General features: G+C 46.1%; 5 protein-coding genes and 1 long non-coding RNA gene across 23 annotated transcripts; 4 read left to right on the top strand and 2 right to left on the bottom strand.

Moving 5' to 3' along the window:
- The first annotated feature begins 18,683 nt into the window (after positions 1–18,683).
- HDAC7 (histone deacetylase 7) lies at positions 18,684–56,224 on the top strand. 9 transcript variants are annotated; one of them, XM_063694033.1, is made up of 26 exons: positions 18,684–18,774; positions 36,654–36,704; positions 39,961–40,148; positions 40,281–40,371; positions 40,738–40,849; positions 41,448–41,563; positions 41,804–41,929; positions 42,649–42,740; positions 42,931–43,041; positions 43,180–43,360; positions 43,567–43,763; positions 44,014–44,187; positions 45,357–45,576; positions 46,943–47,076; positions 47,241–47,361; positions 47,639–47,688; positions 49,028–49,135; positions 49,370–49,425; positions 49,600–49,687; positions 50,784–50,903; positions 51,139–51,236; positions 52,246–52,364; positions 53,065–53,198; positions 53,479–53,563; positions 54,733–54,871; positions 55,064–56,224. In XM_063694033.1, exons 3-26 carry the CDS (start codon positions 40,008–40,010, stop codon positions 55,107–55,109), a joined length of 2,859 nt encoding a protein of 952 aa, XP_063550103.1. In that variant the 5' UTR covers positions 18,684–18,774; positions 36,654–36,704; positions 39,961–40,007; the 3' UTR covers positions 55,110–56,224. The 9 variants fall into 9 exon arrangements, with proteins under 9 accessions (XP_063550103.1, XP_063550104.1, XP_055213335.1 ...); XM_055357358.2 differs by lacking the exon at positions 18,684–18,774 and adding an exon at positions 19,353–19,561; XM_063694031.1 differs by lacking the exon at positions 18,684–18,774 and adding an exon at positions 19,814–24,667.
- SLC48A1 (solute carrier family 48 member 1) lies at positions 56,195–66,821 on the bottom strand. 3 transcript variants are annotated; one of them, XM_063694035.1, is made up of 4 exons: positions 66,673–66,821; positions 59,742–59,909; positions 58,651–58,795; positions 56,195–56,728 (listed from the first exon to the last, which is right to left on the bottom strand). In XM_063694035.1, the coding sequence occupies exons 1-3, from the start codon at positions 66,818–66,820 to the stop codon at positions 58,659–58,661; spliced, it is 453 nt and encodes a 150-aa protein (XP_063550105.1). In that variant the 5' UTR covers position 66,821; the 3' UTR covers positions 56,195–56,728; positions 58,651–58,658. The 3 variants fall into 3 exon arrangements, with proteins under 3 accessions (XP_063550105.1, XP_063550106.1, XP_055213341.1); XM_063694036.1 differs by lacking the exon at positions 66,673–66,821 and adding an exon at positions 65,561–65,837; XM_055357366.2 differs by having other exon boundaries at positions 56,195–58,795.
- A 1,141-nt stretch (positions 66,822–67,962) lies between these two features.
- RAPGEF3 (Rap guanine nucleotide exchange factor 3) lies at positions 67,963–103,794 on the top strand. Of its 7 annotated transcripts, none has more exons than XM_055357363.2 (28): positions 67,965–68,139; positions 80,442–80,654; positions 86,529–86,582; positions 86,674–86,780; positions 86,983–87,104; positions 87,287–87,455; positions 88,078–88,162; positions 88,513–88,573; positions 88,686–88,762; positions 88,958–89,104; positions 89,563–89,675; positions 89,944–90,032; positions 90,334–90,412; positions 90,624–90,774; positions 90,860–90,942; positions 91,586–91,709; positions 94,421–94,502; positions 94,813–94,959; positions 96,887–96,984; positions 97,449–97,574; positions 97,666–97,847; positions 98,093–98,183; positions 98,297–98,347; positions 99,268–99,355; positions 99,717–99,781; positions 100,224–100,278; positions 100,378–100,449; positions 100,785–103,794. In XM_055357363.2, the coding sequence occupies exons 1-28, from the start codon at positions 68,098–68,100 to the stop codon at positions 100,901–100,903; spliced, it is 2,892 nt and encodes a 963-aa protein (XP_055213338.1). In that variant the 5' UTR covers positions 67,965–68,097; the 3' UTR covers positions 100,904–103,794. The 7 variants fall into 7 exon arrangements, with proteins under 7 accessions (XP_055213340.1, XP_055213338.1, XP_055213339.1 ...); XM_055357364.2 differs by having other exon boundaries at positions 67,966–68,139; positions 91,586–91,625; XM_019038433.4 differs by lacking the exon at positions 67,965–68,139 and adding an exon at positions 79,362–79,969.
- LOC129525725 (uncharacterized) lies at positions 98,177–132,173 on the bottom strand. 2 transcript variants are annotated; one of them, XR_010129336.1, is made up of 5 exons: positions 132,043–132,173; positions 118,847–118,972; positions 118,421–118,520; positions 99,460–99,556; positions 98,177–98,945 (listed from the first exon to the last, which is right to left on the bottom strand). It is a non-coding gene; the product is annotated as an uncharacterized lncRNA (long non-coding RNA). The 2 variants fall into 2 exon arrangements; XR_008670163.2 differs by lacking the exons at positions 98,177–98,945; positions 99,460–99,556 and adding an exon at positions 107,769–109,655.
- Positions 111,910–128,385, top strand: ENDOU (endonuclease, poly(U) specific). Its single transcript, XM_019038437.3, has 10 exons — positions 111,910–112,734; positions 117,229–117,351; positions 119,925–119,990; positions 120,464–120,601; positions 121,061–121,232; positions 121,623–121,822; positions 124,730–124,843; positions 125,495–125,601; positions 126,349–126,491; positions 127,206–128,385. The coding sequence occupies exons 1-10, from the start codon at positions 112,680–112,682 to the stop codon at positions 127,321–127,323; spliced, it is 1,236 nt and encodes a 411-aa protein (XP_018893982.2). The 5' UTR covers positions 111,910–112,679; the 3' UTR covers positions 127,324–128,385.
- Positions 132,104–176,290, top strand: RPAP3 (RNA polymerase II associated protein 3). The gene is made up of 17 exons (XM_031001044.3): positions 132,104–132,254; positions 135,378–135,536; positions 136,621–136,761; positions 140,470–140,592; positions 141,791–141,918; positions 147,568–147,689; positions 149,001–149,071; positions 150,199–150,324; positions 151,302–151,429; positions 156,406–156,527; positions 158,433–158,503; positions 158,613–158,714; positions 167,850–168,088; positions 169,098–169,284; positions 170,356–170,453; positions 171,124–171,224; positions 174,634–176,290. The coding sequence occupies exons 2-17, from the start codon at positions 135,384–135,386 to the stop codon at positions 174,717–174,719; spliced, it is 1,998 nt and encodes a 665-aa protein (XP_030856904.2). The 5' UTR covers positions 132,104–132,254; positions 135,378–135,383; the 3' UTR covers positions 174,720–176,290.
- Positions 176,291–285,412: the final 109,122 nt, after the last annotated feature.

Raw genomic sequence — 285,412 nt, forward strand, 5'->3', positions numbered from 1 at the left:
CTGTACGCATGCATGTGATATATGATATACGGGATGGTGTTGCAAGTTAGGTTCCAGGGACGTAGACTCTGAAATGCAGGTTGAAGTGCAGGGAGCTTGTTAGGGAGCGGTCTCAGGATTATCAGCCCTGGTGGAAGGGAAAGAAGTAGAATTAGCAGTGGGAGAAGTTGGGCTGCAAAGCAGTCTCAGTGAAGGTCTCAATCAACCCGTGTGGGGATCTCAGAAGCTGGGATGGCCCTTTGGATTGCCCCAAGATGAAGTGAGGGAGACACTTCTATATTCCTGCATCAGGTAGTCATTGGATGCAGGCTGTTCCCTGAAGAGCGTGTGATTTCATTGACATGATCTCAGCTAGGCGGCTCTTTTCAGCCTGTGGCCCGTAGGACATGTCCATAGAGGGTGTTTTCTTCACATTCTATACAACCTGGTGAGCACTTCTGGAGTGAGCTGCTCTGGCTTGGGGAGACGCTGGAAGAGTTCCAGGCCATCTCCTGTGACTCTATCCAAGGAGAGTGCTGACTCCAAAGGAGGGGGTTTCCAGCCTCCCCTCAGTTATGGATTAGCTGGGTTATTTTTCCTAAATCATCTTGAGTTTCACCACGAGGTGGTGCTACTACCCTACAGGAATAGCTTTGAGCCACTTGCCTGGCCCCCCCCCCCGCCCCCAATGCCCCAATCACATCCCCCTTCCACCCTTTCTCTATCTCCATGATATGAGTGAGATTCAGCAAGGCTCTGAGTCTCTGCTACTGAGGGCATCTGGTGGTGCTTACCTCTCCTCATGCCAGCGACATGGGGTTAGGGATCTGCTCTCCGGCTTCTCCTCCCAGGCAACAGGGAGTATCTGACCCTCTCACACCTCAGCCAAGGGCCTCCTAGGGTCTTGTGCCCCGGGCCTCTGAGCATAGTCCGTGCTGACAGTGAGCGAGGCTGCAGGTTCCCTCTGAGGTCCAGCCAAGTTATGTAGTCCTTCCAATGTTTCTAACCAGCCACACCACCTAGCTCAGTGCTGGGGATATGGCGATGAACAAGACAGTCGCCGCCCCCAAGAAAAACACTGTGCAGTGGGAGAAGACAGCCCTACAGACAGATGAGTACTAGGCATGCCAAGTGGAAGCTGCAAAGTGTTAACAAGTTAAAAGTAACAGTTAACAAGTAAACTGCTGTCTCCCAGGCCTGGCTCTGCCATTTGCTATTTGTATGACCCTGGGCAAGTTACTTAATGTTTTTGAGCCTCAGTTTCTTCATCCACAAAATGGTAACAATAATAGTACCTACCTCATAGATTTGCTGTAGTTGTGATATAATCTGTGTAAAGCATTTATAACAGTACCTGGCACGTAGTTATCAATCATAAGTGTTGGCCAACATCACTATTGGGTTGCTGAGATGGCCAAATAAGTTTTTATCAAGGAGGTGACATTGCTCCCGCATTCCGACCTCCGATCCCTGATGGGCCCTCTAGACTCACTCCAGGCTGATTTTTTGGGGCCCCTCTTCCGGATCTCAGCTTCTCTGTGCTAGGGACTCCTGCTCCATGATATCTGCCAGAACTGAGAGGTGTCAATGTACCACCTGGCCACCAGGGGGCAGGTGTGCCACTTAATAAACCAAATTGGCCCCAACCGAAAGCTGCCTGGGGAGAAAAGTGTGGGAAAGAGGTGGGAAGATAGGAATATAAATCTGAAATACATGGAACTCTAGTGACTACTGTCCCCAACTTCTTTCAGTCATGTTCTTTATTTGTCAATGTCAATCCTTCAACAATCACCAACACCTGGACTTCACTACATGCGTATTTACTGACCTATAATTAATGTCAGTATTCTCTGGCAAAGGGTGGCTTATGCCCAGAGAAAAGGGAATCAAGACAAGTTTCAAGAATCGGGTTTGATCGATTCATTCATCCCCATGTTTGTTGGAACCCTGCTTCTCTGATGAGGTATAAACCCCACCACGATCTCTTCAGTGTCATTTGTCTTTGTTCCAGACATTGAAACTCAACCGACCACCGTGTCTGGGTACATGCGGTTCTCTGAACGTGCAGCTCTGTGGCTTGCCTCTAAACCAGAGTTTCTCAAGCATTTGGGTCCTGGCATCCTTTTACTCTCTTAAAAGGAAGGACCCCAAAGAACTTTTTTGTATGTGGTTTAGATTCATCAATATGTACCATTAGAAATTAAAAGACATTTTTAAAGTGTATTATTTAAATGTAGCAATAATGAATCTATTAAAAGTTAGAACAAATAACACATTATTTTCTTTAAAATAACCAGTTTCCAAAGTAAAACTAATTTAAGGACAAGACAGTATTGTTTCACAGTTTTGCAAATCTCTTTAATGTCTGGTTTAGTAGAAGGCAGCCAGATTCTCATATTGGCTTTTGCATTCAACCTGTTATGATATCATGTGTCAAGAAGCCTCCGGAAAACTCCACCGTACACTTGTGAGAAAATGAGAGTCAAAAAGGCTAATAATGTCCCTGCTAGAAAATTAAATGCAAACAGACTTATGCAAATTTAAACACCTTGCTTTCAACTTCAGAACCTGTGAAGTTAATTCCATGTGGCTTCAGAAACTTCATACTAACTCCTCTCCCTAAAGTGTCTGCCACATCCCCCTCATTCTGTACTTGGCTAATTCGTGTGTGTGTGTGTGTGTGTGTGTGTGTGAAAGAGAAGGACAGAAAGAGAGAGAGATGGTCTCTCTGTGGCCTAGGCCGGAGTGCATGATCATAGCTCACTGCAGACTCAAACTCCTGGGCTCAAGCAATCCTCTCATCTCAGCCTCCTGAGCAGCTGGGACCACCGGCACACTCAGCTAATTTTTTTGTGTTTTGTAAAGACGAGGTCTCTCTATGTTGCCTAGGCTAGTCCTGAACTCCTGACTTGAAGCAAACCCCCTCGCTTCCTCCCAAGCCTTGGCCTCTCAAAGTGCTGGGGTTACAGGTGTGAGCCACCGTGCCTGGCCACCAATTTGTTTTTGACTAAATGCAGAATGTAGCATTTGTCCCTCTATATATTAATCTGATTTGATTATCCCATACTGGCCTGCTCGAATGTTTTGAATCCTCATTTTGTCATCCAGTATTCTCACCATCCCTCCTGCTCTTGCATCTTCCAAAACCTAGGTCTGCAGACCATATTCAGAGTTGACTGTGACAGAGCCAAAGACTGTGTCCTCTTGCAGGTTAACATTAGCACATGAACCAGAAGCTCTTTGGTTCAGTTGTTCAAGACCTCACCGATAAGGAAGGGAAGCGGGTGGGTAATGAGAGATTGAGCCTCAGGTGAGGGGAGTCATTGGAAAGACTCAGGTACCACAGGAATGCGGGGAACTTGTCAGTGCTGCCACAGCCCCTCCCTCCTCAGGACTCAACAGCCTCACTCCAAGTCTGAACAGACTCTTTAAGAATTAGACAGATCTAAGCCAAGGGTCACAGATCCGGGGTTATTTGATCTAGGGGATGCACGAGGGGTGGATCAAGTATCAAATTTCAAGCTGGGTTGTTCTACAAATTGTCTGAGCTGGACTCTGGGAAGGAAGGCATGGCCTCCTAGATACTGGTTGCTGAGAGGAGGAAGGCAGGAAGAAGCTCCCGTGAGCTCCTGGGGGTAGTGGGCAGAGCTCCCCTCAGACCTCCAGACCTTGGTGGTGAAAGGAGAAGTCACACATAGCCTGGTCGACAGCCCTTATTTAGCTCCGTAGGGCCTCTCTGCTGCACTCTTCACTTGCACTCAGAAGCAAGTGGGCCTCTGGAAAGGCCCATGCCACCTGACCCAATCCCAAATCCTGGCTGGACATGGTGGCTCATGCCTGTAATCCCAACACTTTGGGAGGCCGGGGCGGGAGGATTACTTGAGGCCAGGAGTTCAAGACCAGCCTGGGCAACATAGAGAGGCGGCATCTCTACAAACAAATTTTAAAAATAAATTAGCTGGGCCTGGTGGCATGTGCCTGTAGTCCTAGCTACCTGGGGGGCCAAGATGGGAGGACTGCCTGAGCTCCGGAGGTTGAGTCTGCAGTGAGCCATGATCGCACCACTGCACTCTTGCCTGGGCAATAGAGCGAGAGCCTATGTCAAAAAACAACAAAAACAAAAGAATCCTGCAGACACCTGTGAACATCTGTGGCAGCCGGCATGGGGCTAGGGCCGAAGTGAGGGCAGGTGCCCCAACTTTGTCAACTCCTGACTACCATTTCCCCATTTGCCTACTAGGCTGGCCAGATAGATCAAGCGGCCTATCAGAAAGGGCCTGGTCCCCTAAGCCACTGGCCCAGCCTGGCAAGGACTGTGAGCCCCAGGTTAAGCGTGTAGGGGAAATGCTCCTGGTATCCTTTCTGCTTCCTCCACTTCCCCTAGCCCCACTGATTTACATGTCTTTCCCTCTCCTACCCAGGAGCCCCCGGAGAGGGACAGGGAGGGGATTGTGGAGGCCCTGGGTGATAAAGTAGGGATGGGGGAGAAGTGATAAAGGGGGTGGGGGAGAAGCCAGCTGCACTTCCTCCCTGATAGGGACCCCACCCCAAGAGGCTCCTGCCTCTGCTGTGTTCACAGGAAGGACTGGAGGTGGTAGAGGAGTGGATGGGGAGGGCGGTGGGCAGGATATCAGTGGCTTCTGCAATCCTTTGCCTTGGAAGATGACAGTTCATTATTTTGTCCTTCGGTTGTTCATTCATCAGCAAATACTTACCACACTCCTCCTACCACCGCTGGCAGAGCTCTGGGCTGGGAGGGCCAAGGAGGCAGATTGAGCTCAGTAGCTCTGCTGGTCTCCCCTCCACCCCACTCCTCAGCCTTGAGGGAAGCAATGAGTGAATAAGAGATGAACTTTAACAGCAGGTCATTGGAATCCTGATAGTGTCTCTTACTGACTGTGTAACCTTGGGGGAAATGTGTGAGCTCTCTGATCTTCAGCTTTCTCATCTGTGAATGACCATGTAGAGCTGGTAAAGATAACGGAAGGAAGGCTCGCAGCACGCCGCAGGGCCTGGCCTTGTCTAGGGCAGCAATGAAGAGCAGCAGAAGTGGCATCTAGCAGGAGCAGGGTTTGAACCCTGGCACTCCCCTGAGTTGCTGTGGGACTGCTGGCTATTTGTCTGTCTTCTGTAAAGCAAAGAGAGTAATGGTACTTACTTCCTAGGTGTTGTGAGGACCACATGAGCTACTATGTAGTATTTAGAATTGCGCTTGGCATGGAGTTCGGTGCTCGGTAAATGTTAGCCTTTATTACTGTAATTTTCATCATCCTCTGGGGACCCTCTCCTCTAAAGAGATAACGTCTAACCTGATATCGTCTTCCTTATAAGCAGCTCCTCCAACACATTCCAAGTCAGGGATAGACGGGGTAGAAGCGGGGATTTGCAGGTGGACCCCTCTTGTGAAAGGCCAAGCTGGCCCTCAACCCAGCTCCTAGGATGGCAGACGCACGCCTGGCCCGGCCCATGGTGCCAACAACTCCGCTTACTCCCCCAGCTCCACGGTGTTGTGCTGGTGGGTAGTGCGGAAGACCTGAGGTCCGCCCCATTATCTCCTCCTGCAAAGCCTCCTCCACCCGTTAACCCCCAACCGAGATTATAGAGCCTCAACTGTCTCCAACTGCTCTGATTCAGGGATAAGGCTGGAGCTTCGAGCCCATCAGCCCCACAGTGTTGAGGGCAGACTGCCTGGTTCCCTGGGAGCTGGCGAGCTGGGGAAGTTGGGCCACGGCAGAGGCTGGGGACACCCCCCTGCCCACCTGCCTGCCTGCTCTGGTGTTGCCTCCAGAACTTGAGGAGAAAAGTGATCCTCCTCTGGGGAGAGGCCTTCCTGGGTTCACTAAGGCTCTTTTCTCCCGTCTCTGTCTTTCCTGTCTACCTCACCGGCTCCAGGCTGCTTCTACTGTTTCTACTTCTCTCTCAGGCTGCTCTTCCCCCACCCCCAGAGCCTCGAAGCTGCACACCTGTCTCCTCACATCAGATAACCCGACCACAGCAGCTCCTGTCACCCCAGCCAGGCTCCCAGCAGCCCCCCAGCTCCCTCGCCCATCGCCTTCTTCCTCTTCTGCCACCCCCACCTTCTAGCTCCCTGACACACCTACACAGCCCTGGGGAGGGACTGGGAGGGGAACCCCAAAGCCTTACTGGGTAATGAGGGTGTGAGAAGACAGCTCTTCCTACTCCCCAACACACACGCGTGCGCGCGCGCGCACACACACACACACACACACAGTGGAAACTCTATACCCCTGTGCCTAGTCAGAAACAGTGACGGGGAGGGACCCAGGGACCAGGCCTCGAGGTATGAGGAAAATCCATCCTGCCCAAGTGAGGGGGTTGGGGAGTCACAGAAAGGGGCAGCTTCCGGGGCTGAGGGTTCCACTGCCTCCTGTTTTTAGGCAAAGAGTTTCCAGGGCTTCATCTCCAAGTCCTAAGGCTAGAGGCCCCCAGCAGGGCCTTCCTCTGGTGGAGCTGGGCTGGGGAGGTGGGTGGGTGCCATGTGGACCTGCCCCAGCCCCTTCCCACTGTTCCTCAAGAGGCCAAGTGGGGAGGAGGTGGGGGGGTGGTTGTGGGGGCAGCGGCGCTGAGTTTGGGATGCTGGGGCTCAGGGAGACTGGGTAAGAGCTGGGCAGGACACCGTGGGAAGGGGAGTGGTGGGACCTAGGAGGGAGGGGAACAAAGACCAGGGTGCCTGGGAGCTGGAGGTTTTAATACCTCTTGACAACAAATGAATCATAGGCAAATTCTGTGGAAATGATGGCGTAAAGAAAGATGTGTTATTTCAAGGCCCCAGTGTGTTGTTGTGGGAAGAGAGTGGAAGGGGGAGGAGCAGGAGGCCTAATGGCGCCTGTAGGTGGGGGCCCGGGTAGAGTTCCTGGGGGCGCCGTGAAGGTGATGGCCCCTGCATCTCATGTCACCTTCAGGGGGTGATGTGAAACAGCAGGTGGCCGACCACAGCCCGCCAACCCCCACCCCAAAGCAGAGAGGCCCTCATACCCGCTGAGCTCACCTCACTGTGATGCTCTGTTCCTCCTGTAGTCAGCCCTGTCCTCTGGGGGCTGTCCCCACAGGCGCCTGCCACGGCCTGCTCCTCAGCAGTAGTAGAGGAGACTACGGAGCTCCAGGAGCCTCCCATATATGGGAGGGAATCTGCAGTGAGCACCTGGCCATCACCCCTCACGGTGGGCTTTTTCCTACCAGGAGAATGCTGAGTTGATACCCACAGTGACTACACCTGCGTTGCGGTTGGGGCTCAGTCCATTAAGTTGCCAGATAAATGCATTCGTGGCCTCTGGAAGGTTGTCAGGGCCTTTGCTATAGCTGAGACCCAAATCTCAGCTTCTGGTCAACCCTCATTCCTGCTCTCCACAATGTTAAGACTCATTAAATGAGACCAAAACCATATATACCCATTCCACCCTACATAATCATTACCTATGACACATATTTCCTCTCCACCTTCTCCTCCATGCCTATGTGTTTTTTAATACAGTTGCAATCATGGGGTATGTACCAATCTCTATTCTCTTGTGATGCTGTGTTGCATATAAACATCTTCCTAACAGCTTCATAGTTTTCTATTAAGTGGAAATATAGTATCATAATTTACCTCCACAATTTTCCAATCATAAGTGTTCAAATTGTCTCTAATTTTCTATATTATAGGCTGTGTGATGGGGGACATCATTAGGCACATACTCCACTCCTCCTCCCCCAATTTTGACTATAGAAATCTAGTTTAGGATACACTGGGTGGGGTTATTGAGCCAAAGGGTAACAGCACATTATAGCTCTTACTATATATTGCCAAACTGATTTCAAAAGAGGTTACGCCATTACCGACAGCACACACACTTCACCGAGCTCTCGCTAATGTTTCAAAAAGGCACCTACCTTTGTCTCATTTTAATTGGCATTACTTTGAGGACGATCAGGTTGAACATACCCCTACCTCTGCTTGTGAGTTGTGTTTCCTCTGTACCAGGAGAGTCTGTTTCTGGGCTTTGAATTTTAGTCTCCACTGTTCTGGTGCTTCTTAACAGTTTGTGTGAGCTCTCTTTATAAGAATGATTTTAGGGCCGGGTGCGGTGGCTCATACCTGTAATCCCAGCACTTTGGGAGGCCGAGGCAGGCAGATTGCCTGAGGTCAGACCAGCCTGGCCAACATGGTGAAACCCTGTCTCTACTAAAAATACAGAAATTAGCCGGGCTTGGTGGCGGGTGCCTGTAGTCCCAGCTACTCAGGAGGCTGAGGCAGGAGAATCACTTGAACCCAGGAGTCGGAGGTTGCAGTGAGCCCTGATCATGCCATTGCACTCCAGCCTAGGCGACAGAGCAAGACTTCATCTCAAACAAAAACAAACAACAACAAAAAAATGATTTTAAAGCATTGTCAACTGCAACCGTGTGCGAGTCTCTCCTTCTTGATATTCTCTCCCACTTGGGATTCCGATGCACTTCCTCTTGCTTCATTGAAATCTGTGACTGCTCCCGGCCTGCTCCAGCTTCCACTCCTCGCCCATCTGAAGTCTTTGTTTTCTCAGGTTTCTGTATTTAGCCATCTTCCCTGCCCTCCCCTTCTCTCCTCTCTTCTCCCCTGCTCTTGTGGTGTCATTCATTCCTACAATTTCCTCTCTCACTGATGACCTCCAAATTCTTCCCTGAGCTCCAGATGCCAACTGTCCACTCAACAACCCCCCTTGCTCATCCCACCAACACCTCAAACTCCACCTGTGCAAAGCTCCATCCTGCATTTTCCTCCAAATTTGCTTCTCCTCCCATATTCCTTAACTCAGCTACTCAAATACCTTTGGGTTTGGAGTCGCTTTTGGAAGAGGAAAGAGGAAGGTGGAGGCTAATGCGCCTGAAGAGGTAATCGGATTCTGTCAACCTTCTGCTCAGAGAAGGAGCACTGGGAAGGGCAGGAGAAGGCCAGTTGTCAGGGAAGATGCTGCTCTATGCCTCAATTGCCTTGCCTGCCTGGACACTAAAACGGATCCAGGTCTAGAGATAGATGCTTGAAACCCAAAGGGAGTGGTCACCCTCCTAGAGCAAATTAACCCTTAACACTGGCCTCACCAGCTTTTTCCTTCACCTCTTGAGCCTATTCCCCAATAAGAGACTGGAAGGGATGAAGAAGAGGTAAAGCTATAAGTCTAAACTTGTGCTGTCCATACAGTAGCCAGTGGCCACATGTGGCTACTAAGCACTTGAAATGTGGCCAGTCAGAATTGAAATGTGCTGTTAGTATAAAATATACACTGGCTTTCAAACACTTAGTATGGAAAAAAAATGTAAAAGATTTCATTAGTAATTTTTTATTTTGATTGCATACCAAAATAATGTTTTAGATTTACTATATTAGGTTACATAAATATACTACTAAAATGAATTTTACCTGTTTATTTTTCCTTTTTTTGATGTGGCTAATAGAAAATAAGTTACATATGTGGCTCACATTCTGTTTCTATTGGACAGCGCTTATCTAGACCCTCCCAGCAGGTGAAGTGTGGGGCTCCAGGCTCAGGAGACAAGGGCAGTACATGACAGACACAGGTGCAGACCCTACTAGAGGTGTGGGCCAGCCAGAGCTCCAACCAGATGTCTCCAGACAGACACTGAAGGACAGATTCTCAGTGGCCAGCCTCACTCAGGCAAAGCAAAGCCAGGCAACATTTCCTGGATAATTCCTTCAGTCTTTGACTTCATGAGGGTCTCTGGACTGAGGCTTAGCTCTCCTGAGCTTGTCCCTGTAGATGCCCCATTATTCTGGAAAAACACTCACCCAGGACCACCCAGACCTTTGGATCCCCTCACCTTGATAGTTCATTGGAAGATTTTTCTATCACTCCACCTGGGCCAGGTCCTGGATCTCTTTCCAGAAGCCCAGAGGTGTCCTTCCTCCTGTCTAGAGCCCTCCCTCCCACGCACTCTGGCTTAGGCTTAGCTCACCACAGGCTGGGAGGGGATGAGAGACGGAGGTGTGCTCAACTTGACCTCGAACTTCCATGTACACTACCTGGGTCACAGGCACATTTTGGGTTCCATTTCTAATGCCTATAGAAGGGAGCAGGAGCGGACGAGGGGTGGCAGATATACTCCATTGGGCTGCCCTTCTCTGTCTCATTCTCCTTTTCCTGTGCCCCGGCTGCGCCATTTGAGGGCACTGAAGCTGGGGCCCAGTCTGCGTGGGTCTGCCCCTCCCTCTCCTTGCCTAGATGACTCCACCTCTCCCAGGTCCTGGCTGGGATCCGAAGGCCCCAGGCAAGTGGGGGAAGGGGAGCCACTCCCACTTTCCCAGAAGCTGCTGCTGCCTCTTCCTGTTTTGCTAAAACTCTGGCTCTGGACTCAAGCAAAGAGGGGGAAGTCACCAGCTCCTGCCCCCCGCCCCGAAAGGTCAACCTTGCCCCCCTGGTCCTCTTAGTTATTTATAGCCCCCACTACCCACCACCCCCCCACCCCCAGCCCCAGGCCCTGGCTAAGGAGCTGGATGTCTCCTCCCTCAAATAGCAGCTGTGGCCATTGCCCCAGGGATGCAGCCAGATGGGCAGATCACTCCAGATGTGCAGTGTTTCGGGAGGGGAGGCCAGGCCCTTTCTGCAGTCCCTGTGGTACTCCCCGCAGCCTGGTCCTGGTTCCCCTCAACTTCAAGACAACACTTGAGGATCTCAGGAGGATCAGGAAGGTTGCACCTATTTTCCCATTTCTGTAGCCTGGCCAAGCTACCCTGTATACCCTAGAAAGGTCAGCTTGGGCGATAGGCCCTACTGGATTCATTTGCATAAATCAGCTCAGTGCTCACTTTGAGACCTCAAATTATAGAGGAAAACAGGCTTAGGGAGACAGAAGAGACAGGACACTGTCTCTCTTCTATTACTGATGTGAGCATTGGAGCTCTGTCCCTAACAGCCCAATGTGTGTCAGGCACTGTAGTTAAGTACTTCATGTCCCAATCTCATCAGTCCTCGAAAAACCCTAATGTAGCAGGCACTTCATACCCTAATCTGCAGATGGGAAACCGAGACTCCTCAAGGTTAAATAATATACATAAGGTCAAGCAGTGGGGAAGCAACAAGCTCCAGCCCAAGCAGCTTGACACCAAATCCTTGCTCTTAACCACAGTACAACACCTCCTCACTCTGTCCATTCTTCTGGGTACTTTTAAATGATCTCTTTTTTTCTTTCTTTCTTTTTGAGGTGGAGTCTCGCTCTGTCACCCAGGCTGGAATGCAGTGGCACGATCTCAGCTCACTGCAAACTCTGCCTTCTGGATTCAAGCAATTCTCCTGCCTCAGCCTCCCAAGTAGCTGAGATTACAGGCGCCTGCCACCACGCCTAGCTGATTTTTGTGTTTTTAGTAGAGACGGGGTTTTGCCATGTTGGCCGGGCTGGTCTTGAACTCCTGACCTCAGGTAATCTGCCCACTTCAGCCTCCCAAAGTGCTAGGTTTACAGGTGTGAGCCACCGCGCAGGCCTAAATGATCTCTTAAAAGCTCAGTGCAGGGGGCCAGGCATGGTGGCTCACGCCTGTAATCCCAGCACTTTGGGAGGCCGAGACAGGTGGATCACCTGAGGTCAGGACTTCAAGACCAGCCTGGCTAACATGGTGAAACCCTGTTTCTACTAAAAATACAAAAAATTAGCCAGGTGTGGTGGTGCGTACCTGTAATCCCCGCTACTCGGGAGGCTGAGGCAGGAGAATCGCTTGAACCCGGAAGGCAGTAGTTGCAGTGAGCCGAGATTGCATCATTGCACTCCAGCTTGGGCAACAAGAGCCAAACTCTGTCTAAAAAAAAAAAATGCTCAGTGCAGGGAACCCTGGAGCCCAGGACTCAGGGCCTGCCCAAGGGAGATGTCTGCACATTGTCTCTGCCTCCTCTGCCTTCCCACCCCTAGCCATTTAGACCAAGCTGGAGTGAGGGATCTGTTGAGGCACAGACTTCTAGAATCACTGTTCTGGGTTTCCTCAGACCCCAAGCACAAAGGAGAGCAGGTGAGGGCAGAACTATCGCCCCAACCCACATTGATCCCAGGATCCACTAGGTGTCTCCCAGCTTGGAACTCTGGTGACTCTGAATCCTCCCTCTCCTTTGCAGCATATGTTATTCGAGTCCCTCATCCAACAGTTTTCTCCACTCCAGGTTCTGTTCTTAGAGTGTATCCTGCTCCCCAGGAGGTGATGAATTCCTCACTGTGGCTTTTTTTTTTTTTTTTTTTTTTTGCCTCTGTGCCTGAGAGCCTGACACGGTGCCTGGCAAAGAGTAGATGCTCAACAAATGTGTGTTGATGAAGAGGAGTATAATGGTGATCATCATGGGTGGAGTTTTTCAAGGTCTCAGCCAGGGCACCCTTGCTCGCCTCCCAGCTTAGCCACCCTCAGCTCATTGCTCTCTTTCTTGCCTCTAGTCTCCTGACTCCCAGGTGCATAATCCAAACTCACCCTAAAAGACACTCCTGGGGAAAGAGAGGTGAGTGTCTTCAGGCCAAGACCTTCTCAGGGGTCTCTCCTGGAGATTGTGGAGTCAGAGGTATGTGCTTCCAAAGAACAAGCATTGAGATTTGTAGTAAAGTGGGATCCTGTTGACCAGCCAATATAGCCCCTGGGGCAACTGGAGGGTTGTGCTGGGGCATATGGCAAGGCCGAAGCTGAAGCCTGCCAGTGGGAGGACCACAGCATCCCTGCAGGGGCCCAGTGGAGCAAGTAATGGTGAGCTGGCTGCAGAAAGGCATTTTGCAACTCAGACGAATTTCTTCTCACTCATGATTAGAGTATGGCCCAGTGGCTGCCTCCCTGACCATAATCTCTGCTGGCACAGGCATCTCTGGGCTGGGCAGCCCAGGCTGTGGAAGGAGCGCTGACCTAGAAACCCTGGGGCTTGAGTTCTCTGCCTGCCCTGGCCCTGATTAACCGTGTCATCTCTGGCAATTTACATCCTCCTCTTGTCCTCCGTTTCCTCATCTGTAAAAGGAATGGTTTGGACTAGACCAGGGAGTCCCAAACTTAACCACACCTTAGAATTACCTGTGGTGCTGCAGGTTCCTGGGTACTATCCAACCTTCTCAAAGAGTCTGACGGGGTCGGGGATGGGACTCAGGAATCTTTTTTTCACCGGTTCTTTTAAGTGGTTTTTATTTACTTATTTATTTTTTGAGTCAGAGTCTTGCTCTGTCGCCCAGACTGGAGTGCAGTGGTGCACTACAACCTTGACCTCCTGGGTTCAAGCAATTCTCCTGCCTCAGCCTCCTGGGTAACTGAGATTACCGGCATGTGCCACCACACCTGGCTAATTTTTGTATTTTTAGTAGAGACGGGGTTTCCCCATGCTGGCCAGGCTGGTCTCAAACTCCTGACCTCAGATGATCCACCTGCCTTGGCCTCCCAAAGTGCTGGGATTACAGGCGTGAGCCACTGCGCCCGGCGTACGTGGTTTTGATAAAAGTGTTAGGTTTAGGGGATCCTAGAGACTAGATAATCTTATAAAACACTTGCAGCTTTTGGGAGCAAATATTCTCGTAAATGGAATGGGTACATCGTGAGGTTTTGCTGCTGAGGGGTTTTATCAGAGAGCAGGTGATGGGTAGTTTATTTCATCATTATCATTATCATTATTATTATTTTGCTGCTGGCATTATTGTTATAGAAGGATGCGGCGGCTGCCCATCTGTGTTTCTGCCATGAACAAGGTTCTGGCCTAAGCGGGGCCTTGCTTACCTCAGGGTTGGGAGTGAAGCTGGGAAAGGAGGGTAGGGAGGGAAGGGCTTTCCCTGGTGGGTGGGGCCTCTTGGCAAGGGGACCCTGCTTTCCCTCTCTCCTGGGTGGAGTTTGGCTCCACAGGCTTTGGCACCAAACTCTGGGGCTGAGAGCGTCTCTCCCCACCCATATTCCTCCCCCACTTTCACATCTTAGCCACTCAGCCCTGGGGACTGCCCCCTTCTACTCTTCCTTTCCCGACTTCCTCCCCAGGCCCCTCCAATCCTGCCAACCTCATTCCTGAGCCTGGCTAATCTGTTTGCCACCCTCTGCTTCCTTGCCTCGCCCTTGCACATGCCATTCTCCATACCTGGAATGTCACCCCCTCTTCTCTCCCCACTCTGATTCACATCTCTGGGCTCTTTCAAAACCCAGTTTGACCGACACTTGCCAGCTTCATGGAGGCCGTGTTCTGTCCTGATGTGCTCCGGTCTTCCCTCTTTGCGACGCACTCATTTGCGCTTGGAATAATAGAATCAGAAAACTGCTTTAGACTCAGAAAAATAAATATAGATGATCTAAAGCAGCCCCCTCATTTGATAGATGAGAAAACTGAGGCCCAGGGTGGTTGTGACTTGGCCAAGATCACACAGTGAGATTTTTTAAATAGTTGGCTTTGCAAGAGGCTTTCAAGTATTTTATGTGTTTGTTTTGTTTCCTCAACGCTCTGTGACCAATAGAAGGGCAGGTGCTTTGTTTTTGTTTTTGTTTTTAACGTTCTTATCTCCACACTCTGGTTGTGTTGTGTATCCAGGAGCTAAAGTACGCAATTGTAATATTTGTTATGCCATCAGGAAAATAATTCTAAAACTCACAGTGGTACAAATCTTTTCATGTATTATTCATCTGATTTCAGGCCAGCCCTGTGAGGTAAGTAGCCAAGATATTGCTATTTACAAAGCAGGAAACTGAGACTTAGAAAGGTGTGACCCAGGAAGTTAATGGCAGAGCTGGGCCTAAAACTCAAGTTCCCTGACTCCCAGCCCAGGCTCCTGATCCCCACAATGTCTCCTTTCTAGCTCTCTCCTGATGCTCCTGGCTGGGGACCTGGCATAGTCAAGGGGGTGACCGTTGCCGTCTTTTCATTCATGGTACCTTCTTTGTCTTGGGCTTGAGGAGACTGTCTGGCTTCCTGCCCCTCCCCATCCTGTCCCAGTGCTTTCTCCTTGTGTCCCCTGCCACATAGTTGGCACATAGACACATACATGTATATTCAGAACTGCAGGTGTCTAGGGCAACAGACCACAGGGGAAACCACATCACCTTTGTTGACTCTGTAGGGAGATGGGGGTAAGGGGAAGGGACCAGCTTAGTTCTCTCCACCTGCCCCAGTCCCCACAGTCATCTACCCTCCCAACCTGAGGCCCTGGTACTTATAGCCACACTGTAGCCTCTTCTTGATCTAGCCATCCAATTCTGGCCCAGACGGATTTGGCACCTCTTCTCTCAGATCCTGAAATCCTAGATAGGGGTCTGCCTGCCTGCCTGTACCCCAAAGTCACACCCCCAACCCTACTCAGAATACTTATACGGTTCCCCTGATTCTGCTGGTGCAGTGCAACAGAGAAAGGTGGGAAACAGGGATGAGACCACATGGCTGGGGTCAGAAAGTTGGCATCTGGAATGAGATGTACAGGGACCTCAAGGAAGCAGGCTACACTGGAACAGGAGACCCTGGCAATGCGTTCTTCGTTGTTTTGACCTGCTAGGAAATTGCACAGGCTCTGAATCAGACATACTTGGGATTAAGTAACTTACTGGCTCTGTGGCCTTGGGCAGATCATTTTGTCTTTCTGAGTTTTACTTTGCTCATGGAAACAACGGGGATAATAATGAGATTTAAGTGAAAGGGCTTTGAACAGCGTGCAATATGTAGAACATGCTCAATAAATCCTAAATTATCTTTCCTTCCTTCTTTTTCTTCCACTCCTTCCTTCCCTCTCTCCTTCCCTCCCTCCTTCCTTTCCTTCCTTCCTTTTTTTCTTTTTCTTCCTTCCTTTCTTCTTTCCTTCCTTTCTCCCTTCCTCCTTTTTTTCCTTTTCTTCCTTCCTTTCTTCTTTCCTTCCCGTACTTCTTATATCTCTTATGTCTGGTCCCATGAAACCCTTTATTTGGAGTTGGGGACCTAATCTCCCTTACTAATCTGCAAGTCCCAAACCCTGAGAATTGGCATTTGATTCCAGATCCAGAAACTGAAATGCAAGATCCAAACTAACCCAGTACAATGGGTGTCCACTGAGATCTCACTGAACTGAGGCCTTGGGGAAGGAGCACTTTCTGGTTGGCTTTGTGCGAAGTCTGTGAGGATAAGTGCAGGCTGGGGGAGGAATTGTGGCTATGGCCCCCACATCTAGAAGGTTGGGAACGGAGGGTATCGGAAAGTTTGGATAATTTTCTGGGGCTTTAAATCCTGGCACAAAGTAGGCACCCAATAATATTTGTTGAATGAATGAATGGCCCTGTCACTTACTAGTTGTGCAACTTTGATCAGGTTTCTTAACCATAAAGGCCATGCTTTACTCATGAGCATAACAAGGATTATTGTTAAGAATAAATGATCTAATGTTTGTCCAGGGGATAGCAAGGACTGCTACGCAGTAAATGGTAAACAGTAGCTAACTAAGGAAAGAAGGAGAGGAAAAGGAGAAGAGAAGGTCAAGTAGGCCCAGAGTCCCAAAGGGAAGCAGATAGGGGTGCCCTCAGGCTTTGTGCTGGCCAGAGACTCTAGGGAAGGCTCAGGAAGCCAAGGCACATCTTTTGGGGCCAGTCTCTTCTGCTAGGTGTTCAGCTGAGCAAGCTATGAGAGGCCTGGACTCAAGAGCTTTTTAAAAAAAGGCTCCCCATGGTAACCAGGCTAGAAGACAGAGAGGTAGCTTGCATTTCTCTGTCTCATGTCTCTAAGGTTCTTGGAGGCTTTCTAATTTATCCTGGTAGGGGACATGTGACTTAGAAACTGGCTTAGGACTCTGCCATGAGGCGGGGTCTGGTAAGGAAATCTGGCAGGGGAAGGAGAGACACAGTCCAGCTTTCCCAGATGCAGGTTGCACATGCTGTCTTTTTCTCTGACTATATGTTGGAGGCAGTGAGTCCTGGTGTGTAGAAAGCCACATGTTGGGCACTGTGTGGCCAGACAGGCAGGGAGATAGCCTCTTTATTCAGATCACTCAAAACTCAGTGATGAGGTTAAAAACAGAAAGAAGACTCACAAATAAATGTATGCACAATGCACATGGTAGAAATGAGCATAAAAGGGCCTGGCTTTACTACAGAAATAGCTACAGAAAAGCTACGGATATGTGAGTGTTGGGGGTTGGGATCAATTGTGGAGCTAGACAAGGGAGATAGCAGGCATGTCGCTGGGGGTCTGCAGTAACCAAGCAGTTTTTCTGGAGTCTGTGGACACCAAAGAGGCATTTGGAAGGAGGATGATCTGGCTTGGAACTGAGGGCTGGGGATGACATACCTAACGTGGAACAGCATGTGTCTTGGAGAGTCAGCATGGGTAGTTATGGGGTGAAAGAGTGTACTGTAGGTGTCCAGCTGGAGAAGGGTTCTTGAAAGTCATGAACATCTGTCCCAATTCGACAAATAACTCACATCAAGTTTGAATTCTGTGCAAGACACTACAAGAAATGCACCCATGACCAAGGCAGTAGCTGGACTCAGGGATATCCACTCTTGAATGCTCTTGGAAGGAAGAGAGTTGAGACAAGTAGACTAGGTGGGTGAAGGTCAATGTATAAAGACCACACAGTTCAGGGAAGAATTCCTCTTGGCTATGGGAATCCGGGAAAGCCTCCCGGAGAAAGTGGTACTCCACTTTCTTTTTCTTCCAGTCCTTCCTTCCTTCCTTCCTTCCCTCCCTCCCTCCCTCCCTCCCTCCCTCCCACTAGATAGGGAGTGGGTCTTGAGGATTGGAAAGATTTCAACAGAAGGAGAAAGGGGCTGGGAGGACATTTCTTTTGGAGGGAGCATGATGAGCGAAGGCAAGGGAGTGTGGAAGCGTGAGGACATGATGGGAAGCAGCTAGCAGCCCAGTCTGGCAGAAATAAAGATAGCAATAATAGTGACTAACACTACTGAGCCCTAAGTACCAGGAGGCACTGGGCAGGGATGTGTATGGAGTGTGGTGCCAGGTTGTAGGAGGGCTTGAATGCCAGGAAAGGCTTTTGGGAGGATAAGTTAACAAGCGCAGAGGGGCTGGATCTGCTTGCTGAGGGAGAAGTGGGACAAGGAAAGGGGCTGAAGTAAGAAGTCCCACGCTGAATATGCCGGTAGCAACAGATAGTGAGTCCCGAGCTGTGCCTGAGGGAAGGGAATAGAATCTATGGTTTGAAGTTCACCGCCAGCATGGTCAAGCCCTCCTAGGCCACTGTGGGCTCTTGCTTCCAATCAGACATGACTGCACCTCTGGGGCTGCCTCAATTTCTCCTTCTCTGGATTCTTGGGGTTTCTTAGGATTGCGGGAGATAGAATGGGGTCAGGGGAAGCTGCTCCTTGGTTTACAATGGTGGCGCCTCACGCTGCAGAGAGCCCAGTGTTCCTGCGTGGTGGACCTCTCCCCTTCCTAGGAGCAGCTCCAGATTGCTGGAGGCAGACACGGCTGACCGGCTAGCCCAGGAAGCACAATGGCGAGGTCCTTAGCCCCTGACCCCTGAATCTGACCTTCTCTCCAGCTAAAAGTGGAGGGAGAGGCAGGGAGGGCCACTGCCTAAAGCCGGCCCTGAGCTGAGTTTATTAGCTGAGGGAGGGCTGGAGGCGGCTGCATTCCGACTCACAGACTGGAACATTTCTGTGATCCGCTGTAATGCACTGGGGGACACTGGGCACATTGCTGAAGTTTGACTCATAGGGACCGGGAGGGGGAAAGAGGGGGGGTTGTGGAGGGAGAGGAATGGGAGGAAGAGAGGAAGAGGAGAGGAGGGAAGGAAGTCCCTTGAGAAATTTCTTTAAAAAAAGAAAACTTTCAAAATCTGCACCACCCCCACACCCTTTTTCTTTTAATAGGAACAGGCTGGACCCTTCCGTTCCCCTCAGCAGGCATGGTGTGTGTGTGGGGGTGCCAGTGGGGGAGGGCTGGGCAGTGATTCAAATCAGATCCTGGAACTTTCCTGAGGCAAGTCGTGCTTATGTGTGTGTGTGTGTGGTGGGGGGTGTCCGTCTGGGATTCCTTGTATGGGACATGGGACTCCACGCGTGTCCCACTGTGCCCGCGTGTGGCTGCGTGCTTGTGGGCTGTACGGGTATGTAGTGTGTGCACGGGGGTCCACCCCGAAGCCCCAGCGTGTGCTGTGTAAATGATTCTGCCCCTTGTAAACATGGATGCGTGCTCGTGTACGTTGTGTATGCGAGGGTTCGTGCGCCCAGGTAGCTGGGTTTCCGGGAATTGTGCACGGCTCGGAGCGCCTCGCGGCGGCTGGGGCTCGGAGCCGCGGCCGGCGTTCCGGGTTCGGCGCTGCCTCCCCGGCAGTGCGCCGCGCCCCGCCGCGATCTGGCCGCGCGCGGTGTCTGCGGCCCGCCTGTGCGCCGCGCGGTGCAGTGTCTGCCGGGGTGGTGTGTCCCAGGGCCGCGAGCGCCTGCCCCCTCCCTCCCCTCCCCCTTGGCCCGCTCTCAGACTCAGATAAAGCATTTCCTTCCATTGTCATCCTACCCGGCCGGCCGGGCTGCCAGGGCCCTCCCCCTCCCGGCCCCCTCCCTTCCTCTCGCCGTCTCACAGTCGCTCTGCAGCCTCCGGCGACTGGGGGGATGTGAGGCCGGCGCCCCAGCCCCCCGCCCCGCCATGAGCCCCCCGCTCTGAGGGCCCCGGCCCCTGGATGCACAGCCCCGGCGCTGGTGAGTACTGGGCGGCCGCCCCCCGCCCCGCCCTGCGCGCGGCACCCAGCGTCGCCCGCCCAGGCTCGGCCTCCGGCCCTGGCCCCGGCTCCGGCTCCGGCTCCGGCTCGGGCTCCGGCCAGCCCCGCGGGCCCAGCCCGGCTTGCGCCCCCCGACCGCGCCTGTCCCGCCCGGCTCCGCGGGGCTCTGGCAGGCTCCGGGTCGGAGCTGGTTCCGGGGGCCGGAGGGCTCGGGCCTCCCGTGGGGCGCCCACATCCGCCCGCCCCGGGGCAGCTACAGGCCCAAGGGAGGGAGGTGGAGGCCCCGGCCGCCGGTGTGCGGGCCCCACGTCCCATCACCCCTGTTCCCGGGGAGGACGAGCCGAGGGACCGGGGAGGGAGGGACGGCCGCGGTGGCCCGGCGAGGGGGCGGTGCTCCGGGGCGGAAGGTTTGGAAGCGCGAGGGCAAAGGGCAGGACCCACTGAGTTGGGGCTGGGCTTTGTGGGGCTGGACATCAGCGCCCCCATCCCGTGGAGCCGGGCAGGGCCCTACTCAGATCCTTCGGCGGGGAAAGAGGTCCCTTGGAGGGGTCTCTGGCTGGGAGGTTTCTCTGAGCATTGCCCCCCATCCTTGCTCACCCATCAGGGTGAAGAGACACCTGTGCCCTGGTGAGCTGTGGAGGTCAATGCCGGCAGCGGCGCGGGAAGCGGGGCGCCGCAGGCTGTGTGAGGGGTGGGGGACAGGATGTGCACCCCCCAGGCCTGGGGTCTGTTGGTGTTGGGGAGTGTGAGAGCAGGCGGCAAATTTGGCGGATGGGCTGGGTTCCCACGACCAGAGTTTCTAGGCCTGTGGGCCAGGAGAGAGCCCTCTGGGGCCCGCAGGCCACCCAGTGCCCCACCCCCATTGCTTCCCGCTGTGGCTGCCCGTTTGGGTCTGACCTCCCCAGCCACGGCTGCTCCTCACTCCTTCTCCCCGCTGGCTGTCTTGCACACCCAAAGGCCTCCCCCTGCATCTGGACACTGGCTGTCTCGCTGCCAACGCTCCCTGCCCACTCCCCTAGGCAACATCTGCCTGAGGCCCAGCTCTGCCTGCCGCTTTCTAGGGTGAGAATGGGGCATCGGCCCTCAGCGGCCCTGCTGGGAGCTCAAGATCAACTTCTCAGCCTGTTCCCTGGACTTGCATCTGGACCTGTGGGACCTTCCTCAGGACCCCTATTCAGCTATAGGGCTTGAAGGAGACTGTGACTCAGGTCCCTGCCCTCCAATGAGGCGCTTTGGCGGCCCTTTCCCCCTCCCAGGACTCCATAGGCTGCTAGGCTGCCGCTACCCATGGGTTATTAAGTCATTTTCTTCTTCTCTGCAGTCATTTCTGAGGGAAACTAAGGCACAGAGTAGTCCCAGTGAGTGGTACCCAGCCCAGTGAACCTAGACTGGAACCAGGTCTTGGACCTATTGGGACTGGTCCTCTGCCTTTAGTCCCCTGATGTCCCTCCTTGCCCAGCAGGGCCAGGCTCAGAGGCAAGCTCAGAGCTGCCTCCTGATGTTGCACCTGGAATGGTCCTGGTGCAGTGTTCTCCAGAGGCCTCTGTGTCCCTTATTTGGTGGGTGTCTCTGTGGCCACCAGGTCTTACAGTGGGTTTTGGGGCAGGGAAGTTTGCATGTCTAAGCTGTTCACTCCACTTTGACACTGAAGTTCAGTTTCCCCATCAGTAAAATGGGGAGAAAATTCCAAGCACACTTCTCAGAGAGGAGAATGAAGGTACAGTGCTATTATCCACCCCCTCCAGTTTGCTTAGGGATAATGGACCTCAGCTTTAGTCCTTGGTGGCCTCTTCGCATGGAAGCTGGAACTTTCTCAATTCTGATATAAAACCCTTGAGCAAGAGAGAAACTCATGTGTGATGGGGTAGGGAGTGGGGACCCTCTGGTAGCTGTGGGCAAGCATGCCCAAGGACTTGGAAGACAGAAGCCTGTGGAACCCCATCTCCTCTTTGCCTTCTTTCTCCTGGCCTTTCATTAAGGGCTGGTAACTTTGAAGTTGGCAGGGGCCTGAGAGAAGGTGAGCTAATGCAAGGCCCAGGGTCACTCAGCCAGGGAATGGCAGGCAGAGGGGGCCAGAACCAGGCCTTCTCACTCTGCCAGTGCCCATTCTGCTGGCCCACCCTCCACAGCTTGGCTCTCCCTGGCCTGCCCTCAGTTAGACTTGGGACTGAGGCCTCCAGTGGGGCGTGGGGTATTGCTGGAAGCAGGGCCTGAATAAAATCTGGGGCTAGGGGGAGGGCATCTGTCCTCCCGGAGGCTCCCAGGACTGTGCGTTTGTGTGTGTTGGATTTGTTCACTAGATGGGGCACTTCCTCTGGGGCAGGAAGCTTTGATTTCCTGTGGTGATGGTGAGGAGGGGTTGGTAAGGATTAGGAGTGGGGGGCTCAGCTCTGGGCCATCCTGGATGTTGTTGTTTGGAACCACGGAGGGGCAGAGTTTCTGCTTAAGAGTGCTTCTCCCAGCTCTGGGGAGGCAGGAAGGAGAGCCTTGGTGAGGAGGCCCGGGCCAAGGCTGGAGAAGGAGGCTGTGAGAGCAGTGAGCTGGGGGTGGGCAACACAGCAGGAAGCCCGGTCAGCAGGTGACCCTGCCGGGTATTGTGTTTCCTTGTAATATTTTCCCCCTGTTTCTGTGGTAACCTTCCCTGGAGGCCCCAGGCCTTAGGGCTACAGGAAGGTGCCCCCAGACAGCCCTTTCCTTAGAGGCCTGAGTATTAGGAGGAGTCCCCAGATCTAGCCACCTCCCCAACCCTTTTGGCTCCCTAGGATCAGGGGCCTGGGAATCTAGGCGAGTGGCCTGAGTGAGCATGGACTCGCGGGCTGGGGGAGGGCCCTTTGGCGTCTTCTGGGGGGAAGGGAGAGGGAAAGAGGGGAGCTGGATGCCCGGAAGGGCCCTGAGCAACTTGAGTCGCTGGCCTAGCCTCTTGTTTCCTCCCAACCCATCCCCACTGCCCTCCTCCAGTCTCCCTCCTCCTACAAGGGAGAGGTGGGTAGCATGCTGCCTGGGGCAAGGGGCAGGGGTGGGGGTGGCAGAGATGGGAGGGATGTTTTCATCAGCAGAGCATAGCTCCTTTGGTCCTGGACCAGTTCCCAGAGGCAAAATAAATTCAGGACAGCGTCTGTTTAGTGTGGGTCTGCATGAGATGTGTGTGAGCACACACTGGGTGCGTGGTGGGTATCTGTGTGTGTACCCCTCCCCCCAGCCCCTGTGTATGCTGATGTGGTGGTTCCGGGCAATTTGTGATCTATGTGGTGGTTCTGTGTTAGGTGTTTTGGGAATATGCACACAAAAAAGACAGATGTGCATCATCTGTATGGTGCACACCTTTGCAGGTTATGGCCCTGTGTGGGGTAAACATGTCCATATGTATGGACATGTTTTTTGGGGGTATATATCTGGGCAGGAGTGGCTTTATAATAGAAGTCCAGATGCTGGCTTGTAAAACACCATCTCATTTGGGATTCTCAAATGCGGGTTCCTGGACCATTTGCTTCAGAGTCACCTGGGGAATGTGTTAAAGATAAAGATCCTGGGCCGGGCGCGGTGACTTACGCCTGTAATCCCAGCACTTTGGGAGGCCGAGGCAGGTGGATCACCTGAGGTCAGGAGTTCAAGACCAGCCTGGCCAATGTGGCGAAACCCTGTCTCTACTAAAAATACAAAAAATTAGCCAGGTGTGGCATGCGCACCTGTAATCCCAGCTACTCGGGAGGCTGAGGCAGGAGAATTGCTTAAACCCGGGAGGCGGAGGTTGCGGTGAGCCAAGATCACACCATTGCACTCCAGCCTGGGTGACAGCAAGACTCTGTAAAAAAAAAAAAAAAAAATCCTGGCTGGACGCGGTGGCTTTGGGAGGCTGAAACAGGCAGATCACTTGAAGGCAGGAGTTCGAGACGAGCCTGGCTAACAGGGCGAAACCCCATCTCTACTAAAAATAGAAATTTAGCCAGGCATGGTGGCGCAGGCCTGTAGTCCCAGCTATTTGGGAGGCTGAGGCAGAAGAATTGCTTGAGCCCAGGAGGTGGAGGTTGCAGTGAGCCGAGATTGCGCCACCTCACTCCAGCCTGGGCAATAGAGTGAGACTGTCTCAAAATTAAAAACATTCAGATCATCAGGCCCATTCCAGATTGACTAGTCAGAATCTGAGGGGTGGGGCCTGGGAATCCAGATTTTAACAGGTGCTTCAGGTGATCCTGGGGCAAGGCTGTGTTTGAGGACCACTGCCCTGGGTCAACCTCTTCATTTTTTCTTTTGAGGAAATAGACCCACAGACGGTATGTAGTTTCTCTAAGGTGACAGGGCCATTAAGAGGAATAACCAAGAGAAAACTCAAGGCTTCTAAGACCTGTCCAGGACTTTGTGCTCACCCATGTACCCCCTGTGTGTGTGTGTGTGCATGTGTGCTCATAACTACACTTTGTGATGACGTGGACCCGATTGGGCTGGTGCTAATTGGGGCTGATCTTTCCTCTGGCGTCCTGGCTTTCTTGTTTTCTGACCTTGTTCTTCTTGCTACATTCTGCTGCCTCCTTTTTGGAGAAATCCTGGAACTGTTGAGTGTCATCCCTAAAGGTCAATGTTGACAACCAGGGAACCATGTTGCTGAGCCAGTCACTCAGCAATTCATCCATTCACTGGATCCTAGCTGAGCCTTGCAATGTTCCAGGCACTGGGTACAGATATGCAGTGAACACACAGGCACAACATCTGACCTCAGGGAACTTCCACTCTCGTGGAGAAGACAAACAGAACAAGTAGGCAAGTAAAGGAATGAGTATGTGTGACTAGTTACACACTGTGATAAGCCCTAAGAAGGAAATGAACTGGGCATGGCAATAAAGAATATCAAGGTGGGACTTCCTTTGATAGGGTGGCCAGGGGAGGACTGCCTAAGAAGGTGACATTGATGCCGTCTCCCACCTCCCCAGGTTGGAAGTGAGCCATCAGAGCCTCTGGAGCTGTGCTTGTGAACTCCCTGGATCCAGGTGGAGGCCCTGGGCTGACCAATGGCTAAGGGTTGGAGCTGAATTGGCCAGCCTCTCACTTGGCATGGAAGATAGCAGTCTCCTCCCCTTAAGCAGCCCCAAAGGTTGGCAGAGGGAAGAGCAGAAGGGGGAGCTGCACAAGGCCAAGATCAAGGCCACTCCCTTGCTTGGGGAGCACGCTTTTTCTTCCATGGGGCTGAGTCCAGGGCCCTGTGGCCAAACTGAATGTTGAGAAGGAGGCAGCATCTCCCCAGGAGCTCTCCTGTTTCACCTTCCTCCCACCTCCTTCCCTTCTCCGCCATCTCCCCAGTTGGGGAACTACTGTGCCAAGTCCCTCCCCTCTGGTCTAGCCTGCTGCCTCTGTGGCCACTTTACTTTACTTGGCTCAAGAATCACCAAAGAGAGGGGGTCAAGGCCTAGAGGGGACCTGGGCCCTGGAAGAGAGGACAGAACCAGAAAGGAAGGCTGGGGTTGGGACCAGAGAGGACAGGGCTCAAGGGAGGATGGAGGCTGGGACAGGAGAGGCACACGGGAAAAACCTGAGCGCAGATGGCCCTTTGGCTGGGCTCTCCAGAGTCTCTCCTGGGCCCTTGGAATCTGCTGCCCAAACTGGGGGAGACTCTGAGACCAGAGGGCCAGATGGGGCTGATTCAAGGCACCGGCTCTACATCAGCTGGGAGGAAATGCCCCTGTCTGGTCCACCTGCAGCTCTACGCTTCACCCCTCTCAGGAGGTTAACTTTCACATCAGCAACTTGGGTGTCAGGTTCCGGCTCTAGGCCAGCAGGCCTCAGCCCCTCTCACCTCCAACCTCTTCTCCCAGGAAGGTTTTTCTGGGGACCTAGAGCTTCAGGCTGCAGGAAGGTGTTGCCTGGCCCTTTCCTTAGATTCTTGAGTGTCAAAGGAGCCCTGACTCCAGGTCCGCTTTTCCCCCTGCACACTGCCAAGGCTGCCTTGCACCCTGGGCCTCTCTGGAGGCTGCTCAGTGCTCTTCCCGACTCCCAGGCCTTCCCCGCCCAAGCTCCACAGCCCCCACAGCAGGATGGGGAGGGGACTTCTCCTCGTCAGGAGGGCCCTGGGCTAAGCTCACCATCCCCACCCTGTCTCCGCACCACTTCCTTTTTCCTCCATGTTGCCTGCAGGGATTGTAAACCCTGGTGGTCAGAAGCTTTGGGCCTATAGGGTCAGCCTCTCACCCTGGGGATCCGTAGGGGAACTCCAATCCCCTTCAGTTCAGCTTCCTCCCTGCAGGGCCCGTTCCAAGGAGCCTAGCTCTGGCTCCTCAGGTGACCCCAGCCCAGAAGTCCCATTCCCCTCTACCCCAACCCCCAGAATGGCAGGAGGAGCAGGGCAGTCTGGGAGTGACAGGTTCGGAAAGAGTCTGGGGTGGGGGAATTCGGCGATTGGGCTGTAACCGTCTTGTTTTGCTTGCCCCACAAACCTGCACGTCCGGGACGTCCGCTGCGCCCTCCCAGGCGCGTTCAGGTTATAGAACTGCTCTCAGAATGACAGGCTGGTGGCACCCGGCTGGGGCGGGGGGTGGGGAGGTGAAGGGGGGAGCCCCAGGCAAGGGGGAGCTGGAGGGTTAAAAATAGCAGCAGCCTTGTTTCGGTTAGCAAATGTGGAGGCGGGGAGCTGGAGGCGGGGCGGGCGGCGGACGATGTTTGCCCGCAGCGCAGGGCTGTGCTTCCCCTGGGTCCCTGGAGTGAGTCACGGCGGAGACGCTGAGGAGGTGCTGGCGCAGCACCCCACCCCCACCGGGCGAGGGGCTGAGCGCAGGCCTCGCCCCCCGGATTCCAGCGCTGAAGGAGGTGTGACTCTCCCTTCCAGGCAGCCGGGGCCGCCTTGAGAGTGAGCCAGGGGCATCGAGTGATAATAGGGAAGAAATGTGCCATTCTGACGCCAGAGACCTGGGTTTGAATCTTAGTCGAAAGGTGTGGGATCTTAAGTAAGGATGCTGATGGCTCTGAGACTCGATTTCCTAGTTTCAAGTGGGGCTTTTCTCTGTGCCCCACTTGGTGCTTAAAGCACTCTACAGATGTTAATCATCGCCTTAGACCCTGCTGTATATATGGCAAAGCCTGGCAGGAGAGCTTCCTGTAAGGATGCAGAGGGAGGAATGGGATGGCCTTGGCTGAGTCTCGGTTTCTCCTGCAAGTGTGATTATGGGCACATTTTGCTCTGTGCCTCCACTTCTTCATCGGTAATGTGAAAATAATTACAGTTTCAACTTTATGGAGTTGCTATGAAGATTAAAGGAGATAATGTAAATAAAGTTAGCTCTGTGCCTGGTATGAAGTCAGTGCTCACTGAATATTCATCATCATTATTAATGTTATTGTTCATATTTTTTGAAGGTCAGGGATAGGGAATGTTGCAGACACGAAGAACAGAAACTGGGCCTAGCCCCAGTTCACAGAAAAAATCAGGCCGAATCCCTGTTCCAGATTCCTCCACCCATCGGGGCCTGGAACAGCCAGAGCTGTAGCCAGAAGTCATAGGGTGGACCCCTGCTTCTCTTGTTCACTCCTCTCCCAGCCTCTCCCAGTGAGGCAGGGCGAGGAGGGACCCCAGGGCCTTGAAGCCAGCTGGCCCTGGAGAGGGGCTGCTGTGCCAGCTTGGGGAGGGTCTGGGATGGGGCTGCCCCTGATGGCCCTGATGTGGAGTACCTTGCCAGCATCTGCTGAGGTGAACTTTATTTTAGCCCTTCCCTTGTTGCTCTTATGAAGAACAGAGGAGGGGTGGGCAGGTCAGTGATGTCAGCAGTGAGTATTCCCAGCACAGCGGCTCTGGAAGAGGCATGAGGCATTTCTTTCAGGAAATGATCATTATTCAGCCAGAAGGCATTCATTAAGTCAGTCCTGACTTTGTGCCCAGCTCTGTGCTAGGCCCTTGGCGAGACTCAGGAGACGCAGAGGACGCTAGGTTGTAGATAACACGGAACCTCAGAGGATATACGGTCCAAGAAGACCCGGGGGCGGTGAAAACCCTGTGGACTAATGCTCACGGGAGCCCGAGGTCACACTTTGACTTTGCTACCATGGGCTGTGTCTATGTACGTATATATGCTGCGTAATTATTACAGAGGCAGTCCATGTGCATTGTGGATACTCAGACAGGACAGACCAGCAAAAGCTAAAAAATAAAAAACATCACAGACCCATCAGTCAGAGATCACTGCACATCTTTCCATTTCCTTATGTGTCTTTATGTGTTGTAATTTTTATGAAAATGAGATTACTCTGCATATACTGTTTTTTCAGTCAGTGATTTCCACCTTCCATTACGGTAAATTTTCATCTTACTGAATTCCCAGTTGGCCAGAAATTGTCCTTACAGCTGGTTTGTCCAAATCAGTACCCAGGACCATGCATCTGTCTGTTGAGTGACCTGAAGGCAGTGTAAGCACCCTAGCTGGATTTGTGATCTGGAAAAACCCCTTCAACCAAGTCTCAAGGGCAGCCTGGCTGCAAAAGGGAATCAGGTCATGTGGAGAATCTGCCCACTAGACTTCTGCTGTCTTCCAAAGTAATAGGCAAAAGGAGGGGGATTCTAGGGCACCACTGGGATGGGACCTCTAGGGTATTTACTGTCATTAATGTTAATGTGGCATCCCTGTGAGTGTCAGGATTCACAGCTTGTGGCTATTCACATCCGAGATGCCTCAGTTCGGTTTGCCTGGTTCTTACTGAGTGCAGACCAGGGTCTCCATTGCGGCTTCTGCCTTCCTCTGCCCCAGATCCAGGGATGCTGATAGCCATGCGGCTGTGTTCCTAGTCCCCAGAAAGCGGCCCTGAAAGTAGGTGCTCCCTTTTGCACTTGTGGGTGCTTCCAGCGCTTCCAACTGCCCGAGGCCTGCCCGTGAGTGAGAGACAGAGATAGAGATAGAGAGAGAGAGAGAGAGAGAGAGAGAGAGAGAGCTTTTCCTCCCAAGAGAATTTACCCCCGAGTACCCACTCTGAGGGTGACTTGCTCTGGTTATGCAACCCGCATTTTGTAGAGGGCTTGACAGTTTCCAGAGAGCTCACGCAGCATTTGATCCTCTGTGGCAGCCCTGGGAGGTTTGCTTGTTTAGTTATACCCTGCTGGAGGCAGCTAACAGGAAACACTGTAAAGTGTTTAAATGGTACACTTTAAAATGGTAAAATGTACATTTAAAAAGCAAGGGAAATAGAAGATGAAAAAGGAATTGAGGATGGCAGGGGTGGAACACAGCACACTTTGTGGGAACAGGCTGGCATTGGGAGCGTACCCTGGGGCCTCACTGTGTCTTGCATCCCCTTGTCCCCTTGGTGGTCTCACCTCAGCCGCTACTAGGAGGCAGGCTGAGTAAGCAGTCCACGCCAGTGTACCGATGCTAAGCTTAGGTTCTGGAGTCCCAGCAGCTCCACATACCATCTGTGTGATCTCAGCAAGTTTCTGAACCTCTCTTAGCCTCAGTTTCCTCATTTGCAAAATGAGAATAATAACAGTATATAGGCCGGGCACAGTGGTTCACGCCTGTAATCCCAGCACTTTGGGAGGCCAGGGTGGGTGGATTCAGTGAGTTCAAGAGTTTGAGACCAGCCTGGCCAACATAGTGAAACACCGTCTCTACCAAAATACAAAAATTAGCTGGGCATGGTGGCTTGCACCTGTAATCCCAGCTACCTGGGAGGCTGAGGCAGGAGAATCACTTGAACCCGGCAGGCAGAGGTTGAAGTGAGCCAAGATCGTGCCACTGTACTCCAGCCTGGGTGACAGAGTGAGACTCTGCCTCAAAATAAATAAATAAATAAAAATCGCTTAGTGGGAGGAGGTTGCCCTCCCCCCGCCAAAAATGCCTAGGATAATAGCCAGCACACAGTAAGCATTAACACATGATTGTTGATCATTATTAATATTATTAATTAATTAAAATAATATAACTATTGTTGATATTGTAACTTAAACATTTCCCTGGCAGTCTTGGGAATGGGCTGCGTGGCCTTGTGGGTGGCACAGGTGAGAAGAGTGAGGAAGGCACATCTCGCTCGGCCTGCAGCTGGGAGAGGCAGAACCAGTGGGCAAAGCAGGAGTAGGGTACACAGAGGGGCAGGGTCTGCATGAGGAGGGCCCAGGAGCTGGGGTGACAAGGAGAGCAAGGGAATGAGTATGACACCTCAGAGGGGAGAAGGAGCCGCCCCTAGAGGCAGCCTGGGGCGGTGACTGTGCTTCCTGTTGGGGCAAACACTGGCCCTTGAGAAAGACTGGCTCACACTGGCTGCTAAGAGGGAGCAACTGGTCTAAGTGGGGCACCAGAGGGGTAAAGGAGAAGGGGAGAGATGAAGGCAGAAACTGGCTGACTTATCCCCATGTTACAGATAGGGCCTCAAATCTTGCCTGCTCAGGATGTTTTGCTTATGATAGGAAAGATGGTAGTTAGACATCGTGGTGAACTTCCTATCTCAGGGACTGGAGATACTGGAGCAGAGGAGTGAGGATGAATGTGGAACTTATGTCTTTGAGGGCTTTTTGGAACTGAGAAATCTTAGGGTAGTGTGGACTAGGGGAGCCCACTGGCTCAGGAATTCCCTAAGTGGGCAGAGCAGTGCAGGGGCAAGCCAGGCTATAAGCTGAAGGCCATGGGTAATAGGAAGTAGATGCAGGCCCTCCAGGCCTGCCACCCCAGGAAATAGCTATGCCCTCCCCTTCACAATGGACTTGCAGGGAAGGCTGAGTGGTGGCCCGAGAGGTCCCGGGAGTTGGACAGGGCTGGGAGGACCCCTGTTTTTCTCTGTCAGAGGACAGCAAGGGTCTCCAGAGAGTGCCAGACCCAGAAACCGACAGCCATACGCAACTCAGAATGGCCCAGCTCCCCGGCCTCAGGTTCTGCCAGGTCTCCATCCTTGAGGAGAGGCCACAGGGTGGAGCTGGGGATCTGGGGTGGGGGACAAAGAACCAGGGAGGATGCTTTCCCACCCCCAGGGAGCTCAAGCCGCCGCTGCCATGGTTACATCTGCTTCCTGTTTGATTCATCTCAAACAGCAGAAGTGGAGGTGGGGTGGGGGGGCGACACTGGCTCCCAGCTCAGGCCACTGCTGCGTGGGGCTGTTTACAACAGCCGCGTGTGGGATTCCCAGAAAGAGACTCCAAACCGGACATCCTGCGGCTGCAAAATACCCAGGTGTCAAGAGCTAAAAATAGCTGCCTCAGGGCCCCAGCTGCCCTGAGGTGGCAGAGAAAGAGGCATGCTCACTGTTGCCGCCCTTACATCCAGCCTCCTGTTTGGTGTGCAGGAGCTTCTCTGTCCTCTTGCCTCGGACTGACGGAGGCCTTCGTCTGGGTAGGCAGACATCCCGGCTGGCTCACCTGGCAGCGGAGCCTCTGCCCTGATGGGCAGCTGGCTCCTCTGCCTATACAGAGAAATGGTGCAGCTTGCTTTGGGACGCTAATGAGAGAGTCCTAGAGGGACTTGGGAGCTTCTAGAGAAGGGATATGGCAGGGCACTGAGAGCAGGGGAGCTGGAGCTGAGGGTCCCCTAAGACCCCAACCCATTGCCAGCCCCGTTTCCAGCACACAGTCCCAAATCATTGCTTGGTTTCTACAAAGTCAACAGTTGCTCCAAATGATTCTTTGAGATTGTCTTCATGGGCACCCAAAGATGACATAGCTTCTGCCCTCTCACCTGCACAGGGCTGGGGATTGCTGCTGGCACGGGTCTCTGTGGGGCTGTGTGATTTTTTTTCCATCTTTCTGCATGCCCATCTAGGTCCTGCATGTGTCCTTTGCTGGCTGGCCTGTGGCAAGTGGGAATGCTGGGGAGGAGGGGTGGAGTGTATTGGTTGAGAGCGTGGATTCTGAAGCCCAATTGCCTGGGCTCAAGTCCCAGCTCAACCTCTGCCACTTGTCTGTGACCTCAGACAAGTTATCTAATACTGCTGGGCCTCAGCGTACTCATTTATCTAATGGGGATAAAACAGTAAATACCTCATAGGTTTGTCATGTGGACTAGATAAGTTAGCAAATGTAGGGTACTTAGAACAACTCCTGGCACATAATAAGGTGTTCGCTTACAAAAGTTCAGGTGGAAGAGAAAGGGAAGAGAGCATAGTTGGGAGAGGCTGGGGTTAAGAGATAGGGCAGGGGGCTGGGCACGGTGGCTCACGCCTGTAATCCTAACACTTTGGGAAGCCGAGGCAGGCAAATCACCTGAGGACAGGGGTTTGAGACCAGCCTGGCCAACATGGCAAAACACCGTCTCTACTAAAAATACAAAAATTAGCTGGGCTCGGTGGCTTATGCCTGTAGTCCCAGCTACTTGGGAGGCTGAGGAAGGAGAATCACTTGAATCCAGGAGGCAGAGGTTGAAGTGAGCTGAGATTGTGCCACTGCACTCCAGCCTGGGTGACAGAGCGAGACTCCATCTCAAAAAAAGAGAGAGAGAGAGAGAGAGATGGGGCAGGGGCATGCATCCAGGAGAAAATGGTCTGTGGTAGAGGAGGGAGGAGAGTTGGGAGCAGACACTGAAACGCTAATGCCAGGAAGGAGGCTGCAGACAAGTACAGGAGGCAAACTAATACTCGCTACCACGAGGGAGCACCCACCATGTGCTGGGTGCATCACAGACAGCATTGCTAATCTCAGGTGACCTCTTTGAAGTAGGTATTCTTTTTTGTTTGTTTGTTTGTTTTTGTTTTTGTTTTTGAGATGGAGTCTTGCTCTGTCGCCCAGGCTGGAGTGCAGTGGTGCAATCTCAGCTCACTGCAGCCTCCGCCTCCTGGGTTCAAGCGATTCTTGTGCCTCAGCCTCCCAAGTAGCTGGACTACATGCTCCCCGCCACCATGCCTGACTAATTTTTGTATTTTTGTTAGAGATGGGATTTCACCATGTCAGCCAAGCTGGTCTCGAACTCCTGACCTCAAGTAATCTGCCCGCCTTGGCCAGGGCAGAACTTCCCCAAAGTTCTGGGATTATAGGCGTGAGCCACCTCGCCCAGCCTGAAGTAGGTATTCTTATCTCCTGATTACAGATGGGGCAGCTTAAGCAGGTTAAATTGTGTTTCTGGCTTGCTTTGCCAGTCACCGAGGGAGTCGGGGCTTAAACCCAGGCCCATCTGACCGCAAAGCCAATGTCCTGTGTGCTTCAGACCTTCAATTCCCTCACAGTTTGTGGCCTGCCAGACTTCATGTGGCAGGGGCTTCCAGCCCACTCTCAGCTCCCTGCTGGGTTCTGGATAAATCTGAGCAAGAAGCATTCAGTGCCAATCAATGAGCAGTATAGAGAATTTCTGGAAGGGAGACACAAGAAGCTGTTAGAAAGGGCGGCTTCCAGGGAAGTTCTAGGGAGTCTGGGATGAATGAGAAACTTATCCTAACAACTTTTGGGCTCTCTGAATTTTTTTTAGTATCTGCAAGTATTGTACTTGCTCAAATACATTTAAGGCTGCAGGCTGTATTCTAAACTCCTTGAAAGTGAGAACCAGGTTTCACTCATATTTCCATCTTTTCGACCCCTAGATCAGTGACTTCCCAGGGAAGTAGTACCTGCATTTGGGGTTGACCTTTGGGTTTCTCCTGTACTGGTCTGGCCTGGCCTGGCCTGGCTGGACCACTGGCTGGCTGGGTGGCTGTGACCTAGCCCCTTCTTTCTCTTTGCTCCTCTGTCAAATGAGAGTGTTGGTCTGAACGATCTCTAAAGCCTGGAAGAGGAGCAGATCCTCTGTGCTCAGTCCCCACTCTGTGTCAGGGAGGCCTGGCAACCACAGTGTTCTTTCTCCTGTTTATTTATTCTTGGATCTTCCTGAAGCCATTTCACCACCAGCCTTCATCTTCTCTGCCAGCCCCTTGGAGACTCAAGCTTTTTCCAGCCTATGTCAGGGAAAGAGAACCAGAGACAGCAACCTCGGGTGTGAAGGGAGTCAGCTCTGAACCCAGGACTATGGCCTTCTGCCACTGCCTGCTTTCCTCTTGCTGCTGGGGCCTAGGTCTTCTTGCTGCTGCTTCCTTTTCAGCTAATCAAGAGTCCAGGGAGGTGGGAACAGCCTCAACAAAGACTTTGAAGGTGAGCGGGGAGGATCGCTTGAGCCCAGGAGCCTAGCCTGGGCAACAGGGGAAGACTTCGTCTCTACAAAAAAAAAAAAAAAAAACCAAACCAAAACGAAAAAAATTTAGCCAGGCATGGTGGTGCATACCGTAGTCCCAGCTACTCTGGAGGCTGAGGCAGGAGAATTGCCTGAGCCCAGGAGGTCAACGCTGCAGTGAGCCATGTTCACACCACTGCACTCCAGCCTGGGCATCAGAACAAGACTGTACCTCAAAAAAAAAAAAAGTTAAAAAAAGACACTGGAGGCATTGGGAGGGGGGCGTTCTAGGTGGCAGTGCTCCTGGGGAAGCCTTCTGTCCCACTGAAGACATGAAGCTCCTGGGAGAGCAGGTGGTCGGCAAGGCTCAGGTTTTCATCCACCTTTTGCAGATCTAGGAGGCAAAGTCATACCTGCTGGGGAGGGAGGACCAAGACTGGGGCCTGAGGCAATAAGGTAGGAGCAGTAGGGAGGTCAGTTTGTTCCAGGTGCTTAGAATTGTGTTTGTGTTTACTCTGGAGGTTGCTGAGGGCTGGGGTGCACCTATTGGAACAGGGGCTCCATAGGTTTCTGGGTAAAATCAGGTGTTCTGGTTTAAGAAGGTGACTTGGTAGGCCCATGTGCCCCAGTGCCAAGTAAACTGTTTCTTAAGTCTGACTGCAGTTGCCTCCAAAGAAGATAGAAAAGGGGAGTAGCCAGGATTCCAAAAAGAAGAGCTCTCCAACCTGGCAAAGAGCCCTGTGCTAGACAGTATTCCTGGTACCTTGGGTCCATTTACTTCTCTTTTTTTTTTTTTTCAGGCTGACCCCAAATTAGTAGTAACAGCCCTCGGAGAGAGGCAGTGATGGGAAAAGAGGTCCCACACTCAAGCCAGAAATGGGATGCAGGATGTTCGCGCTCTGGCTTCAGTTCAGCTACTGACGGGGTGCCAGTAGATACCTTTCCTCTCTCTAGGACACAAAGAGAGCTGTTCCTGGGTCTTAATCTCTGTCGCTCTGCGCTCTTCTGAACTTGATGGCCCTCAGCACGGGGCCAGGGAGCAGGGGAAAAGCAGAACTTTTTCCAGGAATTGCTATTGGAAGCAGCCCCGTTGCCAACACGCATGCACACATGCACACAGCTTTTCTGGACAGACTTTATATTATGGATTATCACCACAAAACATCCCTTTGGGGCCTGGTAGCCCACACCACAGAATTCAGGGTCATTAATTTTTCTCCTATCCAGAGAGTGCATGGTGTCCGGAATCTGTGGTTACCAGGGGAGCAAGGCACAGAGAACCTGGCTCTGCTCCCAAGCATGAATGCTGCTGACCAGCCCCTGGGTAGGGACTGGGGAGGTGGGACAGAATTCCCAGGAGGCAGGGGACTCAGCCTGACACAGTCTCTGGGAGTGCACCCTGGAGCCCAGTCCAGAAACCTCTGGGAGGACCAGGTCCTGCAGAAGAAAGAAGAGGTACTAAGAAGGCCTGGGATCGGGGGTTACCATGTCGTGGGGAGGGGAGTTTGCCTCTGAGGCCCACCACCTTGAGAAATATGCATGCCGTGTCTCAGGCAGGTTGTCAGGAGAGAGTCATTGTATTTGATTTGTCAGCTACTAACAGAGCCTGCCATGTGCCCTGCGAGGTGTTTGGTACAGATGGGCATGGCTTCCACAGGGCACCACAGAGATCATGATAAATGAAGTGTCAAGGTGGTAGACACAGAGCGAGTGCTGTGGAAAAGGAAGAGGGGAGAGGTCAGGGAGAGCTTCCCAGGGAGATAGACTTGGGCTGGACCTCAGAGGATGGGCAGAATTTAAATAGGTAGAGCAGCATTTTCTGACCGAACTTTGTTACCCAAAGCATGGGCTGGTTTGAGGGGCAGTCGGTGGGAGTCTCCCTGTGCCCAGGCTGCCCCCTCCCCCAGCAGCGCCTGCCTGCAGGAAGTTCCCATTTCTCGGCTCTGAAGAGGAACTGCGGCTGCCTCTGAGACACAGACCCAAAGGAGCACCCCGGCAGTTTCTCAAAAAATATCCCTTCTGCCCCAAGTCTGGCCAGCAGAGCGCTTCTGTGTCCACCCAGTACCCTGTCCAGGCAGCCTCTGGGTCTCCTGGCCTCCTGTCCCCTTGACCCTGAACTGGACAGCAAGAGGGAAAGGTGTCTGTCCTGGACAGGTGGCCTCAGGACTCATCTCTGTCTTCTCCAACCCCAGCTGGCCTCCATGTCCCCTGGGGGCTTTCTGCTGCTGACCAGCTTGGGCCCTACTATAGGTTTTCTTGCTGGGCTTAGGAGCCTGAGAGAGGTAGCCATTTCCAAAAGAAAAGATTTCTATCTCAGATTATCTGGGAAAGAGGCTGAGTAGGTCCCTTCTCTGAGGAAACAGAGGCAGCAGGACATAGGATGGGGCAGTGGGAGGAAAAGGGTCTGCACTACGGGGTCCTTGGGCTGTGCACTCCTGACCTTACCACTTCACAGTTCCCACCAGATCTGACTTGACCTCCGGGCCATGACCCAGTCCCTCCCCCACTCTGGAAACCTCTGTGTCCCCTCCTGCTCCTTTCACTCCCACCTGGGAGGCTCTGAGCAGGCCAGGGTCCCTCTCTCCAGGCCTGCTCCTCCCCATCTCCTCCTGTCCCCCCAGCCGTGCCCCCAGCCAGGCTCTCCCACCTCTGGCCCCACCTCACCTCTCAGCCTTCTTCTTTCCCTCGGGCGATGGGAGCCTGGTTTGGCTGCCCAGGGAAGATCGTATCTGACCACAGGAGGGAGGGCTGAGGGCACTGCTGGGTGAGCTGAGGCCTCCTTAGGTTCTTGCTGTAGTCTGAGCTCAAGTCATTTAGAATGAGTGACTTGAGGAAGAGGGAGCTGGGAGCCCTTTTCACCAGCAGGGGGATTGGAGGAGTCGAATGGGGTGGGGTCTTCTCGTTTTGATTAGCTTCTGGTGGAGGTCCCAGGCTTTGGAGTGCTCAAGCTTGGAGTGGCAGGGAGCAGGCCTGGCTTGACCCTCTTTCCTTCCTGCTCCCTCTCCTCACCCCTCCCTGCAGCTCTTTCACTCCGTCTCTCTCTCTCTACAGATGGGACCCAGGTGAGCCCGGGTGCCCACTACTGCAGCCCCACTGGCGCAGGTAAGAGTCAAACCCCGGGGAGTCCATGGTAGGGAGTGGAAGATGAGGCGTGGAAAGGCTGTAAGAAGGCGAGAAGCTGAGGGGTTAGAGAAGCAGGGTCGCTGGCTGATCTGCCAGAGAGCCAGGAGGTGGCGGCTCCAGGGAGGGGCGAGGAGCCGGGGTAAGAGAGGCAGCCCTGGATGCTGGCTGGGCGCAGTGCTAGGAAACACAACAGGAAAAGGAAACACAGGATGCCCGTCTTGTCCTTGCTGGGAGCAGTGAAACAGGAAGGAAAGTAAGAAGCTAATATTTATACTGAAAGACCCCTACCCCGTGTCAGGCACCAGGCAAGGTGTGTTCTTGTGTGTGGACTCGGTCCTCACACCGGCTCTGCAAGGTGGGCATGGCAGCCCTTGCAGGACTGCTCTGCTGGAGGGGAAGTGTTCTCTCACCGTCTGCGCCTCCTCCCTCTGCTGGCCCGAGCCTCCTCTGCTGCTAGGCTGCCCTGGGGAAGGACTGGACTTCCTGCTGCTGCTTTGGTTTAGGACATGCCTTTGGGGCCAGGTCTGGACTAGACGCGGTCTGCCCTTCCTTCAGTGTAGCCAATATCAACCAAGGGCCTACTGAGTGCAAGATATACAGCCTGATGCCTAATAATTCCATATAGCAGGGAGAAGTGGAGCCCAGGTATCCTCCTTGCTTCAGTCCTGGCTGTTGAAAAGCTAACAGGCAGGTTAGGGAGGAAGCACACACAAATACAAAGAGAAAAAAATAGAATGTAATAATGTGACCAGTGCCCAATGAGAGGACACTGATTCATGAGTTTATCCATTTGTTCAAGAATCATTAATGAGTTCTGTCTCTGTGCCAGGGTACTTTCCTGGACATTTTAGGAGAGACACTGATTTATTCATTGATTCTATGTTTGTGGAGTGCCTGTCATGTGCTAGGTGCTATTCCAGGTGCTAGGAATAACAAGCAATGCATGAAACCAAGTCCCTGCCCTATGGAGCTTAACTCAGACATGGTACCTGCCCACAGAGCACTAATCCTGGTGTGGAACAGCCACGTGATTGGAGTCCAAAAGAGGGAGGGATGCTAGGCGCTGGCTGGGTCCAGGGATGAGGGAGGACTCCAGCTGAGCTTTGAGCAAAGAGTAGGATTTGGAAAAGTAGAATGTAGGGATGAGGACAGCACAGGCAGGGGGACATTGTGAGCAAAAGGTCAGAGAACGGAAGAGATGTGGATTTGTGACAGGTGGAAGCTGATGGCCAAGGTGGAGGGTTCATGTTCAAATGCAGACCAAGTTGAGAGAAGCCAAGTTAGGACCAGATTGTGGAGACTCACAAATGCTAAAGCACCTCGAAAAGTATTTCCAGGGCTCCAGGCAGAGCCCATCCTGTATTCCCTTCTGCTGTGGAGGCAGTGGCCATGCAGAATGTGAGGGGAAGGGCCCCTGCTGGGGGTCTGCTCACAGTCCGTTTGTGGCTGAAGCCACTGGTCTTGGGTCCAGGTCGCTGGCCTTGGTTCCCCCAAGCCCCTCTTGCATAATCAGGGGAGTCACCCCGGGAAGCCAGGACACAGAACATGGAAGGACTGAAACCTTTCCTGGGGCAGGAGTGTTTTGGTATTCGAAACCCAGACTCAACCCGAATGAGAATCCGGATTTCTTGGGAGGCAATGTGAACAAGGGGTGCGGCATCAAAGCCGTGCATTTTCTACTGTGGGCGGCATCTGGGTGCACAGCCATCACCGTCCCTCCAGGCCTCTTGATATTCGGGGGACATGGTGGGCACCTCCTTGCTGGGCTCCTGTCTTGTGTCCATGTCACAGTCAGGGAATGTTAGAGTGAATGCCCTTTAATGACAGCCTACTGCAAACCCCTCTTTGCTTAGTGAGAAAGCCCCTTGAGGGGAGGTGAATTCCTGAAAGTTGGTGGAAAACTGGAGTACCTGCCTTGTTAGGACTAGAACCCATGCTAGCTCTGCCCCTAGCAGGGTGACTTTGGACAGGGCCCTTCACCTCCGAGCCTCAGTTTCCTTATTTAGAATAACAAGATAGTAATGACTACCCCCCAGGGCCAGTGGGTTGAGGAGGTGAGAGGGTTTTGTAGCTGCTCATGCACAAGTGCTGTAGATGTAAAGATTGTGGTTAGGAGAGGCCGGCTTGGGCCTGGAGGCTATGATTTCTGACTCCTGGACTGGTACTTTGCCACAGGCCTTTCCAGCCCTCCTCAGCCCCAATCCCTGAGGACAGTCTGTGGCTGCCCCACTGGGAGATGCCCAGCGTTGGAATTGCTGAAGGAGGCCTCTCCAGGAAGGCTTCTCCACTTGTGTGCCCTCCCATGGGGCCGGCCTGCTCCTACCCCACCCACTTCCCCTTCTCCAGGATAAGCCCGCTGCAACAGCTCCATCTCCCAGTGTCTCAGCCTCTCTGGCTGCTCAGCCCAGCCTGGTCCAGCTGGCTATGCTGGCATGGACCCTAGTCTGGTGGCCAGTTATAAATAGCCCCTGCACCCACAGCCTTGGCAGGGTGCTCCTAGTGTGGGTGCAGAGGACACTTGAGAAGAGGAGCCGTGCCTGCCATCCTGACCATGCCAGGCCCAGAGCTGCCATGGAGGCACCCAGGAGCAGGCCCAAGGACACATGGGCCCTATGAGCTGAGGAACCTACCCTGGGCACAGGGTTCTGTAGGCCCAACGTGGCCGGTCAGGGCTGGCGGCATCACTTTATCTCATGACTGGGGATAGAGCATGGGAGGGTGGCGACGCAGAGGGCCTGTGAGGCTTGGGGCTGGAGGCAGAACAAAGTGGGCCTGTTTGCCTGCCTGATTGCTTCCTTTGAGCCCAACTCATTAGAGGGCAGCTGGGCAAATCCTCTGATTCCAGGGAGGGATGAAGGGAGGGAGAAGGCAGGGCCAAGAATGTCCTACCATAGGATCTGCAGCCCATCGTAGATCACTGTAGCCCTCAGCCCCCGGCCCAGGGAGGAGCATGTTTAGTGGAAGAGCACTGTGGTGGAGTCGGAAGACTCCATTCAAACACCACCAGTGATACAGTGTAACTGTGTACAGTTCATGTGACTTTTTTCTCACGAGTAAAATGGAATTGATAATACCTACCTTGCAGGACCATGACAGGATTAAGTGAGGAAAAACCCCCATGAGAGTGTTTTGCCATTGTCAAGTGAGCCTGAGGGAGGCTGAGGGGGGATCAGGCTGTATCATGCCCCCGAGGACAAACTTTCCAGTTTACCCTGCTCCCTCTCTCTGTCCCTAGGCTGCCCCAGGCCCTGTGCAGACACACCAGGCCCTCAGCCGCAGCCCATGGACCTGCGGGTGGGCCAGCGGCCCCCAGTGGAGCCCCCACCAGAGCCCACATTGCTGGCCCTGCAGCGTCCCCAGCGCCTGCACCACCACCTCTTCCTAGCAGGCCTGCAGCAGCAGCGCTCGGTGGAGCCCATGAGGGTAAAGATGGAGCTCCCTGCACGTGGGGCCACCTTGAGCTTGGTCCCCAGCCTCCCCGCCTTCAGCATCCCTAGACACCAGTCTCAGTCCTCAACTCCTTGTCCCTTTCTGGGCTGCCGGCCCTGCCCACAGCTCTCCATGGACACGCCGATGCCCGAGTTGCAGGTGGGACCCCAGGAACAAGAGCTGCGGCAGCTTCTCCACAAGGACAAGAGCAAGCGAAGTAAGGAGGTGGCCACCCCACCCCAGCCGAGCCCCACCAGCCCAGCCCAGCCCAGCCCCACCAGCCGGGTGCCTGCGGCTGCCTGTGTGGCTTGTGAGGGGTGAGGTGGGAGGGCCGCAGCCAGCTGGGCCTGAGCCGAGGCTTTCCCTCTGCTTGCCTGGGCTCTGCCTGTGAATGTGTGGGGGATGTGGGGGTGGGGGGTGGTGTCTGGAGGCTCTAGGGAGGGGTAGGGCCTCGGGCTTGGCTCTTGCCTAGGGAGTCCCTGGGACGCCTCCTACTGAGGATGGGGACAGGGCAGTGGCCAGGGAGTGCCACGAGGCCGCCTGTCCACCCACCTCCAGCCCCCTCGTGACTCTGCCCCTACAGGTGCTGTAGCCAGCAGCGTGGTCAAGCAGAAGCTAGCGGAGGTGATTCTGAAAAAACAGCAGGCGGCCCTAGAAAGAACAGTCCATCCCAACAGCCCCGGCATTCCCTACAGGTAGCACCCTCCTCACCTGCCCTCCTGTCCCCACATGCACCCTCCACCCCTGCCCCCGTGTTAGCCATGAGCACACACACACTTGCCTCCTTCCTCCCCAGTTGCCACAACCAGTCCTTACCCTTCCTCTAAACATAATGCCCCCAAGCCCCTCTCTCAACTGATACCTGCCCTCTTCTCTCTTTAAATTCTCCCCACCCCACCCGAGCCCTTCACACACACACACACACACACACACACACACACCCTACTGGCTTTTTTCTTGCACATGAGCCCCTTCTCTATATTTTCCCTGAGTGCAAAAATGTCCTGGTTCCTAGAGCAGGTTCCTAGTGCAGGTGACAGAGCCCCCAGTGGGCTCTTCACCCACGCACCAAGCACCTGGCTTCTATGCCTAGGTCAGAGCTCTGCACTGTAGCTGCTGGAGCGGACAGGCGGCCCACTGCTGCCACCTGGAGATGGTCCCCATTCCTACCAGCCCCACGTTGCCCAGCCCTGCCCGCTGCAGCCTCTCCCTCAGGTCCCAGTGCCCGTGCTCAGGGCAGTGCCCGTGCAGTGTCCCCACACCTCTGAAGCAGCCTTGGCACTCGTTCTGTAGAACCCTGGAGCCCCTGGAGACGGAAGGAGCCACCCGCTCCATGCTCAGCAGCTTTTTGCCTCCTGTTCCCAGCCTGCCCAGTGACCCCCCAGAGCACTTCCCTCTGCGCAAGACAGGTGAGCTGAACAAACAGGCGGACCTTTCAGGCAAAGGAAGGGGGAAGGGCCTCGGACATGGGGAGGAGTGTGCAGGGGTGGGCGGGCTGGGCTGGGCCAGGGGATCATCGGTAGGCTAGGATCTTCTTTCTAGTTCTGCCTTCTCTTTCCTTGACCGATAGAGATGACTGGGACTGAGGGATTAAAGGGTGGAAAAAAGAAGGGTGGTGGGGGCCTGAGTGACGCTGGTGCTCCCTGCAGTCTCTGAGCCCAACCTGAAGCTGCGCTATAAGCCCAAGAAGTCCCTGGAGCGGAGGAAGAATCCACTGCTCCGAAAGGAGAGTGCGCCCCCCAGCCTCCGGCGGCGGCCCGCAGAGACCCTCGGAGGTGAGGGCCGGCTGAGCCAGTGCGGTTGCCATCCTCAAACCTGGCTGGTCTTGTCCCTTTGGGTCAGGCCCCACCTAGACAGGGGTCCCCTCCTTAGGACTGCCATGCGTGCTTGCATGGGGGTGTCCCACACACTTGCCGAAGCGGGGGAGTTGGGGCTGAAACCCAGCCCCTGCTCTGTTAGCTAAGGTGACATCTCCCAGAAAAGGGGGCACCCTTCAAAAAATTATGCAAAGGTGCTGTAGGCCAAAGGTGGCCTGTCTTCTTCCTGCTCTGATGGGAAGAAAGCAGGAGGCCGGGTGTGGTGGCTCACGCCTATAATCTCAGCACTTTGGGAGGCTGAGGCAGGTCAGTCACCTGAGGTTAGGAGTTTGAGACCAGCCTGGACAATATGGTGAAACCCTGTCTCTACTAAAAATACAAAAATTAGCCAGGCACGGTGGTGCATGCCTGTAGTCCCAGCTACTTGGGAGGCTGAGCCAGGAGAATCGCTTGAACCCAGGAGGTGGAGGTTGCAGAGAGCCGGGATTGTGCCATTGCACTCCAGCCTGGGCAACAGAGCAAGACTCTGTCTCAAAAAAAAAAAAAAAAGAAAGCAGGAAGCAAAGGTGCTCGTTAAGGAAGGGGGTGCTCCTGGGTCTCCTGCACCAGGCGGCCTGGCTGTACCCTCCTGCCCACCCTGGCCTCTGACTGCACTTCCCTCTCTCCCCAACCCTCAGACTCCTCCCCAAGTAGTAGCAGCACGCCCGCATCAGGGTGCAGCTCCCCCAATGACAGCGAGCACGGCCCCAATCCCGTCCTGGGCTCGGAGGTAAGGCCTTGCCGAGACTGGGCTCTCCTGGGGCAGTTCTGAGGCTCAGCCTTCTTCCAGCAGGCGGCCCTACCTGGGCTGGGGCTGCAGGGTCTGGGCAGCCCCTGCCAGAGCCTCCTGGGTGTTCTGGGGAAGGTGCGCCGGGGTAGAGGTCTGGGACCGGTGACCCTCGCCCTGCTCCCTATGGCAGGCGCTCTTGGGCCAGCGGCTGCGGCTGCAGGAGACTTCTGTGGCCCCGTTCGCCTTGCCGACAGTGTCCTTGCTGCCCGCAATCACTCTGGGGCTGCCCGCCCCTGCCAGGGTGAGTGGCTGGGGTGCCCACCCCCACTCCAAGCCCCCCCAGCTTCTTTCACTCCCTTTTCTTGCTGCCTCACCCCATCACCTTCATTGTTCTCTGCTGGAATCTTCTTCCCCGTGACTTCTCCCGCCTCTCCCCCAGGCTGACGGTGACCGCAGGACCCATCCGACTCTGGGCCCTCGGGGGCCAATCCTGGGGAGCCCCCACACTCCCCTCTTCCTGCCCCATGGCTTGGAGCCCGAGGCTGGGGGCACCTTGCCCTCTCGCCTGCAGCCCATTCTCCTCCTGGACCCCTCAGGCTCTCATGCCCCACTGCTGACTGGTGAGTCTGCTGCTGCTTCAGGGAAGGGGCTGGGTCCCTGCACCCTGCTAAGAGCCAAGCTTGGGATGGACCCATCCTTCCTCCCCATCTCTGTCCCCCTGTCCTGCGCATTGCCCTGCTGCACCCTGGCCCCCCACCCTGTACCCTCGCTTCCTTCCATTGCTCCCTGTGGTTCCCTCCTTATTCCACCCCCCGATTCTTTCCAGTGCCCGGGCTTGGGCCCTTGCCCTTCCACTTTGCCCAGTCCTTAATGACCACCGAGCGGCTCTCTGGGTCAGGCCTCCACTGGCCACTGAGCCGGACTCGCTCAGAGCCCCTGCCCCCCAGTGCCACCGCTCCCCCACCGCCGGGCCCCATGCAGCCCCGCCTGGAGCAGCTCAAAACTCACGTCCAGGTGATCAAGGTGAGAGGAATTGGGTAGTGGAGGTATTGAGGGAGTGCTTAACTGGGGCCTTAGGGGCCAAAAGAAGCGGGGTGCTTAGAAAGGGCAGGGACCTGGAGGGCAAAAGAGGGGGATGTAGCTTCTTGGGGCCCAGAGCTGCATGGCAGCTGGAGTCCTAGCAAGATGACTGGCTGCCCGGCCCAGCCCACCACCTCCCACCCCATGTCCCTCGCTCCACCATGGCTTCTCAGCCAGGTTCTCCCCTCCCCAGAGGTCAGCCAAGCCGAGTGAGAAGCCCCGGCTGCGGCAGATACCCTCGGCTGAAGACCTGGAGACAGATGGCGGGGGACCGGGCCAGGTGGTGGACGATGGCCTGGAGCACAGGGAGCTGGGCCATGGGCAGCCTGAGGCCAGAGGCCCTGCTCCTCTCCAGCAGCACCCTCAGGTATGGCAGTCCCCACCTGCCCCTCAGAAAGTGTCCTCAGAAGACTCGGGCCTGGCATAAGATGGGGAAGGGAGGGAGATACGACATCAGTGCAACAGGCAGCTCTAGGACCCATGGTTGCCCTGTAAGATCCTGGGTGCTGGATCCACACTAAGGTGTAGGCACACACACACATGCACACTCACACACCCATACACACACATACACACAACAGCTTGCCAGTCTCAGGTGAAGCATGTCCCTTTTCCAGGAAGGAGTCTGTCCTTTCCTGGAGCCACACATAGTCCTGCCCTGGTATGTCTCCCCTCTATCCAGAAAAGTGGCTAGGGCCAGAGGTGGGATGGAGCCAGGCTCCAGCGTGTCCAGCAGAATGCTCTCACTGTGGGAATCGAGACCCAGTGCATTAGCTTGCCGGAGCTGTTGGGATACAGGCTGGGTGCCTTAAACAGCAGGCATTTACCATTTCACAGTTCTGGAGGCTGGAAGTCAAAATCAAGGTGTTGGTGGAGTTGGTTCCTTCTGGGGGCTGTGAGTGTGAGGGCAGGGGCTGTTCCCGGTCTCTCTCCTTGGCTTGTGGATGGGCATCTTCTTCCTGTGGCTTCATGTGGTTTCCCTCTGTGAATGCCTGTTCAGATTTCTTCTTCCTATAAGGACAATAGTCATACTGGGGTAAGGCCCACCCTAACGACCTCATTTTAATTTGATTACTTCTGTTTGTAAAGACCCTATCTCTGAATAAGGTCATGTTTAGAGGTACTGGGGGTTGGGACTTCAACATATAAATTTGAGGGTGGGGAACATAATTCACTCCATAACACATGACGACAGGCCACACACATGTTCTTGAACAGTTACATAGTCCAGGACAGGAGGACATCCTGGTCAGCGCAAGATCCAGCGCCCCTCCCCTGGTTCCTGGCTTTGGAGCCCCAAGGGCCCGGGGAGCTGGTGGAATGGGTGGTCAGTCTGGGGTGCAAACCTGTCAGGGGGCTGCAGGGGACAGGGGGCTTAGAGAGTCAAAGGCCAGAGCCCCACTGGACAGCAGGTCTAGGTTTATCCTGGAATCTCTCTAGGAAAGGGGCCTGCTTGGCAGTTCCCAAGACCTCAGGCAGAAGTAGAGGGAGCAGGACCCTGAGACACTGGCGACCAAGGCCCCATCTTTCCCCTAGGTGTTGCTCTGGGAACAGCAGCGACTGGCTGGGCGGCTCCCCCGGGGCAGCACCGGGGACACTGTGCTGCTTCCTCTGGCCCAGGGTGGGCACCGGCCTCTGTCCCGGGCTCAGTCTTCCCCAGCCGCACCTGCCTCACTGTCAGCCCCAGAGCCTGCCAGCCAGGCCCGAGTCCTCTCCAGCTCAGAGACCCCTGCCAGGACCCTGCCCTTCACCACAGGTGAGACCGGGAGGAGGGTGGCGGGTGGAGGGAGGGGCTCGGCTGCACGAGTCCATGTGGGTGTCTTGGTGTCACTTGGGACGTTTTTAGAGGCCACAGAGCGCTTAGCCTTGTTAGGCCCACGTAGTACCCATGGAGCACATGGAACAGCTGGTTATTGCATTTGGCCGATGAGGACCAAGGCTCACGAACTCTAAGGTGACAAGCCTGTGGTCAAATAGCAAGTGGTAGTCAAGCCAGGATAAGAATTCCAGTCTCCTGCCAGTGCACTCGGCCCTTTTAAAAAATGATATTTATTACTGTTGCTCTGCTTGTAAAAAGAGCTCAGAAGTATTTTAGACATTTTGAAGAGTACAGAAAAACCTAAGAAGAAAAGAAAAATCACCAACCAGTATCCCACCACCCAGAAGTAACCCCTCTGAAATTCTGCTGTATTTCAGTCCAGGCTTTGTTCTGGCCATATATGTACATGTACAGATGCCATGAACACATGAACTACGTTTTGTATCCTGCTTTACTTAGTTAACATATTATGAATCCTTCTTGGCATAATTAGTCTTTAAAACTGAGAGTCTCATAGTATTTCATTATTGTATTTCATTTTTACTGAGGGATCCCTTATCAGTTAGACATTTAGATTATAGCTTATTTGAATTTCCTTATGCATAAATCTTTCCTCATGCTTGGGATTATTTCCCAAGGTTCACTGTAAAGGAGTAGCATTCCTGGGTCACATGGTGTGAGCATTTTGAGAGTCGTTGGTGTCCTAGACGCACAGAAATTGACCCTCCCACCCGCAATGAGCAGGACCCTCCTCTGAAGACTTCCCACGGGTCAGACTGAAATAGTCACTTCTCCAAAGCTGGATTTGTCTATCACATGGTCCAGTGTCATCGTGGGCTTCTTAGCTCCCGGTTTGGGGGTTTCCTAGGAATTCTTTTCCCTCCTGCTGCCCCTTGGTAGCCTCTCTGGGTTCATGACACGTGTGTGAGATGCTGTACGTTAGGCCTCATGCTTTGCTCTGAGCACTTGAGGGCCTGGTGCTGGGCCCTCGAGTGCTGGGCCACCCAGCAGTCGTGTCCGCATGTGGGAAGGCCATGGCTCTGTGGCAGCCGTGTTGGCTGGAGCTGTGTTGATGTGTTGGCTGCTGCCACCTGGGGAAGTGTCTGGGCGTGTGTGGACAGGTGTGAGGGGCTGGGGCTGGGGTAGGGGCAGGATGAAATGCAGGCCTGTGTGGGTGTGAGGGGTGTGTACCCGCCCGGCTCCATGTGGGTGCCTGCTGTGGCGGTGCTGGCGTGTTCTCTGCAGCCAAGGCCATGGGGCGTGAGGACTCCCTGGGTCCCCGCTCTGACCCTTGCTCCTGCAGGGCTGATCTATGACTCGGTCATGCTGAAGCACCAGTGCTCCTGCGGTGACAACAGCAGGCACCCGGAGCATGCCGGCCGCATCCAGAGCATCTGGTCCCGGCTGCAGGAGCGGGGGCTCCGGAGCCAGTGTGAGGTGAGGAGGCGCGGGTGGGGCCCGAGGAATGGGTGGAGGGAGGAGTCATGGGAGGGGAGGGGTGGGGGGCCCTGGGGCCCATGAGAGATGAGGGGCACATGGGGTGGTGGTGATGGGAGGGAAGGGGCGAGCATGAGCTCAGAGCTCTGTGGTCCCCTTTTCAGTGTCTCCGAGGCCGGAAGGCATCCCTGGAAGAGCTGCAGTCGGTCCACTCTGAGCGGCACGTGCTCCTCTACGGCACCAACCCGCTCAGCCGCCTCAAACTGGACAACGGGAAGCTGGCAGGTAAGGGCCTAGTGGCCCTGTCTCCCCATGCCAGCTTACCTCACCCAGCTCCCATGCACTCCTGTCTTGGCTCTGCCCGCCCAGCCAGCCTCCTCCTGCACCCTGGACGTCCCTACTCCAGCTTACTGCCGAGCCCCTCCTCAGCCCACCTCCACCTCTCCCTTCCATATTTCTCTCCCCCAATATTCACCCAGCCCTGCTGTCTGGGCTCCCTGCTCCCTGTTGGGCCAAAGGCTGAGAGTATTCACGCTGACGTGGGCTGGGCCTCTCCCCGCAGGGCTCCTGGCACAGCGGATGTTTGTGATGCTGCCCTGTGGTGGGGTTGGGGTAAGTGTGCCCAGGGGTCTCAGGGGGGCGTTGCCAGGGCTCTCAGCTCTCCTCCCTGTGGTTCTCCCAGGCCCAGCCCCTGCAGAACCTCTGCTTGTTGTGGTTCTGCCAGACAGGGTGAGCCAAGGACTTCCTGAGGTGCCCCCTGCAGCAGGAAGCTCCTTTTGGACAGGCGTGTCTCGGACCCACAGTCTCCCCCGAATGCGGAGTCCAGCCTAAGCCTTGCCCCTAGAAGGTGTCTGGTAGATGTTGAGTGAGGTTTCAGGAGCAGGGCCAAGGCTGGGGCTTAGGATCATCTCTCCCTTCAAAGACTCCCATGATTGGGCATTGGCCGCCAGGCTGCTCTGTCTGCTCTGAAGTGGCAAGTTGGGGTACCTCAGCCTGGTCCCCAGACCTTGGGCTGCCTGGTGTGACGTCATGGTGGTGCTTCCAGTGTCCTTGGCGATCCCAGCACTCCCTACTCCGGGACACAGCCCCAAACTCCGCTCGCGAGCTTTGCTTCCTAAGTCCTCACCCCTTTGTGAAGGGAGCTTCCCGCTCCCTCTGGCTCAGCTCTCCTCGCCTAACACTATCTCTGCAGTAGTTTCTCAAGCAAGGTGTGTAGAGGCAGGGGATGGAGGCCTCATTCCGGAGGGAAAGTGGGAGCTGTAGCTGGTGGGGGACTTTGGGAGCCAGTCAGTGCCCTATTCACAACTTCCCATTTCTTGCCACTTTCTGGTTTTTCCAACTGTTGTTGCTTCTGTTTTCTCCTCCCTCCTCTCCCTCTCTGTCTTTCTCTCTCTCTCTCTTTCTCCAGCCTCTTGCGACTCTCTCTGCCTTCCTCGCCTCTCTTGGTCTGCCTCGCCCTCCCCATCTCCCCATCATGCCCCCCGGCCCCTCCCTAGCCTTGAGGCCCAGGGACTGGGTTTGGGGGGCCTCCCAGCCTGGGCTAGGGGCCCTGAGTGGAAGACAGTGGTGCAGACGGCCCCTCCAGCTCCGACCGTCCCGCAGGGCCTGAGCAGAGTCAGCTGGGGCTTAAAACCCCCTCCCGGCCCAAACCCCAAGTCCCGCCCAGGTAACGCCATGCCCCCTCCCCTGACCGGGGAGGCAGGCGTGATGCTGCCAGCAGAGTGCTGGCCAGATAATGGGCTGGTGCTGGGACTTAAGCTGGGAAAAAGTCATGCTGGGATTGGGGGACACAGGAGGCCTTGCCTTTGGGCGGTGGGGCACTGGGGAGGCAGCACTGTCTGCCCAGCTCCCTGCCCCTGGGGTCCTGGCCGTGGGGTGGGGATCACCCCCTTGGGCCCTGGCTCCTGTGTGAAGCCTTGGATGATGCGGGCCCTGACTCTGGCTCCCGCAGGTGGACACTGACACCATCTGGAATGAGCTGCATTCCTCCAATGCAGCCCGCTGGGCCGCTGGCAGTGTCACTGACCTCGCCTTCAAAGTGGCTTCTCGTGAGCTAAAGGTAGGAGGTTTGGGTTGAAGGTGGACACACCACAAAGGAGGCAGCAGAGTGGGGTAGTGGGGAATCCAGGCCCAGAACCCCAGGCATCGCATTCCTCTTAGAGATTGCTACAGGGTTTTGGAGGGGAAATTGAGGGCTCTGGGAACCAGGTTGAGATTTGAACTCTTGGGGTACATTCATGCAGCTGTGGGTCAGAGCTGTCTGTTGATTGACAAGCATTCTTTCTTTTTCCAGAATGGTTTCGCTGTGGTGCGGCCCCCAGGACACCATGCGGATCATTCAACAGCCATGTAAGGCTAGGGGAAGACCTGGGTGGGATGAGGTGGGGGGCAAGCCCCCAGGAACTTCCTTCAGGGACATTCTCTCTTCTTCCCTGAGCTTTCTCAGGCTGGGCCAACCCAGGGGCCTGGGGAGGTGAGGGCATGTGGAGAGAATGGGCTGGCAGGACCTGTCTCTCCTTCCAGGGGCTTCTGCTTCTTCAACTCAGTGGCCATCGCCTGCCGGCAGCTGCAACAGCAGAGCAAGGCCAGCAAGATCCTCATTGTAGACTGGGTAGGTGCCTGTCCGTAGCACCCTCGAATTCGAGAGCCCTGGGGGAAAAGCCCTGAGCCTGATGTTAGAGATGTGCCTTCATGTCTTAGTTCTGCAGTAGCCTCTCTGAGCCTCAGTTTCCCCTTGTGTAAAATTTGGGTGAAGATAACACCCACATCACAGTTGGGAGGCCTAGAGGGGATGGCGTGTGGGAACGCATTCAGCCATCGCAAACCCCTGCAACGAGTAGGAGCTGTCATTTGAGTGTTGTCTTTTGACCTCTATTGGCTTCTTTTGGCAGATCTAGTAATTTCTGCATTTCCTGTACAGGTAGTGATGATAAGAATAATAGCAGATAACATCAGTACACCACTAATCACATCCAGACACTGGTGGTTTTACACATGATGGATTTAATCCTGACTATAACCCACTTTACAGATGAAAGTGAGCACAGAGAGATTAAGTAACTCACACACAGTCATTCGTAAGTCGTGAGATGGATTTGAACCCAGGCGGGTTAGCTCTAGAGTGCTTGCGTTTAACTGCTAAGCTATGTCCCTTCTGCACTGACAGCTGTGTAAGAGACATTTCTAAGCAGAAGTTGAGAGCGGTGGAGGGCCTTTGCACACTTGAGTTCCCGCATGGTCCTGTGAGTCGAGTGTAGGGCCCAGCTCTCCCTAAGAGGGATGGGGCTGGGCCTCGTGTACCTGCCCCTCTGTAACCGAGCTTGGTTTCTGATCTCCTCATAACTTCATGACTTTATGCAAGACAGAGTGGTTCCTGATATGTGTAACCCTGAACCCTTCCCTCTCCTTGCCACTAACCCCATGTCCACACAGTTACTCTCTCAGGTGGGCTGGCCTGAGATTGGGACACCTCCTGTCCTTCAGGATCTCATATTACAGCCAGCCCTGTCCAGCACAGAGAGGCCGAGGTTCAGAGCCGGGCAGTGGATTACGTGGGGCCACTCGACCATGTGGCTTTAGGAACCCCAGGTTCCTGATCCCAGTCTAGGGTCCTGACCTCAGAATGCCCACTGACCTTGAAACCCTTCTAACCTGTCCTGGCCCCCATCTCTCTGTCTTCCCTAATCACTGCCCATCTCCCTACACAGGACGTGCACCATGGCAACGGCACCCAGCAAACCTTCTACCAAGACCCCAGTGTGCTCTACATCTCTCTGCATCGCCATGACGACGGCAACTTCTTCCCGGGGAGTGGGGCTGTGGATGAGGTAACCGCATGTCAGGGCCACATCTTCCAGCCTCATTGACCTCCTCCTGGCACTTACTCTGCCTCTGTCATGACGAGCTGTGTGATCCTGGGCAGACTGCTGAGCCTCTCTGATCCTAAACTTCCCCACCTGGAAATGAAGAGGCTGGATGAGCTGGGCTGGCAGCTCTAACAAGCTGGTGTTCCCCTTCTGGGACTCTGCTGTCCTCATGTCTCTCTTGCCTCCTGTTTTCCAGGTAGGGGCTGGCAGCGGTGAGGGCTTCAATGTCAATGTGGCCTGGGCTGGAGGTCTGGACCCCCCCATGGGGGATCCTGAGTACCTGGCTGCTTTCAGGTACGTGCTCTGGGGGCCCAGAGGGGCAAGGCCACCCTCTCCTGTCCCTTCTCCCAAGAGCACCAGGGGGGAGGTGATCAGTTGGATTGTCAGCCTGTCCCACCAGTTCCTAGACATTGTAGGTGAACGCCAGTGAGAATAGGACAAACAGAGAGAAGAATGCAAAAGTCAAAGGGTGCTTTGCAAAGGCATGCATTACCGAGAGCCAATTTCAAACTGATTGCTGGCAGATGGGTGGTGGAGTGAGTAGAGCTGGCACATTTAGTCAGAGAAGGCTGCCACTCTATTTGGGAAAAGAGAATTCTGGAAATGGATCTTCAAACACTTTTCTGGAGTTATCATCTCCATGACAGCTAATTCTACGAGAGCCCTGGGCTGGAGTTCCTGGAGTCTTCTCAGAGCCCAGGGCTATGAAGAACACCCAAGCAGGCCCCAGAGTTGGATCAGGGGTAGAGGAAGGCAGCTGGGGGGGGCCTGGAAGAGGGAGAGGATGAGAGAATGTAGCCAGGTGGCGCAGAACCTCAGAGGACCTAGTTGTCCCCTACTCAGCTCTCAAGTAGTGAGTAGCTGGGTGTGGTCAACTCAGTCCAAAGGACTGAGCACTTGTAGTCCCTGAAGCTTTGTGACCAGAGTCCATCTCTGCAAGGCTGTGAGATTACCCTTTCCCTGTGGCTCCGGCCACTGCACCCCACAGATGCTTGCATGCACACACACACATGCACACACACATGGTCACACACACTCCTCTTTCATTCCCTCTGGTGCCCCATCCTTGGCTCCTTTCTGCCTCTTGCTAGTTAAGTCCCCTAGGGGGCTGAGTCCTCAGGCTGTGTGTGCCAGGGACATGGGTGGCCAGCCAAGGTCAAGGAGGTCAGAGAAATCTGCCAGTTGTGCTGGGGCATTGGGAGCCTTGGAGTCCTAAGAACAGGGTGCCCCACCGCAAAGTTGGCAGGACCGCCCCTGGCAACCCTGCACAGTACGATGATCGCCACTTCTTGTGACCTCACAGGATAGTCGTGATGCCCATCGCCCGAGAGTTCTCTCCAGACCTAGTCCTGGTGTCTGCTGGATTTGATGCTGCTGAGGGTCACCCAGCCCCACTGGGTGGCTACCATGTTTCTGCCAAATGTAAGGGAGCCTCAGCTGAGGGGGACGTATAGGGACAGAGAGCCAGGCGGTGCGGGGAGTGGGGAGGCACTCCCAAGTCAGAAAGGGAAGGTGGCAGTGGCCAGCCCAGGGCTTTCAGCCTGAGGACTGGAGTATGGCAGCTGGCCCTGAAATTCCCCGGGATCTCCTAGCCGAGCACAGACCAGGCCCTTTCTCAGGACCAGGCCGGTTCACCACGGAGGGCTTGACCAGGTCATACCCATGGGGACTTAAGTCCAGTAGGCAGGAAGCTCAGCCGTGGGACTCCCCACCACAGCTGGGTTGATTCCAGGTGGGCTGGCAGCTCCTCCAGAGGAAGGGGAGAGAGAAGCAGCACTCTCAGAATAGAGGGTGGCCACAGGGCCCAGAGTACAGAAAGAAGAGAGGGTGTAGCTCAGTGAAAAAGACACAGGCTAGAGTCAATGACCCAAGTTCAGGTCCTACCTTGCTGCCACTTACTAGCTGTGGGGCCTTTCCCAAGGCCCTTAACCTCCCTGAGCCTTGAGTGAAGCATACTAGTAGGTTTTGCACGACATTCAATGTGAAAGCACTTTGGAAATAGTGATTGATACATGTGAGTCATTCTTTATTAGGGAGGAAGCAGGCAGGGAAGCCACAGGGGTAGAGAACAGGGTCACCTCTCCACTCCCGCCCCTCCCATTTCTCCCCTCCCAACTTCTAGGTTTTGGATACATGACGCAGCAACTGATGAACCTGGCAGGAGGCGCAGTGGTGCTGGCCTTGGAGGGTGGCCATGACCTCACAGCCATCTGTGACGCCTCTGAGGCCTGTGTGGCTGCTCTTCTGGGTAACAGGGTGAGCCATCTCCCTCCCCCATCCATGCTTCTGTCAGGCAGGTAAGCCCGGCTCTCAGGACTACCCAAAGAGCAGGCAGATGGGATGGGACAGGGTGGGAGTGGCCAAGCCTGAAACAAGGTAGGCGAAGCGGAAGCCTCTGTTCCAAGTTAGGTCCAGGCAGCATCTCCTGGCCTAGGTAGAGTGTGCTTGTGGCTAGAAGGCTGGGGCCCCTGGGGTGGGAGTGAGCTGGGCCTGTGGGTCCCTGAGAGACTGGTGGCTGATGTACTGTTTTCTATAGGTGGATCCCCTTTCAGAAGAAGGCTGGAAACAGAAACCCAACCTCAATGCCATCCGCTCTCTGGAGGCCGTGATCCGGGTGCACAGTAAGTGTGGAGATGGGACACTCGCTGAGCTCAGACTGAAGGATCTTGGTGGTACCCTGCCCCGCCGTGGCCAGATCCTAGGGCTTCCGGTGCCAGCCAGGTGACCTGCTGTTGGTCTGGAGTAAGATTCCTGTGAGTGACCCAGGCAGCAATGGTGAGCACCCCCCAGTGAGGGGGTATCCTCTGAGCCCTCCCGATGGAGCCAGCAGTGCCTACCAGACAGTGGCCCCTCAAGGTAGGGACTGGCCTCCATCTCTAGCTACAGCCCTAGACCAGGGCCAGGTCAAGAGCAACACTCAGGCCTTGTTTGCCAAAAGGCCTGGTTCCCATCCCTCCCCTCAGTCCTGGCCACGGGCGTCTCAGGAGCTCTGCTGGCTTGGGGGCTGCGTCTTGGGATAACCCCCACATTTGTAAAGCACTTTAAATTTTCAACTTCAACTCAACATCTATTGAGCATCTTATGTCAAGACCCATAATCTATACTAGGGATAAAAATGAATAGAATAGATTCCCATATCAAGGGCTGGGTAGGGGAGCCGTGATGTCTTTACATAATGGTAAAGACATGGCTGATTCCTCTTACGGTGGGTGCCCTCACACTGAGCCAGATTCCAGGACATGGTTCCTTACAGCAGCAGGCAGGAGGAGCATTCTCCTGGCCTGGGCACCCATGCAGAGCGGCTGTGGTGATGGTCAGTTCTCCCATGTTGTGTTCGTCCCACCTCCCAGGCCCTCCTTTCCTGAGTGCTGGGCTGAGCACTGGTGGGGGCTGTGTTTAAGTGGGAGGCCCGAGCTTGGGGCTCTGGGAGGTCACTGTGACACAGACCCTGTCTGCAGGCAAGCAGGCTCTCCTGATGCTCTCAGGAGCCCCGCACCTGTGGGGAATGAGTCAAAGGTGGCCTTGCAGCCACAGGGGATGAGAGAAAGGCTGGGCACCTGCTAGGACTCCCTCACAGCCATGTTGAACCCACTCTGCTTACCCTGTCAGGCTGTGCGGGAGTAGGAGCGAAGTGAGGAGAGGGGCAGGTGGGAGAGCCGACCCCAAGTGGAGGACAGGCCCGCTCCTCCGGGGCCCTGGGCCTGAGACACCAACCTCAATATCTGGTCTAGGACGCAGTGTGGAGGGGCTTGCTTTCTCCAACCCTTTCTGACCTGGCATCTTACCCCAGGTAAATACTGGGGCTGCATGCAGCGCCTGGCCTCCTGTCCAGACTCCTGGGTGCCTAGAGTGCCAGGGGCTGACAAAGAAGAAGTGGAGGCAGTGACCGCACTGGCATCCCTCTCTGTGGGCATCCTGGCTGAAGACAGGTAATGCCAGACCCCTGGCCCTGGGCCCACAGCCTCTCCACCGCTTCATTCCTCCCTGCTTGAAGACCCCGGGCCCGCTCTGCAGCCACCCCAACCCTCCCAGGCTTCCTGACCAGGGTTGAGAGGAAGCTTAGCTAAGGCCCTTGCTGCAGCCCTGGCGCTCCAGCATCCCACCCTTGTCCCTCCCCACAGGCCCTCGGAGCAGCTGGTGGAGGAGGAAGAACCTATGAATCTCTAAGGCTCTGGAACCATCTGCCCGCCCACCATGCCCTTGGGACCTGGTTCTCTTCTAACCCCTGGCAATAGCCCCCATTCCTGGGTCTTTAGAGATCCTGTGGGCAGGTAGTTGGAACCAGAGAACAGCCTGCCTGCTTTGACAGTTATCCCAGGGAGCGTGAGAAAATCCCTGGGTCTAGAATGGGAACTGGAGAGGACCCTGAGAGGAGATGGGCTGGGCGGCGACCCCCACAGGGCTCTCGAGAACAGATTCTCCCCTCCAGTATGGGCCCTGGCTGTGGCCCCCATTCCTCAGGACTGCACAGAGGAGGACTGGCTCCGGCTCCGTCGGGCTCACCCTTAACCACTATTCCTGGCTCTGCAAACCCCAGACTTTGCACACAGCCCCAGGCTCCACACAGAAATGTGAACTTGGCCTCAGACAGGCTGGCCCTTCCTAGGCTCTAGGGGCTAGGGGGGAGTGGGGAGCCAAGAGGTCCCATATTCCTGAGTGCAGGGGGAGTCCCTCTCACCTGCTTCCTCAGACGACTCTGGAAGCTTCCCTCTACCACCGGGCACTGAGACGAAGCTCCCTGACAGCCGAGACTGGCAGCCCTCCATCTGGTCCGTACCCTCGCCAGAGGCCCCCCTACATCAACCTCCTGGCGATGCCCTGGTGGAGCAGATGGGTGCTCTGGGAGTCCTGTGCTTCCTGATCCAATGGTGCCAAACCCTTCATCTCCCCCAGAAGCACAGCATACCCCTGGGACCCCTCGGCCACTGCCCACTCGGGGAGCCTTCTCTGTTTCTGGGGCCTCCCCCACCATAGCTCTGATTCCCACCCCACATAGGAATAGCCTGACTGAGGGGGAAGGGGTGGGAGAGAAGATACAGACATGGAGGAGGGGAGGCTGCTCTGGCAAAGTCTTCAAGGCTTTTGGGGGTCCAGGCCTGGGGTCAAGAAGGAAAATGTGTGTGAGCATGTGTGTGAGTGAGGCGTGTGTGAGCGTGTATGAGTGAGGCGTGTGTGTGTGTCTTTCCTAGGACCCACCATACCCTGTGTATGTATGCATGTTTTTGTAAAAAGGAACAAAATGGAAAAAAATCTGAACAATAAATGTTTTATTTGCTTTAAAAGTGCCTCTGAAAGGGCCCCCCAGAAGTGAGCAGTGCGCCGTCAAGCGGGTGTGCAGGGCACACAGCTGCACAGCACAGTGTGGGTCTGAGTCACTGCCGGAGGAGGGACCAGGGTGGTCTGGGCCGCAGCCCCTTTAACAATCTGCCCTTCCTGCCCTGCAGGAAGAACCCATTCTGAACACACCCTGGCTGTCCCTGGCTGCCCCACTTTGGGGTGACAAAGAGGAGGCAGCCCTGGGCTGAGTCCACAGAGACCAGCCCTGATATGGCAGGAGTGGGGGTGGGGTGGGGGAGTGGGAATACAGGAGCTCAGCCCCAGCTCACCACGGCATCCCCAAAGAGTTGTGACTCAGACACACCTGGGTTTAAGTCCCAGCTGGGAGCTCAGGTAAGTCAAATCGTCTTCTGGGGCCTCTGTTTATCAGTAGAAGGCTCCAGAAGTATACACTGTTGATGGTTCCTTCCCGCTCTGATGCACCATGCCTGATTAAGCATACACTGAGCCTAGAAGAGAGAAGGGGTGAGGCACAGGCCTGGACAAGCTCACCCAGCCTAAGCAGAGAGGAAGGCGCCAGGCTGGCAGCACCTGCCTTTGTGGTTCTGAGTCTGTCCGGTTTTTCCAGCAGGAAGAGGAGCACCTCATTACGTTAGACCTGGCCCAAGCTCCTGGCAGCCTGGCAGAGTGTGAGGGAAGAGGCGCTAATCCCTTTCCCATCTGGCCTGGCCTCTCGGGTGTGGACACCAAATCCCACAGGGGTTGCTGTAGCTATGCCCGTGGGCATCCTTGCCCTGGCTGCGGTGTGCTAGAGAGAGGAAAGCTGGAGGAGGAGAGCTGAGCTGGTGGTTACCCCATGCCAGGAGGGCCAAGGCAAGAGGGACTGCAGCCCCAGAGATACTGACCCTGTCCCCTGCCCTCCAGGGCACAACTGAACTAGGGGAATGGCTTAATCAGATAGCTCAAGAACTGCCACTACCACTCCCTCCCTGCCCACTCCTCCCAAAGTCCACCTGTTCCCGCAAGAGTCCCACCTCACAAGCAACCACCAGAGGCTGATACAAATGGCTGCTGTATTTTTGCTAAAGTGACAGTGACACAGATAAGGCAAAGAGCTGAGGGGCAGGACACATCAGATGGGAAGGGGGAGACCGTGCAAAATGGCAGTCTAACAGAAAATCATCCTTGTAACAACAGCCCCTTCCCTCCCAAGTTAGGTGAGCCCTTGGGCCAGTGTATGGGCAGAAAAGCAGATTTGTGTCCTTCAGAAGGGAAATGTAAAAAGGTGAAAGCTCTAGTTGAAGGGCAGTGAGAGGGGCTGGAGTGGGAGAGAAGGTCTCTCCTGGCCGGTGGTCTGGGTGCAGTAAGGGCACTCTGAGAAGGCAGAATGGAAACGCAGGGCTGGAGGGGCATGGGCACAGGTTTGGGGGCTCCTTCCAGCCTCTACTATGTTGCCCCCTTCCCCAAAGCCCTTACAGGGGCAGAAGCACATCCCCCGTGACCCTGAGTCTGGCCTCATTTGGGAAGTCTTCTGGGGTGTATGGATGCCTGTGTGTGTGAGTGAGATGGGTGGGGGGCCACGGCTATCTGGCTCTAGCACACTCATGGGAGACCAGCTCTGGGAACAACAGGATGGGGTGCTGGGATGGGGGCTTAAGAGGTCTCTGCTAGATATTCCTGAACTGACCTCCCCAGGTGCCCACCCTGGCCTTGGGAAGAGAGTGCCTAGGGCAGCAGGGATGGAAACCCTTGCCTGCAGCATAGATCCAGGCCTCATGGCCCTACCCCTTGACCTCTTGACTTTGTTGCCCTGGCCTTAAGTACAAAGATTCCTCACTGCATGCTAAGAAAACAGATCCAGGCCAGGCATGGTGGCTCACACCTATAATCCCAGCACTTTGGAAGGCTGAGGTGGGTGAATCACCTGAGATCAGGAGTTCGAGACCAGCCTGGCCAACATGGCAAAACCCTGTCTCTACTAAAAACACAAAAATTTGCCGGGCATGGTGGCAGATGCCTGTAATCCCAGCTACTTGAGAGGCCGAGGCAGGAGAATTGCTTGAACCCGGGAGGCAGAGGTTGCAGTGAGCTGAGATCGCGCTACTGCACTCCAGCCTGGGTGACAGAGTAAGACTCCATCTCAAAAAAAAAAAAAGAAAAAAAAAAAGAAAGAAAAGAAAACAGATCCATTTGAAAAGGTCTAAAGCTGCCCTCTGGCCAGGCTGATGAGGAGCAACATGGCAGGATCCCCTCTCTACCACACTCAGGTTTCCTCGAAAGGGGACGGGCAGGACAGCTTCCTGGGAGACCACACTCGTCCTGCTGTGGTCTGCCACAGTTCTGGGGTCACCAGGGGGTGGGAGTAGCCTCTCCCAACATCTCAGAGGCTGAGTCCAGGTCCTAAGGCCCCCCCAGGGTGCAGAGACCTCACCCCCTGGGTCAGAAATCGCTGAGGATGCTGATGTCAGCAAAGTCAGCCCGGTAGCGGTGGGCATAGAGGCTGAGCAGGAAGGCCCACTTGAAGGAAATGAAGCTCCAGACGCTGGAGAGGTAGTAGCTGGTGGGGTCTGTGAGGCCTGCAGGGAGAGAAGTACCGACAGTGACTTCGGCAGGCCCTGCCCTCGGCCTCTGCACCGGCCACAAGGCCAGGGCCACCCTCCCCACTCAACATCCCTGCAACGTCCTGGCAGCTGAACCAACCCTTCAGAAAGACATTGTGATGGAGGTTTTAGAGCCATGGTCCCCAACCTTTTTGGCACCAGGGACTGGTTTTGTGGAAGACAATTTTTCCACAAAAAACTTCGGGGGATGGTTTGGGGATGAAACTGTTCCACCTCAGATCGTCAAACATTAGATCATCAGGGGCACGCAACCCTCGCATGCGCCTCACAACAGGGTTTGCGCTCCTAATGCCCGCCGCTGACCTGACAGGAGGCGGAGCTCAGGCGGTAAGGCTCGCTTGCCCCTCACCTGCTGTGCGGCCTGGTTCCTAACAGGCCACGGACCACTACTGTTCCACGGCCTGGAACAGTAGAACGGAGCTGGGGACCGTTTTAGAGTATTCCAGGGTTTTCAGGCAGGAGGCCGTGGGGATTAGGGAAGGGCAGGGCTGGCCAATCACAGGTCTGTATCATCCATTCCGCTTTTGTGACAAGTACCCTAGGCCACCTCCAACCTGTTAGCATCAGACTCCCGGAAGAAGGACCTCTGGTTATTTCCAGCCATAGCCACCAGAGGGCGCTCCCATCCCAGAGCTGAGCAGAGACTAATGGGTCCCAATATCAGGAGTGCTTGTATGGGCTATGCACTGCTCAAGACTTCACATCAGTTTCATAGAATCCACCCAACTTGCGAGGTGGGGACTTGTTTTCTCCACATGAACCATAACAAAACCCGTGCCCAGGGAGGTTAAGTAATTCACCCAGTCTCTTTGGAGGTAACCTGTGGAACCAGGATGGGAATGCTGCTAAAATCCCCGCTGCTGTCCCTCCCATGCCCTCTTTCCCTGGGACCCGCCCTCACTCTGATGCCGGGTGATGGCCAGCACGAGGAAGGTGCAGAAGGCAGCGATGGAGACGGCCGAGAAGAGGACGCCCACGAAGAAGAAGCCGCGCAGCCCCTTGAGCCAGGTCCTCCAATAATCTTGCATGTACATCACGTGCGTCACCAGGACCCACAGTGCCAGCACCCCTGCAGGAGAGACACATCAGGGCCCATCCCCAGGGTGCTCCAGAGCCCTGCAGATCCACTAGGCCAGGCCTATTTGCATAAGAATACCAAGAATATGGTCTTGTCACTCATTCCCTCATAGAATGGAGTTTTCCTTTTCGGAGGCTGTGATATCAGAAGCAGGTAAGAGACTGAGCTGCCTGCTAGTAAGCCCGACATTAGAGAAACCTGCAGAAATACAAAACCCTACCATTCTCTCTGATTTTATTTTGTTTTGGAAAACATGAATATCTCTCACAAAAATGTTATGTTAATTCATGTTATTTTTAGTATTACTTTAAAATGCTAAAAAATGTTCTAACTTCTAATATAGTATATATCAATAGCTAAAACTCACATACATAAAATTTGCATGGAGTTTCACTACTTTTCAAGAGGATAAAAGGATCCTGAAAACCAGAAAGTCTGTGCCTCAGCAGCCCAGCCTGCTTTCTGAGGACTTGCCACTGTCTACCCTGAGGGCCACAGAGCAGGGAAGCCATGCTCCTGCCCCATGCTCCTCCTCCACCCAGCCCTCAGAGGCCACAGTCTCAAAGTCACAAGGCCTGCAGGGCTCTTCCCAAACTGCCTGAGTTGGTTTTGCAGGATGAGGAGGTCCAGCCATGAAGACTCCAGGGCCACCCAACCCGAGTGGCCTTATTGTTCTTGGCCAGACCTCATGCCACTCCCTCCATTTTGCGGCAAAGGGCAGGCCACCACCACCTGCACCGCCCCCCACCCCCACTGCCCCCAGCTTTTCCTGGGCCTGGCCTCTGCGCCTGGGTGGACACTTCCTCTAGGATGCCAGCTGCCACCCAGCCAATACAATACAAAACAACCCTCTGTGCCAGGCAGTGCCTGCTGGTGCAGCCCAAAGAGTGGAACAAATATCAACTCCATTGGCAAGGGTCCGGGCAGGGCGGTGGATCCCGGCAAGGGATGAATGAGGAAGGAGGCAGAGCCAGCTGCAGGCTCTCAGCTGGTTGGGTTGCAAGGTGTGGGCCACTCAGGCCGCTGCATCCTAGGAGTCAGGAGGCCTTTCCAAAAGGCAGCTGCACACACGCCACTCAGAGTAGTTACCAAATGTGCACAGGAAGGATAAGCATCTGGTTGGGGAAAGTGGTTATCTCTGGCAATGGAGACAAGGAAGGGAAGTTGATGGGGCGGTGGGGGTGGGGAAGTGCTTTGAATCTATGGGAATCTATGCTATTTTGTTTCTTAGGCTGGGTGGGAAATCTATGCTATTTTATCTACGCTGTTTTCTTAGGCTGGGTTATAAGAGTGTTTGTTAAATCATCTATCATTTTTTGTGTGCCTAAAATATTTCATAATTTGTTTAAGGGGGAAAAAGGCAGGGGGAAGCTTGTCACTGTGGAGCTATGCTCTGGTTACCAGCTCAGAGGCTGTCCCAGTTTGGCTGTCCCCAGGCAGTCCAGTGAGGAACAAAAACCCATGAGACTCCAAGCCAAGAAACCAGGAGCCTGGCACTGCTGTGTCCCAAAGCCTTGGTGTTTCCACATCTAAAAATGGGTGGGCCCAGGGGTCCTGCCAGTTTAGGTAACTGGGCCCAGGGTTCTACCCTAGTGAGGGTGAAGGCCTACCAAGCCTACAGCTTCCCTCAGCCCCTGCCACCGTTTGACCCCCCGAACACTCTCCCAGCTTTGCCCCTGCCCACCTCCACTCTTCCTCAGGGGGTGGGGGCCTGGAATTTGGGTCCCCCACCTACTGAGATCAGGGTGGGCCAGGACAAGCATCTGTTCCTCCGCACCTAGTCTGGATGCTGGAGTGGGCCAGAGGTGGACAGGACAATCATCCTGCAGCTTCCTCTTACCTCCTACAAGATCTGGATTTTTATACCAGCCACCTTTCACAGAAGTCCCTCCCACTCCTCACATGTGTCCCATGTTTTCTTTTGAGGGAGCTGTTTGGTTTATAAAGGGCCCTGGGAACAAGGGGTGTTGTCACTGAGCACACTCAAGGAGCAGTCTGATGGGCACCTATCTGGAACAGGTCCCCTCGCCCTCTGTCTCCTCATGCCACAGAGGGGTTGGGGAAGTTGAGCTCTAAGATCCTTTCCCACTCAAATATTCTAGAAGCCAGATTGGGAGAAAAATAAGGTCAGAACAATTCCTCTGTGACTCAGCAGTTTCTGGGTTAGGAAATGCTGAAATAGGGGCCTGTGAAGATGCCATCTCTTAGTCCACTGACCACAATCCAGTGGTTCCCCAAAACTCCCACCCCCATGTACATGCACATACCAAAGAGGGCTGAGGGCAGGAGGGAGAGGAAGACAGCCATTTGGGGGCGTTTTGGGCCCTGTTCTTTGTTAATAACAGGCATGGTTTACCCACCTCTCACCTTCCCTCAACCTTGCTCCAGGCCCTGCACAGAGGCCTCACCTCCAGATAAACACATATCAAGTTTGGAGGCAGGCCTGCTGCCCACGCCCTGGCTCCCACCACCCTCCTGGGAAGGGAGCTCTCCACCAGCCCTACCCAAGGGGGTCACTGAAGGAGATGGGGCCCCTCACTGGTCCCCTCCCACACATCAGGCAGGAGGCAATGTATCTCCCTAATACCCTTCCCTGGCACACTTGGGGACTCTAGGAAGCCTGGTTTGTAAAACTCGGGGTGGAATGGACAGCTCCCCAATCCCATCTGGCTGCAAGCCCACACCAGACCACACCATTGCTCCATCCTACCTGTTTCAAGGAGCAGAGCCCCTGCTTAGCCATGTGAGCTTATTGGCTCACAGCCGATAAGCTAAGGGTAAGGAAGGCATAGGGTAGGGCGGTGAAAGCATCCCCAGTGGCTGGGCTGGAGGTGAGGAGACAGGAGACACCCGGGGGATCCCACAGGGTAAATGCAGACAAGAAGGACACTGGGCCTAGGTCAGGCCCCTCTATTCCTTCCTAGGAGGAAGACAGTCCTGGAGCCACAGGGCTCTTGCTCACAGCTCACCTGGGAAAAACATAGAGCTGTTTAGACTTCAGGAGCAACTTTTCTTTTTCTCTTTCCTTGGTCTACTAAACCCAGAGCAAGAGTTTGTGTTTTCCCCCAGGACTCCCACAGCAAAGCCAGGCCAGGTAGATCCAACCCACACCTGCCCGCCTCCCCAGGAAAGCCAGTCTTGCTTCTGCCACTGCCTTTCTCCAAAGCCACTTCTTCGAAGGTACCCATCAGGATGGGAGAGGGTATCCCCACCCGTGAACACTCTGCCCACCAGACCCAGGGGCTCCATGACTCTGCTCCAGAAACTGGCACACCCAATCAGTCCTTGCCTGGTCCAACACAGGAGAAGGAGCATGCTGGGGCTACCCTTGGGTGACTCAGCAGATTCTGAGCTATAAAATGCTGAGTCAGAAGTAGGGTGCTTACAAGTTAGTTAATCTGCTGACACTTTACCCCCAAAAGAGGAAGAAGGTTGACTGGCCACAGACCCTCTGAGAACCCACTCATGGTGGGGAAGGTCGGAGGCCCAGGCTTGGCAACCCCTCTCCCTGCCACCATCCACCACCACCACTACCAAGCAGTTTTGGCTCTTCCACAGCCACTGTCAAAGATCAGACCATCAGGGAGATACCAGGACCCTACTCCAGCTGGCTGCTGCCCTAGCGAGCTGCTGCCCTAGCGCCTCTCTCTGAAGGCAGCTCCACAGCTGGCCTGCCTCATAGGCCAAGGGAAGCCTGTGGGGAGGGAGAGAGGGCAGAGTTGGGTCGGAAGAAAGCCCCAGGCAACTCCCTAGAGTATAAGAAAGAAGGCCTTTTCCACAGCCCTCTAGGAGGCAGCTGGAGACTCAGGGAGTGGGCAGCACTGCAAGATTTCAGATCTGGAGGGAAGTCAGATGTCTTTTGGGGACATCTCCTCCCACTCCTAATAGATGACGAAACTGTGGCCCAGGATAGGGTCAAACGGCCAGGTAGGGTTCACCTCCACTTGTACCAGGCCAGACTCAACACAACCAGCTGAGATCCCAGGCTGGCCCTCCCTCCTCATCCTTCTCTTGCCTTCGGTCTGCGCAATGCAATCATAGGGCTCTGACGCCGCCTTCCAGAGGGGAAAGCAACAGGGCCAATAGGAAACAAAAAAGTGGCAGGGAGAAGTGAACCTTGAAAAACATGGAGGGTGGCGGGGCGCAGTGGGGAAAGGAACTAGGGCTCTGTAGATAATGCGCAGAGATGGGCCAGCTGTCCTCAGGATCCCACAGGTGGTGAGGCAGCTGGGCAGGCAGAGAACACCCTAGCCAGGGTGCCCATCCCCCCTTCTTGGTGACCCAGTGCTTTGTTGGCATTGTGTAGGGTGGGGCCATGTATGCCCCTCCTCTAAGGCATTAACCCCACCTCATGCTGCGACTCTACCCAGGGATGGCACTCAGCACTCCCCGTGGCAGTGAGTAAATTAGTTATTTTTAGTTATTCCATTTAGGGTTCTTTTGGCAGAGGATTTTAGTAATGGAATATAATCATCATATGTAAAAGTATTATCCTTATACGTATTTTCTTCCCAAAGTCCTTTCCCACACATATTACTTCATGTAGCTGTGTAATCCCGGGTAAGCAATTTATTTAACTTCAGGCCTCAGTTTCCTTATCTGTAAAATGGACATAATAGTAAGGCCTACTTCATGAGACTAATGTAAGGATTAAACGAAATAAGGGAAGCAGGTTGCTTAACATAGTGCCTGACACATAGAAAACATTTTTTAAAATGTTAGAAAGTAGAGATAATATTTTTCATCTTCATACCAATTCTATGGCACAGAGAGGTTAAACTGCGAGCCCAAATGTGCACAGCAAGGAGCACTGGTCAGCCCAGAGCCCCCATCAGCGCACCGATGCTTCCCCTTCCCTCCCAGAAACACAGAAAGGGCGGCTGGGCTGCAGGATTTGGCAGACCTTGGCTGAGGAGCCACAGCAGACGGGTAGCAAAAAGGCACCAACATGGGTGGAAAGAGAATGTCCAGTTTCTATGAGATCCCTAACGCGGTCCTCCCTGTGGGTCTCAGCAGAGGGCTCTGTGGGGGAGCCCTCTGGAAGGAGGCAGATGGGCTTCCCCAGCCACCCCGAGCCCTCTTCCTTTCCCACTTCTTCCCTCTCTGCCCTCACCCAGCACCCAGGGAAGGGGCGCCCGGGGGGCAGGGGATCCCTCAGAACAAGCGTGTGTGTGTGTGTGTGTGTGTGTGTGTTTGGGGATAGGAGGGGAGTGTGTGTGTGTGTGTGTTTGGGGATAGGAGGGGAGTCTGTGTGTGTGTGTGTGTGTGTGTGTTTGGGGATAGGAGGCGACCAGCGCCGCGGGCGCGCGGAGGGGACACTGTCGTGGGGCAACTGGGCGGAGGGCGACAGGCAGTGTGCCGTGACAGATAACCCGGGCGGCGCGGCAGGTCTGTGCAGCCGGCAGTGGCGGGCCGTCGGCACCCCCGGGTGGCGCCCGGGCGGGCATCGGGTCCCGGAGGCACCCAGGAATGCCCAGGAGCCCGGGCCCGCGTGGGGCCTACCGCCGCCAACCGCTGTTTTGGAGTAAACACTCCACCCGCTCCGCGGGGAAGCGCCGCTCGCGGGGAGCGTCCTGGAGCAGCTGACAGCGCCCGCCCCGCAGCCGTGCACCCGCCCCGCGCCGCCCAGCGTCCCGGGGTACCTGCGAGCCCTCCCATAGCCGCGGTCCCCGGCTGTCGGTAGACCACCGTCCAGACGAGGAAGATGGAGAAGCCGGCCACGGAGCTGATGCCGGAGTAGGCGGCGCGGAGGCCGAGCTGCAGCCTGGACGGGGCCATGGGGCTGCGGCGCCGGGCGGGCCGAGGGCGAGCGCGGCCGAGAGTCACAGGTGCAGGGCCCGAAGCCGCCAGCCGGAGCCGCGGGAGCCGCCAGAGCAGCCGGCGCCCCGCGCTCCGCCCCCGGCCCGCCCCCCGCGCCGCCGGCACAGCGCCCTCCCCGGCCGGAGGCCGCCCGCGCCCGGAACCGCAGACGCCACCGCCGCTTTGCGAAGCTGCCGTGTCGTTTGGGGGATGCTGCTAAAAAGGCGGATTCCTGGGCCCATCCCCAGACCCGCCGTGTCCGGATTGTTGGACCTTGGAAGGGACCGGAAATATGCCTTTATACGAGCGAACCGCGAGGATTAAAAATCTTTACCTCTGAGTACGATGCGTATTTTCGTTTAAAATTAAAATTTAAATTTCTTGTTAAAAATTAATAGGTAAAACTTAAGAAATATTAGAGTACGCTGTGAATAGAATTCCTTCCGCCCGTCCTTCTATCAACCAGGTTCCCTCCCACCATATCGCAGAGGATTTCTCCACACACTAAAGTCTGGGAACCTCTGCGACCATCACCTTCTGACTGCAAACATTCTATCCTCATGCACAGCTCCCCACAAATCCCTACTTTTTTTTTTTTTAAAACAGAGTCTCACTCTGTTGCCCAGGCAGGAGTACAGTGGCGCCATCATAGCTCCGCATCCTCCAACACCTGGATTCAAGCAATGCTCTCACCTCAGCCTTCCAAGCAGCCGGGACTACAGGTGTGTGCCACCACGCCTGGCTAGTATTTTTTGTTATTTATTTTTTGTAGAGATAGGGTCTCGCTATGTTGCCCAGGCTGGTCCCCAACTCCTGGCCTCAAGCTCTCTTCCCACCTCGGCCTCCCAAAGCGCTGGAATTACCGGCTTGAGCCATTGCAACGGACCTCACCTTTCCTTTTATCAGCACAAGCCTCATCCTCCCAAACCCCTCACCCTGACCCTCGGGATCATACCATTGTAAGGAAGAGACAGATCTGTAGCAGGAGGGCACTGAGCTCCCACGTGAGCCCAGCTGGCCTGCCGGGAGCTGGAGGGAAAATCCCAGCACAGTAACAAGGGCTCTGCCACAGCACTAAGGATCCACATGGGGAGGCCCATCATATACCTGCACAAAACATAACCAATACCCCTTGCATTAGTTTTTTTTTTTTTTTTTGTGCTGCCGTAACAAATTACCACAAATTTACTGATTTAAAATAACACAAACTTCTTATTATTTTACAGTTCTGTAGGTCAGGAATCCAAATAATGGTCTCACTGGGCTAAAATCAAGGGGACATCAGGGTTGCCTTGTTTCTGGAGGCTCTAGGGGAAAATCAGTTTCCTTGACTTTTTTTTTTTTTTTGAGACGGAGTCTTGCTCTGTCACCCAGGCTAGAGTGCAGTGGCGTGATCTCAGCTCACTGCAATCTCTGCCTCCTGGGTTCAGGTGATTCTCCTGCGTCAGCCTCCCGAGAAGTTGGGATTACACGCTTCCACTACCACACCCAGCTAATTTTTGTATTTTTAGTAAAGATGGGGTTTCACCATGTTGGCCAGGCTGGTCTCGAACTCCTGACCTCAGGTGATCCGCCCACCTCAGCGTCTGAAAGTGCTGGGATTACAGGTGTGAGCCCACCGTGCCCGGCCGCCTTTTCCAGCTTCTAGAGTGAGGCTACCCACATGCCTTAACTCCCTCTTCCTCCTTTTCCCTTCTAAGGACCCCTGTGATTGAGGGGATAGTCCAGGATAATCTCCCCATTGCAAGATCCTTAATTTTATCACATCAGCAAAATAAATCCCTTTGCCGTGGAAGGTGACATATTCATAGGCTCTGGGATGAGGACGTGGACATCTTTGGGGGCCATTATTATCCCACCCACCACATCCCCTCTGAAACATAAACTTCATGAGCAGGGACAGTGCCAGTTTTGCTCACATCAACATCTAAAAGCATGCCTGGCATATAATGACCCCTTAATAAATGTTTGTTGAATAGGCGAGTGTGAGTGAATGAAGGTAAGAATAAAATAAAAACAAAAGCAATTATACACAAGGAATCTAGACAGGGTGTGCTTAATTGCCAAACAAGGGATGTAAACCAGTGTTAAGCACATTTGCCTCACTCTAGAATAATCTGGGAGCTTCTTTAAAAATAAAAAACAAACCCAGCCCCACCCCTGCCTATTAAATTTTGAATCTTGGAGTGTGTATTTTAATGAGAAGTGATGTCAAGGCTGTGAGCTCAGCACCAGCCCTCCTTTAGGAGCTGCCGGTGGAGAGTAAGTGCTGGTCCTGTGGAGGAGGGAGCAAGCCCCGTGGTCCGGAGTGCATTTCCATGGATGGCTTCAGAGCTGGCCAGGATGGACAGTACTCCAGGCAGTGGGAACCACACGTGTGATGGCGCAGAGGGAAGAAATAAAGCGGCCGCTTTGGGAAACTGTAAGTCGTTTGTGGCTGGAATGTCAAGTTTGAAGGTAGAGTAGCGGGTTTGGAGGTTAGAAAGGTTCTGAACATAAAGGGCCTTGCATGCTCTGTTAAGAAGGCTGTCCCCCTCCCCTTGGGGCTGGGGAAGAAAACTCACAATTCTGTGTTTTAGAACTATGGCCAGAGTAATAGAGTGAAGGCGAACTGCCTGTGAAACACTAGAAGCAGAGAGATGAGTTGGACAAGTTTCACCCCACAGTGCTTTAATTACCAGGTCTTTAAAATGGAGACTGCAGTAACACCTACTTCAAAGTGTTGTGATGAGGAGTGCCTGGAAGAGTGCCTAGCACATGGTAGATACTCAATAAATGTCAGGAAGTAGAATTAGTAGCAGCAGAAGGCTGCCATGGCAAGAGAGGATGAGGGGCTTCAGAGTTGGTCCAGGCAGAAGCAAAGAGAATGGAAGAGACGAAACTGCTTCGAGAGCTATTTCAGCTATCTGAACCTAAAGGTCAGGGGAGAATTCATTAGCTGAGCAGACAGAAGGAGGAGAGCAAAAATATTATGAGTGGACATATTAGGATTATGGGAGAGCAGTGAGCAAGCTTGCTGTGCTGGAAAGTGAGATTGCGCAAGAAAAGAAAGAGAAATAATTATGTAACAGTAGTACTACACCAGCTTGTACAAGGCTAAGGCCAGGCTTAAACGTTTTTTAAATTGTGGAAACAATGAAGAGCTATTGCAGAGCATTAGACTCAGGTGGGGTCAGAGGCCTAGCTTCACCATTTGCTGTGACCCTGGGCAAGTGCCCCTAACTCATAGATGTCCAATCCAATTGACTTTCTGCCTGGAAGAAAATATTCCATATCTGCACCCTCCATAATGGTGGCCACTAATCACAGGTGGCTATTGAATACTTGATATGTGACTAGTGTGATTGAAGAACTGAATTTTTAATTGTATTTAATTTAAATTAATTTAAATTTAATGTATTTAAGTTTAGTGTATTTAATTTAAATTAATTTAAATTTAATTTAATTAATTTAAGTAGCTGCTCATGACTAGTGGCTACTGTGTTAGCACAGCTAGAACCTCTCAGGACTCCTGTCCCTCCATCTGTAGACAGGGAATGATGATGAAACATCACAGGCTTGTTACAAAGATCGAGATATATTGAGATAATACACTCAAAGTGCTCAACACAGTAATTCAACAAATTATTGCTGCTGCTGTTGAAATTGTTATTGTTTTTATTGAACAGGGATTGCATGACATAAGCCAAGTCTTAGGAAGATTAGTTAGACTATAATATCCAGTTAGATTTGATGGGGGAAAATTGTAGAGGATAAAGCATTCACAAGGTTATTTCAGTGGTAAGGTGTGAGAGAATTAAGATCTTATCCAGTGAAAGACCTTGAGAATGGGAAAGAATGGAATGATTGTTGAGCCATAAAGCACATGGGTGTGCGCCACTCATACACATCTTCTCATATCAGCTTCCTTCCAAGGTATTCTCAGAGAGCACACTCCCAACCCAGCCCAGGACAGACACTACTGTGACCCCTACAAGATGCACAGCCATTCTCCCTGCCTGCGCCAGAAACTACTAGTGCTCCACAACACACACCAACATTTGTGTGTCTCTTTCTGGGCACGGTACCCCCCAAATTTGAACTACACTTCCCAGCTTCCTTGCAGTCAAACGGATGCCATGGGATCAGGTTCTGAACAATGGAATGAAGGCAGAAGCAATGTGTGCCATTTCTAGGCTGGGCTCATTTAAAAATCTCCCATACAACCTGCATTCCCTCTTCCCATTCTGTGACAATTTTAGAGGCCGTATGTACCACATAATGGAAAGAACCTAGGCTTGAATGAATGGATGGAGCAGAGCTACCCCTGTCCCCTAGACCCTCACTGGACTATAGAATATGAGTGAGAAGTGTCAGTGGCTTTGTTACAGCTCAGTTGTTTGTTACAGCTAACCTTATTATCCTAATACATCATCCCTCATTCCACTGAAGTTCATCTAAACAGGTCCTATATAGATTACCCGTCTAAACCATCAATCCCTCTGAAGTCTCTTTTGAACTGGGTCCCACTAACACTAAGACAGATTTCTAATTCCCCATCTGCAGACATCCTGACTGCTGACATTCCTTTCTCACTCCCCCCAGAAACACACATTCCAGACATATCTTCTCCCACAATGCTAGGTCAAGGATACACCTACTGAGCTATCTTCCAGATGATTGAGTTTATTGGACATGTCAGGGCTTCCTCCTCTCTTCTTAATCCCCATGCAGAGAGACCTCTGATGTCCCTGGGGCATGTCTTTGTTTACTGTGGCTCAGACCCAAACCTAGGTGTTATCTCTGATTCCTCCCTTTCCTCTGCTCCTACATCAAATTCATTACAAAATACAGTTGGATTTGCCCTGTCCTCTCTCTCCATTCCCTCTGTCACCCTAGTCCAGCCACCATCATCACCACCTACCTACCTGCAGCAGCCTCCTAACTGGTCCTCCTCTGTTCGTTCTTCCTCCTCTAATCCTCTCTCCACCAAGCAGCTGGAGCAATCTTTTAAAAATAATAACCATGGCCGGGTGCAGTGGTTCACGGCTGTAATCCCAGCACTTTGGGAGGCTGAGGTGGATGGATCACCTGAGGTCAGGAGTTCGAGGCCAGCCTGGCCAACATGGCAAAACCCATCTCTACTAAAAATACAAAAATTAACCAGGCGTGGTGGCACGTGCCTGTAATACCAGCTACTTGGGAGGCTGAGGCAGGAGAATCACTTGAACCTGGGAGGTGGAGGTTGCAGTGAGCCAAGATCGCACCACTCAACTCCAGCCTGGGCAACAGAGTGAGACTCCATCTCAAGAAAAAAAAAAATTTAAATAAATAAATAAAAATAACAACCAGAACATGGTACTCCCCTGCTTCAATCACTCCAGTAGCTTCCATAGCTCTTAGAGTAAATTGATCGGGGTCTTGCCAGCTCCAACCAGCCTTACTCACCCTTGCTCATTTTACTTCAGACACATTCCCTTTTCTGTTTCTCAAACGTGCCACACTTGTTCCTTTCCCAGGTTTTTTGTGCTTTGTGCCCAGAAAGCTCTTCTCTGAGTGTTTATAAGATTGATCCCTCATCATTCAAGTCTCAGCTCAAATGTTACCTCCTCAGAGGATTCCTCGCTCTGTTTTATTTCCTCCACAGCACTTATCATGACAAAAAATTGTATTTTTACTTTCCACCCCTACTCCTGCTGTCCCTATTGGAATATAGTCTCCAGGAAGGCAGGGTAACTGACTCGTCCTGATTCACTGGGGACTTTTCCAGTTTTACCACAAAAAGTTCCACGTCCCAGAAAACCCCTCAACGTAGCGCAAACTATGATAGTTATTCACTTTATGTCTGCCTTGATCACTTCTGTATTCCCAGTGGCTAGTATAACGCCAGGCGCCTAGGTAGGAACTCAATAAATATTCAATACATATGAAAAGGGCTGAATGTCCATAAAGAATTCTTTGATCCTGGCTCTAGGGGGCAGGCTTCCCCAACCTTGTGCCTGAACAGACAGCTTTGCAGGTTGGGCTGGTAGCTTGTGTACATAGGTAGTGAGTTCCACAGGATTCTCCCTAGACCTTATGTGGTCCCCTTGCCGCCCCCCCACCCCCCGACCCCAGCCCTTGTGGAGTTCACAGCTGAGGACCCTGGCTGTGGCAACCCGAGGCTGTGCCTGACACAGAGATAGATTCCTTCCCTCTCCCCATTCTACCCCACCCAGGCCCCCCTCCTGCAGCTTCGCCTTCCTCCTGAGGTCAGGCTTGTAGACCACAGAGCAGAAAGGGCTGTCCTAGACAGCAGCAGCAGGTGGCTGGCTGCAGGGAGGAGCTGGCCCCATCACCATGCATTCTAGGAGGTTGCAAGGAGGACTCAAATCTAAGGGCTACCTTGGACCCAGAATGCAGCTCCCAAGGGCTAGGGCTGCCTTCTGCCCCTTTAGAAGGGGTTCACCTCAATTCTCAGGGCTAGAGTGAAACTGCTGAGAGTCTGGCTTCTCGCTGAGACCCCATTTCCTCTGCCTGCCCACTGACAGCCTAGAGGTCTATGCAGAGGGCAGGATGGCAAGTGAGAAGATGTTGAGTGGAAACAGCAGGTCTTTGAACTCAGGAGCTAAGAAAGCATTAGAGGCTGGTGGCCTGGGGGGTCGGGGGAGGGGAGGGGGATCACAGGTGCAGCTGCCTGGGGAGAGCAGCATGAAGGAGCTGGGGCCCAGGCCTGCCTCCCTATCTTGGTGTTCTCTAGCGATCTCCATCTCCTGACCTGAACTCCCAATCACAGATACCTGATCTGATTCTCTTTCACCTTTTACTGAGGGAGCTGTTGCTGGATGGGGAGGGCGGGGTGGATAAAGCCTGCAATTCACCTCCACGGGGACTTGGGCCTGGGGACAAATGGGGCTGACTGACTTCCTTGACTCCTTGGAAGCTGCCAGGGGCAGGAGAAGGGCAGGTTGCAGCACTGTGAGGAGTGAGAGAATAATAAGGCTTGAGGGCAGGAGGGGAGGGCATTAGCTCTTCCCCAAGGGAAAAGCCTGGCAGAGGGGTTCATCAATATTTGCCCTTCAGATCTGAGTTTGAGAACTGGCTTTACTGAATGAGAAATTCACCATGGAGCCTTCATCAGTGCACGTGGGTCCCCCTCTAGTCCAGCTGCATGGGCACTGGGTGAAGGAAAAGACTAGAAATAAGGCTCTTACCTGTGCTTAGTCCAGAGCAGGGGCCCCAAGAATGGCACCCTAGAGAGACTTGAGTGGCCACATCTCATGATACTTCTTGGAAGAGGAAGGGTTGGACAAGAGATGGAGTAAGACAGCGGGAGGAATGGCAATTGGTCAAGAACTGGGTGGACAGGCCCCAGGAGGGAAAGACAGATCTTGGGAAGCTAAGAGGGAGGTGAGAAAAAGCCATGGCAGGAGGGGGAGAAACTTGGTTACTATTAATGCAGGAAACCTCTCCTGAGGGTCTTCTATGTATAAGGCACTGACCACGCAAGGCACGCATTTTTGAGTACAGCAGAGCGGCTCTCACCCTCCAGCAGCTAACATTCTCCTGGAGGAGGCAGCATGCAATACTTATGCAATGCTTTGATTTCAGTGTGGTGAGTGCCAGGCATGTGGCAGAGAAATGATGCCCTGCAGGGGAAGTCTGACACAGGCCAGGTCCTGAGGTGGGTGCAGAGCCAGACTGAGGGGCAGTGACAGGCCAGAAGCTGCCACTTTGCCTGGCCCCCAGGGCCCAGCAGGCACCCTCAGCTGAGGCCCCAGGAGGCTGGGCTTGGGGAGAACTGAAGCAGTTGGGGAGATTAAGTCAGGATTCGGTCCAGCCCTGCAGTGTGTTAGGCGGAGCTCACGGACCAGGCTCTGCACTTCCACCAGAGGCAAAGCAGGCAAAGTGGCTAAAGCAGGAGGGGCTGAGGCTGAGGGGTGGGAAGGCAGAGCAGTGGGGCTGCCTCTCTATCCCCCGCAAGGCCTGAGGGGGGCCTGTGCCCTCTCTCAGGCAGAACTGCAGACTTTCCCTTACTTCTGTTTCCTTCTCTGGACCCCACTTTTCTGTTTCCTTCCCCACTTTTCTGTTTCCTTCTGTGGACCCCACTTTTCTGTTTCTCTCTCTGGATCCCACTTTTCTGTTTCTCTCTCCAGACCCTCTTCTTTGTACCCTCCCCTAATTTTTTTTTTTTTTTTTTTTGAGACAGAGTCTCACTCTGTTGCCCAGGCTGGAGTGCAGTGGTGCGATCTTGACTCACTGCAACCTCCGCCTTCCAGGTTCAAGCAATTCTCCTGCCTCAGCCTCCCGAGTAGCTTGGACTATAGGCACACACCACCATGCCCAGCTAATTTTTGTATCTGTAGTAGAGACGGGGTTTCACCATGTTGGCCAGGATGGTCTCGATCTCTTGACCTCGTGATCCACCCGCCTTGGCCTCCCAAAGTGCTGGGATTACCGGTGTGAGCCACCGCACCTGGTCTAATTTCTTACCAAGTTCTTTCTGAAGGGAGGAAATGGGCAGTAGATCTGATGCCAGGAAAACTTTGGCCTATTTGGTTTCTTCTCTGACCCCAGCACTTCCAGAGTGGGATTTGGGGGTGGGATGGCTCTGCTCTGATGCTGGAAAGGGGACCTTAGCCCTAGCCTGCTTTCCTGGTTACCCCCATCCTCCCCCTGCCCCCAGCCAGTGCTCTGGATCCAGCCTGACTGACCAGGTCTGAGAGACAGAACTGGGCATCTCCTAAGCAGGGGACAGGGCCCTGCTAGGACCCCTCTTTCAGGCTCCTGCAGTCGCCCCTACCAAGACTCTGAAACAAAAGGACAAAGTGGGCACAGGGTTTGAGTCCTGAACAGAGGCCTGGGCCCGGGATGAGTTGGAAGATGGGAGCACTTAAGACAAAGGTTTTGGGAAGGCTGGGAAAGTTTGCAAAGAGGGGAGTGGTGGGAGGTAGTAGGTAGTGTGGGTGTTCAGCCTCAGAACAGAATACAGGGGTGAGGAGAAAAGTGACTCTTAGGGAAAGTGGCCACAACTGGAATGGGGCAGCCATTGCAGAACACTGATCACTCAAGGTCAGATGCAGTGTCTCCTGGGACCCACACAAGACACACACACACACACATACACACACACGCTCTCTCTCTCCTTGAGAAGCAGAAGTTGGGGGAGAAAGCAGTTACTCGTTTCTATACATTCCTGTAACAGTAAACTTGCCGGGAGGTAAGCTGCTTCCCTCCCTTCTAGGGACCTCTCCAGCCCTGCCCGTCTTCGCCTGCTCTTCTGGCTTCTCTCACCCTGTCCCTACCCTCCAGCCCAGCATCACCACCTCAGGTTTGTTCAGCGACTGTTTCCTCATCTCCGCCATGCATGGCTAGCTTGAGCACCAGCCAGAGGAATGTGCCTCCAGGAGAGTGTGGGGTTCCTGCTTTTACCTCTGCAACTTCCTGCAGCCCCCAGCCCTGACTGTGAGCCCCGGCTTGCCCACATTGGCCTCCTACAGGAGGCAGGAGCCCATCCCTCCTCTCCCTCCCGTCACTGTCATAAGTGGCTCATGAGTGACTGGTTGTGACCTGTTAGTCCTAGGAAGGTTTGGCTTGGCGCCCATTAAGGCTCCAGCTCCCTGCCGCTGCCCCCCACCCCAGGAATGGGCAAGGGAGGAGATGGAGGAGCTGAACTGGAACTGCTCTTGGGGGATGGAGCGGGGGCAAGAGTCAGAGGGCCTTAAACCATGCAGAGCCAGGAGGTAGAGTCCAGAGGAGGATACCTGGCTCTCTGCTCAATCTCTTCCCACTGTTGACCAACCACAGGCAAGGTCGACTCCTAGGGGTATTGTGGGAGGCTCAGCCACAGGCCAAGGTCCTGGCACAGCCCTTATATCCCCTACAGCTTTATCTCCCAGCTGGCCTCCAAGCTGGCCATTTGCTGCAGTCCCATGGGAGGCCTATTAGTGAAATTTTCCTCCATCCTCCCTCTCTCCATCCCACCAATCACCCTCAAATGTCACAGCTGAGCCTTGTGAACAAAGCTGACAGCACAGGATAGAGGAGAAATGAGTAGGAGACAAGAAGGCAGCAAGGAAGGAGGGAGAGATGGCATGAAAGGCCTTGAAATTGAACTGGGAAACTAGCGCCTCTCCCTTCCACCCTGCTGAGGCTACAGGCCCATAGCAGGCACCAGCTGACTGCCCACTGTTCCTGTTCATTTCATTTCCACCCGTAATCATTAAGCATCAGCTTCATGCCAGACACTGTGCTGGGGAGGGAGAGCCAATCAGATTATTGTATTAGGGAGATAAAAGATAATTCCAATAGGCTCTGGGGCCCTGAAGATTTGGGACAGTGTCTGCTGCTCAGTTTGAGCTCTCCAGTTTACAGCAAAGTTCCCCAGCACCTACAGTAAATGTTGTTGAATGAATTCAAGATTCCTTGAATATTCTTGTGGCATCGCATAGTAAGGACTGAGCGAGGCAAGGTTGAGAGTAGCAATCGGGGCAGGAGGTAGCAGTGCACAATGCAGAGCAGGAGGAGAGGCCCCCTGGGGCAGGAAGGGAGTATGAGGTTCCTGTGAAGACCCAGGAAACTATGGGCTCACCTTGTGTAGAGCTCAGCAAAGAGGCCGAGGTGGGGAAAATCAAGCCCAGAGTCAAAGCCTGGTCTGAGAAGCCCCCTTCACCTTCCCACCCTCCTGAGCTATCCATGGGAGCCGCTGCCACCTGCTTGAAGGGAATGGGGGAGGGTTCAAGTAAGTCCATGCTCTGGCAGGAGCTCATTGTCCAAGTAGAGTGTATTAAGGGGTCCTGCTGTTTAGTTTCCATCATCTGTACCAAGATGTGGGCAAATGGCTGTGGATATGAGTTTTTCCCCCTTTATAGGAGCTGTCAGTATGTTTCAGAGGCAGGACTGCAGAGTGGTAAAGCACACAGGGTAGAAACCACCTGGGCAGAGTCACTCATGGCTCTACCACCACTTCCTAGTATGGGACCTTGGGCAAGTCATTTAACCTCTTTGTGTCTCAGGTCCCTCATCTGTAAAATGGAATAACAAAAATAACAACCTTATCTCATAGGGTTGTTGTGACAATTCAGTCAGTGAATATATACAAAGTATCAAGAACAGGGCCTGGTGCATGTTGACTATTCTTATTATTATTTATCTGTCTTAACACACCTGCCAAGCATTTAATGACAGTCAGAGGAGGGTGGAGGCAGTACCAGGACATGGCATGATTGTTACCATCTTGCTTGCATGTGTTCCTCAGACACATTCCCAGTCCTCTGCCCCTTCTAGGCCTCAGCCTTGATCAAATATCTGCTGAGCAGTAATTCTACTGGCCGGTCCCCATCCAGGGATCCTGAGAAGGCAAAAACCTGCCCCGTCATCTGCTTTGATGGCAGGCTGGAGGCCTTGCCTGTTAGAGATAGGACAAGCTAGAAATGGGACACATAAAAGATCTACTCCCTATGATCTCCCCAGGCTAGGAGCCAATAGGTAATCACCCCAGGTCCTCTTCTCAATCTCCCCAGAGAGGGGGAATGAAAAAGAAATGGAAAAAAGAAAGGCAAGAGTAGTGTTGAAGGGGAACATAGGTGGGGGAGTGGGTTGGGACAGTTTCATTTTCACTGATTTGAGTGATCCTTGGCTCCCTGAGGCTCCCCCACACCTCAACACAAACATATTCGATTTCTCCTCCGCCTTTTTTTTTTTTTTTGAGATGGAGTTTCGCTCTGTCGCCCAGGCTGGAGTGCAGTGGCATGATCTTGACTCACTGCAACCTTCGCCTCCCGGGTTCAAGGAATTCTCCTGCCTCAGCCTCCTGAGTAGCTGGGATTCCAGGCGCACGCCACCACGCCTGGCTAATTTTTGTATTTTTAGTAGAGACACGGTTTCACCATGTTGGTCAGGCTAGTCTTGAACTCCTGACCTCATGATTCACCCCCACCTCAGCCTCCCAAGGTGTTGGGATTACAGGTGTGAGCCATTGCACCCGGCCTCAATTTTCCTTTTTTGAGTAGACTCTCCTAGGCAGTCTAGTCTACATTAGAAGAATAGAATACATACAGAGTATACGCAGTATACCATGGGGAGTACGTGGAGGCAGACAACCTGGATTCATGCCCCAGCTCCACCATTTACTAGCTGTGTGACTTTGGCAATTTCCTTAATATCCCTGAGCCTCAGTTTCCCCATCTGTGATGTGAGGATAACAGAAGTACATACCTCACAAGATCGTGGCAGGGATTAAACACATGGAAAGCACTTGAAAGAGTGCCCGCACATAATTAGCTTTTGTAGCTCTGCTGAAATGTCTACAGGTATACAAGTGTCCTGCCTCACTCCCCAGCATCTTCCACCTGCCCAGAGTAAGGGCAGCAGGAATAGGAAATAGGGGACCCCTTTGTGACCCAACTGCCAGTCTCAGGAAGCCTTCCTGCAAGAACTTCTAGGCCAGGGCACTGGCCCCAGCAACCTGAAACTCATGACTCCATCCCCCTAACTCTTCCCCATGCATACCTGTGACTCCCAACTTGTCATCCTTTCCTGTCAGTTTCCAGGTTGCTCTTCCTTCTTCCAAATTACCAGAACTTTGTTGAATGGATTTGGGTCTGAGGTCAGATTCATTCTCAGGCTTTCCTCCTTCCCCGGAGAGGCACTTAAAACTCCACCAGCGTTTCTTAATGTGTGGACACAGCAGATGACCTGGGGTGTTTGTTCAAAATACAGATTTTCCATTTCATGCCAATAGGATTGAATATGAATTGCTGGGGATGGAGCCTGCATTTTAGTAAGCTTCTGGGAAACATTTTTAATACATGTATACATTAAAAATGAGATTTTAATCACAATTAAAATTTCTCTCCCCACTTTCAAGAAAATAATAAGTGGTGGAGGACGCGGGCTTGGCATCCCAAAATTGGGGTATAGGCTTTTTAGAGATACTTCTTCCCAGTCTGGGCTGGCTCAACAGCAAAGGGAAAAGGGAAGAGAAGGAGCAAAAAGTCCTAAAAAGCTGGGGGTGGGGCGTTCACCTCCTTCCAAACCCTCATTATCGTCCTGAATTAGGGGTCGCTGTCCCCGGCCACTGTCTCTCCACCCTCTCAGGAGTGGGGCGAAGAGGCCCGCGCTGGGCCATTTGCACAGTGGTGGAAACTGAGGCCCAGGGAGGCGTGGGGCCTCGGTAGCAAGCCTGCTTAGCAGGGCGCTGGAATTCTCGGTCTCTGCCTCAACCTACCCGGCCACCAGGGAGCGCGCGGTAGGGGGCATGGTACTCGAACACCTTCTGCTCCCCTGGAAGCTCTGCCACAACCCCAATCTCCTCTTAGGGCCCCTATCCGTTCTGGAGAGCAGTCCTCCAGCCCCTACCCTTTCTGGAGAGCAGTCCTTCCTCTCCAGCCTCAGTTTCCTCAACTGCTCCCGGTGTGTGTGTGCTGGGGCAGGGGGCAGTGGGGCGCGGGTCTGGGAACGGAACTGTGGGGGGCAAGGCAGCGGGATTCCCCGCGGGAAAGCCGCCTATTCCCTCCCCCGGGCGGCTGGAGACCCTGAACCGAAACAGGAGGCAGACACCCCCGGCCGGGAAGCGGCCCCAGCCCGGATTTCCCTCCCGGGTGGGGCCGCAGTGACTCACCCCCTCCCCCCTTTCCCCGGTTTCCTTGTTTGCATTTCTCCTCCCGGCCACGTGGCGGCCAGTGCAGCCACTCACCGCCGGATCCCTGACACCCCGGCCGTTGCGGCCTCCTCCACACACTTCGGGGCCGCTCCTGTCCCCTGGGGATGCTCTGGGCTCAGGCGGATGTCCACTCTGGTACCCCCGGGTGCGGACTCCAAAGCCTGACAGTGCCGGCCCCCTTCCCCTACGCATTCCTCTACCGTAAGGCAGGGCGCCTCCACCCCGCCCCTCCGCCAGTCCCGGGGAGGGGAAGGGGGCGGGCAGCGCAGGGGGTGTGACAGCTCCCGCTCGGACCGGTGCCAGCGCAGCCTTGCTTCAGCGCCCGGTGCCAGCTGGCTCCTTCGTCTGAGACGAAGGCGGAGGCTCGGGGCTCCTTGTCGCCGGTGGCTGGGTGGCGTCCCCCCACCACGCCCCCACCCCTCTACTCACCCAAGAGGAGCCTCTCCACCGAGCCCTGCATCCTGCTGCCCTGGCAGCCAGTCCAGCTAGGCACTGGCCCAGTTCACTGTACCTGGACTTACCCACTGGCACCCTCCGGATCCCCTTATCAAAGCTGATGGGGGTCGCTGGGGACCCCCCAGCCTTTTGCTAGAGCCTGCACGGCTGTGCGAGCTTGAAAAGAAACATGAAGGTGGGTAAGGTGGGGTCAGGGTTGAGGAGGAGCAGGAGAGGGCGGGAGAGGAAGCTGACACGGTGGGGAGTTTGGGTGGGAGAGAGAGGGTTAGTCAGGGCTGAGGAAGAGAGGAGAAGGGTTTAAGCCGAAGCTGCATTTCTGGGAGACCTAGTGAATCTATAGCTTCATACTGGGAGGTAGTGGAGATCCCTGCAGGGGCATGGGCAGTGAGATGGGACAGAATTCCAAAGAGGACTAAGAAGGGCCTGATCTTTTCCAAGAGCCAGCTGGAGACCCCTAAGTGCGCCAGACCGGCAGGCCCCAGTGAAGGTCTTCCTGTTCCTCCCCCCAGCTCCTGGCAGGGTTGCAGCACCTCCGCCTGACCAGTCCAGAGGACTCTAAGGAAGTAGTTCTGCCTGGGGCAGTTGTACTGTGGTCCAGCCGCCCCAGTCGCGACCCATGGCTGTCCACTTTCCTCCCCGTGTCACAGGTGGGCTGGCCAGGTGAGAGCTGCTGGCAGGTGGGCCTGGCTGTGGAGGATAGCCCAGCTCTGGGAGCACCGCGGGTGGGAGCCCTCCCTGACGTGGTGCCGGAGGGGACACTACTCAACATGGTGTTGAGAAGGATGCACCGGCCCCGAAGCTGCTCCTACCAGCTGCTGCTGGAGCACCAGCGTCCGAGCTGCATCCAGGGGCTGCGCTGGGTGAGTACCTTTCACCTGCCCAGGTGCCAGGGCCAGTACCAGAGCTAGAGGGGGGCCTAGATCATGGCTTGGCATGCTGCTGGTGGCCCAGCTTGCTCTGGGGGTGTAGAGTGGTACAGCTGCCGTGGACACTGGGTCAGGAAGCTTGTCTGCAGTGTGCGTGGGTGGCTCACACAGCTGCAACGTGTGTGTGTCTGTGTGTGTGTTCTGCCCAAATGTCTCTGTTTGGGCATGGGGGGAAGGGGAAAGGGATTTGTTGTTTATCTGTCACCTCAGTGAGCCGGCATTGAATTAGGTACTTGTGTGTTCTCTCCAGGTGGAGGTGGGAGGTATGGGGGCCGGGTCAATGGGTTGGAGTGAGGTAAGCTTGGTTACAGTTCTGGGTGCGTCACCGTGGCAACATTCTCCTTTAGTGAGTTACTGAACTGTGCTAATTCTGCGTTTTGGTCTTAGGGTGAGGTGATCATGTGGACACTGCTTGGTACCTGCCTTTAGGGGGCTCAGGGAAGGATTCTGAGACATTTGGAGAATCTGAGATCACCAAAGTGCCCTTTGCTAGTGAGAAACATCTCTGGACCTGAAAGAATGAAGGAGAGAGCAGGGAGGGGAAAGAATGGTGGGATTTGGGAGGCAAGATAATGGCTGTACTATCCAAATCAGCAGAGAAGCTATCCCCAACCATCCAGACTAAATAGAGTAGCTTAGCTTGAGATTCAGTTATGTCTCCACTGCGTGTGTCCACCCAGGTTTCGCTATGTTGCCTAGGCAGGTCTTGAACTCCTAGGCCCAAGCAATCCACCCGCCTTGGCCTCCCAAAGTGCTGGTATTACAGGCGTGACCCACTGCGCTTGGCCGGGAGAGTTCATTTCTTTTTTCTTTTCTTTCTTTCTTTTTTTTTTTCAACCAGAGTCTTCCTCTGTCACCAGGCTGGAGTGCAGTGATGCAATCTTGGCTCACTACAGCCTCTGCCTCCCAGGTTCAAGTGATTCTCCTGCCTCAGCTTCCTGAGTAGCTGGGGCTACAGGTGTGTGCCACCACGCCCAGCTAATTTTTGTATTTTTAGTAGAGATGGGGTTTCACCATATTGGCCAGGATGGTCTTGATCTCTTGACCTCGTGATCTGCCCACCTCGCCCTCCCAAAGCGCTGGGATTACAAGCATGAGCCATTGCGCCTAGCCGAGAGTTCACTTCTTATTGGCAAGTCCTTTTGAGTGGAATAACCACCACCCTCTCCCTCCTTCCCCCTACCTTGCCCAACTGCCATTTACAGTGAGGCTGAGTTGAAAAAACTGAGACCTACCAAGATGAGGGGCTCCTCTTTGCAATCAGAATTGAGAGGAGAGTCCACGTGTCAGTCCTGGTAGAGCTGTTCTCTACTAGGGTCTTCCTTATCATGAGCCTGGGTCCTTGTCCGCTACCCCTCTGGCTCTCCGGCTCTCCGGGTCACTGGCTGTAGCTATTGCCTGGAGCCAGTGGGCTGGAACCCTCCCTCCCTCCTTCCCTCTTGGCTATAATTATTTGTGCATTTCCTGTCCCCTTCCCAGCTTGTGGAAGCAAGGTAGGGGGTAGGGAGAAGGTCAGGTGCCAGGACAATGGGTCACTGGAGGATCTCCTGGGACCTGAAGTCTGGGAGGGAGTGGAGGAGGCCACCAAGCTGTCTCCTGACTCCCCACAGCCCCCAGAAATGAAGGGCTGGTGTGCATGGGAAGGCCAGAAAGGTGGGGGTAAAGGTTGCTGGAGTGTAAATGGGGTCAAAGGCACCAAAACAAGGCCTTTCCGTGCCAGGTGGGCGTTGGTGACTAGAGGGAACTTAGATTTTTAGTGTTTAGAGGCAGGCGGCCACTCCCTCTTCTGATGACCAACTTTGGGGACTGGGGTGGGGAGGTTTCATTCCATCATGCCTATATTTAAGAGGCTCTGGGTACCTGTGAAGCTGTACTTCTTACCTCTTGATGATGCCTTTAGCCCAGGGAAGGCTTCCGTGAGGGAATGAGTGCCAGCTGTGAGCATGCACGCCCATGGTGAAGGGGTGGAGCCCGAGTCCCAGGAAGACAGCACTGCCAGTTATTGAGGCCAGACCTCCCTCTTCGAAAGCCAAGGGGAAAACCCATCAACCTCCCAGAGAAGAAGTCTGAAGACAGCTCTTTCTGTTCCTACCTAGACCAGGACAAGAGAAAATGAAAGCGGGTTACAGTAGGAGGGCTTGCAGTTAGATACAGACTAAGATAAGACTTAACAGCTATTGCAAAGGTGACACTGGAATGGGATGGAAGAACATCTTTGGAAAATAAGAGGGGGAGGTGAAATCTTGTCTGATGTCCGGGGGCAGGGGCAAGATCAGAGTGACCTGTGGTGGGTTCTACTAGCTCAGGGAAGTTTGAGATGATTCTCTTTGTGTGACTGTTCTTGGGGAAGTGGCCCTGTTTTGTAACTCCGAGAACGCACTTTCATTCAACCTATCCAAATAATAGTAGTAGTTAATAGTTATACAGTACTTATGTGCCAGACATTATTGAAAGAGGTTTGCCTTTATCATATCAAATAATTCTCACAACAGCCCTGTGAGATAGGTACTAATGTCATCATCTCCATGTTATGGATGTGAAAACAAAGCCACAGAGAGGTTAAGTGACAGGTTCAGAGTTACGCAGCTGCTAAGTGGCAAAGCTGGGCTTTGGTCCCAGGCAATCTGGCTGCAGAGTCCAAGCTCATAACCACATAACCACCATGCTGCACTTCTCTCTTGCTACAAACAGTAACACTGACACCTTAAGGCATCATCCCGGCCCCATGCACCCTTCCCCTGTCCCACCACAAGCAGCCCTAGCTTGACACCTTAGCTATGGCCCAAGGGAACTGGTCTGACAGGTCCCCAGGCTGTCTGGCTCTGTGCCTGTCTCTCCAGCCCAGCTCTGACATTCAGTGACAGGGAGTGAGGGTGGGGCAGGCCACAGTGCTGGTGCCAGGGGAGTTAGTGCCTCCTCTTCCGCCCTGAACCCTTTCTGTTCAGGAATGAGAGGGGGGAGTGGGTGAGGAGGACCTTCACCTTGACTCATATCAGCTGCTTCTTCCCAACTGAGAACCCTGAAACTGACATGACTAGCATTGTATTTTTTTGCACTGTGTCCTGGTAATAGGGCCCATCATGAAATAATAACATCTGATCAAGTCAACTAAACTTACTAAGTAGTTACTATGATCCAGGCACCATTCCAAGTACTTTATATTATTAACTTTTTGATCCTCATAACCCTATGTGATAGGTACTATTCTTATCATCAACCCCAGTTTACAGACGAGGAAACCGAAGTACTGCAAACTTCAGTAATCAGCACGAGCTCACACAACCAGATGGTAATGCAAAAGCTAGGATTTGAACCCAAGCATCTGGCTGCAGAGCCTACACACTTGACCACTGCCCTTGAATAGCAGCCCTCTCTCCGCCCCATCCTAGAAGGTTGCCAGGCACACAAACATCCTGGGGGCACAGAGAGGGTAGAATAACAAACCTGTCTATCTTTGTCTAACCCAGTGGTTTCCAAACTTACTTGCCCACAGAACTTGCCTGAAGGCAGAATACCTCTACTGTCTGTGCCTATAGCACAAAGCTGAGGAAACATGGGAACAGGCATAATGGAAGACGGTAGGGCGTAATGCTAAGAGCATGGCCTTTGGAATCAGACATAGGTATGAATCCTGGTGCCCTGATTGACCAACAGTTAGGGCAGGTTATAGAACCTTGGAGCTTTCTTTTCTCTAGCTGTGAAATAGGAAACAAATACCTACCTCTGGGGTCAGCACCAGTAGCAGGGTTATTCAGTAGAATCTTACCTTTCTAAATAGTTGTGTGATCTCTCTGGGCTTTTGCTTTCCTTGTCAAAATGAGAGGGATTCCTTAAAGTCCCTTCCTCAGTGCTCATGGGCTAGGGCCATTCTCTGACCTGCATCCTCATCCCCTGGGGGAGGACAGGAAATGACCAGCCTGGCCACGTGACCCAGCACCACCCCTCCTAATGTGCCCTCTCCCAGGTCAGAATAATACCAGGAAGGGGGCTGGTGTTGGAGCCTGGGTTGTGGGCTCCAATGGGAGTTGGGGCAGGGACTGGGGCCACCTGGGCATTTTGATATGAACAACAACAAGTCATTAGCACTCAGGCACTGTTTGTTCCGACACAGGGGGCTGGCTGGGTAGCATTCCTGCCCTTCCTCCCTTCCCTGGCTCCTCCTCCTTCTCATTTCCTGTCGTTAAGTCTCCAGGGCTCTGTGTCTGGCACTGGGCTGGGCCCCATGACCCGGGCAGGGATACCCTTGGGACACCTAGTGACTTCCGCCCAGCCCTGGGCCAGGCGCCTGCGCATGCCAGACCTCAGGCCTCTGCTTGGGCACGCAGTGCCAAGATGCCTGTGCCCAGGGCCCTGCCAGCACCAGGACTGGTTGTACTGCAACTTCCCAGCAGGTCCTTTTCAGGGACCTGAGGCCAGATGGGAAGCTAGGAGAGAGGTGGCTGTTGAGGGGAGAGGAAAGGGGCAGGTGGGGTGGGTGTAGGGAGACTGAGAATGGGAGCACTTCTGGGTGGGAACTTGAACTTCTCCACAGCTGTCTGGCTGTCCGAAGTATGCGCAACTGAGTTACACAAGGTACCTCACCTCCAGGCTTTTATTTCCTTGTAAGTGACAGATGACAGACAATGCCTGCTCTGCCTATTTCACATCTGATCCTATTTTACATGAGATCCAATGAAATCAAGGGGGTGATTGTGCTTTGTAAACTGTAAAGTGAGCCCTTTGAGAGGGCTCGTAGACGGTAGAGCATCCTGTCCAGAGATGTCCACAAACCCCAGGTTCTCAGGTGGTAGGAAGGGAAGAGTCGTGAGGGGCTTTCATGGCCATTATTCCAGGGCATACAGGCCCGGGAGTTCCAAATGGCTTGTTACCAAGGGCAGGGAATCCTTACTAAGCAGTGTTTCCATGATAAAGTGCGTCTTCCTGAGCCAGTCCTGTGTGCCACCAAGGACTTATTCACTCTCGCAGGGCATGGGCTAGCAACATCTCAGAGAAGAAAGACGCTTTCCAGCAAGCAGCCCCACCCTAATGCCTCACAGATGAGTACTAGCTAACATGTGCATACAACGATATGCCAGGCAATGCTTTAAACATTCGATGTGTAGCAACTCATTTAATTCTCCCAAAACCTCATGAGTCGGTATTATTAGTGCTTTGTAGATTTTACAGTTCAGGAGACTCAGGTAGGGAGGGAGAGGTTAAATCACTTGTTTCAGGTCACATCTGCCATCAGTGGGGAAGCAGAGATTTTAATCCAGGAGCCTGGCTCCAGGGTTTGTGTTTTAACTACCAGGCTGATCCGAGGCCCAGAGATGGCAAGATACCTGCTCATGGGCCTGTGGAAGGACACAGAACCTGGCTAGGGATCAGGTCTGTGACCCCAGCCCAGGAGCGGATGTTCCCAGGCCTCCTGAGCTGCTCACATCCTGGCTCCCATCTCACAGGTCTTCTTATCTCATGTCCTCATGCTCCTTCCAGCTCCCTCACTTCTTTCCCCCAACAGGGGCAGTTCACCTGGGGGCGTGGGCACCCCTGGGCCCTGAGTAAGCAGAATGGGTGTCTTAGGGCTCTCAACTGTAGGGAGGCAGTCCTTGGGTTGGGTTTTGTGATCAGGATGGCAGGGTGGGAAGAGGCGATGCCTGGGGCACAGGGTGCTGAGTGAATATTTGTTTATTTGCTGAATGAGTGGCCACATGGATGCATTTGGGGTTGGGGCCTAGGCAAGAGTGGGAGTGATGGGGGAGGGGAGGTGTCCAAGAGCTGGGCTTGAAGACCTCACACTGATGTGCACGCTTTCCCTGCTGCCCCCAGACACCACTCACCAACAGCGAGGAGTCCCTGGATTTCAGCGAGAGCCTGGAGCAGGTAGAAGCCTGGGCAGAGTGGAGCTGGGCTGGGACAGGCAGCACCATGAGGGGTTCAGAGCCTGAACTGCTGTGCCCTTCCTCCCTCCAAGGCCTCCACAGAGCGGGTGCTCAGGGCTGGGAGGCAGCTGCATCGGCATCTGCTGGCCACCTGCCCAAACCTCATCCGAGACCGGAAGTACCACCTTAGGCTCTATCGGTGAGTGGAGGCCCTGCTGCCTCCTTGCCCAGCCTCACTGCTTTCTCTCCGTTCCACTTTATGTCAGGCACCTGGGCCTCACCCTGCTTCTAGCACAGGGACGAACCAGGCTTGGGCCTCGGAGGGTGCCTTTCTAATGCATAGTTCCTCCCTCTCCCTGCCACCCTCCTTCCACTGGCCTGTCCCCTTCTACCTTCCATAGGCAGTGCTGCTCTGGCCGGGAGCTGGTGGATGGGATCTTGGCCCTGGGACTTGGGGTCCATTCCCGGAGCCAAGTTGTGGGAATCTGCCAGGTGCTGCTGGATGAAGGTGCCCTCTGCCATGGTGAGCCCGAGCCCAGGGTGGGGTGCCCCGGGCTGGGCTGGGCAGTGAGGGGTACAGGACAGGGCAGTCCTGGGAAGCAGGCACTACTTGGGGAGTGCTGAGGGGTGGCATTGCAGTGCGGTTTCATACCCACATAGCCTCAATTTCCTCTCCTCCCCCACGCCTGGGCCTCTGCCCCCCAGTGAAACACGACTGGGCCTTCCAGGACCGAGATGCCCAATTCTACCGGTTTCCCGGGCCCGAGCCCGAGCCCGTGGGAACTCATGAGATGGAGGAGGAGTTGGCCGAAGCTGTGGCCCTGCTCTCCCAGCGGGGACCTGACGCCCTGCTCACTGTGGCACTTCGAAAGCCGTGAGTCAGAATCCCTGCACCCCGTGACCCCAGGCCTCACACAGCACTCAGATTTCACAGTTTCTCAGATTGATCTCTGGGGGCATCCCTTACCTGTTGTGGAGGGAAGGGAACCTGGTTGGCCCAGAAGCCCCTGGCGCTGACTGCCACGGACTCACTGTGTGACCTGGATCCCTCCACACTCCCAAACCCCCCCAAGTCAGTTTCTTCCTCTGTAAATGAGGATGTTGGACCAGGGGGATCTCTGAGGACCCTTCCCACTCAGAGACACAGTTGTGGCTGAAAGCAAGTGGGTTTTGGAAACTGCAGTCCGGTGGGTCCAGGTTCAAATTCCAGCTGGACTGGCTACTGGCTGGGTGACCTTGAGCCTCCTCATGCTAGTTCCTGTTCTGTCAAGTGAGGATAATAGAACCACTCCTTAGGGTTGTTGTGAAACAATGCATGCAAAATGCTCATCACAAGCGCTGCCACATGTGTGCACTCAGTAAAGGTTAGCTGCTGCTGCTAACTGTCACTGCTGAGGCACCGTCTGGCACGGGCATCGGCTGGGTGGGTGGAGTGGCTCCCTGCACCTGGCGGGCCCACAGTTCACAGTGTGCTCCCATTCCTCCTGTCCCTGCAGCCCAGGTCAGCGCACGGATGAAGAGCTGGACCTCATCTTTGAGGAGCTGCTGCACATCAAGGCTGTGGCCCACCTCTCCAACTCAGTCAGTCCTGCCCCTCCCAGCCCTGCCCCGTATCAGGCATCTTCTCTTCCTGTGACTTCCCTGAAACTCCAACTGCTGGGCCAGAGGGCATTTCTCCACTTCCATCTATGGCTGGAAATTTTCAGTCTGATTTCTTGCCCCTGGCGCTGCCCTGTCTGAAAATCCTTCCGCCTCTCTCAGCCCATTTTCTCCACTTGCTTTGTCTCCTGCCGAATCCTGGGAACACCTGACCTGGCCAAATCTTTGTCCCCCAGCACTTGTGTCTTTGGACCTAACCACACCCCTAGCAAAAGCCTGGCTGCTCTGCACATGAACTTGTCGCCACTGACTCTCCTATCTCCACCACACAGGTGAAGCGAGAATTAGCGGCTGTTCTGCTCTTTGAACCACACAGCAAGGCAGGGACCGTGTGTAAGTCCAGCAGGGCATAAGAAGCCAGGCACAGGGCCTGGACATGGGCAGAAGGATGTGTGAAGGAATGGTAGGTGCCAGGAGGGCCCGGTCTGAGGTATGCTTCTGTCAGTGTTCAGCCAGGGGGACAAGGGCACTTCGTGGTACATTATCTGGAAGGGATCTGTCAACGTGGTGACCCATGGCAAGGTGAGCCCTCCCTCCTCCCCACCCCAGTGCCCTGGGTCCTAACTGCTCCCTGGTCCATGTCCTCATGGGCAGTGCCTTTGTTGATCTACTGCTGCTGACCCCGTGTCTCCTGTGTGGGTTGTTCTCCTGCCGTGGGTCTGTCCTGGCAAGAGCTGGGGGCGGCAGGGGCGGGCTGAGACTGAGGCCTGGCTGCAGGGGCTGGTGACCACCCTGCATGAGGGAGATGACTTTGGACAGCTGGCTCTGGTGAATGATGCACCCCGGGCAGCCACCATCATCCTGCGAGAAGACAACTGTCATTTCCTGCGTGTGGACAAGCAGGACTTCAACCGTATCATCAAGGTGCTGCTGCTGGGGTTGGGGAGGGCAGGGGCCATTCGTCCAGAGAAGTGATGTGGAGAGAGGAGTAGGGACCAGAGCAGAGGGCCTGTAAGAAGCAGGGCAGGTAGGAGATGCTGGGCTATGACAGCTGGCAGTGGGACCATGGCCCTGGGTGTGTGTGAGAAGGTGAAGCCCATAAGGCACAGAAGTAGTTCAGTGAGACCAGTAACTTCAGGCTCAGTGTGGGAGACCAGGGGAAGGATGGGCGTGCAGGGGGCGGGGGACTAGGCTGTTGGGGAGGCAGGATGCATGGAAGGTAGGGAAGGCTGAGGAGGTGGAGCCAAAGTCGGAGGTGGGAGAAGGGCTGTGGGTCCCTGTGGGACCCTCATGGGGCTCAGGGGCTGGAATGAAGGAGGTAGATAAGAGGGTCTAAAGCTGGAACATCATGAGTTGAGCATGGGATGTGGCCTGTCCTCCAGGATGTGGAGGCAAAGACCATGCGGCTGGAAGAACATGGCAAAGTGGTGCTGGTGCTGGAGAGAGCCTCTCAGGGCGCCGGCCCTTCCCGACCCCCAACCCCAGGCAGGAACCGGTAATACACCTGCCATGCTCCCTCTCCACAGTCTCTCCTTTCATTTCCCAATCTTTGCTCCCTTCCCCTGTGTCATATCCCTGCCCTCTGGCCACTTGTGGATGGAGAGGTATTGAGGGATGTGCCTGCTGAGCCAGTCTCCTCCCCGCCCTAAGGTGGGACAGGGCTGGCTAATCGAGAAAAATGATGTAATTGATTATTGATGTCTGCCCAGGTGTGGGAGTGGGGAGTAGTGGCACCAGTGCCAAAGATTGGCCATTTCTGCTAGGTATACAGTGATGTCTGGCACCCCAGAGAAGATCCTAGAGCTTCTGTTGGAGGCCATGGGACCAGATTCCAGTGCTCATGACCCAACAGGTAAGGGCAAGAGACACCCTGCCTGCTTTCTGACTCATTGGGTGGTCCATGCAGCCTGGGAGAGAGCCAGGTACCCTGCATCTGACGTCACTGAATGCTGGACTGGTCTGTACAGAAGTTGGCAATAAGTCCTCTTACCTGTGCTCTTGGCTTAGTGGGGAGCACTATCACAGGGGCTGGACACTGCTGGGACCTTGCAGGTGGTGGGATGTGGGGAAGGGTCCTTCCAGCTGTCCATACACCTGTGCTCAGCAGACTTGGCCTCTGAAGCCTCCTCCCATCCCCTCACCCTGTCATACAGAGACATTCCTCAGCGACTTCCTCCTGACCCACAGGGTCTTCATGCCCAGCGCCCAACTCTGCGCTGCCCTTCTGCACCAATATCCTTCCAGCTCCAGGGGGATGGTGTGCATGGGGATAGGATGATGCATGGTGTTGAGAGAAAATCTCACCAGCGTGGCTGTGCTGAGCCCTTTAAATGCCAGCCTGCTGCCAGGCCCAGCTTGCCAGGGGCCCTGGGGATCCTGCCCCTCCTTTGCCTCAGGTGGGTGGCCCTGCTTGGATGTTGTGGTTCCCTTGACTGGTGCCCACCTTCCATGTGGAGCCTGCGGGTGGCAGCGAGCAGGAGCGCAGCACCTACGTCTGCAACAAGAGGCAGCAGATCTTGCGGCTGGTCAGCCAGTGGGTGGCTCTGTATGGCTCCATGCTCCACACTGACCCTGTGGCCACCAGCTTCCTCCAGGTACCTGGGAGTGAGGCACAGCGGGGCTGGGCTGCCCGGGGTGGATGCAGCTACAGCCATCTCAGTGAATCTTGGCTCTTCTTAGAAACTCTCAGACCTGGTGGGCAGGGACACCCGACTCAGCAACCTGCTGAGGGAGCAGTGGCCAGAGAGGCGGCGATGCCACAGGTGATGCTTTGACTCTGTTAATTTGTCATTTCCATAACTGGCAGTGCTGCGGGGACCAAGAGCATACGCTCTGGAGTCAAGCACTTGCCTTCAGATCCGGCTGCACCACTTACTTCAATTCCTTGTTCTTATCAGTCCCCTTGCTGTTCACCCTCACACCACATGTCCATCCATTCTCATGCATCATGCACTCATTCATTTATTCATTCTCATATCCTGAGTGCACCTGCTGTTCTCACTTCCTCCATTGGGCATGCATTTATTACCAAATACCCTCAGTGCCAGCTTCTGCCAGTCCCGCCCAGTACATTTCCTAGACTTTACCTTCACCTTTGCAGATATTCCCACGGGAGCAGCTGAGATTCAGGGGGGTTGGGAGCTCATCTGAAACAGCACTTGATCTGAAACCCTGGGTCTGCATCTGCCTTTAACTTTTTCCTTTCCCTCCTGGCCTTGGAAAATCACAAAGTCTAGGGGCCTGGTTTCAAGACCGTGTTTGCCCCTCTTTATGTGATACTTACCTGGTCGTGCTTACCTCTGAACCACTGGTGAGGGCCGGGGAGAATCCAGAGCCCCAAGGGCCTCCCTGCTGCAGCCCCAGGAATACCTGGGCTCACTCACCTCCCTTCTCTCTTGTCTGCAGGTTGGAGAATGGCTGTGGGAATGCATCTCCTCAGATGAAGGTGTCTGCCTGGCCCCAGTTTCTTTCCTCTGCTCCTCCTGGACTGCAGGCCCCTCCTTCGCCCCCTGACCCTGAGGGGCTCTGTGTGCGTGGGAAGCTCTCCTCCCACAGACACACCCTTGGGTCTCTGATAGGTGTTCACAGGGCCCTTGCTGCATGTGGTGCCCTGGGCCAGGCCGTGCCAGGAGGCGCAGAGGCCTAAGGTGGCCTCCCTCCTCGCCCACTCCCTGACTCAATGGGCCTTTTATTCCTTTTGGGAGGTAATTCATGCCCACAGGTAGAGCCTGGGAGATGAGGAGTGGTGGCTGGAGTTGGCCCCTGAGGCCCACGGGCTCCTGGTGGCCAGTGCTGTGGGAGCTCAGAGGAAGGCAAGGCCCCTCCCTGGAAAGTCAGAGGTGGCCCCAGGCCATTCTCAGCTGGGGCTTAAAGGGAAGCAAAGAGGGGATGAGAAGATGTGACTGCAGCCAGGATTTGGTTGAGGAATGGTGGGAGAAAGAACTGGAAAGGTAGATTAGGTTGGTGGTGGGGAGGGCTGCACTGGGAATAAAATCCAGGGGCCTCACCAGCCAGCAGGCTCCCCATGGTCCCACCCTACTGTGTGTCCCAGCCCCTGCCTGCTGGAGACTCTTACTGGCTTCTTCTCCTCCGCAGGCGAAGCCCGTTCTCCTCTCAGGGCCTTTGCACTTATCCCTTAGCCTGGAAGGGTCTTTCTCTGGCTCTGCCTGACAGGATCCTTCTCGTTCTCATCTCAGCCAAATGCTGGGTTCCCAGACAGGCCCCCTCCCATCTCCCTATCTGGAGCACCCTCCCCTTTCTCCCCACCACGCTCTGCCTTGGTGTCCTCTGTGATTTTCTTCAAAGCACTCTCGCCATGTGGAGTTGTTTTCTTTGCCTACTTGCTTTCTGTTCTTTGGTATCTCTCCCATCCCACTGGAGGGTTGACTTCCCTCCTGCGGGACCCCACCTCCGCTTCTCCTTGCTCACATGCTGCCTGGCTCTTGGCTGATGCTCAGAAACTGATGTGGGCTCACCCTCGCAGGCCGGGCACTGCGCTAGGTGCTGATGCTGCACTTCATTCAACCCTGGCCTGTGAGGCTGCAGTCAGGCAAGGGGCAGAGCAGTTAAACAACCTGTGATGTGCAGTGACACAGGACACTTTCCCTGAATGTGCACTGGAGTCGGCTCTTCCAACTGTAGTCTGCTCCTGAAAACTGGAGGGGAAGAGCCAACTCCAGTGCAGATTCAGGGAAAGTGTCCCGTGTAAGCGACTACTGGAGGTGAGAGCTGCAGGGAGCAAGGGTGGAGGAAGAAGAGGATTCCTGGTGGGCAAACCCAGGAGGAAAGGGAACCCAGGAGGAGGATCCCTGGAGGAGCGAGAGTAAGAGTAGGACCCCAGAGCAGGCAGGAGGTGGGCAGGGCCCCCTGGGCCAAGGACAGGGGTCTGATCTTTGTCCTAAGAGCAGTGCAAACCATTAAAGGGGTTTGAGCCAACGTTGGCAAAGTCTGATTTGTGTTTTGAATAGGTCAGCTAAAGAGCCTGGGTTGTCTCCAGCAGACAATGGCCGCCACTGAAGTCGAGTGCAGGAGCTTCACAGGGCTCTGGTCAGGCAGATTGGAGGAGGAGGGCTGGAGGCACCTGGGAGGGAGGAGGAGGAGCATAGTTGGGCCATTGGAGTAGATAAGGAGTGAGGCCTCGTGGGCAGGTGGAACTGGAGTTAGCCTGGGCAGGGGAGGAGGGGGCACAGGAGACCCATTTCAAAGAAGAATCTTCAAAGCAAGATGACAAGCTACGGAAGTGTGGAGGAGCCTGGAGCTGGGGAGAATGGCTGGGGAACAGAGTGGTCTGGGAGGCAGGATGCAAGGATCCGATGGGTATATGGAGTGTGAGGTAATGGATCACTCATGTGGAAGGATGCAGGGGGTGTTTGAGACCAGGGTTTGGAAGAGAGTTCAGCACTGCTGGTAGTTTTGGGAATCACCCATGTGCAGGCGACACATGAGGCAGTAAGGAACTCTGCAGGGGTCCCTGAGATTTGGAAATGTAGGGAAGAGCAATGGATTGAGGTCCGAACCTGGAGGATCTGCTATACGCAGAGCTGGGAGGAGGGACAGAGTCAGTACCAGAGTCGGAAAAAAGCAGGGTGGGAAGGGGAACCTGAGTCAGGAGACGTGCCTGGCAGGCGCTGCCCTGCCAGCAGAGGCCTGACAGTGGTTTCCATGAACTGCATCCCTGCTGTGGGCTGGGACAGGGCCACTGACACAGTATCGGAGCACAGAGGGGGAAAGGAGCAGGAGGGATTCCAACTCTGCCAGTTAGCAGCTGTGTGGCTTTGGGCATGTTACTTAACCTCTCTGAGCCTCATTTATTTCATCCATAAAATGGAAATAAAAATAATACTTTTGTCAAAGGCGCATTGTGAATATTTAGATCCTCAGAATAATGCCTGGCTTGTAGCAAATGGTAGCTGGAGGAAAAGGAAGAGAAAACCAAAGTCAGCAGCTGAAGGATTTTCATATTAGAACTGCTCTGGACCTATCTGGCAGATGCAGAAGCACACACACACACACGGAGGGGCATGGATTTGCCCCGCCCTTAGACATGTTGTGTCTTCTCCTGGATCCTTGGTCCCAGGTGCCTTACCTGAGCTCAGGTGAATGTGGCAAGCAGAGCCCTCTGGTGGTGTGAATGCTGTGTGGTGCCCGTGCTCCTGGTGACACAGGGCCCTCACAATCCCTCCCTCCACGCTCTCCTCTCATGTCCTCCCAGCCTTATTTTCTCGTTCCTCTTCCTCCCAGGCCCGGAACTTGCCTGTTTGGCTCCCCAACCAGGACGAGCCCCTTCCTGGCAGCAGCTGTGCCATCCGAGTTGGGGATAAAGGTTGGTGGTCTGTGCCAGCTGGGCACAGCCCGACATCTGCACCCTGCTGTCTCTGCCGCTCTTGTCCTGCTGTCGTCACTCTTGACCTCGGTGTGCCTGGGCCAAGGTGGCACGCTGTACTCCTCAGGGTCTGTGTTCCAGGCTGCTGGCCAGATCTGCCTCCTACATGCCTCTTTTTTGCTCAGGGCCTCCCCACCTGCAGCTCAGCCTCTTGGGGATCCCTCCCACCATTACTGCAATAGCCGCCCTCTCCCTCCTGGGGTGGAGATCAGGCAGCCCTTCCCACAGCTCAGTCTGGTCTCCTCTTCAGTCCCCTATGACATCTGCCGGCCAGACCACTCAGTGTTGACCCTGCAGCTGCCTGTGACAGCCTCCGTGAGAGAGGTGATGGCAGCGTTGGCCCAGGAGGATGGCTGGACCAAGGGGCAGGTGCTGGTGAAGGTCAATTCTGCAGGTGGTGAGTTGTGCCCCTGGATAGACCCCAAGGGAGGGTGGCCCCTCGGATCTGCGCCCAGGTCCCCCAGTCAAGATCATTGTCATCATTGTCATCTTTCTGGTCTTCCTCAGTGTGAATGATGGCTAGCATTAATGGGAGGTGGAGTGCGTCTGTTCGAAGTGCATTTCATGCAGTGTGTAAGAGCATGAGCTCTGGAGCCTGCTGCTTGCGTTTGGCACCAGCCCTTTAGCTCACCATCTGTGTGTCCTCTGGCAGGGTACTTCATCCCTCTGTGCTCAGTTTTATCATCCATAAAATGGGAATAGTAGGAGTACTTGCCTCCTGGAGGAATTGTGAGGATCAATTGAGTTCATCTATGAAAGCATTTAGAATGGTGCCCGGCACATAGTGATACATAAGTATTAGCTGCTATTATTATCATCATTTGTGTTTAGTCATTTAATATGAAATAATAACAATCTCATGAGATACAGGTACTTTTATCCTATTTTCAGACAAGAACACTGAAGCTCAAAGGGCGTGAGCTATTCCTCAAGCTCACACAGTGAGAGTAGCTGGTCTTGGAACTTAAGTAGTCTTCGTTTGTTTAGTCACTCAGCAAACATTTTTGAGGATCAGCTATGAGCCAGCAATATGTTAGGAGCTGGAGATACCACAGCAGGTAAAACAGGTCAGCTTGATGGTTAAGAGCATAGACTGTGGACTCCCAGACCCGTGAAGGCATCTTAGGCTCACCATTTACTAGCTGTGTGATGCTGGGCAAGTTGCTTAACCTCTCTGAGCCTGCATTTCCTCACCTGTCAGATGAGGACTGTAATTGTATCTACCCACAGGGTTGCAATGGCTAAGTGAGCTAATGTGTGTAAAGCACTTAGCACAGGGCCTGCCACAAAGTCAGTGCTGAGAACATGGTGGGCTCAGGAGTATTAAGATGGGCCTCCAGAGAACCTGGAACATTCAAAACCACTGTTCTCTGAGGAGGGCACGGGCTTGACAGCTGGAACCCAGGGCAGACAAGAATTAGGGGCGTTCAAGAAGTGGGGATGAGAAAAGAATAGCCTTCTCCCTTCAGGAAGTGGGGAGAGATGGTCACCTGTGTGCCCTGCCCTGGGAAGCACTGCCCTCTGCTGGCCACCTGGTGAGTTGCAGTTGCCCCAAAGGTCATGTTTATTGAGACCCTACTATGCGCCAGGCACTGTTTAGAGCATTGATCTCCGAAGCACTTGGATCGACACCCATGTCAATAACCAACATTTAATTAAAACCCACACCCCACTGTGTGAATATTTGTTTGTAAGTAACACACATATATTACTACATTAATATCATAATAAAGATAGATAAAATAGAAATTGATGGAGTAGAAATGCAAAGCAGGTAGAAAAAGTAAACGTAAGTAGAAGAGCTCATATTTTCCGCAGGCACATGGATGATCTGATGTACCTTACTTTGGAGGCCACTAGGGACTGGGGACTCAAGCACAGTCCCAGTCCACGAGGAGCTGATGAAAATCAACACCAAGGCTTATATAAGACACTTCCCAATTTTCAAAGGGCTTTTATACATAGCATGGACTTATAGCTACTATTTATATACATTATTTTATTTGACTTATGAAATAGTCGGGGCAAGTCTTATTGTCTCCATTTTACCAGGGAAGAAAGTGAGGCTGAGGGAGGCTCAGACCCTGCCCAGGTTCTTCCTGACTCACTGAGAATCTTTTCTCATCCTCTTGGATGTGCTTCCCTGGGCTGCGTGGCTGCGTGGGCACATGCACCTGTGTATTCTGAGCACCACCCAGGACTTCAACCCCGCTACTAGGAGAAACAACCTCTCAGCCTCCCAAACAGCACCTCCACCCTGGCATCCAGCTGGTCCCCGGCCTCCCTCCCTTCCCCCACCCAGGCCGCCTCTGCTGTCTTTGCAGATGCCATTGGCCTGCAGCCAGATGCCCGTGGTGTGGCCACATCCCTGGGGCTCAATGAGCGTCTCTTTGTTGTCAACCCACAGGAAGTGCATGAGCTGGTAGGGACCAGGCAGGGTGCCAGGGCCCAGGGAGGAGATCTATTTTGAGTGTGGCCGTGGTGGATTCTGGGGAGGGTCCCAGGGAGAAGAGGGAGGAGGGGCCTGGCTCTGGCTGCTGCTGGGTCCTCAGCACACAAAGGAGTGGGCCTCAGCTGATGGGGGAATTCCCAAGATAGTGCAGGGCAGGGGCTGGTAGCACTGGTTGGGAGCTCCCAAGGAGAAAGAGGAGGACCTGCCCTAGTTAGGGGTTCCCCAGGAGACAGGAGCCCAAAAGGAGGGGTCTCAGCACTGGGGAGCCCTATCCTCCAGCTGCTATAGCCCCTGGAGACCCTCTACTCCCCACTCCTGCCCTCCTAACCCTCCTCCTAACATGAGCATAGAGTCCTTGCCCCAACCCTCTCCCCCTACCCTGTGCCTTCCCCTGGATTCCTCAGGCAGCCGCCTGAGCACTCTCCCACCCGCAGATCCCACACCCTGACCAGCTGGGGCCCACTGTGGGCTCTGCTGAGGGGCTGGACCTGGTGAGTGCCAAGGACCTGGCAGGCCAGCTGACGGACCATGACTGGAGCCTCTTCAACAGTATCCACCAGGTGTGGGAGGCAGAGCTGGGGGAGGAGAGCAGGTGGCGGGGCGCCCGGCTCGGCTCAGCACTCGCTGACCTCTCCTGCTGACCCCACCCAGGTGGAGCTGATCCACTATGTGCTGGGCCCCCAGCATCTGCGGGATGTCACCACCGCCAACCTGGAGCGCTTCATGCGCCGCTTCAATGAGCTGCAGTACTGGGTGGCCACCGAGCTGTGTCTCTGCCCCGTGCCCGGCTCCCGGGCCCAGCTGCTCAGGAAGTTCATTAAGCTGGCGGCCCAGTGAGTCCCTGTCCAGTGCGTAGGGCGTGGCCAGAGTCCCCCGGCTACCTTTTCCTAAGCCCCCCTCTTTGCTTAGTATGTTGCCAAATCTGCCACCCTATTTGTTCCCTGGGTCCCCTGGAGCCTCTGCCTTCCCACCCCATCCAGCTTGGATCTCTGCAGAGGCTGGCCTGGCTGTTGTCTGGGGGCACTGTAGGGGTGGCTGCTTCCCTTACCCTGAGGGTCTCTGGGTCTTCTGCTCACAGCCTCAAGGAGCAGAAGAATCTCAATTCCTTCTTTGCCGTCATGTTTGGCCTCAGCAACTCGGCCATCAGTCGCCTAGCCCACACCTGGGAGGTAAGTGTGGTCTGGAGGGCCCCCTCCTGAGGTCAGGCCTCAGGCCCTCCTGGGAGTGCTGGATGGGGCTGGGCCTCCCCCAGAGCAGCCGCTCATCTGCCTCCTTTTCACAGCGGCTGCCTCACAAAGTCCGGAAGCTGTACTCCGCCCTCGAGAGGCTGCTGGTGAGTGCTCCGCCCTGCCCGGCCTGGCTCTGCTAGGATCAGCTGGGCTCGGCCCTGCCCTCCAGACACCCTCACTCTTGGCTTCCCCGCAGCCCCTCTACTCGTCCTTTGTCACTTTCAGGGTTCCCAACCTCGGCCCAGGGCCTAGCTCCAGCCTGTGAGTTTGGGGAACTGGCTGAGGAAGGGGTGTTCAGCACTAGGATAGGGGTTGCACGGTGCACTCTGGCCCTCAGTGTGTGCTTGGGGGCAGGAGATCCTGTGTGAAGACTGGGCCGGAGCATGTGGGTGTCCAGTCCTGGGGTCTGAGGTGCCAGGGCAGTGTCAGGGGCTCCAGAGCCCAAGGGCCTGGCATGGAGCACCCGTGTGCACCAGGGCCTGTCTGCCCCTCAGGAACTCCGAGGGGCTTGCGGGCTAGACCAGTAGAAGAGGCGAGGATAGAGTTGGGGGTGGAACCTCCCACCTCCAGGAACGTTTGAGGATTTTGAGGGTTTTGACTGTTCTGGAGAGAAGCAGAGAAGAGGTACTTCATCAGCATAGCCTGGGAGCTCTTGAGAGAAAATCCACCTCGTGGGGCTCAAGGGATTCAAAGGAGTTTACTCTGCAGAGAGAGAGAGGGAGAGAGAGGGAGGGACACAGAAAGAGACAGGGATAGAAAGGGACAGAGAGGTGACAGTGACAGACTTTTCCAAGAAACCTGGGGCCCCTGTGACTAACTGCTGTGAATTTTCTCAGTGCTAATGGGAGGTTGGAAGCCCCGTGTTCGCCTGTGACAGAGCCTGGGTGAGACCTGGGGCTGAGGAGAGGCTGAGTTGGGGCCTCTGCACCTGCTGTGGGATGGGCATGTGGCCCCTCCTTGGTTGGGTGGGGTCTGTGGTGGCTTATGGTGTGTGCAACCCCCTCAGTGTGGCTTCTTCCCCTAGGATCCCTCATGGAACCACCGGGTGTACCGACTGGCCCTCGCCAAGCTCTCCCCTCCTGTCATCCCCTTCATGCCCCTTCTTCTCAAAGGTAACAGGCCTTCCTGCCTCCATCCCTCCATTCCCCCCTTCCTGCCTCCATCCCCCATCCCATGCCTATCTGTGTGTGCACCCACTCTGTTGGAGAGATTATACCTCAAGTGCGGATGCCTCAGGGAGTGCAGAGATGAATTAGGAGTTCTTAGGCTGGAAGAATGAAGACATCCAGACAAATACGGGCTGGCTTCAGGGCCTAAGAGATACAAGGAAATGCTGCTGGGGCTTGGAGGGGGCAGAGGCAGGGGCTATATGGGGTGAGGTAGGCCCAAGGGAGCCGTTATGCCCTTCACCTTTTCTGGGCTACAGGAGGGCAGAAGTTTGGGGACCTATGAACAAAACCCATCTCTTTGCAGACATGACCTTCATTCATGAGGGAAATCACACACTAGTGGAGAATCTCATCAACTTTGAGAAGATGGTGAGTCCAGGGAGAGCAGGCGTTCACTACTAACATAGGTTGGAGGACATGACTGTGGCCTGGGAAGGGGCAGGGCTTGGAGGCGGCTTAAACTTGTTATGAATAATATGAGGATGAACACTTACTGTGTAATAGCCCCTGCCTTATTCCACTGCAACTGGGTCTGCCAGGGTGCCAGCCTCAGACGTCTCACCATTCAACGAGAGCCCTTCCAGCCCTCTTCTCTCTAAGCCTTTCTCTCCTGGCCTCTGCCTTCTGTCCTCTGCCTGGTCCCCGCTGGGCCTCTGGGTGTGCTGGGGTGAAGTACACATGACGCCACATAACCAAGGATCTTACAGCCCCTGATCCTTGGTTCAGAGGGAGCTTGGCCTCCCTGCTGCTGCACAGGGCAGGACAGGGTTTCTCCCTCAGGCAAGAGCTCATGCCCCGGTGTTGTCTGCAGAGAATGATGGCCAGAGCCGCACGGATGCTGCACCACTGCCGAAGCCACAACCCTGGTGAGAGGGCGGGTCCCCGGGGTGGGAGGTCCCCCACCCTACATCCTCTGTGAGGCTCCAGGGTGGCCCTGACTCCGTGACCGCTCCCCACCCCCGCAGTGCCTCTCTCACCACTCAGAAGCCGAGTTTCCCACCTCCACGAGGACAGCCAGGTGGCGAGGATTTCCACATGTAAGTGGTGGGTGATGGTGGGTGGGCAGGGAGGGGTGCTTATGGTAGTTACCCATGGCTGGCACATCCTAGGCACTTGCCATGTGCCAGGCACGGAGCCCGGCCCTTCCATACATGATGTTGATAATGTTCAGCCTCTGTGCTCTGAGCCAGGGGGCTCTTCGGTCCCCTCACCCGTGGGGTGGGCAGGGACAGCCGTCTTTAGGAATTGGTGATGGGAAGTGGTTGGTGGGTGGTGGAGGGCAAGAAGGCAGATGTGATATGGCTCCTTGGAGGGGAAAGGTTGGGTTCCACAAAGGGGCATCAGTGCCTCCCTGACTACTCTCCTCCACCAGGCTCGGAGCAGTCCCTGAGCACCCGGAGTCCAGCCAGCACCTGGGCTTATGTCCAGCAGCTGAAGGTCATTGACAACCAGCGGGAACTCTCCCGCCTCTCCCGAGAGCTGGAGCCATGAGGAGGGGCTGGGACTGGAGCTGGAGCAGGCACTTGCAGCCGGGAAAGCCAGGGTGTGCCGGGCCAAGATACTCACAGGCTGGCCACAGCTGGGCAAGGCTCTCCGTGGAGTGGACTCGAGTCCCTGGAGCAGGCAGTGTGGAGGCAGCCGTCCCCTGTGATGACTGGCAGCTAAGGAGGACCTCGGAGTGGACCCGAGCCAGGAATAACGAATGACCCAAGGCCAAGGAAGGGAGGACAGAGAGGCCCCAGGAGTGGGTGGAGAGTGGAGTGCGCTGGGACGTTGTGTGCAATAGAGAGCTCTCCACACCAGGTGTTTTCCAGATTCTGTGCCTCTGGCTTTGTTGTCCAGCCAGGCCTGCAGTTTATTTTCAAGCGGACAGAGAGAGAGAGGCTGCATGTGTGTACCGTGTGTGGCAAGGGCAGGGCCTTGGCCTGGGGCAGGGGCCCCCTGCTTTCTTTCCACAGCTTTCTTCCAACAGCAGGCAGTGGGGCTGCGGGCCTGTGCGGTGGTCCCTGAGGAGCTTTACTGTTACTGTCAACATAGCAGTATGTTCCAGGCCAGCCAGAGGGGGCGTGGCAGGGAGGCTGAGGCCCCGCCCTCCGGGAAGGAGCTGTGGAGGAGAAGCAGCCCCATGCTGGGCACGGGCCAGGCTGGGTCCAAGATCCTGATGCCACCCAGATGTGCCTCCAGGGCTCTGGCCAAAGGGCGGGCTGGAGCCTGGAGCCCCTGTCAGCAGCCAGCCAGGGTGACCATCAGCTCCCCATGGTGGTCCAATAGGACTTTACAGTCCAGATGCAACTGACAGCTTCTTCCCAACTGCAATCCCCGCTTTTCCACACTTGAGCTCGTCCTGGCCTGTTGGGCCAGGCTTCTGGGGTCTTCTGGGGGTGGCTTGTGATAGAAACAATGCTGAAGCTTCCGCGGAGAGCCTGTCGCTTGTTGAGGCCCAACAGACTTCCAGGAAATCAGGGTTTATCATCAGTGTTGAGAATGGTCCCAGCAAGCTCTGGTCATACGAAGTCCTCTCTTCCCTGCCCCTTCAGCACTTCCCCTAGGAACCAGCTACTGCCAGGACCCCTCTTGTGAGGCAGAGCTCACCCAGGAAGCTCCAGGGACTCCACCCTCTTGCCTTGCTATTGCCTTGAGTCCTGGCAGCAGGAGGCACTTGTCTGGCCAGAGAGAGACCTCATGGCCCCTGGCATGACCCCTGAGTAGGTATTGAGGCTGCAGGGCCTTGGGCGTCCGGAGACAGCTGGTATGGCCCCTCTGCACTTCAGCCCCATGGATGTGGATATACAGGCCTGCTGCTTCCAGAAAGGGTCAGAGCCTTTAGCAGGGAGGCAGCACAGCTGGGCTTAGACCTCAGGTCACTAAGTGAATCTGAGCAAGTCAGTGAACAGTTCTCTTCCTTCATTTCTCCACCTGTAAGCCAGGTATGATAAACGCCATACAGCGCTTAGTGACAAACACATAAAACTGTAGCTCCTGCCTCTGTAGCAGAGGTGACAGCCAAGGGCAGTCCTGTGCTATCCAGGCCTGGTAGGGGGGCAGCCTCGCCTCAGGTGAGGGCTGAGGGAGAGACTGAGGTGCAGCAGATGGCAGTGGTAACCAAACCAGTTCCCTTGCCGTGGGTGGGGACACAGGAGAAGCACGGAAGCATCCGGAACTGAGCAATCAGGACAGGAGGCTCAAGCCTGGGTGAGTCAGGAGTCCGGGGGCTTTCTTTTCATCCAACCCATTGTCTGCTGGTGTCTCGGCAAAAGCCAGCCAGCCAGCCGCGGCCCTTCACCGTCCTTCAGACTCTAGGGTGAGCCCAGCCCAGCGACACAACAGAAACCAAGTGCCACGGGGGCCGGTGTCCTCCACCAGCATTTCTCCTCCGGTCACATCTACGTCCTGATGGGACTTCTCCCTCCTCCTTGGACCATCAGCTTTACGGTCCAGACCACCCTGCAGCCACCCTGTGGCCTCCCAGCTGCCCCAGTCTCGGGCAGGACGGCTTTTGAGCCTGTTGGGAGAGACCTTGCCAGGAGAATGGTGCCCAGGGCAGGCAAGAGGACACAGACTCTGGGAGCTAGAAGAGTTGCGGCCCAGGGGGCCAGGCCACTCCCAGAGGACAGGAGGCCCAAAAGTGGGGAAAGGCTCCATGTTACGGTGGCCCCATGCTGGGAGTTTGTGCTGCCTTCTGTCTCCCTGACTGCCCAAGCGTGGGGTGGTGTGGGGCAGGAGGCATCCTCTGGTGTTCCCTAGCAGCCCAGGCTGTGTGCAGGGGCTCCCATTTTCTGTCTCAGCTGCAAGAAGGCCACAAAGGGAGGAGGGGCTCATGGGACTGCTGAGAAGAAGGTGTGCGGAAAGGGAGTGTGGCCCTAGATCAGTCCTTTAAAAAGCCTCTGTTACCTGAAAGGAGGTCAAGCAGAGAGGAATGGCTGCGTGTGTGTCCTACCGGGCAGGACAGGACAGAGGGAGGTCATTGTTACACACACATCTCCCCTCCTTTCCTCCTTCCCCTCCACTTCCCTGTGAAGGCCTGAGGCAGGCTGTGGCCAGGCTCAGGCCCTGACTGTGGGGTACACACCAGGGAGGGGCACGCCTCCCCACAGAAGGGGTGGAGTGGTCAGTGGAGCCAGCACCCTCTGCTGCTTCAGCATCTCTGCCTGGAGCCAGCTGTCCCCTCTCTCTCAGGCTCCATCCGAACAAAAGGAAGGCAGAGCCTGAGATCCGGCACCCCATCCCCCTCCACTCAGCACTGAGTTAGAGCTGGGTGGGGGCATGTCTGCCTTCACACGCTGCCTTATGGCTTTTGTGTCTCCAACAGCCCTCAGCCTCTGGCTGCTCTCCTTCCCAATAGTCACAAGATTTACCATGATAATAATAGGTTAAGACTTGAATGGTGTTTTCATCTTCTTTCATCTTCACCCTGTCTCACGTTATGTTATTTTTATCCTGATGACAGAATAGGTACTACAGGTATTTTTACTCTGGTTTTACAGTCAAAGAAACTGAGGCACAGGCAGGTTTGCCCAAGGTCACATAACTGCTTAATAGCAGGGTAGACAGGTGAAGTAACTGGGTGTGTATCAGCCATGCCCTTTCCCCATGCCCCCGGCACTCCCCATGACAGCTCCCTGAATCCCAACATTTTATTCTTTTGCAGGATTAGACCCAAGCATATAAATTCCTTTTTCCCTCTCTCCATTCCCACATTCTGTTATTTTCACGTACTTACTATAGGCCTTGTAGGGGCTCTGTGAACAAGACAAAGGCCAGGTGCTGTGGCTGATGCCTGTAATCCCAATGCTTTGGGAGGCTAGGCATTTGAGACCAACCTGGGTAACAAAGCAAGACCCGGTCTCTATAAAAATAAAAATTACCCGGGTATGGTGGTGTGCACCTGTAGTCCTAGCTACTTGGGAGGTTGAAGTGGGGGGATCACTTGAGCCCAGGAGTTCGAGGTTACAGTGAGCTATAACTGCACTCGTCCTTTCTTTGGTTGACAGAGAAAGACTCTGTCTCTAAAAAAGAAAAAACCAAGACTGGTAGTTCTGGCCCTCATGGGGTCAATCATCCAGCTAGGCAGCCAAGTCTATCGGTAACAAAAGATGCCGAGGGATAAAGTCCAGAGCAGCAGAATCCCAGGGCTGCAGCATCTCAGTGCTTACCCCAAGCATTAAGGCCCAGAGCTGCTCCCGTTGGAGCATAGGTTCATAGCCCCAGCTCCCCTGAGCCCTGCACAGCTCTGTCCCCTGAGATGGGGATGCTCTCCACTCACCACTGGCACAAGCCACCTGAGTAGCAGGCAGGTATGGTGGCTGGTGGCTGCAGCAAATTCTGACCTGGCAGTTGTCCTCAACCCCTTTCTCCCTTCCACAGACCTATAGGCCAGAAAGTACATGTCTTTCCAAAATGTGTCCTAGTACCCCAACCCACACTCAGTATTGAGCTCCTCCTACATCTGCCAGGCCATGGATCTATACTAAGTAAGTTTCCACCCAGGCCTGTCCAGTTGCTGCAGCCAATTCAGGCACCCTCCTCTCAGATTCTGGACTCTTCAAGACCTGAGCTGTAGCCTTCCTGCAACACAGTCTGCTGGCATCTGAGGGTGAAGGGGCTTGCAGGCCAGGGCACGGGTGACTGCCGTCCCTCCCAGTGATGAAAAAACTGGATCATCCTGAGAAGCCGAGTCTGACTCAGCTGCACTTAGAAAGAGTCTTCTCTCCCATGCCTGGGGGCCTTCCTGGAGCAGGTGCCTCGATGGGGTCAGGGGAGGATGCTGCTGGTGGTAGCTGGTAGAACACGGAGGAGCCTGGTGACTCCCAGAAGAAGATAGAAGGTTAAGCTCCCAGCTTGGACCCACTTTTTGTGCTAGGAGGTGTGGGATTCTGGTTGTGCATGTGTGTGTGGACTCTGACCAGTGTGCACCCTGGACCAGGGAGCTGGATGCTTCAGGCTTCACCCTGACTCTGCCTGCCATGCTCTTGGCCCTTGGAGAGCACCTGGATCTTGGTTTTCTCACTGGAGTGAGTTGTAGGCAGCTAGAGCTGTTTTGGACTGCTGAATGGAGGGCTGTACTGGCTTTCCTGGCACTTAGGCGATCCTAGCTAGCAGAGGGGTAGAGACAGGGTGCCTTTTTAGGGGGCTATGACAACAGGATATTTTAAGCTTACTTGACCACCCAGAAAAGTGCCCTGTCTACCAGAGTATAAGGCAGCATAGGCGGATCCCATAGGTGGGCAGTGTGCTGGGGCAGGGGGGCCTCCATCTCTCAGCAGCCCTGGGCAAGGCAAGCGCCTTCCTCTCCCTGGGCCTCACTTTCCCCATTTAGAAACAGGAATTTGGATGAGAAGTGTTTGAGGATCTATGAATTTGGCAACTCAGGGTGTCAAAAGGGGAAGGGGTGTAGGCCCCTTTAAGCATCTTCCCCATGGTGGCTTCCAGCCATGACTGTTCATGGGAGGGATAGTGAGCTGCAAGCACTGTTTTATTGGAGGGGTTCTCAGAGCTCCCTACCCCTGAGTGTTGCTCCCTGCTACCTGCTTGAGTGCATGACTGCTTGCCTTCTACTCTTTGAGTTCTAGTTGTCAGTAGAAGGCCCCTGTTATGTAGATACGTAAGTTGGGAAGATTCTAATGGCCCAATTGTAGATTCTAATTAATATTTCTAATGGTCACTTTTAAAAGAATAGAAAAAGAAGAGCCTCGAGGCAATGGCATTAGGGGAATTTTAATGGCATGATCAGGTGGCAAGGTCCAGAGATGATTACTTAGGGTGGGAGAATGTTACAGAGGTCCTGGGACACAGGGCATCCAGGGTGGGAATCAGAGGGAGAGGTAGGTGGCCAGTTTCACCCTCTCAGCGTTGCTGGGGCTGAGCCCTGCAGGAGCAACCTGTGTGCTGGAGGGAGAGCCTGCACATGCAGGCTGGACTCTGGTGGCCCACGGAGAAGGTCAGCAATCTCTGTTTCTCTTCTCCGGTTCTTGACTTTGCACCAGGCAGCTGTGGATTATCTCATCAAATAGAGCACAAGGCTCAGGAGGCTGAGCCATGGAGTTGCTGCTCTTAGCTTAGCCCCATTGCAGCTTTTAGCTTCCCCCAGAGCAAAGCCCTGTTCCTAAGGCTGCAGGCCACAGCCCCAGAAAACAGGTGATTCCTTTTGGCACCAAACCAGGTGAGTTAGACAGTGCGACTCATCAAAGGGCCATCCCCAAGACTTGAAAATACTGAGGGTGCACGTTTTTTAATTGAAAATATTATCTTTGGAATTATAAAATAAATATTACATTATAGAGACTGTAGATTAGAGGAGCTGCCACCTTCTCACTATTGTCATTTTCAGAACTTTTTTTTTTTTTTTTTTTGAGACGGAGTCTTGCTCTGTTGCCCAGGCCGGAGTGCAGTGGTGCGATCTCAGCTCACTGAAAGCTCCACCTCCCGGGTTCATGCCATTCTCCTGCCTCAGTCTCCTGAGTAGCTGGGACTACAGGCGCCTGCCACCACACCCGGCTAGTTTTTTGTATTTTTAGTAGATGGGGTTTCACCATGTTAGCCAGGATGGTCTCGATCTCCTGACCTCGTGATCTGCCTTCCTTGGCCTCCCAAAGTGCTGGGATTACAGGCGTGAGCCACTGCGCCCAGCCAGAACACTTTTATTTGTATTTTTTTATTTTTATTTCTTGGAGACGGAGTCCTGTTCTGTTGCCCAGGCTGGAGTGCTGCGGTGAGATCTTGGCTTACTGCAACCTCCACCTCCCTGGTTCCAGCGATTCTCCTGTCTTAGCCTCCCAAGTAGCTGGGATTACAGATGTGCATCACCACACCTGGCTACTTTTTGTATTTTTAGTAGAGATGGGTTTTCACCATGTTGGCCAGGCGGGTCTTGAACTCCTGACCTCAGGTGATCTGCCTGCCTCGGCCTCCCAAAGTGCTGGGATTATAGGCGTGAGCCACCGCGCCCAGCCACAGAACATTGTTAACATTCATTTTTCAGACTTTTCCTAACCATCCTATCTAAATTACGCCCTTCGTGGCCCTATTTTTTTTTTTTTAACAACAAACATCTGGCCTTATTTATTAGGCACTGTTCTAAAACCTTTGCAAGTATTAACTTATTCAATCCTCACCATAGCCCTCTAAGGTACTCTTACTTGTTCTATTTTAGATCTACGGGGGAAATTGAGGCACAGAGGGGTCAGGGAACTTGCCCAGGCCTCTAAGGTACTCTTACTTGTTCTATTTTAGATCTACGGGGGAAATTGAGGCACAGAGGGGTCAGGGAACTTGCCCAGGGTTGTACAGCTGGTGGGTGGCAGAGCTGGGATTCAAACCCAGGCAGCTTGGCTTTAGAATCAACAGTCTGAGCCTCATGTCCTCCTGCCCAGATCTGGCTGTAGACGTTCTTTATTTATGTCTTTCTTTCTCTCCAGCTGCTGAGCTGCTCACCCTTTATCCACTTTGCTTATCACAGTGTCTGGCACACAGTGGCATTCAAGTGCTATTTGTCAGGTGAATGAAGGAATGAATGAGAAAGGGGGAATTTCCCATAACCCAACTACCTTAGCACAATAATTATGGTAATTTTGACAGATTGTAGATTTCAAATCATGGGTCAGGAACCGCTCCTGCCAGTCCTGTTGTCCTGTCATCATCTTTGAGGCCAGAACAGCCCAGCTGTGCCAACATACCTGGGGCAAGAGGCAGCCCATGTTCCTCATGCCAGCGGTCAGCTGCGGGTTGGCCTCGGGCCTGTCTCTCTCTTGATCTCGCCCTTACTCACTCCCTCGCTGTCTCTCTGAACCTCCTTATCGCTGTCTGCCTGTCTTGCCCACTTCTCTTTGTTCTCATTGTGCCTCTAGACCCTCTTTAAAGCCAGTGGAGTTTGAGGACATGCAATAGTAATTTTATAATCATTACTGGGCAGTGTAAAACAAACATTAGCACAGCTGGCAAAGAGTGTAGGCAGGTGGTTCCTTTGGGATCCTAAAAAAGCAGGGTACAGCTGAGATCTCTGTGACACTGTGGATTCAGAAACTGCTGGAACTGTCCAGTCCCTGTGGTGGCTGCCCCTTGTAGGGGTGGTGCCAAGGGTGGCTTGGGGGTTTAGGTCCTCCTAAATTTCCATTAGGCCCCAACAAATACACAATATAGCTAAAAAAAAAAAAACAAACCCAGTGTATTTGTTACAAAAACGCAACTTTGAGATGAGTCTCTAGATCCCATGTTCCCCCTTTGGATAAACTCCGGTGCTTCACAGCTGCCGGAGACCCATTTGCTGTCCTCTGCTTTGCTAACCATCTTCACTGAGTCTTTAATAACAAGTGGGGCTGGAAGACTGACCAGTGCCCTGATTCATTTACATATTGATTCATTGCAGGTCTCAGGCACAGGTTGATAATTATCTAACTGTTTAGATTCTAACACACATTGGATGGCAATACAAAGGGCCCATGAGGCAGGGTCCCCTTCTCAAAGAACTTCAGAGGAAAAGTTAAATGGCAGTGCAGGCGTTAACTGACACCATGTTGGCAGCAACAGATGGTCAGAGATGACTGTGCTGTGTCAAAGGCACACAGGACAAATATGCACAACCAAGTTCCTAGGCAGGAGAGATCCTGCAGGCTCAAGAGAGGTCAGGCTTTGTGGAAGAGTGAATTTGCCCTGGGGCTGGAGGATGAGTAGGAGCTGGACAGCTGAGCAGGGAGGGTGGGGGAGGGTGTTCCAGGCTGAGGACCAGCATGGGGTGTGGCTGGCAGAACTAGAAGTGCAGCATGGGACTATGTGATGAGTGGGCCTAGCTGGGAGGTCTGACGGATATGCTCAGCCCAGGCATTGAGTGTGATGCTGATGTCAGGGCTGCCCACAAACTTAAACAAAAGCCCGGGAACACAAACGTGGTATACACCATACTAACCAATGTGGGAAAGAAATCACACATGGAGCCGCTTCTAAGACACATTCAGTAAGAGCAGACGTGGGTGACCATCCTGCGCTTCTATCCTGTGGGCCAGGGCAGCACTCCCAGGAGAACCAGCATCTTCATGTGCCAGGGTCCCCTTGGGAGGTGAGTCTGGGCCTCTCCTGTGATGGGCCAGCTGCACGGTCCTTCCGCACTCAGGTCCTCTGCTGAAATGACGTGGCCTTGGTTTTGCAGGAGAACGAGGATGGTAGAATAGGCTGGCCTGGGCAGGTGTCCCTTTTAGTAGTCCTCTGGGTCAGTCTCTCTCAAGGCCTGTTGATCCTGACAGACCCCAGACACCTGTGGTAGCCCAGAGATGAATGAGGCCTACTTCAAAACAATGCCCTAATGCTGAGGCTTATCTGGCTTCTGTCCCACCAGAAACCAATCAGTTCCAGGAAGAGTTTTCCAGCCCGGCCTGAACCCTGCCAGTCCAATAACAGCATAGCCCCTGGCATGTAGTGAGCACTGATAAATATTTGGCTCATGGAATTCCCACCCTCTATGTCTCTCACAGCTGAGTGCCTCCCAAATCCTTGCCCAAGCAGCCTCACCCTCTTCCCTACTCTCCAGACCTCCACAGAGGACACAACTGCACCATCTCTGTTGCTATTCTCATCACTGAGACACCATCCACCATGCATCTCCCTCCACTCTCTCCCTACCCCAGCTCTCCAGGACCCAGCCTACCACGATTCCCAACTTGCTGGCTGGTCCCACTGTGGCTTCTTGGGAAGTTTGCAAGGATGGAAAGCCCATGTGAGTACCTAATGGCAGGGGGTACTCAGAAAGAGGAGCCGCAGAGTTCTTGGTCCACAACAGGCTAGCAGGGAAGAGAAAGCTGCCTGAAATCTATCTTAATGTATCTCTCTGTGTGTGTGTGTGTGTGTGTGTGTGTGTGCATAAGTATTAAGTACTTATATTAAGTACTTAATAAGTATTAAGCTGCATAACTTAATGATTGTGTGCTTCTGGGCATGTCTCCTAAACTTTCTGTGCCTCAGTTTCTTCATCTGTAAAATGAGGACAGCAATAGTACCTATTAAGGTTGTAGTGAGAATCAATGAGATAACACATATGATAACACACGTGGTAAGTGCTCAGTCAATGTTGCTGGTGGTTGTTAAGGCTGTTATTCTTGTTGAAGGATGCAGTTTTAAACACTTGGGTACTCAGATGAACGATCGGGCTCTATGGAGTCATCCTTAACTGTCTTCCCCAGCTCCAATCCTTGCTCCTGACCTAAAATTCCATTAATGGGGGGAGAGCTCCTGCCCTCAAAACGCCATCGCATGGCCAGTTCAGCTGGACACTAGGAGAACCTAGCCAGGCTGTACTCCACTCTGACAGCTTTGGCTTCAGCTAGGGTCCACCCAGCTGGACACTTGGAAGGGACAGACCATTCATTCCCAAATTCTGAGGCATCATTGCTTCCCAGGCCAGCCAGTGACACCCTCCTTTGTCCCCTAAACAACAGGAGTCAGAGACACGTTTATGTGGTGCCAACCCAGGGAGGATGAGGATTCTGAGGGGCAGTGACTCTTCAGCCTGCTTTTGGGTTGTGTAAATGAAACCTATGCAAATGAAGCAGCCATTTCTGCTCTTACTCATTCTAACCAGCTTCCTTCTGGAAGAGAAGGGCTAGGCTCACTCTTTAGTTGTGCTTCCGGGCTGGATGCAGTGGCTCACACCTGTAATCCCAGCACTTTGGGAGGCCAAGGTGGGCGGATCACCTGAGGTCAAGAGTTTGAGATCAGGTTGGCCAACATGGTCTCTACTAAAAATACAAAAATTAGCCAGGTGTGGTGGTGCATGCCTATAATCCCAGCTACTTGGGAGGCTGAGGCATGAGAATTGCTTGAGCCGGGGAGATGGAGGTTGCAGTGAGCCGAGATCACACTGCTGCACTCCAGCCTGGGCGACAGAGAGAGAGATTCCATCTCAAAATATATACATACATTGCACTTCCTGTGTGAGCCCCTTGCAAAGTTTGCTTGCCCTAGGCTTGTCCTTCTCTCTACCCCTGAGTCCCTATGTTTGGACTCCTCTACACAGCAACAGGCTGGGGGATTCTCTTTAACCCACCAGCAACTGTTCAACCTGGCGCATGGGCAGGAAAACTCGAGATTAAAGTCTGAGAACCTGGAAAGGATTGTCAGATCCAACCCCATCATTTCAGATGAGAAAGCTGAAGACCAGCGAGAGGAAGAAACTTCTCCTGTTAAAGCACACTGGATGAAGACGTGCTCCACTCCCAACCTCCAGAAAAAAATCACTGATAGAGTGGCCTCCACTGTTCACCAATTTTGCCTTTTTATATGATAGTTTTCTTTCCTGAGAGGGTTGAGAATCCCCATGCAGTGCTCTTTCTGGCACGGGCGTCATACTTAGCAGATTTTACCTTTATTATCGGGGAAAACTGGACAGTCACGGGGAGCTGCTCCCCTTCTTTTGGACTTGGAAACAAAAGAACCTCACTGGGGAGGAGTTCCTGAGGAGAGGAGTGTAAGTGGGGGTGAAGGGAGTGAAACCCTGGGCTCCCAGGGGAAGAAGAGTGGGCCTTCGGTTGCCTTTAAGAGGCCTCTTGCCCCTCCCCTGCCTCATAAGGAATCTGAAACATTTAAACCCCAGAGGCTGACTCAGTAAGAGTCATTTGCATAATATTTTAGGGTGATTTAGCCATGCGCTCTACATGTGGCTGATTTAGCTATGCTGGGCTTGGTGGTCATAAGAATAGCACTGGTTCTGACCAACACATCCTCTATCTCTCTGTCCAATGACCCCAACCCTTGCTCAGGCACTTACTGTTTGTCAAATTTGGACCAATCACCTTACTGTGTGCCAGTGTCATGCTAAGCTCCAGGAATTTGAAGATGAATCCAACCTGTGGCCCCTGGAAAGTCAGGTCTGAGACTTGGAAGTAGGTGTCTGTTTGGTGGGGATCACCCAAAGATCAGCCCATGGGTGTCCCTAATTTGGACAAAGAACCCTCCAAACTGGACCCATCTTGGTGTGCCTGCCTGCATGACCTATTTTTTAAGCTGCAAACAGCTAGCATTACCTGTTCTCAACATCTGGCATTACCTACCTTCTTAGTCACCTTCCCTCAGGCTTCAAACAGCTGTAGGGCCCCACCTCCTATCCATCTAGGGTCCCTCCCTCCCCTTTTTCTTCCCGAAAGGATCTGGAGACACCAGCTCCACAAGTCCTGGTGTCTTTAAAAGGATCAGCTTGAGGAATAAGGCTCGTCTGAGAGCTGTGACATTCATCTGACTCTAGTGAAAGTCCAACAGCCACTCCCTTTTTGGCCTCCAACTGGGCACCATGAGGGCCTGCATCTCCCTGGTATTGGCCGTGCTGTGCGGCCTGGCCTGGGCTGGTAAGTCACTATCTGGCGGGCATGGGATTGCTGGTGGGGCGGGATCTTGCCTAAAGAAGCAGAGAGTTGGAGAACTTGGTAGAGGGCAGGGCCGTGGGACAAGGGAGGGTGAGCTCTGTCCTAAACTCGCAGAGCACTTTTGGGTTGTCCTTGTCTGAGGGTGCAGGCGTTGGTCCTGGAATGCACTGGACTATGTGGAAAGAGTTGCAGGGCTGATGGTCTGATTTCATGGAAGTCCCTTCTTGACATCTTGGAGGATCAGCCCCAAATATCCCTTAGTCCAGCCTGACTTTTGATCTCCCCAAGATTTTGTTGTCTGGGGCCACTGTAAGGTATAAAGCTAGGGCTGGTGTCCATGGGGTCTGAGTGGCCTGGCTGCCCTTGGTCACTCCTTCCACTGCCTGGTGACAGGTGAGGTTGTCTAGGGTGTTATGTTACTTTGGGTAGAGCCTTAGGAGGTGGGCAGGCTTAGGAGGAAACTGAAAGGACCTTTGACCAGGAGGTGGGCCATGTCCTATCTGGGGCTGTACAGGGGTCAGAGGAATGGATCTCTGTTGCAGTGTTAGGAGAATTGAAGAATACAGAAGGGATCTGGCCCACAGTTATGAGAGGTCCAGGGGATGGGACTGGCAGAGGAACAGGACCATGTTCCTGTTTAGTAACTGTGCAAAATGCTGGTGCTGATGGGTTAATTGGTAGCTAGTGGGTGGGTGGGAAGGAGTGCCAAGGGAGGGGCTGAGCTGAGGAGTGTGGGGAGAATCCTCCTCTGCCCACAGGAGAAAGAATCCTTCCACTGGGTTGCTCCTGTGTAGGACTGGGGGAAGGATTAAATGAAATAATGTATGAGAAGCACCTGGTGCAAAGTGAGATCTCAGTGAATTGGAAATTTGCTATGATTATGACTATAAATATTCTTGGGAGAAACTTCCACTTGGGGTCATTTCCAACTAGGTTGTGGAAAGGAGACCCTTATGGGATTTCTAAATGGAAAACCCCTGGAAGAGGAAGTTGTGCCTCCCAACCATGGATGAGATAGTGCATCTTACCAAAAACCAGCTCTGCCTGGGCCCTAGTGGGTGGAGAGGCAGTGGGAGAGCATGAGGGTGGGCCTGGGAGCCACCAGCCTCAGCCCTGTTGGTGGAGAGGAAGGTGGAACTTGGGGGCTTAATGTGTAGGGGTGGCCAGTGGGCTTGGCATATTCCAGCCTTAGGGAAGGAGAGCAACTCTGGATATTTGGTCCCTGGGGGGACATCCCTGAGGGCAGAGGTAGCAGTGGCTTTAGAAGTGCAGGTGGAGCTCTTGCTGCTGGGTCGGAGGGCAGTATCTGCTTTGGCCGTGGGATCGATGGGGAAGTGAGGTCAAGTGTGTGAGGCTTCCTAAGGTGGCAGGGAAGAGGCTCTGCACTTGTTGATACTATCCCAACATCTCAGAACTGAGAGGCAAGAATATGAATCACATGGGGAATCATTGACAGCCTCAGGTCCTCCTTTATGAGCTGGATGTCCGTGGAGAACCTTGGTTGATTTTTTTGGTTGTGAATGGAGGCAGGAAGCTAGTCCAAGGGGTGAGGCTTCTTGGTTGACTAGGTCTCCATGGAAACAGCATCTGGGGCCTTCTAAAGGTACAGATGTGTAGGATGTCCCAGTCATCAGAGGGGCTGAGCACCAGTGTACAAGGACGCTGTGTCCACCCAGGCTTGGGACCAAGCTTCCTTGATGGCCAGTATGGATAGGGAGTGGCTGTTCTGGCATACTGAAGTCTTAGAAAGTGCAGAGAAATTGAGCATTTCATGGGGGAATGGAGGGAGAATCTGAACCCGAGAGAGGAAAGGCTCAGATGAAGAAAGGCAGAGAGTGAGAGAGGTGAGGCAGAGGAACAAGAGGCATAGGTTACTACAGCAGTGATTCAGGCACCTGGCTTGGGGAGCAAGGCTTACTCAGAGTGTTGGTGTTAATGGTGCAGTGTGGGGATGCTGGAGTGAGTTGTTAGGGTGACTAGTTACTCATCAGAGTGTCCCCAGAATGTCACAGCAAAGTGCCTATGAGGAAAAGTTCCTCCCACCCCTGCACTCCACTGTCAAATCCCAAGGTCACCTTGAAGCAGACTAAGTGCACAGAGAAATGTGAGAAAGTGCTGGCATGGGGCTGTTGCTGGAGACAAAGTTCTTGAGCAGAGATGAAAAAGCCCACTCAGCTTGGGCCGGCGGGGGTGCTCTCCTGCACGTCCAGCTGACTGCTCGCTTGCAACCCTTCTCAACTGGTGCCAGCTGCTGGAATGAAGTGAATTCTTTCCCTGGACTCTGCTGATTTGGCCCATTAAAAACATTGCCCTGATTTGCCTGAATTCTCTCCCTTTGGATTCTGGGTGTACTGCCAGGCTGACTGAGCAGGGAGCTGATGGGCTGAAAATTTCTCCTTAAGATCTTTGCATTCAGGCTCCAAGGGAGCATCATTTAACATTCGAGAGGAGTTCCTGCGGGCTTGAAGGAACAAGTGGCCTTGGGCCTGGTCTCTTTTAGGGACTGGAAACCTGCCTTCCTGGCCACCTTGGAGGCCTGACAATGTGAAGTTGTCTGAGGACCCGGGTTAACCTTGACCCAATGCCTCTCTGATGTAAAGAATACAGACCTGTAGTGATGAAGTCAGCCAGGAAACCAGCAACACAGATGTGCTGACAACCCAGCCCAAGGGATGGCCCTGTTGAAACCCTGGGAGAGTGTCAGCTAGATTAAGTGTGTCGACGGGGCCACAACACAGGGAAAGACTGCTCCAGCCAGTCTGAACACTTGTCACTTGGAAGATGGGCATGAAATATTGCCACCGTTTATTCACCTAACAAATACTTCTATGGTACTACTATGTGTCACTTGCTGTCCTAAGTGCTTTACACATATTAACTCACTTAATTCTTACAAATATTCTATGAGAGAGGCTCCATTATCATCCCACTTTTACAGATACGAAAACCAACGCACAGAAGTTCAAACAACTTGCCCAAGATCACATAGCTAGAAAGCAGTAGAACCAGAATTCCAGCCTCAAGCAGTTTGGCGCCAGAGTCTAGGTTCTTAACCTCTCTGCTATGCTGTCCCTCATTAGACGCAGTATCAACCTTAATCCCAGAATCCAATACTAGGGACTGGTAACCAAACCCAACCTCTAATATTTAAGCTCTAACCCACTCCAGGCTTAAATTAAGATACTATACCTGTATTGAATCATAACCAGAACCAAGCCCCCAAACAAAACAGGGATTATTCATCTTTTTCTCATCCTGACACATTCCTCAACCCCGAATGTCATCTTAAGTCTATTCCTATTCCTTACCCAGATATCAATACAAAATTGTTAATTTATCAACTAATTTAACTGAAGCCCAAATCCTAACTGTAGTTCTTAACCTAACTAACCCCAATCCTGGTCCAAATTAGGTTTCAGTTTCCTCACTGATACAAATTCTGATGCTGATGGTAACTCTGACTCTGATCTTGACATTCTCTGTAACCCACAGTATGACCTCTGAACCCAGCGTTCATGAAATCCAAACCTCAGGAACCTCAAATCGAACAGACTCTATTATCACCCTTAAAGCCCAGAGTGGATAGTGGGTTTCCACTGTTCCTTCAAAATCTCTTGTCTTATGTCCCTTGCGACCAAAAGCTTGCTTCTGCAAACCATTTGGCTGCAGTGGGGGATGTGGTCTGTGGTTACATAATAGAATGCTATGCCAGAGCCCAATTCTCACCCGCACCCGCCTCATTCCCCACCCTGAGCATAAATTCATCTGAATGTACTCCAAAGACGGGAAAGAACAGAAAGATGTGACACAGGGGGAAAGAGCGTGCAGAGAAGACCAGAAGGGGAGACAAGAGCAAAGAAGCAAAGAACATAACAGGGATGGAATAAGAGCCAGGGGAGGGTCAGGGGCAGGGGACATCCCTGGGGCAGCATGACATGACAGGTGAAGGGGGCCTGTGGGCTACACCCAGTTCACAGACCTCTTTCTTTGGTGTGCTTAAAGTGTTACAAGGTTGGAAAATTTCACATAAAAATGAAGATTTATCTCGAAAAAAAAGGGAAGGCTCTGGCAACACTGAGCACACATCCCAACATGGCCACAATCGGCTAGAGCTGAGCATCAGCTGCAAATTTCAGATGGAGCATTGCTCTCAAGTTTGTCACAGTCTCCATTTCTTCCTACTGCCTCATACCCTGCTTCTTTACTTGCTTATGTTATGGGCCTAACCCAAATAGGGATTTGGGTTTGTGATCCTGGTCTCTTTGATGAGCCTTGAAATATTTGGTGGGTGTTGGGTGGTGGGGAGGAGGCTTATGTTGTGCATGGGAGGCTGTGGATGTACTTCTCCTTTGCAGAGAGTAATGCCCTTCCCTGCCAGGTACACTCCTGCCCTGGTCTGTGAACCCTCCTGCAGGAGGCACCTTGGGGAGAACAGGGTCTCCATAGAGCTGAGTTGGTGACTTTTACTGCCCATAGGAAAAATGGAATCCTGTGCATCTCGATGTAATGAGAAATTTAACCGGGACGCTGCCTGCCAGTGTGACCGCCAGTGTCTTCGGCATGGGAACTGCTGTGAAGACTATGAACATCTGTGTACTGGTGAGCCTCCTTGTGAGATGAAGGCATGTCCAGCCTGTCTAAGGGGCCACTGGCCTGGGTGTCCAGCAGGCCAGAGCAGCATTCAGGACTCACAGGGGCTCTAAGGGTCTGGACAGAAAGCACTGAGGGACAGAGGCAGGGTCAGGAATTTGGCCACCACTTTTCTCAGGTTTTCTAGGATGCCCCCAACTTAAAATACAGTAGATGTCATTTACCTAGAATTTCTGTCTGAAATATCAGTATTAACAACATCTTGAAGGTTTAAGTACCAAATTCTAAAAAAGGGTAAAATGATAAAAATAATACTTTAGTATGTATGACATTATTAATTGTTATTCAACACTTTAAATCACAAAAATGTAAAAACGGTAGCAAACTCTCACAACTTGTGTACTGCCAGGAAGACTGCATGGTGTCACAGTGACGGACACGATTCATACCACTCTTCCTCTAGTGAAGGGACCACGTGGTGCAACATCTCCATACCATCATTTCCAGCCTACCAATTAGAACAGGACATGCACCACCTTTAACTGCATAGTTTTAAATGAATACTTGAAAAAAATCTTGTACAAATAGTCAACTTGTTTAGGTGCTTCCAATGTTGTCAACTCCCAGATTAATGATGTTCTGCTTTGTGACACAAAGCCTTGATGTCAAGCCATGCACTCTGACTCCCAGTTTTGAAAACATGGTCACTGAAGCCACGTTAGGTAATGGCCATCAATTTCACTGCATAATCGTTGCACAGGTTGTGCGTTGCACGTGTTGTGTGTTGCACAAGGGAACCTAGTTAAGCAGCAAGCTGGACCAAAATCCAGTCTGTATCCTTCTCATCAGGTTTTGTGCCCTGGTGAAGAGTTGTGTCTGCTGAGAGAAACGAGTGCGTTTTCTGAATTTGCCCAAAGGTGGTAGCCAGTCAAGCACCCACAGAGCTGCTTCCACTCGTATGGAAGCTTTTTTTCAATTTATACAAAAACACCATATGTATTAGTCAATTTTCATACTGCTATGAAGAAATACCGGAGACTGGGTAATTTATAAAGAAAAAGAGGTTTAATAGACTCACCGTTCCACATGGCTGGGGAGGCCACACAATCATGGCGGAAGGCAAAGGAGGCGCAAAGACACATCTTACATGGTGGCAGGCAAAGTGCGGGGGAACTGCACTTTATAAAACCATAAGATATCATGAGACTTATTCACTATCACGAGAACAGCACAGGAAAAACCCACCCCCATGATTCAATTACCTCTCACCAGGTCCCTCCCATGACATGTGGGAATTATATGAGCTACCATTCAAGATGAGATTTGAGGGGGGACACAGCCAAACCATATCACCATATAAGCATATGTATTATACATTAGCACCACATATATATTAGCACACACATATACACCTCCTTCCCCAGGCAGGGAGACCCAGGCCGAGATCAGCCGGAATCAGAGCCTATGCCTTTTCTGCTGTCCTTGTGTCCCCACTTTTTCTTACCATTCAGAAAACACAGGAAGGCTTGTTCACCTTGGACCATCAGGCTGGCATTCAAGATAAAGGCAATACCCAGCGTAGTAGCCATTTCATCTTCAAGTTTCTGATTTGCAACTCAGAACCCCTTTCCTATAGAAAAACATATTGGAAATGATGGTTAGGATTCCAGCTCAGCACACAAAATTCTGTTTAGCATAAAATGTGGCTGAATTCAGAACTCCATGGATTGCCAGCACTTAGAACACAACCTGACACATAGTAAGTGATCAGAAGATGTTTGTTGACTGAAGAATAACCTAACTGGTAGTTCTGATGGTAATAACTTTCCAGCAAACTCACTAGTAGATTCTGAATCACTTTGTAACAGTACTGTTTGTTGGGTGTGTGGAGGGGGTGCTGGTGGGGGGATTATTCCACTGTGTGATGAGAGAGGAACTCAGAGTCCCCAGGAACATTTCTCCCCCCTGCATCACCCCCAACCTCAAATCCACCCTTCTCCACCCAGAGCTGAGCTACAGTCACTCAGCTTGCAGGTGAAGGGAAAGGGGCAGCAATAGGAATGTGCTTTTCTGAACATGCCTTTTCCCTAGACGCAGTCTTTGTGGCCATTTCCAAGTGGGGCAAAGAAAGAAGGGAAGTTGGAATCTCAGGAAACAGCTCTTATTCCTTGAGGCCCTGAGAATTTACCCTGAACTCTGATGAGAAGTTTTTCTAGGTACAGGATGTTCCTAAGTGAGGGCTTTGTCATTAGGACAGCATCAAGGCTCTATCCATCTGTCAACTTTTGTTAAATCAGAGTTTTCATCACCAAAGTCAGAGTTTTCAATCCAGATGTGTCACCTGGGGAAATTATTTTCCTTTTTTATAAGTTTTCTATAATGTGTCTTCCATTGGAAACATCTTCCATTTTCTGTTTTCATCGTCATTATTTGGTGCCTGTCCATTGGACCCCAGCCCCTGTTCAGAATTTGCTTCCAGTGCCCTTGCTTGTCCCCTGAGGCTGGGGAAACAGAGAACCATAAACCAAGCAGCAGGGGAATTCTCAGGTTGTTGGTGACTTTATTTTTCTATCTACCTGCAGAGGACCACAAAGAGTCAGAGCCATTGCCACAGCTGGAGGAAGAGACAGAAGACGCCCTCGCCAGCAGTGAGCCTGCCTCCCCAAAGGGGGGCCCTCAAGATAAAGCAGGAGGGACATGAGGGTGACAAGCAGGGGTGGCCATGGCAGTGGCACCAGGCCCAGGCCTCAGCCGGATGAGAGAGGCTTGTTGGATTCTGGGAACCTGGGCAGGAAGAAGCCTGGGGGCGCTCAGCCAGCCTGGGGGGCCATGGGAGGAGGGTAGCTAGGAAAGAGAGCCTGAGGCCTGGAGAGGGAAGTGGAAGAGATTTTATTTTTAGAATGAGAAGATTAGAAAAACAGCAGGCCAGAAAGTAAAGTTCGGCATCAGAAAGGACTTCCTGACTGTGAAGGGTGTGCACAAATTAGGTATGTTTGTTTTCCTTCCCTGGAGATCTTTACTGGGCAGAGTGAAGACAGCCAGGCTAGGGAGCGACAGCCTGTGGGGCGTTCAGAGCGACCTCTAGAGGTCAGCCCGGGACACACCACCCCTCTCTTCTCAGACTTGTACTCGGCACCCACCTCCTGCCAGGGCCGCTGCTATGAAGCCTTTGACAAGCACCACCAATGTCACTGCAATGCCCGCTGCCAAGAGTTTGGGAACTGCTGCAAGAATTTTGAGAGCCTGTGTAGTGACCACGGTTAGTCTTCTGCTCCCTTAGCTAAGCTGCAGAGACAGAAGGACTTTAGAGCAGGTTCTCAACATGTGGTCCCTGGACCAGCAGCTTCAGCAATGTCTGAGAACTTGTTAGAAACGCAAACTCTGGGGCTTCACTCCGGGCCTACTTAATTAGAAACTCTAGGGGTGGGACTCACTGTCCTGTACTACCAGGGCCTCCAGGTGGTTCTGATGCATGCTCAAGCGTGAGACCCCTTCTAGGGGGAAGGGGCGGGGGACATTCTGTGGGCAATGCCGTGTGGTGATTTTACACGTCCTTTAGGCTCTGGGCCCCTGTCCACCACTAGGGTGTCCAACTGTGGCCCCCCTCCCTCCTTGCTGGCTTCTTGAAGGTGCCCAGGAGGGGATGCACACAGGTAATTTCCTGCCCGACCCCCTTTCCCTCTGGCTCTGTGGCCACCCCTCTCCCAATTCCTCCCAGAGGGCTTCTCCCACAGCAGTGATGCCATAACAAAAGAGGAGATTCAAAGCATCTCTGAGAAGATCTACAGGGCAGACACCAACAAAGCCCAGAAGGAAGACATCGTTCTCAATAGCCAAAACTGCATCTCCCCGTCAGAGACCAGAAACCAAGTGGATCGCTGCCCAAAGCCGTGAGTTCCCACAATTCCTCTTTCTACCCCCTAAATCTTGCCCCTATCCTTGCTTCTTTTGATGCCTCAACTTTTTATCCTCAAGTCAGGCACGATCAAAGGGAGAGCAGAAAAAAATAGGTCTCCAGAGACAAAGCCATCTTGAGGGACTGTGGATATCCAGTTGGGAGGGTTTCTGTGATTGGCCAGGCTGAGGATAGAACAGCTCTTCCAAAACATGAGGTGGAAGAAAAGTGACCTGATGTGTGACTTTCAAGAGTACCCGAAGTGCCCCCCCCAGCTCCTGAACCCAGCCCTCGCCTGTCTGCCCCTGGCCTGTCTAGAAGTCTCTGGAGGGGTCGCTGCCCCGTGTTTGGGGCTCTCAGTGGGGCTCCCCTCTGCCTCCCCCAGACTCTTCACTTATGTCAATGAGAAGCTGTTCTCCAAGCCCACCTATGCAGCCTTCATCAACCTCCTCAACAACTACCAGCGGGCGACAGGCCATGGGGAGCACTTCAGTGCCCAGGAGCTGGCTGAGCAGGACGCCTTCCTCAGAGAGATCATGAAGACAGCAGTCATGAAGGAGCTCTACAGCTTCCTCCATCACCAGAGTGAGTGAGCACCCCCAGGCCCCAGAGCGCATGAGTGTGTCTGAGCGAAGCCAGGTGGGTGGGGGAGGGGAAGGTTAGGAGGGCAGGTGAGGAGGCGGTGGGGACTCCGTGGACGTCAGTGTACATCTGGGAGGGATGAGGGATGAGGCCAGGGGGAAACCAAGGAGAGGTTAGGAACCCAACCAGGAGCTAGCACATCCTCTGGCTGGCTGGCTTGGATATCACCCCACCTTTGACTTCATGTTAACTGCCTCATGCACGCCCACCCTCTGCTACAGTCTCAGGGTTCTCTGCCAGGTGTGAGCCTCCCCTCACATCCCACCCCCACCCAGAGCACGTCTCAGCCACCTCCACGATCCTGGAGTCAGCACCATGTTTCAGACAGGTAGAGTCGCTGACTCTACTCCCTCCTCCTGCACTAAAGTCCAGGAATCGGGTTGGCTGAGTCCACCTTTTGGCTGGGGAAACAACATCAGAAAATCAACAAAGGTTCAGAGCGGGAAGTCCTATCGGGAAGAGTTGTGGTTGGAAAGCCTCCAGATAGAGATACATTTGAGTCAGACCAAAAAAGATTTTGGCTGTAGGACTTCTTGGCATGGAGTTGTGTTTGTTACTGTCCTGCAGATTCCTTTCCCAACTCCAGGCAGCTGGGCTTTGTCTCAGGGGTGGCTCTGTCCGGGTCTTCCCTCGTTGTCCCTGAGAGTGCCTTGGCACAGAGCTGCTGCCTCCCTTAAGAGTTGGTGACACTGTTTTTAGGTAAAGTGACAGCGACACAAGAGTGACTCTATGAAGAAGTTGCAATCCTGTGCTGCCCCCTGGCGTTCTGTTCGTAGTAAATACACAAGAGAATCTTGGAGGTCTAGACTGAGCAAGGGCTTTTCAAATGAGAGAAACGGAGGCCAGACAGGCTAGACTTATCTGAGGCCACAAATGAGTTGGAAGCGGAGCTGGGGCTGGAACTCAGGGTTCCGATGCCAAGGCCAGGCTGTCCCGTTATTCACTCTCTCCTCACCTCTCTCCTTGTCCAAATCCCACTTATCCTTAAAGTTCTATGATAATTCATATCCCACCACATTTGTGAAGGCTGCACCTGCCCCAGCTCACTCTGGCTTTAGGCACCTCTGCAGAGTTTGGAGTGTGGTCCACAATAGCCTTGGGCCAGAGAGACTTGGTTTAAATCTTGGCTCTGCCACTTGCTAGTGACTTGACCCTGGGCAATTTATTTGACCTCTCTGGGACTTCCCTTTGAAATGGGGTTTTTGAGGATGACTGCTTATAAAGCACCCAGTAGAAAGCCTGGCACTCAGTCCTTGCTCAGTAAGGGGAACTATTCAGTGTGTGAAACCATTCTGTTATTTCATGTATATTTAGTCTTGTTTTCCAAATGTGTTTTAAGTCCTTGAAAGGAAGGAATATGTCTGGTATCTCTTTTGTATTCAGCATGTAAAATTGTGGGCAGTAAACAGTCAATCTTTGACGGTTCCCTCATTGAAATCTCCAGCCCTGAACTTTCCCAAGGGCCTTCTCAACATCTCCACTTAGCTATCTAACCGATATTCACACAGAACTTAGTATAGAAAGAATTTTTGGTTCCCATCAAAAATACCTGCTCCTCTCTGGGTCTTCCCCATTTCATAAATGGCGGCATAGCCCATCCGGTTGCTCAGGCCAAAAGCCTAGTAGTTAGATTTAATTGTTCTCTTTACCTCAAAGTTCCCTACTCCCATCTCCTCCATCAGTAATGTAATGTCCGTCACTCCCACTTCAAAATATGTCCTGGGCCTACTGCTTCTCTCTCCTCCTCCGGAGTTAACACCACCATCTAAGCCCCATCAACTTCTTACGTAGACAAAGCATGAGCCTCAAGACTGGTCTCTCTGCTTCCACTCATACCACCCCATTGCCTTTTTAACATACACAGCCAGGGTGATCTTTTAAAAGCTCCTATCATACAATTCCCCTGCTTAAAATCCTTCAGTGGCTCTGCACTACCAAGAAGCTATAGAGTTGTTAAAGAGATTGGTCTCTGGAGCTAGACTGAGTGGACTCAAGTGCTGTCTCTACCTTTCATTAACTGTGATCTTGCATGAGTTTTATACTTTGTCTGTCTCAGTTTCTTCATTTCTAAGTTGGGGATAATTAGTACCAAGCTTATATGAAGATTCAACATGAGGATTCAGTGTTACATTGAAAGCACTTAAAATGGCAGGCACTAGGTGGACAGAAAGCAATTAGTAAATCTAAAACATTTTTTGTTTTATTTCTATTTGCCTGAGACCTGACCTTCTTGCCATGGCTTGAAGGATCTGACCCTTGGCTGCTTCTCAAACCTCCTCTCCTACCACTCTCCCCTCCTGCTCCAGCCTCACTGACTTCTTTTAGTTCTTTGAATAGCAAACTCAAGTCTGCCTGGAGCCTTTGCTCTTGCAGTTCCCTCTACATGGAGGAATCTTCCCCACAGATCTTTGTGTAGCCAGTTCCTTATCCTTCAGCTCTCCGATCAGTGCTACCTTCTCACAGAGGCCTTTCTGATGTTCCTTTCTAGAAGACCCCCCCCCAACTTATGTGCCAGCCCTTTCCCGTCATTACGGGCTACTCTGCTTCATAGCACTGATCTGAAATCATATTTCTTATTGTTTACTTATTATTTGACTCCTCCACTGGAATGTAATATAGATAGAGACCGTGTCCTTGCTATTCCCAGCTGAATCTTCAGCCTTTAGATCTGGATCTGGCACAAAATAGGCATCCCATAGATAATCATTGAATAAACAGCCGAACACATTTGTTGATTGAACCCACATGTTTCTTGACGTGTGGGAGCAAGTAGCTCTTCAGGTCTCTGTTTAGCGCTCCCAGGACCTGCCCCTGCCTCCCCTCTCCAAAACCCTTTGTGTTCCTCTGCAGATCGCTATGGCTCAGAACAAGAGTTTGTCGATGACTTGAAGAACATGTGGTTTGGGCTCTATTCAAGAGGCAATGAAGAGGGGGACTCAAGTGGCTTTGAACATGTCTTCTCAGGTGGGAGCACTTTTCATGGAAAGAAAGAGTTGGAGGGATGAAGAGGAATGGCTTTGCTCAGGAGCAGGGCAGCCCTGGGTGTGGATTAATCAGCAGTCCAGCCAGCTAGCAGGGAGGGACCCATGCACTCTCCCCTGCCCATATGGCAGGGGGAGGGGGGGTGTCTGAGGAGCCATTCTGAGAAACAGTCTTTTCTGGAGTACCTAAGGGGGAAAGAAGACCAGATGCTGGGACTCCCAAGGGGGTACATCTAGGACAAGACATGTGTCTGGGAGCAAGTTTGCCTACCTCTGAACAGTCCTTTGCTTCCAGAGCCTGGCCAGCTGCTTCCCAAGAGGGCCATGGTCTGTTCCCCCCTGTTCTACCCCATAAAACTCCCACCAAGCCTGGCTTGCTGCTGGAGTAATGGCTGAGAGAGGTCATCAGGATCACTAGAAGGAAGGATTCTCCCAAGGGCTTGAGCCAGAAGGGGGGCCTTCCTGAGGTGAGAGATAGGACTGTGAGAGACTCTGGGGACTCACAGCAAGGGGTCAAGCAGCTAGAAGTCAGAGACTGGAGAAGGGGGAAGCCTTGGCATGGGGTGGAGAAAGAGGATTGGAGGGGAGGGTGGGGAAGGTGCCCAGATTATCCATCTTGGACTCTTTATTATAGGTGAGGTCAAAAAAGGCAAGGTTACTGGCTTCCATAACTGGATCCGCTTCTACCTGGAGGAGAAGGAGGGTCTGGTTGACTATTACAGTCACATCTACGATGGGCCTGTGAGTACACGGGCTGGAAAAGCCTTGTCAGTGCCCAGATATCCTGCTCTCACTCTGTGTTCCAAACTGTCGACTTGTCTCTCAGCCTGACTCTCAGGGGGCAGCCCCAGGTGATTGTGACTATCACGTCCTCACCTGCTGGACAGCCACTTTAGCCAGCCAGGACACTGGAATTCTCTTCCAAACAGTGAAGGCTCTAGAACTGCAGGGGACAGGAGGCAGGAGGCAGGAGGCACCATATCGGGGTGGGAGCCTGGGGCCTGGGGAGGATTCTCAGAGGGAAGAACAAAGATATGTAATTACTCCCTGCCTCAGTTTCCTTAGAACGTGGCTGAAAGTTTCAGCCTGGCTAGTTTGAGCTAAACTTCATACACTTTATAAGACAGAAACCTTTGCTGCCCGGTACCAGGAAATAATTTGGGGGCAGTAAACGATCCTTCTCTTCCATGGGTGAGGACCACTGGGAACAGTGATATCCTTGATATCCAGAGATGGATCCTATGGATAGTGATTTTGGCCTTTCTGGTAGATGTGCACTGGCAGCTCCAGGCAGAGGGTCCGGGTGGGCTCAGACACCTTAGCAAGGCAGACTGCCTCTTCTATTTAAAGAATCCAGTCTCCCTGGAAGGTTCACACAGGCCCCTAATGGACCCTCAACAAATACCGTCTGACTGTTGCCATTGGGCACCCGTTCTACTCCACTCTGTGGCACTCACCAGACCCCCTTTTCTGCCCTTCCCTCCACAGTGGGATTCTTACCCTGATGTGCTGGCAATGCAGTTCAACTGGGACGGCTACTATAAGGAAGTGGGCTCCGCTTTCATCGGCAGCAGCCCTGAGTTTGAGTTTGCACTCTACTCCCTGTGCTTCATCGCCAGGCCAGGCAAAGTGTAAGAATGGGGCCAGCCAGGCCTGGGGGGCAGACTGGGGCTGCAGGCTGTCCTCAGCCATCACAGAGTCAAGAGACCTGGACTCTGCCACAAAGAGGCTGAGAGGGCTTGGACAAATCTGTGCTTTGGGCCTCAGTTCTCTTGCTTGAACAGTTAAGTTTTTGGATTGGTTTGGTGGCTGCCAAACTTCATCTTAGCAGCAAAATTATCTCCCCTCATTCCCCCAAAGTGAAATCTTATGCAGGACCTTAATATATGAAATAGAAATGGAGTTGTGCTAGAGCTCTCAGCCTCTTTATTTGTCCCCTGAGGCTACTTAGGGGAACCTAGAGCTCCAGAAAGTACCATTAGGAACCACTGGGCTTCAAGTTCTCTAACATTCGGACACGTTGAGTTCTCCCACTTCTGAAACCCTAAGCAAACGTTTAATTTCTAAGGATTTCACCTCCAGAATCTGGGATTTTGGAATATTGCTCTGGGAAAGATGAGGAACAGCATTCTTTAAGAAGACAAGAAATAAGGCAAAGATTTTGAAATGGCTCCTTGCACATGGGGAGCTGGAGGCAGCTGCTGAAGAAAGCAGTGCCAGCTCTGTCTTTAAGGCTGTTTAAGCAGAATGGAGCCCTTCTGCTTCAGTTGGGCTTGATCCTTCCAGCCCAGGGAGAGGCAGGGTGAAGTGGGGAGCCCCTCTGATTTCAGGCTCTTTCCCCACAGGTGCCAGTTAAGCCTGGGAGGATATCCCTTAGCCGTCCGGACATACACCTGGGACAAGTCCACCTATGGGAATGGCAAGAAGTACATCGCCACAGCCTACATAGTGTCTTCCACCTAATAGAACTTCGAGCCAGAAAGGGGCATGAGGGCTCTTGCGAGCCTGAAGTGCTATCTTCTCTGGACTAGAGAGAAGAGGGAGAGGACTGGAAGGGATCACCAAATCTCAAAGCAATGAGAAGCATTCCTAAATCCCAAAGTGCCCACATGGGAAAGAGATAAAATGTACAAATTAGAAAAATGTGGATAAACAGTCAAACCTTTATCCTCTAGAATTTTGGCAACGTTGACTAAGAAACAGAGTCCAAGCAGAGAAGGTAGGAACCCTCCATAGCTCTCTGCCCTGATGTGTGGGGGAACTAGGAAGAAGTCCTTTGACCTCACCAGGCCTCATGCTTCCCTTTAATGTAAAGGGAAGGGGTTTGCCCACTTTCCTGTTTTTGGGGTTGGTGAGAGGGCAAACCCTGATATTTTTACTGTGAAGATGTTTTCAGTTGTTCTTAGGAAGAACAGCTGATAGAAATTCAAGATTACTATAATGGCTGTTATTATACACAGCTCTGTAAACTACCACTCAGCCCTGTGTTGGGGTCCTCAAAGAAGTAAGACCACAGTAATCAAGCAAGGGCCTTTGGTTTTTTCCAGAGTTAGATCCTCTCAGAACAGAGTCTGGGAGAACTCCAATGCTGAATGGAGAAGGGTAATAGGTTGGTGCAGTGAATGGGCTGGGGGTGGGGTGGCCTTCTCCAGGCCTGAGTGTTTTTGTGTCTGGCTCAGTATCTGCATCAAGAAGTTTCCCACTTGTGGATGTTTAGTGCAGCCACAGACTTGTATTTTGATCACCAATTTTGTTTTTGAAAGAGTTCTCCTCATAGGAGGATGATTCAGCACCAGAAGAAGAAGGAACCCATAGCTTGGTGTCATTAACATAATTATTTTAAGCCTTATCCAGCAGCCATAATTTGAATAACTCTACGAGACCAGAGAGACTGTAGTTCCCTATTTTAACCTCAATTATGCATTTGTCCCCCAACCCCACTGAGAACTAAATGCTGTACCACAGAGCCGGGTGTGAACTATGGTTTAGAAGGTTCAAGTTTCCAATTAAAGTCATTGAAGAAAACTTGAAATGAGCGTCTTCTTTGTATATGGCCTCCCTCCAATGTCTGTCTCCCTGCCTTTTCCCTAGAGCAGGGCTGGCAGTGATACTTTTGCTCTAGAGTCTTTTCAGAATGGCTTGAAGAATGTGGTATCTGGGTGAAGTCTCTGTTGACTCACTAAGTCTCTCTAGCCAAGAGGGGAAGAGAATTCTGTAATATGAAGAGTGGAAGGATCATTGCATACAGATAGTGAGGCGGCCGGCGGGGGGAGGGTGGTAAATGGAGATTGGTGGTCCCCATCCCCAATAACCAGTCCCCTTTATCAAATACACAGGAGTATAAGGACATTTCTGGATGTAGCTTCTGTGGTTGCAGAGGTTGACCACACTGGGGAAAGAGGAGATGCTAAAGAGATACAGAAAAAGACTTCTTATCTGTAGACAGATTACTCAAGCCACAATGCTAGAAAACGGTCAGGTATGAAGAGATACCTCGGGCAAGTTTATAGCCTGCAGATAGATGAAACAGGGCCTTGTCCTGCCCTTTCCCAGAGATGTTCACAGTCAGTAGGCAAGACAGTGAGTCAGTAGAGCACAGGGGTAACAGGTACAGGCTCTGAAGTCATGTTGCCCAGGTACCTAGCCAGGCTCTGTTGCTTACTGGTCATATGAGCAAATTTCTTAATGATTCAGATTGTTTCCTCACCAGTCAAATGGGGATAATATTACCACTGTTGTGAGATAAGGAATGTGAAATAACATGCTAGTCTTTCTTATAGTAATTATTGTCTCACTTATTATACAGATTTAATTTTATACTGGGAGAGGCAATTTACTATCCCTGCTATCAGCCTTAACCTTCACCTACTGGTGCCCAGTACTTGTGCCCTTCATAGGCCTCTTCAGAGGTCTTCCAGGTAGTCCAGTAGGAGACAGAAAGACAGAAATGCAGGAGAGAGTACTGTATTCCAGGGTCTGGGCCTTAGCTTTGCAGGAGAGAAAGGTAAGAACTAACATTTGTTAAGCTGTTACCATGTCCCAAGCTGTGCTAAGTAGTCCTTTTATATTCATTTTCTCACTCTGGTGGGTATTTTTATCTTCACCACTTTAATTTTACCTAGACAACTGAGGCTCAGATTAAGCCACATTCTTAGTCAGTAGCAGAATCAGGATTGCAAAATTCAACCCTTTTCCTCATGTTGTAGTGAGCCTGGATTTCTAGTAGTATCTACTCACTTATTCATTCATTATTTTTTAAAGAATATTTATTAAGACCCCTGACAGAGGCTGCTGGTTACCCCTCAGTATCTGCTCTCCTCTTCTTCCTTACTCACTGAAGTCTCAGTTTTTAGGTACACAAATGACTGTCAAGAGTACAGACTCTTAACCTCCCTTGCAACCAGAAGTAGGCGTGTGTCTATGTCCTCACCAATGGCATGCAAAAGGAAATATTCTTAATGGGCAGGGGGTACCGTTATTCCCATTCTTGCCCTTTTCTGCTGACTGGATTTCAGACAAGATCGTGGGAGCTTGAGCAGCCAGCTTGAACCATGAATGAAAGCCATATGCTGAAGATCACAGAGCAGCCAGGAAGGAGCCTGGGTCTCACACCGAAACTGTCACACTAATCCTGGATTGCTTATATTCAGTCTTACATGAAAGAAAAATAATCTTTCATGTTTAAGCCACTCTTAGTTTGGGCTTTCTGTCACATGCAACCAAACTTAACATAGTATCTCCATAACAGGAAGTCTCAAGGTTCATTTTCTTCCTAAAGTTACTTAGCTAATACTTCCTTTCTTAAGATTTACATTAACTGTCAGACTCTTTAACTATTTGAAAGAGCCCAATAATTGTTTTGGATATGAAAATTAATAGCATTTACAATCATTAATTGCAGCATTTTATTGTTGCAATAATAAACACTCCTGTTTATTTCCACTGACCATTACAATTGCAACACATAAAACACATAAAGAGGTTTGTCTCTTTGAAAATAACTCTTCAGGTATTAATGATAAGTTCAATTGAGATGACTGGAGTAAATGAATAAAAGAGACATAAAAGAAAGACATAAAAAAAAGACATTATTTACACATTTTGTTGAAATCCATTTAAAGATAACTGCCAATAGAAGTGGGGAGGTCTGCAAGGAATCTAGGAAAGAACTTAAGGTGGCCTAGGTCTGAGCTCACAGGAGAGAAGGCTGCCATTGCAGGCACAGGTTTTGTGGGACAGCAGGAGCCTCAGAATTAGGTGATGATGACCATCAAAACCATTTGATTAACTTTTCTCACTTTGACTCTATATTCACTAAGCTACTTCTGATTATTATGTGGTTTGAGAGAGAAAAAGAGAGAGAGAAAAGAGGGGTCACTTAAGGGTCTATGAGGTTTTACTAGAGCAGCCAGCTAGCCCCCTTATCTCTCTTCTCAATCAACTCTGTCAGAATTAATAAAACAAATGTGGTTGCTTTTGTTAAAAACACCAGTAAATCAATATTTGCTTTTAAATACTTAATAAAAAAATTCTTAAAAGTCAGTTCTCTATCTCCCTAATACAACCAAAGAATCATTTCATTAGTAAATATTTTGACGTACACTTAATGATTTGACTACTATGATTTTAAAATATAAAGATACCAATAATTAAGCAATGGGAAGGATGTGCTAATGATATGACCTTGTAAGACAGCACTCCAGCCTAGTTCTTCATTGATCAGCGCCTGGGTTAGTGGCTTCCAGCTTCAAATGCACAGCCGTATCCTACGCTTTAAAAAATTCTGATTGGCTTCACTCAAGACTAGTTACATCAGAATCTCTGGGATAGGACACAGAAATCAGCATATATATATATATATATATATATATATATATATATATACACACACACACACAGACACAAACACACACACACACACACGTGTATATGTATATACTCCCTAAGTGATTCCAAAGTTCAGTCAAGACTGAGAACCACCGATTTGGATTTTGAGGATATTTGAGGTTACAGTCCTGTTTTACATGGAAACTTTCATTTGTTTGTGTTTGCTTTTGTGGAGTTCTGCAATTATTTTTGTTTTGCTTTCGTTTAAGAGTTGTCATTGCAACGAAGACTCCCTCACACGGGAAGCAGAAGCAAAAAGTGTTAAAAGTTTCGTTCTTTTTTCTCTGTAAGCCAGAGCATATCTAAAGACAGATTGTAACACTGGCACATGTCAAAGAAAGGCTCAGAGATAGATTCACTTAGAAAAGGAGTTTACTTGCAAAAGATGCGAGGAGTTTACTTGCAAAAGATGCGAGGAGTTTACTTGCAAAAGATGCGAGGAGTTAGACGGAAGGACTAGTTTGCCAAATACCAGTACTTAAAGAGAAAAAAAAAAATCCCCTAAAATTACCAGGATTACCGGTTGACAGTAGTCTGTTCATGGTGGAAAAACAGTAACTTTCTCACATGGTTATTATACTCACAAAGGTCAGACAAATTAATGTCACAAAGGTCAGAGATTAGCCAGGTAAATATTAGGGATTAAACTGTTTGAAGGGAGTCCAGGGAAATATTCAAGGTTTTATTGTTTTGGAGATCAGAAAATCAGGATGATCCTGCAGTTTTTGGGTTATCTCCTATTAAGCTTAGTCATATTGGAAGCAGGCAGAAGGCTCAGATATTGCTTTTACATACCCTCAAGCCACCAAGCTGGTTCCATCCTGAGAAGGAAGTCACGAAGCTGACTTCTGCGCGCGCTCAAGCCCAGGCTAAAGGGGGCGGGGCGAGGCCGCGGGGGCTTGTGGGGAAGCGCAGGAGGCGGGGCTTTGCGTGAGTCACTGCCAGGCTCGGCGTGAGTCGCTGCGGGGCTGACGGGGTGGCAGTGCGGCGGGTTACGGCCTGGTCAGGTGAGCGGGCGTTGCGGTTCTCGCTGCCCGGAACAGCGTAGGAGATCCTTGGGGTGGCCGGTGGGAGGAGGGGTAGCGGTTATGGGTACCGGTGAGGCGGGGCGGGCCGGGGCTGGCGGTGGAGGCGCGCGTTGAGGCGGCGCGTCGGTGTCCAGGGTAGCGGCGTCCCAGGGCGCGCGTTCCCGGAGGGGCTCGCCCCCGCAACCCGGGCCTGCGCGCTCTGCTTTGCAGGCGGATCCTCCACCCTGCTGCGATTTGCAGTGCTCGGGAAGGCAGAGCCGCCCTCCCGCAAAGACCGCGGTGGGGCCCGCCCCCTTGCGGCGTGGGTGTGCGGTGTTCGCCGGGACAGCGGGTGTGAAAGTGATACCCCCAGCGCTGGAAGTTTCTGATTGCTGGCTGGCACCCCCGCCCCATCGCAGGGTCCCTGGGAGAGTTTTTGGGCCTGCTGGAGCAGCAGCGGTGATGGGTGAAATGGAAAAGCATCTAACCCCTGTCAGCATCTCACTGACTTGTTGCGCTTTTATTCATTTATTTGAGTTCCCAACAAAGCGTTGTACTAGTTTTGTTTTTGAATGAGTTGTGCATATGTGGTCAAACATGGACACTGCCTGAAAGAAGCTTAAACCTAATTTAGTTGTTGAGGCTACGAGTCAGAAGACCTATCTGCATCTGCAACTGTCCCTTCTTAGTGAGGTATTTTTCACTGTCCTAAACAAATGTTTTTCTAATTCCGTCTCTCTCCCTCCCACCTTACTTCTCTCCCCTCCGCCTAAAGCTTTGACTCTTCTCCTACTTTTTTGGAGATTTTGCCCCATCACTCATCCTTTTTCCTGTATCTTTTACTTTGTTGCTTTTTCCCCAGATTATGCTCAAGAACAAGTCTTATATTATCAAAGGCAAATGTACTGTAATCTCCATATAATCTCATTTACTTAACTCATTTCATTCCCCCCCTCCTTTTTTTTTTGTCCAGGCTGGAGTGTAGTGGGCCCGTCACCGCCCACTGTGGCCTCGATCTCCCGATCCTCCCACCTCAGCCTCCTGAGTAGCTGGAACTATAGGCACCCTCCACCACGCCTGGCTAATTTTTGTGTTTTTAGTAGAGATGGGGATCTCGAAGTGTTGCCCAGGCTGATCTAGGAACTCCTGAGCCCAAGCTATTCCCCCTCCCCCCAACCTCTGCCTCCCAAAGTGCCGGGATTACAGGCATGAGCCACCTGCGGTTGGCCTTCCACCCTTTAAAAAAAAAGTCACTGAAACTCTAAATAGAGGTCAGGTGCGGTGGCTCACGCCTGTAATCCCAGCACTTTGGGAGGCCGAGGCGGGCGGATCACTTGAGGTCAGGAGTTCGAGACCAGCCTGGCCAACGTGGTGAAACCCCGTCTCTACTAAAAAAGAAAAAAAATACAAAAATTAACCGGGCGTGGTGGCCTGCACCTGTAATCCCAGCTGCTCGGGAGGCTGAGGCAGGGGAATCACTTGAACCTAGGAGGTGGAGGTTGCAGTGAGCTGAGTTCGTGCCACTGCACTCCAGCCTGGGCGACAGAGCAAGACTCTGTCTCAAAAAAAAAAAAAGAAAAAAGAAAAAAACCAAAAACTCTGAATAGTCTTTTTATGACTAAATATAATGCACTTTCTTTCCCTCTGTGGCATTTGGCACTGCTAACCTCTCTCACTTTCTTCAACTCATTTTTTGTCATCTGTAACAGTACACTCTAGGTTTTCCTCCCAACTGTCTAGGTGCTACTGCCTACTTTTTTCTTCCTTGGCATCTCTTTCTCCGTTTAGTGTTCTCCAGGTTCACCCCATTCCCCAGTTGTCACAATGGTTAAACATGGCCACATCCTTGATTCTAGCTTCTACCTTTCTGCTAGTGACACCGGAATTTACCTCTATTCCTATATAGCTACCTACGGGGTATCTCTTCGCCCCATTAGCACTCAAATTCAGCATATCCCAAACAAATAGTCTGACTTTCCGTTTGCCCTCCAACTTTGATGCCTCTTTTCCTTTTAACATTGTATTTCTTGACTCAAAATGGCATCAGTAATCTTACTGGGGTCCCAAGCCAGAAATCTAGGCCACTGTTTGAGTCTTTCTCTGTTCTCCAACACCTCACTCTAGTCAGTCATCAAGTTCTTTTTATTTTACTACGTTGATATTTTCACATAACTTTCAGAATATAGGTTAGACCTCATGGCCTGCCATTTCAAGTCTGTCCCATGTCCACCTCTTTCATTTTCTTTTCCTTCATTCTCCCTCATAATTCCTCACTCTGCCTGCCCACTCCTCCCTGTTAGTCACTTGGCGGGCCCCTTTGAAATCCAGCTAAAGTTCCAACACCTCTGGGGACTCCTTCCTTGACACCACCACCCTACCATCTGATCCATGCCTATTTTTTTGCAGTCAGTTCCATAGCATCTGTATGTACCTCTGACACAGGGTTCTCAACCAGGGGTTATTTTACCTCTCAGGGAACATTTGGCAGTGTCTGGGATTCTTCGTTGTCACAATCCATGAGAGGAAGGGATAATCTTGGCACCTAGTTGGTAGAGGACAGAAATGTTGCCAACCCTCCTACAATGCACAGGACAGCACTCTTAAAACAAATTTTTTGGCCCAAAATGTCAGTAGTCCCAAGGTTGAGAAACCCTGCTTAACATATTTTGTTACTAGTGCTTTATATATTTTTTTCTCCTCCACTGCACAAGGGACCTTGTCTTGTTTTTGCATCCCTAAATCTTGATTCAGGGCCTTTCACATAGTAGAAGTTAAATGTTGGAAGAAAAAGAAAGAAAGGAGGTAATCGCGCAACTCCAGAGATGAGCAGCCTGTCTGCTACCACAGGCTACTTGATAATTTCAGTGATTTTTCTCCCCATTACTTTTCTTTAATGTTGCCTTTCAAGGATGCTTCAACTTGTCTATTTTTCACTTGTTTATTCAGCAACTGATTTATTTTTAAAATATTATATTGATTTTTCTTTATTCAGCATCAGTTGGCTATCTTCTGTCCATGTATCTTGGCCACTTATGAAGTGGTAAAAGATAATTAGCTAGCTTTCAGAAAAATAAACCAAATAGGCCTATTCTTATCAGAGGTTGGTTGTTCAAAACTCTGCAGGCCATAATGACTTCAGCAAATAAAGCAATCGAATTACAACTACAAGTGAAACAAAATGCAGAAGAATTACAAGACTTTATGCGGGATTTAGAAAACTGGGAAAAAGACATTAAACGAAAGGATATGGAACTAAGAAGACAGAATGGTGTTCCTGAAGAGGTAAATTAAGAATTCGTAATTAAGATCCACCAAAACTATTTTTATAAAAATGAAGCATAACTTTTAAAAATGTTTTGTGAAAATACTGAAATTGAAGTGACTTGCTTCACTGTCAATTTTTTTTTCTTTTTTTTTGTGATGGAGTCTTGCTCTGTCATCAGGCTGGAGTGCAGTGGCGCGATCTCGGCTCACTGCAACCTCCGCCTCCTGGGTTCAAGCAGTTCTCCTGCCTTAGCCTCCTGAGTAACTGGGACTACGGGCGTGCACCACCACGCCCAGCTACTTTTTGTATTTTTTTTTTTTAGTAGAGATGGGGTCTCATCATGTTGGCCAGGATGGTCTTGATCTGTTGACCTCAAGTGATCCACCCACCTCGGCCTCCCGAAGTGCTGGGATTACAGGCATGAGCCACCGTGCCCGGCCCACTGTCAGTGTTTTTAGAAATTCTGCTTTTCAAAAAGTCTTTGTAATAATTAAATATATTACCGTATTTTAAGGCTTAGTGAGTAGTTACTGAAGGGATGATCATGTGATAATACTTAGAGGTAAATAAATGACTAGCATCATAAAATATGTAGAGGTGTGTGTGTATAAAAATAATATGTGTAGTTATATACTAATGATATATTAACATACCATATTGGCATAAAAATGCAGATAGTACCTAGGTTCAACCAAAAGTTTTTCTTAAGACAGTGCATTTAAATATGGCTGGGTTTTTCATACTGTACATAATATGGAGGCAGTTCAGTTTGTCTTTGCACTACTGCTGGTTCATCGTACTAAAGCTGAAGATAGGTCGTTTTTGAAGTTTGAATTTAGGATTGCAAATTAAAGGTATAATTAGAATTTCTAGGTAATACTTTTTTCTTGTGATTGAACAATGTTCAACACTCATCAAAGTATGAATTAAACTTTTAAAGTATAATTATTATAAGTGAAGGTGGTAAATTGGTCTTTTTAAACACTTTAAAATTAAAAAATTCTTAGAAGAAAATATAGTGAGAATTTTAAACATAGCTAGTTATACAAAGAGTAACAGCATAATACTCACAACTTTGTGTTTTTTTTTTTCTCTCCTTAGAATTTACCTCCTATTCGAAATGGGAATTTTAGGAAAAAGAAGAAAGGCAAAGCTAAAGAGTCTTCCAAAAAAACCAGAGAGGAAAACACAAAAAACAGGATAAAATCTTATGATTATGAGGCATGGGCAAAACTTGATGTGGTAAGTTAATCTAGTCATTTGCTTCTTAATATTTGAGTAAAATTTTCTGGGAGTTAGCTGATAATCATGGGTTAAATGAAAAATAATGTAGAGTTATGGCCTGTGTTTTTCTCTTATACATGATTTTATGTGGAATAAACATTTAATTACATAGCTCTTTAGTTAATGAGATAATTTTTTTTTTCTGCAATCCTCTTTCAGCAAATGGTGGCTAAAACAGCCAGGATTTTATTCTTTTTTCTTTCTTTTTACAAAAATTACTGGTTACTTATTACTATTTATTTATCCAGTGTACTCTTCATCCAGTTTCCTCTGGTGGTTACATCTTTCTTAGCTGTAGTATACAGTATCAAAACTAGGAAATTGACATTGGTACAGTGTGTGTATGGTTCTGTGTTATTTTATCCCATGTGTAGGTTTGGATAACCCAGCCGCAATTAAGATACAGATATATGGCACCACCACAAAGATTCCCTTTGTGCCATCCCTTTATAGTCATACTGCTCCTCTCTACGCCACCTTCTCTAACCCCTAAACAGTCAGAATTCTAAGATACTCCCAGAAAAGAATGACTGTGCAGATAGATGTCTTTGTCATAAACTGAAGGACCTGTAGAAATGTGCTAAAAGAGAATTCCTTTGTGTCTAGTCTTAGGACTGGGGCTGTGTGACAATAAACATAGGCCTATCTTGATCCTAGGAAGTTGGGCTTCTTTACCCTTCTAGACTGGGATAGCAGATATGTGTCCTCCCATCTTCCACATGTGATACACAACATACTTGGAGAATCACCACCAGTGCTCTGCCTTACAACCCTTTACCAGTGTTTCAAGCAGCCACTGTCGTGTCAGCCTGTGAAAGAGAACCTGTTGGCCAGCCCTATTCTGCACTCTGATCTACTTTAAGGGTTGATGTGGTTAGGGGTATGTATGTTGGGGGTGTGATAACCAACTGATGAATTTGGAATATATATTCCTCTTTAGTTTTTAAACAAGTGTTTATTATGTAATGTTTGATTCATACCAAAGAATATGTAGAGATGTATGTTCTAAAGCATAGTAATAAAATGAATACATGAGCCTACCATCTAACTTAAAGAGAATTTTTCCAATATTATTGAAGCTACTGGTATGCTCCTTTCTAATCCCATGTTCTTTTCTCCCCTCTACTCCCAGAGGTAACCACTGTCTGATTTCTCTGTTTATTATTTTCTTTGCATTTTTCTGTTTAACATTTTTACTGAGGTATAATGTGCATCAAGTCCAAAAATCTTAAGCGTGCATCTTCCTGAATTTTTACTCAAGTGTACACCTGTGAAACCACTGTTTGGATCAAGATAAAGAACATTCTGGGAGGCTGAGGCACGAGAATGGCTTGAACCCAGGAGGCGGAGGTTGCAGTGAGCCAAGATCACACCACTGCACTGCAGCCTGGGCCACAGAGGGAGACTCTGTCTCAAAAAAAAAAAAAAAAAAAAAACATTTCCAGCCTCGCAGAGGCCTTCCTTTCAGTAGATGACCTCTGAAAAGTAGCCACTGTTCTGACCTCTTACACTGTAGATAGTTTTGGAATTTCATATAAATGATTATACCATATGCATTATTTAAGTTTGGCTTCTTTTGCTGTCATTATATGAGATCCATATTGTGAGTAGCAGCAGTTCTTTTTCATTGCTGACCAGAATTCCATTGTGTGGATGTCTCAATTTGTGTGTCCATTCTCTTATTGATAATACTTTTGTATTGTTGGCGGTTTGGGGCTATGATGAATAAACCTGCTGTGAACATTCTTGTATTTGTCTTTTGGTGGATATAAGCACCCTAGGGGGATTTGCTGGGTCATAGTTTATAAATACATTTAGTTTTAGAAAATACTGTCAAACAGTTTTCCAAATTATTTGTGTGGTATTTTTCTTAATAAAACTAAGGCTAATTAAGAGAGCGCTGGGACTTTTATTTAGTTTGCCATCTGCTTCAGGATTGTCCCAATATAAGAGAAGTAAAATTTTGAGTCTTGAATTTATCACTGTTGGAACTACTTTCTGAAAATAGAATTTATTCTCAAGTTCACGTAGCCTGTCTTCATTTTTTGTGTGTGTGACTTTTTGTTATATAGCCTGTTCCTTTTCATCAGTTGGTGTCTTCTTATAATGCCCTTTCCTGAAAGGCATCGTCTCAGACGATTTCTTATAGAGATGTTTTCTACATTGGCATTTACTCATTCAACAGATATTGATTGAGCTCCTGCTGTATGTGGACAGTGCCATCAAGATTGTACTGCATAGCTTGCAGTTGTCATTTTAGTGTCTGTATACAAGATATAGTTGTTTAATTCCCATTTCATTCTAGTTCAGATCTGAGCAGCTGCTTTAGTGTTCTGCTACTGTTAGTTTTCTATACATGTCAGCATAGCAGGGTTGGATAATCCTGGCTACAATGTTGGTAGGCTGGTGGTATTTCTAGAATCTTCATGCTAAAACACATAGCTAAATTTTAGTCCATGTTTCAATGTTCATTTAATGAAACTATGCATAATTTTTTTATTTTTATAAGCATTTTTTTCTACGTAAATAACTTTAGTGTTTGAATGCAAAAAGAATTTTGTTTACATAATAATTAAAGTTTGTGTTTAAATGTGCTTTAATGAACTCTAATGGTCGTCATGGTGGCTTACGCCTGTAATCCCAACACTTTGGGAGGCTGAGGCGGGCACATTGCTTGGGCTTAGGATCCAGACCAGCCGGGGCAACATGGCAAAAGCCCATCTCTACAAAAAATAAAAAAATTAGCTGCGCATGGTGGTACGTGCCTATAGGCCCAGTTACTTGGGAGAGCGAGGTGGGAAGATGGCTTGAGCCCGGGAGATGGAGGTTGCACACTACTGCACTCCAGCCTAGGCAACAGAGCCAGATGCTGTCTCAAAAATAAAATAAAATCTTACTAAAAATCATTGTTTTATCATATAAAAAATAAGAGGAAAATTCTGGTGGAGGTCTATGAAATTATTTATTACCATGAAAGTAGTGTGAGTCAAAAGAGATTGAGAATCGTGGGACTAGCACATTTTTTATTTTTCCTTTAGTAGAGGCAGCTGTATTTTGGAATACACTGAGAGACAGTATAACATATCGATTGAGGGCTCTTGGAGGAAGTAGACTTGGTCACTTACTAGTTGAGTGACCTTGAATGAGTTAACTAACTTCTGTATTTCAGTTCCCTCAAGTGAAAAACATGGGTAATTATACCTTCCTCATAGGTTATTGTGAAGATTAGGAGTTAATGTGCTCTTTTTTTGTTCGTTTTAAAATAGCAGTTTTTTGTTTTAAAATAAGGAAGAAAAAAAATTTTTTTAAACTTTTTCTGCTACTGGGTGCTAATTATATTAGTTTAGGGCTATTTGCAAACTTCCTTTAAGCCAGAAGACCTAACTGCTAATAGTTTGTGATTTAGGGGTGATTTGTACAGTCTGTTGACTTAGCTTTATGAGTTCAAAGTCAGATTTTTGGTTTGGATCTTGGTTTTCTAAGCTAAGGCATCTTTTTCTCTGGATATAATCTTAACAATGAGAGATTTGGGTTGCTTTGTAAGGCTGTAGGTCCTTAGATTGTAACAATTTACATTCATTTGAGTGTATTTTTTTAGTATGTCTTTTTTTCTTTTTTTTCCTAATCATATAATTATGACCCCTGTTTTCCGTCTTTTGATTTTAGGACAGTATCCTTGATGAGCTTGACAAAGATGATAGTACCCATGAGTCTCTGTCTCAAGAATCAGAGTCGGAAGAAGATGGGATTCATGTAGATTCACAAAAGGCTCTTGTTTTAAAAGAAAAGGTACTAATTAGTTAGGTTTTGTTTTTTTTCATGTAAGCAGGAGATGTTGAAAATCACGTGGATCCTAAAGTTTCTTGAGCATAGTTTTAGTACGTGTTTAAACTTTATGTTGTTTTTGGCTACATCCCTCTCTGGAGGCATTGTAACATAGTGGTTAGGAGTACATGCTCTGGAGCCAGATTACCTGGGTTCAAATCTCTGATAAGTTCTTTAAACTTCTGAACTTCAGTTTTCTCATCTGCAAAATGATAATATTACCAACCTCAACGGGTTCTTATGAGTAGTAAGTGAACTATTTTATGTAAAATGCTTGGACTGTACCTGGAGTTGTCCAGTGTTTTTAGTAGTAGATTGAAGTAACTTGAAATTAGTGTGTGATTCTTGGCGTAAATATTATATTCCACTCCCGGGTATCAAAGGTTATCTTTGGTTACTTTTTGGAATGTTCAGTATCTCCCTGAGGGATGCCTCATTATTATAAAACCAGCTATATTACTTTCACAAAGGTGGAACTCTTTTCAGATTAAACTCTTGATGCTATTTTTTGGTTACATTTCTGTAGGTTGGCATTGTCAATAAGGAGTATAATGCTGGGTATTTTACTCATTTTTCTGCCTGGGCTCTTGGGTTGTACCCATACAGTGACCATGTACAGTTACCCTTGAACAGTGTGGGATCAGTGCCTCATGCAGTAAAAAATCTGCATATAACTTTTGACTCCCCAAAAACTTAACTACTAATAGCTTACTGTTGACCGGAAGCAGTATGGATAATACAAATAGTTGATTAGCACAAATTTTATGCGTTATGTGTATTATATACTGTATTCTTACAAAAAAGTAAGCTAGAGAAAAGAAAATGTTATTAGAACATTTTAAGGAACAGCATGTGTATTTATTTATATAAATATATTTCACTGTGTAGAAGTGGATCTAAAGTCTTCGTCTTTGTCGTCTTCATATTGAGTAGGCTGAGGAGGGGGAAGGGGAGGAGTTGGTCTTGCTCTCTCGGGTGGCAGAGGCAGATGAGGTGGAAAAGGTGGAAGGGGAGGCAGGCACACTTGGTGTAGACTTTTATTGAAAAAAATCCACATTTAAGTGGACCCATGCACTTCAAACCTGGGTCGTTCAAGGGTCAACTGTAGTGAATTTCAGAATTTGTAAAAAAGATCATTTTATATAATTTTCTTTTCTTTCAGGGCAATAAATACTTCAAACAAGGAAAATATGATGAAGCAATTGACTGCTACACAAAAGGCATGGATGCCGATCCATATAATCCTGTGTTGCCAACGAACAGAGCGTCAGCATATTTTAGACTGAAAAAGTAAGGACTTTCTGATGTGTGTGAATGTGAATGTCTTATGTATATATGGAGACTTATTTAAAAAAAAAGTGTGGAATAAAGTGTGGAGGACAGATTGAAAATGTATTGCATTTTCTTTTCAACTGTAAATTCTTATAGCTCACTCCTTTTTATTGAATTATTTTGTTTAAGCCATTTTAAACATCTGGTGCTAAAACCTTGCTCCCATAGCTCACTTTACTGAGGTATTCCTCTAAAAATTTAGTAATAGTGTTCTTTTCTAATTCACAAAGCTAAAAAAGTTAGTTGGATATTTTTAGAAATTAATATCCTGTCATTTTGAAAAACCATTTATCCACTATTTAATCTAGAGAACATTTATTATGGAAAACTTAAAATATGTTTCAACATTTGTTTGTCTTTAAGTCATACTGACTTTTAAAGTAAATAATGTGGAAGAATATAAATGTGGTATTGTCTTATCACATGCAGGTAACCAACCTATCATAGGGGTTTTTTAAAAAGATAAACACCATCAAGGAAGACATTCTTACTGTTTTAATTATTTGGAAATACAAATTTTATTGGTATCTGAGTTTTTACTATTTAAATAACATTTTTATGTCTTTGAAACTCATGATATTAATCTTCTAAAAATTAGGGGAATATTTACATTTTGTAATATTCAATATCTGCAATATATGTAGCATATACATAAATTACAGAGAATAGTTTAAAATAAGCCTATATAAGCACCCCTCTAAACTTAAGAACCAGAACGTTACCATTATTTTTGAAGTTACCTTGATGCTCCTTTCTGTATCCTGTCCCTTGCCTCCCTCCCAGTTAACCACTATCTTGAATTATATATTTGTCATCCTTTTGATTTAAAAAAGGTTTATTATATATGTATATGTTCCTAAATAATATATAGTATAATCTTGCTTATTTTTGAGCTTAAAAGTATATCATACTGTGTGTAGTTTTCTGTGGCTCACCTATTTATTATATTTTTATGATTCATTCTTGTTTTGATGCTTATAGCTCTAGAGCTCTCATTGTAACTGTTATATAGGATAATTTCTTTTTAGAAATATTCCATTATGTGTCTATTCTTGTGTTGCTGGATTGTTGGTTCGTTCCTTTCTTCCTTTCTTTTTCTCTCTCTCCCTCCCACTCTTTCTTCCCTCCTTCTGTCCCTCTTTCTTTCTATTGCCCACCTTCTGTCCTTTCATTCCTTATTTCAGCAATGCTATGAACATTTTTGTACATGTTTCTTGGTGTTGGGTCATAAAATGTGTAGATGTTCAGCTTCACAGGATGATGGCAAAGGTAGTTTCTTGTTACACAGTTGTTACAAAGGTAAATGGATGAGTTTACATTCTCATTAGCAGTGTATAATAATACCTATTTCCTACCCTTACCAACATTGATATAATTGGGCTTCTTAATTGTTTTCAATCTAGTGGGTGTAAAATGGCATTTCATTGTGTCTTTGAAATGACATTTTGCATTTCTCAGCTATTAGTAAGGTTTTCATTTCTCAACTATTAGTAAGGTTAAGCATCTTATATATTTTCCATTTTTGTTTTTTTCTTTTTTTTCCCTGTGAAATGCCTATTAGGTGTTTCGCCATTTTTTTTTTTTTAGGGCTTTTCCTATTGATTTATTTTGAGAGTTCTTTATTCTGGATAACTAATCTTTTGGTCTTTTCCATAATAACTATCTTCTCTCAATTTGTAGCTTATCTTCTTTATGGAATTTTAATGAATAGAAACATTCAATTTTAATGTATTTCAACTTCTTGATTTTTTAAAAAGATTAGGACTTTATAAAATGATTTGTTCAAAAAAATAGTTGGCTGCTTGAGTTCATAATAGTCTCCTCTAATTTCTTCTAAACATTTTTAAGATTTAATTTTCACATTTAGGTGTTTTCACATATGCTGAAGGTTTTTCCAGCTCTATTTTTGGAATAGCCCTACTTTCCCCCGTGGATCTGCCATGCTACTATTGTCATATGTCATGTTTGCCGAGATCACTTTCTCATCTCTCTGTTCTTTACACTGGTCTGTTGCCTGTCCTTACATCCATTCCACACTATCTTTAATTATTATAGCATTGTAATTGTAAGTCTTAATATTTAGTGTACTGCATATTCTCCTACCTTTTATTATTCAGGAATGTCTTGGGTATTCTTGGACTTTTACTCATCAGTATAACTTTTAGAATCATCTTCCCAAATTCGTTAAAATATCCTGTTGGGATTTTGATTAGAATTGCATTAGATTTATAAATCAGTCTGGAGAGAATCATATTGTATGTTTTTGTACTTTATTATAGATGAATGTGAAATATCTCCACTTAGATTGTCATTAATGTCTTTGAAAACAGTCTTACAATTTTTTGCATCTGTGTTTGGTAGGTCTTTGTTAGATGTTTTGTTTGTTTGTCTCTTGTTGGTCTCTCGTAGTCACCTTACTAAACTTGTAATACTTCCAGCAATGTCTCTAGATTGTTTTGAGTTTTCTTTTTGGACCATCTTATCATTTGAGAATAATTTCAGGCCTTTTTCTTTGTTTCTAGTCCTTGTGTTTCTTTCTTGTGGAACTGCATTGGTAAAGACCTGTATGTAATACCAAGAAAAAGCAGTGATAATGGGCATTCTTGTTTCTCGCATTAAAGGGAATGCTACTAATGTTTCACCATTAGGAATTATAGGCATACCTTGTTTTATTGTGTGTCGCTTTATTGCGTCCACAGATACTGTTTTTACAAAATGAAAGTTGGCAACCTTATATCAGGCAAGTCAAGCAACTCTATTGGTGCCATTTGTCCAACAGCATGTGTTTACTTTGTGTCTCTATGTCACGTTTTGGTAATTGTTGCAGTATTTCAGATTTATTATAATTGTATCTGTTATGGTGATCTCTGATCAGGGATCTTTGATGTTTCTATTGTAATTGTTTTGGGGAGCCATCAAGCACACCCATATGTTGTTGTGCATTCTGTCTGCTTCATTGACCAGCTGCCCCAGACCCCCCATCTCTGTCCTTCTCCTTGGGCTTCCCTATTCCCTGAGACACAACAGTATTGAAATTAGGCCAGTTAATAACCGTACAGTGAGGCCAGGCATGGTGGCTCACACCTGTAATCCCAGCAATTTGGGAGGCTGAGGCGGGCGGATCACTTGAGGTCAGGAGTTGGAGACCAGCCTGGCCAACATGGTGAAACCCTGTCTCTACTAAAAATACAAAAAATTAGCCAGGTGTGGTGGCGCATGCCTATAATCCCAGCTACTCGGGAGGGTGAGGCAGGAAAATCACTTGAGCCCAGGAGGCAGAGGTTGCAGTGAGTTGAGATCATGCTGCTGCACTCCAGCCGGGGCGAGAGAGTGACACTCTGTCTCAAAGCAAACAAACAAACAAACAAAACCCTACAGTGGCATATAAGTATTCAAGTGAAAGGAAGACTTGCAGATCTCTTACTTTAAATTGGAAGCTGGAAATGATTAAACTTAGTGAGGATGGCATGTCGAAAGCCAAGACTGACTGAAAGCTAGGCCTCTTGTGCCAGTTAGCCAAGATGTGAATGCAAAGGAAAAGTTCTTGAGGAAATTAAAAGGGCTACTCCAATGAACACAAATAATTAAAAGCAAAAGAAGCTTATTGTTGATGGGGAGAAGGTTTTATTGGTCTGTATAGAAGATCAAACCAGCCACAACGTTCCCCTGAGCCAAAGTCTAATCCAGTGCAAGGCTCTAATGCTCTTCAATTTAGTGAAGGTTGAGAGAGGTGAGAAAGCTGCAGAAGAAAAGTTGAAAGCTAGCAGAAGTTGGTTGATGAGGTTTAAGGAAAGAAGCTGTCTCCATAACATAAAAGTGGAAGGTGAAGCAGCAGGTGCTGATGGAGAACCTGCAGAAAGTTATCCAGAAGATCTAGCTAAGGTAATTGATGAAGGTTACTGTGTTAAACAACACACACATTTTCAGTGTTGACTAAACAGCCTTCTGTTAGAAGACAGTGCCATCTAGGGCTTTCACAGCTAGAGAGAATGCCTGGCTTCAAAGGACAGTCTGATTCTCTCTCTTGTTAGGGGCTAATGCAGCTGGTGACTTTAAGTTGAAGATAGTGCTCATTTACCATTCCAAAAGTCCTAGGGCCCTTAGGAATTATGCTAAATCTACTCTGCCTGTGCTCTATAAGTAAAACAACAAAGTCTGGATGACATCTATTTATGAACTGGTTTACTGAACATTTTAAGCCAACTGTTGAGACCTACTGCTTAGAAAAAAAGATTTGTGGGAGGCCGAGGCGGGCAGATCACGAGGTCAGGAGATCGAGACCATCCTGGCAAACACGGTGAAACCCTGTCTCTACTAAAAATACAAAAAATTAGCCAGGCGTGGTGGCGGGCACCTGTAGTCCCAGCTACTTGGGAGGCTGAGGCAGGAGAATGGCGTGAACCCGGGAGGCAGAGCTTGCAGTGAGCCAGATCGTGCCACTGCACTCCAGCCTGGGCGACAGAACAAGACTCTGTCTCAAAAAAAAAAAAAAAAAAAAAATTTATTTCAAAGTAGTGTACTGACAGTGCACCTACTCACCCAAGATCTCTGATGGAGATGTACAAGGACATGAATGTTGTTTTCATGCCTCCTAACACAATATCCATTCTGCAGCCCATGGATCAAAGAGTCATTTTCAATTTCAGTTCTTGTTATTTAAGAAATACATTTCACAGGCTATAGCTGTCATAGATCGTGATTCCTCTAGTGGATCTGGACAAAGTAGATTGAAACCTGGAAAGGATTAACTATTTTAGATGCCATTAAGAATGTCCATAATTCATGGGAGGAGGTCAAAATATCAGTGTTAACAGGAGTTTGGAAGAAGTTGATTTCAACTCTTATGGATGACTTTGAAGGGTTCAAGATTTTAGCGGAGGAAGATGTCACCGAATTGCTGCAATCTTGTATTCAAACTTGAATGGATGGTCAGTTGATTCTTATGGATGAGCAAAGAAAGTGGTTTCTTGAGATAGAATTTATTCCTGGTGAAGGTGCCGTGAACGTTTTTGAAATGACAGCTGAAGATTTAGAACATTATATAAACTTAGTTGATAAAGTGGCAGAGTTTGAGAGGAATGACTCCAATATTGAAAGAAGTTCTGTTATGTAAATGCTATCAAATAGCATCACATGCTACCACCACCACCCTGATCGGTCAGCAGCCATCAACATCAAGGCAAGATCGTCCAACAGCACAAAGATAAATATTCACTAAAGACTCAGATAATTGTTAGCATTTTTTAGCAATAAAGTTTTTTAATTAAGGTATATACATTGTTATTTAGACATAAAGCTTTTGCACACTTATTAGATTACAGTATAGTGTAAATAAAACTTTTGTATGCACTGGAAAACCAAAAAATTTGTGTGACTAGCTTTATTGTGACATTTACTTTCTTGTGATGGTCTAGAATCAAACCCACAATATCTTTGAGGAATGGCAGTATTGCTTTTATTATGCTTAATTAACTAAAAGCAGGTGGGAAAAATGCCTTCAGTGGGTAAGTAAATTCCCTTTTCAAGGATTTCAGAAACAAATTTTGAAGTTTTGTTTAGTAAATTAGTTTTATTAACTTTATTTATTTTAATGTTTTTAAATTGCAGATTTGCTGTTGCTGAGTCTGATTGTAATTTAGCAGTTGCCTTAAATAGAAGTTATACAAAGGCTTATTCCAGACGAGGTGCTGCTCGATTTGCTTTGCAAAAATTAGAAGAGGCCAAAAAAGGTATTTTCTAGTCACTCTCTAAAGAATTCTTTAACAGTGTTATCTCACAGATGCTATATAGAGAATACTGAGTAATCACAGTTACTACCTTCAGAGAGCTTTCTGTATTTGGACAAAGGTCATTTTTGCAACTGAAATGATATCTTGATGTTTTTAAGAAAGAATGCATTATTTGCCACCAATCAGAATTTGGTTCAAATTCTCATGTTACTAACTATGTGACCAGTATCTCCTCTGATTTTCAGTTTCTCATCTGTAAAATAGGCATTAAAATGTCTTGTTGGCTTTAGTGAGGCAAGAGGTAGTGTGTTTAAAGCTCATAACACATTTTGTTCACTTATAAATTCTAAGCCTTCTGTTATTTCATAAAATAGGTTTGTGTATTATAAATCACAAAATCTGAATAAAGCTGATATTTAATTAGATTTTGCTGCTGCTTAGGTTTTTTTTTTTCTTTTTTTTTTTTTGAGACAGAGTCTTGCTTTTTCACCCAGGCTGGAGTGCAATGGTGTGATCTCCGCTCACAGCAACCTCCGCCTCCGGGGTTCAAATGATTTTCTCTGCCTCAGCCTCCCAAGTATCCGGGATTACAGGTGCCCACCACCATGCCTGGCTAATTTTTGTAATTTTAGTAGAGACAGGGTTTTGCCATGTTGGCCAGGCTGGTCTTGACTCCTGACTTCAGGTGATCTGCCCACCTCGGCCTCCCAAAGTGCTGGGATTACAGGAGTGAGCCACTGCGCCCGGCCTGCTTCTTGGTTTTATGATATACAACTTATGATAGCAGGTATCCTTCCTGGGGCTGGTGGAAGATGGTTTGTCATAGGATTTTGTCTGCCCTGGGGGAGAAAAAGAAAGTTCAGTGGCTTGGCTCGGCACAGTGGCTTACGCCTGTAGTCCTAGCACTCTGGGAGGCCAAGGTGGGAAGACTACTTGAGGCCAGGAGTTTGAGACTAACCTGCCCAATGAGGAGAAAACCTGTCTCTACTAAAAATACAAAAATTAGCTGAACTTGTTGGCGTGTGCTTGTAGTCCCAGCTACTCAGGAGGCTGAGGTACAGAATCACTGGAACCTGGGAACTGGAGGTTGCAGTGAGCCAAGATTGCGCCACTGCACTCAGCCTGGGCAACAGAGTGAGAATCTGTCTCAAAAAAGAAAGTTCAGTGGCCTAATGATAGTATTTCTTTGTTTCTCCTTTATTTTGCTGTAGGACAGTTGCCTAATTGTCACAGGCAACAAAAGATTGTTTTGTACAGGTTTTAAAATATTACCTATCTTTAAAAATTTTTTTTATCTTCTCTTTTACTTAGATTATGAAAGAGTATTAGAACTAGAACCAAATAACTTTGAAGCAACAAATGAACTCAGGAAAATCAGTCAGGTAAACTATAGTTATTTAAATTAAGTGTATTACTTATGACCTTTATTTGAAGAAGTAAAGCTTTTTGCATAGATTTTGTACTATAGATTTCTTAATATTGAGATTTTCTAATTTTAATTCTTTGTACTATAGAGTTTTACTAAATGAATTTGCAAGCTAGAGGGAGTGTAATGGTATTTAAAGACCCTTGATTGTTCTAGAAGTTGCCTGAGATCTTTAAGAACTACTGCTGCTTTACTCTTTCTCAGATGACAGAATTATTATTTTTTTATCCCACTGATTTTCTTCCTTTTTGGCTTATGCACTGATTGAAACATTGAGAGAAAAGTGACAGTGATTGGGGAAAGTGTGCTTTTAAATATTACCACTACTATTGCACATAAGATCTGGTAAATATGTTAACTTGATTATAGTTGTGAACTGTATTACATATTTTTAAAATTTTGCCTTAGGTCAAATAATGACTGTGAATATTGAATTTGAGAAGTTTGGTGATGTAGTTGTAATGAACTGTTATGTCTGAAAACAGCTCCTAAAACAGGGTCAGGCCTGTATAGAAATTCAATAAATATTTGTTGAATAAATGAGCAACTACTTTTAATGGATGCTACTTATTTATTTATTTAAAATAATTCAACTTGTATTTTAGATTCAAAGGGTACATGTGCAGGCTTTTTACATGGGCATATTGTATGATACTGAGGTTTGGGGTATGAATGATTCCGTCACCTAGATAGTGAGCATAGTACCCAATAGGTAGTTTTTCATCCCCTCCCCTCCCCACCCCAATGTTTCTCTCCCCAACAGGTAGTCTATAGTGTCTGTTGTTTCTGTTTATGTCCATGTGTACCCAATGTTTACCTCCCACTTATAAGTCAAAACATGCAGTATGTGGCGTTTGATATTAATTTTAATTGAAATGAGAAGCACATTAAATTTATTATATGCTTATTTTACTTTTTACTTTAATAAGTAGAAAGATTTTGAGTTAGAGTAGAAAATGTTATTTTGATTATTTAAAATGTGGCAGAAATTCTAATATATTTGAGGTATTTATGTTTTAAGGTCAAATATATGTGCATCTTGCATTACTTTGTTTTATTTTAGCTGACTGCTATGTCTCCTAGGCTTTAGCATCCAAAGAAAACTCATATCCAAAGGAAGCTGACATGGTGATTAAGTCAACAGAAGGAGAGCGAAAGCAAATTGAAGCACAACAGAATAAGCAGCAGGCCATTTCAGAGAAAGATCGGGTAATCCAAAGCTATTCCAACATACAATGTATATGTTTTGCTGAGTGTTGATTTATTTCTTGTATATCAGTTAATTTCTTTCTTCTCTAATATTAAAGTTTTGCTTGAGTAGGAATTGGAAATTAAATGCACTAAAGCCTCTGGGACCTACTAATTCAAAATTTGGGTAATTGATGACTTTATATATAAATTAAAAAAATAACTATAGAAACACTTAAGTTTAGGAAACTACTTTTGAATGTTTTATTATATATTTACGTATACATAGTTATAAATTTAACATAGAAGTTAATTACAATCCATTCTTATAATGTACTTTTTTCATTAATTCACACTGGACTGTTTCTGATTGAAATTCCTCTACTAATCATGAGTTGAGGAGGTTTAGTTTATTTATTGCCTTTCCTGGACCCACAGAGGATTCCTAATAAATATTTATGAAATGATTATTGATTGTGATATTTGACTGATTATAAGTAAATGTTATAGTGAAATCAGGTATACAAATTCCAATACAGTTGAATTTATCTTATATTTGGGCATATTAAAGTTATTGAAGAGTGGGCTTTGTAATTCTGGTACTGTATTCTTTCACAAAATTTATTTGAGTTATGAAGTCCTTTTGTACAGCTTCTACTGTAACTTAAGACAGTATATTATTTGGACCTTTGTTAAAATAGGTTTTTAAATTTAAGCTTTGCGTAATATGTAATTAATGGAATAATAGTGAATGCTGCAAAGTAATATAGTAGTATACATGTTTTTCCTTTTTAGTACTGAAAAGAGAATAATGCCATTAAAAAAGAAACAACCCAAACCAACAGATTTTAAAACGTGTCTCATGGGCCAGATTTTTAACAATATTCTTTCTTGAAATACTGTTGGTGAATATCCTTGCAGTGTTTCATAAGATTTGAATTCATTTATTTTTTTTGAATTTTTTTTTTTATTCTCCATATTTCTCTACAAAATAACAGGGGAATGGATTTTTCAAAGAGGGGAAATATGAAAGAGCAATTGAATGCTATACTCGAGGGATAGCAGCAGATGGTGCTAATGCCCTTCTTCCAGCTAACAGAGCTATGGCCTATCTGAAGATTCAGAAGTAAGTATTGGTTACATTTTAGTGCTGTTCAGGATAAAAATTTACAATAAATTGGTAAATTTTTACCATAAGTTACCTAAGATGCCAATTATGGCGTGTTAGGTTAGCTCACATGCCAATTTATGGTAAATTTAAGTAAATTAAAATTTAATTTATATATTTTTGAGCATTTAAATTAAAGTGAAATGAGAGGGGAAAAGGTGTGTGTGTGTGTGTGTGTGTGTGTGTGTGTGTGTATGTGTATGTGTGTGTTTATGTACCTGTGGTATACATAGTTCCAGGCACAAGGTGTGTATTCAGTAGATGTTAATATTTTCCCGCTTTTAAGTCTGGCATTACACAGTTTACCAGTTTTTCTCTAGTCGCTTTATGTATAGTATTCTGGATCTTGATTAAAAATTATTTTTCACTTCAGAGCCCCTTGGGCAAAGTCTTATCTGGAAATGTTTTATATACATACATGTATAACAAAAGGGAACTACTGTCATTGAAACTGCTGATTAATAACATATGTAACAAACATTTGATCCTATATTAACCAGCTTTTTCTGGATGTGCCCAAGTTGGACAATCAGTAGAATTATATCCGATGGCAGAAACTTAGACTTAGACTTTGTTTCTCTTGTTATACTTTACACACTAATGCCAGAATTTTAAAAAGCCTGTAAATAGTATAAATAGGAATTCAAAACTTCTTCAGTGCCATGAATTCCCCTTTAGCTGTATGTTGAACGCTTCTCAGGATATTTTTAAATGCTTAACTGTACAACTAGGATTACAAAGGAAACCAATTATATCAAAATATAGTTTTGAAAATATTAAAAATTGTGATATAGTAGTATATTTGATTTTTTATTAACACACCTCAAAATGAGAAATTATGTTTAAAATACAGGCAAGTGCTGTATTTTATGCTCACCAATATTCAGAATTACAGTACAAATTTAACCTGCTGCTTATTTGCATGTGATTGTACTGTATTTGAAACTACATTTAAAATACAGACAAGTTAATGTTAAAAAAATTTTAAAGACATGATTGTAAGGTTTCAATAAGGATACCAAATTTTGGGATGATCCTCGACACATCTTCCACGTACTGATCAACAAGCAAGTGTGGATAGGGAAAACCTGAAGCAACGTAGATGATTAGGTTTCCAATGTAATAACACATGCCTTAGCTCTTTGTCTTCTGAATAACTACTAGGGCAGAGTTGCCCAACAGTTGCCAGCCTTGTCACAAGAGTATCTATAAACCAGACACTGCAATCACATGCAAATAAGCAACAGGTTAAATTTTTACTGTAATTCTGAATAGTGGTGAGCATAAGCAATATTTTGAGATACCAGTAACCATTGTAATGTGATATGGAAATATCTGATTTTTTTTTTTTTTTTTTGAGACAGAGTCCCTCTCTGTCACCCAGGCTGGAGTGCAGTGGTGTAATTTTGGCTCACTGCAACCTCCACCTCCCAGGTTCAAGCAATTCTCCTGCCTCAACCTCCCAAGTAGCTGGGTCTACAGGCATGCACCATGACACCTAGCTAATTTTTGTATTTTTAGTGGAGATGGGGTTTTGCCATGTTGGCCAGGCTGGTCTGAAACTCCTGACCTCGGGTGATCTGCCCGTCTCGGCCTCCCAGAGTGCTGGGATTACAGGCATGAGCCACCACGCCTGGCCGAAATATCTGATTTTTATTGGTGACAAAGTGATAGATACTATTGTCTGCATTTGTATTTGAAAGATAGCTAAATTTTATTTGAAGTTTAGTGAAAACAGTGATACAGTTTTTTTCCTAAACAAGTTTCCACATCCCTCAGAGAATCTCAGGTTAGGAGCTCCTGTCATAGAAATAAATTTTGATTATATATTTAACCTCATTTAAAGTAATAGATATCACTAGAGATAGATTCTTTTGTTGACTAGTCAGAGTAAAGATCATTGCATCTCTTGCTCACTTATGAAAATTTTGATTTTTGCTATCGAAGAATTGTGCATTGGTTTAAAAATTGTAAAGCCTGAGTTCGTTGGTTTGACTAATGCTAAGAGTAATGCCTTCTTACAGGTGAGAGATTATATATGCATTTATAAGATATCTAATTTATTGTATCAGTTTTATTTCTTTAGTTTATAATCGTATTAGTGGAATATATTATACCAAGTTAGCAGAGTATATTTTAAATTAAAAGAACTTATGACTCTTACTTGTATCTTTTCCTAGTGTACCTTTTAGATTCACAGTTAATATCAGAATTTTTTTCTGTACATGGAGACTGTTGTTATGTATTACGGACTATGTGAGGAACATAAAAAAGCAACATTTCAAGCTTAGACTACTCCTAGTTTAGGTAACCATCCTATAGCTTGAGGTTCTATAAACTGTGTCAAATTAGAGCTAATTAGAACCAGCAGTATAGTCAGTCTTACCTACCAGTGTGCGGGGTAGCAGTAGGGAGTAAGAAGAAATTCACCTAGTTAGGCCAACCAGAATTCCTAGAGAATGTGCTTTCTGGAGGTGATAGTCTAAATTAGTAGTTTGCATTGGGAGGTGAGCAAGACATCCTTGAGTTACAATAATGTAGTGCCTGTGAGCTGGCAAATTGTGGAATGTAGGCTGGTAGATGGTTAGCTTCAGAAAGGCTGAAGAAATAAGAAGATAATCAGAAATAAGGACAGAAGGTTGGGCCAACATTGTAGTCCTTGAAGAGGACTGACCAAGAACAAATCTGAGTCCTATTCTTAGAGGGAGTAAAGCATAGATTTAGAGATAGGATAAGAAGAAAATAACCCAGTAGTATTAGGTATTAGATTTGGGAAACAGGGTTGAGAGTTGGTCACAAAAATAAGGTAGAATCTTGGTTGCTGGAACTGGAACCAGACTAAGACTTGATTTAGTAGAGGGTGGTTCACTTAATGGTGATTAGGGGCGGCATTTACACTAGAGCCAGAGTAGACCTAGGGCAAGTGGACCTAACTGAAAATCAGAAGGAATCAGGGCTAAGGAGCTAGGCAGAGGTGATAGTTTTTCGCACTCACCATTTTTATTCTATTTTTGATTAGTTTGTCTTTTTCTCCAACCACCTAAAAGATGTTTGTTGATTGGATTTTTCTAAATTCAGTTTACAAATGGAGTGCACAGGAGACGTGTGATAATTTTAAAGGACTTAGGTGAGTCTATTTTCAAAGAATAATCGTCTACCTCTGTGGCAACTTCAGACTTTTAGAAAAATTGTTGGGTTTTCTTCAGCTGTACAGTAGAACATGCAATTAAATATGCAATTAAATATACAATTAAAATGATTTCCTAAACATTTATATTCTAAATTTTCTTTGAATTTGGGTGTTGGAAATTTTTTGATTTACTTATTCAGCAAATATTTATTGTGCTAAAATGTATCAGGTGTTCTGTGAGGCACTGTGGAAGGTATTAAGTATACAAATATTAAATGTGTAGTTGTTTTTAAGAAACCCGAAATTTGCAGGGAGCGACAGAAAAGGAGACCAATATTTGTGAAAATACGCTAAGATAGCGCTATGAAGGACACGTGCTATAGGAGTTCAGAGTGGGAAGAATACTGGCATAGACTGAGTCCAGGCAGGGGAATTCATGGAAAGCATCTTGAAATTGTTCAAACCAAACTGAGATCTAAAGGAATAGTATGAGTTAGTGAGGTGAAAAAACAGGAAACAGGTCAAGTGTTCTAGTGCAGGTTCAAAGACATGGGAGTAGGCAGGTTGATGGTACCTCAACCTGGAAAGGGTGAGTGGTTCGTATTATGGCTGTTATTGCAGGGGACAGTGGCAGAGAGAAGGCCAGATACTCAGGCAGGCCCCTGACTTTGCGCTCCAAAGGAATTGGACTTTATCTTGAAAAGTATGGGGGCCATGCAGGTATCTTGAATGATATAATCAGGCAAGTAGAAAATAACATTGATAAGGGCATGAACACAGATATATTCTTTATCTCTTGCTGGAAAGTGAGTTAAATAAATCAGAGATGTTTAAGTTCATTCGAAATTCTGATTTTTTTCATATGAGATTTTGTTTTGAGGGCAAGATGACATCCATTTAGGCCTTGGGGAGAATGCAATTACAGGAGTGTTTTTTTTTTTTTTAATATTCTTATGAAACTTTTCAAACTTATACAAAAGTAGTACAATAAACTCCATGTGTCCATCATCTAGTTCTAACAAGCCATACTTTTTTTGGTCATATTTGTTTCAGCATTTTCCCCCTGAATTATTGTAAAGCAAATCATAAACATTATGACGTTTATCGCTAAAGAAAGGATATTTTATACATAACCACAACCATTAGCACTCCTAAGAAATTAACAATAATTCATTAATGTCATATTAATATATGGGAATGTCTGAAGTTTTTGTTGTTGGGTTTTTTTGGTGGGGGGGTTGAGCTCTTCTTAAGCACCTTGTTATTGTAGAGCAGTAATGAGTAAGTCTGTAAGTCTGAATTGATTGCTGGTTGCATGGCTGAGTAGAATTTATGCAAAGTATTAGATGATATGCTATCACATTTGTACCAAGTTCTCATTTTTTTGTTTTTCTATGAGTATGGGAGGTTTACTGTGGGTAAATGTTAATAAAGTTTTATTAGAAAACTAATGCCAGTCAAAATTCTAATGTAATACCTGTGCATATTGAGACTTGGAGAAGAGGTAGGCAGAGAAGCAGTGGCATTCTTTTGTCTGCCCTAGTCATATTTTTGCATTATTATTTCATCGCTCCAGCAGACTCTCCTAACATTCCCTCAGTCTGGTACCTTCTCCCTCCTCACCAAATGATTCCAGGATTTGGTGAGAATAAAAAATTTATAAAATAGTTCTCCACTTCAAACACAGATTTAGAAGTTAGTGATTGAAATTATATACAAGCTTTTTAAATTAGAAACTTAGTTTATATGACATTTTTCCATAAGCTGCCTTTTTTCCAGTCAGTAATTTTATCATGTTCGATAGATATGAAGAAGCTGAAAAAGACTGCACACAAGCCATTTTATTAGATGGCTCATATTCTAAAGCTTTTGCCAGAAGAGGAACTGCAAGAACATTTTTGGGAAAGCTAAATGAGGCAAAACAAGGTAAGACTTTATAACAGCTGGCACTCAGTCATCCTGATGAATGCCCAAGTTATAGAAGCAGAGATTAATGTAGCTTACCTGTGGTTCAAAGATACTGAACTTAGGGAATTATGTTTTCTTTCCACAGTTTAGATCACGAATAGATTTGGAGGAATGCAGCTTCCGCAAAGTACCAAATTATCTTTTTGTTTAGTAGCATTCTGGCTAATTTTGTTTAGTACATTCTGGCTAATTGCCAGTCAATATTAATGAAAAATTTTAATTATACATGAGAATGGAAAACGATAAAAAGACCAGAATGGAAAGGAAGGGAATCAGTGTTGTTGAGCGAAAGGGACTCACTGTGTGATATGCTTGAAGCCAACACTGTGACATCAGGTTTTTGAGAAAAGGCTTTATTTATATTGAAAGTTGACTCCTAAAGAGACAGGAATCAAACCCAAATCTGTCTCCTTGTCCTGGCCTTAAGGCAGTAATTTTATTGGAAAGGGTTTAGGGAGGTGGATACTGGAATTAGCAGGTAATTAGTGGAAGGAAAGGGAAAAGTTCTTGGGCATATGTAGCTATCTCTTGCTAACTAATGGATTGCAGGTGCAAATTTGGGGTAGTTAGTAGAACTTGGTGGAAATTCAGGCTGTGACATCAGCAAGCTCGTTTTTGTGCAAACTCCACTTGGCCATCTTGGTTCCAAATGATTTCAGCCTGGTTTTTTTTGTTTGTTTTTTTTTGAATCCCAGTAAGCAGAGGAAGTTTCTTTGTTTCAGCAAGTTGTATCTTTTCCTATCTGCCATCCTACAAACTGAAGAATTTCTGTTAGTGATTGATTTTTTTTTTTTTTAAAACTCTTCGGGCTGTGGTTTTATCAGCAGGTAGGGAATGGAGGATAATGGAGATCTGATGCCATTTTAATTCTTGATACGATTTTTTTTTCTTTGTTTTTATGGTTTTCTCTTTTAGGGTATTCATTGAATTAGTCTTTTCAGAGAACCAACTTGGTTCTCCTGTGTGTGTTTTCTATTTAATTTCCTTCTGCTTTTTATTTTATTCCTTCAACTTTCTTTTGGTTTAATTTGCTGTTTTTCTAGCTTCTTGAGATCAGTACTTAGATAATTGATTTTCAGCCTCTGTCCTTTCCTGGTATGTGCATTTAAAATCTGGCAGTTTCTCTATAAGCCTGTTAGCTACAGCAGTGTTTTTTAAATTGTGGTTAAAAAAAATATGTAACGTTAAATTTATTATTTTAACCATTTTTCAATATATAGCTCAGTGACATTAAATACATTTACATTGTGCAGCCATCACCACTGTCCATCACCAGAACTTTGTCATCATCCCATTCTAAAACTCTATACACATTAAACAATAACTCTCCATTCTCCTCTCCCCCCAGCCCTAGTAACCTCCATTCTACTTTCTGTCTCTGAATTTGACTGTTCTAGATATCCTATGTAAGTGGAATCATGCAGTATTTGTCCTTTTGCCTCTGCTTATTTAACTTAGCATAATGTCCATGTTGGAGCATGTATCAGAATTTCATTCCTTTTTAAGGCTGAGTAATACTTTGTTGTATGTAATTCTCTTATTCTATTAATATTTTACATTTAGTGAGTTACTCTGTCATTTGTTTACATGGTGAACTTTGCTAAGTTAGATGACCTCTAGGGGCCTCAGTTTTATCACCTTTAAAGTGGGGTTGTAGTGAGGGTTACATGAAAATTCATATAAAACAACTACAACAGTGTTCAGTAAATGTTCTTACTATAGCTCACCTGTTTCCTAGTAATCTGAGTAAAACTGCTTGAGCTAAAAATGTGATTACTAACTGAATATATCATGAATATACATGCGAATATGAAAACTCCACATTTTAACTATGTTGTAATGTTTTTAAAAAATTCGCTTTAGATTTTGAAACTGTTTTACTTCTGGAACCTGGAAATAAGCAAGCAGTAACTGAACTCTCCAAAATTAAAAAGGTAATGTATTCTTTTCACCCAAACATGGTCATATTTTCTGAAACATAAATATATTTATTTGTTGTATAATAAATATTTTGATAGTTATGATTATAAATTTATTTTCAAGGAATTAATTGAGAAAGGACACTGGGATGATGTCTTTCTTGATTCCACACAAAGACAAAATGTGGTAAAACCCATTGATAATCCACCGCATCCTGGATCAACTGTAAGTAAAGCACTTTCATTTTTTCCTTGCCATTTAAATATGTTGTAATAGGAGAATTGGAAACCAACTATTGTATTAATAAACTTTTTTTTTAAAATTATACTTTAAGTTCTAGGGTACATGTGCACAACGTGCAGATCTGATACATAGGTATACATGTGCCATGTTGGTTTGCTGCACCCATCAACTCATCATTTACATTAGGTATTTCTCCTAATGCTATCCCTCCCCCAACCCACCACCTGCAACAGGTCCCAGTGTGTGATGTTCCCTGCCCTGTGTCCAGGTGATCTCATTGTTCAGTTCCCACCTATGAGTGAGAACATGCGGTGTTTGGTTTTCTGTCTTGTGATAGTTTGCTGAGAATGATGGTTTCCAGCTTCATCCATGTCCCTGCAAAGGGCATGAACTCATCGTTTTTTATGGCTGCATAGTATTCCATGGTGTATTTGTGCCACATTTTCTTAATCTAGTCTATCATTGGTGGATATTTGGGTTGGTTCCAAGTCTTTGCTATTGTGAATAGTGCCTCAGTAAACATACGTGTGCATGTGTCTTTATAGTAGCATGATTTATAATCCTTTGGATATATACCCAGTAATGGGATTGCTAGGTCAAATGGTAATTCTAGTTCTAGATCCTTGAGGAATCTCCACACTGTCTTCCACGATGGTTGAACCAGTTTACACTCCCAGGAACAGTGTAAAAGCGTTCCTATTTCTCCACATCCTCTCCAGCATCTGTTGTTTCCTGACTTTTTAATGATTGCCATTCTAACTGGCATGAGATGGTATCTCATTGTGGTTTTGATTTGCATTTCTCTGATGGCCAGTGATGATGAGCATTTTTTCATGTGTCTGTTGGCTGCATAAATGTCTTCTTTTGAGAAGTGTCTGTTCATATCCTTTGCCCACTTTTTGATGGGGTTGTTTGTTTTTTTCTTGTAAATTTGTTTGAGTTCTTTGTAGATTCTGGATATTAGCCCTTTGTCAGAGGGTAGATTGCAAAAATTTTCTCCCATTCTGTAGGTTGCCTGTTCACTCTGATGGTAGTTTCTTTTGCCGTGCAGAAGCTCTTTAGTTTAATTAGATCCCATTTGTCTATTATGGCTTTCATTGCCATTGCTTTTGTTGTTTTAGTCATGAAGTCCTTGCCTATGCCTGTGGCCTGAATGGTATTGCCTAGGTTTTCTTGTAGGGTTTTTATGGTTTTAGGTCTAACATTTAAGTCTTTAATCCATCTTGAATTAATTTTTGTATAAGGTGTAAGGAAGGGATCCAGTTTCAGCTTTCTACATATGGCTAGCCAGTTTTCCCAGCACCATTTATTAAATAGGGAATCCTTTTCCCATTTCTTGTTTTTGTCAGGTTTGTCAAAGATCAGATGGTTGTAGATGTGTGGTGTTATTTCTGAGGCCTCTGTTCTGTTCCATTGGTCTATATCTCTGTTTTGGTACCAGTACCATGCTGTTTTGTTTATTGTAGCCTTGTAGTATAGTTTGAAGTCAGGTAGCATGATGCCTCCAGCTTTGTTCTTTTTGCTTAGGATTGTCTTGGCAATGTGGGCTTTTTTTTGGTTCTATATGAACTTTAAAGTAGTTTTTTTCCAATTATGTGAAGAAAGTCATTGGTAGCTTGATGGGGATGGCATTGAATCTATAAATTACTTTGGGCAGTATGGCCATTTTCACAATATTGATTCTTCCTATCCATGAGCATGGAATATTCTTCCATTTGTTTGTGTCCTCTTTTATTTCATTGAGCAGTGGTTTGTAGTTCTCCTTGAAGAGAATTGGATTCCTAGGTATTTTATTCTCTTTGTAGCAATTGTATTATTCTCTTTGTAGCAATTGTAAATGGGAGTTCACTCATGATTTGGCTCTCTGCTTGTCTGTTAATGGTGTATAGGAATGCTTGTGATTTTTGCACATTGATTTTGTATCCTGAGACTTTGCTGAAGTTGCCTATCAACTTAAGGAGATTTTGGGCTGAGACAATGGGGTTTTCTAAATATACAATCATGTCCTCTGCAAACACGACAATTTGACTTCCTCATTTCCTAATTGAATACCCTTTATTTCTTTCTCTTGCCTGATTGCCCTGGCCAGAACTTCCGACACTGTGTTGAATAGGAGTGGTGAGAGAGGGCATCCTTGTCTTGTGCTGGTTTTCAAAGGGAATGCTTCCAGGTTTTGCCCATTCAGTATGATATTGGCTGTGGGTTTGTCATAAATAGCTCTTATTATTTTGAGAAACATTCCATCAATACCTAGTTTATTGAGTGTTTTTAGCATGAAGCACTGTTGAATTTTGTCAAAGGCCTTTTCTGCATCTATTGGGATAACCATGTGGTTTTTGTCATTGGTTCTGTTTATGTGATGGATTACGTTTATTGATTTGCATATATTGAACCAGCCTTGCTTCCTGGGATGAAGCCAGCTTGATTGTGGCGGATAAGGTTTTTGGTGTGCTACTGGATTCGGTTTGCCAGTATTTTGTTGAGGATTTTCACATTGATGTTCATCAGGGATATTGGTCTAAAATTCTCTTTTTTTTGTTGTGTCTCTGCCAGGCTTTGCTATCAGGATGTTGCTGGCCTCATAAAATGAGTTAGGGAGGATTCCCTCTTTTTCTATTGATTGGAATAGTTTCAGGAGGAATGGTACCAGCTCCTCTTTGTACCTCTGGTAGAATTCAGCTGTGAATCCGTCTGGTCCTGGACTTGTTTTGGTTGGTAGGCTATTATTGCCTGAATTTCAGAGCCTGTTATTGGTCTCTTCAGAGATTGAACTTCTTCCTGGTTGTCTTGGGAGGGTGTATGTGTCCAGGAATTTATCCATTCCTCCTACATTTTCTAGTTTATTTGCATAGAGGTGTTTGTAGTATTCTCTGATGGTAGTTTGTATTTCTGTGGGATCAGTGATATCCCCTTTATCATTTTGTATTGTGTATATTTGATTCTTCTCTCTTTTCTTCTTTATTAGTCTTGCTAGCAGTCTATCAATTTTGATGATCTTTTCAAAAAACCAGCTCCTGGATTCATTGATGTTTTGAAGGGTTTTTTTTATGTTTATCACTTTCAGTTCTGCTCTGATCATAGTTACTTCTTGCCTTCTGCTAGGTTTTGAATTTGTTTGCTCTTGCTTCTCTAGTTCTTTTAATTGTGATGTTAGGGTGTTGATTTTAGATCTTTTCCTGGTTTCTCTTGTGGGCATTTAGTGTTACAAATTTCCTTCTACACACTGCTTTAAATGTGTCCCAGAGATTTTGGTACGTTGTGTCTTTGTTCTCATTGGTTTCCAAGAACATCTTTATTTCTGTCTTCATTTAGTTAGTTACCCAATAGTCATTCAGGAGCAAGTTGTTCAATTTCCATGTAGTTGTGCAGTTTTGAGTGAGTTTCTTAATCCTGAATTCTAATTTGATTGCACTCTGGTCTGAGAGACAGTTTGTTGTGATTTCTGTTCTTTCACATTTGCTGAGGAGTGCTTTACTTCCAATTGTGTGGTCAATTTTGGAATAAGTGTGATGTGGTGCTGAGAAGAATGTATATTGTGTTGATTTAGGGTGGAGAGTTCTGTAGATGTCTTAGGTCTGCTTGTTGCAGAGCTGAGTTCAGGTCCTGGATATCCTTGTTAACCTTCTGTCTCGTTGATCTGTCCAGTATTGACAGTGGGGTGTTAAAGTCTCCCATTATTATTGTTTGGGAGTCTAAGTCTCTTTGTAGGTCTCTAAGGACTTGCTTTATGAATCTGAGTGCTCCTGTGTTGGGTGCATATATATTTAGGATAGTTAGATCTTCTTGTTGAATTGATCCCTTTACCATTAGGTAGTGGCTTTCTTTGTCTCTTTTGATCTTTGTTGGTTTAACATCTGTTTTATCAGAGACTAGGATTGCAACCCCTGCTTTTTTTTGCTTTCCATTTGCTTGTTAGATCTTCCTCCATCCCTTTATTTTGAGCCTATGTGCGTCTTTGCACGTGAGATGGGTCTCCTGAATGCAGCACACTGATGGGTCTTTACTCTATCCAATTTGCAGTCTTTGTGTTTTAATTGGGGCATTTAGCCCATTTACGTTTAAGGGTAATATTGTTATGTGTGAATTTGATCCTGTCATTATGATGTTCGCTGGTTATTTTGACTGTTAATTGATGCAGTTTCTTCCTAGCATCAATGGTCTTTACAATTTGGCCTGTTTTTGCAGTGGCTGGTACTTGTTTCTTTCCATGTTTAGTGCTTCCTTCAGAAGCTCTTGTAAGGCAAGCCTGGTGGTGACACAATCTGTCAGCATTTGCTTGTCTGTAAAGGATTTTATTTCTCCTTCACTTATGAAGCTTAGTTTGGCTGGATATGAAATTCTGGGTTGAAAATTCTTTTCATTAAGAATGTTGAACATTGGCCCCTACTGTCTTCTGGCTTGTAGGGTTTCTGCTGAGAGATCTGCTGTTAGTCTGATGGGCTTTCCTCTGTGGATAACTCGACCTTTCTCTCTGACTGCCCTTAACACTTTTTCCTTCATTTCAACCTTGGTAAATCTGACAATTTTGTGTCTTGGGGTTGCTCTTCTTGAGGAGTATCTTTGTGGCATTCTCTGTATTTTGTGAATTTGAATGTTGGCCCTGCCTTGCTAGGTTGGGGAAGTTCTCCTGGATAATATCCTGAAGTGTGTTTTCCAACGTGGTTCCATTCTCCCCATCACTTTCAGGTACACCAATCAATCGTAAATTTGCTCTTTTCACATAGTCCCATATTTCTTGGAGGCTTTGTTTGTTTCTTTTACTCTTTTTTTCTCTAACCTTGTCTTGTTGCTTTATTTCATTAATTTGATCTTCAATCACTGATACCCTTTCTTCCACTTTATCAAATCGGCTACTGAAGCTTGTGCATGCATCACGAAGTTTTCATGCCATGGTTTTCAGTTCCATCAGTCATTTAAGGTCTTCTCTGCACTGTTTATTGTAGTTAGTCATTTGTTTAATCTTTTTTCAAGGTTTTTAGTTTCCTTGCGATGAGTTCGAACATCCTCCTTTAGCTTGGAGAAGTTTGTATTACGGACCTTCTGAAGCCTACTTCTGTCAACTTGTCAAAGTCATTCTTCGTCCAGCTTAGTTCCGTTGCTGGTGAGGAGCTGTGTTCCTTTGGAAGAGAATAGGTGCTCTGATTTTTAGAATTTTCAGCTTTTTTGCTCTGGTTTCTCCCCATCTTTGTGGTTTAATCTACCTTTGGTCTTTGATGTTGGTGACCTCAGTTGGAAATGTAGAAATCACCCTTCTTCTGCGTTGATCACGCTGGGAGCTGCAGATTGGAGCTGTGCCTATTCGGCCATCTTGGAACGCCCCCTAACTCTTAAAGGAAATGTTCAAATGTCTTACTGGGGCACTTTTTTTTTTTTTTTTTTTTTAGAATCTTTAAAAAATACTTCCTAGGATTACTGATGTATAAGGGAAATTTAGCAGTGTTTAGAGTTTTGGGATAACTTTTTAAGTGAGTATTTTAATTTAACACTATCAATTTAAATATTTCTGCCTATTTCTCTTATATTAAAGGAATTTCAAGCAGTTTTACATTTTATAGAAATTAAATGTCTTTGTATTTTTATTACTGTTCTTTTCTGAAGTTGGGATAAACACCCTTGCATCAAGTAAATTATGAAATATACATACAGAAAAGTACACAAGACAAATTATGATTTAGAGAATAATTACAAAGTGAACACCCATGAAATCACCGAGTCAGAAAATTAAGACATCACCCCTAAAAAACCTCTCTATGTACCCCTGACTGATCAAGATCCTCTTCCTGCCCTCTTAAACTGTTAGGCATAGACGATCCTTTGCATAACAGTTTTCTTTATTAGAAATAACAATTTCATGAGGAAGTCAGAGGAGGTATTTTTATCCTCTTTTTATAAAGGCAGAAAAGGAGAGAAAGTTTGTTTTGCTATGTTTGTACTAGTTAGTAGTAGCAAATAGATTTCTTAGTTTAATACTTTTCCAGTGCATTTAATATGACTGTATTCTTTTTTTTTTTTTTTTTTTTTTTTGAGACGGAGTTTCACTCTTTGTCCCCCAGGCTGGAGTGCAGTGGTGCGATCTCAGCTCACTGCAACCTCTGACTTCTGGGTTCAAGTGATTCTCCTGCCTCAGCCTCCCTGGTAGCTGGGATTACAGGCACCTGCCATCATGCCTGGCTAATTTTTGTATTTTTAGTAGAGACAGGGTTTCACCATGTTGGCCAGACTGGTCTTGAACTCCTGACCTCAAGTGGTCTGCCCACCTTGGCCTCCCATAGTGCTAGGATTACAGGCATGAGCCACCATGCCTGGCCTATTACGACTGTATTCTTGGTAATACTGGTTGTGTGTGTTGTGTGTGCTAGGCATAAATCTAGTTGTTTTCACACATTATGGTCATTTTCATATATTTATTTACTGTTCTTTTCAGTAAAAGTGATTATTTAATTAAATGTAGTTTAAACTTTTACATCTTTGTAAGACTTCTTTACAAAAATTAATTCGCAAGTTTACAGAAGGCCTTTGTTAGACATCACTGTCCATAATTATAAAAACATTGCAACGTGATATGTGTAATATCCCATGACCAATATACCATAAGTAGCTTTTACAAATACGTTGGGCCCACCTTCTTGTTAAAAATGAATTTATGTTAATAGTTGTGAAAATACAATGTGAATTTAAATCTCTATGGCAATATGACAAAACAAAACACCTCTAGGAAATGAGAAATCTTGGGGTAAACTGTTCTGTAAATGATCCAAAATCAACAAAGTTAGTATCCTAGTGGGAAGGGAAAAAAATTGCTGTTGATTTTTATAATGGATCTTCATGATAAAAAAAATGTGGGCATTATTTTTAAAAAGTAGAGGATAGCAGTTTAGTATAATGCCTTTGAGACTGGATTTGAGCCCCACTTGATAAACTTTGCAACCTTGAGCAAGTTAGTTAATCCCTGCGTTATCCTTACTTTTTCTCCGTAAATTGAGAATAACTCACAGATTAGTTTATATCAAAGGAAATAATGTGCATAAATGCTGAGGCAATTTCAGGTGAAACAAATTTTAGTTTCCTTTTTAGTCACGTATTTGTGACACCACCTGGTCACCAGAGAAAGTGGTCAGGAAAGGAAGACTACGGAAAGTAGAGAGAGAAGAGAATGAGTCTCAGGATTATTGAAATGAAAGGCTAGGGCAGGGTAGTCTGTGCTTGAAGGGCTGGCAGCTTGGAGGTATTTTTAGCAAACCTCTAGACAGAGTGTAGGAGAGCAGACATGTAGGTGAACTTGGGCCTGGGGTTTCCCCTGAGAGTGGTAATAAGTGAAAGTTTTCCTGATCCTTTCGTCTCTGCTAAAATATCTTATTTTGCTTTATTTCCTTTTTTTTTTCTTCATTTTTCTGTTTCCTGATGTCAAAACTTCACCTGTTTGGTCCCTTTTTCTCTTTATTCCTTTGTTCTTCTCTCTCTCTCTCACTTTTTTTTTAAATGGTCACAATATACAACTAAATAAAATGTTACGCTTCCGAGTCATGATTTTAAAAAAGGAGTGAATTGAACCTTTCATATTTTCTTAAGTTCTTTCTATAGTGGTTTCTTTTATGGTTTACTCCTGTTACTAGCATACTGTTCTTCCCCACAGTCCTTCCAGCTGTCATCAGTGACCCTCAGTGGCTCTCAGTACCCCGGGTCTACACTTAACAGAGACCAATGATTAGGAAATTCATAAATTCAAATGATTATTTACATATCTGTTGTCAAGGATAGGGTTTAATACACATCCATTCTTGATCAGTATCTTGATAAAAACTTTTGCTGATACAGTTCTTAGCAAAGCATAGGCCTTAACTTAATATGATTATTCTTTAAAATAGAACTGCTTGAAGAATTCTGTTATAAATTTTCTTACAGCTTTTTCATTTTTGTACCTTCGTTTAGTAACACTCATTTATTACCATTGGGTCATATCTTAGCTTCATTAATGGAATTTCTGGTTTTAACGTTGAGTTTGTTATCTATTGCAGAAGAAGTGCTTATATTTACAACTTTTCAATTTATAATTCAACTATGTAGTTGGAATGTATACTTAGAGTACATTGAGGAAAGTTTTTTTCTCTTTTCTAAAGATAAAACAAATTTCAAACATATATAAAAGTATATAGCTGCAACTGTTAATCAATATTTGCAAATTTTAGAAGAAGCTTTTCTTAACTTGTTTCATTTTTCAATACCCTTGGTGGAACAATAGCTCCTCAGTGTATTTCTGTGTGTTTGGTATGATGATATAGTGAAGAATATTGTTATATTTTATTAGATATACATATATTATTAAATATCAACATAAGTTGAAAATGACACGTGTGTAGTGATCGAGATAAACAATGAAAGCCATTTATTTTATTAAATTGGAAAAAAGGGTTTACTTTTACCAACTTTGTGAATATTACTTGGCAGATTTTTAATCCTGGGCTAGTTTTATCTAGCTGCTATATATTGAGACAATGTGTTTAGGTTTTAATGATAGTCTATCCCATACATAATGCTGGTTATTGTCTGCCCTTATGCCACTTGCCTTCAGTTAGTCCACAATACTGCTGTTGGTTTGGTAATTTCTTTGCTGTATTGCCCCTAGAATAGAGTCCAGACTCCTTTCATGGCATCCAAGTCCCTTCATAAGCTGTCTTCAAACAGCCTTTGAGGCTTCATCTCCACCATGCCGTGCCTTGCACCAGCCCCACTGGACTTCTCACCTTTCCACTGACCGTGCTGCACCCTTCAACTTTGCCAATCCTGTGTGCTTTTTCTATGAAGGCTTCCCTCATGCCAGTGTTTATCTTCCTTCCTGTGTTCTCTTAGCGTTTTGTGCTTTCATCTCTTAAACATACCCATGGCCTTATATATTTACATATACATGTCTCTCTCCCTTGTTTCGACCTACCTGGGATAAGTGCTTTGTATAGCTTTTTATTTTTGTATTCTCAGACTCCTAAGTCTGTCTAGCCACCAAATTGAATTTACTAATCACTGGGATATTAGCTGTAAGATCATTGCAGCCTTTTAACTTGTGACCCTAAAATAGGAAACCTTTAATATTTTAATTTAAGGAATTGATTTTAATTGTTTTAGAAACCACTCAAGAAGGTTATTGTTGAAGAAACTGGTAATTTGATACAGACTATTGATGTGCCAGATAGCACTACTGCTGCTGCTCCAGAGAATAATCCTATTAATCTAGCAAATGTAATAGCAGCCACAGGCACCACAAGTAAGAAGAATTCAAGCCAAGATGACCTTTTTCCCACAAGTGATACTCCAAGAGCAAAAGTATTGAAAATAGAAGAAGTCAGTGATACTTCATCCCTGCAGTGAGTAGAAATACTGTTATTTGCTGATCATCCAGAATGGGATAATTCCAATGGAGAATTGATATTACTGAGACTTCTGATTTGTACTCATCATGCTAATTTTTTGAACTGCCTAACTTAAGTTTCTAGCTTTTCTTTTTTGTTTGTACTTATTGTAAGGGTGATTTTGCTTGAAGAATGATTACTATTTTTTTTTTTTAACCACAGTGTGAAATTTAAAGATGATAAGAAGGTATCTTGAAAATTGATTTTGTTTAAAAATTTTCATTTCTAGGATTTCAGTTTTATTATTTAGTTCAGCAAAATTTTAGTTTTTTAAAAGGAAGCTTCATAAAAATGTAGAATTTATGGATTGCCATTATTTCATCCATTAGTATTTAAGACTGTTGTGGACTCTAACTTTTGTTTGGCATTTAAAAAATAGTTTATGTGTTTTTTCTTGATAATGAGAATATAGAAGATATAGACTAATTAGGTTCATTTTGAGGTATGGAAACCTTACTCATATATTTTTACATTGCCACTCAACAAACCTGCTAAAAGTTGTTTTTTTCTTTTAAACTTTGAACTTTAGTAGTACTTTTATTTAAAGTGATAGTATAGATCATGGGACAATACTATATAGGCAGTTTTTTTTGGAAGAAGCATTTCTTCCTTTTTGGAATATCTTGAAAATGATCATTTAGATCTTTGAAAGGCTAAATCATTAGTGTATGTGACATGGTAATTGAAATATATAGAAATGGTATACTCAAAAGGTGGATAGGTTAGCTGCCCAGCAGAGGAGAATAGTCATTACGTAGCCAGCATGTGAAAATTTGCAAGAGCATAATCTGTTTTGCCAAAAAATGTTTATATATTATTAGCTGAAATAATTGAATGCTTGTGTAATACAAATAGATAATACAATATTAATAGTCAAAAATTTAAAAATTTTTATTGATGTCTCCTTGATTGAGCTATGATTATTTATGGTTCTTTTCTGTTTGATACCTCTGAAATATTTCAGACCTCAAGCCAGTTTGAAGCAGGATGTATGTCAGTCTTACAGCGAGAAAATGCCTATAGAGATAGAACAAAAACCTGCTCAGTTTGCCACAACTGTTCTTCCTCCAATTCCTGCAAACTCGTTCCAGCTCGAATCTGATTTCAGACAATTGAAAAGTTCTCCAGATATGTTGTATCAGTATTTAAAGGTAAGAGAGAGGAAGGTAGTACTTCTGTTGTAAGTAAAAGGTCAGAGAACTTCTTTTGTCACTTTATAATAATGGTGCCGTATTTGCTTTTTGTAGGATATTATTGTAGAAATTATTGTAGAATACATCACCCTGGTCAGACCATTTAAAAATATTACAACCAGGGAACCTTGATGTTCTCCTTTGGCAATAGATTCTGTGTCAAATTATATTGTCTCAAATAACGTAATCTAATTTCATATATATTAGCTTAAGCTTAATCCTTCAAAAAAAATCCTAAAATACATTGAGTGTCTTCTGTGTGCCAAGCAGTGCTTGCAATATGTAGGCAATCATTCTTCTAATATTTGCTTTAAGAAAAAGAATCAAATCCTATGAAATTTAGCAAATAATGAATTAGCATGGTCCTTTTCAAGTGTAATGAGAGTAACATTTCCTTATAATTATGCAATATAAAATTACTTCCAAATACGTTTTCTCATGTAATTCTACTTTTAAAAATCTCTAGTTATATTTATTGCTCTTTGAGAGCCTTTAAAGTTTCCTGTCTCTCTTAGGATGGTGTATATCTCTTCTGCTCATAAGATTTTTCTGTGACTAGAATAGAGTGATTATCATGCAGTTCCTGTAACTTTCATTCTTCTATCATAATTGCATTTTAATGTGACTCCATTATTATTCATAAGTGCTAATGCATAGTAGTTATTCTTTTCTTTTTGTTTTGGACGGAGTTTTGCTCTTGTTGCCCAGGCTGGAGTGCAATGACGCAATCTCAGCTCACCGTAACCTCTGCCTCCCAGGTTCAAGCAATTCTCCTGCCTCAGTCTCCGAGTAGCTGGGATTACAGGGATGTGCCACCATGCCCGGCTAATTTTTTGTATTTTTAGTGGAGATGGGGTTTCTCCATGTTGGTCAGACTGGTCTCGAACTCCCAACCTCAGGTGATCCTCCCACCTTGGCCTCCCAAAGTAGTTATTCTTTACTATTTTTACCTAAGCAGTTGTTGTGTAATTTGTGATATGTGAGTGTTGCCATCAAGTAATTGTCTAACTTTTTATTTTTTTTTTCAAGCAAATTGAACCATCTTTGTATCCTAAGTTGTTTCAGAAAAATCTGGATCCAGATGTATTCAACCAGATCATTAAAATTCTGCATGACTTTTACATTGAGTAAGTCGAGTTTTTTTTAGTTATACAGTAAGTCCTCACTTAATGTTATTGATAGGTTTTTGGAAACTGCAATTTTAATTAAAATGATTAAGACATAGGAACATAAGTCTTGTTTATGTCAATTGGCCTATGGTAAAATTGGTTTGTTTATACAGTATGCTGTTTTACATAAAGTCACAGTTTTCATGAACCTATTGATGATGTTAAGTGAGAATTTACTGTACTCTTATGGTGCTATGCTATTTCCAGTGATTTGGGAAGTTGATTCTCTTTGAATGTATATAGCAAATTAGCAGCATATACAAAGTTAGCTTTCTTGTAAGTTTCATTGTTAGAGAAGTTGCAAGGAAATGACAAGTACAGACAATAAAAAGGGAAAAGTTTAAAAGGGAGGAAAAAGGACTAATTTTTTTGTAGAGAAAAGTAGGGTATGGAAATGACCAGTGTTTTAACAGAATAATAGTTTCCGTGCTAAGCTCTCATTTAAGAATATTGTAATTTCTTCAGTTGACTTGATAAATCTCTTCATTTGGGCATTTAAAATACAGGTATCCAGGGGAAAAAATGATGTCATTTATGTATAATTAGAAGTATTGTGTTAGTAAACAGAATTATTAATAAATGAGCTGCTTTTAACTGATCATTTGTTTCTATATTTGTATTATTTCAGGAAAGAAAAGCCATCACTCATCTTTGAAATCTTACAAAGACTTTCTGAACTAAAAAGGTTTGATATGGCAGTGATGTTTATGTCAGAAACAGAGAAAAAGAGTAAGTTCTATGAAAGTTTTCCCATGTTTATTTTTGTACATTCCTGTATTCATTCAAGAAATAATAGCTGACATTTATTGACTACTTATTGTGTATAAGGTTATATTTAATTAAATATTTATATTTAAATTGTATTATATTAAATTATATTTAAGTTAATTAAATTGGATAACAAGAACAATTAAAATTGTATTGTTAGTCCTGACAATATTATGAAGTGTAGGTACTGTTTTCACTCTCCTTTTACAGAGGAGGAAACAGGTATAGAGAGGCTAAGAAACTTGCTAAGGTCACATAGCTAGGAAGCCAGACCCAGGATTCGAACCCAGGCAGTCCAACTCCATAGTCTGAGCTCTTCTACTTGAAAACGCATTAAATGGTATAATGGTGGAGTTCCTACTGTTACTGTGTAAAGGATCAAAGCCACATGACCATGTAACTGGGCGAGGTACAGGAAAGGTCTGATCCATTCTGAGAGAGGTAATTTCCTTGAGTTTGATTTTAGCTGAATTCTCAAAGAAGTGCAAGAGTCAGAGGAAAGGCTGGGCAAGAGAGTTTTAGACTGAAAGAATGATACATGTAGTGGTTCTGAGGCAGGAAAGAGCAAATTGAGTCCAGAGAATTTAAAATGGTATGGCTGGATTGTAGAATAGGGAGTAATGAGTGGCAGGTGATGAACCTGAAGAATTGTATTTCTTTTTTTTTTCCACATCACAATTTTTGGCATAAAGAGTCCGTTTTGAGAAATCCTAATTAAAGTAAAATTGCACTATGCAGAAACTTCAGTTGCTCAGAGTTTTGGGCTATACTCATTTCAGGAAAAAAGAGAAAAGTCATTCACATACCAGTGTGTCTTTTTTTTTCTTTTTAATAATTAGCAAAACTCAGTGTACCATTTTCAGATACCTCCTGTACTAAACATACATGGGCTTCTTTTATTTTTTCTTTATCTTTTTAGCAGTGATGTTGAATGACTTTAAATCAATAAGAAAGATACTTTTGAAATTACACTTAGGGAAGTGGACATGTAATTTAGTTATATATATTTTTTAGGCCAGGCGTGGTGGCTTATGCCTGTAATCCCAGCACTTTGGGAGGTTAAGGCAGGAGGATCGCTTGAGACCAGGCTGGCCAACATGGCAAAACCCTGTCTTTACAAAAAATACAAAAATTAGTTGGTTGCAGTGGCGTGCATCTGTAGTCCCAGCTACTAGGGGGGCTGAGGTGGGAGAATCGTTTCAGCACGGAAGGTTGAGGCTGCAGTGAGCCATGATTGTGCCACTGCATTCCAACCTAGGCAACAGAGTGAGACTCTGTCTCAAATAAATAGTTAAATAAAAATAAAAAATATATATATTAAAATATATATATGTATATTTTAATAGTGAGGGTTTAAACCAAAAGTTTTGGTTTTAGCTTTAGTTAACCAGAAATGTTCCTTGAAATCCCTGAAAAATGTTACTGTTTCTTATTACTGTTTTGACCTCATCTTTTACCACTCTTTTTTCAACCACTCTGCCCCATTATAGTGGTTTTATATAGCTTTTAATATACCAAACTGTCAGGTGGGTGCAGTGGCTCATTCCTGTAATTGCAGCACTTTGGGAGGCCGAGGCAGGTGGATCACCTGAAGTCAGGAGCTCAAGACCAGCCTGGCCAACATGATGCAACCCTGTCTCTACTAAAAATACAAAAAAAAAAAAAGAAAAAAAAGAAAAAAATTAGCTGGGCATGGTGGCAGACACCTGTAATCCCAGCTACTTGGGAGGCTCAGGCAGGAGAATCAATCGCTTGAATCCAGGAGGCGTAGGTTGCAGTGAGCCGAGATTGCACCATTGCACTCCAGCCTGGGCAACAAGAGCGAAACTGTCTCAAAAAAAAAAAAAAAAAAAAAAAATACCAAACTGCCAAACTTATTTTGGCCTCGAGGACTTTGTGTTTGGCTGTTCTCTCAACCTAGAATATCTTCCTACATATCTTCACTTGTGTGCTTCTTCATTTGGTTTTCACCTATCACCACTTCAAAGATGTCTTTCTTCACTGACCCCCCATGAACCTGTCTCTTCTTACCCTGCTTTATTTCTCTTCGTAATACATTACTAGCTGACAGTGGTTCATGTGTATGTTTATTATATCTCCCTCTCTAATAGAATGAAAGCTCCATGACAGCAGGAACTTTGTCTACCTCGTTCACTGGGCCTCAGTGCTAGTGCATAATAACCCCTCAGTGTCAGTGTGTTGAATGAATGAATTTATTGTTACTCTAATGTGATAAGTTCAAGGTATCCGAGAATGCAGGTGGGCTCTTCAGACTGGCTGACCAATAGTACTGTCTTGATGGGGTTTCCACTGTCTGCTAAGTTAAACATGGAAAGCGCTTAGAATGGTTCTGGCATGCAACCAGGTATTCAGTAAATACTTAGCTGTTGTTATATTTTATTATTGCCATTATCATTAATAACTGTTAGCTAGTTCTCCAGTTTTAATGTTGAGAAGCATGAACTATAAATAGTGTTTTCCTAATGTTGAGTGTCGACCGATCAGTGGTAGTAAATATGATTTTTTTGTGATTCATAATCTTATTTTTTTTTTTTTTTTTTTTGAGACGGAGTCTCGCTCTGTCACCCAGGCTGGAGTGCAGTGGCTCGATCTCAGCTCACTGCAAGCTCCGCCTCCTGGGTTCACACCATTCTCCTGCCTCAGCCTCCTGAGTAGCTGGGACTACAGGCGCCCGCCACCACTCGCGGCTAATTTTTTTGTATTTTTAGTAGAGACGGGGTTTCACCATGTTAGCCAGGATGGTCTCCATCTCCTGACCTCATGATCCGCCCGCCTCGGCCTCCCAAAGTGCTAAGTGCTGGGATTACAGGCGTGAACCACCACGCCCGGCCCATGATCTTATTTTTAACATGTAGTAGTTTTAATTTTGTAATATAAAAATATTTAACTGTCCCATCAAGTGTGATTTCATCAGTGTCATTGCTGTTTTTCATTTACAGTAGTGAGGTAAAGTTTTCTTTTAAAATAAAATGATTTAGGTTTGAAAAACAGTTTAGTTGAAATAAAAATATTAAGTAAATAAAAGTACACTTGTTACACAGATAGGGTAAACATTTTTAAGGTAGTACAGAATGAATTAAGTTTAATCTGCAAGATTAATATCATTGACAATGCAGGGCAAATTTTATACTGCTAAAGCAAAATATTCCTGAAAGAACCATTGTTGGATTGCTATATAATTTTGTGTTCTCAGACTGGCTTTTTAAATATCTGAATTAGAATTTATAAACCTATTTATTGCTTTAAAATGTAAAATGTTTTTGACAAATCAGATTGCTCCTTTTAATTTACATTTTGCTTGGTTTTTAAAAAATGAGATTAAAATGGAGAATTTCTTTTTCTTTTTCAGTTGCACGTGCATTATTTAATCACATAGACAAGTCAGGATTGAAGGATAATTCTGTCGAAGAACTCAAGAAAAGATATGGTGGTTGATTTCCATTTTTGCTGAAATAATTGTTTTTGACTTTCATATGTAAATTTTTTCTACTGAAAGTGTTTTGCTTTTTAAGAAAATGAAATTATATAGCAGGAAAGGACTATCTTTGAACATGAGTTAATTAACTATAAGGTGAATTGTGATTTAACTAGTGAGAATTGTATTCAAGTGAACTCTAAGTGTTTTTCTGAAAATAAAAATATAAACAATGAGATACATTTGTAAGGATCAGCATTTTATTTTATGAGTCATTTTAAATGTTAAATTTGGATACATTCTTCAGTGACTCATAAATGTAACATTATTTTTATATTTTCATGAGTTTTTGTAACCACTTGCCAAAGCTGCTTCATTAGCATATGAATAATTACCTTTGTAAAGAGGAAGTTAAATAGATAGTGAGATCCTTTCTTTATAAAACTTTTAAATGTTATTGTGCCAATTCACTAACATGAAGTTATTTAGTTGCAGGGTATGTATGTATTTTTAGTATTTATGTTGAAAGAAAGAAGACTTTTAACTAGACTTTCAAACTAGGTTAATTGAAGTATCACAGTATTCTTACATTTTAATGCCATAGGGTTTTTTCCCTTAAGATATCCATGTTACATACCAGTTAAGAACAGATAATCTAATGCAAGGTGTAAAAATGTAAAAATTAGTAATGTTTAAAGTACTAATTAGCATATAGCCCATATGTATTTGTTGGATGTGAGTGTAGCGTTTGTAAACTTTTGAAAGTAGGGCTAGAACTCTGCTCATCCCTGTACTCTGCATAGTACCTAGCACAGACCTTTGCACAGTTAGGTGCTCAACTGATACTTATAAAATTTAATTGAATTTGACGCAAGAATCATATTAAGTAAATGTTTAAAGTAGCAGCCTAGCAAATTTTTGGGCATGGTGTAAACACTGGTAAAACCAGTTAATTTTAGAGACTATCAAGTTGTTAAAAAATATTAGGACACCATCCTTTAATTGTTATCAGCATCAATAAGAGTTCAGTTTACAATTTTATACAATATTGTGGTTAATTTTTATTGCCATTATACGTATTACTATTCTTATGAATTGTTTGAGAAGTAATCATAATTTATTTACAAAGATAATTTCTTCAGGTTGTGGTATAAATTATTGAGATATGTTTGTAATTTGGATAGTTTGAATGCTTTAAAATACACTTAAGATAGAGTTTATTAACTTTGTTTATTGCTAAATGTATTATGATATATAAACAGGCAATTGAATTTAGCTTTTTATCTGCTATGATCTGAATGTTTATATCCCCCACAAATTCATATGTTGAAATCCTAACCCTGAAGGCGATGGTCTTTGGAGGTGGGGCCTTTGGGAAGTGATTGGGTCAGGAGGGCAGGCCCTTGTAAAAGAGGCCCCAGAGAGCTTGTTCACCAATTACACCATGTAAGGGCACATAAGAAGGCACCATCTACGAACAAGAAGGTGGGCCTTCACCAGACACCGGAGACCAGAATCTACTGGCATCTTCATCTTGGACTCCCCAGCCTCCAGAACTGTAAGAAATAAATTTCTGTTTTTATTAATGTAAGCTACCCAGTTTGATATTTTATTATAGCAACCCGAATGGACTAAGGTATGATCCTTTGAAGAAACTTACAAGGTAGTCAGGGCAGGTAATGTTATTGTCATTCTTAACATAAGAAAAGGAGGCTCAGAGGGTTAATGTTCTCTGCATGATTATAGAGCTAAAAATTGGCCAGAACAGTTCAGAACGTGCTGTCTTCTCTTAATGTAGAGCTATTTGAACTACTTCCAGCTGCAGTTTTTATGTTGTGTTACCTGTGTAGAGACTGTTAACTGAAGAAGTACAGATCACAAGATTTACTATAGAATTTGAATTTTAAAAAATTTCTGATGTTAGCCTGATTTCTCCCCAGAGACATTTTCATGTAGTGATTTAAGACCAGAGGCTCTGGATTCAGACTTCTTGAGTTTGAATTCTGGCTCCATCTGGCTTTAGGGCCTTGGACAAGTTACTTTTCTATTCTTTGTTTTTGAAATCTGTAGAATGGGTATAAGTGAGATTGAATGAATGCACACATTTTGTTTTTGGAGCAGGGCTGGATGTATAGTAAGCTACTGTTGTTACTATTATTATTACAATTACCAACATTTCCTAAAAGTGATTAGAATAAAGAACAGTCTTTAGGGGCTGTCATATTGTTGCCTTATTGCAAAATAGCATAGTGGTTAATAAAGTCATTTTTGGGTCAAATAACCTGCGTATACAACCTATTGCACTCAACTAGCTTGTGAATTTGGACATACTGCTTAGCCTCTCTAAGCTTCCGTTTCCTCTCATATAAAATAGAATATTAGTAAATGCCTACCTCAAAGATTTTTAGAAAGGCTAATACTTACAAGTATTAGCACATTAATGCCTGTCACATAGTGCTCAGTCATTTTTATTAATAATAGTAATATTATTGCCTTAAAGGTACAAAAGCAGTGCTTTCCCAAGTGGTTTCTTTCTGGAAATGTAGTTATTTACTGTTAATTGTATCTTTTGACTTGATAGCAACATTTACATCATAATTATTCTTGAATTGTTGGCAGAAGCACCATGCCCGTCATTTATTGGCTGCCTCCGACTCTGGTTTTAGTTACACTCAATTTAATAAATTGATGGGGTATATCCAAGTCCTCACCATTTTAACAATTTGTGCTAATGCATTTGAAAAAAATTTTACTTCCAACCTCTAAATCCGTTATCTCTGTTAACAGGAGGCATTTCTGAACACAGTACCAAGGCTCATTTTACCTTTTTACAATGCTTTCTTAATGTTTGACCTTTATCAGAGTTACGTTTAAAGAAACATTAAAAATTTAATGTTAATGAAACTTGTTTGATTCATTCATTTAATTAATTTAACAAATATTTGTTGAATCTACATATAATTCCAGGCACTGCTAGGCACTGGAAATACAAAAATGAACAAAGTAAACATGGATTCTTTCCTCACAAAACTTACAACGAAGTGGGAGGTGGAATGGGATGGTGGGGATACAAATAAAGAGGTACAGCGTAATAAATGCTAAACAGGTAATACTAAGGGATCATGGGAAATACCAGGAATAGCAGATGCAAAAGACAAGACAAGTTTGAGAAAACTTAAGTTTAATTTTTAGCACAGAGTGGGAACTGGATTGTGGTAAGAAATGAGGCTGGTGAAGACAGAAGGGTTGAGATTCTAGAGGACATTTGAACTTCATCCTGAGGGTACTGTGGAACTAGTGATAGTTTATATAGGAGGGTGATTCTCAAATTTGTATTTTATAAAATTTACTTTGGCTACTATGGGAAGAACAGTTGCCTGGGGACATTAGAGACAGGGGAACTTGTCAGAGGACTTGGGGTACCTAAGGCAAGAGATTATGGTATCCTGAACAAGAGTACTAGCCGTGAGGATGGAGAGAAGTGACCAGAATGGAGGAATATTTGGGAAGTAGAATGGGCAAGATTTGGCAGTAGATTCAGGGCCCCCACATTCAGGGCTTAACTCCAAGGAGCACCCTTTACATTGTGGTCTGCGTGAATGGCATCCCTGGAACATAATGTGAATGCTTCCTAACTTGTACAATTTGGTGATCCTGTGTGGACTGGGAAGCAAGTTGAGAAGCAGAAGGAAGCATTAATGGTCATGCCCAGATTTTTTTCCCCTAGGGCAGTGCTTTCATTCACTAAAATATAAACCACAGCGGGTGACACCATATGTGGAACTGGAAAGTTTGGTTGAGTGGCTGAGAGAAAGGTCCAATTTGGGATCTGTTGGATTTGTGATCCCTTTGGTCATTGAAATAGATTAGGGATGGTGATTTGGGTTTGGACATTAAAAAGCATTTAGGTGAAGTCTCAGGATTAGATGAGATTACTTGGAAGTATAGAATCAGGAGAAAAGGGTGACTGGGTAAGTGGAACAGAACTAACAACCACATTTAACAGATTGGAAAAGGAGCACATAAAGCAGACTAGGGAGAGTGGGCACAGAGAGGGTGACGTTGGCAAGAAGCACGTGATGGAATTAAGTTTTTTGTTATTGGTAATTTAAAAGCTTTGTCTTCATAACTAATTATTGGTTCTGTCATGTAAGTTTTTAGGATTGTTGCCAAGTTTGAGAAAATCTCTACCGTGTTTCTTTTGTATTTGAGCCATATGATTCTGGGGTTTATATGAGTATATATTTCTGGTAACGCAGAACTCCCATTTTGACCAGGCATCCATGAAGCATCCTGTTACAATACATGTCTGAAGACTGAGAAGTATCTCCACAGATTAGCTTCGGGATGCATACATTACAAATCTTGTCCACCACTGCACATGCACTTCTGGGGCTGGTTACTGTCTAATGCATTTATATCATGGTTCAACTTCTGGCCTAAAACTGGAAAAGTTGATGGCATGGACAGTAGTAGGAGTATCCCTAAAATCTTCCTATACTGAGATGGCGAGCAGTAATTCAGCCTGGTACAAAAATGACTGCAGACCATGTAAATATATTCTGTAACACTCAGCTACTTCATAGTCTAGATCTCAAAACACTTGGTGCAGGGAAGTTAGAGAAAGGGACAGTAGTCTAGATTGATTGCGGTTAAAATATATTAGTTTTGAAATTTAGTTTGAAAATGTAGTTTGCAAAAACATAGTCATGTAAACACTTCCCTGTAGCCCCTCTCAGGGTGGAAGTGGCCTGTACAAGTGAGAGTTCCTGGGGCTTAAGCCTTTGTTAACTTCAGGGTAAATCAGCTGTTTTCTCAGTCCATAACCCTGAGGCCTATGAGTATTTAGCAAGCATCTCTTCTTTTGCAACACCAGAGGTTTTGGATGCACAGTCTATACATCTCAACTATCAAATTTGTGAACAACTGAAGGCTTATGCCTTTTTAGGGCTTGATCTGTCTGGTATCGATTTTTCATTTTAGGTATGAATTACAAGAGCTAGCACTGAAGAGGGTATTTTAGAGTGTGGGCCTCGAGCCCATGCCCTTCTGTCTTTTCTGTTATCTTGTATCCTGATGTCCTCTATTTTCTGAGGCTCCTCCCCTGACTACAAGCAAGTCTGGGTTTCCCTGCTTAGAGGAATGGTCCTTTGGCCCTGTCCATGTCCTCTCTCTCTTCTGGCCGTCCCCAGTAGTTCTGTGATGGTAAAATTAGTCATTTCCCCCTTAGTTCTTACTGTCCTTGACCCCCTGTAGCATTTGACCTGGTTGGCTATCTTGGCCTTGGTGACATTTCACCCTGTTGGTTCCTTGCCTCCTCCTCATAGCTCTGTCTCTGTCTCCTTTTCATCTTTGCGTGTCTAGTCTAGTCCTTGGCCCTCTCCTCTCCCCTGACAGCTTGACTATTCAGAACCTCTACTAACAACTCCCACATTTGTTTCTTAATTGCTCTCCTTTTTCCCAAGTGCTAGTCTTTTTCCCTGGTTCTGTACTAACTGTTATTCCTTGGTGTGCTATTACTGACCAGAACCCAACATTGTAAATAGCAGCTCATTGCCCTTGCAATCCAGCAGCCCCATTCTAGCCATCTCTCCTGACTGCCCCTCTTTTAATGTGGCCATTGTTGGTTCAGACAGAAATTTCAACCTTAGCAATATTTTTGACCGCTACTTCTTTTTGCCTGCATCCAGTCACTAACTCCTGAAGTCCAGTGGGCCTTCCCCTTGCAGTGTTTGCCATGTGTCACCTCATGTCCTGAAGATGGCAGTAACCCCTACTGAGTCTCTCTGGCTGTATTCCTGTATAATCCACCTGTGTGCCTCTGCCAGCTAAATCTTCCTTTAGCATTGCTCTCATTATGTCACCTGTGCACACAGCCTGCAGGACACCTCACTGCTCATGAGACTTCTTGTGATGGCCATCTTCTGAGTTAAATGTTGGGACAACTTGTTTGACCAAGGGCTTTCTGATTTGTGGATTTAATTCTTAATTCAGCAAGACATATTATGTGCCAGCTACTATGCTAAGTAAGCCACAGCCTCTACCCTGAAGTATCTCAGTCTGTTAGGGGAATTGGACAGGAAACATGAACTATAATAAAGGGTGGCAAATATAATGATAGAAGTCTAAGAGGCAGGACTCAAAGCTCAACTGGTAGGATTGAGAAAGGCATCTCTGCAGAGGAGCCATCTAGTCTCAGGCATGAAGGATTAGAAAGAATAATCCAGGCAGATGCAGGGAAAGCATGGTTTAGATAGAACAGCTTGGAACAGAGGAGTATGAAAACAGGAAACATTTAGGGATTTGCAGGCAGTGGAGGTACTTGGGGCTTGGCTGTGGGGAGATGGTGAAGAAGTAGGAGCCAGATTATGAAAGGCCTTTGCTGTGACAAAAAGGCCAATTTTCTGAAAGTGATCAAGAATCACTCAAGGATTTCATTTTAGAGATAAGGAAACTGAGGCATATATAGGTTATATAGTTTGCCCATAGACATCTGATTAACAGGTGGTGGAGCAGAGATACTGTACCAAGTAGTCTGATTCCAGAAGCCACATGCCCAACCACCATTCTGTGTTATTCTTTTGGATGTATAAAGAAGACAGGATGGATTTTTATTTCTTGTTTTTGAGACAGAGTCTTCCTGTCACCCAGCCTGGAGTGCAATGGTGCGATCTTGGCTCACTGCAGCCTCAGCCTATTGGGTTCAAGCGATTCTCCAGCGTCTGCCTCCCAAGTAGCTGGGATTACAGGGATGCGCCACCACGCCCAGCTGATTTTTATATTTTTAGTAGAGACGGGGTTTCACAATGTTGACCAGGCTGGTCTGGAACTCCTGACCTAAAGTGATCCACCCCGGCTCGGCCTCCCAAAGTGCTGGGATTATAGGCATGCCCAGCCGTCAAGATGGATTTTAAAAATATATGTAGGTGGGAAAATCCACAGGACTTCTGGGCATTCATTCATTCAAACATTTCTTAAGTGTCTATAATGTACCCAGTAGGGGATTAAGCATCAGAAAACAGACATAACTTCTGTCCTTCAGTAACACACAGGGTAGCTGGGGAGTCAAATAAATCTGCAGTTACAGCACAGTGTCATGAGTGCCCTAATAAAGGTTTGGAAAGAGCACAAAGGGCAGCTCTGAATCAGACTGGGTGGGACAGGGAAGGAAGAGGCAGCATTTGCTATGAGACTTGAGAAGGATGGTCCAGGTGCACAGTGGGAAGGAGATGTCCAGGTGGCAGGATCAGCATAGGTGAAGGCCATGTATTAATAGCATAGTCATGAGCACCTTGACTTGACCTTGGGGGTGTAGGCAATTCTGTATAGTATGGAAGGTGACATGGGGGATAGAGTTTGAGTTGACTGGTGCATTTTCCCTTTGTTTTTTATTTGTTAATTTTTCATGTGTGCACATAACTAGATTTTAAGCTCCTGGAGGGTCGTGACATCATCTTAGATGTCATTAGTGCTAACATTGGCCTTGTCTGTGGCAGATGCTCAGCTGTTGATTGAGTGATCAGTCTAGATTATTATGACATTAGGCTAGAATTAGTGAGTTTCTCCTCTTACTGTGGTTATTTAATGTAGGACTGTCAAATCTAATTCATGAGAGAATTATACTCTTCACGACTTTTTCATTGTAATCACTTAAAGAGAAGAAAAATGAAGCCACACGTGATACAGGCTATCCCAATCAGTTTGATTCTATTTTGTCAAATAATAATTTGGGGCAACAAAAATTGATTGAAAAGTTTTTAACATGATTGTTTTGTTGAGCTTATATAAGTTTAAAACTTATTTCCCATCAAACATGAGGATGAATAGCTTTACTTCAATTTAGTCTTAATGTCAGCCTGTCTAGCGATAAGGCTTTTAAGATTTGTGACATCTTTGAATTTTATATAGCAGTAATTTTAACCTAGTAGCAGCAAGGAGACAAAATTCCTTACATTCCATCTCTGAAAATGACCACTCCTAAAGTGGGAACACCTCAGGGATCTGGGAGCCTCCATTAGCTGATGCTTACAATTAGAGTTTAAATTAAGCAAAAAAGGCCTCTTGGTAATTTTATTTAATAAATGCTGTTCACCTACTGTATTTTTTTGCTATGGTCTTAATGTCTGTGTCTCCCTAAACATTAGTTGAAAACTAATCCCCAGTGTGATGGTAGTAGGAGGTGGGACCTTTGGGAGATGATTAAGTCATGAGGTCAGAGCTCTCATGAATGGAATTAGTGACCTTATTTAAAAAAAAAAGAAGCCCCAGAGAGCTACCTTGTCCCTTCTCCCATGGGAGGTTATAGCAAGAAGATTATTAACCCTCACTAGACATCAAATCTGCCATGATGTTTGACTTCCCATTCTCTAGAATGGTGAGAAATAAATTTTTGTTATTTATAAGCTACCCAGTTTATGGTAATTTGTTACTGTAGCCCAAATAGACTAAAACAAATTTAGAATATCCATTTATATTTTATAATAGACAAAACACCAAACAACAATAACAGACCCAAGGTTTATGTGTGTATGAAGCCCTGCTCTGGTGTCCTGCTGAATGCAGCTCTGGAGGAGGCTGTGGTTAACACTGCAGGGGCTTCCAGAGGGCTTGGCCTTGGGTTCACCTGGAATCTGCAATCCTGGATGCCTATCCCAGGATCCAGGTATGTGGGCAGTGTACCTAAGCAGAAGACCCTCCTTCAGTGTGTTTGACTTCTGTGATCACAAGCAGCCAGTCAAATGGGAGGTAGGAGACATTTCCCTTGTGGCTTATGGGATCAGTACTGTGCTTTTGCAGTACTGGTGCTGTGCTGATAACTGCAAAGAAGTAAGACTGTGAGTGATGAAAGGCTCAATCAGGGGTTTGATGATTCTGGAGGTGGTGGTCTGGGGAACAGACGGGGAAGGTGGCATGGAAGAGGTGGGGTCTGAGGAGGCCTAGAAGGATGGGTCAGATCTGGTTTAGGTGGAGGAGGGTTGATGGCTTCTCTTAACAGGATCCATCTTAACTTCTGAGAGATACAGATGGATAGCAGAATAGTAGGATGGGAATTGCTGTGGCACCTTTCTTGAATGGCACATCAAAGCCCAGACCTGTTCACTCAGGAGAGATCTTGGGACGGAGAACAGTGGTAGAATTGTTATTTGGTTTGTCTCTTAAAGATTCTTAAATTTTATGTGACACTTCAGCATTTAAACTTCATGCTGTCGAAATACCAACCTGAGAGGTCAGAGGAAAAGAAGATAAAGAGTGCAGGCACTCAGGCAGTTGACATGGGTAAAACTAAATATTTGGGCCTCACTAGAATCTTTCTATTGGTTTACTGTCTCTTCAGAGAATAGTGTAAATGAGGAAGATATGCCTGAGTCCTGGGGTCTATTTTAACCTTCCACTTATAGCTTGCTTTATTGACATTTCAGATCACCCAAGCCAGTGAACACATTCGTGATGATCCTGAAGCTGATCGTGGGGGAAAATGTTTTATAAAACTAGGGGCATCCTTTGGGTGGATGAAACGGATGAAATCAGGATGAAACAAGCAGATTAATAAGGGTTGAGCATAGGCCATAAGAAATATTAAAAAAAATATAAAACTGTCATCAGTGATAAAATATTCTCCGCTACTAACAAGTTACTGAAATATATCAAACGTTCTTCTGATCCTTGGCTGGTTCTCTTTGAGGAATGAGTTGCTGCAGTTAGTTTCTGCCACCTCCGGATGGAGACCAGTGTGCTCCGGGTAGAGCACTGAGGAGGCACTTGCTAAATGTTCACTGAATGAAAAGCGAGTAAAGCTGGAGACTGTTGTTGCCATGCATTGTCCATGAACACCAGGCAAAAGTTATAAATTAATTTGATTGTAAATTAATTTGATATTATAAAAGGAAAACTAAAACCATTCTGTAGCCAGAGTAGTGGAAATACACGAAAATAGATGACTCCATCAGTACCATCGATCCTGTACTAGAACAGAATTTGCAATACCATTTAGAATACTTCTGGAACTCTGTCCCAGTAAGAGCAATAGAAGATGAGCTTTTATCACAACAAAGTGCTCTGAGCTGTATAGTTTTCTTGACTTGCTTTTTTTTTTTTTTTTTTTGAGACAGAGTCTTGCTCTATTGCCAGGCCTGGAGTGCAGTGGCACAATCTCAGCTCACTGCAACCTCCGCCTCCTGGGTTCAAGCAATTTTCCTGCCTCAGCCTCCTGAGTAGCTGGGATTACAGGTGTGCGCCACCACGCCCGACTATTTTTTGTATTTTTAGTAGAGACGGGGTTTTACCATGTTGGCCAGGCTGGTCTCGAACTTCTGACCTCAGGTGATCTGCCTGCCTCAGCCTCCCAAAGTGCTGGGATTTCAGGCGTGAGCCACCATGCCTGGCCCTTCTTGACATTTTCAGTTTATCTTATTTGACCCTTGCAACTGTGTTCAGTGAGATATTTAGAGCAGCTGTTACTTGGATAGGAAAACAAAGAGCTGAAAAGGTTAAATTACATGCCCACAGTTATGTGAATAATGACATAACTCAGACTCTGTGCTGTTTCCAGTAACCTCTATCAGGTCCCCTCTTATGGAATCCAGTAATGATGTGGACTTTACTGAGTAAACCCCTAGCACTGCAAACCATTGAATGTGGATTCAGTGGTGCTACAGACTGAATGTTGTGTCCTACCCAAAATCCATATGTTGAACTCCTAATCCCCACTGTGATGGTATGTGGAGACGGGGCCTTTGGGAGGTAATTGGGCCATGAGGGTGGAGCCCTCATGCTGGGATTACTACCCTTATTAAAAAGGAACAGGAAAGAGCTGCTTCTTCCCCCACCCCAGCCCCCTTCTCTCTGGCTCTTTTTCTGTCTGTCTCTGTCCTCTGCCACGTGAGGATACAGTGAGACAACAGCCATCTGCAAACCAGGAAGAGGGCCCTCACCAAACACCGGGTCTGCTGGCTTCTTGATCATGGACTTACCAGTGTCCAGAACTGTGAGAAATAAATGTTTCTTGTTTAAGCCACCCAGTGTATGGTATTCTTAAAATAGCCTCCTGAACTAAGAGACATGAAAACTAGAATTGGTCTGCCTATCAGTGGGATTATAAATGTGCAGTGTATTTTAAAGAGTTGATCTCCAAAGTACAGTACTTAGCACATAATATGAAGTTAATAAATGTTTGCTAGATAAAGGAACGAATGCAGGCAGTATAGAATGAGAATGAAGTATCCAGATGAAGCCTTAAGTTTGGCTGAAAGCACTTGTCTGAACATTTAAAGACCTTTTCATCATCAATGAGGATTATTTTAATTCCCTTTTATAGGACTGTGTTCAGAGTGTTCCTCCCCAAAATGTTTTTTGAATACCAAATGAATGTAAAAAGGAATAGGGTTATAATGTTCTGTTTCTCATGTGGAACTCCCTTGTTCATGGCAGTTCAAATAGACTAATATTAGCTAATATTTATATACAGCCTACTGTGTGGTAGGCACTTTACCAAGGGTTTTGCATATATTATCTCAATCCTAGAAACATGCAGAATAGGTTTTCCTGTGAAGCTGGGGGTCAAGCAGAAGCTAGTCTGACTTAGACGCTCATATTCTTCCTCGTACACTGCAGTGGTTGCTGAGCCACTGTCAGGATAACACAAGAGCACAGCGGCTGGAGAAGGCAGGCTGGCAGCTGGCATTTCTTCGGTATTACTACCACCTACTGGATGTTCAGAAAATAGCAGTATGCATGTGGCAGAAAGCATTCTGATAGGAATAAAAATGAAAGTGAATTTTAATTTCTTAAGATTTTCGGCCAGGCGCGGTGGCTCACGCCTGTAATCCTGGCAGTTTGGGAGGCCAAGGCGGGCAGATTGCCTGAGCTCAGGAGTTCGAGACCAACCTGGGCAACATGGCAAAACCCCATCACTACTAAAATACAGAAAATTAGCTGGGCATGGTGGTGCATGCCTGTATTCCCAGCAACTCTGAAGGCTGAGGCACGAAAATCACTTGAGCCTGGGAGGCAGAGGTTGCAGTAAGCTGAGATTGCACCACTGCACTCCACCCTGAGCAATAGAATGAGACCCTGTCTCAAACAAAAAAAGATTTTGACTGCTTAGTATCTGTAAAAGTCTCCTTCTAGTGCATATAGCAAAAATGAAGATGTAATCTTTGATCATGTTGTTCAGTATTGAAACCTGGGAGGAGGATATAGTGAAAGGAGGGAGTACGGCAGACAGTTTGTTACGGCAAGTTCATTCAGCCAGCATACAGGTCCTGGTGGCCTTCTCTGTGCCAGTCACTGTGGTGGTTGGCTTGAGTAGTTGGCAGACAGGAAGGGATGTCAGTGCTTATTTGGGCCCTGTTATGAGACATTGGATTTACTCTGTCCTGTAGCCTGACAGTCCTGGGCCACAGTCACGTAGGGAAGCTGTGGACTCATGGTGGAGTGTCCAGACAGGGAGCATACCTCAAAGTCAGTGCCTAACTATGGCTAGGTCAGAACTCCATCTTCCTACATCAAGGACAGCCCCCTTCCTAATGTGTCACAAGGTCTTTCTAGGGACTTGTGGGGGAGTGTGTGGGCAGCATTTTTCCTCCCCTCAGTACTTCAGTGCATGAGACCTAGATTTAAGCTAAATATTGACTAAATTTTGAAGAGGAGGTGTCACAAAAATGCATTTAGAAAGGAATGTGCAGAAAGGGCTGTTCTTCCTTGAGAGAGGGGTGTGTGTGTGTGCATGGACATGGTGGGCAATGCTGTTTGTGTGTAATATTCAGGTCTGCTTTACTGGCCTACAGGGATACCTGCTTCTCTTCTACTTCCCCTTCCTCTCAGTTTCTAACATCAGTGAGTCATTTTGATGTTTACTTTATGAGGCCTCTTTAAGTGGTAAAATACAGTGATTTTGTTTTGTCTCACTTGGATAATTGAATATGCATTTCTGTAACATCAGAGAAAAACTATATTTAACTATTAAGTCAACACAGACCCTGAATTATGATGAAGTAGCACAGTTGCAATGGCAAAAAGCCAAGTTGACACCAAGAAGTGTCGTAGTTTTGTGGTCATTGATTTGATTTCTCAAAGATTATACCATGTTCAGTTCTGTCTTTTCTACACTTTGTACCAAGTCTTTTGTGAGTGCTAAACATCTTTGAATTATCTGTGATGAGGTATTGCTCACTGGGCAGGTATTAGTTTATGAGGATGGTGAAAAGACCAAAGGAAAGCACTCACTCACAATTCTGTCCAACAATAGAGTTGACTGAGATGGCAGTGTTTTTTTCCAGCTGAAGTTGCTACCTGGCTGGGTGTGGTGGCTCACGTCTGTAAGCCTAGCACTTTGGGAGGCTGAGGCAGGTGGATCAGTTGAGGTCAGAAGTTCGAGACCAGCCTGGCCAACATAGTGAAACCCCATCTCAACTAAATATACAAAAATTAGCTGGGTGTGGTGACACGCACCTGTAGTTTCATCTACTCGGGAGGCTGAGGAAGGAGAATCTCTTGAACCTGGGAGGTAGAGGTTGCAGTGAGCTGAGATCACACCACTGCAGCCTGGCCAACATAGTGAAACCCCGTCTCAATGAAATACACAAAAATTAGCTGGGCGTGGTGACACGCACCTGTAGTTTCAGCTACTCGGGAGGCTGAGGAAGGAGAATCTCTTGAGCCTGGGAGGTGGAGGTTGCAGTGAGCTGAGATCACACCACTGCACTCTTAACCTGGGTGGCAGAGCGAGACTCTGTCTCAAAATAAAATGAAAAATGAAATGAAATTAAATAAAATAAAAAAATAAAAGTAAAATGTAAAATAAAATAATAAAATAAAGTTGCTATCAACCTTATTTTAACCCTAACATCCTACAATTCAAGACCCGGGGCAGTATTATCCATAGAGTCTGGCAGTAGTGGAAGCTCTGCATGGTTACAGACTTTATCATGTCCTCACCTCTGGCCCTGAACTAGCCAGCAACCTCAAAGTGCCAGAGGGTTCCTGCCAAAAACGTTTGCCTCCTGGCTTGTCAGAATGCCTGAAAATCCTGTCCTAGACTTCTTAGAGACACAAACATTTTAAACTTAGCCCAGGTATTACTGTAATTTGAAAATAGTAACATATGAGCTAATTCGTCTATTAACAAAGACGGTTTTATTTTATCAGTCCCATGCTTTGGAGAGGAGGATCCTGAAGGAAACTAAAAGCAGGCCTCGGGAGGCAAAAGCCAAGGTAGGGTTTAGGTTAAGTCAGAAGTGAAAAAGGATGATTTAACCGGGGAAATGAAACATAAAGAAAGTAGGTATAGATAGTCTTTTTACCTCCCACAGGCTCAGAGTTTTGCCTTAGTTGGGGCTGGAGAGGCTGAGATCCCAGGCTGATAAATTTGACATAGAGGTTTTCCTGAGTAGACTCAGTACTAGGTAATCATAACTTATGGCTCTGGTTATTGTTACCTCGGTGATAGATTGAGCTTAATGGAGGGTGGGGTTCAGTAGGATGTTGCAAGGCAGCTACCATGTGCCTTTAACTCCCACCGCAAACCAAATAGCAAAGCCATCTGAAGCCCGCAATTTGCTGGAAGGGCAGAAGCAAAAATAGAGAACCAGATTCAAATGAACTTCTATAACTACCATCAGGATATCCTCAAGGGCTCTAGCTTTAGAGGGTCATCTGTCCCATTGATGCTGGAAAACATAACCTGAGCCTCTTTCTTGTGTCACTAGAAGATATCAGTCTTTGTTGGGTCCCAGCAACACCTACCTAGGGAGTGTTTACACACACACACAAATCCAGCCATACTGTTCCCTGTCAGCTCTCCTGTGGGCAGCTGCCCAAGGCTTCCCTGCTGTGGTTGTAGCCTCGTCTCTAGGCTTCCTCTCCACCCCAAGCCTGCTTAACACCAGGCATGGACGCAGTCCCTTCCGTTAGCCTTCTAAACACAGCTGATGCTAGAAGGCACAGTTTAACAATACTTTACCATATACTTGAAGATACCACTGGGGCCTGATGGGACACAAATGAACTTTAAAACCAGGCACCCCTGCTCCTGGAGTCCAGTGGCTGTGCTTCTTTGCAAAAGTGCCCCTCCTTAAGCCAGAATTCTCCACCAGTTGGCCGAAGCCAAATAAAGTGAAAACCGGTTCTCATCCTCTAACAGTCTCTGCAGAGCTTCACTACGCACTAGGTGAAGACTGGGTCAGCATCTGGGTCTGAAGCCTGTGCATGTGGATTACTCCCTGCTTTCAGGACTTCCCTGACCTGAAAGAGTGAGTAAGCATTTACCTTAGATCTGTTTAACCAAAACAAACTGTGTTTCCTAGAACAATGGGAGGATCTTCCCAAAGGAAAAAGAAAATCCAGGAAACACAGGAATAAAAAGAATGCTTCTGATTCCCCAAATGTTGGCTTTAATTTTGTTTTCTCATGTCTGTTGCAGTGGGTACCTGAAATTCGATTTTGTCCTTTTTTACTCACCTTACCACTTTTTCCATCCGAGAATGCTTGATTTGGATAATCAGAGTAAGTCAGTCAGAATGTTCAAATTGGGTATAAAGTCTCTCAGGTGAATATCAGCCCTTACAATCTGAAATGTTATCAAGTCAAGCTACACTGCATGTTTGCCATCTCACTTTTCATTACACTTGATTTGTCCTTGTATTTGACAAAGAAGCAGAACAAAGTTTTCACCAACCAACCACATGACAGCATTAACCACCAGAGGATTTTGAACCTAAGCCTGGTGGAAATTCAGAAGCAAGGAAAATCGTGTAAGGCAATGAGGCTCCTTAGAGAAACTTCAAAGATCTTGTTAATAGGTCAACTTAACTAACTGTAAATGACCTGAATTCAGGACTAAGATTTCCATAAATATAGTGATCAATGTTGATTTTAATTACATTACCTTTAACACTTGTTAGAAGGAAAGCAAAGAATCTCATTTTCATGTATAATTACTTTTCATAGATCTGATATGCTTTTTACTTAGCTTGGAGCAATGGGTCATTTTTTAAAGGACTACATTATTAGCTTTGATCTAATTTGTCTGGGCTGAGTTTAAAATGTTTGTGTTTCTGAGAAGTCTAAGACAGGATTTTCAGGCATGAGGTGGCTCTGTGCTTTCCATTTTGGTACTTGGATGTGAAATTTTATACCTCTTATTCCCAAGAAGCTGTCATGTATAATAGGGTGGTACATTGTGAATTTCATGATGTATTCATTGGTCCACTACATTAAAACATAAAAACTGAATCTGAATTGTAGGAGTGGGGTCATATTATAAATTCATAAAAATTAAATTATTTTTATCAATCAAATAATGAATATTTAATATAATACTGGGCATTGGTGGTAAAACAGAAATTTTAAAAGCCATCATTGCTTAAAACCTGTAAGTGGGGTCATAAGGCTAATAAAAATGAAACAAGACAAATATGTGTTAAATGAATTAAGAATTAGGATAAAGGAGAGATTACTGTGGTCTAACATCAGCAAGAAGACTTCTTAGTGGGAGGTGATACTTAAAAAGTTTGGGGGGACTCCTAGGAAAAGATGGTGGATTAACCACATTTTTTCTTCTTACCTTTCCTCAGATTCTAGTAAAATAATAGTAAAGAATTACAAATGAATAAATCATAAACAGCAAAAAGAAGGGGAACTGCATTAGGAAACAAAAACTATTAATACATTTTAGAAAGATGAAGGTGGAGGGAGTTACAGAAAGGATTTGCATGAGGGAGCATGAGGAAAGTATTATGGGCTAAATTATGTTCTCCTCAAATTCATATGCTGAAGTCCCACCCCCCAGTACCTCAGAATGTGACTACATTTGGAGATAGGATCTTTAAAGAGGTAATTAAGTTAAAGTGAGGTCATTAGGGTAGGCCCTAATACGATATGATTGCTGTCCCTATATGAAGGCGATTAGGACACAGGCACATAGGGAGGGAAGACCATGTGAAGACACAGGGAGAAGACAGCCATCTGCAAGCCAAGGAGAGAGGCCTTTAGAAGAAACCAATGCTACTGGCACCTTGATCTTGGACTTCTAACCTCCAGAATTGTGAGAAAATAAATTTTTATTATTTAATCCATCCAGTCTGTGGTACTTTGTTACGGTAGCCCTAGCAACCGAGTACAGATGGTACTTACATTCTAGAACTCTTGAGAGGCTCTGGACTAGGGAACACTAGGTATAGTAAAGGGTGTATAGTCTGTTGGGTAAATATCAGCTGATATTTTGGGAAAATCTCAGTCATTGTTGCTTCAAATATTTCTTCTGTTCCTTTCTCTCTTTCTTCTTGTATTCCCATTATATGCATGTTACATCTTTTGTAATTGTCCCACAGTTCTTGAATATCGTGTCTTTTTCATTCTTTTTTGTTTCTGCATTTCAGTTTGGATATTTTGTGTTCTGCATTTAGGCCTATGATCCATTTCGAGTTAGTTTTTGTAAAAAATTGCACTAGCTAATGCATTGGCTAGACCTTCCAGCATTATGCAGAATGAAGAATGGTGTGAATGAACATTCTGGCCTTGTACCTGATCTTAGGGAGAAAGCATTCATTCTTTTATCCTATGAAGTATAACTCTAGCTGTAGGTTTTTGTAAATATCCTTTATCAAGTTGAGGGAAGTTTCTTCTATTTCTTTTTCTTTTCCCTTTATTTCAAAAATAAATTTAGGAACAACTCTACCTTTTCTCTCCAGGAAAGTCCCCTCAATTTGTTACTCGGAGAGTTTTTGTCAAGAATCTCTGTTGAATTTTTTCATAAGCTTTTTCTGTATCAATTGATATGACCATATTTCTTTGCATTAGCACAATATGGTAGGTTATATTGATTGAATTTTAAATATTGAATTAGCCTTGCATCCCTGGAATAAATTCCATTGGGACATGGTGTATAATTCATTTTATATAATGCTGAATTCTATTTGCTAATATTTTGTGTCTGTGTTCATGAAGGATATTGTCTGGTTTTCTTTCTTTTTTAAATATTCTTTGTCTGGTTTTGGTATCAGGTTAGTATGATATTCAAAAATGAATTAAGAAACCTCTCCTCCTCTATTTTCTGGAAGAAATTATGTAGAATAGATGCTAATTCTTATTTAAAAAATAGGTCAAATTATCCAGTGAAACAGTCTGGGCCTACAGATTTATTTTTTAGGAGTTTTAAAATTAAAAGTTAAATTTCCTTAATATTGTAGGCTATCCAGATTATCTATTTCATAATAGGAAATGTATGGTAATTTGTGTCTTTTGAGGTATTGATGTATTTCTTCTGAGTTGTCAAGTTTGTGTGTGTAGAGTTTCTTGCAGTACTCCCTTATCATCCTTTGATATCTGTAGAGTCTATATGATAGTCTCTGTTTTACTCCTGATATTGGTAATTTGTGTCTTTTCTTTTTCCTCTGTATAATTTCAGTTCTTTTAAATTTGTTGAGGTTTGTTTTATTTCCCAATTTATGTTCTGTCTTGGTATATGATTTGCAGATTCTTGAAAAATCTGTTGATTCTGCTGTTGTGGGGTGGAATAGTTTATAAATGCTAACCTGTTGGTTGGTGGTATTGAGTTTTCCTGTATCCTTGTGGATTTTATGTTTAGTTGTTCTATCAGTTGTTGAGAGGGTATGGAAGCCTCCAGTTATAATTGTGGATTTCTCTTTGTCTTTTCAGTTATATCAGTTTTTGTTTCACATATTTTGCAGTTGTATTTTTGGGTGCATACACATTTAGAATTACTATGTCTTTTTAGTTGATTTATCCTATTGTCATTATGTAATGTCCCTCCTTGTTTTTGGTAATTTTCTTTGCTCTGAAGTCTACTTTATCTGATTTTAGTGTAGCCATCCTTGCTTTCCTTTGATTAATGTTTGCATGATACGTCTTTTTCCATTCTTTCACTTTCAATCCTTTTATATAATTATATTTGAAGCAAGTTTGTTATAGACAGCATATAGTTGGGTCATGTTTTGCAACCCAACATGCCATCTCTGTCTTTTAATTTGTTTTTAGGCCATTTACATTAAACATAATTGTTATTTTAGAATGTATGTCTACCATTTTATTTTTTGTTTTCTGTTGTTTTCATTTTTTTTGCCTTCCTGTGTGTTACTGTAATATATTTTAGAATTCCACTTTGATTTATCTATATAGTTCTGAAAAAGTATATGTCTTAATTGTTTGGGTGCTGTAGGTATTACATTATATATACATTACTTATTGCAGTCTACTGTTGTTATTTACCAGTTCAAGTGAAGTATAGAAACCTTACCTTCCTTTTTGTTCTGTCATCCTCCTCTACTAGTTGTCTTAAATATTTCCTGTACATACATTTAGAACCACATAGGACAATGCCGTGATTTTTGCTTCAACCTTCAAACATAATTTAGAAAACTCAAGAAGAAAAGAAAAACCTGTTGTATTTGTTCATAGTTTTTGCTTACTGTGTTCTTTCTTCCTAATGTTTCAAGTCCCTCTTTTTATTATTTTCTTTCTGTTTAGAGAACTTCCTTTACCCATTTTTTTGGGTAGTTTTGCTGGTGAAAAATTATCTTAAGTTTTCTTTCGTCTGGTAATTTCTTAATATTTGTATATTAATAATTCCTAAAAGATATTTTTACTGGACATAGAATTCTTGGTTGGCAGTTGTTTTGTTCTGGTTTGATTTTTTGAGACGGAGTCTTGCTGTATCACCCAGGCTGGAGTGCAGTGGTGTGACTTTGGCTAACTGCAACCTCTGCCTCCTGGGTTCAAGGGATTCTCCTGCCTCAGCCTCCCGAGTAGTTGGGATTACAGGCATGCACCACCATGCCTGGCTAATTTTTTTCTTGTATTTTTAGTAGAGACAGGGTTTCACCATGTTGGCCAGGCTGGTCTTGAACTCCTGACCTCAAGCGATCCACCCACCTCAGCCTCCCAAAGTACTGGGATTACAGGCATGAGCCACTGTTGGCTGGTTGACAGTTGTTTTCTTTCAACACTGTAAAATATCATGCCACTTCTTTCTGCCCTACATGGTTTCTGATGAACAGTCTGTTTTTTTTAATTCTATAGGTAAGTTGTCGTTTTTCTCTGGCTGCTTTCAATATTTTAAAATTTGTATTTAGTTTTCAGAAGCTGGCATGGATTTCTTTCAGTTGATTATGTTTGGAGTTTGCCCAGCTTCTTGAATTTATAGGACTTCGTCTCCTGGCAAATTTGGGAAATTTTCAGCCATTACTTCTTTGAGTGCTTTTTCAGTCTTACTGCCTTTTTCCTCTCCTTCTGAAACTTTGATTACATGAATGTTATTTTTTAAATAGTCCCACAGGTCCTTGAAACACTGTTCATTTTATTTCAGTCTATTTTCTCTGTATTTTTCAGATTGACTAATTTTTATTGTTTTTTCTCTCAATTCATGATTTCTTTCCTGTGTTTCCTCCTCTTACTATTGAACCCATCCACTGAGACTTTTATTTCCATTATTTTATTTTTGAATTTTAAAATTTTTCATTTAGTTCTTTATATCTTCTATTTTCTATATTTTGTTTGTTTCAAGCAGGCTTGTAATTGCTTGTTGAAGCATTTTTATTGTGGCTGCTTTATTATTTATTTTTGAAAGAAGAAAAATTTATTTTATTTTATTTTAAATTTTTAAAATTTTTATTTTTATTATTTATTTATTTTCTCTGGTATTTGGCCTTTTCCCCGCATAGGTTATTGGAGTACAGGTGGTATTTGGTTACATGAGTATGTTCTTTAGTGGTTATTTGCGAGATTTTGGTGTACCCATCACCTAAGCAGTATACACTGCATCCTATTTGTAGTCTTTTATCCCTCACCTCTCCTACCCTTCCTTCTAAGTCCCCAAAGTCCACTGTATCATTCTTATATGCCTTTATGTCCTCATAGCGTAGCTCCCATGTAGCAGTGAGAACATACAATATTTGGTTTTCCATTCCTGAGTTACTTCACTTAGAATGATAGTCTCCAGTCTCATCCAGGTTACTGCAAATGCTGTTAATTTATTCCTTTTTATGGCTGAGTAGTATTCCATTGTATATATGTACCACAGTTTCTTTAATTACTCATTGCTTGATGGGCATTTCGGTTGGTTCCAAGATTTTGCAATTGCAAATTGTGCTGCTGTAAACATGCTTGTGCAAGTATCTCTTTTGTATAATGACTTCTTTTCCTCTGGGTAGATATCCAGTAGTAGGATTGCTGGATCAAATGGTAGTTCTACTTTTAGTTCTTCAAGGAATCTCCACACTGTTTTCCATAGTGGTTGTACTAGTTTACATTCCCACCAACAGTGTAGAAGTTTTTCTGATCGCTGCATCCACGCCAACATCTACTGTTTTGATTTTTTTATTGTGGCCATTCTTGCAGGAGTAAGGTGGTATCACATTATGGTTTTAATTTGCATTTCCCTGATCATTAATGATGTTGAGCATTTTTTCATATGTTTCTTGGCCATTTATATATTTTCTTTTGAGAATTGTCTGTTCATGTTTTTAGCCCACTTTTTGATGGGATCGTTTTTTTTTTTCTTACTGATTTGTTTGAGTTTATTACAGATTCTGGATATTCGTCCTTTGTCAGATGTATAGATTGTGAAGATTTTCTCCCACTCTGTGGGTTGTCTGTTTACTCTGCTGACTGTTGCTTTTGCTGTGTAAAAGCTCTTTAATTTAATTAAGTCCCAACTATTTATCTTTCTTTTTATTGCATTTGCTTTTGGGTTCTTGGTCATGAAATCCTGGCCTAGGCCAATGTCTACAACAAGGGTTTTTCCAGCATTATCTTCTAGAACTTTCTTAGTTTCATGTCTTAGATTTAAGCCCTTAATCCATCTTGAGTTGATTTTTGTATAAGGTGAGAGATGAGGATCCAGTTTCATTCTCTTACATGTGGCTAACCAATTATCTCAGCACCATTTGTTGAAAAGGGGATCCTTTCCCCACTTTATGTTTTTGTTTGCTTTGTTGAAGATTAGTTGGCTGTAAGTATTTGGGTTTATTTCTAGGTTCTCTATTTTGTTCCATTGGTCTATGTGCCTATTTTTATACCAGTACCATGCTGTTTTGGTGACTACGGCCTTAGAGTATAGTTTGAAATCAGGTAGTGTGATGCCTCCAGATTTGTTCTTTTTGCTTAGTCTTGCTTTGGCTATGTACACTCTTTTTTGGTTCCATATGAATTTTAGGATTGTTTTTTTCTAATTCTGTGAAGAATGATGGTGGTATTTTGGTGGGGATTGCGTTGAATTTGAAGATTGCTTTTGGCAGTCCCCACCAAAATACCACCATCATTCTTCACAGATTCTACACATTGATTCTTCATTGATTCTACCCATCCATGAGCATGGGATGTGTTTCTATTTGTTTGTGTCATCTATGATTTCTTTGAGCAGTGTTTTGTAGTTTTCCTTGTAGAGGTCTTTCGCCTCCTTTCTTAGGTATATTTGTAAGTATTTTATTTTATTTTTTAGTTGCAGCTATTGTAAAAGGGGTTGATTTGATTCTGTGCTTGGTTTGATTGATTCTTGATTTGATTCTCTGCTTGGTTGCTGTTGGTGTATAGAAGAACTACTGATGTGTGTACATTAATCTTGTATCTGAAAGCTTTTCTGAATTATTTTATCAGTTATAGGAGCTTTCTGGAGGAGTCTTTAGGGTTTTCAAGGTAAACGATCATATTGTCAGCAAACAGTGACAGTTTGACTTCCACTTTACCGATTTGGATGCCCTTTATTTTTTCCTCTTGTCTGATTGCTGTGGCTAGGACTTCCAGGACCATGTTGAAGAGGAGTGGTGAGAATGGGCATCCTGGTCTTGTTCCAGTTCTCAGAGGGAATGCTTTCAGTTTTTCCCATTCAGTATTATGTTGGCTGTGGGTTTGTCATAGATGGCTTTTATTACACTGAGGTATGTCCCTTGTATGCCAGTTTTGCTGAGAGTTTTAATCATAAAGCGATGCTGGATTTTGGCAAATGCTTTTTCTGCATCTATTGAGATGATCGTGTGATTTTTGTTTTTAATTCTGTTTATGCAGTATATCACATTTATTGACATGTGTATGTTAAACCATCCCTGCATCCCTGGTATGAAACCCACTTGATCACGGTGGATTATCTTTCTGATATGTTGTTGGATTCGATTGGCTAGTATTTTATTACGGATTTTAGCATCTGTGTTCATCAGAGATATTGGTCTATAGTTTTCTTTGTTGCTTACGTCCTTTCCTGGTGTTGGTATTAGGGTGATGCTGGCTTCATAGAATGGGTTCCCTCTTTCTCTATGTTGTGGAATAGTGTCAAAAGAATTGGTCCCAATTCTTCTTTGAATGCTGGTAGAATTCTGCTGTGAATCCATCTGGTCCTGGACTTCTTTTTGTTGGTAATTTTTGAATTACCAACTGCTTGTTATTGGTCTGTTTAGGGTATCTAATTCTTCCTGATTTAAGCTAGGAGGGTTGTGTTTTTCCAGGAATTTATCCATCTCTTCTAGGTTTTCTAGTTTATGTGCATAAAGGTGTTCATAGTAGCCTTGAATTATCTTTTGTATTTCAGTGGTGTCAGTTGTAATAGCTCTCGTTTCATTTCTTAATGAGGTTATTTGGATTTTCTCTCTTCTTTTCTTGGTTAATCTTGGTAATGGTCTATCAATTTTATTTATTTTTTCAAAGAACCAGCTTTTTGTTTCATTTATCTTTTGTACTTTTTGTTTGTTTCGATTTCATTTAGTTCTGCTCTGATCTTGGTTGTTTTCTTTCTTCTACTGGGTTTGGGTTTGGTTTGTTCTTGTTTCTCTAATTCCTTGAGGTGGGACCTTAGAATGTCAGTTTGTGTTCTTTCAGACTTTCTGATGTAGGTATGAACTTTAGGGGCTATGAACTTTCCTCTTAGCGTTGCCTTTACTGTATCCCAGAGGTTTCGATAGGTTGTGCTGCTATTGTTGTTCAGTTAGAAGAAGTTTTTAATTTCCACCTTGATTTTGTTTTTGACCCAATGCTCATTCAGGAGCAGGCTGTTTAATTTCCATGTATTTGCATGGTTTGAAGGGTTCCTTTTGGAGTTGATTTCTAGTTTTATTCCACTGTCATTTGAGAGAGTGCTTCATATAATTTCAATTTTCTTGAATTTATTGAGGCTTGTTTTATGACCTGTCATATAGTCTATCTTGGAGAAGGTTCCATGCGCTGTTGAGTAGAATGTGTATTCTGTGGTTGTTGGAAGAAATGTTCTGTATATATCTGTTAAGTTCATTTGTTCCAAGGTATAGTTTAAACCCATTGTTTCTTTTTTTTTTTTTTTATTTTTTATTGATCATTCTTGGGTGTTTCTCACAGAGGGGTATTTGGCAGGGTTACAGGACAATAGTGGAGGGAGGGTCAGCAGATAAGCAAGTGAACAAAGTTCTCTGGTTTTCCTAGGCAGAGGACCCTGCGGCCTTCCGCAGTGTTTGTGTCCCTGGGTACTTGAGATTAGGGAGTGGTGATGGCTCTTAACGAGCATGCTGCCTTCAAGCATCTGTTTAACAAAGCACATCTTGCACCGCCCTTAATCCATTCAACCCTGAGTGGATACAGCACATGTTTCAGAGAGCACAGGGTTGGGGGTAGGGTCACAGATCAACAGGATCCCAAGGCAGAAGAATTTTTTCTTAGTACAGAACAAAATGAAAAGACTCCCATGTCTACCTCTTTCTACACAGACACGGCAACCATCCGATTTCTCAATCTTTTCCCCACCTTTCCCCCTTTCCATTCCACAAAACCGCCATTGTCATCATGGCCCGTTCTCAATGAGCTGTTGGGTACACCTCCAAGACGGGGTGGTGGCCGGGCAGAGGGGCTCCTCACTTCCCAGCAGGGGCGGCCGGGCAGAGGTGCCCCTCACCTCCCGGACGGGGCGGCTGGCCGGGCAGGGGGCTGACCCCCACCACCTCCCTCCTGGACGGGGCGGCTGGCCGGGCAGAGGGGCTCCTCACTTCCCAGTAGGGGCGGCCGGGCAGAGGCGCCCCTCACCTCCTGGATGGGGTGGCTGGCCAGGCAGGGGGCCAAACCCCCACCTCCCTCCCGGACAGGGCGGCAGGCTGGGCGGTGGGCTGACCCCCCCACCTCCCTCCCGGATGGGGCGGCTGGCCGGGCTGAGGGGCTCCTCACTTCCCAGTAGGGGCAGCCGGGCAGAGGCGCCCCTCACCTCCCGGACGGGGCGGCTGGCCGGGTGGGGGGCTGACCCCCCCACCTCCCTCCCGGACAGGGCGGCAGGCTGGGCAGTGGGCTAACCCCCCCACCTCCCTCCCGGACGGGGTGGCTGGCCGGGCGGGGGGCTGACCCCCCCCACCTCCCTTCCGGACGGGGCGGCTGGCCGGGCAGGAGGCTGGCCCCCCCACCTCCCTCCCAGATGGGGCGGCTGGCCGGGCGGGGGGCTGACCCCCCCACCTCCCTCCCGGACGAGGTGGCTGCTGGGCGGAGATGCTCCTCACTTCCCAGACGGGGTGGCTGCTGGGCGGAGGGGCTCCTCACTTCTCGGGCGGGGCGGTTGCCAGGCAGAGGGTCTCCTCACTTCTCAGACGGGGCGGCCGGGCAGAGACGCTCCTCACCTCCCGGATGGGGCGGCAGGGCAGAGGTGCTCCCCACATCTCAGACGATAGGCGGCCGGGCAGAGACGCTCCTCACTTCCCAGATGTGATGGCGGCCGGGAAGAGGCGCTCCTTGTTTCCTAGATGGGATGGCGGCCGGGCAGAGACGCTCCTCACTTCCAGACTGGGCAGCCAGGCAGAGGGGCTCCTCACATCCCGGACGATGGGCGGCCAGGCGGAGACGCTCCTCACTTCCCAGACGGGGCGGCAGCCGGGCAGAGGCTGCAATCTCGGCACTTTGGGAGGCCAAGGCAGGCGGCTGGGAGGTGGTTGTAGCGGGCCGAGATCACGCCGCTGCACTCCAGCCTGGGCACCATTGAGCACCGAGTGAACGAGACTCCGTCTGTAATCCTGGCACCTCGGGAGGCCGAGGCTGGCCGATCACTCGCGGTTAGGAGCTGGGGACCAGCCCGGCCAACACAGCGAAACCCCGTCTCCACCAAAAAAATACGAAAACCAGTCAGGCGGGGCGGCGCGCGCCTGCAATCGCAGGCGCTCGGCAGGCTGAGGCAGGAGAATCAGGCAGGGAGGTTGCAGTGAGCTGAGATGGCAGCAGTACCGTCCAGCTTTGGCTCGGCATCAGAGGGAGACCGTGGAGAGGGAGGGGGAGGGGGAGGGAGAGGGAGAGGACTATTTTTGTCTAAATCCATTGTTTCTTTGTAGACTTTCTGTCTTGATGACCTGCTGTCAGTGGAGTATTGAAGTTCCCCACTATTATTGTGTTGCTGTCTATCTCATTTTTTAGGTCTATTAGTAATTGTTTTATAAATTTGTGAGCTCCAGTGTTAGGTGCATATATGTTTAGGATTGTGATATTTTCCTGTTGGACAAGGCCTTTTACCATTATGTAATGTCCCTCTTTGTCTCTTTTAACTGTTGTTTCTTTAAAGTGTGTTTTGTCTGATATAAGAATGGCTACCCCTGCTTGCTTTTGGTATCCACTTGCATGAAATGCCTTTTTCCACCCCTTTAAGCTTATGTGAGTCTTTACGTGTTAGATGAGTCTCCTGAAGGCAGCAGATGGTTGGTGAGTTCTTATCCATTCTGCAGTTCTTTATCTTTGAAGTGGGACATTTAGGCCATTTACAGTCAATGTTAGTATTGAGATGTGAGGTACCATTGCATTCATCGTGCTATTTGTTGCCTATGTACCATGGTTTTTTTGTTTTTAGTTTTTGCTTTTTAAACTGTATTTTGTTTTGTAGGTCCTGTGTGATTTATGCTTTAAAGAGGTTCTGTTTTGATGTGTTTCCAGGATTTGTTCCAAGATTTAGTGCTCATTTTAGCAGTTCTTACAGTGGTGGCTTGGTACTGGCAAATTCTTTCAGCATTTGTTTGTCTGAAAAAGATTGTATCTTTCCTTCGTATATGATGATTAGTTTTGCTGGATACAAAATTCTTGGTTGATAATTGTTTTGTTTGAGGAGGCCGAAAATAGGGCTCCAATCCCATCTAGTTTGTAAGGTTTCTCCTGAGAAATCTGCTGTTAATCTGATAGGTTTTCCTTTATAGGTTTCCTGGTGCTTTTGTCTCACAGCTTTTAAGATTCTTTCCTTCATCTTAACTTTAGATAACTTGATGACAATGTGCCTAGGCGATGATCTTTTTGTGATGAATTTCCCAGGTGTTCTTTTTGCTTCTTGTATTTGGATGTCTAGGTCTCTAGCAAGGCTGGGAAAATTTTCCTTGATTATTCCCCCAAATATATTTTCCAAACTTTTAGACTTCTCTTCTTCCTCAGGAACACCGGTTATTCTTAGATGTGGTCATTTAACATAATCCCAGACTTCTTGGTGGCTTTGTTCATGTTTTCTTATTCTTTGTGCGTGTGTGTGTGTATGTGTATTTATTGGATTGGGTTAATTCGAAGACCTTGTCTTTGAGCTCTGAATTTCTTTCTTCTACTTGTTCAATTTTATTGCTGAGACTTTCCAGAGCATTTTGCATTTCTGTGTGTCCAATGTTTCCTGACATTTTGATGGTTTTTTTTCGTTAATCTATCTATTTCCTTGAATATTTCTCCCTTCACTTCTTGTATCTTTTGGATTTACTTGCATTGGCTTTGCCTTTTTCTGATGCCCCCCTGATTAGCTTAATAACTAACCTCCTGAATTCTTTTTCAAGTAAATCAGGGATTTCTTCTTGCTGTGTTAAAGAGCCTTGTTTTTTCATATTACCAGAGTTGGTTTTCTTTCCTTCTCATTCGGGTAGGCTGTCAGAGGGAAAATCTAGGGATGAAGGCTGTTGTTCAGATTCTTTTGTCCCATGGGGTGTTCCCTTGATGTAGTACTCTCCTTCTTTTCCTATAGATATGGCTTCCTGTAAGCTGAGCTGCAGTGATTGGTATCTCTCTCTGGGTCTAGCCACACAGCAAGCCTACCTGGCTCTGGGTTGGTACTGGGGGTTGTCTGCACAGAGTCCTGTGATGTGAACCATCTATGGGTCTCTCAGCTGTGGGAGGCGGCAGGGGGTTGAAATGGACTCTGTGAGGGTTCTTTAGCTTTGGTGGTTTAATGTTCTATTTTTGTGCTGGTTCGCTTCCTGTCAGTAGGTGGCGCTTTCCAGAGAGCATCAGTTGTAGTATGGAGAGGAACCAGCAGTGGGCGGGGCCCTAGAACTCCCAAGAGTATATGTCCTTTGTCTTCAGCTACCTGGGTGGATAGGGAAGGACCATCAGGTGGGGTTGGGGCTAAGAGTGTCTGAGCTCAGACTCTCCTTAGGGGGGTCTTGCTGCTGCTGCTGTGGGGACTGGGGGTGAAGCCATCAGGTCAATGGAGTTGTGAACCTAGGAGTATTATAGCTACCTCTGCTGAGTCATGCAGGTTGTCAGGGAAGTGGGAGAAAGCCAGCAGTTACAGGCGTCACCCAGCTCATGCAATATGAAGGGCTGATCTCACTCCCACTGTGCTCCCCCAGTAGTCCCTAGTCTGTTTCCAGGTAGTGGCTGAGGTGAGCAGGGCTTGAGAACTTGCCTCAGGCTCCCCGCCTCCCAGCTGCAAAAGAACAGGGCTTTGGTTCTTTCCCCGCCTGTGGAGTCTGCCCACTGGATTCGCCCCCTAACCCGAGTTCTGGCCAGGAGGCTTCTCACCCGGTTCAAATTGTTATAAAGTCCAGCTGGAGACTTCCTTCTCCCTGTGGTGTCTTCCCCCATGCCTCTGGTGCCTCCAGGAGGGTCCCTGTGGTGCCAGGCAGGAGTGGCTGCTTGGGGACCCAATGAGCTCCCAGGGCCTTTCCCGCTGTTTCTTCTACCCATGTATTTTGCTTGGCTCTCTAAATTGACTCAGCTCCAGGTAAGGTTGGAAACTTCTCTTGAGTATGACTTTCATTTTCCCCAGTGCGGGTGTGTGTTCAGGAGTGGAGGGTCTCCCTTTCCCACTTCCACAGTTTGAGCACTCACAGTATTTGGGGTGTCTCCTGAGTCCTGTAGGAGCAGTCCGCTTCCTTCAGAGGGTCTGTGGGTTCTCTCGGGATTCCTGGTTTGTTCTCGCAGTCATTCTGGAGCTAAAATGTGCGATGTGGGCCTCTGTATGCTGCTCTGTCTGTCCGAGTCAGAGCTGCAATCTAGTCCTGCCTTCTGTCCACCATAATGATCAACAAGTTCTAATTTTTTTTAATTTTTAAAATTTTATTTTAATTTCAGGGATACTTACACAAGTTTGTTATATAGGTAAACTCGTGTCACAGGGGTTTGGTGTACAGATTTTGTCACCCAGATGTACTAAGCATAGTACCCAATAGTAATTTTTTCTGATCCTCTCCCTTCTCCTACTTTCCACCCTCAAGTAGGTCCCTGTGTTTTCCTCTTCATGTCAATGTGTTCTCATTATTTAGCTCCCACTTATAAGTGAGAACATGCAGTATTTTGTTTTCTGTTCCTGCATTAGTTTGTTAAGAATAATGGCCTCCAGCTCCTATCCATGTTCCTGCAAAGGACATGACCTCATTCCTTTTTATGGCTGCCTTAGTATTCCATGATTTATATGTATTATATTGTGGCTGCTTTAAAATATTTGTCACATCATTCTGACATCTGTCATTTTGGGGTTGGCATCTAGTAATTGTCTTTTTTTCCTATTCAGTTCAAAAGTTTTCTATTTATGTGACAAGTGATTTTTAAAAGTTGAAACCTGCACATTTTCATATTCTATATGAGATTCTAGATCTTATTTCAACCTTATTTTTAAAACCTATTTTAATTTGACACTTCTCTGGCAGATGAAGAGGAGGGGACACCACTGTGTGAGTGCCAGGTAAAGATAAATGTCCAGGTTCCCCACTGAGCCTCCATTGACACATTGGGGCTAGGGGTGGGAACCCTTCATTACTGATGGGTAGAGATGAGATTTTTGTTTCCTTGTGTGGTTTCCATTGGCACTGCGGTAGTAGTGGTCTCATTATTGCTGAATGGTGGTGCAAGTCCTTACTCTCCATTAGTCCTCCTCAGACACCACCCCATCTGGGAGAAGGATGGGCACCTCATTACTGCCGGGTGGAGGTAGAAGTCCAGGTGCCTCATGTGGTCTCCATTGATGCCACTGGGGGAAGGTGCTTGTTACTGGCCAGTGAGGATACAGCTCCTGGTTCCTTACTTGGCCTTGTCTTTCAGCAGCCCCCTTGGGCATTGGAGCTCCTCATTAGAGCTTTGTGAGAGTGAAAGCCCATGTTTCCTACTTAACTTTTGCTGGTGTGTCTAAGAGTGTGGCCACAGATTTTCCTGTGATGTTTGCCTGGAGTGGAACATTCATTATCTAAAAGTCTGTCTTGGCCGGGTGTGGTGGATCACACCTGTAATCCCAGCACTTTGGGAGGCCAAGGCGGGTGGATCACCTGATGTCAGGAGTTTGAGACCAGCCTGGCCAACATGGTGCAACCCCATCTCTACTAAAATACAAAAATTAGCTGGGCATGGTGGCAGGCGCCTGTAATCCCAGCTACTTAGGAGGCTGAGGCAGGAGAATCACTTGAACCCAGGAGGTGGAGGTTGCAGTGAGCGAGATCCTGCCATTGCATGTCAGCCTGGGTGATGAGCAAAACTCCATCTCAAAAATAAATTAATTAAATAAAAATAAAAGCCTATCTTGCTTGTCTGGTGCCTTCCTGATTATTTGGCTAGAGAGAGCAGGCTTTGGGGGACTTCTTTTGGTTTATGCCCATTGATGTTTCCAGGTCGTTGGCTTCTTCAGCTCTGTTTGGGATACTTGAGTCAAAAAGGAAGCCCAAGGGATTCACACTATGTTTCTTTGTGTCCCACATATATGTGTGTATATATACACACATATATGTATATATGTACACATATATATGTGTATATATACACACATATATGTATATATTTACATATATATGTGTATATACGCACATATATGTATATATTTACACATACATGTGTATATACGCACATATATGTATATATTTACACACGTGTATATATGTATATATTTACACATATATGTGTATATATGCACATATGTGTATATATTTACACATATATATGTGTGTATATATACATATATGTATGTATTTACACATACATATATAGTGTGTATATATACACTATATACGTATATATACACACTATATATACACTATATATGGTATATATACACACTATACACTATATATGTATATGTACACACTATATACACTATATACATATATGTATGTATACACATATGTGTATATATGTATATATTTACACATATGTGTGTATATATACATATATTGTGTGTGTATGTGTGTGTGTGTGTGTGTGTGTGTGTATAACGTCCAGTGTTTTTAGCTGTACTAAGCAGGAGGAATAGGGAAGTACATCTACCACTAATAGTTTTAAAATATTTTCTGTACTTTCAAGCTTAATCTCACCTAGAAGCTTGAGTCAAAAACTCTGTGCTATGATCTGAACATTTGTGTCCTCTCAGAGTCATTTGTTGAAAACCTAATTACCAAGGTGATGGTATTAGGAGGTAAGCTTTGGGAGATAATTGGGTCATTGAGATGGTTTGGATATGTGTCCCCACCCAAATCTCATATTGAAATGTAATCTCCAGTGTTGGAGGTGGAGCCTAGTGGGAGGTGACTGGATCATGGAGGCAGATTTCTCAGGAATGGCTCACCACCATCCCCCTTGGTGGTGTCCTCACCATAGCAAGTGAGTGCTCATGAGATCTGGCTCTCTCTCGCTCTTGCTTTCTCCATGTGACGTGCCTGCTCCCCCTTTGCCTTCTGCCATGACTGGAAGCTTCCTGAGGCCTCCCAAGAAGCAGAAGCCACTAACCCCTGCACAGCCTGCAGCACTATGAGCCAATTAAACCTCCTTCCTTTATAAGTTACCCAGTCTCAGGTATTCCTTTATAGCAATGTGAGATCAGACTAATACAGTCGTGATGGCAGAAGCCTTGTGAATAGGAGGAGTCCCCTTAAAGAGGCCCTGGAGAGCGGTCTTGTCCCACCATATGAAGAAGCAGCAAGAAGGCACTATCTATGAGGAAATGGACTCTTCCTGGACACTGAATCTACCAGTACCTTGATCTTGGACTTCCCTGCCTCCAGAACTGTGAGAATAAATTTCTGTTGTTTATAAGCCACCCAGTTTATGGTAATTGCTAGAGAAGCCTGAATAGACTAAGACACCCTTCATTGTCCTTGATTCCTTACTTCCCTTCACTCTCCATTGGTAAGTCATCATGCTTTTGTCTCTGTAACATATTCAGTTGCTCTCCTCTCAGTATTCACTTCTATCAGCCTGTGTCAAGTAAACATCATCCTGGACTACTGTAGGATCTTCCTAGCTGGTCTCTCTGCTTCAATTTTTGCCTCCATAATCCATTCTCTAAACAATCGTTAAACTTTTAAAAACATAAATTAGTTCGTGTCACTACTCTGATTAAGAACCTCTATATAGTTTTCCATTGTACTTTGAATGATATGTGAATCCTTTACCATGGCCTATTAAGTCCCCAACATGATCTGTCCCCCATCTACTTCTGCAACTGCATCTCTTCTACACTTCCCTTAAGTTGAAAACGCTCCCATCACATTTGCCTCATTTTTTCTTGAGTACCCCAATCTTGTACCTGCCACAGGGACTTTGCACTTGCTGTTGCAGAGCCCAGCATGCTTTTCTCTCATTTGATCACAGGGTTACTTTTGGTCATGTGGATTAAACATCCGCTTAAACATTACCTCCTCTGAGAAGCCTTCCTTGACACTTTCTTTACTCAAGTAACTTTCATTATCAGTACTCTTCTGAATTTTCTTCAAAGCCTTTATCTCTAATATTTTCTGGCATATTTATTTGTTTAGCCGTTAGCTGTTTTATCCCTCTGAGATGTGAACTTCATGAGATCAAGGTCGTTCCTGTGTTGTTGATGAGGATGTGCTAAAGAAAATGTCTAAATAATTTTACTGAATAGATAAATTTAATAAGTTCCTTGTGAGCTAATTACAAGGGTCAATCCTGGGTACAAGATAGTATTTTACATTTGCTACGTGATTGAGTCTGGACACTAATATTTTGTTGTAGATATCTTTGTCATCTTTTATAGAGGAGGAAACTGCAACTTGGAGACATTCAGTACTTGTCCTAAAGCTAATGAATTCAATTCTACCAACATTTACTAAGGACACACATATGCAGGCACAATGCATGACACCAGGAATACAAACTTAAATAAAGCAGGGTTCTTACCCTCCAAATTGCTCACCATCTACTGTGGGAAAGAGAGCACAAACCATTAACTGTACTACAATATGATTTGTGAATAAACTCTGGTAAGCCTTATTCCAAAGGTAGGAATGAAATACTAAGAAGTAAGGAGTTATGTGACTAATTTTGCTGGACATTGCATGAATATTTGAAATGTTTTACAGAGAAGGTGACATTTGAGCTAGGCCTTCAAAGATGAATAGAATTTTTTTTTCCAGGTGCAGAAAAGATGATAGGAGTTTTCCAGACAGAGAGAAGACGGAATGCGAAAGCAGAGAGACTTGTAAGAACACACATTGTGGCTAGTCAGCTGTTTGAGAGCAGGCTGGACTTTTGCAAGCCTGCTCTCAATTAATAATAATAATTTAAAAAATAATTAATTTTTTTAATTATTTTTTTTTAACTTGTTATTGGCCCTTATATTTTATTTTACTTTAAGTTCTGGGATACATGTACTGAACATGCAGGTTTGTTACATAGGTATACATGTACCATGGTGGTTTGCTGCGCCTATCAACCTGTCATCTAGGTTTTAAGCCCTGCATGCATTAGATGTTTGTCCTAATGCTCTCCCTCCTCTTTCCCCAACCCCCTGACAGGCCCCGGTGTGTGATGATCCCCTTCCTGTGTCCATGTGTTCTCACTGTTCAACTCTTGCTTATGAGTGAGAACATGCAGTGTTTGGTTTTCTGTTCTTGTGTTAGTTTGCTGAGGATGATGGTTTCCAGCTTCATCCATGTCCCTGCAAAGGACATGAACTCATCCTTTTTTTATGGCTGCATAGTATTCCATGGTATATATGTGCCATATTTTCTGTATCCAGTCTATCATTGATGGGCATTTGGGTTGGTTCCAAGTCTTTGCTATTGTAAATAGTGCTGCAATAAACCTACATGTGCATGTGTCTTTACAGTAGAATGATTTATAACCCTTTGGGTGTATACCCAGTAATGGGATTATTTGGTCAAATGGTATTTCTGGTTCTAGATCCTTGAGGACTCGCCGCACTGTCTTCTACAATGGTTGAACTAATTTACACTCCCACCAACAGTGTAAAAGCATTCCTATTTCTCCACATCCTCTCCAGCATCTGTTGTTTCCAGACTTTTTAATGATCACCATTCTAACTGATGTGAAATGGTATCTCATTGTGGTTTTGATTTGCATTTCTCTAGTGACCAGTGATGATGAGCTTTTTTTCATATGTTTATTGGCCACATAAATGTTGTCTTTTGAGAAGTGTCTGTTCATATCCTTTACCCACTTTTTGATGGAGTTGTTTGTTTTTTTTTCTTGTAAATTTAAGTTCCTTGTAGATTCTGGATATTAGCCCTTTGTCAGATGGATAGATTGCAGAAATTTTCTCCCATTCTGTAGGTTGGCTGTTGACTCTGATGATAGTTTCTTTTGCTGAGCAGAAGCTCTTTAGTTTAATTAGATCCCATTTGTCAATTTTGGCTTTTGGTGCAATTGCTTTTGGTGTTTTAGTCATGAAGTCTTTGCCGATGCCTATGTCCTGGATGGTATTGCCTAGCTTTTCTTCTAAGGTTTTTATGGTTTTAGGTTTTACATTTAAGTATTTAATCAATCTTGAGTTAATTTTTGTATAAGGTGTAAGGAAGGGGTCCAGTTTCAGTTTTCCGCATATGGCTAGCCAGTTTTCCCAGCACCATTTATTAAATAGAGAATCCTTTCCCCATTGCTTGTTTTTGTCAGGTTTGCCGAAGATCAGATGGTTGTAGATGTGTGGTGTTATTTCTGAGGCCTCTGTTCTGTTCTATTGGTCTCTATATCTGTTTTGGTAACAGTACCATGCCGTTTTGGTTATAGTAGCCTTGTAGTATAGTTCGAAGTCAGGTAGCATGATGCCTCCAGCTTTGTTCTTTTTGCTTAGGATTGTCTTGGCAATGCGGGCTCTTTTTTGGTTCCATATGAAATTTAAAGTAATTTTTGCTAGTTATGTTAAGAAAGTCACTGGTAGCTTGATGGGAATAGCATTGAATCTATAAATTACTTTGGACAGTATGGCCATTTTCATGATATTGATTCTTTCTATCTGTGAGCATGGAATTTTTTTCCATTTGTTTTTGTCCTCTTTTATTTCCTTGAGCAGTGGTTTGTAGTTCTCCTTGAAGAGGTCCTTCATGTCCCTTGTGAGTTGTATTCCTAGGTATTTTATTCTCTTTGTAGCAATTGTGAATGAGAGTTCACTCATTATTTGGCTTTCTGCTTCTCTGTTAATGGTGTATAGGAATGCTTGTGATTTTTGCACGTTGATTTTTTATCCTGAGACTTTGCTGAAGTTGTTTATCAGCTTAAAATGTTTTGGGGCTGAGACAGTGGGGTTTTCTAAATATACAATCATGCTGTCTGCAAACAGAAACAATTTGACTTCCTGTCTTCCTGTTTGAATACCCTTTATTTCTTTCTCTTACCTGACTGCTTTGGCCAGAACTTTCAATACTATGTTGAATAGGAGTGGTGAGAGAGGGCATCGTTGTCTTGTGCCGATTTTCAAAGGGAATGCTTCCAGCTTTTGCCCATTCAGTATGATATTGGCTATGGGTTTGTCATGAGCAGCTCTTATTATTTTGAGATATGTTCCATCAATACCTAGTTTATTGAGTGTTTTTAGCATGAAGGGGTGTTGAATTTTATTGAAGGCCTTTTCTGCATCTATTGAAATAATCATGTGGTTTTTGTCATTGGTTCTGTGTATGTGATTGATTATGTTTATTGATATGCATATGTTGAACCAGCCTTGCATCCCAGGGATGAAGCTGACTTGATCATGGTGGATAAGCTTTTTGATGTGCTGCTTGATTTGGTTTGCCAGTATTTTATTGAGGATTTTCACATTGATGTTTATCAGGGATATTGGCCTGAAATTTTCTTTTTTGTTGTGTCTCTGCCAGGTTTTGGAATCAGGATGATGCTGGCCTCATAAAACGAGTTAGGTAGGAGTCCCTCTTTTTCTGTTGTTTGGATTAGTTTCAGAAGGGTTGGTACCAGTTCCTCTTTGTACCTCTGGTAGAATTTGGCTGTGAACCCGTCTGGTCCTGGACATTTTTTCACTGATAGGGTATTAATTACTGCCTCAATTTCAGAACTTGTTATTGGTCTTTTCAGGGATTCAACTTCTTCCTGGTTTAGTCTTTGGAGGGTGTATGTGTCCAGGAATTTATCCATTTCTTCTAGATTTTCTTTATTTGTGTAGAGGTGTTTATAGTATTCTCTGATGGTAGTTTGAATTTCTGTGGGATCAGTGGTGATATCCCCTTTATCATTTTTTATTGTGTCTGTTTGCTGCTTCTCACTTTTCTTCTTTATTTGTCTTGCTAGCAGTTTATCTATTTTGTTAATTTTTTTTTTTAAAAAAACAGCTCCTGGATGCATTGATTTTTTTTGAAGTGTTTTTTGTGCATCTCCTTCAGTTCTGCTCTGATCTTAGTTATTTCTTCTCTTCTGCTGGCTTTTGAATTTGTTTGCTCTTGCTTCTCTAGTTCTTTTAATTGTGATGTTAGAGTGATTTTAGATCTTTTCTCATTTCTCATGTGGGCATTTAGTGCTATAAATTTCCCTCTAAACACTGCTTTCGCTGTGTCCCAGAGATTCTGGTATGTTGTCTCTTTGTTCTCATTGGTTTCAAAGAACTTTGTTATTTCTGCCTTAATTTCATTATTTACCTGGTAGTCATTCAGGAGCAGGTTGCTCAGTTTCCATCTAGTTGTGCAATTTTGAGTGGGTTGGTTTCTTAATCCTGAGTTCTAATTTGATTGCACTGTAGTCTGAGACACTGTTTGTTATGATTTCCATTCTTTTCCATTTCCTGAGGAGTGTTTTACTTCCAATTTTGTGGTCAATTTTAGAATAAGTGCTTTGTGGTGCTGAGAAGAATGTATATTCTATTGATTTGGCGTGGAGAGTTCTGTAGATATCTATTAGGCCTGCTTGGTCCAGAGCTGAGTTCAAATCCTGAATATCCTTGTTAATTTTCTGTCTCATTGATCTAATATTGGCAGTGGGGTATTAAAGTATCCCACTATTACTGAGTGGGAATCTAAGTCTCTTTTTAGGTTTCTAAGAACTTGTTTTATGAATCTGGATACTCCTGTATTTGGTGCATATATATTTAGGATAGTTAGCTCTTCCTGTTGCATTGATCCCTTTACCATTATATAATGCCCTTCTTAGTCTTTTTTTTAATCTTTGTTTGTTTAAAGTCTGTTTTATCAGGGACTAGGATTGCAACCCCTGCTTTTTTTGCTTTCCATTTGCTTGGTAAATATTCGTCCATCCCTTTGTTTTGAGCCTATGTGTGTCTTTTTGCATGTGAGATGGGTTTCCTGAATACAGCACACCAGTGGGTCTTGACTCTATCCAGTTTGCCAGTCTGTGTCTTTTAATTGGGGCATTTAGCCCTTTTACATTTAAGTTTAATATTGTTATGTGTGAATTTGATCCTGTCATTATGATGCTAGCTGGTTATGTTGCACGTTAGTTGAGGCAGTTTCTTCATAGTTTCGTTGGTCTTTATATTTTGGTGTGTTTTTGCAGTTGCTAGTACCAGTTTTTCCTTCCATATTTAGTGCTTCCTTCAGGAGCTTCTTGTAAGGCAGGCCCGGTGGTGACAAAATCCCTCAGCATTTGCTTGTCTGTAAAGGCTGTTATTTCTCCTTCACTTATGAAACTTAGTTTGGCTGGATATGAAATTCTGGGTTGAAAATTCTTTTTTTTAAGAATGTTGAATACTGGCCCTCACGCTCTTCTGGCTTGTAGGGTTTCTGCTGACAGATCTGTTGTTAGTCTGATGGGCTTCCCTTTGTAGGTAAACTGACCTTTCTCTCTGGCTGCCCTTAACATTTTTTCCTTCATTTCAACCTTGGTGAATCTGACAATTATGTGTCTTGGGGTTGCTCTTTTCAAGGAGTATCTTAGTAGTGTTCTTTGTATTTCCTGAATTTGAATGTTGGCCTGTCTCCTGGATAATATCCTGAAGTGCGTTTTCCAACTTGGTTTCATTCTCCCCATCACTTTCAGGTACCCCCATCAATCGTAGGTTTGGTTTTTTCACATAGTGCCATATTTCTTGGAGGCTTCGTTTGTTCGTTTTCATTCTTTTTTCTCTAATTTTGTCTTCACGCCTTATTTCAGTAAGTTGATCTTCAATCTCTGATATCCTTTTTTCTGCTTGATTGATTTGGCTATTGATACTTATGTATGCTTCATGAAGTTCTCATGCTGTGTTTTTCAGCTCCATCAGGTCATTTATCTTCTTCTCTAAGCTAGTTATTCTAGATGGCAGTTCCTGTAACCTTTTGTCAAGGTTCTTAGCTTCCTTACATTGGGTTAGAAGATGCTCCTTTAGCTCAGAGGAGTTTGTTATTACCCACCGTCTGAAGCCTGCTTCTGTTAATTCGTCAAACTCATTCTCTGTCCAATTTTGTGCCATTGCTGGAGAGGAGTTGTGATCATTTGGAGAAGAGGCATTCTGGTTTTTGGAATTTTCAGCATTTTTGTGCTGGTTTTTCCTCATCTTCGTGGATTTATCTTCCTTTAATCTTTGAGGCTGATAATCTTTGGTTGGAATTTCTGTTTGCGGGTCCTTTTTGTTGATGTTGATGTTATTGCTTTCTGTTTTTTAGTTTTTCTTCTAACAGTCAGGCCCCTCTTCTGCAGGTTTGCTGCAGTTTGCTGGAGGTCCACTCCAGACCTTGTTTACCTGAGTATCACCAGGGGAGGCTGCAGAACAGCAAAGATTGCCGCCTGCTCCTTCCTCTGGAAGCTTCATCCCAGAGGGGCACCTGATGCCAGCCAGAGCTTTCCTGTATGAGGTTTATGTCAACCCCTTTTGGGAGGTCTCTCCCAGTCAGGAGGCATGGGGGCGAGGGACCCACTTGAGGAGGCAATGTGTCCCTTAGCAGAGCTTGAGTGCTGTGCTGGGAGAACCCTCCTTGTCAAGATCTACTGCTCTCTTCAGAGCTGGCAGGCAGGAATGTTTAAGTCTGCTGAAACTGTGCCCACAGCCATCCCTTTCCCCAGGTGCTCTGTCACAGGAAGATGGGAGTCTTATCTATAAGCCCCTGACTGGGACTGCTGCCTTTCTTTCAGATTTGCCCTGCCTAGTGAAGAGGAATCTAGAGAGGCAGTCTGGCCACAGCCACTTTGTCACACTGTGTTGAGTTTCACCCAGTCTCAACTTCAAGGCTTCCTTACCACTGTTGGGGGAAAACGGTCTACTCAAGCCTCAGTAATGGCGGATGCGCCCACCCGCCGCCCCCAGCCTACCAAGCTTGATCATACCAGGTCGACTTCAGACTGCCGTGCTGGCAGTTAGAATTTCAAGCCAGTGGTTCTTAGCTTGCAGGGCTCTGTGGGATTGGGACCCCACTGAGCGAGACCACTTGGCTCCCTTGCTTCAGCCCCCTGTCCAGGGGAATGAACGTTTCTATCTTGCTGGGGTTCCAGTCATTTTTGGGGTACAAAAAAAAAAAACCTCCTGCAGCTAGCTCGGTGTCTGTTCAAGCAGCTGCCCAGTTTTGTGCTTGAAACCCTGGGTCCAGGTGGTATAGGCACACGAGGGAGTCTTCTTGTCTGTGGATTGCAAAAACTGTGGGAAAAGCGTAGTATCCAGGCCGAGCAGCACAGTCCCTCATGGCTTCCCTTGGCTGGGAAAGGGAGGCCCCCTGCTTCTTGCACTTCCTGGGTGAGGCGATGCCCCATCTTGCTTCTGCTTGCCCTCCGTGGGCTGCACCCATTGCCTAATCAGGCCCAATGAGATGAACAGGGTATTTCAGGTGGAAATGCAGAAATCACCCACCTTCTGCGTTGGTCATGCTGGAAGCTGCAGACTGGAGCTGTTCCTATTCGGCCATCTTGCCAGATCCCCTCACAACATTTATTAAAGTCAGCATGAATGTGAATCTGGCTGAAGAACTGTGAATAGAGTTTCTTTTCTGAGTTAATGAATTTTTTTTTATCTCCAAGAGTCAATAATTATGTTTGGTCTGCCTAAGATTTGCACTTCCCAAGCTTTAGGTGGTTTTCCCTCTTCATTTGAATGAACTATGATAGCCTCTTCATTTGAATGAACTATGATAGCACCATATGGAAGTGGGGATAGTGGCATGGTAAACTCATTCATAACCCCAGTTTGCTTGTACTGTATTTGGTAAAGACTTTCTTACTTTTTGCCAATGTGACTACATGGCATAAAATCCCTTAGCTAGGAATTCTTTGCTGTGGATTAAACTTTAAATATTGCTTGGAAAGGAAACATAAAATTGATGTTATTGAATATTATTAATAACACCTTCATGAGAAATATTTTTTGTGAGTATCTTCTCTCTGTGCTATTTAATGTCCTTAGAGAACAAAGGGAGTGGGTGGGGCCTTTGGATTTGGGGAGAAGGATGGGAAGGAGGAGTGCTGAATAGATGCCAGAAGTGAGTTAGGTGCTCTGATGCTTTATGCATTTTATCTTCTCAACACTATTCTCTTAATTTTACAGAATCTGGCTCACTGAGACACATAGAAGTTGAGTAGTTTGACTGAGGTTGCACTGCTAATTGTAGTAAAACTAATTCAAAAGCCAGATCTGCTTCCAACTTGGAGTGCCAGTGGAGGTGGGAGCATGGTAGGGAAGAAATGGAAAAGATATAAGGCAATTAAAGTTCATTGAGTTCCCAGTCACACTTTTTTTCAGAAACAGGGTCTTGCTTTGTCACCTAGGGTGGAGTGCAGTGGTGCCATCATAGCTCACTGCATCCTTGAACTTCTGGGTTCAAGCCATCCTCCTGCTTCAGCCTCCAGAGTAGCTGGGACAACAGATGTACACCACAATGCTTGGCTAATTAAAAAAAAAATTTTTTTTTTTTTTGGTAGTGCTGGGGTCTTGCTATGTTGCCTAGGTTCACAGTCACACTTTGGCCCTGAGACCTGTCTCTCTGGTCCAGGTGTTGTCTCTTTGACCTTATCGATGTGCTATCTCTCTGTGGCACTTGGAGGGGTAGAAGCATTATCTAAACAGGCTGATAAAATTATTGGTAAAATAAGGATGTGTCAGGCAACCGTTTAAAATGGCCTGCATGCTTGCTTCCTATCATGAATCTGTGGCTTGGAGATAATCAGAAACTCATTTTTATCACATTGACATATCATAAGCACTATGAAGGAGGGCAAAACATGAGCCAGACAAACTGTGTTAGGTATAGACTGGCTTAAGCGTGTCATCCCTTGTCCCTGAGAAGGCTGGTGTGATGATTCTTTGCCAAGTTTTCTTCCTGTTCATGCTTAGATCCCTTGGAAGTAGCAAGCATGACTCTTCAGAATTTGTCACCCAGAAATGAGGGCTACAGTCCCTAGGGATATTGCCTCCTATGTGTTATATACATTTTCTTCAGAGTTTGAAAAGGATCATGCACCCGGCCAAGCAGGGAAGCTATTGTGCAGATTGTGAGCAGGGACACACACACACACACACACACACACACACACACAGAGCAATGGCATGACCATCTTCTACTCCTTATATGTAACATAATAAACTTTGACTTGCCATTCACAGTTCTGCAGTATCTCTGGGGAGTCTAGCCACCCACTCACTGTGCAGCAGAGGGGGAAGGAAGGACTCTGCATCTTGGGCTTTAGATCAGGTTCTTAGTCCTCTACAGGGTACATCATTCTGTAACTTCTTTTGAGCTGAAAGCTGGGTATTGTTCACTTTTTCATTTCTTCATGCAGCAAACATTTTATTCAGTGACAATTAACGTATACCTTGAACACATCACTAAGTGCTATAGATTCAGTGGTAAAGCAGACAACATTGGCTTACAATTACACTGAAAATAAAACCTCATCTCCAGCATCAGGTGGAATATCCTCCTTGTTCATTTTGCTCCGGCCACATGAGCTCTTTCTATTTCTTAAACATGGCTCAGGCCCTTGCCTGGGATTCTCTTTCCCCAGATCTTCACATGACTCTTTCTTTCTTATCTTGCAGGTTTCAGCTTAAATGTTATCTCCTAAGGAAGATCGTCCCCAGTCACTCAGGTTGAAGGTACACTCGCCCTCTCAGCCACACACCTGAACCTAGTTATTCTCTAGCCAGCATATCTGCTTATTTTATTGCAATCTTAGTATTTACCACTACCTGATTTATCTTTTTCATTGATTGGGTCACTTGTTTCTTGTCTGTTTTCCCATCTGCAGAATGTTAGCTTCTTACAAACAGCAACATTGTCTGCTTACTGTACTCCTAACACTTAGAATAGCTTACAGTAGTCTATAGTAGTTGCTCAAAATATTTGTTGGATGGATGAATGAATGACACTTTTCCTGCCTTTGTACTTACAGTCTACAGAAGTGGTATAGCATCAGAGCTTAGACTCAAGAGTCAGATGGCCAGGGGTTTGAGTCAAGCAGTGGGGCTAATGACTCAAAGTCCCCAAACTTCAGATTCATAATCTTTAAAAAGGGGATAATTATAGCGCCCACTTCACAGGGTTGATGTGAAGATTAAATGAGATAATTCATCTAAATTACTTGGCATTGGGTTTGCAACGTAGTCAATGACAGTATATGTTGTGTTTTATTATTACTGGGAGTGAATTTAATGATAATACAATAAAATGTAATAAATGGCATCATAGTACCAGAACAATCATACCCAAGTTTCCCTTGCCCTGAGTAGCTCTTGTCCACTTAGCTATAGCCTGAGAATCAGACTCTTCATTACAGTGGAGACAGCAGCCCTAGAGCAGTGAGCACCTGTGGCTAGGGATGCGATGGTGACTTTAATAATCTGATGTGGTGGAGAATCATTTTCTCTCTATTTTGAGTCCAGGACATGTATTTGAAGTAACATCCTAGCCCTTCCATCTGCTGTCAGTTCTGATTTCATGCTTTTTTCTGCACATTCTATCTAAATTAAATCTCTACTGGGGAGCCCTCTGGCTTTTAGTTCCTATTTTTAGAATAGTAGTTAAGACTTAGATCTCCAGAAAGGGAGGCCCCAGGGCTCTTGCTGTGGTCTTGGGTCCCCCCAGGCTCTGCCCGCTCTGCATACTCAGCCAGACCTGCATGGCTCTGAGGGTTACTGTTTTTTTTTTTTGCCTGCCACGGGGAAATTGTTCAACAAGACACCAATGGTGGCTTAATGCCAAGCACTGGTCCACCAGTAATGGTGGGACTTCCCCAACAGGCTCTGAAGCCAGAGTCCCAAAGTCAGCATTGAGTTTCTGCCGTTTATGCTTGTCTGGCTCTTTTTCGGATGAGTAGATAGATGCCCAACAGAGAATGACATGCAAATTAGAGTTGCAAGAGGGAAGAAGTGAACCTGGAAGCTCAGAGTCATGGAATGTGTTGAAGATATTGGGAAAGACCAGCTGTCAACAGTCCTGGACCCTGTTGCTATTTTCAGTAACACTTGTTGGTAGGGTTGGGGGTGGAGAACTGAGGGTGCTTTTGTAGAGATCTTTCTTGCAGGGCTGGAGGGACCTGACAGGTGAGGAAGTATGGTGGGATCAAAGGATTGTGGCTTGGTTTTCTCTTGGAGCACTCATATTAGGATGTCCACTGCCACCCCTGAGCCTGGCTCCTAGGGCACAGGAATTAGGCTGTGAAAAACACAGGCCCATGAGTGGATATAAGCCCTTTCCTTTGGTTCCCCTCAGTCCAGCTTAGACAAGCTGGCAGTTTCAGGAGGACTTCACCAAATTCTAGGGGCAAATGTAAAATAAAGATACTAGAGGCAGAAAAGTTCAGCATACACGATCCAGGTCTCTGATGCCACCCTGGATAGCTCTCTCACCGGATTCCCAGACCTATGCCAATCTGCTGTGTCCTCCTGAGTGCCCCAATCCAGTTCCTACACTGCCTCCATGTGGAGGACAATTTCTGTCTTCCCTGATGCTGGAATCTGGTTTTCTAGATGTCAGCACTGATTTCCCAGACACCTAAGGTTCTTCAAGGTCAGGGCCAAGGAAAAATGCTAATTCTGCCTCTCACCTAGGGCCTTCCCCTCAGTTCTAGATTCTGGTCTGAATATGAGTTTTTATCCAGCCACCCAAGAAGATGGTGCATTTCAGGTGAGACCCTTTCTCTACTTTGAGAAAGCAGCTTTGCTCTTAACAGGTCCAAGGATAAAGCGATAGATAAGAACGCCATAAGAACTACCCACTTGGCCGGGCGCGGTGGCTCACGCCTGTAATCCCAGCACTTTGGGAGGCTGAGGCGGGCGGATCACGAGGTCAGGAGATCGAGACCATCCTGGCTAACACGGTGAAACCCCGTCTCTACTAAAAATACAAAAAAAAATTAGCCGGGCATGGTAGTGGGCGCCTGTAGTCCCAGCTACTCGGGAGGCTGAGGCAGGAGAATGGCGTGAGCCCGGGAGGTGGAACTTGCAGTGAGCCGAGATCGCGCCACTGCACTCCAGCCTGGGTGACAAAGCAAGACTCCGTCTCAAAAAAAAAAAAAAAAAAAAAAAAGAACTACCCACTTACAGTTTTCAGGGGAATTCACTGACAGACGATGCTCCAATGGAGCAAATGTGAAGAGTGAAAGCCTAGAAAGCTTGGAAACCTTTCCCTCTTCTTCTCTGTCTTTCTCAGAGTATCTCTTTTTTGGCTTCATACATCATATTCGTACATGTAATGCATTTATTGATTGTCATTAATTATGCCCATGAGCTTTTATAAGCTTCTTAGCAAGTGAGCATCTTAATCTGCTTGGGCTACTGTACAAAAATACCATAAACTGGGTGGCTTATAAACAATAGAAACTTATTTCTGACAGTTCTGGAGCCTGGAAGTCCAGGATCAAGATGCCAGCAGATTCAGTGTCTGGTTCATAGACAGCCGTCTTCTCTGTGAGTCCTCGCATGGTGGCAGGGGCAAAGGTGCTTACTGGGCACTAATTCCGTTCATGTGCCCAAGAGTGCTCCACCTTCATGACCTAATCTCCTCCAAATACCATCACATTACAGATTAGGATGTAACGTATGAATTTTGGCGGGACACAAACATTCAGTCCGTAGCAGTGGGCTTTCCACATTGTATAGCATGTGAGGAGTACCATCTTTCATTACAATAGGCGGAAACTTGTGGTGGTGGGTGTGGGTGAGGGTGGAAGGTATTTCTTCAACTGAAAGTTGAAGGGTTGTGCTGAACTGGATGTGAACCTTTTCACTCTTAAAGTCTTCTTTCATATCTCAGTGGGCCTCTTATTTTTCAATCAGACAATTGCATTTAATAAAGCATTTGCTTTCTCACTTTTTTTTTCCATTCAGGACCTGGTCAGGCATTCATTATTATGATACAAACAGTGTTACTGCATGGAGGTGGTACAATTCCAGTCCTAAGCAAAGAAACTTCTACATATTAATTAACCTATGCTCTGCTAGCACATGTGATGTTTTCATGTTTAAAATAGCAATGTATCCTTCTTAGAGATTTAAAGGGATACTGAGTAAGGTGGTTGGCAGAGGAATTAGTTGATGCGAACTGAAATGGGTTGGTATGGGCTGCTGTAGTGGAGGGATGGTGGAGATATGAAGTCAACATTTATGGCAACAGTTGGGAATTTTGGAGAGGAACAAGGGAAGAAGGAAGGCATTGCAGGCAGGGTAATATGGTGGGCTTGTGACTGCCCATGCTGAGGAGCTTTGGAAGATGGAGGTAAAAACAGAATGGGCAGACTGGACATCTTCATGTGCCAAACCATGGAGACTAAACTATATTTTGGAGACAAGGGAGAGCTGTTGGAGGAATTTGAGCTAGGAAGTAATCTGATGAGCCTGGTTTCAGGAAACGGGTCTGGCTACGTAGGATGAGTATATCAATTTTAGTTGCAGAAATGTATAGAGCAGTGTATTAAATGGAGAAACCATAACATATGATTTGTTGACAAAAGTATAACTCTTATATTGTGTTGTGTCAGGGGAATATGTTAAGATACTAATGAATTTTTTTCTCACCCAGAATTTCCTTCTGTCTCTTCTGCATTCAAGCAATTAGTTGGTCTTGTGCTTCTTACCCCAGGGAAGAGAGTGTGGTAGAGATGTATATATGTGGAAATCTTTCTGGTTTTTATCTTTGAAAGTCCAAACCCAAAGGAACAAGGAAAAAAATCTGAAGAATGGATAAAAGTTTCTGCCAGAAACTGAGGAGAAGTATGATTTCTCAAAGACTAGAAAAAAAAGAAAAATATCCATCTTGTCCCCAGGTTGGGGAGAGGGTAAGAGGTGATGAGAACAGAGAGAACCTCTGCCCCATTTCCTAGGCAGAGGCTCTCAGAGGCAGCCAGTTTCCCAGAGACCCTGCAAAAGAGGATGCAAGCTTTAGCAGTTTGCCAAAAGCCCGTGAGTTCAGCCTGTCACTGGAGCATCAGGGCTGCGAGACTTCACAGGCAGCATCTTGTGTGGGCCGACAACACGGTGACCAGATGGGACCCTGCTCCCATGGAGCCTGACACTGAGTAAGATCCCAGAATCATAGCCCATATTAGGGAGAGAGCCTAGAAGTAGTACTTCCGCTATTCCAGCAAGGAGGAGGATTTAAAATGAAAACTAAGTTCACTTACACCAAATTTAGTTCTAATTTTTGACATCAGCGTGTATGGACTGAGATTCACACCAGCTACAAGGTTAATTTACATGTAGGAAAAATACTAGTTTATATGAGTATTTGAGTATCTGATCAGAGGCAGTTATATATAATAGTCCATTTACAAATCTGGGTGGGGGTTTAGGCCCCTTATTCTGGTGTGGTGGAAAGAGCCCTGGGTTTAGGAGCAAAGACCTATCTTGTAGTCCCAACCTTGCCTCACACCAGTAGTGTGATTTTAGGCTAAGGTTGTCATATATAAATATAGGACACCTAGATGAATTTGAATATTAGATAAAGAATAATATTTGGGATATAACTTACACTAAAAAATTATTTTGTTACTTATCTGAAATGGAATAAATAAACTGAAATTGATAAGTACCAAATAAGTTTTTAGTATGTTTCCCAAATATTATTTGTTATCCGAAAATCAAATTTAACTGAAAGTCCCATATTTGCACCCCTAGACATGGCAGCCATACTTTGGGCAAGTTCTTCAAACTCTTGGAGCTTCAGTTTCTTCCTGCACATAATGATAGCTACTGCAGAGTGCTGTGCTTCAGATCAAATAAGATCACAATGGTTAAAATGATTTAGAATATATAGTCCTATGCACTCCTAGAATAGTGCTATGAAAGTTAAGTCTGTGTGGAGTAAGACAAACTCAGATTTTAATTTTTCTACTTAATAGATGTGTGTTCTTGAGTATCCATAAAAAGGGATAATTTATCTACCTCATAGCACACTTATGATATGACTTAGTTATTACTGCAGTTGTGTAAGTATGATGTAATATTATTAAGTGAATCAAGGAGATTTGGAAATGAATCATCGAACCAAAGATGATGTAATGAGTACTATCTCTGTGCTGAGTGGCAGTATCTTTTCCTTCTAGTTATTTATCAGAAGGGGACGGGAACTTCCAAATTTATCTGGGAAAGAAATTTACAAATTTTGCTGAATATGTTGAGACACAGATAACACCTTCGTGAGCATTTTTGAAAAAAGCCTAAAAAAATTGCCCAAATCTTGGTCCAGTCTGCAAACTCAGAAGAAATCAACAGCTCATGTTTTATCCCAGGCAAAAACATCCCTTGTAAACAAACTGTGGGTCCACTGCAGCATTAGATGTATTGATAGCCCAAGGCTAAAACTCTTACTGTTTAAGTGAAACAGATCCAATCTAGGTCACAGTATTAGCAAATGGTGAGCTAGTCTTGCCTGGTTTCTCTAGATCCCTGAGCTCAGAGGGAGAAAAGAAAAGAATTAATAAAGCAGAGCTGGGCAGGGGAGTTTCAGGGGAGGCTCTGGCACCTTTAAAATAGGAAAATATTAAGATGTAACCAGACAGAAAGGTAGGAATAGAAGCTAGATATTAGTGGAAGTAGTAGCCATTTTAAACAATTTTTGAGTTTGTTTAAAAAATATGAGTATTATTTGTTTCACTGCATCTCATGTATTACCAGGGTTGACTTTGCAGGGACCTCAGAGACTTAATGCAGAAATGAACTGATAAGCAAGGGAGTCAGCTATCAGACCCTCCAGCCATTAGATATACAGAAAACCCAGCCTTCCTCCCCAGTCCTCCTTCCTCATGGTCCTAGAACCCATCCTAACTTGTGTTGCAGATTTCTTTATGTTGCTCTCTCTCTTTTCTTTTCTCTTTTAATCTTTCTGGTAGTTTCTTTATCAGGTCTTTCTGTTCTAAAGCTTTCAAAATCCAGTTTCCATGTTGCTGTCTTGTAAGTCACTTTTAATATTTGGTAGGCTTAATTGCTGTAGTAATTATGCCTTTCCCTGAACCAATGTGTCAGAGTGTGGAGTGAAGTGGAGAAGTAAATATCTGTTTATAGCACTAGAAGAGTGATACACAGATTTACATCTATCAAGCTACATAGTCTGAACTGACATATAAGATGCCCCTTGGGAGTGACTGATTTATTTTTGCTTTTTTTTTTCAGTTTAAGAAGTTATCATTTCTTTCCCTTTCATATTTCTCCAGATGCAATCAAGGCATGTCAGTAAATTTAAAATGCACAAGTCAAACATTTCTCTAAAAAGCAGTTGCTTTGAAATAATATATTCCACATAACCAAGATAATTTTCTTAACCTGTCATAAACATTTGCTAATGTAGAAGCCTTATTATATAAACCCTTATGTATATGTAATAGTGTTATGTTTGTCCCTCCGAATTCATATTTTGAAATCCTAACCTCCAATGTCACGGTAGTAGAAGGTGGGGCCTTTGAGAGATAACTAGGTCATTAGGATGGAACCCTCATCAACAGGATTAGTACCCCTACACAAAAAGACTCGCAAGCTTCCACCCTCTCTCTGCTCTTTGCCATGTGAGGGAACAATGAGAAGATGGCTATCTGCAAGCCCCTAAGATTGCCCTTATCAGACACTGAATTTGCTGCCACATTGGACTTGGCTGAATTATGGTCATGTCCTAGAACTTTATGGAAGGCAGAACTTAAGAGTGATAAACTAAGATATTTGGCAAAAGAAATCTCTAAGCAGAAATCTCAAGCAGGATGCTGCATGGCTTCCCTCAACTGCTCATAGTAAAATGCAAGAAAATAGAAATGATTAAAGATGGAATTTATAACTAAAAGGGAAGGAGAAAGCAAATATTTGGAAAATTCTCAGCCTGGTCATGTAATGACTAAACGTGTGTTTAGGAGAGAAAGCCAAGAGTGTGGCCAAGTGATTACTTGATAGAGATTAGTATGGATAGAAGGAGGCCAAGTGCTATTTATCAAGACAAAGGGAAAATGACCCAAAAGACGTTTTGGAGGTATTTGAGCTGCCCCTCCAATCACAGGCTCAGGGTACCGGGGCCAGAATGGTTTGTGGGGATGGGCCCAGGTCACTCATGGGACTTCAGGGCTCACTGCCCAGGGCTGCCTGAGGTCTCTGCTCCCCACATTCCAGTACAGTAGTGCTCCTTAGCTGCCCCAGCTGTGGCTCAGAGGGGCCCAAGTATGGCTTGGGCCACAACTCCAGAGGGCTTAAGTGGTGACTTGGTGATGTCCATGTGATGCTAATTCTGTAGGTACTCAGAGTGCAAGAGCTTTGGAGGCATGGCTTCCTCCACTTAAATTTCAAAGGATGCTTTGGACAGCCTCAGACCTTGAACAGAGACCTGCAGCAAGGGTAGAGCCACTGGAGAGAGCCTCACTACAGCAATTCTTAATGGAGCTGTGGGAATGGGGCCATGCCCAAGACTCTAGAACTGTAGAGCCACCAGTATGCAGCATTAGCCTGGGAGAGCTGCAGGCATGTGACTTTAATGTGTGAGAGCTGAAGCATGTACTTTGCCCTGTGAAGCTTTAGGTACATGGCTGTTTGGGGGCTTGGAGCCCAACCCCACCCCAGGATGTTTGGAAGGTGAGACATGGAGAACAAAAAGATTGTTCTCAACCTTTAGGATTTAGTGTTTGCCCTGTGGAGTTTTAGACTTACTTGGAAACTGTTTCTGCTCCTTCTGGCTTATTTCCCCTTTTACAACCATTCCACCATTGTATTTTGGAAGCACATAACTTGTTTGATTTCTTAGGCTCACAGATAGAGGGAATTTGCCTCAGGATAAGTTGTGCCTTGAGTCTCAGCCACCTCTGATTTAGTTGAGACTTTGGACTTGAACTTTTGAGTTGATATTGGAATCAATTAGGATTTTTGGAGCCATTGGGATGAAATGAATGTATTTCATGTATGAGAAGTACATGAATTTGGGAGGCCAGAGGTGGAATGCTATGGTCTGAATATACTCCCCAAAATTTATGTCTTGGAAATGTAATCAAGTATGTTTGTGGTCCAGTATGAACTCCAATGTCCAAAGTTTCAACTGAGACTCAAGAAAGTTCTTTACAGTTGTGAGCCTGTAAAATAAAGTTATTTACTTCCAAGACACAATGGTGGTACAGGCACTGGGTAAACATTCCCATTCCAAAAGGGAGAAATTGGCCAAAAGAAAAGGGTAATAGGACCCATTCAAGTCTGAAGCCCAGAAGAGCAGACATTAAGTCTTAATGATAAAAAATATATATTTGATTCATGTCTCATACCCTGGCACACTGGTGTAAGGGTGGGCCCCCAAGGCCATGGCTTTGCTGGGCACAGGCCATGTAGCTGCTCTCATGGGTTGGAGTTGAATGCCAGTACCTTTTTCAGGCTCAGGTTGCAAGCTGCCACTGGCTCTATCATTCTGGGGTCTAGAGGGCACAAATCCTACTCTCACAGCTCCAATAGGCTACTGCCTTAGTAGAATCTCTATGTGGTGACTCCACCCCTGGGACAGACTTCTGCCTTGGGCACCCAGTCTTTCCAACACGTCCTCTAAAATTTACATGGAAGTTTCCATGCCTCTACCACTCTTGCATTTTGGGTGCCTACACTCTTTACATGGAAGCTGCCAAGGCTTATGGTGTGTACCTTCTAGAGTAGAAGATTGAGCAATACCTGAGGCCATTTGAGCCTGGGCTATACTAGCCAGAGTGGCTGGAATGTGGGGAATGGCATCCTGAAGCAGTGCAGGGCAGCAGCACCATGGGCCTGTCCACCTAAACCATTCTGTCCTCCTAGGCCTCTAGGCCTGTGATGGAAGGAGCTGCCTCGAAGATTTCTGAAATGCCTTTGGGGCTTTTTCCCCACTGTCTTGACTATTAGTACCTGGCTCTTTTTAGTCATGCCAGTCTCTTTAGCAAGTGGTTGCTCTGCAGCACCCTTGGATTTCTCTCCTGAAAATGTTCTTTCCTTATCCAACACATGACCAGGCTGTGGATTTTCCAAATTTTTACTCTTTGCTTCTCTTTCAAATATAAATTTCACTTTTAGGAGGTTCCTTTGCTGCCATATCTGATTGTAAGCTGTTAAAAGCAGCCCCACCATGCCTTGAATGCTTTGCTGCTTAGAAATTTCTTCTGCAAGATAGATCATCATGCTTAAGTTTAGCCTTCCATAAATCCCTAGATCATGGACACAATGCAACCAAGTTCTTTGCTAAGATGTAACATGAGTGGCCTTTGCTTCAGTTCCCAATGAGACCTTGTCATCATGGCCTTTATTCTCTATATTTCTATCAGCATTTTGGTCACAACCACTTAACCAATCTCTAAGAATTTCCAAACTTTCCCTCAGCTTCCTGTCTTCTTCTGAGCCCTCTAAACTCTTCCAACCTCTGCCCATTACCCAGTTCTAAAGCTGCTTCCACATTTTCAAGTATCTTTATAGTAACACTTCACTCCTTGATACCAATTTTATGTCTTAGTCCATTTGTGTTGCTATAAAGGAATACCAGAGGCTGCGTAATTTATAAAGAAAAGAGATTTATTTGGCTCACAGTTCTGCAGGTTGTACAAGAAGCACGGTACCCAGCATCTGCCTCTAGTGAGGGCCTCCAGCAGATTACGCTCAGAGCAGAAGGGAAAGAGGGGTCAGCATGTACAGAGATCCCATGGAAAGAAAGGAAGCAAGAGAGAGAGGGGGAAGGTATTATGTTCTTTTTAGCAACCAGATCTTGCAGTAACTAATAGAGTGAGAACTCACTTATTACCATGAGGATGGCAGCAAGCCATTCATGAGGGATCTCTCCCCCTGACCCAAATACCTCCCACTATGCCCTCCCTCCAACACTGGGGATCAAATTTCAGTATGAGATTTAGAGGGACAAACATCCAAACTATAGCTTGTTGCTATAAAAAGGGCTTATGGGAGTAGGTTCTCTCTCTCCTGCTCTACTTCCATATGAGGACATGAAGTTCCTCCCCTCTGGAGGATGCAGTGTTCAAATTGCCATCTTGGAAACAGAGAGACTGAGCCCTAACCTGTCAGCACCTTGATATTGGACTTCCCAGGTTTTAGAACTGTGAGAAATAAATTTATGTTCTTCATAATTACCCAGTCTCAGGTATTCTGTTATAGAGCACCAAACAGATGAAGACAATACTTGTGAGTCTGGACGCTAGCTTAGAACTAAAAAGTCCATTTGCGTTTTACATTCCAGAATCCATTTAGATTTCATTTGTTGTTTCAGAAATGTAATTAACTTCCACCTAGGTTTTTTAGGATCTCAATTAAATGTAGATCTCACCAGGATAAATTCACCTAAGTCAGAATTAGTCATGATTAGTTTAGGTTGGCAAGGAGAGGGAAAATTAGGCATCATTTATTTCATTCTTAACAGGAAAAGGTGCTATTAAAACAAAAACGAAACAAACATTCCAGGGAAGGGTGGAATTAATCACAGGCATAGATTGCTCCTTCAAAAGTAATTCTTATCAGTGAGCTCTTTGTGTAGTGGTTGACAGCTGAACAGTCTGGTAATAAGATGTACAGGGCAGAGGTTCTCAGGAGAACCTTTTCACCCAAAGTGTTTTAGTAGAGAAGAAGGGGTCCAAATGCTGCTCGTGGTAAAACATCATCTCAGAAATTCCCTATTGTGAAAATGGCAAAGGGATTTTGTGGGAGAAAACTCTTTAGGGAGAAAACCAAGGTTTGGCTTTGTCTGTTTTTTTCTTTTTTTATTCCTGGAGTCATGCCAATTGCCAGACATACTAAGTGCACATAGTTATGTGCCAGACCCTGCATTAGGCCCTGATAATATAGAGAAGTGACTCACAGTCCCTGCCTCAAGAGCACTGAGTACAGAAAAGGAGACTGACACATGGACTATGACAGTACTCTGCACTGTGGTAATGATATGCTGTATAATGCAGGGTAGGCTAACTTCTGTAACAAACAGCTCCTAAAGCCCCATGATTTAGCATAGTAGATGTTTGTTTCCCTCCTCTATTACAGAGTAGAGCAGATGCTTGGCAGACAGTCCTCACATAGCTCCAACAATCTCCATAGTCTCTAAAGTTCTCTTCTGGATCCTCTGCAACCAGTCAGCAAATGAAAGAAAGAGGAAGCTGGAGTGTGGCACAGGAAGATTTTGGGGGATAGGTTTGGAAGAGGTGGCCATAAGCCATTCATTAGAGCTTAGTCCTCTTGGCCTCATGTAATGCCATGGCTAGGTAGCCACTTTCTGGCAACAGCTTTGCACTGTGGAAGGGGAGCATCAGTCTTTGATCAAGAGCCAACTGTTTCTGAGACTTATGCATGGGGTAGAGGTGTAATGGGAGCTCAGAAGAGAGGTAAACCCATTGGCGTGTGTGTGTGTGTGTGTGTGTGTGTGTGTGTGTGTGTGTGGTGGGTAGGGAAGGGAAAGTATAGCAAAAGCTTTCCAGAAGAACTGATACTGAAACTGAGTTTTGGAAAAAAAATGGGGTTTAAGTCATAAAAGGCAGTGGGAAAGGACATTTTAAATGGAAGGAACAGTGTGTGCATAGGCACTGAGGTATTCATTAATTCATTCATCCATTTAAAACATCATTACAGATGTGCCTTTCAGGTATCAGGTTTATGTATAGCAATACCACTATACATAAACCAGACAAGTTTCCCACTCTCATTACCCAATATTCTAATGATGGGAGACAGACCATAAGGAATCAGCAAATAAATACACAACTTAAAAAATCAAATTGCATATTATGTGTTGGGGAACTGCATGTCTTTAAGTAGGGCTGGGGCAAAGGTTGCATGTTGGAGGTGGGGGTGGAACAAGTGAAAAATAATGAGACTGGAGAACGTAGAAAAGGCCAGCCATGAGAAGGCCTTTCACGCATTAAGCGGCATCAGGAAGAGGATATGGACCTAGATTTGCATTATAGAAAGGTCACTGGCTTATGACTGCAGAGAGACTTGTGGAGTGGCTGCAGGGAGGCCAATTATTAGACAATTGGAATAATTTAGATATGCAATGATGAGGTCTTAGTGAGGAGAGGGTGGAAATGAGAGTTACAAAGGAGATGCTGTGCGCAGGACTAGGGAGTTGTATCACAGGAATGAAGGTAAGGGAAGGCTCTGAGGATGACCCCTCCTTCCTCCTTCCAGGTTTCAGGCAGAAAATAAGCAGCATGTGTTTCCTTGAGTTCAGTGCAGCCATTCTGATTTGTGTACACTTTTACATTAACATAAGTATTGTTTACAAGATGTCACAAAAAGGCTAATAAACTAAAATTTTACTCTGTCTTTTACTAGAAAGCAGTGGGAATAAATTATGTTATTTTAATGTAATATGTGGTTTATGCATTTTGGTTATTTGGCTTGTTTCCATTTGCTGTTCCAGATAGCACCCCTTACGAATAGCATCACTGTGAGTGGCGCATCCATAGAGCCTGTTGGGGTGGGCACCCACCAAACAGCATCATTGGATGAAGAATGTCTGCCCAACATGACAAGTTGGGAGAAAAACTCATTTGAATAGATAGGTTATGGACTGAATGTCTGTGTCCCCCCCAAATTTATATGTTGAAACCCTATACTCAGTTATGATGGTATTAGTAGGTGGGGCCTTTGGGAGGTAATTAGGATTAGATGAGCTCATGAGTCAGGGAGCCTTCATAAATGGAGTTAGTGCCCTTATAAGAAGTAACAAGAGAGGCCGGGCACTGTGGCTCACGCCTGTAATCCTATCACTTTGGGAGGCCGAGGCGGGTGGATCACCTGAGGTCAGGAGTTCGAGACCAGCCTGCCCAACATGGAGAAACCCCATCTCTACTAAAAAAACCAAAAAATTAGCTGGGCATGGTGGTGGGCGCCTGTAATCCCAGCTACTCTGGAGGCTAAGGCAGGAGAATCGCTTGAACCTGGGAGGCGGAGGTTGCAGTGAGCCAAGATTGCACCATTGCACTTCAGCCTGGGTGACAAGAGTGAAACTCTGTCTCAAAAAAAAAAAAAAAAAAAGAAGAAGTAACAGGAGAGTTTGCTTCCCCTTTCTGCTTTCTGCTGACAGAAGTCAGCAATCTGCAACTGTGAGAGGACCCTCACTGGAACTGACTGTACAGGCACCCTGATTTCAGACTTCCAACTTCCAGAACTGTGGAACTATGGGAAATATATTTCCATTGTTTAGAAGTCACCTCGTTTATAGTATTTTGTTATAGCAGCCTGAACTAAGAAAATTAGTACCAAAAAGTGGGTATACTGTTGTAACAAATAGCTAAAAATGTGAAACTGCATAGTGGGTAGAGGCTGGAAGAATTCTGAGGTGCATATTAGAAATATGGATGTTAAGGGTCATTCTGGTGAGAGCTCAGAAAGAAAAGAGGAGAGCTGGAGAGAAAACCTCAATCTTCTTAGAGAATACCTAAGTAATCCTGAACAGAACATTGATGGATGGTAAAGGCCATTCTGATGAGGACTATGTTACTGGAAACTGGAGGAAAGGCCATCCTTGTTATAAAGTAGGAAAGAACATGGCTGACTTGTGTTCATATTCTAGTATTTTTTGAAAGATAGAACTTGTGAGAGATTTTACTGGATATTTAGCTGAGGAGATTTCTAGGCAAAGTGTTAAAAATGTGGCTTGGCTTTTCCTGACTGCTTGTAGTAAAATAAGACACAAGAGAAATGACTTAAAGACAGAATTTCAGGGCAAAAAGAACTTAAAAATTTGGAAAGTTCTCAGCCTGTTCATATTGCAAAAAATGAGAACACCAGTGGTGTGGCCAAATCCCCTTTGATAAGGAGATTAGTATGGGTGGGAACCATGTACCTAATCAGCCACCCCAGCAGGAAAATTGTCAGTTTGAACTGATGAGGATGAAGAAGGGAAAGAAGGAAGGAAGGCTGTTAAACTTATATTTAACAGTATGGATCATAGAGCTATTCAACTGTGAATGTGCACTGTTCTTCAAGACAAGGGAAGAAGGACCATGAAGGCAACTCAGAGGTCATCAGGGTTGCTTCTTTGGTTTCCAAAGGGGAGGACCATTGCTTTGCTTTCCACAGGCCAGATAGCCCCAACCCAAAGCCATGGGGACAGGGCCACCAAAAACTCTAATCACCTAATAGATTCTTCTTGCCCACTGCACAGATAGAGCCAATTCATTGAGACAGAGGTATTGCAGTAAAGAAAGAGTTTAATTAAAGCAAGGCTAGCCACATGGAAGGCAGGAGTTTATTATTCAAATTAGTGTCTCCAAGAATTCAGAGGCTAGTGTTTTATGGAGAAGTTTGTAGGCAGGGAGTTAGAGAATGTGTGCTGCTGATTGGTTGGGGATGAACTCATATATGGGTGAGACTCATGGTATGATTAATTTGAGACAGAATTCCTCCCCAGCTCTAAACTTGTGAAACCAAACAAGTTATGTGCTTCTAAAATACAGTGGTGGGAGAGGCATAGGATAGACACTCCTCTTCCAAAAGAGAGAAATGAGGAAGAAGAAAAGAAGAAAAATAGGAAAAAAATGGGTCCCAAGCAAGTGTAAAATGTAGCAAGGCAAACTCCTTGAGAGCTTAAGGCTTGAGAATAATCCTCTTTGATTCCATGTTCTGCCCTTCAGGCCCACTGGGGCAGTAGTCCCACCTCTGGACACACTAGGGCAGAGGTGCTGCCCTACAGCTCTACCTGGCAGGGATGTTCCCCCCACACCTCTGGGCACCCCATGCCCCCATGGTTTTGAAACCCCCTTTGCAAAGATTATGACAGCAAAAGAAGTCTAGCATGGTGATATGGTTTGGCTCTCTGTCCCCACCCAAATCTCAACTTGTAGCTCCCGTAATTCCCATGTGTTGTGGGAGAGGCCTGGTGGGAGAAGATTAAATCATGGGGGCGGGTCTTTCCCATGCTGTTCTCATGATAATGAATCGGTCTCATGAGATCTGATGGTTTTAAAAAATGGGAATTTCTCTGCACAAGCCATCTCTTATTGCCTGCTGCCATCCACGCAAGATATGACATGGTCCTCCTTGCCTTCTGCCATGATTGTGAGGCTTCCTCAGCCACGTGGAACTGTAAGTCCAATTAAACCTCTTTCTTTTGTAAATTGCCCAGTCTTGGGTATGTCTTCATCAGCAGCTTGAAAACAGACTAATATGGTAAATTGGTACCAGTAGAGTGGGGCACTGCTGAAAAAATACCCAAAAATGTTGAATTGACTTTGGAACTAGGTAACAGGCAGAGGTTGGAACAGTTTGGAGGGCTGGGAAATATGGAAGACAGGGAAATATAGAATGGTTTGGAACCTCCTAGAGACTTGTTCAATGGCTTTGACCAAGACGCTGATAATGACATAAACAGTGAAATCCAGGCTAAGGTGGTCTTACATGGAGGTGAGGAACTTGTTGGGAACTGGAGCAAAGGTGACTCTTGTTATGTTTTAGCGAACAGACTGGCAGCATTTTCCCTTTGCCATAGAGATCTGTGGAACTTTGAACTTGAGAGAGATGATTTAGGATATCTGGTGGAAGAAATTTCCAAGCAGCAAAGCATTCAAGAGGCAACTTGGGTGCTGTTAAAGACATTCAGTTTTATAAGGGAAGCAGAGCATAAAAGTTTGGAAAATTTGCAGCCTGATGTGATATAAAAGAAAAACCCATTTTCTGAGGAGAAATTCAAGCTGGCTACAGAAATGTTCATAAGTAACCAGGAGCCGAATGTTAATCCCCAAGACAATGGGGAAAATGTCTCCAGGGCATGTCAGAGGTCTTCACAGCAGCTGCTCCCATCACAGGCCCAGAGGCTTAGGAGAAAATGGTTTCATGGGCCTGGCCCGGGGTCCTTCTAATGTGTGCAGCCTAGGGACTTGGTGTTGTGCATCCCAGCCGCTCCAGCCATGGCTGAAAGGGGCCAACTTAGAGCTTGGGCAGTGGCTCCAGAGGGTGCAAGTCCCAAGCCTTGGCAGCTTCCACATATTGTTGAGCCTGTGAGTGCACAGAAGTCAAGAATTGGGGTTTGGGAAACCTCCGCCTAGATTTCAGAAGACTTATGGAAACACCTGGATATCCAGGCAGAAGTTTACTGCAGGGATGGGGTGCTCATGGAGAACCTCTGCTAGGGTACTGCAGAAGGGAAATGTGGGGTTGGAGCCCCCACATGGAGTCCCTGCTGGGGCACTGCCTAGTGGAGCTGCGAGAAGAGGGCCACCATCCTTCAGACTCCAGAATAGTAGATCCACCAACAGCTTGCACAGTTTGCCTGGAAAAGCCGCAGACACTCAATGCCAGTCCATGAAAGCAGCCGCAAGGGAGGCTGTACCCTGCAAAGCCACAGGTGTGGAGCCACCCAAGACCATGGGAACCCACCTGTTGCATCTGCATGACCTGGATATGAGACATGGAGTCAAAAGAGGTATTTTGGAGCTTTAAGATTTGATTACCCTGCTGTATTTTGGACTTGCATGGGGCCTGTAGCCCCTTTGTTTTGGCCAATTTTTCCAATTTGGAATGGGTATATTTACTCAATGCCTATACTCCCATTGTGTCTAGGAGGTAACTAACTTACTTTTGATTCTATAGGCTCATAGGTGGAAGGGATTTGCTGTATCTTGGATGAGACTTTGGACTGTGGACTTTTGAGTTGATGCTAAAATTAGTTGAGACTTTGGGGAGCTGTTGGGAAGGCGTGATTGGTTTTGAAATGTGAAGATACGAGATTTGGGAGGGGCCGGGGCGGAAAGATATGGTTTGGCTCTGTGTCCCCACCAAAATCTCATCTTGTAGCTCCCATAATTCCCACATGCTGTGAGAGAGGCCTGGGGGGAGATGATTGAATCATGGGGGCAGGTCTTTCCTGTGCTGTTCTTGTGATAGTGAATGGGTCTCATGAGATCTGATGGTTTTAAAAAACGGGAGTTTCTCTGCACAAGCCCTCTCTTATTGCCTGCTGCCATCCATGTAAGATGTGACATGCTCCTCCTTGCCTTCCCCATGATTGTGAGGCTTCCCTACCCATGTGGAACTGTAAGTCCAGTTAAACCTCTTTCTTTTGTAAGTTGCCCAGTCTTGGGTATGTCTTTACCAGCAGCTTGAAAATGAACTAATACACATAGCCACTGTATTTTAGAAGCACATAACTTGTTTGGTTTCACAAGTTCATAGCTGGAGAGGAATTTCCTCTCAGATGAATCATACCTTGAGTCTCACCCATATCTGATTAAACATATTTTGATAAAACCATAAAAATACACGAAATCACATGATTTTGTAGTCACATATTGCATCTGCAGGTTTTCAGAGTAGCTTTGTAGTGATCAGTTGTGCACCATGTGGGCTGGTCTGTAGTGATCCAGAAGGAGAAGAGATACCACTGAGAGGCTATGGCTTGGGAGTGCTCTTTAAAATAGAAACCTCCCTCTCTTTAGAGCTTGGCACATGCTCACTAAACACCTATAATGTGCCACTGTGTTTGTTTGCTGGAAGGCAGTAGACTGTAATATTCAGCAGAAAGGGCTTTGGCATCAGACTTGCATTTGAAGCAGTGGTGTGCTGGAGCCAGCCTGTACAGGCTGTCGAGCCGCTTGTCAAATATACAGGAATTTTGCAAGCCAGTTGTAAAACCGTTGGTAACTAGAAATCAGCCATAGTGGGAGTATTTACCCCATGGAAATTGACAGTTACTACAAGTCAGACCTTTTTCCCCCCTCCCTCCACACAGTAAGCTGGTTTACCAGCACACCACTGGAAGTCCACTTCACTACTTACTAGCTAGTAGGTACTAGTGTACCTGCACCTCCAGCACCCTGATGTCAGATTCCAGCTTCTTATGATACGGGGTGTTAGCTATATGATGTGACTTTGGGGGAAGAAGTCACATCATATATCCCAGCTTCATTTCCTCATCTGTAAGACGGTAATTCAATTCAATGCTATTTACCTCATAGCTTTATTTAGAGAATAAAATAAAATAATGGATGCAAAATGCTTTGCATAATGCCTATTTCATATTAGGAGCTCAAACCACAGTTGTTATTGTTGTTGTTGGATGCTGTTAGATAGTAGTATCACATATACTAGGCACACAGACTGATTTGCTAGAAAATAGCTCTTATTATCTCCATTGTAATGGTGAGGAACCTGGAGTTCAAAGAGATCAAGTTACTTGCCCAGGACCATACACCTGGTAACTGGTGGCACAAAAGCTGCGAGGCTTCCGGAGCTCATGCACTTTCTGCTGTCCTTGCTGCATCTGTACTTGGTGGTGGTAGCCAAAAATTAAGTTGCTTGACCAGCACAGGCTCTGCATCACAGCTCTAGTTACCTCGGAGTGTTGGTGCTGTCTTCTGGAATGGGTGGGAGAATCCTGCTTCTCTGGTAGAGGCTCTGAAATATCTCAGAAACCCAGGGTTGTTCCTGATCAGACCTGGGGGAAGCTAAAAGCAGGGGCTCCCAGATTTCTGGAGCAGGGTGAGGCAGTGGGAGTCACAGGACTGCAAGCAGGGCAGTGGCAGAGGCGTGATTGAGGTATGTGCTGTGAGCACAGTGGTGCTGGCAGTGTACGAGGGTGTTGGTGATCCTGTGCCAGGTGTGTGTGTGGAAGGAGGTGTGGGGGTGTGTACCTGTGCCTCCAGGACTCTGCTGTCAGATTCCAGCTTCGTATGATACAAGGTGTTGGCAAGAAGATCCTAGGCTCCCTGACGTTGTGTTTCTTCCCTTCTCCAAGAGCGTTGCCGCCTGCTGGAGGAAAGAATGGCCGTTGCATATCTAACGTTGCTGACCTGTAGGACAGTAAGAGGAAGCCACGTTGGAGCCCTCTGTTGGCTCACCAGTCTCTGAGCCAGGCTGGGGCCAGAACCACACTGCTTCTTGCTTTTTTTCCTTTACCCCTCATTGCATTTCACTTTCTTTTATCCCTCAAATGAGATGGCCCAACATTCTTTATGACAAAACTGGAAATCTAGCTAATGTCTTTGGTCATAGAAGCATGGCTGTTTTCTAAGAAAGAGTTAAAATATTTCTCAGAATAACATAAACCATCCACTAAGAAGGAGACTGTTAGGACTGAGTTTGGTTTCCTAAGGTGCATCATTAGTAAGCAAGTGTTTTGTGTTGAAGACCCTCCCTCCTTAGGGAGAAAAATGGAACCACAGTAGTCAAGGCAGAACATTATACTTAGAACCTTCTGTCAAAAGATTAGGCTCTAAGATGAATGTAATGAAAATTTCAAAGATCAAGTGAGTTGCCAGAGTACAACTCCTTAGAGTATGGAGGGAGGAAAGAAAAACATAGCAGAGTGGCGTCCCATGACAACTCTATTTACTTTAGTCATAGATGCTGCTGCTAAGGCAGGGCTTCAGATTGTAGGGCCTTCCCTGTGAGCAGCACCAGAAAATGTCTCTGTGAAAGGAGCTGGACTCCTACACTTGCTCACTGGCTAAAGAAGGGGATCAGACACTCTGGAGACTGACTCATTTTCTTAGTGAAGCCAACTAAAGCTAGGCAGAGATCAGAAGCTGGAAATAAACAGTCCTTCAAAGTTCATGGCATCCAAGAAAGAAAAATCATTTCCTTTCTGCTGTGTGTGTTTTTACAGAGAAGTGACATGCTAGATTTCAGTATAATTTTTTTTTTTTTTTTTGAGATGGAGTCTCACTCTGTTGCCCAGGCTGGAGTGCAGTAGCGTGATCTCGGCTCACTGCAACCTCCGCCTCCTGGGTTCATGCCATCTCCTGCCTCAGCCTCCTGAGTAGCTGGGACTACAGGCGTCCGCCACCACATCCGGCTAATTTTTTGTATTTTTGGTAGAGACGGGGTTTCACCGTGTTAGCCAGGATGGTCTTGATCTCCTGACCTCATGATCTGCCCGCCTCGGCCTCCCAAAGTGCTGGGATTGCAGGCGTGAGCCACCATGCCCGGCAGATTTCAGTATAAATTTAACACTGGGGTTATTGATCAATCGCTTATTCATTTATTCAAACACATACTTATTGAATATCTATATTGGTATCTGTATTGGCACACACATATTGAGTATGTGCCAGAAACTAGGCTTGATCCTAAGGATTGGAAAATGAATAAGGCGTAGTGTTTTATATTCCTAGGTGCAAAACCCCAGTAAGTACAATTATCTAAACAAGTAAGCTTATTATGGTAAGATATGTGCTCATAGAGGTAATGTACAAAATGCTAGGGGAATCGTGCTAAGCCCAGCTGGATACTGTTGGGGAAGATTTCGTAGAGGAGATAATATTTGAGTATATTAGACTTATCTTCCAATGTCTGTCTAAACTCCAGTGAAAACCAATAAACACAATATTTATTAATTGTGTTCCTTGTTAGCTACCAAAACCATAGAATACAATGAACCAGGTTTCAAACCTGGCACCCATCAGACACTTGTGGGGAGGAAACAACATTTCTGGGGAGTGACAAAATTTCTGTGACCTTCAAACATATCAGAAGACTCTCAACCACACTCACAATAAAATAAATGTAAATTACCTGTCAGATTGGCAAAAATCTAAACCCATTCTATTTGTGGGGTTGTGGAAATGCAAACTGCTACTCTGCAGGAGAGTGTGGCAATATCATAAATTAAAAAATCACTTACTTTTTGACCCAGCAATTCCACTCCTAGAGATGTATTCTAGACATATACCTGTATAAGTACAAAATGACTCATGCACAAAGGTCATTCAGTGTGGCTTTTATTTTTAAATAGGAAAAAATTGGAAATATGTCAAATGAGCATCATTTGAGGGCATGGAGCACTATGCAACCATAAAAGAGAATGAGGAAGATCTCCACATGTACTCATGTGAAATGTTATCCAGAATATATTGTAACATGTGAAAAAAATTAAAAGGAGGTTGCAGAACATCCTAGGTTTGCATAAGAAGGGAGGAAATAAGAATTTATGTATATTTTTCTTAAATTTGCTCTGCCAATCACTGAAAGGTTAAATCAGAAACTAATAAAAATAGCTAATAAAGCAAGCTATCTAAAACTTAAAAAATACCTTTTATTTTAAAATAATCTCAAATTTAAAGAAAAGTTGCAAGTCTGGTACAAATACCTCTTTTTCACCATCATTTTGAGTAAATTGCTGAAATGGTGATCCTTCCAACACCAAAATGTTTAATGTGCCTTTTTCAGGGACACAGTATGCTCATTACATCAGGGAATTAACATCAAAACATGACTGCCATCGAATCCCTAGACCCCATCCAGTTTCAGCACTTGTGCCTGTATTGTCCTTTAGTGCAAAAGGATCACGCTGAGCATCACACACTGCATTTAGAGTACAGTTTCTTTAGTCTTCTAACATCTAGATCAGTTCTTCAGTCTTCACTTTCATGACACTTTGAAGATTTTGAAGATTATAGGCCAGTTATGTTGAAGAGTTTCCTATTTCCTCATGATTACATTTGGGCTGTACATTTTTGGCAGGAATATCACAGAAATGATGTGTGTTCTTATTGCACCTTATCAGATGGTGCATAATTTTGGGTTGTTCTATTACTGATCATGTTGAGCTTGATCACTTGGAGGAGTCCTCCTCCACTGGAGTTAAGCTTTTTCTCCTTTGTGATTAATATACATTTGCAGGAAGGTGCTTTTACACTACGTAAATACAGTATCTTGTTCCTCAACAAACTTTTGATTGATTAATTAATGAATATCATGATTTCCTATTGTATTTATGGGTTATAATGTCACTATCTGATCTAGTTTGGATACTTGTCCCCACCCAAATCTCATGTTGAACTGTAATCCCCAGTGTTGGAGGTGGGGCCTGGTGGGAGGTGTTTGGGCCATGGGAGCGGATTCCTCATGAATGGCTTGGACCATCCCCTTGGTGATAGTGAGCTCTCACTCTGAGTTCACGGGGGATCTGGTCATTTAAAAGTGTGTGGCATTTCCCCTGCCCATCTTTCACTTGCTTTCATCACCATGGGATGTGCCTGTTTGTCCTTCACCTTCCACCAGGATTGAAAGCTCCCTGAGGATTCACCAAAGGCTGAGCAGATGCCAGCACCATGTATCCTGTAAAGCTTGCAGAACTGTGAGCCAATCGAACCTCTTTTCTTTATAAATTACCCAGTCTCAGGTATTCATAGCAATGCAAGAATGGCCAAATACACTATCATTATTTATTTTGAGGCCCAAATTGTCTTAGATTTGACTATGAGAGCCCTTTCAAGCTGGCTTTTGTGTCCTTTTGAGATGATTTCATTATTCTTGGAGTACTTCCTTATTTTTTTGGTACAAGATGCTCTAAACTAATGTTGTACTTCCTCTGCCTTAGCCCTGGAATCAGTCATTTCTACAAAGACACCTGGTTCCTTTTAGTGGAGAATGGTGTTTAGAAACTAAGATTTAAGTGATAGGTGTGCTCATTACTATTGGGGTGTCACTGCACTCATGCTGTCTCAGTGGACAGATGAATGTCTGTATGTGTTTGTATATAAATTTACATCTACATTTATTTCTATATATATGCACATATTTTGAAAACAGAGTTTAGCCTGATTCCTCTGCTTTCTATCTAATATCACAAGATTCATTCTAGTTTTCTCCCTTTCCATATTAGTAACTCCATTCTTGGATACTGAGAAACCTGTCTCCCATTTTCCTTACTATATTTACTTATTTGCTCAACCCACCTGTATGTAGCCAATCTTCCATCACTGTTTCTGCCCTCTTCCCCATACAGATACTCTCCTTATTTCTGATACTTGCACCAGGTGGAAACACTGTGTGGAAGCTTTCTTCATCCCACCTCAGCTCTGACAACTTCTGCTGAGCCACCCCCGTTTGTAGACATCCCCCTTACCCAGCTTGGGCTCTGGCCCCTGCTGTGGAGAACCACAGTTCCCTCTACTCTCTGCCATAGCCACCTGCTTTACTCTGACCTGCTTATGGGCATTAGGACTGAATTATTCAGGAAGGGAAGGGAGAGGAGAGGAAGAGAAGGAATATGAAAAAGTGTAAAAATGTTAACTTTTTAATGATATTATAAGATGGAGGAGACGGAAACAAGACTTGATAATTTTGATTGTTTTGACTAAGTAAATCTTTTAATATTCAAAAAGAAGCCCCTAAAATGGAAAATAAATAAATCTAATAATAGATCAAATTGACAACAAACATAGCAAGAAAATAATTATTTCAAATCCTTTAGAAGACAATAACTGTACATGCTTAGTGGGATATATTCTTGGGACAAGAGATCTTAAATTCAGAAGCTTAAAGCAAGTTATATTGGAATTTTTTTATTTTGAAACTATTTGATGTATATTGCAAGATAAGAAAATAAATACTATGTTCATGTTGTTAACCACTAAAATTTTTAGGATAAGAGAAAAGCAATGTAAGTATAAAAACAAAAATGTTAAAACCCCCATGTTATTAAATTTGTATTGGAAATTTCAATATGAATACATAATTTAAAAATATATACATATGGCCAGGCATGGTGGCTCATGCCTGTAATCCCAGCACTTTGGGAGGCTAAGGCGGGTGGATCATGAGGTCGAGATCGAGACCATCCTGGCTAACACGGTGAAACCCCATCTCTACTAAAAATACAAAAAATTAGCCAGATGTGGTGGCGGGAGCCTGTAGTCCCAGCTACTTGGAAGGCTGAGGCAGGAGAATGGCATGAACCAGGAGGCAGAGCTTGCAGTGAGCCGAGATCACACCACTGCACTCCAGCCTGGGCGACAGCAAGACTCTGTCTCAAAAAAAAAAAAAAAAAAAAAAAAAAAAAAAAAATATATATATATATATATATATATATATATATACACACATATGTATACCTACACATGTATACATAGATATCCCCCTTCACCTCTGTTCATTGAAAGGGAGGGCCTAGAAACATTGACAACCCAACAGAGGTAAGTACTCCTAGCACTTAGATTTTGATGACTAAATACCATTCCCCATTAAAAGAAACCAGGGTCTTTAGAGTAATGGCTGATTTTGAGTGTGGGCGAGGGATTGTACAAGGTGAGCCTGGGACATCTTGCTTTGTGCCAGAAAAAGAGCCAGTTTATTAAGAGCTCTTAATGGTTAAAGATGGAACTATTTGAGCTTCAAAAAAATGACTGCAATAGAATGAAACACACTGAATGTATAAAAGTCTGCAAGTCTGTAAAATGATATTCAGAAAAGAGAAAACCAGAGAACAAAGGAAAACAAAATATCATTTGTCACCTACTCCTTATTCTGAAAAATGATAATTCAAAGTTAATGATTATTTACCTTGCCTTTTCAGTAGAAGCAGTTAATGAGACAAATTTCTCTCCTTCTCTTTTACTCTCTCTCTCTCTTTTTTTTTTTACGTGACAGAGTCTCACTCTGTCGCCAAGACTGGAGTGCAGTGGTGTGATCTCGGCTCACTGCAACCTCCACCTCCCAGGTTCAAGTGATTCTCCTGCCTCAGTCTCCTGAGTAGCTGGGACTACAGGCGTGTGCCACCATGCCTGGCTAATTTTTGTATTTTTAGTAGAGACGGGGTTTCACCATCTTGGTCAGGCTGGTCTTGAACTCCTGACCTTGTGATCTGCCTGCCTTGGCCTCCCAAAGTTCTGGGATTACAGGCGTGAGCCACTGCGCCCAGCCCCAGTCTCTCTCTCTCTCTTAAAGACTGCCAGCTAATAAGTATAGAAGGAATGGAAGAAATCACCATTTTGCAACCCTTAATGAAGTATTTGATTGAGATAAGAATCATTCAGTGGATGATGAAACCATTAGGTGACAGATAAGTGGAGACTCGGAAACGCTAGTGCTGCTGAAGTATTACTCCATAGATTATTTGATGGTTGAAAAAAAATGAAACTTTACAATGGAGGGCTGAAGCTGTCTCTGGCTTACTGATAATGGGTCAATTAAATATGACACACCTCACAATGTGTTGCAATATTACACAGCATCAGTAGTGATGTCTTATCTAAAATGTAAATTTACAATCTCTAGATTTAAGTGTAAGGAATGCATGGGTTAGTGGAATAAATTAAATGACACTACAAATTCAGCAGTTGGACAAAAATCTGAAAGTAGCTTATTAGTCTGTTCTCGCATTGCTGTAAGGAAATACATGAGACTGGGTAATTTATAAAGAAAAGAGGTTTAATTGGCTCACAGTTCTGCAGGCTGTACAGGAAGTATGGCAGCATCAGCTTTTGGGTAGGCCACAGGGAACTTAGAATCATGGCAGAAGGCAGAGGGAGAGCCAGCCCTTCACATGGTTGGAGCAGGAGGAAGAGAGCGAGAAGCGGGAGGCCATAAACTTTTAAATAACCAGATCGTGTGAGGACTCTATCAGGAGAACAACACCAACTTTAGCGTCAGGATGGTGCTAAACTGTTCGTGAAGGACCCGCCTCCATGATCCAATCACCTCCCACCAGGCCCCACCTCCAACACTGGGGATTACGATTTGACATGAGATTTGGGCAGGGACAAATATCCAAACTGTATCAGCTATTCTGAGGGACATCTGGCCTGGTCTCTTCACCAAGTTGATGTCATGTCAAATAAAGGGTACAGGGAGTTGGGAGAGCACTCATAAAGGTTATAAGTGATTTAAGAGATATAACAACCAAATGTAATACATGGACTTTGATTGGATCTTGGTAAGAATAAACTGGGAATAACACTTTTTTGTAAAGCTCTTGGCAAGGTTTAAATATGAGTCAGGTATTAGATGAGGATAATAAAGAATTGTTAATTTTGTTAGCTGTACAATGGTATTGATTTTAGTACGGAAAATGTTCTTATTTTCATGGTGTCTATATAATTTGTGCAAAATACTTTAGCAAAAAAGTTGAGGCAAACATGGTAAAAATGTTAACAGCTGACAATCTAGGTAGTGGATATATGAGTGGTCATTAGACACTTCTCCATCTTTCTTTTCTTCTTTTTTTTTTTTGAGACGGAGTTTTGCTCTTGTTGCCCAGGCCAGAGTGCAATGGTGCGATCTTGGCTCACTGCAACCTCTACCTCTTGGGTTCAAGCAATTCTCCTGCCTCAGCCTCCCGAGTAGCTGGGGTTACAGGCATGTGCCACCACGCCCAGCTAATTTTACATTTTTAGTAGAGACGGGGTTTCTCTGTGTTGGTCAGGCTGGTCTCGAACTCCTGACCTCAGGTGATCCGCCTGCCTTGGCCTCCCAAAGTGCTGGGATTACAGGCAGGAGCCACTGTGCCCGGCTTTTTTTTTTTTTTTTTTTTTTTTTGAGACAGAGTCCTGCTGTTGTCGCCCAGGCTGGAGTGCAATGGCACGATCTCAGCTCACTACAACCTCCACCTCCCGGGTCCCAGCAATTCTTCTGCCTCAGCCTCCCGAGTAGCTGGGATTACAGGCGCCTGCCGCCATGCCCAGCTAATTTTTGTATTTTTAGTAGAGACGGGGTTTCACCATGTTGACTAGGCTTGAACTCCTGACCTCAGGTGATCCACCTTCCTCAGCCTCCCAAAGTGCTGGGATTACAGGTGTGAGCCACTGCGTCCGGCCAACAATTCTCCATCTTTCTATGTGTTTGAAAATATTCATAATACAAAATTAAAAATAATTCTGACTCCTAGGCCCCTTGACTTACTGAATGAGACTGAGTCCTACCAGGTGTCTTCATTTTATCAAGTATCTCTAGCAGGAAATGAATAAATTAATGTCTTAACATTTTTAAAAAATAGACTTTATTTGTTAGAGCAGTTTTAGTTCACAACAAAATTGAGAGGACATTACAGAGATTTCCCATATACCCATGACACACACGTACAACCTTCTCCATGGTCAACATTTCTGCACCGGAGTGGCACATTTGTTACAATCCATGATGTAACATGAACTGAGACATCATTATCACCCAAAGTACTTAGTTTCCATTGGGCTCACTCTTGATGTATATCCTGTGGGTGTTGACAATATATAATGATGAATGTCTTTTTCTTCTGTGTGATCTTCAACAATGTTCAACAAATATGTACTGGGTGTCTACTATGTGCCAAGCACTTTTCTGAGTGCTTAAGAGTCAGCAGTGAACAAAAGAGATGCAGGGGATCTTAAACCCATGGAGCTTGGCACCCTGCCTTGCCCATAGTGGGCCCCTTTAATAAAACAAAAATACCTTAAAAGTTGTTAAAAATAACACAAACACAGCAAACTGCATTAAATACATGAGCAGCTTAGTGAATTTTTAGAAAGTAACCTCCTTCCCTGTAATCCTCCCCCTAGACCTAGTACCCTGCCAGCCAGTCAAGAGTCTCCCATGTACCACCCACCCCCACCCCAGCACAAGCCCCCCCTTCAAGAGTATATCGTGTAGAATGCCATTGCAGGGAGCAGAGACAAAGTTTAGAACTCTGCCCTTAAAATTCTTCTATCTACTGTACCCCCCAAAAGTGAGATCTTAAATTTTTTTCTTTGGTTCAGAAGGTTTTCAGCCTCAGACTTTCACTAAACTGAGTACAACTCAGACATGCATTATTAGCCATGGCATTTTCACTCTATAATATCAAGTAAATGGAGCCACTTGGGGGCACACTCATTCCTGATTCACAGCTAATTCTGCGGACATAATGTCACAACGAATCTCCCAGACACATAATTCTGTCATGGTGGGATAAAGAAATTAAAACATAATTTAAAATACCTCAGTACCAGCTTCAAATGAGTAAAGTTAAGGCCCTGAGAGACTGTCTGCAGAAGCTTCATTATGCTGTAGTTGTGTTGAAAGGTGACCCAAGGCATTGCTTGTTACCTGGACTGGTGGATCAAATGGGAAATAAGCTTTTCTATCTTTTTAAAAAACTTCAATATTATCCTCCATTATATGATTTTTTTTTCTACCTTCAGACTTAGGTCTTTTCAGACCCAGAACTGAAATACTGTAAAAATGGATAATGTGTTCCCTGCCTGTGTATTCTCAGAGTGGCCAAACCTTGGTACCAACACAAGGATTGAAATGTAAAGCTTCATGCATTTTATTTGAAAGTCTCAAAGCTCTAACACTTGCAATTTTTGTTGCGGGGAGGGTAGGGCTACAACTTTATTAAAAGAAGAGTGCAATGAGATTTGTTGAAAGCTCAAAAGAAAGGGAAAACTTAGACACCTCCCCTCAAGTACAGAAACAAGTGCCAAGTGCACCTTTGGGGATGTCATAGTCAGATGGTGTGCTCATCTTCCAGTTGTTTCTGGCAAAGATCAACCTCTGCTGGTCAGGGAGAAGGCCATCCTTGTCTTGAATCTTTGCCTTGACATTCTCAGTGGTGTCACTGGGCTTGACCTCAAGGGTAATGGTCTTACCTGTCAAGGTGTTCACAAAGTTCTGCATTGTCAATGGCAATGGCAGCAGTGCACAAGAACAACGGCTCAACTCCCAGCTTCGATGGAACTCTGGTAATTTTCAATGCACAATAATATGATGCCATCCAAGCTGTTGTGTGCATTAAATAAAATAATAAATATACAGCACAGTTTGGAGCACACCACAGGAGTGAAGAAAGAATTTGGGAGGCAGCTGAAGTTGGCTGGAAGGGGTCTAGACTGGGTGGGAAATGAGCTTTTTCTTCTCGCGTCTCCACTTCTTAACTTGATGGCTTCGGCCCATCTTGACTTGGTGAAGCCTCAGTCTCTTCATGGGTAAATGGGGGAAGACACCAGTTTCTCACAGGGATTCTGTGCCAGGTAATGGTGACACCTACATGTGACCTAATGCCACTGTGCCTCCACAGCTCGCATATATTCTCCATGTCTACCTTCTCATGTGACTGATGAGCAAATACAAAATGTAGGATACGTGAGCTTTTTTAAAAGGGAGGCGGCCAGGCACATTGGCTCATGCCTGTAATCCCAGCACTTTGGGAGGTTGAAGAGGGTAGATCGCCTGAGGTCAGGAGTTCGAGACCAGCCTGGCCAACATAGTGAAACCTTGTCTCTACTAAAAATACAACAACAACAACAAAAAATAGCTGCTGTGGTGGCAGGCACCTGTAATTCCAGCTACTCGGGAGGCTGAGGCAGGAGAATTGCTTGAACCTGGGAGGCGGAGGTTGCAGTGAGCTGAGTTCGTGCCATTGCACTCCAGGCTGGGCAACAAGAGCAAAACTCCATCTCAAATAAATACATAAATTAAATAAAAATAAAAGGGATGCATTTTTGCTATTTCCTTTCTCTCTTTCTCTCTCAAGACAGGAGGCATCCCGATTGCATCCAGGTCCTCATTTCATAATTTTAATCCTTTTCAAGTTACTTAATCTCTCTAAACCTTAATTTCCTCACACATAAAATGGGGATTAAATTAATACCTTTCCATTGGATTGTAGTGAGGTTTAAATGAAATCATGCATCTTTATTTTTCTTGGTGGTGATGAGTCTGGAATGTCACATAAGGTCTTGAATCTGAGGCACAGCTGTGCTGAGAGGACACCCGCCTCCTGCCTCCCAGCGTGAGGCTGAGATGTGTTTCTTGAAGGCAGCAGCTGAGGCTACAGGATGACAGATATGGCTCGAGGCATGGGATTGGAACTCACTCTACAGCCCAGGCTCTGCTCAGCAAGACCCTGGAAATAGCAGCACTGGTGGAGACAGCACAATTGTATTGTCCTTCCCTGTCTGTCTTTCACTTCCTCTCTCGGGCAGTAAATGTCTCTTAGCTATTCCTGCTTACCATCTTCCTGGGGGTTTAGAGCTTGACACTTGAAGTTTTAATGAGGAATAATAGCCACATTTGGCCTTTTTCTCCATGTACAAAGCTTTACATTTGTTTGCTTTCTGGAACAAAAACAAAAGTGTGTCATGTTGTCAGTCTTGGGCTGGACATGAAATAAAAGAGTCAAATTGAGATGGAATGTCAGCAAGAAGGTTTAGTTTTGGCTGTGGGGTTTCCAAGCGTGAGCTTCCTGGCCCCTGTGACACTGGAAAGAGTGGCTCCTCCCAGAAGGAGCTAACAGCACAGGCTATTTCTCTCTGGAAGTTTCTCAAATAGTCTATTGCATCTAAAAGCTATTTGGCCATGTTCCTAATTTGAATTCTGTCTACATTTGTTTCTCCCTGTGGTGCTCATTTGAATGCAGGCTGTGTGCCCAACGAGTAGAGGCTATTAGGCTGCTCCAAGGGGCACCAGGAGACCCTCATGTCCCTGAATATCTTCCCTGCCCATTGGCCTAAAGTTCTGTCATTAGCCATTATCTGCAGAAGTTCAATGTTGAAATGCTGTGGGGGCGGGGGTGGGGGGTGCGGGGTGTTCCATCCCATTGACTCAGTTCCCTGCCTTGGATTGGCTGCAGCTGGGCTCCAGCAAATTCCTTCCTGAGGCTCAGAGGCATCAGGGCCCCTGTGGCCTTAGCGCATTCTTTTGCACACTGCTCCCAGTTCTCCCTTCCTTTTCCTCCTTGCTCATGTGTATTTCATTAAATGCCTAATCTGACAACTGTTTTTTTTCCCCCTGAAAAAAGTGTAAGTACTTTTCTCTTTGTGAAATACATTTTATGGATGAATTGCTTTCTTTTTCATTGTAAACTTCACTGGAATGTCACATGTATTGAAAAGTACAGGAGCTTTCTTCTCCCTTCTGTCCCTGGGAATGAATATTCCCAGCAGACAGCAGACTTCTCTTCTAAATTCTCTCTGCTTTGGCAAAAACAAGTAAATAAACAAACATCTTTTCTCAACTAGTCGTGTGATGTATGAGCAATCCTCATTGAAAATGAGACACAAAAATTTCTTTTCCTTCCTTACAAATATGGTAAGTCACTTTGAAACTATCATTTCTTCTCTTCCTTCCTTTTTCTAGTGAAAGTAGAATGAGTTTCTAATAATAAAGTTTATATATTTCTGATTATTGGTAACTAAAGTGTTTATATATACACTCATGTGAACTAATAGGTATGTAACCAATACATTTAGTTGGCTTCTTTGTCCTTTATCTGGTGATTCATGTCATTCATTCAATCACTTTCTCATTCATTCAATAAGTATTTTTAAATGACTCCTATATATTAGACATAATGCTAAGCGTACTGTGGGGATAGTATGGGGTACATATGGCCACAGGGAAAATACTACATTTTCCAGCCATCTGAGCATCTGTATGTAGCTGTATGTTGCAGGTTGGATTATTACTATTACTCTGAGATGGAGTTTGGAGGGTAAGGGCTTATTATGGGGTGACTCACCATCCAGTGGTGCCTGCACTGTTCTGAGATTCAGGAGGCTAAGTTCTAATATTAGTTCTCCCCCTCACAAGCTGTGTAGTCATGAATAGGTCAGTTCACCTCTCTGGACCCAGTTTTCCAATGGCAAAATCTGGAAGAGTTACGCATTCTATAAGATTCTTAAGAGTTTTAAGCAGTACCTTCCATTTCATTGGAAGGGCACAGTAATGATGATGTGACTGCTTATGCTTGTATGAATACTTCATTACTAATAAAATAGAAAATAGAAAACCTCAGTCTTCATGAGATCCCTATGCAGTAGAATGACAAGGAGACATTATTCCAATTTTACAATTAAGAAAGTAGATTTAGAGAACTTAAGCAACCTACTTAGGAACACATGATAGTCAAATTTGCTTCAGCAATATCATCAGACTAGAAGTATCAGATGGTTCCTTCACCCTGGTATCCAGTGGCTTTGGAAATAGTCTTTGCTTGGAAGGAAGGAGACTGATATTTATTGAGTGCTTACTCTGTCCAAGGCATTAGTAATATGTTATTTTACCTGGATTTTTTCACTCTGTGTGGTCATATTCCTATGGTGGTACGTATTATCAATTTATCATTTCACATTACCATGTTACAAATGAAATACCGAGGTTCAGAAAGGTTATGTGGCTTGCCCTAGGAAGAGGAAGAGATGGATTTAAACTCTGTCTTCTCTCACTCCAAAGTCCAGAACTGCCAGGGATCATGCAGCAGAACTGTCCACTCTACTTTTCCTGTGGGGCCATCAAAATAGGGCTTTCCTCAAATAAGGGTGGTCCTGGCTGTGCAATCTCAACCCGATGGTGTAATTCCAATTCCAGCCTAATCGTCCCAATGTCTACAAACCTTCTTTGATGAAGTACACGTGCCTGTCTTTATGGAGGTTCATGGAAACCCCATGTTAATTTTGCTATTGATCATTTAATAATATCTGTGATCCAGGCCACATTTCTTCACATAGTAGTCATTTTAAAAAGAGCATTTAAGCAGTCTTATTTATTAGTTATGCCTCCTCTGACTGACAATTTGTTAAGCCAGTTCAAAGTCAAATTTATTTATTATTAAAACATTACTGAAATATAATCTCCAGGTTTCTAGGGTTTATGTGAGATCCCATGGTGTTGATACATCATCCACTCCAATATTTAAATATTTAGTTAGGTTCTAAAAAAATCGTTTTGTCCTACTTTCTAACATTTATTTTGTCATAAAGTTTATTTGGCTTAATGGCTGGTTAAATATCCCCCATAAGAAACTTTTTGCAACTCCACATTTTATTTTCAGAAGCGGACAGGAAGTGATAAATATGCACAGAGTGGAAAGCTATGGGAAAGAACACTTTGCAGCTGTTGGTAACTTTGGGCAAACCACGCATAGCATCGGACACCTGAGAAAGTTCAGTCTTGTGGGCAAATGAGTGTGGATGTTTACTGGAAAATCAGCACTGTGTTTAAACATCCAATAGATTTAAAAAATACTCTCAGTGAATTTTTTTCTTTCCATTTTGAAATGTGTGATTCATTAATGAAACATTATATTTAGGTAGCTGCAGGTGAATCAAGTTCTTCAGTGGACATTTACATAAAAGTTTTTCAGTGGACATTTACATAAAGTTTATTTCTTCTTTAAGTAAGAATTTTGAGTTTCGGAAGAACTTCAGAGGAAATTCAGTTCTATCCTTTTGATAAAGGTTCATAGGTGAAGTGACTTGTTGAAGTCCACACAGGTAGTTGGGTGGAGGTGGGAACAGACATGGTCTCTTCACTCTGACTGGGGTGTCGTTCCTACTCCAAATGCAGCAAGTGTTCGTAGGAAACAGGAAACAGGAAACAGCTATAGGAAACAGGAAACAGGATATTCATACATCGGTTAATAGAGAGCTGTTCAATTACCCACACATGAAGGACTGATGATATTTTTTAATGATGCTACAAACTTGTTAAAATTCCAAACACTGTGCATGTGTATAAAAGTGTATAAAAATGAAAGCCCACCACTTCCTGGCCTCCTCCAGTCCCACTCCTCAGAGCTCATCATCACAATAGCCCAGTACATACCCATCCAGATTTTTCTATCCACATCTAAAACTCTTCTCTCGGCCAGGCGTGGTGGTTCACGCCTGTATCACGAGGTCAGGAGATCGAGACCATCCTGGCTAACACAGTGAAACCCCTGTCTCTACTAAAAATACAAAAAATTAGCCGGGCGTAGTGGTGGGCACCTGTAGTCCCAGCTACTTGGGAGGCTGAGGCAAGAGAATGGCGTGAACCCGGGAGGCGGAACTTGCAGTGAGCCAAGATCACGCCACTGCACTCCAGCCTGGGTGACTGAGTGAGACTCCATCTCAAAAAAAAAAAAAAAAAAAAAAAAAATCTCTTCTCTCAAATGCAGAATTTACTTTGTAAAATGAAAATTAAATTCTTTACAATATACATAGTCTTCTGTAACTTTCTCAGTAAAAAATAGGTCATGGGTTTCTCTCCATATCCATATATATAGCTTTACCTCTTTCCTTGTGTGGGAATTCAGTGGGGAGAGCAGAATATATTTAACCAGATTCCTATTGAAAAAAAACAGCAGCTGTATTTTATTGCTAATTTAAAAATATTATAAGTCATGGCCATGGAATATTAAATTATTGGGTCACAACAATATCTAGTTGCCCCCTCTCTCACTTTGCAGCTGTCAGAGTCCCCTCTGCCAATATCAGATGGTCATTCAGTTTTGGTCTGGTATCTTCAGTGGGGCATTGAAGTCATCATCAACATAATCCAGGCACAATGCAATGCACAGCTCTAAAATTCCACTGAAGGTAATTTGTGTTCCTGTAATGGTTTAAAGTTTTGCAGAACTGCAGGCTCATGACTAGGAATATAAACAACCATTATTTTGTAGAAGTAAAGCAGAACTGGTTATTAGAATCTTGGACTGAGAGAATGGCAAAGTCAGTCATCAGGAACTGTACACCTGAGAAATGCTGCAGTCATTTCTTTCTTTTTAAAATATGAGAATAAAGAACTTAGTATTGGAAGTTAATAAACTTTAAAGAATTCCACATACCATTTTTTATGTCATTCATAATTCAACAGCCACTTACTGAGTACTTACTCTATGCCCGGCACTGTATTAGGCCTGAGGGTACAGCAGCATATCACATGGCTTCTACCCACTTGGCACTCACAGCATTGTAGAGACACTGATGCTTGGGCAGTAACTGCAGCACTGGAGACGGATGCTACATGGTGGAATGTCTGTGTTACGGTAGTGGCTCCAAGGAGAAAAAGCTGGTCTGCCCATGGGAGGAAGTCAGAGAAGACTTCTCAGAGAATATGGTGCTCAGGATGGCACCTTATCCTGTATGGCAAAGGAGTCATGGGAGGGTGTTAAGCAAAAAATAACATCAGATGGAGTTTTAGAAAGGTGGTTGTGGAGTCAGTGTAGGAAGGGCAAGGCGAGGCAAGGAGACCGATGGACTGGCTGCTGCAGTAATTGAGAGACCACCGTCTCAAGTAAGGAAGTTAAGGGTACAGAAGATGGTGAAGGGCTGGAGACATTCTGTGGGTAGGAGTGACAAGCTGTGGTAAGTTTTGTGTTTTTTTGTTTTTGTTTTTGTTTTTGAGATGGAGTCTCATCTCTGTCACCCAGGCAGTGGCGCGACCTCGGCTCACTGCAACCTCTGCCTCCTGGGTTCAAGCAATTCTCCTGTCTCAGCCTCCTGAATAGCTGGGATTACAGGCATGCACCACCATGCCCAGCTAATTTTTGTATTTTTAGTAGAGAGAAGGTTTCACCATGTTGACCAGGCTGGTTTCGAACTCCTGACCTCAGGTAACCCGCCCAACTCGGCCTCCCAGTGTTAGGATTACAGGCATCAGGCACTGCGCCTGGCCTCGTGGTAAGTTTTGTAGGTTGCCATGTATGAGAATTAGAAATGTTTGCAAAGTGCCCATGTGGAGCCTGGGCTGCAGCAGGGACCTATCAGTGGCACTCTTCAGTACGGTGTGGATGCCCTTAAAGGGATGAGAAAGTCCTTGTGCTGCAGGACATGCTGGCCCAAAGCAGGTGCTATCCCAGTCTTCTGGAGAAAAGAGGAAAGAACTTCTGACTTATTTGGTATAGGTTGAAAGCCTTTCTTGTTTTGAAAAGACAGTGTGTCCTTTGTAAGTACTGGACACTTTACTAATGTTAAGAAAAGACAGAAAAATAATGAATAGATAAAAATGGAGGAGGAGGAAAAGAATGAGGAGGAGGAGGCCACCACCACCAACTCCTTTCTTCTGAAACTTGTACATTCAGAGCAATAGTTTTAACATTTTGGTGAGTATCAGAAAGGCTGGGGTCCTGGTATTCAAGTCCTTATCACCTCCTGGCCTAAACTGTTTGAAAGAAGGAAAGAAAGGAGTGAAAAGGAGGGAGGGAGGGAGGAAAGGAAAGAAGAAGGAAGAGAGGAAGGGAAGAAGGGAAGGAGTGAGCAAACATTCATTCATAGCAGCTTCCTTTTTTCCTCAGTTTCCCCTCCCAGCCACCTTCACTCTCACTCTCCTGCTTTAACTCAAGGGCTTTACAGCTGGCCCTGAGGCCTCCTCCGCTGCCCCCATGCTGCTCCCTGCAGGGAGGGGCCACATCTGCAGGAAGTCAGGCTTTCTCATCTGCTCTGCTCCTGGTCAGTTTTATTTATTGGACACCCCATGCAATATTTCATTTTATCAACAGAGTTCCACTGCTAAAAAGCAGAACAAAATAAATTAAGTTTGAAAGCCACGGGCCTGCAGGATGAAGGCCAGCCCCCAGCCTGGCATTGAAGGCTGCCACCTCTGACCCTGGCCCAGCCAGCCTCCCCTTCCAGTTCAGCTCTGGTTGCTCCTCAGTGGGACCCTCCTCTCTGGATCTTCTTTGGGTCTTCTTGCCATTCATCAAACACCCTACCACCTTCCCATCTTTCCTGTGTCAAACCTACCTGCCCCCTGACCCCTCACCTCCAGTCTCCCCCATGACACCAACTCCACTCCTGGGAAATCAGACGAGGGCAGCTTGCTAGGTTCCTGCTGGAACCCACCTCCCTACAAACGAAGCAGTTCCTTTATGTGGTCTTAAAACAAAAGGAGGCAGTGTGGCCCGAGGGTTGGGGCTTGGACTCTGAATCCTGAAAGCTGGGTTCTACCTCACAGTGCGTGATCTTGAGCAGGCTCTTGAGGCTTTGTTTCTTCACCTCTAAAGCCGGGGAAATAATTATTCCTCTTTCATAGGGCACTGTGAGGATTAAATGATATAATGTTGGTAAAGTGGTTAGAACAGTGCTTGGTGCATACTAAGCATTCGTTAAATGTTAGCATTATTATTTTCATTGTTGTTAATATTAGAATCCCACTTCCTTTCATCTTTTTTAGGACATCATTGCAGCAATTCTCTGAAGCCTGAATCATCAATTTTACTCTCCATTGGGTCGTTTCTGTTGGCATACACATGGATGGTTGTTTCTCCCACCTTAAAAGACAAAACCAACTCAAACAAATTAACAAGACTCCCACCCTCTTTCTGCCAGCTTCTCCTGACCTTCCTCCCAACTCTCTTCTCCCTTTTACAGCAAAACTCAGAGAGGGTGTTCTCTGTATTCCAGATCTCCGACTCCTCGTCTCCACTGCTCTCTCGAGCTCACTCTGCTCTTTGCTAAGCTGCTCTTGCTGAGAGCCCTGTGACCTCTACATTGCCAAACGCAGTGGCCACTGAGAAGCCCCCTCTGGCTTTGGCACAGCGTCCCCTCCTCTGGGGAGCCCCTGATTGTGCTCTCACTTCATCGGCCAGTCTCCTTTGTTGTCTTCTCCTTACTTTGACACCTCAAGTGCTGGGAGGCCCTGGGGCTCAGTCTTTGGACCTCTTTCCTTTTCCATCTACACTGACTAGTGAGCTCATCCATCTCGTGGCTTTAATATCTAAATGTGGACACTCTTCAATTTATCTCTCCGGCCTGGACTTCTCTCCTGAACTGCAGACTCATATATCACCCACCCACCTAGCAGCTCCACTTGGATGTCCAACAGACATCTCAAACTTGATGTGTCCAGAACCAAACTCCTGATCTTACCCAACTCCCAGCCTGATCTTTCCCTGGCCCTCCGTATCAGCTCAGGGCACCTCCTTCCTTTCAGTTGCTCAGGCTGAACTATTTGGGGTTGTGCTTGACTCTTCTTGTGTCAGCAAACCTGACTGACTGTACTTTAAAAATATATCCAGAGTCTGACCACATCTCATCACATCCACTACGCTCATTCTGGTCTAAGTCACAATCGAGTTTTTCCTATACATACCAGATTAGTGTAATCTCCTTCTACATGGTGCTACTGCCCCAGACTCCCCATGGTTAAATGAGAAATGTTGAATTGGATCACTTCACTCCTTTGTTTTAATCCCTCTAAGGGCTTTGCATCTCACCCTGAGTAAAAGCTAAGGTGATAGCAAAGGCCCCCAAGGCCCTACATGGTCTGCCTTCCTCCCACCCCACTCCCTCATGGCCTCATTACTTTCAATGCCTTATGTATAAATCTCTGCTTTGCTCACTTCTTTTGAGTTCCTCCTCAAACCTGTCAGGCATGTTCCTACCTCAGGGCCTTTGCACTTGCTGCTCTCTTTTTCTGAAACACTCCCCCAAATTTTCACTTCTTTCTGGAATTTGTGTCTTTCTCAGTGAGGTCTTTCCTGGCCACTTTATTTAAAATGACTTCCCAGTCGGGCATAGTGGCTTACACCTGTAACCCAGCATTTTGGGAGGCCCAGATGGGCAGATCACTTGAGGTCAGGAGTTCAAGACCAGCCTGGCCAAAATGGTGAAACCTTGTCTCTACTAAAAGTACAAAAATTAGCTGGGTGTGGTGGCACACCCTTGTAGTCCCAGCTACTTGAGAGACTGAGACAGGAGAATCTCTTGAACCCAGGAGGCAGAGGTTGCAATGAGCCGAGATAGCACCACTGCACTCCAGCCTGGGCGACAGCGTGAGTGAGACTGTCTCAAAAAATAAAAAAAAAGAAATGACTTTCCCTCCCCAAATGGCATTCTCTTTCCCTCTTTTATATTCTGCCTCTCCCTGGTATTTCTAATATTTATTGTTGTTTAACTCTACAATTCACTTATTAATGGTATTTTTGTCTATCTCTGGATTTTTGTCTATTTTGTTCTCTCTAGCACCTAGAACAGTGCCTGACACTCAGCAAATGTGTGCTGAGTGGCTGAATGAACAAATTAATGAGGAAATGGGTGGAGCAGGCGGATTTTTTGAGGGACATGATCTTTTGATGATTTGGAGTCTCAGTTTGCTGGGTAAGAAGCTCCATCGTATTTGTACTTGTGGAGAAAATCAGACTTGAGAGAGTCAGTCACAGTAATTAAACATACAGGTGGCTGGTCCCTTCTAGTTTTTTGTTTTTTCATAATGAGCCATACCTGGCCCATATTTAGCACCAGCTGCTGGAGAATGGAATTCGCTTCTTGGAGTATGTGTCTGCTCAGGAGCCCAAAGGCTCCTCAAGAGAGTGCCCAGTGCATACAGAATTAGAGCAAAGAGATCTTATTCATAAGAGGTATTTTTGGCTGGGTGTGGTGGCTCACCCCTGTGATCCCAGCACTTTGGGAGGCCGAGGCCACCTGAGCCCAGGAGTTCAAGGCCAGCCTGGGCAACATGGCAAACACCTGTCTCTACAAAAAATACAAAAAGTAACTGTGCATGTGGCGTGCAAATGTAGTCCCAGATACTCAGGAGGCTGAGGTGGGAGGATCAATTGAGCTTGAGAGGTGGAGGCTGCAGTGAGCCATGATCATGCCACTGCACACCAGCCTGGATGACAGAGAGAGACCCTATCCTCCCTCCACCCCCCAAAAAGAGTTATTCTTAAAAGACACTTATCATTTATGATTCATCTGTATTTACGGTTATTTTGGTCTGAGAATAAGGAAATACCAAAAGCCTCTTTCTTTGTTACTTCTTACTTTCTGACTTTTTCTCTGTTAGGTGTGGGCTATCATCTGTGTGTGCCTTTGCCATTGACAGCGCCTTCATTTCATCGTTTCCCACTTTCACTTTCCAAGTCTTAAATGCTACAGACTCTCTTTCACTGACTTTCCTTTAGTTGGCACTTCGCTAAGAGGCCCATCTTTTTTAAAGTCCTGCGAAAAGTGTTTCAAGCGTAATAGCCTCCCTTGCAGTTTTCAGCTGAGAACATTTCCTCATTGCTTAAAGGAAATGAAATTGCCGATGAGTGTCTTTAGCTATTGGGCCTAGTCTAACATTTTTTCATACTGGTAAGCACCAATCAACAACCTCATAACTTCAGTGTACTTCATAGACATAGTCCCATCTGGTTAGACTCAAAGAACATTGGACCTCATTTTAAAATATGACAACCATGTCACGGGCTATAGGCGTTGCATCTCAGTGTTTCGCCTTTCTACTCTCAAGCCTGCAGGTCTGCATTTCCAAGGCTGGCATTTTACACGAGGAGCAAGTGAGCTTCAGTGCTGGCTTCTCCATGACCCCTGTGTGCCCTCCAACTAGCTTGACCTTTGACTGACCTTTCCGTGACGTTTGACTATATGACAGTAGCCATCTTTGGGTCAGCATGAATGGCCTCCTTATGGATTCATAGTTTTTGGTATTCAGAGAAATCAGCTTTTTACATGACAGTGAGAGTTGGAATCAACTGGTACATCTTTTGATGATGCAGCTAATATTGTCTGGTGGCATAAATCAGGGCTGTGTTCTGTGCCCCCCTTTTTACACATTAAACATTAATAATTTGAAACTGACTTTGATTAATTTCTCCCGGCTATGGAAAAATAGGCAAATAAGTCTCCTTCTGTATACCAATATTAATTTCACAGCCTGGAAGTGGCCTCTGTGGGTGGTTCATCGTGTGATGAGACCACTACCAGAACGACTAGTTTTAGATAAACGATTTTACAATTAAAATAATTATTGTGGTGGGTGTTCCCGAAATGTTGCGATCCTAAATTTAATAATTCCATTCAACCAGCTAATTTTTTTAGTTATTTAAAGCAACAGTATCCCAACTGTTTTAACCCATTCATGCCTGAGGTTGCAATTTTTTGAATTTTTGCAATCAGACCTTGGTGATGACCTTGAGCAGTAGGATATAAATAACTCCCACATGCTTAGCCTTCCATTATTGGAACGCTAAGCATAAATTACCTACCTCATTAGTGAAAGGAAAGTGTCAATATGCTCTCCCAATCTATATGGATACATTAATAAATGATACACAGTGCTATTATATTAGTATATTATTTATATTATAAAGATACATAAAGTAGCAATTCAAATGAGTGAGATAAAAATGAAATAAATGATTTTTCTTATTTTATTTATTAATAGAACAATATCACTCTATTATGATGATGAATATTCTGGCTGCTTCATTTTTAAAATCTCTTGCTAATCTTGATGGCTTCATGCTCTCATTAGCTAATATCATAGGCAAAATACACACTCAAAGCGAGGATCAAAATTAATAAGAGTGGAAGTAAATCCATATTTTAAATAGCTTTTTGTTAATTTCAGATATGAGGTTGACTTTCTGTCAGATATGATCAGATCACTGTTTTCCTCATTATGCCGCTGATAAAAAGCTTGTCTGTTCTAAGAATTGGAGAAGTATGGCTCTGCCAGACAAGCTTTCTGTTTGCTTGAGCTTGTATTACTGTTACTACGTTTAATCCTTTACATTCATGAGAGCTCATTTCATTAAAACTGGATGTTATATTTCATACATCCACTTAACTAGACCCTTCTGAATCTAATATGTGCCCATTTGGTGACAGTGAACAAAAATGTGCCAATCTTCTGCATAGGGGACTTCCACTTTTCCCTCAAGATACCCAGAGAACTGCAAGGGGCAACCTGGGCAGGTAACCATCTTGCAAGTTGAGCAGGTGGGGTGCCTCTGTGTCAACTGGAATATGTAAGCAGTATTGAAGTTTACCTTCTTTCATACTGTTGCATATAAATATAGGGATAACTTCTAATATTTTTCATGCATACTAGTCTCACATGGCCCTTGTGGTGTACTGACTCCATTTGGAGAAATATTTGTTACTAACTCATTCTGGGAAGTTCACTGGCAACCGGTGCTGCTCATGAATGGATGTCCCAAACTCTGGGCATCTACACAATACGGGCACAGGTTTGCTTCACCTATATACTATCTATACTTTTATCTACTTAATATTGGTAACTCTATGGACTTACTTTTAAAACTTAAATTTATTTAAAAAGGAAACACCACGTTCCTGACGTGGTCGGAGAAATCCATACTATTTTCCTTCTTCTTCGTCCATGAACATCAGTTATTCTTACCATGGCCTGAGCACAGTCCCTGCTGTTGACCTGTGGCTGAGCTCTCCTGACCTTGCAGCGGAGGTCAGACTGATTCTTGCACTGCCCACTGCAATACCCAGAAATAACCAGCACTCAGGAGGTGAGGTGACACCTTGGACAGGAAGGACATTGGATTGGCACCTGCTGAAGAGCTTCTCAGCAGGTATTATGCTGACGGTTGGGAAGGTAGGTGTGTGCTGGCCAGCTTTGTACCAGCCCAGATCAGCTTGTGCACAACCTTTGGGAAACAGCTCTTTTTATTTTTATTTATTTATTTATTTTGAGATGGAGTATTGCTCTGTCGCCCAGGCTGGAGTGCAGCGGCGCGATCTCGGCTCACTGCAACCTCCACCTCCTGGGTTCAAGCAATTCTCCTGCCTCAGCCTCCCGAGTAGCTGGGACTACAGGCGCCCGCCACCACGCCCAGCTAATTTTTTGTATTTTTAGTAGAGACGGGTTTTCACTGTGTTAGCCAGAATGGTCTCGATCTCCTGACCTTGTGATCCACCCGCCTCAGCCTCCCAATGTGCTGGGATTACAGGCGTGAGTCACCACGCCTGGCCTATTTTATTTCTAGGAAATATGGAGGCAAATATAAGACTCCAGTATAGTCATGATATTGCCCTTATGGCAACATTTGCATATTTGGGATAGTCCCTTACCACTCCTAGGCCTAGGCCTTGATTGCCTACTACCAATTACATTTTTCCTAGTTCTTGTTTATAGTATACTGTTATTTTTGTGTTTGTATTCTTGTGTCAAGCTATCTCAAAGCCTTGTAGAACAAGGCAAAGGATATAAATAAATAAAATATCTCACATGACCTTATCTGCCCCACATGTCATTACTGGCTTCATCTCTAGTGAGCAGATTAAATCTGGTATTTTGTGAAGGACAGCTCCAAAACAGCTGTGTCAGTGATGTCTTGTTATATTAGATCTGCTTTATGACACTTCGTGATTTATGAAATGCTGCACAGAAACCATCTCATTTAATAAGCATGATAACCCTGTGAAAAGGGCAGACTCAAAAGAATTTGGTAGATGTGTCAAAGTTCGTTTCTGAGCCCAAGTCTCAAGAACTCACACTTTCTGTTTCTCTCTCTCTTCTCATTCTCATTTTTTTCTCCCTCTTTCCTTATCTTTCTCTCTCTTATTCCCTTACTTTCCTCACTCTTCATCTTCTCCCCTCCTTTCCTCTCCCATCCCTTTTCTCTCTCTCCTCCTCCCCTGACCCCCGCTGCTGCTTCTCTGCTATTATGAGGACAATCCAGGACTAGCCGACTTGGGGCTGAGATAAACTGCATGAAGTAGAATCATGTTGTCACAGCGGAGGCCACTGGCCCCCTTGCAACTCATCAGCTGACCACAGACGGATGTCCAAGGCCCACTGAGATCAGTTGAGCCTGGCTCAGATCAGCAGACCCACCTAGCCACATATTTGTGAGAAATAGTAAGTAGTTATTATTTTAAGCCATTATGTTTTGGGATGGTTCATTACACGGCAATTGCCACCTGATACAGAGACTCAGAGACAGGTTACGTGACAGAATTGGTGGCAGAGCTAGGAGTAGAGTCAGGCTGCTGCTTTTTTTTGTTTTTTAAATTTGTTTTAAATTTTTGTGGCTACATAGTAGGTGTATATATTTATGGGTACATGAGATGTTTTGATACAGGTGTATAATATGTAATAATCACATCGAGGAAAATGGGCTATCCATCCCCTAGGCTGCTGCTTATTCTTGGTCAAGGTGTTTGATACAGTGCTCTGCTACTGAACTCATCTACCTGTCTTCCCCTTGACCAGCTGACCTCTTGTCCTCCGAAAAGTAACCTCTGGTGCATTCTGTCCCTCAGGGAGTCAATTGTGGCTACATGGGTGGATGAGCATTCTTCGGCAAAGAAGATCTATTTAAATTTTGCAAAATGAATCTCTTTTTTAGAAGAAATATCAAACAGTCTTTGGTTGTTCTGTAACTATCTGGCATCTCCATCTGCCTGTTTTTTACATAAAATTTTCATAAACCAAAATCAAATGTACTTTTATTTGATTTTTCATCTTAGTAGCAGTAATATGAGACCCTACACATTATCATCCAGAGGTCATGAGATCCATCAGAGTAATTTCCCGAAATTGTTTTGACTTTCTGGGAAGCCTGAGGGAATGTTTTGAGATGGATCTCCTTCCCACCCCACTTTGGCTTGATGCTTCACTTCTGATTATGGTGGTGCAAAGATCTAAACCTATGGCTTATACTAGGCTTGATTTCTAAGGTCACGTTCATCTGCAGGCTTTGTAAAATCTCCTAACAACATAGTAAGAAAGGTCACTTAACAATAGGACAATTAACATGTTCCCTCCCTACGAATGAAGTTTGGTGTAAAAAGAAGCAAAAATAGTGCCAGAAATAAATTACTGGCTTATAAACATGTTTATTAAATGCATCATACTTGGAGCACCAGATGTGAGAAAGACAAAGGCTAAATGCCAGCAGCAGGGTTGCTTAGTAAATTATTTGGCTTGTTGCTGGTAATGAGAGGCTGTAGTTGGTGGGAGCTGCTGTGAAATTACATGTTTCTGCTGTTTTGTTCCTCAACGAACCATGATCGACTCTAGGAATTGTTTGGATAAGCTTTCCCTCTGGTGTTGAAAGAAAAAATAATTCTCTTTAAAAGAAAATCTTGCTAAGCCCAAATATTTTTTCTGAACTCACAATTTATTTATGTCTTCATCAATAAAAGTGATTAATAAATAAATTTATCAAATGTAATTTGATTGCCTCTAATTCTCCCCTTCATACCTTACAAAAAAAATACTGTTGATTTATGCTGAAGACTTAGACTATACAGAAAGTAGAACCTAGAAAGATGATACTGTCTGTTAGCATTTCCAAATCATATTTCTGCTGCAGAAATGGGCAAATCTTACAATAAGGCTGCTGATTTGATTAGGCAGACTAATAATTACACACCGTAGCAACACCCTCCTGCACAATCTCCTATTCACAGATATGGCATTCTTCCTATTTCTTCTTTAGAAAAGTATTTTCTGGCTCAGTTGAGAAGAATAAGTCATTAGAAGCTCCAGGAAACAATTCTGTGTGGAGTGTCCATTTAAGCAAGCAGCTGTCCTTTGAAAATTGTCTTTACTGTTTGAGCCTCCCAATTTTGCAGCCAGGAGGTTATATAAAATCAAGCCAGAGGATCTCTAGGTAATCAGCTCTGAGAACTGTTGCCCCAGCTGCGATTATTTGCCGACGGTGGCAGCTTACTCCTTTATTCCTGTGTTGCTCGGCCCCCACTTTAGCCTTCACCTCCTGGCAGCACTGCGCCTTCCTACCCCCCGCCCCTCTCGGCTTCTTTCCTTCACCACTCCTGTTGGTGCAGCCCAGGCTGCTGTCTCCCTGGGTCTCACCCCAGCTCCTGCTTTCAAAGGATGCAAGGAAAATGCCCTGCTGGGTTAAGAGGTTGTGGCTTTCAGTTCCTTCTCACCAGCAGGTAGGAAGCTGGAAGGAGGTACCACAAATTGCAGCCGTTGCTATGGCAACCAGAACTGCTCCTCAGAAAAGCTGTTCCAGAGGAAAAGCTCCTTGAGTCTTTTGTTCTATCCTTCTGTGTCTTCCCCTTTCTTCAGCCCTTATGAGGCACCTCAAGTGATTATCTCTCCTAAGAACCCCATCCGCCTCCCCCGCCACAAGGAAGTCATTCCACAACATGAGGATTTGACAACAGAGGAGCCTTCCCGCACTACTCTCCACAGAGGCATTGTCCTTGAATAAGACATACTGCAATCAGAAGGACATGCCATATCAGAAAGTCTAATATTATAATTCTATGCATCATTTGGCTGGGTGGGGAAAGCATTTTGAGGGGTAGGGTAGGGTAGGGTAGAGAACTTGTTCATTCATTCATTGAGTGCTTATTGAATACTCACCAGGGAGTACCAGGCAAAATGCTAAGTACTGGGGTTTCAGAGACAAATATGGCAATGTTGCTACCTCACAGTCTGGTGGAGAGGCAGATATAAAGAGAAATGTTCACAATAAGGCATTGCACGTGTTTGATAAAAGTCTATCTGGGGCTTCTAGGGCATAAGGGAGGGCATGTGTGGGCAGCTGGGAAAGCCACTTAATGGAAGTGTCATGAGAGAGAAAGGGTGTGTGGTAAGTGCACACATTACTTTGGAGGACTCTTAAATCTTCTCTTGAATCCAATATCTTAGCTTCATTTATGGCTAGTTGGGCAACACCTTGGAAGATCCAGAGAACCTTTGTGAAATATAATGTAAATATGAGGCAAAGGCTGCTGGTGGTCTCCCTCTTATGAGTCCCTGGAAGGTGGTGATGATAGCCCTGGAAGCAGGGCTGGTGGGACTGGGAATGGTGGGGGGGTGGGGGGCATTCAGAGACGCTCATGGAAAGAAAGCCTTCGCTAGAACATTCAGCTAGACCTCGGGGAGGTGAGAAGGGGAATCACTGGAGGCTAGTGTGAGAGGAGTAGTCACAGAGCCCCTGGCTACAGAGCTCCTGGGTGTGTGGTGTTCAGGAGTTCAGGAACCTGCAACTGCGTGGGGACACTGATGGGAAAAGATCCACCTGACTATTATTAAGGGCATGTATGTAGTGTTATGGTTAACTGCAGGGCTTTGGATTCCAACAGATCTGAGTTTGTCTTGACTCTGCCACCAGTAACTGGAGACTCTGGACAAGTAGCAATCCTTCTGGGCCTAGTTCTTCAGCTGTAAAAGGGGATTATGTCTACGGGCTGAATTGTGCCCCCCCATTCATATACTGAAGTCCTAACTCCAAGCACTTCAAAATATGACTGTATTTGGAGATAGAGCCTTTAGAGAGGTAATTAAGTTAGAATGAGTTCATGACGGTGGGCCCTAATCCAATATGACTGGTGTCCTTTTAATAAGAGGAAATTTGGACACAGACATGTACAGAGGGAAAATGATGTGAAGAATCAGGGAGAAGACAAACCAGGGAGAGAGGCCTGGAATAGATCCTTCCCTCATGGCCCTAGAAGAAACCAACCCTGCCTACACCTTGGTCTCCAGAACCTTGAGAAATACATCTTTTTTTTTTTTTAAGACAACCAGTCTGTGATAGTTTGTTATGACAGCTCAAGTTAACTAATCTACAGAGTTTTTGAGAGGATAAAATCATCTAATTTATATGATGCAGTAAAGCACATGATAATGTTCATTATATGGTTGTTATAATTAGCAATAGCAGTAAGGTTGGCTCTATTTTAATTAGGAGCAAATCTTAACTCACTTGCATTACTGGATTATTAAGGCTATGAAGATTAATTGATTTATCTGGTCAACTGAGTGTCAGAGGATGTTTTGTTTCCATTCTGATGATGACATCTTTTAAACATGCCTGATCCATCTTTATACTGATTAAAATTGAACCTTTTTGTCATTTGCAGGCCTAAGGTGCCTCTCTTTGATTACAAGAGATTGAAACCGCATGCATGCTCTTTCTGGAAAGTTTAGTTTTGTTTTTAATAAGCCAATTATGTCAATGTTTTCTAATAATTTGCTCCTTTTTTCATAATAAAGTGCTAAAACTCAAGTTAGCTTTAAGGTTCTAGACAATTGGACAGACCCAATGTGTTAGTATTCTTTACTTTCCATGAGCACATTTTGTAAAACAGTCTTACATATTGCTGTGCACTGTAAGAACTCAAACTTGTTTCTGAAACTTTTAATTATAATAAAAAAATGAAAATTGTTATCATTGTCTTCATGAGTTATGGATCAGCTGCTTCTGAACAATTAACAAATAGATCATGTAAATGTTTTTGGTTAGGAGGAACACCATGCTCCCAACAACAACAACAACAAATACAGAAGAAACAGAATTATATTTACAACTTTCCAGATTATATTTCTCAATTGGATTTATGGGAGCTGGTACAAAACAGCAAATTGTACTTTATCACTTACTTGTTTCCACTTATCTTTTAAGAGAGAAATTTATTTAGCATCTTTCTCTCTTTTGGGTAGGAGGTCACAGAGCAGATGATCTTTACTGGTTCTTTTCTATCCAAGAAAATGCTGCACATGGAAATTCAAGTAAAGAAGAGTGAGAAAGGATGACTATGGAAAGATACAATTCAGTGTCAGGAGGAGGGAATAAAAGACCAGTGGACCACATCTTTGAAAGATGTGGTGAATTAAAATGCTACTCCTTCCATGAGGAGGTGGCACCTAGTACCTTATCCCATGAATTGGGACTCTTCTGAGCTGTACTTGCAACTAGCTTTGGCCAGTAGAATGTGGGATAACAAACACCGTATGATTTCCAAGCAAGACTTCAAGAGTACTTGCAACTTCTGCTCTCACTTTCTTGCAGGCATAATTTCTCTGAGACTTCCATGGAAGGAGGTATAGTCTAGTCACCTTAAAGATGACAGACCACATGAAAAGAGATCCAGAGGACAGCCAGCATGAACTACCAGACATGTGAGAGGGGCTATCTTAAGACTCTCCAGCTCCAGTCCCAGGCAGGACCAGGAGATGAACAATCTAGCCAAGTCCATCTCAAATTGCTGATGTGCAAAATCAATAGTCAGTAAAAGGGATGTTAATTTAAGTCACTAAGTTTTGGGCTGTTTGTTATACAGCAATAGGTAACTGATACAAAAGCACTTGGGACATAGAAAAAGCATTTTACAAAATTCAACATTGTCATCATAAAAACATTCAATAAACTAGGAATAGAAGGGAATTTCCTCAACCTGATAAAGGATGTCTATTAAAACCCAGTATAAACATCTTACTTAATGGTGAAAGACTAAATGTTTCCCCTTTAAGGTCATGAACAAGCCAAGGATGTCCACTCTTACTACTTCTATTCAGCATTGTACTGGAGATTCTAGCCAGGACAACTAGGGAAGAAAAAGAAGTAAGAGACATCTGGATTAGAAAAGAAGAAGTAATACATATTATCTGCAGGGGACATGATCTTGTATATAGAAAATCTTAAGGAGTCCCCTAAAAATATTAGCAGGAATAAACAAGTTTAGCAAGAAGCAAGACACAAAATCAGTATACAGATTTCACTTGTATTTCTATACACTTGTAGTGAGCAAACCAAAAATTAAATTAAGAAAATTCTTACGGCTGTATCAACAACAATAAAATACGTTTAAATAAGCTTAGCAAAAGACGTGCAAGACTTGTAAAATAAAGACTACAAAACATGGTTGAAAGAAATTAAAGATCTAGGTAAATGGAAAGACATTCATGTTCATGGATGAGAAGACTCACGTCGTTAAGATGGCAGTACTACTCAAACTAATCTATAGATTCAACACAGTCCTTACAATCTTTTTCAAGATCACAGCTGGCTTTTTTGAGCAGAAATTGACAGGCTGATCCTAAAATTCATATAGAAATGAAAAAGACCTAGGGTAACTGAAAATTTCTTGGAAAAGAACAAAGTTGGAGGACTGACACTTCCAGATTTTAAAACTTATTACAAACCTACATAATCAAGACAGTGTGTTACTGACATAAAAACAGACATATGATAAATGGAATAGAATTGAGAGTACAGAAATAAGACCTTACAGTTATGCTCAACTGATTTTCAACAATGGCACCAAGCCAATTAAATTGAGAAAATACAATATTTTTAAGAAATTATACTGGGACAAATGGATATTCACATGCAAAAGAATAAAGTTGGAATCCTACCTCACATCACAGACAAACTAAAAATTGTTGACAGAAGATCTAAAAGTGTAAAACTCCTAGAAAAAAACTGTAGAAACAAACCTTCTAGACATTGGATTAGGCAAAGATTTCTTTGATACAAAATCAAAGGCACAAGTGACAAAAAATACAAAAATTGAATTTTATCAAAATTAAAAATATTTATGCTTTAAATTACATTATGAAGAAAGTGAAAGAAAAGCCTGCATAACGTGGGAAAATATTTGCAATTCATATTTCTGATAAGGGACTTGTATCCAAAATATATAATGAAACTTACTATTCAATAATAATAAGAGAAATAACCCAATTGAAAAAAATGGGTAAAGGGTTTGAATAGACATTTCTCCAAACAAGATATAAAAATGGCCAATAAGGACATGGAAAAATGCTCAACGTCACTAATTATTAGGAAAATCAAAACTACAATGACATAACACTTCACACCCACTAGTATGGCTACGCTAAAAAATACAGTTGTTGGGTAGGATGTGGAGAAATTGGGGCCCTCATATTTTGCTGGCGGGAATGTAAAATGGTGCAGCCACTTAGAAAAACAATTTGGTAGTTTCTCAAAATGTTAAACAGAGTTAACCAATGACCCAGCAATTCCAATCCTAGGTGAATTGCTTAAGATAAATAAACATATGTCCAGACTAAATTTTGTACATGAATGTTCAAAGCAGCATTATTCATAATAGCCAGAAAGTAGAAATGACCCAAACTTCCATCAAAATGGATCAACAAAATGTCCTATATTCATACAATGCAATATTACTCAGCCATAAAAAGAATTAAGTACTAACAGTTGCTACAACATGTATATTATGCTAAGTGGAAGAAGCCAGTCACAAAAGATCGAATATTTTATAATTTTATTTCTATAAAATGTCCAGAATAGGCAAATCTATAGAGATAGAAAGTAGATTAGTAGTTGCTTAGGGCTGGGGCCTAGGTAGGAAGGAGAAAATTGTGAAGTGGCTGTTAATGGTATGAGGTTTCATTTTGGGGTGATGAAGATGTTCTAAATTTAGATTGTGGTGATGGCTGCACAATTCTGTGGATATACTAAAAATCAATGAACTGTGCGTTTTAAATGGATGAATTTTATGGTACATGAATAGTATCTCAATAAAACGGTTTTTATTTTTATTTTATTTTTTGAGACAGTGTCTTGCTCTGTCGCCCAGGCTGGAGTGCAGTGGCGCGACCTCGGCTCACTGCAACCTTCACCTCCTGGGTTCAAGCTATCCTCCTGCCTCAGCTTCCCAAGTAGCTGGGATTACAAGCATGTACCACCTCTCCTGGCCAACTTTTGTGCTTTTTAGTTGAGTTGGGGGTTTCATCATGTTGGCCAGGCTGGTCCCGAACTCCTGACCTCAAGTGATCCACCTGCCTCGGCCTCCCAAAGGGCTGGGATTACAGGCGTGAGCCAATGTACTGGTCCCAATACAGCTGTTTTTAAAAGTGCATAGGAGGCTGTTCAGCCTATGGAATAGTCATTTTTTTGTTTCTTTACTTTTCTCATAAACTTGCTTTCCTTAAAAAAAAAAGTGCATAGAAGCCCAGTCCTTTATGTAGTGTGCTTTTTGTTGATACATCTACTTTATTCACCACAACCATCTAACCATCTTCAGTGCTCTGGAATGGTGTGATTTGGTTGCCATTTTATAAAAGAGACCTCAGTAACATATCCTAAGGGCCCCTCCATGGATAATACCAAAATCTCATTTAAGATAGCTGGCTTACTCAGACAGCATCTAGCATCACAGGCTTCATCAATGCAGCAAGCTTCAATAGTATGGACTCATGCCAGCCACCATTCTGTGAGCCAGGACACAAGGGAAAACTGCACACAGTCCTTTTCCACAGGGAGTGCCTGGCACGGGGGATTCAGATCTGCAAAGAATTACTGTGCAGAGTGCTATGATCACTGCCAGCTTAGGGGTAGGTAGGTGGGAAATCCATGACAGTACAGAGGGAGGTCGAGAGACCATGCTATTTGGAAGAATCAGGTAAGATTTACCAAGAAACTAACTCAGGAGCTGGGCTTGAAGAATCCGTGGGAGATGGAAAGTAGTGCTTGTGTTGGTGTGCAGAGGAAAGAGCACTGTAGACCTAGACAATAGACAGAGACATTGGCATAGAAAACATGGTGCATGGGGATTTGGAATATTTGGGGAAGAGCTGGAGCTGGGGTTCCTGAAGGAAGAGTAGATGGAGAGGAGGCTGTGGAGAAGTGGCAGAAGCTGGTTAGGAAAGTCTTGCTGGTAAGGAAATTGTCCTTACTCTGGATGTGATAGGGTTGCACCTGGGTTTTGGAGATATCATTCAAGTGGCAGTGAGGGAGAGGAACAAGATATAGGAGAAAAGAAAAAGGGTAAACAGACCAGGGTGCATAATTATTAAAATAGTAGTGCAAATGAAAGATGGTGTCCAACTGTAAATTTTTTTTTTGTTTTTTTTAGACAGAGTCTCGCTCTGATACTCAGGCTGGAGTGCAATGGTGCAATCTCAGCTCACTGCAGCCTCCGCCTCCCAGGTTCAAGCGATTCTCATGCCTCAGCCTCCCTAGTAGCTGGGACTACAGGCATGTGCCACCATGCACGGCTGATTTTTGTATTTTTAGTAGAGTTGGGGTTTCAGCATGTTGGCCAGGCTGGTCTTGAACACCTGACTTCAAATGATCCGCCCAGCTTGGCCTCCCAAAGTGCTGGGATTACAGACGTGAGCCACCATGCCCAGCCCAACTGTAAATATTTATCAAATGATTGAATGACTCCAAAGTTGCTATGTTATTTCTTGGATTTCCTTTCCTCAGGGGATGAGTGAAGATATAGATTAGTTCGAGGTAGGATGGATGGAGTTAAGGGAGTTCATGCCTGGAGATGTCTTTGGTTTCTCCAGAATCTTGGTCTCAACTCACAACACTCACAAAGTGAGAGGGAGAAGAGGGAATGTACCTGGCCCTGAGAAGTCCTATTGCATTTTTCTCTTTAGTTAAGAAGAATTTGCATGCCAGCAAGGCTTAGTGTTGCTGTTTCTACCGCAAATTATCCTGAGTAGACACTTCTCTGGCAACTCCTCTTTTGAGATAAAAATTTTTGATTTAAAGTTTTTATCCATGTTAGTGAAAGTAGCAAGTTGAAGAAGGATGTGTACTGACAAATTAAAAGCTTGAAAACGTGCAAAATGTTAGTATATGCTGCATAGAGATTCATACATGTAGAGTGAAAAACAGAGATATGCATGGGACCCTCCCAGTTACCCTGATATGATCATGACACACTGTGTGCATGACTCGAAATATCACCTGTATCCCATAAATAGGTACAGTTATTATGTATCAATAAAAAAATATATGCATGGGAATGGAAATATAAAACAGGATAGTGATTACATCTGGCAGAAAGTGAGGGGATAAAATTGGGAAGAGAAAAAAGGGGTTCTGTCAACTGAATGTTTGTGTCCCCCAAATTTGTATGTTGAAATCCTGACCCCTAAGGTGATGGTATTAGGAGGTGAGGCCTTTGTACAGTGATTAGGTCACAAGGATGGAGCCCTCATGAATGGGATTAGTACCTCATAAGAGAGATCCCAGAGACCTCCCTTTCCCCTTTTACTGTGTGAAGTTACAGTGAGAAGACAGCAACCTGTCAACCAAAAACGGGCCTTCACCAGACATGGAATCTGCTAGCACCTTAATCTTGGACTTTCCAGTTGCCTGAACTGTGAGAAATAAGTTTCTGTTGTTTACAAGCCACCCAGTTTATGATATTTTGTTTTAGCAGTCTCAACAGAGTAAGGCAAGGGGTCTCAATTAGGCATTATGTATATTTGGTTTATTTGTTAAGCTGACTGGTGGGTGTACGGGGTTTGATGTTATTGTGTACATCTTTTTGTATCTAAAATGTTTCCAAATAAAAAATAAAAGTATGCAATGGAGTTTGTAATTAGCAATCTTCACTCTAGGCTGGAGCTTCCAAACAAACATCTGCTTCTGTACTTGAGGGTCTAGACTCCAGTGCCAGACTTCTTAGGCACCAAGCCTTACTCCAACACTCATAGCTGTGTGACATGCGGCAAGTCTCTTAACATTTCTGTGCCTGAGTCTCTCCATCCATAAAATGAATCTTCCTAAATCTCAAGGATATTATAAGCATTACGTGAGTTATTATACGTAAAGTGCCTAAAATAGTGCCTGGCATGTGATCAATGCTTAAAAGATGTCAGTTGTTGTTATAATTTACACACCAAGTCACTTGCTGACATTGATTATTTCAGTTTCTTCTCATGACCAAATGTATGTGTTAGGCTGATTTTTCAGGGTAGTTTTCCCAGCTTTTTGGTATTGCCCAATGCACACTTTCTTTTAGGAGGTACAGAGCAACTTGTTTCCAGAGATCAGTCAGAATGAAGAGCTGGGAAATAGATTGTTTGACTTTGGTTTTCAAAAGTCTAAGCTCTGAGGGCTACTGAGAGGACTCTGGATATAAAGCAAATATTTGGAGAAATATGGAGGGAGTGAGAAGGTCTTTCCCTCCTTCCCAAGGCTGGAGAAAGATCATCAGGCTGGGGAGCGAGACAAAAGACATCAGGTGGGTTTTAGAGAAGGAGCCAGTGCCGCTCCTTCTAGTCAGCATTCAGCAGCGGAGGCAGGACCTGAGAAGGGCCTGGAAATACAGAATGCCAAGTTTTTGCATCTCCCTTCTTGAGCTGGAGTCATTGTTAGGAGGTTCCAGGAGGCCAGCTGGGCCTGGAAGGACTGTGAAGGCAGGAATGGCAGCAGTGACCCATGAAGACAGATGACATCAAGGGCTTGTCAGCTCTCCCTCCCTGTGGCATGCTTCTAATTCCCCACTGTAATCTCACTGAAACTTCAACCTGAGGAAAGGGTCAGAAAGCCCGGAATTAACATAGATCAAACTTTCTTCATTTAAAAATGGGCTCAAACTAGAAAGCGTTACAGGAAAATAAAGGTTATATTGCTTGGACCCCTGAGTTGGCAGAGTAAGATTCACATGCCATGGCAGGCAGCCTTCTAAGATGCCCCAGTGGTTCTTACCTCCTGGTATTAATGCCGTTGTATAATCTCCTCATCTTGAATGTGGGCCAGACCTAGGGACTCACTTATAATGAACAGAATATGGCAAAAGTAGTGGAATGTCATTTTTGAGACTGGGCTACAGAAGACTGCATCTTTCGTCTTGCTCCCACTCTCTCCCTAGCTCCTGTTGAGAAAGTCAGCCACCATGTTGTAAGCTGCCCTGTGGACAGACCCATGTGGGAAAGAAGTGAGGGCAGCCTCCACCAAAAGCCAGCAGCAAGGAACTGAAGTCCTTAGTCCAACACCCCTTGGAGAACTGAAGTTTGCCAACAGCCATGTGAGTGAGCTGGGAAGTGGATGTCATTTCCCAGCCCAAACCAACATCTTGATTGTAGGCATGGGAGAGACATTGAACCAAAGGATCCAGCTGACCTGTGCCCACAGAAACTGAGACAATCAATGTTGCTGTTCGGTACCACTACATTTTGGGTTGATTGATCATAAAGGAATAGATAACTGAACATATACACTACACATATAAACAGTCATCTCTTGAATAGATATTATCATTTTCACACAGACAATATGGCAGAGAAACTATGGGAAGCCCAATCCTTGGATCTCAAAATCCTTGCTTCTTGCTCCCTCAGTCACTTTCTGCTTTAGGTACATAGCATGGAGGCGGGGGATTTGGGTTTCAGAGCCAGTCCTGTTGCTAGAGAGGTACGTGGATGTGGATCATTCTTACCTGCCCTAAGCTCATCTTATTTGACAAATGGGGACACAAATAATACTTGCCTTATAAGACTGTTGGGCAGATTTCCTGAAATCATGCAGGTGAGAAGCACTTTATAAACTCCAAATGTTTTTATTATTTATTAATTAGTTGTTTTCCTGGGTTAAGTAAGTATCCTAGTTTTCAGTCTGGAAAGACAAAATAAAAAGAAATTTTGAAAGGTATTTTTCACTACTTCTCTGCAATGCAATTTCAGAACAAAAATGTATCTAACACATGGGGCAGAAATTATTGTCTATTAATAAATGATGAACAACTTTTTGAAAGAAAATTGGTTTATAGGGAGACTACTGGTACAGGTTAAATTGCCATCTATATAAAGTCTAAAACAAGCCAGGATTTGAACCCAGGTCTGTTTAAATAATAGATGCTCAATAATATTTATTAAATCAATAATTGAACCCTAAGTTTGGAATCACTCTAGTATCTCTCTTCCTATTAGAATGAATGCAACTGTTAATGAGTTCTGATGTAATAACTAATGTAACTAATAACTAATATATTATGATGTGATAATTAATATATTAGTAACCTTATACTTTCCATCTTAATTTGGCTTACACTACTTTTTCAGTATCCCTCTTTAATTAAAAAATTAATATATATACTTCTAACAAAGGGTAACATTGTTTCTATTCTCTTAGGGCTGCCAGATAAAATACAGGGCACTCAGTTGTTCGAATTTCAGATAAATAACAAATCATTTTTTAGTATAAATATGTCCCAAATACTGCATGGGACATACTAAAAATGATTTGTTGTTTATCCAAAATCCCAATTTAATTGGATGTTTTATATTTTTGTTTGCTAGATCTGGCAACCCTCATCTTCCGCTTAAACAAAACTAGAAGTATAGCATATTTTGTATTCATTATATACCTTTCTCTCCACCTTTCTTGCTCTTGTTATCAAAAATTTTATTTCCAAACTTTTAAAGTAAAAATATTTTTAAAGAAAATAGCTACAATAGTAACATGTTAACAATTTCTCTGATGATGGTTATTCCTTGATTCCCACTCCTACTGTATGAAATAGGAAAGACCAAACTATTTTTCCTACTGCCATGCTCGACACAGCACAGAAGACACCTGATCACCAAAATGTGTGTAGGTTTTTTTCCACACACCAAGCAGTTTTCCAACTGTGTGTCTATAATCATTTCATTCAATTCTGACACTACAGCTGGGTGCAGTGGCTCACGCCTGTAATCCCAGCACTTTGGGAGGTTGAGGTGGGTGGATCACTTGAGGCCAGGAGTTTGAGACAAGCCTGGCCAACATGGCGAAACCTCATCTCTACAAAAAAGTACAAAAATTAGCCTGGCATGGTAGCCCATACCTGTAGTCCCAGCTACTTGGGAGGCTGAGGCAGGAGGATCACTTGAACCCAGCAGGTGGAGGTTGCAGTGAGCCGAGATCGTGCCGCTGCACTCCAGCCTGGACAATGAGCAAGAACCTGTCTCAAAAATCATTGGCTTTTTAGATTAATTAATATTTATTTTTCCAAGACCTAATATCTTTAAATAAAAGGAAACTTAAGACCCCAACACAAATATTATTGCATCTTACTGAAGGAACCAGCACTAACCCAAGCCAATATGGGTCCTGTGACACGCTAATTTGTAATCTTTCTTTAAACTAAGCTGAAGACCTATGCGCCCTCCTGTTTAAGGGAATATGGCAGAGATTGCTAGTTGCCACCCGATATCCTTCATAATAACAAAACACTAATTTTTTGTTGGGCATATTGCCACCCATCTAAGATTACATTTTTTAGCCTCCCTTGCAGACAGCTGTAGTCATGTGATTAATTTTTGGTCAATGACATATAAGAAGCATTATGTAGGCCAGGCATGGTGGCCTACATAATCCTAGCACTGTAATCCTAGCACTTTGGGAGGCCAAGGCAGGTGGATCACTTGAGGCCAGGAGTTCAAGATCAGCCTGGCCAACATGGCAAACCCTGTCTCTACTAAAAATACAAAAATTAGCTGGATATGGTGGTGCACACCTGTAATCCCAACTACTTGGGAGGCTGAAGTGGGAGAATCACTTGAACCTAGGAGGTGGAGGTTGAGCCGAGATCACGCCTCTGTGCCCCAGTCTGGGGGACAGAGTGAAGTCTAAAAAAGAAAAAAAGATTATATTCTATTTACAGGGACCTTTTTAAAAAAGGGGGCAAGATCTTCTCTTCCTCTTTCTCAGTCCTTCCGCTTGGAATGCAGATGTGAAGGCCGAGGGCTAAAGCTTTGGCAGCCATCTTCAACCATGAGAACAAGTGCCAAACCCTAGGCTTGATGGAAGACAGTGCTGCTAAGGAGACTTGCTATTTCCGGGCCTCTTTTACACAAAAGTAAAATGTGAAATGTTGAGCCACCACTCCTGGCCTACATAATGCTTCTTATATGTCATGACCAACAATTAGTCACACAACTACAGCTGTCTACAAGGGAGGCTAAAAAATGTAATCTTGGCTGGGCGCGGTGGCTCACACCTGTAATCCCAGCACTTTGGGAGGCCAAGGCGGGCAGATCACGAGGTCAGGAGATGGAGACCATCCTGGCTAAGATGGTGAAACCCCGTCTCTACTAAAAATACGAAACAAAATTAGCCGGGCGTGGTGGCGGGCGCCTGTAGTCCCACCTACTCGGGAGGCTGAGGCAGGAGAATGGCGGGAACCCGGGAGGCGGAGCTTGCAATGAGCCGAGGTCACACCACTGCACTCCAGCCCGGGCGACAGAGCGAGACTCTGTCTCAACAACAACAACAACAACAACAAAGTAATCTTAGGTGGATGGCAATATGCCCAACAAAAAATTAGTGTTTTGTTATTGTGAAGGATATTGGGTGGCAGCTAGCAGTCTTTTCCATTTTCCCTTAATCAGGAGGGGGCATAAGTCTTCAGCTTAGTTTAAAGAAAGATTACAAATTAGTGCACAACAGAACCCATATTGGCTTGGGTTAGTGCTGGTTCCTTCAGTAAGATGCAATAATATTTGTGTTGGGGTCTTAGGTTTCCTCTTTTATTTAAAGATATTAGGTCTTGGGAGAATAAATATTTATTAACCTACAAAGCCGATGCTTAAATTAATTAAATTAAATTAATTGAGTTAAATTAATCATTGGCTTTGTAGGTCAATTAACATCTACTGGCTACAGATGTCTTTTGATTAAATTAATCGTTTAATTTAAACCATAATAACCTATTTAATAACCTATGAGTTTGAAAAAGCATGGGCCTGGGGCTGGAAGACCTGGGTGTGCCACATACGTGCTGTAAGTGTCAAATGGAACATGCAAAAGGCTTCAATAAAGAGTCAACAAATAGTCAGCAAATGCTCAGCTGCCTGCCTCTCTTCCTCCCTTTCCTCCATCAAGATTTCTGTGTGCTGGTGGGGAAACCTGGTTGGCACATGCAGTGTCACAATTACTTTTAATGCCAACTGTGTCTGGCTAAATCTGAAACGACATTAACTGTGGCTACCATTTACTGCCTTGTGCACACCTCTGGTTGAGTTTGCCTGGATCTACAGTTTTAAATAGGGCAGTTCTTACAGGAAGGCAGAGGTACAGTAATAGCTTAGAGAAAAAGACACTCATATTTCTAGCTCTGGACCTAAGGGGCTGCCTTAATAATAATAAACATAGCAGGCTTTCAGCTATGGAGACAGCAGGTATAGGTTCAAGAGTGGTTTGGGCTTCCTGTGGCATGTAGTTTCTATAAAGGGCACACCGCTTCAGAGACAGACCCACGAAAGGCCCAGGAACATCCTCTTTGGTTCTGGAAAATTCCCATCTTGTTTCTTTGGAAGCTGCTGCCTGAATCATGTAAACTGCTGACAACAAAGAGTAGAAGGAGAAGCATTTTTTGTAAAACATCTGTATAGCGTCCACTTCAAACAGTGGTAGGGGGTGGAGGGGAAAGTTAATGGTTGTTCTGACGGCCTGAGTCTTTAAGCTGAGGCACTAAAAAACACTTTTCACATCGTTAAATACAACTTCACTGCCTTATGCAAAGTTGAGATGTAACAATGGCTGATTACTATGTACAGGCTACTTTATCTTGACTATTTTTCAGTATCTCACATGGGAGGATATTAATTACAGATGTCTTTTGAGGCTTGGATAAAACAGTTTAAGTCTTCTTAACAGAGTTCACATTAAATTGGTGAAAGTTGCCTACTAAAATGTTGACAGTCTCATTACATGTTAGGGATATTTATTATCTCTGGGAATTTCAGGGACCAAACATATGAGTAATCTTTGGCATGACCTTTTACCCAAATGCCTTTTATGTGGCAGGATGGATTCTTGGTTTGCTGAGTGATAAATGTGGGAAACCAGAGTTGTGTAGTGGATAGAGTTTTGGTGTAGGGTCGGACCACTTGGTTTGATCCTTGCCTTGGAAAGTGGAGTAAACTTGAGAAGGGTGACTATGAGATTTGTGATGAATAATTGTGGGTGTGAGGCATTGACTCAGGTGTTTCAGCTATGTCCTGTTACTTAGTTCTCAGACTGGCTCTATGAGGTGTTCTTACTTTAATCTCAGAAAGGCTTGGATACCCTCACACCTGAGATTCACCTGCCACGTTCCCCTGTGCTACATGTTTTTTGTGGAACACCTTATGCCTTGCAAATTACAAAAGGCTATGTAAACATAAGAAGCTGGCCTTGTCTTAACCCAACAGACATGGAGTACACAGTCTAAGCAGCTCCCCCAACATTCATAGGCTTGGAGGCTGCTGAGAGGGGGAAGGTTTCTGCAATATGAGAGAAAAATGGTCTTATGGGTATAAAACTTACAGTTTTGGAAATAACGTCTCCTGTAAAGGGAAAGGGAGTTTGTTTCAATCTGAGGAAAACTCCCATTTTCAAATGTTCAAAGAGCTGATATGGCAGATCTTGGGGGTTGGCTCCAAAATCTCATGAAATCTGGCCCCAAATTCTCTTTCCACCTTTTCTGCTTCATTATCTCTAAGCAGTGTCTCCCTTTGCTTCCCCCCTCCCCACTTCTCTTGCTAGGACCTTTTTTTTTTTTTTTTTTTCCAAATAATGCAATCTCTAGGCCCAATTTCCATAAAAGAAAGGAGAAGGAAATGGTAAATAATGTACTTATAATTTAATATTTGCATTCTATTACAATTCAAACAATATAGAAGTACAAAATAAAAGATTAGTGTCCATGTCTCCCCTCTTCTCCCTCAGTGCCTCTCACCAGATTTAAAAGACCAGCTTTAAAAGATGGACTTGGAGTCTTCTTTTTTTTTTTTTTTAATGTTTCACCATGTTTATTTGACATCATGATTTCACAGTCCTTACACAAGGTGAAATAAGCACTCCCTTCCCTTTTTTGTTGCGTGTGTGTTAGCAGGAGTCGGAAGAACAGAATATGAGGGAACAAGCAGAGGGTGCAGAAAATGGAAAGATGGGGAAAGAAAGATGCTGTTGAAGACACAGAGTGAGTGTTTATATGAACCCTTATCTAAACAAGCAGTATCAACAAAGAGTACAAAGCTGACAACATGGAGTGTCTTCTTACAGAAATAATCTGGGACCACATTCAACATACATTAATTATACAGCATCAGGGTACAGGTTTTCCATCAGAAATTATGTGTATATTCTTTTTTCTCACTTTTAAGTAGCATTGATGACATTGTTCATGTACTTTTAGTGTATTATTAAGCAAATATTAATTTAATCATATAAACCAATCCCGGTCAGCAAAAAAGCATTGTTAGCTGCCATGTAAAGGTCCTTCTTTCAAGTAAAACCTCATTCCACACTTCTAGCTTCCTGTTAGAGGAACTTCTTGAAGGAACTCTTTCAGTTGGCTTTACAACTCATCTGCAACACCAAATGTGGATTAAATTCAGATCACACCTTGGTTGAAGATATGTATATAACAGCCCCTGGCAAAATTAGCTAATATCTTGTAATTGTAAACGAATTGTTCTCTCTTAGCCATTTCCCCCCCAATTTCCTATAACGGTCTTTATCCAAATGCTTTGGTGCTCCATAAGTGACTGTGAGGCAGAGGTGCTTCAGTGCTGGAGATACCTGTCATGGAGAAGATCAGAATGTGTGAAGATAACCCTGAATTACGTTCATCAGTTCTGCCCAATCCACAGGGGTAAAAAATGGATGAGATTTGATATCTTCAACACCAGCAACTCCAGCACCAGGACTTGGAGCCTTCTAAACTGTCTTTTATGTAAATGTAATCTTCATTTTCTAGCTCTATATATAGTTTTAGCGGAGATGGAAAAACTCAATCTTTCAAAAGCCATTAGTAGTGTGAGCCCATGGTTCTATTAGGTTGGTGCAAAAGTAATTGCTGTTTTTGCCATTAAAAGTAATGGCAAAAACCAAACCACGATTACTTTTGAACCGACCTAATAGAAAGAGACTGCTATTTTCTTGGGAAGATGAAACCATTTTGTGGGGTTTTTGAAAATGTAGAGAGAAGGTGCAGAGCCCAGTCCACAGTGAAGTTGTGCGTAAGAAGCACTATGCTGCTTTGAGTGATAAAATAAAAGGATGTCTTTACAGGGTGGAGATTGGTATAAGCCTGGACTCACTGATAATCTTCAGAAATATCAGGGAGGTCACTGGGATTTGGGGGCTACCATTCTAAGGATGGAGGCTTGAATTGTTCTAATTAGATGCCAAAGGAACAGGTGGCCCCAAAAGGCCAGAGAACTAGGATACAGCTGATGTACCTACTTTAAAAAGGATCTGTTATACAGACTGTTCTGTGCTTTAGTGCTTCCCCTTAGCATGCTACCTTAGACATCTTGCTTTGTCAATCTTAGAGTGAGTTTATCAAAAGTTTCTGGCGATAGTGAGTGAGGTACTAGTGCAGACCACAAGAGTATAGCTCATTAATAGATGGAAATAAATGAAAATCAGTGGGCAGAGAAGTAAATTAACTTTACCTCAAATGTAAATGTTCCTGCAGGTGCTGAAAGTGCATTTTAATGACCTTTCTATGGCCAAATAGAAAACACATCAGCAGATCAGAGCTTGTCTTCTTTCCTAGACTTTAATTTCCTCCTTTGAACAAAGGGACAATGAGATGTCTGATTCAGAACAGAACATGTTGCACAGTTGTTAAATTAAATGTGAAAAGGAAAAGACTGAGGCTTTTAAAACGTGTGCTCAATTTTTCCATCAACAGGAGGCCTCTGCAAAATCATCACCCATTCAATAAGGACTCTGTCACTGGCTCATCAAATGTCCCAAACCCTTGGGAAACAAAACTTGAGGTTAGTCAAGGTCTTTTTCTTGCTGGGCCACCCTAACATCCCTGATTTCCTCTCTGGACTCTCTCTTTGGCTTAGTTTCTTTCCTCCTTTTTGTATATACTTGTCTTTTCCAAAGTTCTTGTCCTTAGTATATCTGGCTCTCCATAAACATTCACCTGTTGCTCTAATTCCCGACACCCCCAATTTACAATAAATAGAAGGTTCTATTGGTAGTTGAAAACCTAGGTTGGAGCCTTGACTCTGCCATTTAAATGGCTTTATCTTCTGTTTTTCCAACTGTAAAGTAGATTAGTAATGGGGGTTTACAATCCTTGGAACGACAATGGGTGATAGTGGGTTTGGATGAATATGCTTTATAAACTTTCAATGATTATAGAAATGCAAGGCACACACACACACACACACACACACACACACACACACAAAAGGAAGACAGCCGGCCTGAACAAAAGACATTCAGATTTATAGTCCCTGTTAGCATGGTTGTGACTTCATGGCATGCCACCTCTGGGCCCTGAAATAGATATGTAATAAATTGTATTTTACAGATTTAGAAAACATTTAAACCCTCAGAATATTGCCTCTGGCAGGCTCCTTGAGACCGTCAAAATTCTCATCCAACCATGTTATTTTCTGGATGGGAAAACTGAGGGCAGGAACTGTCCTGGGGCAAAGTGCCAACAGAGCAAAGCCTGGCCTGGATTGCAGGTTGTTTGATTCTCAGTTCTGGTCGTTCCTCTGTCTGTGATGCCGTCTTGACTCTGACTTTGCTGAGCCCCGGAGGAAGACGAGTAGCCCAGGCTGACTCTCATGACAAGATTGTCTTGGAGGACAATGAAAGTGCTGTTGTGGCCCCCCGCCCCCAGCATTTATATAATGAGTTGTTTCTAAGGCATTTCCATTAAAAGAAAATGTTTTTTGGGCATGAAGGAGCAGGGTGTTGGACTAAGCTCCTGTCCCTCCCCTCCTATTGGTACAGAAGACAAGGAGAGAAAGGACAGCCAAGATTGTCACAAAGAAGGAATTGGTCTTTAGGGCCTCATTCTGAGTGTTCTGCTTTCTCCGTAATGTTGGCGCTTTCTCTTCCTTCATCTACCTCCGTCTCCATTTGATGTTGCCCTGGTGCCCTGAGGCAGCTTTACAAGAAATTCCTGCAGATCCAAGCCTTTCCTGGCTCCCTTCCTGCATCCCAATATGTAGTTCCCATCACCCATTTCTATAGAACTCTGCTCTTACTGAGAAATTCAAGAACAATAACGTCCAATGTCTTTGTTGTTCCACATGGTAACTTTGCCTATCTCACTGATGAATTGTATTTATTGTAAAACAGTATAATGAAAACAATAAATGAAAAAAAACGCCCACTGTTCCACCCTCTAACATGCCAACTGTTTTCATCTTTTGAGTTTCCTGCCCATATGCTGCATGTTTTAGAGTAGTAACTCATAGTGCATCTACAATTCAGCCCTCTGCTTTTATCTATTACATTCTATTAATTTATCATGTTGCTACATAGATTTCAGAATCATCATATTTCGCTATGGTATAATGTTTCATACCACTGCTATATCATGATTTATTTAACCATTCTCCCTTTTTTTGATGTGTGAATTATTTCTGATTTTTCTTCATTATTAGTAATACTGCTTTGAAAAATGGATACCTTCAATTCTTTTATTCTTTTGAATGATTTCCCCAGAATAAATTCAAAAGAGTTAGATTAGTGAGTCAAAGAGTAAGAATAATTTGAGGGATGCACAATTCACTTAACAAACACCAAGAGTCTGCTGTGTTAAGCCCTGAATTGTCCCAGATGAAAGTCACAGAGCTTACACTCAATAGGCCCAGGGTTACAGCCTTGCCAATGCACCACAATGTAGCAGTCTCTCGTTGCCTGAGTTATCACCCCAAGTTCTTTGTTTCACAACCAATAAAATTAAGGAGCACAAACACTAAGGGTGCAAATTTAATAAGCAAAAGAAGAAAGTTCTTTGCTGTGGAGAGGGGGCCTGAAAGAGGGTTGCTGTTTTTGCAGTTGAATGCAAAGGCTTTTATAAGAAACCAGTGAGGGCTGGGCATCTCATCTGCATAAGGTGCAAATTTCTGGTCTTCCTAAAGCGCATGCAGGCTCTTAGCTTAAGTTATTCCATATTACTTTGTTGCCTTACTGTGCATGTGTCAGGGGATGGAATTTTCCATTGTGGGCGTGTCTGGGCAAGTCACCTGTGTAGCCTTTCTTATCTGTGCGGCTGTGGGCATGTCTTAGGCAAGCACCCCTGTGCCTGCAGCTTGATTTTTGAGGCTGTTCTTTTGTTTGAAAGAGTTCAACCAAAGACCCACCCTAACTACCTGCCTGACTGGTTTCTTCCTTTCTCTTCTCTCACCAGCATCTAGCCACAGAAATATTTGTCTTAATAACCCCCCATAAAAACCCCTGTTTGCTAAGTGTCTGTTCAGTGCCAGGCACTATGTTACCAAGTGTCTATATATTTTATTATAACTTCTCAATATCACCAAGAAAACAGTACTATTAGATTCCTATTTTGCAGATGAGAGAACTGAGGCTGAGAGAAATTAAGTAGCTTGTCCAAGGTCACATAGCCACTGAGAGGCCCAGCTGGGATTGAAATCCAGGTCATCCTGACTTGAAAGCATATGGGCTTCCTGTTAGCGCTACCCAGTGCCTCTTCATGTATAGGTATTTGCCAGACTATTTCCCCAAGATTGTGCAGTGTTGTAGTTTGTCAATTATTTGAGTCTTTTTTTCTTTTCTTTTTTTTCTTTTGAGATGGAGTCTTGCTCTGTCATCCGGGCTGGAGTGCAGTGGTGTGACCTCTGCTCATTGCAACCTCTGCCTCCCGGGTTCAAGCGATTCTCCTGCATCAGCCTCCCAAGTAGCTGGGATTACAGGCATGCACAACCATGCCCGGCTAATTTTTTTGTATTTTTAGTACAGACAGGGTTTTGCCACATTAGCCAGCCTGGTCTTGAACTCCTGACCTCAGGTGATCCACTCGCCTGGGCCTCCCAAAGTGCTGGGATTCAGGCGTGAGCCACTGCACCCGGCCAATGATCTGAGTCTTTGTATTTCATCTCCATGCTCACAGAATAAGGTATAATTATTTTCTTATGCAATTTCATTAATTTTTCAAGTGAAAAGCTATAAGCATTATTGTGCTTTTAGAGAGCGACTTTCAAGAACTTAACTGAAACCCTTAAGGAATACAGTGCTTCAAGGAGGGTGGAAAGGCTCACCCTGCAATACTGCTCAAAGCCACTGATTATTCCTAGGGTTTTGCCTTGATAACAGGGTAGAACTCACTCACATGGATTCTGCAACTCTCTCAGATAATGTCATCATCCCTAACATAAGGGAATTTGTGGGATGTACTCAGTCTTTATCAGATTTCAGTGGCTCTCAGATTTTTTGGCTTATTGGCATGTGAGCTGCATCGTAATGCATTTCGTTTTTCAATAACTTTCATTATACAAGGAATTCACATTTATTTCAGAACAATCATAAAATCAAATAAGCCAAAATTAGATTAAAAAATAATTCTATCTTAGAGCTATATTATCACTGCATCTATTTTGTAGTATACATTTTTCATACATCTTTCACCATGCTCAATTTCCTGTGAGCTGGTTTCTCCATTCAAAATGTAGCATACACATCTTTCCAAGTCAATAAAGATATGTCTATAACATTTCTCAAATGGCTACATGGTGTTTCATTGTGCCATAATGTACTCAATAAATCCTCTATTATTGGATAGTTAAGTAGATTCCATCTTTTTGCTATAGTGCTGCAATGAGCATTCTTACTGTTGAATCTCTTACCCACATTCTTAATTGCTTTCTCATAATAAATTCCTGTAAGTGTAACTGTTGGGTCAGACGGCATGTGGTTTTTAAAAGGCTTTTTATCAGTTTAATAAATTGCCACAAAAGCTCAGTTTAAACTCTGAAAACTCTTGAAAACACTACATATAGTACCTATTTTTTCCTGCCATCTTAACAGGCTTATGTATGATCTCATTTTAGATTTCACTTGTATTTCACTGGTTACCATGAGGTTGAATATTTATTCGTATGTTTATTGGTAAAATGCACTTATTTAAAATACAAGTTTGAACAATGTATTTTCAACTTACCATGTCTGTTTAAGCTAGCTTCAATGGACAATGAAATCTGGAGGCATTCATTCTAACAGTGGGGTTCTTTAAAGTGGTACATCAAGTGCCCTGGAGAGAAAACGATGACAGGAAGAGGTTTTCTAGAAGTGGGATTTTAATGTGCTGCTGTGGCTGAAATCAGATTACTGTTAAATGAAAAAAATGGAGAGAGTCATAATGTTTTTGTGTTTAACCTAAAAGACCTTTAGCAGCTGTGTTTTTGAGTGCATTGTACATATCAATTAATACACAAGTGAGGGGTAGATGCTGCTGACTTATTCGCATACCATTTCTATTAGTTGGTGTTTAAATCTAGCAATCTGTTGCCAAATGTTACTTTCTTCTCCTCAGGAGAGCCACACATTTTAACTAGGCAAGGAGAGAGTGGGATATTCCCTTGCCTGCCAGATGACACCTCTTGGTGAAGAAAGGAAATTGCTAAAACATTAATGCCATTTAAAATATTGTTGCCTTTTTTTCCTGAAATGAAATCTGTCAAGGACATCTCAGCATGACAGGGCTATAGGAAATGCTTTATATTTTTCTAATGCTTATTTTAGTAAACTTTTGATATTAATTACTATGATGAGCGTCCATATCTTTCATGTGTTGTTTATATTTATTCACTCAAAAAAGTTTTTACTGTTTAGTTTATGCCAGAGATGATGCTAAGCAGTGAAGATTGTAAGACATGGTTGTAGTCCACAGGAAATTATATCTGGAGAAGATAGACAGAAAACCCTAACATAAAACATGAAACAAATGCTGAGAAAGAGAGAAACAAAATTTAGAGTGCGTCTAAAAGGAGAAATTGTTGCATAAAAAGTCAACTTTATGCCTCATTTCCTGTTTTATGGTATATAAGATTCAGACAAGGTAAAACACACAATTTAAATTGTGTTGTTAAAGGTGGTTACTTCTGCAGGGTGGGGTTGACATGAAGAAGAGGATGGTCCTTTCCCTGCCTTGTGCCTCCAAAGCAGACCTGTCCCTGAATACCAGTCTGTGTCTACTTGTTACTGAAACACAAGGGGTTTGGTCTAGGTCCTGCTGCTTGCTGCACAGAAAGCCAATCACTGAGACAACGAGTGTTGCCACGGAAGAAGGCTTTAATTGGGTGCTGCAGCTGAGGGGATGGGAGATCAATCTCAAATCCATTTCCTGACCAATTAAAATTCGGGGTTTATATAGCAAGGAAGAAATGTAACTATGTGTAAGAAAATAGGAACTAGGAAGGGGCAAGGAAGCAATCCTGATGCAGGAGGGACCTGGCATTTTATTGTTTGGGTGCCATGATCTGGTGAGTTTTGGTTCTTTGATACTTTTTGAGATGCTGGGGTCCTTTCCTGAGGAAAAAAATTCAGATACAACAAATGTAAGTTTCAAGCTTTAAGACAAGAAGGGTCAATTTCTA

The sequence above is a fragment of the Gorilla gorilla genome, chromosome 10 (assembly GCF_029281585.2).
Source record: "Gorilla gorilla gorilla isolate KB3781 chromosome 10, NHGRI_mGorGor1-v2.1_pri, whole genome shotgun sequence".
Lineage (NCBI taxonomy): Eukaryota > Metazoa > Chordata > Mammalia > Primates > Hominidae > Gorilla > Gorilla gorilla.

Coding starts and splice junctions, on each gene's coding strand:
- HDAC7 (XM_063694031.1), top strand. CDS start 24,628: ATGGAAGATAGCAGTCTCCTCCCCTTAAGCAGCCCCAAAG. Junction 43,361..43,566: donor TCATGCCCCACTGCTGACTG/GTGAGTCTGCTG, acceptor GATTCTTTCCAG/TGCCCGGGCTTGGGCCCTTG. Junction 50,904..51,138: donor GGAGTGGGGCTGTGGATGAG/GTAACCGCATGT, acceptor CCTGTTTTCCAG/GTAGGGGCTGGCAGCGGTGA.
- SLC48A1 (XM_063694035.1), bottom strand. CDS start 66,820: ATGATGGGCCTCCCCATGTGGATCCTTAGTGCTGTGGCAGAGCCCTTG. Junction 59,910..66,672: donor TCTGTCTCTTCCTTACAATG/GTATGATCCCGA, acceptor TCTCTCCTGCAG/GGGTGCTGGCACTGTGGGTC. Junction 58,796..59,741: donor GGCCATCACCCGGCATCAGA/GTGAGGGCGGGT, acceptor CTCTCCCTGCAG/GCCTCACAGACCCCACCAGC.
- RAPGEF3 (XM_055357363.2), top strand. CDS start 68,098: ATGGCGCAGAGGGAAGAAATAAAGCGGCCGCTTTGGGAAACT. Junction 90,413..90,623: donor TGCGCTGCCCTTCTGCACCA/ATATCCTTCCAG, acceptor ACTGGTGCCCAC/CTTCCATGTGGAGCCTGCGG. Junction 100,279..100,377: donor CTGCCGAAGCCACAACCCTG/GTGAGAGGGCGG, acceptor CCACCCCCGCAG/TGCCTCTCTCACCACTCAGA.
- ENDOU (XM_019038437.3), top strand. CDS start 112,680: ATGAGGGCCTGCATCTCCCTGGTATTGGCCGTGCTGTGCGGCCTGGCC. Junction 112,735..117,228: donor GTGCGGCCTGGCCTGGGCTG/GTAAGTCACTAT, acceptor TACTGCCCATAG/GAAAAATGGAATCCTGTGCA. Junction 121,823..124,729: donor CAGCTTCCTCCATCACCAGA/GTGAGTGAGCAC, acceptor GTTCCTCTGCAG/ATCGCTATGGCTCAGAACAA.
- RPAP3 (XM_031001044.3), top strand. CDS start 135,384: ATGACTTCAGCAAATAAAGCAATCGAATTACAACTACAAGTGAAACAA. Junction 135,537..136,620: donor AGAATGGTGTTCCTGAAGAG/GTAAATTAAGAA, acceptor TTCTCTCCTTAG/AATTTACCTCCTATTCGAAA. Junction 156,528..158,432: donor GCTAAATGAGGCAAAACAAG/GTAAGACTTTAT, acceptor AATTCGCTTTAG/ATTTTGAAACTGTTTTACTT.